Source organism: Aspergillus clavatus, genomic scaffold (assembly GCF_000002715.2).
Source record: "Aspergillus clavatus NRRL 1 1099423829798 genomic scaffold, whole genome shotgun sequence".
NCBI lineage: Eukaryota > Fungi > Ascomycota > Eurotiomycetes > Eurotiales > Aspergillaceae > Aspergillus > Aspergillus clavatus.
Window position 1 is genome coordinate 190,390 of NW_001517101.1, and position 267,177 is coordinate 457,566.

The window sequence follows — 267,177 nt, forward strand, 5'->3', positions numbered from 1 at the left end:
TTTTTGCGTCCAGAGCGAGGAATCGTTGAGAGCGAGTTACTCCGCGGACAGCAGGGGAGTGCGCGCTGTCAATGGAAGTGTCGGGCGGACGACGTGAACATGCAGAGTAACAACCAACAAAGAATAAAAAAAAAAAGAATAAAAAAAAGGGAAGAGGAATTAAGAGGGCAACTCCCAATGACCAACTAACCAACTGCGTGGCAGCACGATAAGCCGCACTGAGCAGTGGTTGATAGGGAGAATTGGAGAACAGGAGGAGATAGGGCGGACTCAACAGGTGAAGGGGAAGGAGAGGAGAAGGAAGAAAGAGAGTTGAACAGAAAAGAGAGGAGGAAATGGAGCGAGATGCAGAATGATGAGTGGATAGAACGGGGGGCGCCACTCTCAAAGTCTCAACATACACCAGTCAGAAGTGCAGTACGGAATTAGACTACCGGGGGTGAGGAGGTAAGAAGAGATGAAGGGAGGGAAATGAGGCGGAGAGAGAGGGAGGAAGAGCCAGCCAGATGAGATGGACTTGGGTTCTTGGGGACTTGGGAGTTGGGACTTGGAGAGGACAGACCCCGTGAGGAAGAAAGACTACTACGAGTTAGACTAGACTGACACTCTCTCTTGGGTGAGTTCTTAGATAGAGCGAGCGACGTGAGTACTCTTAGAGAGAGTTTAGCCCAGGTATGCCTTAGGCTCTTAGATACCGCCCCATGTACCGGCCAGTAAGCTTACAGTAATATAACGGTAACTGAGTGGTCACGCTCAGGGACACCCATGAACCAATTGCTAGGTATGAGCCAAATGGAAGAGATAGGTACATTTATGTCGGACTGTAAGGATGTAATCATATTACTAAACAAAGTACTATCTACTAGCTGCAACCTAGGTCTGAGACCTCAATGCTTCGTTGTTAGGGGCGAGAAAGTGAAAAGATAATCATCGAAGAAGGGGTGGGCGAATTCATGAGTGAGCCGGAACAAAAACAAGATTGGTAACCTGACACTCTTAGGAGTACGGAGTAGGTAGATATGGATGACCTAGGTAGTATTTATTCAGTAGGTAGGATAAATACCTAGGTATGGGCTGTTTCCCATGCGTATTATTCATTTGGGCTTGGACTCGCACTCAACTGTGGCTCAGGGATCGCTAGATAACTTTTTAGCAGGCGCTACTATTAAATTAGCGAACCTGTTGGAGTGGGTAACTGGACGCTATTCAGCCTATTCTAGCCAGACGGAATCGGTTCTCAACTCCTCTAGCGATAGACCGGAAATAACTAAGTCGACTAGTCTGATAGCCAGCGAGCTTAGAGCTCCGAGCTTGTCGATAGTAGTACGGGACTCCTCCGGGATGGATACCCAGACTTGAGAAAGTTGAGTACATAAGAGGAAACCATCCAGAACACCCCCATCCACGAGATCCTCTTCTCCTGGTCGCAGAATTGTATACAGAGAACGGTAAGGAGAGATCGATTTGAAATACTCTATTCAAGAGGGGTGTGTGAATAAAGGGAAAAAAGAAAAAAAAAAAAAAAAAAAAAAAGAGAGTCTTTTGTTACTGTGGTTACTCTCATATTTTTTTTTCCTCAGTTCTCATTACCACCAAGTCCAGTCCCTGCAGACACTCGCTTGTGCTGCGGAATGTCACATGGTAGGTATTTCAACATGTTTCAGCAGTATGGTAAGGTATCCCTAAGTAATTTGATGTCACTCGGCCGGTCAGGTAAATCAGTACGAATCTGGAATTCCTAGATCCATGACAGTTGGAACGATGCGAGATCGATAGCCTCGAGGTTGAGAAAGAAGAGGGTCTGCATTTTGAACCCTTCAATTAGATCACCAGGTATCTATCTATCAAGATAGGCCACAGAGTAACCGCCAGAGTATCGCGATTCTTTGTCCCGTGGCGACAACGGCGCCAGCTCAGCGGACAATGGAAAATCTTGTTGGGTCTGAGTTGGCATTATTTGCCGCGGTCAGGCCCGAATAGTTGGTGATACAGGATATCGACTATGTATCTAGCCCCTGATACAATAATAACAATATCGACCTGTATAAAAATTACCTATTATCTACGAATTGTGCCTGAGCAGGGGTAAGTTATCTAATCCTTACGGAGTAATAGACCAGGACCTTCGAGAATAATAGGAGAGCCTCAAATATACCAACTGAATCAGATAGACATTCAATATCTACTGAACAATAGCAGGCCAGCAGTAGCACTCATCGATCCAAATTTAGATAGAATAAACCGAGACTATCGCCAGTCGTCAGTCCCGTCGATACCCCTGGTATCTCTACCTGGCACAGCCAACAGGGACCAGGGATTGCTTTCCACTGCTCAATCCATCTGGCGATGAGCGGCAAGCAGGATCTGACACGTCCCTCGACCCACTGGTATGATGCCATTATAACCTCACCTATCCTGGTCTGTTTTTCTTTTCGTTGTTGGTTATTCAAAGTTATCAGCCAATGCAGGCTTGAAACGCGGAATGGTAATTTAGTGGAATTTTGCTGGCTCCAGGAATGGATATAACCGCTCGAGATTGTATCTCTATCTAGTATCAACCTGTAGGTACCACAAAACCTTACCCTCCTGTAGGTACGGTATTCCTTTCGTTTTGAGCTGGTTTTTCGATGTCTTATTGGATGTATGTATGGAGTACTATGTACCTACTTGGATGGGTTGGGTACATGCATGAGGTAAGGCACGCGTTGATAATGCAAGATGTATCGTAACCGTCAAATATCACAATCCATGCATTCGGTCTCGACGTGCGGGTGTGTGGGCGACTGGGCGTGCAAAAAGGGGCAGATCTTTCCAGGCGATACGCGCGAAGAATCGCGCTCCAGACGGAGTATATATCAATTGGAGCGGTGCAGATCGTAGTTCGCTTGCAAACCAATTTACATGGGAATAATATACTACGTAGACAGCACATATATCGCCGACAGGGGCCATCACAGTTCGTCCTGTGGCACGTCTTCAGCCTCACTTCCAAGCTCAGCTGCCACAAGATCTTCATCTCCTTCGTTGTCGTCGTCCTCTTCATCGTCCTCGTCGTCCTCGTCGTCGTCTTCGCTGCTCGAACCACTACCTTCGCTCTCGCCATCACTACCAGGATCATAATCTTCTTCATCCTCATCCTCTTGATCCTCGAGCTCCCGCTGCGCTTTCTGCAGCTCGCTTTCTTCCTCGGCAGCAGCGCCCTCCGCATTATTAGTAGTATCTTCCTCCGCTTTCGCGCCATTGATATTGTAGCGCTTAGCGCGTCGCGCTTCCGCGAGACTCGCGTCTTGTAGACCGTGCTTCTTAATGTATGCATCGATCCCGGCATAATCTGCCTGGTCAATCATGGATAGCTCGAACTCCTGTGTCTCATCCTCAGCGCCGTTGTGAGATCTGACGGCGATGTTGAGATTGAAGGTGCGCTGGAGCACAGATGTGTATGAGATCGAGACAATGTTCTCGAAAGCGAAAAATACCAGAGGCTTCTTGAAGCCGAAGAAAACTCCTGTAGACAGGAAGAAAAGGTAGCCTAAAGTCCGTTTATCAGCTTCCTGCGTGAGAGCCGGGTCTTGGTTCACAGATCCATACCCTCCTTGCTGCCACGGAAGGCCTTGACGTGATATGCCTTCTCTCCCTTTCGATGCGCCTCCGGCATAGCGCTGACAAACTCCCTCTCGTCTGGACGAACCACCTTTATATGCGACAAATTCTCATTCAATATCCGTCGCACCAGGCTCTCAGCCGTCTCTCCCTCTTTGTTCCCAATCTGCTGCCCGGTCCCCGAAAATGCAGCCTTAGCCGGCCCGTCGGAGATAGTCCATACCATCGATTCAAACACTTCCTCGCCTTCCGTAGGCGGATTGATACCGTCACTGTATTGTGGAATGACACAAAAGTTGAATTGTCGTTGGGCTTTCTCCGGAACAGGGAGACACAAGACATGTCCTATTGAAAACCACCCGCACCGTTAGCATAACTCTAGCGACCCCAAAGATTGCCCCTCCAGACTCTTCTCGAGACTCACGTATCCTATCCATTGGGACACCAAACTCCACTTCCTTGGATGTCTGGTTCCTCGCGCGAAGGAAACCGCGCCCGGCGGTTATCTCGAGCGTGAGCTTTTTCCGCTGCGGCATAGCAAACGAAACATCTTGCATATAGAATTGTAGTGACGTCTCGGCCTTCACGTCAGCGGGCGATTGGGCATTCGCCGCAGCGGTGCCATTCTGGAGCTTTCGTTTCTTCGCGGCAGGGCCTTCGCTTGCCTCTGCGGGCTGAGCAGGCGGGTTGGTCGGCCTGGCCAGCAGGCTGGAGGTATATCGGGCGATGTCCTCAAAAAGCGGTACATATTGCGGGGTATTCTCTATAAAGAAGGGAAAGGGTTAGCCGGCGATTCCAACTATTGTCATTCGTGTGGCCAGGATTGAGAAAGGACTGCAAGTGAGTGTGCGCGTTAGATACCTATCGCATCGTAGACTCGTTTCTTCAAAGAGGGCTCGGCGGCGAAGGCTTCTTCGATTGCAGGGATGGTGGCCGGGACGGTTTTTGTGGCAGATCGGTTGATGGTAGCGAAGACCATGATGTATTAGTAGAAAGACTACTGCCCCGAGAAGAAAAACGAATATCCAGGAACGACGGGGCGTAAGGTGGTATGAGACGGTGAAAAAGGAAGACGGGGAGAGACAAATTTGGATGGCGGGATTGATGGGATGGGATAAAGGACTTGCGGAACTCCCCTGGCGGCAAGTTGCTTGGAGATTGACAATTCAATATTTCGCTCTGCGACATTGGCCCTCATGAAGGGCGAAAAAATAAACCTTGTCTCGCTCCTTCGCATTGTGGACATGGCCTTCTACGTCAGACAATAGTACTTCCCATTTTCAAATTGGTCTCATTGCTTTATGCTACAGTACAGTTGTATACACGCATATAAATCACACGAAGGCAGTTGGATACAGTTCCCCGATTAAAACACCCGGATGAAATTCAAGCAGAAGAGGATGCCTTCTTGGAAGCATTCTGCTTCATGAAGTTCTCAATGAACCCAGCCGTCTGGTCGTCCATGATGAAGTTGCCGTCAGCATCTCGTCGGGCACCCATCCGCTCGGCCTTCTTAGCCCTCAACATGGCGACGAGTTCACCCTTGGGTGTCATCAAAGACCTGCTTTGAAGATATTCCTTTCTATAATCCTCCAGTTTCTTCGACTCAACCCATTCTGAGTCGTGCCTTGTCCGGTACTTGGAAAAGGGGTTGCGGAGCTCGTCAAGAACACTGGGAGGGAATGGCGAGGTGTGTAGCGAAGGAATCCATGTCGGCGTCTCGACCTCCAAACGAAGCGTGTCCCAGTCTTCATCTTTCAATGCGGCGGGTTCACTGCGGGGCCATGGAATCTCGATGTTCTCGCCAGCAATATATCTGGTGTGTTTCGGGGTGTCTGTGCCGTAGGGTCTCTCAAGGACAGGCTCCCCTCCGTAAACATGCTTGACCAAGACGTCCCGCGTGACGCCTGTCGTTGGGTCATCGAGAGCAACGACAAGTTGGACGTCGTCGAGTGAGATGGGCAGATTTATCGAGTTGAAAGGCGACTTGTTTCCGTACTGCTGGTTCAGCCATTCGGGGAAGTGCACATCGGCCTGCGGAGAATCGAATATTTAGTAAAACAGCCGCGAGGCTCGCTGTAGGCAATCGTCGTGAACGTACCATGTTCAGGTCTTTGACCAGGACAGTCTCATTGTTAGGATCCACCCGAATAACCTCGCCGATCTTGCCCCTGTCCTTGCCCTTCATGATACACACCCGGTCTCCAGCAGCGATGTTGACGTACTTTCTGCGCAAATGCTTAGGGATGACCGGAGGGTTCATAGCCTGTGGGCTTAAGGCACCAAATGTCTTTCCCTCGAGACCTCCATCACGCTTGGGAGCGAGAGGTCCTCGCATCCAGTCTTCACGGCGTCGTTGTCTCTCGGCACGAATATTGTCGATTTCGATGCGGTTAAAAGCGAACCGCTGCCTCAGCGCGTCCCTGAATTCCTCGCGCTCAGCATCCTTGGCGGCTCGGATTGCCTTTCGCTGAGACTGGTTCCTCGCCAGGGCTGTCCTTCGGATGATTTTCTGCATTCTGGCTGGCGCTGTCCTAGCAATGGCCGAATGTGGATCATCAACTGTTCCTTGAGATATGGCTCGGGAGGGAAAATTGCGGCCTTTGGGCTTCACGTGACTTGTAACTGTCGGAGTTCGCGGGAGCCAATAATAGGATGTGTCAAGTAGTCTACTTTCCAAAAACCATCAACAGTTCCGTATCTGGTTATATCTCCAAGACTTCAATTGTAATGCTTTTTCTAAATTGTATGGCTCTTCGGTGATTGAGCTCGGTGAAGCCACTAGATTTCTTCGCCCAGTCTTATTTTGCTGTTTCCTTGACTGCTTAACCATACACCATGCCCTCAGTCGCCATGATATATATATCACCGGGACTCATCCTGGATGCTTCCCTCATTTTCCTGGAGTTACGAATAATAACATCCTGCGATCTGCTAACTCGTAGATTTTGGTCATATAAACATTGAAAGACCCTTCTACCCTACCCCCAACATCCAATCATCTATACATCAGAACAAGCTACTCAATCTCAACCTTGGCTCTGAATCATATGGAGTTGATAGATTACAACCAGAATCGGGGAGGATCTCTGATCGGCATTTGTTTTACCTTACGAAGATGCCCGCTCATAAGCTCGATTATCATAGATATGCCAACAGTTTACTGCAGGAGTATTCTCACAAATCACACCATATCATGCCATCGCAAGTGGCAAATCATATATGGTTCTAACGAACCACCTTGGTCCGAATTAATAGGAGGAAAGTCTTCCACGAGCTCTATAAGGCAATCATCAAACTGTTTCAGCATCAACGCCCCAGACTCAGCTACTGTACGGGGTAGCAGTCAGCGAATCAATCATCGAGTGCCAGACAAGTCTCAAGTTGTACATCTCCATGAGTTGGGAAGACCACGACTTATCACCCAGAGCTGAAACCCTTGCATCGGGGCTGCGTCCTTTCCAATCAGAGGTGTCATCCTCCCGCACCGATAGGGCTTGAGGTGCATTGGTGTGGATCTGCCACAGGCTGTCCTTGGGCTGGGCATGCCTCGAGCAACAAGAGGTGAATGTTGGACGCGGCAGACGCCATTGTGATTGATGGTCAACGCGTATCAGCGATGCGTGATCAACAATATACATTGTAGGTCTTCAGTTTCACTTTTCTCTTTTTGGAGAAGGCATATATTAGGAGCAGCCAGAGGACAATGAAGAATGTGGAATCATGCTAGATTGCATAGGCGTGTGCCCGTAGATATGCCGATAGAGAGAGGGGAAAGGATGGATATTAGACCGGCCCTGAGACTGACGTGGAATGCATCCTCTTTCGATTTAAAGCGTGACCGCCACTGCAGTGGTGTTTTCAGCCCAGCAAATCAATGGGGCATGTAGTGGTCGTGCTTTGGTCTAGGCTGTGCCAGTGCTGCTGCTCCGAGATAGTAGTGCTGCTAGCTGTACACCGTCATCTCCTATCAAAACTCGGGAGAGATGGTGAATTATGCAGGATCTCCTGCCGACGTTTGTTCGTTCTCTTCATCTGTGGCTGTGCGAACTGCGAGGTGACTGGGTTGCCTCGGTATTGTGTCTTTGTTTTGTACGTCTCGATGGGGAAGACATACACCACAGATCTTGTCATCCGGATAGATAGTTATTTCTACCCGAACACGCTGATTAAAGGGGAAAATCAATTTTAGTGATGACGTTTGAGATCGAAGACTACTTCGCAGACTACTGGATATAGGGGGCTATGGTGGAATCTTTGCACCGCCACGTATTTATATTGACATTACGGAGTACCTACTCTGTAGGTGATCTGCCAGAGGTCCGTAATTTTGGGACGATACCCATCCATACCTCCATCCGTATTCAGGATGTCTACCACAGGCCATCATGTTGAAGATTAGGGATCAAGGACAAAACAGTGCGTGAATCTATCCGTCATATCCGAGACTGGACAGGATAGGATCAACGCGATCGTTCAAGTGAGGACAATCACGGCGACTTTCTAATCTTGAGCCTTGGGAGTTGGGGGTGTACGGAGTACATTCAAGCTCGTCTCAACAGCTGTAGTAATGTCGATCAGTGTTATATTGGATCTCGTAGCTGGAGTAAGCCTAGTTACAGGAAGTTATCGAGGTCTGGAACATCAGAGACTCAAGTAGCAGTCAGTAACACAGACAGTCAAAATTATCATCCTGGAAAATCCCACATGCCGAATAAAGGAGACTTCCATGAGCATGTATAAACTACAGCTTTAGAGTAGGTCCAGAGTACTCCGTACTCATATACATGGTCTAAGCGAGGAGTCCAGGCTGCTGCATACTTGAGATACGGAGCACTCAGCACGACTTAGATCTACGGCCTAGATACAGAGTAGGTAGAGACTGAGTACCTACAGGGGTATTTTGTAATAGATCCGTGGGCCCTGCGTTGCGTTACTCCAGCATGTACTTTACCGTATCCCTACTGGCGATGCCAGACCAAGTATATACTGGGCACAACAAAAGCAGTTGACGATGAGTCTGGAGGTGAGATTCAGGAGTAACCATGCATAATCCGTATTTATCAAAATCTATCCATGCAGTTTCTAAGAAATTAGAGTATCCCCAACCAATCCTCTGTTGGCCAGTATGTGGAGTACCTACCTACCTAAGGTACTTTAGGTACTCCGTACTCCGTACTCATGCTCCATACTCACTTTACTTAGTACAAAAGGAGTGGTGAAAAAACAGTGTCTCTTACACTGGGATTTATCAGGTGATGTAACTACCAGTCAAACTATCATCACCTGGAATGTGTGCAGACGTAGCTAATTCGATGATATATTTGAGTCTTCCCCTGGTCTTCCTGTGGGCAGGTGATAGACAAATTGAATGTCTGAGACTCACTCTATCTACCTATTTTAAGGTGAAGACCTCCATAGGTATTCGGTATTGTGCTGTAACCAAGTGGAGCAGGTTAGCATACTAAGTAGGTCCCTACCTACCGACCTTCAGCCACGGTGGCTTCAATACCTAGTCTAGGTAGAGGCTGAAGAAGACAATCAGACAAGGCAACAGTCAAAGAAATCTGAAAGATAATAAGCACACAACTTCTGCTTTCCTCTTAAAATCAACCTTATCAGAGAATGAATTCATTGTCATCATCTCTATCTAGTAGTGTTGAGAAATCACCCTGCAGGTAGATCAGACTGCACATGTTGCAGTTGCAGATAGGTGTTGTAAATAAATAAATTGCAAAATCAGGAAAAGAAGAAATACAAATAGGACACAGCCACATACATCAGTAGGTATCCATTAATCCATGGATGGGGCTGGTACGTAAATTACCAGTCTATTTCACGGTCCCCGACCGCAGTGGCTTAGTCATTAACCGAGCAAAGGATTATGATTGGGCGGGAGAGGGAGGAGCGGGAGCCTCAGGCCGTCACCTGAAAGACAGATTGAACGGGGGAAAAAGAAACAATCACCCGGACGAAATGAGTGCTGGGGGCCAGCACTGATAACTGAAAGGTAAACCTCTCTTTCCCATCCATCATCAATATTATTGAAACTCGAACAACTCCCGTTGTTATTATTTATCATCAACCACCATCATCACCTCTATCTCAGTCTTTTCTAAAGCTTCTTGAATTTTGTAGCTTCATTCAAAAAGACTAACCCTTTGCTACCCTTTTTCTTCCCTCATTGTCCTTTAGTACTCCGCGCCGTTGCGCTTGTTGCTCCCTGTACCGTATGTGATAACCCTTTTTGCACCCCGGGCGCCTGACTTGTCCCTTTCTCTACACTCAACCTCCCTCCACCAATCCATCACCTATTTACTCCAACTGCCCGTCTTCCGTCTTTGCTGCTACTCCTCATCAACCTACTTATATTCGCTGGATTGTTCGCCCTGAGGCTCATCTTTTTTCTCAACCTTTTCTCCAACTATCTGCTGATCCTTCTTTCAAGATGGCCGAGATCCGCCGCAAGCTTGTCATCGTGGGCGATGGTGCCTGTGGTAAGACTTGTCTTCTGATGTAAGTCTCGCATTCCCTTTAATGATGATTATGATGATGATCAACAAGTTTCAACCTCTTTCTTGATGAATATGACTAACCGTAGTTCTCTTCGGTAGTGTCTTCTCCAAGGGCACATTCCCTGAGGTTAGCTTCTCCCATTGATGCCATCCGCTTTCCATCACACCATTGATACTGTGATGCCTTAATCCAAGGCCCTGCGCTGTCTGCAAGTTGGAGTATTCTTCTCCGCTGACCTCAATACTTTTCTTCCCTCCAGGTCTACGTCCCCACTGTTTTCGAGAACTATGTCGCCGATGTCGAGGTTGATGGCAAGCACGTTGAACTCGCTCTTTGGGATACTGCTGGCCAGGAAGATTATGATCGTCTCCGCCCTCTCTCGTACCCCGACTCTCACGTCATCTTGATTTGCTTCGCTATCGACTCCCCCGATTCTCTTGACAACGTCCAGGAGAAGGTGAATACCCCATATGTGACCCTCTGCCAGAGAACTGGCTCAGGGGAAAAATCCCATCATGGAAGGAAACAGATGGGCTGACAGCATCGATAGTGGATTTCCGAAGTCCTGCACTTCTGCCAGGGCCTTCCCATCATCCTTGTTGGTTGCAAGAAGGATCTTCGCCATGACCCCAAGACTATTGAGGAGTTGACCAAGACTTCCCAAAAGCCTGTCACCCCCGAGCAGGTATGTAACATGTCAAAGGATTTCATTGGTCCAGTGATCACTGACCTCTTCGTTATAGGGTGAGGAAGTTCGCAAGAAGATCGGAGCTTACAAGTACCTCGAGTGCTCTGCACGGACCAATGAAGGTGTTCGCGAGGTCTTTGAAGCCGCCACCCGGGCTGCCCTCTTGACCAAGACTCACAAGAAGAAGGGCAAGTGCACCATCCTGTAAATTAGTTTTTGTCCCCTTCGCAAAAGGTCTGTTTCATGCGGAGACTATATCAACGGATCAGCGTCTCGAATATTTGGTTGCTTTTTTTTTCCGCTCAGAGGGATCCCTCCGTTGGCGTGTTCAACTGTGCCTGAATGTGAGTGTTGATGATGTTCAACTACGGGCACATGGGGCTTGATGGGAACTATCTGGCTATGCAGTTGGTCGACTTTTCTTCTTTTGCAGACTTCTTTTTTTATTTCCTAGGGAGGCGTTGTCTTCATAACCTTGTGGGTTTTTTCTTCTCTTCTCTGTTCCAGCTCTCCATAGCGTCCGCCGGGCTGTTCGATCGTCACAGCGAACATTGCTCGGGGTCATGACAAGCGCAAGGACTCGGGAGAGTCGCCACGACTTGCACGGCCCGTGGTCGGAAGTGAGCAATTGAGGACGGCGTTCTGTCGCGTGTCTCCCGTCAATCTGTTCCGGGGGAAGTTGATCGAGAGAGGGAATCGAAATATCGTGACATAGATGATTCCTGTCGATTCGGGTGTTTTCAGCAAGGGTTCCATAATCTTCCTTTTCGGTTAAAGAGAATGCATGAGATTGTCTTTGATCTTCGAGACCGGCATCCCCTACCATCGAATTATGCACGGAATCGTTAACTCCATGATCTCCACGGGATGTGATGGGAAGGATGAGAGTGATTACCCAGCAAGGTCTTGAAATAATAATAATGCTGTTCCCCGTTCTGCATTTCCCTTTTCTGCTGAAATCTCTGCGTTTATAATATCTTCCTATTTCTAGTCTATTATTTTTCTATGCCAAAGTCAGTTCTTCATTCGACATATCTGGTTCTGCGCACAAATCAGAGAAATATCCCGAGTAATACCCTGTTCATTTCACTATCAACAATACGAATCAAACAGAAATGTTTATTATATTGTGATAACCCCCATACGCAGTATAAATTCACATGGGTAGCCCACTCTATTCCACGACCATCAAAAGCCAAGAAGTCTCCTACTCTAGCCTATCCGGTCCATTTAAGAACACTGCTTGAAAATCCAGGAGTCTGGACCCAATGCTCCGAGTACGTAAGTAGCGTGACCACTACGCCCAGCAAACCCGAGTCAACAACCTATAATTAGCCAGGCGAATCCGTACGCTTCGACTCGATAGTCAATACGGAGGGCTTGGCCTGCCAGTGTCAGCTACCTTGGGAATAAAGTACGACCTGTAAGTGTACGAGGTTGCCTAGAATACTCTGGTACAGGCACCCTCGTAAGTAAGGTACGAAGTATCTTGTTCATAAGTCATACTGGTGTCTGGAGTCTGTACGAGGTTTTCTCCCGGATCTCCGGGAACGGGGGTGGGCTGTGCGGATTCAATAGTGCTTTTTGAGTTGAGCTGGTGGGTGGATTGGTATGTCCTGGTGTGTGTGTGTATGTGTGTGGTTGTACGGTGTACTGAATACTCAGGGGGAGACCTGGACAGGTTCTTGCAGGGAGGAAATCCGTCACACGGCAGTCTGTACATAGTTGAACTATTGAAGGTACCATCTTGTACAGCCCGAGTACGTGGTCTCTGACTTGTCGAGGACTTGGATTTTATGAAGAATAACATCTGAGTTTTCCTGCGCAGGCATTCATCTATTCAAGCTAAGTAGATTCTCGATATATCGTCTCGCGTCGAGGCCCAGCCCCTCCACAAGCTTACCAGCTCCCAATTCGGAACGTGAGGCTTGCAGCCCCGGCGACGAGGCTCCCCCGAGATCCCTGAAGAATCTTGCCCCACTGTTGCCACGAGCGTGTCCCGACGATGAGACGTGGTCACTTGCTTTGCGGATCAGAAATGCTTCCCGTGGGAGAGAGGGCAGACAACCATTTCTGGTGTTGCCTGGATTATGGGCGTTTTGATCACAGGAGGGTTGTGGTTCGGCGATCCGGACCCAGACGATCCACCAGCCGCGACCAGTCTTGCATGTTCTTTCGAGCTCGAGGGGCCGGGATCTGGTTTCGGCGTAGGTGCTTAGAAGGCGATGGTGGATATTGAGGCTCTCAACTCGGGGCCACGGGTCCGTTTCGGGTGAGTAGTAACCTAGATCTGGGATATTTGGTATTGAGGATCGAATGGTCAGGTTCGTCGGATCGTAAACAAGGTCGTAAACCGGTAGGCTTTTGGCTGAGAAGTGCTTGTTGACCTCGAGCCCATTCCCAGACATCGAGATGCGTTCTGCAGCAGTCGAAGGGGACGTCGATTTGCTCAGCGATTTCTGGAGCGGACCAAGTTGGTGGTGGATGCCTAGGTAAAGGGACGGGTCTTCCATCAATGGTGCTTGGGGATCAAAGAGAAATGTGTATATGAAGGGTCGATTCTGTGTCTTCCTATCAGCTGCTGCTTCACGAAGTCAGTGGGCTTTCAACTTACGATATAGACCACCAGCCGCAGTCCTAGTGGACCCGGGAGATCATCTAGTCTTTTGTCAATGCTAAGTCCACTGAATGTCTGAGATCATGGCAAGCTCACCTCCAGGGCCTCCTGAATCACCAGCCCGACGGACGTACACCATTCGTGTGATGACCTTCTCTTTCATATTCGGGTTTTCCTGATCTTTGCATTCAAGGAAACTGGACTTTGCATCGTCTGACTCGTCACGAAGCCCGATAATGAACCTCCCATTGTTGTGGTCCTTAGGCTTAGGACTAGCCCCTGATTTCATTGCATCCTCGTCAGACCCTTCGTGAGTACTCTCAAACGTTTCTTGCTCATTTCCTGTTTTTGAAGAAGCCTCAGCACGCTTCAGGGCCTCAACACGAGGGTGAGAGCTGGCATTCCCAGAAGAGAAACTCCAGGATGAGCCATAGCCAAGTGTGAGGTACTTGACAAAAGTGTCTGACCCAAATCCCTTCCAGTCACTCCCTTTGTCGACCCTTGCTGGAGATCTGTCACTGCTTTTTTGACTTGTGGCTCTCGCCGAGTCTCGCACTACTTCGGATGTCCCGATGACGAGAGGGCGAGGTATTCCCGGGGGTAAGGCGCGTTCCGGACTGACGACTTGAGAATCACTAGTGCCACTCACTGAGGCGCTGAGGTCTTTCGAGGCCAATCGGCCGCGATTTTTTCTCCGGCGTTTTCGGCGTCGGGGTGAGGTAGGATCTTCGCCAGCGCCATATGCGTCGTACCCAAAGCGGAAAATCCATTCCATCCATTGAGATATCGGTATCAAGGATGATCTTGACAGCCCACCCACTCCAGAAAATATGACACCATCCTGTGGTCGAGGAAAGGTGTCCATACCAAGCCATCTTCTTTGACCTTCGTTTGGATCATCGGAGATCTCTGGCTGACTTTGAGCTGTCAACCCCTCCGTCGATGAACATGGATCCCCAAATCTAGAGACGACCAGATCAACTAGTCCATCTGTCCGGAAAACAAAGTCCTCGAGAACTTCTCTCTCCCCACTTCCCCAATCTTCCTCTCCCACCCCGATGCCAAGCTCGCCGCCTGCAGCGAGCTTTATGCCATTATATATGTCGACTGCGGGGTTGCCGCTCAGAAGGATATCCCAACTCCATGCGAATTTGCTCCAGAAACGCTCAAGAAATGTACAGAATGCGGACCTGCGGACGCGATCGTGTAACCGCTGAAGCGTAAACTCATGATGAAGGAGGAAGATGGAATGGGCGCGACGTAGTTGCTGAATCAGGAGCTGTGGTGGACATATCTCTCGCGACGAGTAGTAAAAAGGTGAAGACTCTGAGCTGTCGCGCTGGGACGATGCGCTCTCAGTGGGAAGTCGAGTAAGATCAATAGACTGGACAGCGTTAGCAGCCATGTCTCACTCGACTTAACTTGCGGTGCCCTATTACCGCCAAAATCCACCAATTTTCTTCTAATTCATGTAATATCACAGTCGACTTTTCTGTCTCCACGTGGTCGACCGATTTACCCTCCGAGAAATTCCTGGTTTACTTATTCAGTGTTGTTCAGCCATGTTAAGAGTAGCGACTCGAACCTGGCAAAGCTGACAATGCCCTGTGCCAGCCCTATCTGGCGCAGCCTTTCATTCTGCCCACTGTCATCCTCTTGATCCTCATATTTGGATCCCGAACTTTCGCTTCGCCGCAAACGATCCGCGCGTGAGGTATAGAAAACGACCTGATCGCTGATACTTTCGTCCGTCGGACCGAGCAGGGGGTTGTATATTGTAAGGAACGAGAGCTGCGCAGGTATTACTGAAGTTAAGTCGCTCTCTGGCATTGCATGATAGTACTGTGCCACTGCTTACAGCAGTGCGGCACAATTAAACATAAAAGATAGTTGACCAAGGACAACTCTTACGGATGATCGGTTGGGCATCCCGTTGTGGTGACATCACGTGTCCGTGCGTCGAAAGCTTCACGGAGCTTGAAACGCGATTGCCAACACAGCACCTCCATGAGACAATTGCGACCATTTGAAATCATGCTTCTTTTACGAAGAGCTGGACGAAGTTGCCGGTATGGGTACGCCCCCCCGAAACACACCTTGGGATGTCGATTCCTCTCCACGAAGGCGTACGAGCCCCTCCGCATACTCTTTTGCGGAGCAGATGAGTTCAGCATAGCTTCCTTGAAAGCTTTACATGAAGAACATGTGAGGCGGCCAGATCGGATATCGTCGATCGATGTCGTCTGCAGACCTGGGAAAAGAGTAGGGAGGGGGTTAAAGAAAATACGGGAAGGTATGTCGTCTATCGGAAAAGACTGCTTCCTAGAATTGTTCTCACTCGTTTGGCCGCTTCATAGTCCCCATCAAAGCCGTCGCAACAGAACTCTCACTTCCAATCCACGAAATTGATACTTTCAAAGGCTGGGCGGTAAATGCAGTCCACTGGCTTGCAAGTACACCTACACTGACTCTAACAGCCTCCTATATTTCCTGGTGGTCCTATCAACCTCATCGTGGCCGTATCCTTTGGTCTATTCGTGCCTCCTCGAATTCTCAATGCTGCAAAGTACGGAGGGTTGAATGTCCATCCATCTTTACTCCCCGAGTATGTGCGCCCTGAAGAAGAGTCAATCTTGGGACGACCCCTCTGACAGAGGTGTACTAGTCTTCGTGGTCCTGCTCCGTTACACCATGTCCTTCTAGCAGGTAGAACCAGAACGGGCGTTACACTTCAGACCCTACACCTTAAGCATTTCGACCACGGCGTCATCCTGAAACAAACTCCAGCCCCTGGCTTTGAGATACCGCATCCCGAATCGTGCACCGTTCCCGAGCTTCTGGATCTTGTAGCACCTAAAGGCGCCGAGATACTCATGGATGGCATACGAAACGGATTGTTTGTTCCACCAGTGCAAGATGCAGGCTGGCGTGGATCTGAAGGCGATGAAGCTCTGATTCATGCGACTAAGATCAAACCAGAGGATCGGCATGCCGATTGGCTCAATTGGACCTGGAAAGATATCAGTCGGCGCCACCGAGTACTGGGCCCGTTATGGAGTAGGACCCTCGCGGTCAGCAATACTCCAACTGAAAGCCCAATTTTCCAACAGCGCAGAGTGATCCTGACTGAGTTGGAGGAAGTCAACTCGCTGAAGGGTTGCGAGGCATTTTCTCTCGTTCCAGGCCTGCCTTTTGTGGATAGCGCACAACCAATTGATCGTCAACAAGGGCGTGGCTTATATGTGTTTACACGTGACGGCAAGCTAATCCGTATACATCAGATGAAGGTGGAAGGTGAGCAGAATGCGGACGGTGTTCGTGCTGCTCTCAAAGCTCGGATGCTCAGTGATCGGACATTTCAATCAGGTTCAGGCGACTTCACTCCGTTCCACAATCCTCTACAATAAGCAGACAGCATGCATCTTACGACTTTTCCGAGAAATTTCGAAACAAGATATTCCCTGTATAACTAACCATATGATACCTGTCGGAACGCTGCTCCAATCTCAAATGCCCTCTATGTCTTCATTTTCAAATCCCAATAGGTTGCTCGCCAATGAGGCAGCAGCGCTCATTTAATAGCGAAACCGGCATCTGTGACAGTCAGATTGCTGTAAAAAGAGGCCTGGGAATGCTTACCGATCTGAATGGATTGTCCTGTCATGGATGGGTTCTTGGCCAGCATCACGTATGCCTCGGCAGCATCCTCCACCTCGGGCTGAAATCAATGAGCAAGGAGATGTCAAAGTGGGAGCTTAGAACTACTTACCAGTTTCCCTAATACTGCCTTGTTCTTGAAGCCCTGAAGCTTCTCGGGAGGGAATCGTTGCCCCTATCGGACGATTAGCTCTATTCTTGCGTCTTACACGAATTTCAAACCAGGTCGAAAAGATTGTGTTGCCACTTACCCACTCAGTGAGCAACAGACCGGGAAGCACGGCGTTGACGCGAACTTTCGAGCCCTGACTTTGTGCCAGACACTTCATAAGGTGTAAGCCTGCATCATAGGTGTCAGCAATAGTTTTTCATCGACCCAGCCCGCGGATCCTACCTGCTGCCTTCGTTACAGCGTATGGCAAGCTGCTCCCACTTGGCGTCACGGCCTTGACGTCGAAGTTAGCGAGAAATTTTCTTAGTACCATCTTTATTCACGTACCGCTGTGGACGATGTGATGATGAAAACTCCCCCATCAGGGTTTGCATTGAAAGTGGGCGCTGCTTCCTTAAAGAGATACCAACTGCTCTTGACGTTTGTTGACCAGCACTGCGCTAAAATGTTACCATCAAGACCATGGGATTCGGGCTGAGTCCATAACCCCATCTACTTACTTTATCCCAGTCGTCATCATCCATAGCATCCAAGTCTGCAAACGTGGTCATCTTCGTCCAACCCTGGCCCAGAATTTAGTCCCCATAACCAATCAAATTGGAATCGGCGAATGATGATCTGACTTACTGCATTTGAGATGACTATATCCAACCCTCCAAGCTGTTCAATTGTGGTCTTGACGGCGTTGCTGCAGTCCTCTCGACGACTCGCGTCCTAGATGGAAAAACTTGGTCAATTCCATGTATACATTGAATGCTCAGACGCGAGTTTCCTGAAAGGGGGGGAAAGAGCCAGAATCTCTTACACCCTGAATAGTGATAGCCTTGACATTGTACTGAGTCTGGAGCTCGGATGCGAGCTTCTCTGCTGCATCTTTACTTGAGACATAATTGATGGCAATGTTGCATCCCTCGGCAGCGTATTTCTGAGCCACAACAGCCCCCAATCCCCTGATAGCCCGTCAGTTTCATTCGGCGCAGAGAGGTGTACAGTATACATACCGAGAGCCACCAGTGATTAGGGCATTCCGACCCTTTAGTGAATACGACATAACTGTAATCAACCGCTCGAAGCACAGAATCACTGTATACAAGAAAATGATTGAATGAATCGATCAGGAAGAGGAAAAGAAGAGACATTGTCAGTCAACTATCTGTGCGCGGGGTAAAGCTTTGTATTAGCAACATGGGGGGACACCGGGAGCAATTCCGATGTCTGCATCAGAGCGGAATTATGGATGACCCTCATTTCATATGTAAGGTGTAGATCATCTAGCCTTGTGTGATACATCTGATCCTTTAGCAGCTACGTGGCTGGTTGGTGATCGAGGGCTGTCTACGTACGCGTGCCTTGGGGTGAGTTGGGGTAATGGCTAAATATTCTGACAAATTAACCTCGGTTGTAACCCTGTTCTAGTAGTTGATGGTTTTCAAACAGCACTTAATATTGTGGCCGTCTAATATCGCTTAATGCATCTTGAGTTATGATACAATGGACCGATAGGCCATCAAGAACCTAGCACGATCAATCCACCAGCGCCCCCACATATTCGGTCTTCCTCATACCATTCCAGGCCTGCTTTCCAGCTAGAGCAGGCCATTGTACAAGGAATCGATCAGCCAAAGATAGCAGTAGCTTCCCTGACATACTCAACGTTTTGACCCGCGCCCATGATTCCACGTAAATGGTACGGAGTTGAAAGTCAACATGTTGTGCGTTTGTTGCCGCATTCACTGAATGCTCTTTTGAACTAGCCATGTAATGGCCGTTCTTCGAAGAGAAGAATGTTTCCAGATAATGACATAGGCGCAAGAATTTGGCAGCTAGAACCATACAAACCGCAGTAGCTGGGCCGTTCGTGAGGATAACATCCGGATACGGCGTGGCTGATCTCAAAGGAACCAGTTTCTGATCAGCGTGGCGGCCGCACAGCACAAGAAGGCAAGACCAGAAGCATTGAACAGTGGAGAATGGAGCCGTGAGGTATGATTGATGCACACGGCGCGCGCGAGGAACTGTGACAATCGAGTAGGACTCTGCAGCACCATGACCATTCACAGACATTGATGCTCCCTGGTTCTCTTTCAGCCAGCTTGTCTCAAATTCCACAGCCTTTTCCGCACTGAAATTGTCACCCGAGCTCACGACGTATGTCCGATGAGTGTATACCGAAGGGTCGAGGTTCATGCGCCGTAACATGGAGAACATTTCTGCGGTATGCCCACCGCTGCCGAGAACGGCGAGGAGATGGGTTGGGCTATTTTTCTTCCGCCACTTTGGGATTTCACTGTTCTGTGACACCGACAGGGCATGGATCAGGACCTGAAAACGTTGTGTTATTAGCATAGCACATAGCCAGGGACACCGGGCATATGCTCACAAGGACTGCTATACCACAGCTTGCGACTCCGAGTAGGAGAGTAAGAAAGAGCAGGTTAAACAATGAGTAAGTCATCGCATGTAGATTTGCTGATTTAGGTGGGAACCCAGATTGAGCTTATGGTAGTCACTGCCGTAGCTTCAAGAGCTCTCCATTATCGTTGCGATAACTTGAAGACACGGTTGTCAGGAGGTGAGGTGGTTTGTCTTAGCTGGCATTAGGCAAGAAGTCAACTGTATTGTCTTCCTTGGTCCCTATATTGCCTCTCATCTGTGTCTAGCAGAAAAAGAATCAATAAGCCATTGTTGTCAGTTTTGTTCGTGAATTGCCGAGTTGCAGCATTCTGTGTTTATGTCATTCCAATAATCTATGGAGACAGGCACGTGGTCCGTGCGGCTCTCGGCGATTAATTCTGTTGTTGTCTTAACTCCTTCTCTGTAAACCAGCTAAAAAAACAACAGTGATATCCGCCGTCATCACTGCTTTTCGAGATAGCTCTTCTCTCATAAGTCTCAAGCTGTCATTTCCTGAAGCTGCTATCGATGTCGTCAGATTTGATGTGAAATAGCAGCGATGTTCTCTAAGCGACTGAGTTGCTTTTATTGCGGACGTCGTTCTGCGCAGGCAGGCAGAGACGTTCGCAAATGGCAGTGCAAACATTGCGAAGCGGTGAACCATCTAGATGAGGTACGTGATTCTATTTCGTTTGAATCTGGTGTAAGGAAAGCTGATTTTGAATTTGATGGAATAGAAAGGAGAGATCACTGATCCTCCTGCCGCGGAAACCAACCCTGACGTATACGGCCCCGGAGCGATGAACGTTCCCCTTGAATCGGTCGATCTCACAGGCTCCGGTCTGTTCTGCGCTCAGTGTGTCCGTAATCAGCATTTGTTCACGAGCGCCCTTGCTTCTTATTTTCCACCGCCAGATGATCCTGAGTACAACGCGTATGAACGAGAATATCCAACCTTTCGCAGAAACCTGGAAGAGCGATATCCTCAAGTATGTGCCAAATGCGAGCCTCGGGTGAAGGAGCGAATTCGCCAGGCAGGATATGAGGCCAAGTCGGATCATCTTCGACGAATGATGGACAGGAGCAAAGCCGGGAGGGCAGCGAGACAAGCACGGCAATGGAACTGGAGGAATCTGCTGGTGTCTGCGGGTGCCATCAGCTACTGGAGCAGTGTTGTCGGCCAACTCGCCTGGAATACGATGGGTGCTTTGCATGTCGAGCCGTCGATACGCGCCTTCGATAATGATCTTCGGACTTCGTCGGTTGCGTCATGCTTCTGGACTACATTACAGGTGCGTCAGCTGCCAGGGTCATGCTGGATTGATCTGTCGCCGTATGCTGGCTTGGCTTTGGTGGCAGGAATCCTGTCGCTATGGTGGAATCCGAAGTTGCGACTCAAAGTTGAAGGAAGGGGAGGACGCTTCGTCGGGCTGGGCGAGTATTACCAGGTGCAGCTTATCGTCATGGTGGTGCGATGCGTTTTCTGGGCGATGCTGAAAGACCCTGCCTCGAGCGGCTTGCAAGACACCTTGCCTCTGACTTTGCATTTTTTCATGATTTTCTTTACGATCTTGGTAAGCAATATTCTCTCTGATGATATGTCGAATCTCGCTGACGGGTTGTGCAGTCTGTCGTTATTTCCCGGCGCGTTGTCAAGTATGACACTCGTCCGCTGGTAGCGTGGTCGGACAACACTCCCACAGCGACCCCGAATAAAAAGGCGCTGGTATCTCCCGACCAATCGAGTGTTACCACTCAACGCTTCACTCCTCTTGGAAGTGACCGGCAAGCTACTCCACGTTTTCCTTTGGAAAAGCTCGCTGCACCCCGACTTGCGCCTGAGAAGGAGCCGGCCATCCCTCCTACACCCCCTCCGGAGGTGGATGATATGGACTGGACTCCGTCTGTACAGCATGAGATCAAACCCACGATGAGTGTCTACCAAAAAGACACAAAATCTGTACTCGACGGGCCGCTACCTTTCTATGGTTCGCTCCCGGCGGCTCCAAAACCTCCATCCTGGGCCCTCCGGACTCAGACTTCGCGCCCGAAGCCGATTCAACAAGTTGTGGAGCGCAACCCTTTCCATCGCACGCCTACTCAATCACCGACTTTCTGGCAACGAAATACCGCTAGCCGTTCGGAATCGGTATTTGCACCCCCGAAATTCTTCCCCATGAGTGATCATATTTCTTCCACTGGACTAGAAAGCTTATTCGACCGAGCATTCACAATCAAATCTCCTGAAGACGAGAACAATGAGAACTGGCAGCAGCAGCAGCAGCAAGGGCCAGGTACTCAAACTCGCTATTCTGCAGATATGCAGGCGTTTTTGCTGTTCCAGTATCTTCGGTTAGGCTTGCTGCTATCATCTATTGCTGCCTGGTTCCTGTCCCAGTACAATTATCTCTCTATTCCTGGAAACTATATCGAGGTGGCTTCTCTTGGGAGTGCGAGTTTAATAGCAGGCTTTGCACTATTGGATGTTCTCAAGCAGCCAATCGTCCAATGGAACGGCATGGAGATCCTTATTTATTTCGCCGAGCTTGTGGCGGCTGTCCACCTTGGTGGTAACCTTCCACACGTCTCGTTCGAGAGGCACTACTTTGACCGGTACGGGAAATTGCTATTGGTCTTTATGACTGTGCAAGAGGCACTGGGGCTACTATCTCTGTTCCAGATTGCATCAGCAAGTGTTCCCAACTCGCAAGCACAGCAACCGAATCAGACGGGATCTCCTAGCAGGCAAACCTCCGGTAGCTCGCCTCTGGAGAGCAATGTTACACCACGTCTTGCGAATCAGTCATTCAACTCTGAGCCCCCTGTTCCGCCTCTTTCTTTCTCAATGACTGCGGCTGGTTCTAGCTTCACTATCCCGTCCCCGGAACCGCAGTATCAGCTGGGGTTCTCAAATTATAATCAGGTTCCGAATCAAAATCACAGTTTCACACTAAACAGTCTCAAGGGGAACGAATCTGATGTTTCTGATGCCTTTGATAGAGATTCAGACACCGAGACAACTGTGACCACGGCCACAACGGCCACCAGCAATACTGTCAGAAATATCCGCTACGGACGCAATCCCACTGATGCGTTCTTCTCTCCCAGGCGGTCCGAGCTCGGACCGGGAATTGGGGGACTCAGTCTCGAAGACAAGCCCAACCGGCGTGTAACCCGGAGTCAAACGCAAAGACTCACCGGGAACGAGGGACTTCGCAAGTACACAATGCGCGGGTTGAAATGACCCTCTTTCTTTCTTTCACAACCTTAGCTGGACATTAGCATGCTACTGCTTCTTATTGTTTTTTTTTTTTGAACATCACGGGTTTTGGGTAGGGATTCTTATTGAGGTTTACAAGGTTTACATACGTTGCATCGCATGTGATGCCAGATAATACTCTCATTTGCATCATAGTTTCTGGATGGTTTTGTTGTTGAGCGACTGATTGACTGATTGACATTGTTTGCATCCACTTTAACCGCAGTCTGAATTGGCCTCGAACACTTTTACTATGTGGGAGATACTGAATGGGTCTGTACATAACGACTAAGAATATACGATTGACGATACTGACGAGAATGGTTTTTCCATCTACTTTTACATCTTACGTTTTCCAATGATTTGACAGTGGATCATTCCTAATCGATACCAGAACTAGACTTCGTGAATCATATCATCAACAACCATCAGCGCGAGATGATCTACGCTCTCTCTACCCTCGTCTCGGTGACAGTCTCGGCCTCTTTTTCGTTCGTGCTCATGGCCCGCTCCGCATCCACAACCTTGCTGTCCGTGGAGTTCGTGACGCCGAACAGCTCATCCATTTTCTCGAGCGAGAGACCTGGTTTCGTTAGCATGGCTGATTCTCAAGTCAGGTGCGGAAGGGGATGCCTTACCCTTGGTCTCTGGGATGAAGAACCAGACGAAGACGCCCATGGAGAGACAGAAGCAGGAGAATATGATGTATGTGCTTGAAGCGCGATCAGTCTTGTTTGTTCACAGCCACGTGGCGAAGATTATAGACAAGAGGAAAGAAAAGAAAAGAAAAGGAAAGGAAAGGAAAGGAAAGGAAGGGGAGACTTACCCGTAACCATTTGCACCGACCGTCGCCAGCATATTGGGCACGGCGCGAGCGACGACAAAGTTGAACAGCCACTGCGTGGCGGCGGCGAAGGAGACGTTGAGGCCGCGCAGTCTGGCGGTGGGGATCTCGCTGACGTAGATCCAGCAGACGGGCCCCCAGCCGAACTGGAAGCAGGCGGCAAAGAGGAAGATGCAGACGAGGGCGACGTAGCCGGCGGGGATGACGGGCTCGCCGGTCTTGGGGGGCGCGATGCGCACGTACAGGCCGATGTAGAGCATGGTGAGGCCCTGGGCGACGGAGGTCCAGAGGAGGGAGCGGCGGCGGCCGAGCGAGTCGGCGACGAAGACGAGGAAGATGGCGCAGCCGACCATCTTGACGATGCCGTAGACGCCGGTGGCGAAGAGGCCCGTGGCGTTGCCTGTGACGCCGAGGTTCTTGAAGATCTGCGGCGCGTAGTAGTTGATGGCGTTGGTGCCTGTCATCTGCTGGCAGACCATGAGGAAGATGCTGATGAGCGCGCGCTTGCGATTGCCGGGGATCAGCCACATCTCGCGCATGAGGTCCCAGAAGCCCGAGCCGCTGACCAGCTGGCGCTCGTGCTCGAGCTGTTCGACGATGTCTTGAAACTCGCGCTCGACGTATGGGTGGGTGGCGGGGAGGTTGCGCACTGTCGCGAGCGTGGCGCGCGCCGCTTCCCAGCGGTCCTGCCGGGCCAGCCAGCGGGGAGACTCGTTGCATAGGAGCATGCCGCCGAGCAGGAGGAGGGCGGGGAGGCCCTGCATGGCCAGCGGGACGATGTACATGGACTTGCCGCTAATGTGCAGCAGAGAGCCGTAGTTGATCCAGAAGGCCAGCATGATGCCCATGGTGATGAAGAGCTGGTACAGACCGGTCAGACCGCCGCGGATGGCGCGCGGGGCGTTCTCAGATACGTAGAGGGGGTTGATCATCGAGGCGAAGCCGACACCGAATCCGGTGATCAGTCTAGAGGTGAGATCAGGGGCAGTCCAAGAAGAAAGACGCAGAGAAATAACCTACCGGCCGATGTACATGGCTTCCAGGTGCCCACTGGCAGCGACCTGCATGATCACACCTAGGATGGCCAGGATCGAGGCGCTGATCAGACCGAGTCTCCGACCCCATTTATCAGCCACAGGCGAAGCGATGAGAGCTCCGAAGAAGCATCCTGCTTGCAGGGTCGATACGATGTTGGCGGACAGGTTCGCCTCTCCGACAGGACCAAGTCCGTTTAAGCCGTAGTCGCTGGTGGCCGGTCAGCTCGCCTCTTTGCATGCCATGGTTGTTAGGATCGTAACTCACGCTTTGAAGGGTGCCATGGTGAGAACACCTCCGATGATACCTGTCTCCATTCCGAAAAGCATACCACCGAAGCATGCCTGGCATCATCAGTAACCAGAGCACCAACGTTGGGAGGAGTGGTGAACCAACTGAACAGGCAAGCATGTATACTCTCCACCCATAGATCTCCCTGGGATCCTCTCGCATCGCCTCATTGTGGACGAGCTTCCTGAGGATGGCGGACATGTTGTCGGTGATGGAAGACTCGATGAATAGATGAAGATGCCAAAGCAAAGGACGACGATATTAATATATAGAACAGAGCAAACTGGAGTGCGGTCAATTTCCAGATCAAGATCGTGCAGTGCAGATCACCAGCCTCAAAACCACTCTCGAAGGAAACACTGCAGGGACAGTAACCATATATGTACTATCCTAACCCCAGCAGACGTGTCAAACCACACCCCCCCAGCTCCAGATATAACCGTCGGCGTCTGAGATCAGTACCCGTCATCCCTGCAACCAAGCACCAAGCAGCAAAGCATGACTATCATTCCAGCCCCGGAAAAAAAAAAAACAAGACGAGCAGCACGTCGCAAAGATTCCACGAATACCAGCCGCTCATCCACCATTTAGCTCATGGAGAGCTCCCACGCCGAGACACGCTTTGAGCTCGTGGTCCAAGACATCTTGGGAACTTGGAGGGGTTGTATCGGCGAGCAGGGGTGCGTACGTGCGTCTGCAAGGGAAAAGATCAACCTATCAATATCTGGCATCAAGCTGTCGGCGATGGCTTACTTGTTACTACCTCATAGCTCACTCACCCATTCCCCTCTACCCCGTGGCTCACTTGCCTGAATTCGAGCTGTGATAGGAGGAAGATTAGCCGGGAAAATCGGACTGGGGTGAGACGCTTGTGGGGGAATGACTGGGGTAAGACTAGGGGGGTGTGTGTGAGCGTGACAAGTGTGGTGAGAAAGGGAAAACGAATGGAGACGGCACGATGCTCCACGCTAGACTCACCAAGATGTTTAGAGCTTAACTCAGACTGAGTGGCGCTGGTGCTGATAGGCGGCTCATATTGAAGATAGTGTCCATGGCGAATGACGATGGAGTGGGACTCGGGGGAGATGCAGAGGTTGTGCAGGATGAGCCTGCTACGCATGGTGGAATGGGGATGATTCGCCAAGCAGGTCAACGCGGAGGGAAAAATGGCGACAAAGCGACCAGACTAACAACTAGTTAGCAAGTTAGCAAGGTAACGAGATTTGCGGGGAAATAAAGAAGACGATCAGCACCAAGACTGAGGCAAAAGTCAGGACGCTTAGTTCAATGGTCTAGTAGTGTTGGCAAGAGTGTGGCCGGGATGGACGTCAATTTAGCCATAATAGGAGTATATTCTTCCAGGGTCAGACTGTCGGTTACTCAGGTTCTGGCAGGAGTCAGGTTCTCGCGCCAATGTTACTTGGGAGACAGCAGTCTCACTCTTATCGTCGTAGCTGCTGTTACGAGATATCATTTGCATTCTAACTCTAAGCCTACTGCTGTTGATGTTGTGGCGATGAATGCTTGGAGTTCTTTGAGATGCGAAGTTAGATGCACAGTATCCATACATGTAAGCAGACGGAGAAATCAATATCAAGACTTGGCCTCTCCCTCTATTCCCATGACCTGCTTCAACTTGGCAGGAATATCAGGGATTCGTTCCCACCTCTCTCGCCATTTTTCCTGCCAATTGTCGCCATTGTTTTCAGCTGGTAACGCGAACACCGCCGTCGCAAACCAAGTCTCACTCCCTGGGCTCAGCTTCGAGCCCAGTGAGGGAAGCAGCGTGCGACCGTACATTAGGTTTGAGTTGGGATCTGCTAGCACCACTCTCCCCGCTCGCTCTACGTTCGATTGAAGCTCGACAATGCCCACAGCACCCACGGACGAGACCGTAAGCGCCCGACGTGCCTCCTGCAATGTTCCCTCGGTCGAATCTTGACTGAAGGGACCAAGGATGCGCCCGTTATCGCTGTGGCAGCCGTAGATTGCAAACGCACCTTCGTTGACTAAGAGCTCGCGGTCCGTCTTCACACGGTGGATGCGGATGTGCCAGTTCTTGAACTCCTCAGTCGGAGGAATCAACCACGTTTCAACGTCTACACCTGGCCATGGCTTCCACCCGGAGACGAGCATAGGCACATCATCCAACCACTCGAATCGGGCGTTGAGCGCGAGCCGACGTGTCTGCCAGAGATCACCTCCGTCGTCAGAGAGGGCCAGCATACTGTCGGGTGCGTGCTGTTCAAGCTGGTATGACCCGGTGGGCACCGAGTATCCGAACGAGGCGCTGTAAGCGAACTTGCCGCACTTGGCCTGGGTGGCCTTCAAGGGGTAGTGACAAGCCTGTCCTGAAGATAACAGGAACCAGTGGCCACCGCGATGCACCATGATATGCTTGGGGTATTCGAGCGCCACCACGGCGGGAAGGGAGGCTGTCGGGTAGGGTTCCTCCTCAGCCGCCCAGAATGGGTGCGATTGTGGCAGCACCAAAGGCACAAAGGAAAGACAACACCAGTAGGGAGATCCGGGCGAGTTGTAGTTCTCCGTCAAGTACATGTTCGCGTAAGAGTACCCCAGGCTCAGTGTGCCGTCGCTGTTGAAGATATCCTCTTGCGTCGCCCACCAGCGGAAATGACGCAGCAGAATGCCCTTGACAACACCCCAGGTCAACGGAGCAGGCAGCTCAACATCGGCAAACGCCAATGCACCCCAGAATCCTACCATGGCAAAGCGGTATGTCATCGAGCGTCCGAATGGGATCGCGCTGCCTGTTCGTAGTCAATATCTGGTCAAGTAACTAAAACGGGCAGAAAGAACCAACCATTCGGAGAGAAGTAATGTACAAAGTCATGTGCATACTGCCTCGCACGCCCACGGTATCGCTCAGCACGAGGCTGGTCGAAATCACCCGCCAACTTGGCGTATAGCAGCTGCAGGAACTGAATAGCAAAGGAGCCAGAGTAATAGTCCATCTGATGGTGACTCTTGGGGCCATCATTGCTCCAGCCCCTGCCGACGTGGAACGTATCCAGATGATCCATATCCGCCTCGATGCGAGCAAGGGAGTAAGGGGCGTTATTCCTCCGCAGACCAAGATTGGCAAAGACCCGGAACCACAGCCTGGATGACCACTTAGATAGACCCACGAGTAAGTCTTCAAGCATAAAAACATACCAGTTCGTATTTGGCATCTCGCGCGCATTGATCTGCGCCAGCCAGCTCGCAATATTCTCCTTCTGCTGCTCCGTCAACGGGTCCCAGAAGAAATGCGGAGCAACCGCCAGCGTATATCCGATAGGGCACATCTCGACCATGCGCTGATCCAGATCCTCGATGTCGCCCCAGTACTCCGGACTGTGGGGATCAGTCCCACTGATGAAGCCGTCTCGCCAGCGCGCGGCTTCCGCGTAGTCATACCCGCCACCGAGCAGAGAGCCTAGAGCCCAGAGCGGGCGGGCAAAGCCCTCGATCTGCGCGCCTCCTTCATCGAAGCGGGTTGTCGAGGAGCCGATCTTCACCCGGCTGCCCTGAGGCGTGAAGCGTGGAATGAGAGGGTCGAGAAGGGCTCGACAGGCGTCCTGGAAGTCGCTGCGTGTGCGGAATGGCGACTGGCTGAAGGCCTGAGCTGGGGTCTTTCCGTTGGCGTGGACGGACATTGTGAGTGAGGCCTGGGGGGTTTTGGAATGGGGAAGATAGTAATGAATGCAGCCCATCAGTCAGCTACATACCGTTTATATGTCTTCGCATGGCTTTGTCGTGATCGCCGTCGATGAGGGGCAGGTGGTAGGGATGCTCATGTCGGACTGAAGTCCGATGCCACTAGATCGAGGGGTAACACATCTAGCGATGTTCCTACTGATGGAGAAATCATAGTTGTCTGTGAAAAGAGTAAGCTTGATTCATGGGGAAGATCATGGTTGTGGTTGTCATTGGATGGTTAAATGGAGGTTGCTGAGATGCTTCAGGTTGAGGTCCAGGAATTTAGCCGGATGATCCACTGCATTTCGTGACCAACTGGCTAACAGTTTTTGCATCGACGCAGAACTCTCTTTCATACATAATCTTATTCTCGATATCTTTCTGATACTGGTATCGCTTTTGGATTAATATGATGGGAGAAGCTCGAAGAAAGCAAATTGATACAGAAGGATGAAGGTACTGATAGATAAAGTAGGATTCATACTTGCACCCAACGTCCTTTTAATGACATGCAAGAACTGATGCCATTGTTCACTCTACCTGGGACAGCAGGAAATAGAAAGCCATATTCATGAGCACAGACTCTGATACCGAGCACCTCTTACCTCAATGTCTCGACCAATGACCTGGAACTCTAGAATTACAGAGACTTAATCAAATATTAATCGCTCTTCTGAGGCAATCAAGTCGTTTGTACGAATGGGGAATACTCACGCCCGGAGTTTTGCCATCTCTGTCTCTACCCTGAGTCGTTAAAATCACCTACATCCAAGAATCAAACCAGGAGAACAACATCATCCGACAAATCACAAGAACGAGTCTCCCAAGCGCAAAAATATCATATACCAAAACGGGCCAAACTCCCCATATGGGATCACTGCTCATTGACGTCCAGTGTATTCTGGCGCATCCAGAACCAGCGTCACTTTATGCGACTGCATAAGACCAGCCAGTGCGACGAACCTGCCATTTCCGCCTGCAGGTACTGACAGGTCGGCTGTAGCATATATCGAGATTAACAACCCTTTCCTCTCTCGCAGAACACGTCTGATCTTGCTGGAGATTGGATCTGATGGGAATCCGGGAATCGCTCGATCTCGATACACGGTTCATGTGCCCGTACCGCCACCGCCAACTCAATCTATCGGGCGCTGGCTCCGCAGCGGTAGCTGGAGTTCCAGTTCCATTCTTGGTTCGATAGTATCGAGGTTGAGTATCGGGTTTGTGTCGATTTATGAGCCTATAATCTATATGCTATAGGGTGGAATTGGATATAGGAGTGCTGAGCTTACATTGGTTCTGGATGGGGATGGGAGCGGAGCAGAGAGGCTGCTGTTCATCTGCAATATGATGACTCCAAGGGCTCAGCAAACAAGTATCCCAATGTCTTCAGGACTCGAAGCTCAGCGCAGTCGTATGCTCATTGCTCACGGCACAGGACATAGAGCCGGAGTCAGTGATCGGCAGGACACCCTTGCTCGGCAGAGTGCAGACGTTGTGTACCCATCTCCAAAGCCCGAGCTCCAGGCCTTAATAATTTGGAACAGACGACAGACGAGTAGATTGGATGGTACGTCTATTGATGGATATCCGAATTGGTTCGATGGGCGGATGCACTGTCTCAAGATGTTGTAGGGGGGTGATGGGATGGTAGGATGTTGCGTGATACAGATCACATTGGCAGCAGATGGAGATAGGTGCATCATCCCATTTGTGATACAGATCATATGGATTGGATGTATCATGATGTTATAATACGTACTGACTCCGAGTACGTTCAGTACAGTGGTCAGTCCGGATTACACCGTCGATACCTAACATGCCATGTCTTACTCGAAGTCGACCTTGGCCAGTCTATGTGTCTTTATTGTCTTTACTGTCTAGATAGTCTGTACAGTATCTGGTCGCCTCCAACTGTTCGCCTGTGATTCTAGCCAGAAAAAGACACTGTCTTGTAGTTATTTGCTATTAACAGCTCAGTTGATCCTAGTTCCTAATATCCTACCTTGGTACGTTGATACTTGATTCTCCCAGAAATAACCTCCTCTGACTAAGTAACTAGTCTAGTACTTCTGCCAACTTAACTGAAGAGTCTCACGATAGTTTCAACCAACCACTAAGAAGCAAGGATCCTGCTCCTTTTGACAGCTCTGCAAAAACCTCGACTCTATCCTGCTTCCTGCCTTGTTTTCCCGTCTGTGGATTGCATGCACAGGGCAACCGGCTGCCTTGTCCTGAGTCAGTGGGAGAGAGGGAGGGAGGGAGAGAGATCTACTGGCTTGTCTCGCTAGTTTGTAGATAGATATACAGGGCGAAGCTGACTGTACAGCATAGAGTTGCAGTCTTGCAGAGCGAGAGTGTGTACAAAGATAGATAGATAGAAGTCGGTGTGGGCTGATATGCCCAAGACTCGGGTGGTACAACCGCACAAAGCACGGAGGGACGACGTGACAGTGATTATTCATACATATGATGGACATTATCCTCCGTGCTGGTTACCCCTGCATGGAGCATACTCCATACAGTAAGTACATAATAAATGCCATCACCTCGAAACCCTTTGGGAGTTAGTAAGCTCGACCCTGACTAGTGCACCCCAATTCAGTATTTATTCTCCGAGTTGATGGTCCTCCAACGGACTGGCTAGTGAACCATGGTCGATCCTTTAGTCTAGTTCCATTTTCACGAGGGGGATCGAGGATTTGAAAGGAAGAGACCCTGGTCCCTGGATCAAGCGACCGGTATCAATTATCAACGATCGAGAACCCGCTATCGGTGACCCAGTGACCATTGTTGATGTTTCTGTCGTGCCCAGCTGACTACCTACAGAGTACAGAGTGTATCTAGTAAGTCGCCACTCGCGTTCCAAGGTCGGCGCCTTGATCGAAAGCAAGCTAAACGTCGTCGCTGAGTGGTAAGAGAAACGAGGAAAGTCGGCTTGGAAAATCGGACCTGGAATGGTGGAAGAACCCTTTTCTCCTTCTCTTTCAGTTGTCCAGTAGGATGCGAGCCGGATGAAGTACGGAATAGATCGATAGTTCTTCACCGTTCAATGGGACGGGAAGGGGAAACTGAAAGTCAGTTAATTCCATGGAAGGATCAATAAATACAACCAAGAGTCCAAGACGGATTGTATCGCGTGGAAGGCTGGCAGGGGGGAAGTCCAACCGTCGGAGTCTGTCGAATTGGCTAGATGTGGTTAGTTCCAATTTGCCTGGTGAAACCGCTAACATTAACAGTATTCAATAATTATTATTGATTGAAATTGACGGGAAGTTCAAAGGCTCATCAAGCATGTCCGCTTGTTTGTAATTTGGATGATCTCTGGGGCACAGAGTGAAAGACAGTCAGTATTTATGAAGGAGAAGATACAACTTCGATCGTAGCTATGTAGACCGTAGTACTCCGTAGTAGATCAGTCAATCGGCCCCAAAATTAGGAGTGCTTCAGTGTACTACAATCCGGGTCTGGTGGTTTTGTGGAGGGGATCCTCAATGTGGTGGTGGGCGGTGGCTTTGAGCGCCGAAGCCAAGCAGCCAGCTCGTTGATGGCCGATGCATCTGTCTGTCTGCTTCACACTACTCCAAAGTCAAGACAAGACCATTTGTCTTTGAGTGCCTTCTATCTACACCAGATTGGAGAATGCAAACACTGACATAAGGTATTACTAGGAAAGTGAAAGAGATCTCATTTGATGGATGTTCATAAGACGCAATCGATGGACCCAACCCAGAGCAAAACCATGGCTCTTCCAGGTCTCGGAACGGTTCAATCGGGAGACCAACGAGCCAACGAGGGCAGACAGACATAGGGGCTTGAGTGAGTGAGTGAGTGAGATATCCTGATTTCTGTGAATGCATAGCAAGAATATCAACTTGTTACTTGACAGTATGTACTCCGTATCTACTACAGAGTCTAACTGATATGACGATACACAGGATATGTGGTCGGTCTTCGACCCTCGTTTAGCAAAAAAAAAAAAGGCTACATTTTTTTGAATTCCCGTCCCCCTGCTGGTCAACCGTCTAGTCTGCCTTAGTCTAGTCTGATTAATACTCAGCGGAATTCCCACAGGAATCCCGAAAATCACACTTACACAAACTTGCCGACGAGACCCCCCTCCATGCTGACTCCATAGAGTCATACATTAAACTATCTCTAGTCAACCAGCGACCTGGAAAAAAAGAAAACCACCATGACCAGAGTCAAGAGATGACGATCTCTGGATGTTTGACTAAGTCCTTGCCAGTCCCAGGCGACCAAGATCCCAGTGACTGACAGAAAACGCTCCGGGATCGACAGTCGGCTCCCGGGGCAGTGGTCAATCCTTGCTCCATTGTGCAAAAGCTCGCGGGCCACTTTTGATGAAGATGGGTCGGTGTCTCCATCGTCCACTGAATACGGTGTCGATCGTGAAAAAATGTTCTGGGATCTGTTGGATGGAGAATATCCATCGATGATGGAGTATACTATGGACCTTGTCGATTGTCTGTGCTCGGACCCGGGAGTCATGAAGCTTGTCAGTGTCATGCTGGATGGGAGACTAGGGTTGAAACAGTGGCAGATATATAATGTGGCTTGATCTTTGCGATATGATTGTTGGGCTTCATACCGGGAATTGAATCATCAATGCGGGACGACCGATGATGTGTATAAATACATAATTGACAGGTCAGGCTCTGCAAGGGGAGTTTATCGACAGCTCAAGCAAGGAGGATCGGGCTGACCAGTTGATGATATGGACGACTTGCATCGCTCATACTACTGATCGCTTGTACAGACAGAAAAAGGGCATAATAATAAGAGTCGAGAAGCTATCTATGTAAAATGATCTACAGTCTCACAAACAACTCTCCTCTGTTGATATGGGGTATTTGTGTACTTCGTACACAAATAGCTCCCGCCCTGCCCGAGTCTCGATTTGAGTTACACAACAATCGACAAGAAGTCAGTTTGGTGTCTTCGGGATTAGTTACATGGGACGGATTTGCACAACTCTGTTTTTTGGGTCATGCATCGAGGTCAGGATGTCAGGTGGGAGACCATACATTGGAATCTAAACCATCTGTGACTATCTACGCCGCATAGTAGTAGAGAGTGATTATATATTCATGTCTCATGGGGTCAAGGGTTGTTTATACTAGTACTACGGGCTACCAGCTAGTGATTGTAATCATAGGTTGAACCCCTAACTGTAACAGCAATCAACCAGAGACGGAGCATTCATCTATTGATGGTGATTAGTTGGAGGCCAATTCTGCAGAAAAAGATAAAGAGGGATTACATCATCATCAGTGAGGAGAGTCAGAACAATGACTGTCACAAGTCATTGTTCTCAATTCTTCGAGAATCCGGATCCCTTGACAGATCAAGAAGTACTAGTTTATCAGATATGTACTCTCAACTAGTAGATAATTGCTGAGGCTACAAAGTACAGATACTAATCATACTACTACTGCATTCAGGGGTGCAGCACACACTCCTTTTTACCTAAGAATTGGTGATTATTTTCCAGCTTTCCACACTGAATTTCTTGGAGACTTGGATATTAGGAGGACTGCCTGGTTAGCGTTGACTCTCCCGTACTAACTACTACTACGTAGTGAGTTAGTTACTCCTGTTAGTCGCAGTCCCACTGGCTTAGTCTCACATGAGATCCGTGGATTTTCCTGTTCCTGACTTTCTATCAACTTTTGGGAAGAAAAACCGCGTGTGGTTTTCCCGCCCCACAGAACGCCCAGCTTGCCCTGCATTACTCTTCTCTCACTGGCCTTTTATTAACCTTTGACTCCGAGTCATCCTACGCTAAACTACGTATGTAGTTTACTAGTTAGGTACTGGGACTCTGGGACTCTTGAACTCTGGCACACATTAATTAGTCTACCTGCCTATCTAACTAACCAACTAACTAACTAACTAGGAATTTTGATGATGGTTGAATTTCATCTGGCATTTCCTCAAGCCTTCCATCCTTCAAGGTTTCTCTTTCTCCTCAGGACGGACGACGACGACGACGGAGGACGTGTGATTAATGTTATTTTACCATCATCATCATCATCCTCCTCCTCATCAGCATACATGGTCCCCTGATTTGTCTTCTGAGGATACCTGCCTTCGACGAGACTCAAATTGTCCCCTTCTGCTCCCCCTCAGATCCAATCATCATCCTCTGCCCCAGCGACTATCAACGGCATCCTGAACACCGGCTCGGACACCGTCGCAGAGATACAGACAAGGTGTCCACTACCACGATATCTCCAGGGTCCAGGCTCCTCCTGACTTGAGCCTTTTTCCGATTTATGCAATAATACCGCATCTTAAGTCCAGGTACGTCGCAGGTACTCCGTCCTTTCGTCCTATGCACAGTGTCCTCTGGAGCAGTCCTCACTAACCATCTATTAACTAGATACTTCAGAGTATGTTGTCTTCCCTCTCAATAATTATCTATCCTCAAGTACCAATTTTTATGGCCCCCCTGGTCAACAATTCAAGCAAGATACTACTTATTTGTCTACTACCACTACTACATACAAATCATCATCATCATCATCGTCATTCGGGCTTTTCTTGTCTTTGCGCCCCTCCCCAAAATCCCCACTCGTGCTAAACTGCTAATCTTCTTCTGAACACTTTGAATCCTCTTGCTCCCCACTTCAACTTCCCCTAACTAGTAAATTCCTCTCTCTGACCTCTCTGTTGTCCCCCTTCTCCTCTAACTACCTACTCCGTATTGCCATTCGCACTACGCTTTCCCATTGACCTTCCTCCTGCTCCATCTGTCCTTTTTCCTTTTTCTTTTTTTTTTTTTTCTTTTCGGGCTACTTATAATTAACTTTTTTGATTTCTCCTATCCGTCTAGGATTAACCTCTCTCCTTTTTCGTGGCCCATGTGGAAACACAGATCGGATTCCAAGTCGGGGAACGTCGATTCAGGCCATCATCTCAATTTGTCCGATTTTGGCTTCTTTGGTCGTTCCAAAAAGAAATCTCCGCAGCGTGAGTGCGCCTTTTACTATTACTACCACTACCACGTCTCTTCTTCCTATCACTTTTGCCTTCGAAGAGCTTCCTCCTTCGCTTCTTTTCTGAGATTTCTCTTGGGTTGCGGTTCTGTTGTTGTCGCGTTAGTTCTTATCTGGCTTGCCTACTACTACATTCGCTTGCAATCAAACTACTCTTCCCTCTCTTTCGCATTCCCCCCTGCAACGATAGACGACATAGGGGACACCAAGCGCTGCTGTCTTCCTCAATCTACCCTGCCCATCCGCTGACGAGCATCTGCAACCCTTTGCGTGACCTTCAGATCTCTCCTCCCGGCCTGATTCCCCCTCCCGCTTACCTCGGCGCCCATTCCGTCCCTTCTCTCGTTTTCACTCAGATCGGCCGGGGGGCAGTCTCTCTAGTCAAACTGATACTTCCCGATCTCGCGCTGCTTCCACTGTTGGCACTTCCCTTCATTCTGACCGCTCTGGCTCAGGCTGGCAATCAACCGCCCATCAGAACTTTTCGCCAGCGCCGTTAAACCCTCAAGCCAGTGGACCAATGGCGGGGGTGATGAACGTTGACCGGAGCCGCACTCGAAGAGATCGAACATTTGTTGGAAGTGAATGCGCGGTGTGCGAGGAACCCTTGGAGCACACTCTGCGCGGAGAGCGGGTCCTTCAATTCTCTTGCACGCATGTGGCGCATGAAGCCTGTGTTTACGAGTACATCAAGGAATTCGAAGGCCAGTACTGCCCTACCTGCGATGCCCCGTTGGAATTGGATACCAGTCGAGGGGGCCATGTGCTGGACATCGGTAAGTCAAGCGGAGCTGCATCACGGCGGGCCAATCATAAATGTCCCATATACTGACGGCTGTGAACCCAGAAAAATTGAGCAACATTGTTCGTTCAGCGACCAGTGATGCCGCCACGCAACGCAGTCTTACCACCCCAACCCCATGGGATCAACCCCCATCCCGTGGACGACCCCCTAGTGATACAGGAAGTCGATCCTACCATCACGACAGCCGGGACCACTGGAGCCGGAGAGATAGCCGAGATACCGGCAGTCAGCGGGACCGGATGGAGCGTCTCACGACGGGATCCCGCCAACAGCATTCTCGAAATGGCAGCGCGGCCGGGTCGTCGGGCGATTACGAAGCTCAACACCAGAGCAATGGCAGACGACATGACTATGATGTTCAGGCCATGGAATCCGATCTCAGCCCTCGTCCGCCCCCGACAAAGAATCCTATCCCGGCCCCAACGGTCACCATTCGCAGCGAATTCCCCACCCTCAACCGTTCCCGGCAACAGCAGTCGTTGACGTGCCTGATCACGGTGGAAATCCCCGAAGGGAGCTGGGGTCCGGACTCAGAGGATTTCCGGAAAAGCACGTCCAGTGCGTTGCCACCGCAGGATGAGCCATATGGGGGCGTGATGCGTTTTCCCACTGTGCAAGAAGCTCGGTCGATTCAATCTGAACCCCAAGAAAATCTCGATGACATTGCCGAGGATCTGCGTACACGCGTCGACAATTGGCATGGCCTGGAGTTTGCACGGTGGGTCTCTTCAGCTGGCTTCTGGCTTACTCTGTTGAGAAATATACTGACATTGATTCTAGATTCGGGAAGCTTCGCTTGCATGGCCACATGCGCGTGGGCAAGGATCGGGAATCGTGGCAGGAGCTGGAATGCTACCTCTTTGCTGAGATGCTCATCTGTATCAAAGAGAAGAAGGTCAATGCTCACCAGTATGACGACCAACCCAAGCGCAAATCCACACGGAGTTCGCTCAAGGGTTCAATTCTCATCAGGAAGCACCTGAAGAGTGTCGAAATATCGTCAGGTCAGCCGCCTTATCTTCCCCCCCACTTCAAAAACCACTTCGAACAACGTAGAGAAACTGACGGTCCTATAGATGAGCCTGTACTCACCCTCAACCTCTCCGTGAGCGAGCTTCCGTGCTTCTTTCTTCGCTTCCAGAGCCGGAATCAACTGGAGACCTGGCGTCGGGCTCTTCGCGATCTCCATCAGTCTGATGCCACGTCCCGACATACCGATTATGACGTGGATCATTCAGGCGCAGAGGAGGAGGACTACAGGGTTAGCCAGATCAAGCGGCAGGCCTCGATCAACTCCTCTTACGGAGCCGGGCGATCCAACAACACCGCTATCACCGACTACACCGCGGTAGACAATCTGTCCATCTCCACGATCCACATTCCTCTCGACGTCGTCGTTGTCATCCCGGTGTCTTCCTCCATGCAGGGTCTGAAGATTACCCTTCTGCGTGACGCGCTCAAGTTCCTCGTGCAAAATCTCGGGCCCCGAGATCGCATGGGGTTGGTGACCTTCGGTTCTAGTGGTGGGGGCGTGCCTCTGGTGGGAATGACGACCAAGTCGTGGGGTGGATGGAACAAGATTCTCAACTCTATCCGCCCTGTTGGACAGAAAAGCCTTCGTGCAGACGTTGTTGAAGGTGCCAATGTTGCAATGGACCTGCTGATGCAGCGGAAGTCGAACAATCCGGTTTCCACGATTCTCTTGATCAGCGACTCGTCCACATCGGATCCTGAGAGTGTTGATTTTGTCGTCTCCAGGGCTGAAGCTGCCAAGTAAGTCACTCTCCAGAGCTTGCAAATTGATGAAATCATGACTAACAATTTGACAGAATTAGCATTCACTCCTTTGGACTTGGATTGACCCACAAACCCGACACGATGATCGAACTCTCCACTCGGACTAAAGGATCTTACCTTTACGTCAAGGACTGGATGATGCTCCGGGAATGTGTTGCCGGCTGTCTTGGTGCTCTGCAAACCACGTCACATCAGAACGTCAAGCTGAAGCTGCGTCTTCCTGAGGGCTCGCCCGCCAAATTCGTCAAGATCAGCGGGGCTCTTCACACCACCAAGCGCGCCACAGGTAGAGATGCCGAGGCGGCACTCGGAGACCTCCGGTTTGGAGATAAGCGTGATGTGTTGGTCCAGCTTGTCATCCAGCCCGACAATTCGACTCAAGAGAGCATGCCGCAGGATCCGTGGGAGAGTCTGGTGTCTGGATTGGAAGCTCTGGGAGGTGGCTCGGACGGAGACGAACAACGCGTGGCGAGCGTGGAGGAGGTTCCCCTGATTCAGGCGGATCTCACCTACGGTGATCTCCTTCGTGATGGCCATCTCACCCATTCGCCTCGCCCGTCGCTGCTTGCGATCACTATGCTTCCCCTTAACCCGAGGGCTAGAGGCGGACGCCCCTCGACACCGCCGATTCCCCCTCATCCATCGATCGTTCAGCGACGCATGGAGTTGCTCACATCCGACATGTTGACTCGAGCGCTGACACTGGTGACTCGTGGACAGCATGATCGCGCCCAACATCTCTTGACCGAGACTCGGAGTATCCTCAAGGGTCTCGGTAAGGGTGGCCTCCCCCCACTACCGCCCGGTGCTGCGAAGCCAAGTGGTCACATTGACGCTGGCAGTCGTGGGGAGACCCCCTTATCTGTCTCTCCCCAGTCTTCTAATTATACCGAAGGCCATTCGTCAGCCGCGTCTGATGCAGCGACCATCGCCCCTGTTCCCGCCGTCGACGCACAGACGATGACAGCGTTGGATGCGGATCTGGAGTCTGCGTTGGAATGGATCAACCATCCCGCGGTGTTTGGGCGAGACTCTCGCAAGGCGGTGTTGCAGGCGATTGGTGTTATTTCGTCGCAGCGCGCTTACACATACCGCACGCCATCCGAGGCTCACTGGGCACAGCGAGTGTTGGGTATCCGGCGACTGACGGAGCGGTCAAAGGATTGGCGTGAGACTGGGGACGACGCACTTACCGAAGAGTAACCTTGCGGGTCATGGTCTTTGTTGCCTCTTTTTCATTCCAAAATTGCGTGCACCCCCCTCCCCTTTTATTGTTGGTTTCTTTGTTTGGTGTCCTTTTTTTTGACTATCCTATCCCGCCATCTTCCTCACCTCTTTTCCAATCTTTTTTTTTTATTTCCCCAGCACAGTGGGCAGGCCCTTTTTTTTGTTTTTTTTTTTCTCTTTCTTCTTTTCATATTATGATACCACTTCTGTTTCGACTATGATTGCGCAGTATGATACCACGGACTTCCCCTGTTTGAATCACCTCTCCGTTTATTTTTTGGTTTTTCTTCCCCGATTTCGCTTCTATAATGGGGATATACCTGTGTATATATCACACTTGATTACCTGCCTTTTTCCCCCCTATTTTTCTTCTCTTGGTTGGGCGGCGGGTAAGCATTTGCATATGGATGACCTTGATGTTTTTATTGGTGGGTGGTCAAATTGTGCTTTGCTGTCATGCTCGATTCATCGTGTGCTCTTTTCGATGCCCCGAATGAAAGAATCGTTCTCTACCGATATCGCCCACTCCAAGCGCTGGGACGTAGGAAGTAACCACAAGACATGGTTCACTCCAGACTGGCCACATCGCTGGAGTTCCAACCGAGAATAGGTAACTGTAGCATACTGTTCTTTGTCTCTCCAAGCCAGCTGCCTGCGTCATTCAACAATGTCCGAAGGTCATGATCTCAGTATGCCGTTGGTCAACAACGCGGTACCATTCCCCGCGCTGTACACAGCGCAGAGGAAGTAAGTGGCCCGGCGCTTCGCTGAGCGACAACGCCTCCCTCGTAACCACCCAATGCCTCATGATCCTAGAGGAGGAGAGGACGTGAATTTACCCACGCTGACGCCATATTAACCAGAGCGAAATCCTTCACAGGACACGACCATTGAAACGGCCGGCGAGGCCCAGCGAGAATGATGCGCCGACGTTGTACAGTCCCACAAAGAAGGTTCTGGGTTCTGGGTAGTACTGCTCGAGGAAGGAGTGTTGTCAGTAGAACAGATTGGGATAGTAAGGTTGGCCATGTGAATCTGATGACGGTTTGGGGTCTGGGGTTGGTTGGTACTTGGGTCTCAATCTATCGTGTTGTTTAAGAGACTATGTCAGCAGGCACTACGGAGTAGGAGGAAGGAAGGGTGGATTTGTGAGTTGTTCTGGGGATGGTACTGTTTTTTTTTTTTTTTTTTTTTTTTTTTCCCCGTCTGTTGCATGTTGTGCTTCCTTAGGGGATGTCAGACGTGTATTAGGGAAGATAGATCGATGGATAGAGATATCGAGTCTTGGGCGTTGCTCTGCCTAGTCGGGTGCTCATCTTGGCGTCGGAATTGGTTCGCAGAGCGGGAAGGGGGGAAAGGCAAAGGCGTGTAGAAATTCGTTGATCTCCGTATGGAAGTATGCGTGCGTGTGGTGGACTGGACTTACCCTCGGGAGAGGGAGAAGGAATTCCGTTCATCCTTTCTTGTGAGTCGGTTTGTCTTACTCTACGAATGGTGGATGCTGTGCGATTTGATAACCGCCGATCAGGCTACTATGATGGATCTACATTCTACGAACATGAGAGGATATCAGCAAACGCGATTGAGATTGAAGTGGCTGCCGCAGGGAATCTCCGGACAAGCGTAATATCCCTGCTACGGGGTGAGAAGTGCCGTGGGTTACTTCCCCAGGGTTTAGGCGGGGGAGGAAGGCCAGCAACCCGATTCGGTGCTTTGTGAAGAATACGTGAAGTAGGGATTCCAAGATAGGAGAAAAGTCGGATAGTTCCCGACAAGTTCATCGTTAATCATTGAGGAGAACAGCGGTTGTAGCTGGCATCCTAGTGGACGGGTACAAAGCGAGGAAGAGAGGTGAGATATGATCATCTTGCGGAGTTTTCGGGTTCTGCTTGATAGCCATGAGCAGAGGAGGGTATTGGGCGGGGGTCGTCCCTTGAATCGGGGAGTGGTGTCTAGGTAGGTGTATTTAACTCGGTGTCAGATGTTCTAATTATGGAGTCTTCACATCGTCTGCCCTATGGCGCCGGCGTTTAGCTGGGCATGGGAGACGATCCGATTTGAACTCCCCGGGGAGATTGGCGAGAAATGTGGACTGCGAAATCCGAGTCAGACGCCATGGGTACTATGGTCGTGACTCGTGAGGGAAGCGCCGGGTGCACCCAATTTTAGATACTGCAGAGATCGAGCGAGGCTATTATTAGGTTCGTAGGAAGATACAATTTACAACAGAGGATGTTGATTCGCTAACGAAGAGGTGATAGACACGGTCGCCAAATGATCCAAGTAAGGAGGAGGAAAATCCAAGGCAGAAAGAAACTCGACTTCGCATATCGGGAACCCGCAGTAGGTGAGAAGTACATGCTTAGCAGACATAAATCGACAAAAATAGAACAAAACCTCTAGTCTAATGCATTGAGCCAATTATAGGCCAGGATCCTCCTTCCGCTCAACTGATTCCCCGCATGTGCAATCAACCTGACGCTCCAATCATATTGAAGGAACTCTATAGTTTACTTGGCAAGATTGAAAACTAGTACCAAATAGGTAAACCTCATTGCAGCTAAAATCAGATACAACATCATGCTCAATGCTCTGATTGGCTCTGTACTCAACATGAAAGTGCACTTAATTTGTGTGTAATTGAGAGAGCCGTGAATCTCTCATCCTTCCAATTTCCTGGTGGATATAATCGACAACTTTCAATGAGCCTCTATCATCCTCGACTCTAATTTTGGAGCTCGCCAGAAAGAACCGGAGCCTCTTCTCGTCTGTGTTCAGCGCTTGCAGTCTTCCCCAATGATCCAATCACGTAGATCTCAGTGCGTTTCTTGATAGACTCTGCCTCAACGTCGGCCATAGACCTAGGGATCTTCCACGAAAGCAACCAATCCCAGAGCCCCTGGGCATCGGAGATGAATCCTTTTCTATACATGTGCATCCGATCGACTATCAGATCCACCAGAAGGGTTGAAGAATGCCGTCGCAGCTTAATCCTTGCACATGCAGGCCGTTCCTCAGGCCAAGACTTTAAGATTGCCATACAACGGACGACATCACAACGATGATGCATTCATTTCCTTGCCCCCATAGTGGTTTATTTTAGGATCAGACGCGGTATCAGCAGTCGTACTCGTACTCGAATTGCAATTGAATCCATATTCTCTTTTGTTCTTTTCTTTTCTTTCTATAATTCCTGTAGCTGCTTGGGCATGGTCTATCCTAGCTTCGGAGGATCCAATGGACTAACTACTGCACCGGACTTCACCTTCTACGGGTTGTTGCACCACAGAATCTACTGAAAAGACGCTCTGCTCAGATGTATCCAAATATAGATAGAGATAAAGCATTATAATATTGTATGTGCTCAATGTAAAGTTGATGGTATGCATGGCTTTGTTATTCGACTCATTATGGTCCAAGTCAAATTCGCGATATCTGTAATACAATGTATTACCACAGAACATGTATGTAACAACCGTACCAGTAATTGCGTATATACCTGTGGCTGAGGCTATACACAGTCCATTCTTCTGAATAACTACAATAAGCAATTCCAACTAACTTAGATGCTAGAGTTCAGCCAAAGATGCCCTATAATCCTGGTCGCAGGATGGCCACGTTGTTGTTAGGGAGAATATGAGGCATCATCATGTTGTTAATTGTTGGTGCCCATACACGATTCAGCAAAGTTGTTGGTGGCGGTGAGGCTCAGCTCGGATCTATACATAACCACCTGCTGGATGATCCTTCCGTAAGGCTACTAGTTGGTAGGTAGTGCAGTACAGGTTCCATGAACCTTGTCAACTCCCTAGATAGTAGGTAGCTACTTACCGTTTTGTGGTTCCTTGTTCAGGCCAAAGATCCATGCTGACAGCTGACCACACGTGGGAGAGAATAGGACCAAAAGGCCCAGCCCTGCTGTTGATTGGCCGGGTACAGAAATCCTTCAAAGTTCAAACGGACCCAGTAGGCTGGGGTGTCTCCGCCAAGATGTTGTTGTTTCGAGGCTTGAGCCCCATGAGGATTCATGGGTGCATGAGGCTACTGGTCCTGGTCTATTTTTGTGGTGTTTGAAGCTTGTTTGAGGACGGGTTTCAGGAAAGCTATGCTTGTCATTGGAGGAGGTTAATTTCTGGGAGGCTGAAGTCAATACTAGCTTGGTCAGGTTGGGCTCAAATTGTGGATAGCTCGTGAATTGTAACAGAAAATAACATGCAGCAGAACAGTCTCCAACGCCGCCGGGCCTAGGACCAGAATTTGAACCATCCGGTATCATCCCCCGCTACCATCAATGCAAAGTAGACCTATTCTCGCTTTTCCAAAGACAACAACCGAGTAGAAACCGGAAAAGAAAACTCCATCACAGCATATACAGACCATTCGCATTGGATATCACCAGGATATCGAACACTGGATTATAGAAACTGCATCGCACAGCAAAGGAAAAGAAACAGATGCAGAGGAGCAACGCATGAAACAAGGAACCCAAACACCACGTCTCCCTCGTGATATGAGGAAGACACCAACCAGGACTCTGGATGAAGCCCAGCTCCATCGAAAAATATCGTATTCTAGCGTAGAGAGAGTGGACCAATAGCCTATCTTTCTTCGGACTCATTAGTCCTTCTCCGTTTTCCCCTAGGAGGAGGATCAAGAGACGGTGCGCGCCTCAAGGTGACCGTGTGGGTGATGATCTGCTGTATGCTGATGGACTCTTCTCTTGCGCTTCTGGGGGACTCGGTATATCGAAGTCTGAGCTCAGAAGGCGAAAAGGATGACCGCATCGCACACGGACTACACGATGAAGCCATCCCTGGAGAATATGGCGGGGGGAAGCCTAAGTGTCGTAGAGGGGCAAGAGTTCTCGGAGACTCCGGGACTGAGACTGAAGCTGGTGATAGAGGAGGAACAGATCTAGGTGTAGAAGCTGTCGATGTCCCAATTGTGAATGAGGAGGTGGAAGCACTTGACGGAATGGACAAAGTTGATGATCGACGACTGGCATATGCACATCTCGAGAAGCTTGCTCCGACTCCGTCACTGTCTGAGAAAACGGGACTGAGTACTCTTAGGAACTCTGTGTAGGCTCGTGGAGGCGGAACCGAAGGTCCATTGCCTCCTTCGCGTCTGTCGAATGCTGGTCTCTCCCGAAGCTCTGAGGGGAAAATAATGTTCTTCGCCGAAGTCCTGATAGGTGGGAGGGATGGTTTCGCGGAAGTCATATTACTGTGAGCAGGAGAGATGAGCACATAGACTTTTGAAAGAGAACACCGAGGTGGTGGTCACCTTGAGATGTGAAGTCAATGTAGTAGATGAATGATGTTCCAGAGACTTCGGAGGTGTGAACGCTCACTCAATATAGGATGCAATAGTAGACGGGTCAAACGAGTCTAGCCAAAACAAAGGAAAGCGAGCCAAGATTAAAGATGCCAAAGTAATAGTGCAAAAAAAATTCGATTCGGGGTGCAATGATGAATATATCCCAAAATTGTAGGCTCCAGGGCAATGGACAAGGTGGAGCAGTTGGTTTTCGTTGGTTTTCGTAAATGACAGTAAGATACGTGTATTATTGTATTGAACAGAAATGATACGCGTTGGTATCTGTCAGTGCTTAGCGTCGCCTCGAGTCCCCAAATGGGTTAGTGTATGCAAGCTATTCTCATGCGCCGTTAGTTCGTCCAAAATAGTAACAACCACCAGCAACCTACATCTGCCACTTCCTTAGACCCTAGTCGTCAAAGTGTAAAAAAAGAATTCGGGCTTTTTTTGATCCTGAACTCGAATATCCAGAAGTTGGACTCTATTGCTTCTATCTTTGACGTGGTGTAGGCGTCCAACTTTGAATTCGCTGACTCGCTCTTTCTGTCGCAATGGGTTCAAGGAACAGTAAGTGGGGACAAGTCCGATTCTTTACCTTGGTGTCTTAATGCTGATTTCACATCAACAAGAGAGAGATAGGTACCAACTTCTCACTGGGGCTGGTTCTGACCTCTTTCTTATAGCCCTTCCCATTATGAACAATATCTTTAAGCCCTGAGGACAGAGGGAGATGATTGCCTAGCATTGTCGCGCGCCTCCTTCAATCCTGAAGCGCCTCCTGTCATTTTATTGTCGCCTGAGCCACGGATAGATGCTCGACCCTCTGTTCATAGCTTGCTATTCGATATTGGATTTCCCGTGAAGAAGATGATCTATTCCTGTCCGTACCGGAGACGCTGGGCGGATGAAGGTACGCTGGTGCCCAATGGTAACACTTCCACCCCTTTTCTCTCCAAACCTATGTCACTTTTTGCAAGGCATGCCTGCATTGCAGGTCCATGGATACATCAAAATTCATACCTTTGCCCGCGGCTACTTGGTTGATTGGCGAATAACGCGTGGTACGAGTGACCCTTGACTCGTCTGCGTATCGCCCTTTTTCTTTTTTAAAGGTTGAGCCTCCAGACTTCAGTCCGCTTTTCTATCGACCATGATTCCATTTTGAGAATTGAAGAGTCTAAGAGTCACTAGCTAGGTTTTGCTGGTTTTTTATCCGCTTGCTCAGCAATATATTTCATGTCAGCAAACATATTTTTTTTCCCCTTTCCTTTCATCATGTCGTGTTCTCCCTTGCCGCCGAGATTGCTGTCTTCGAATGCTCTGGTATGTCTATTCTAAAGACTTGTACATTAGAGCCTGCAATTGCTTTGCCTATTCAATGTGCTCTCGTCACTTCGAACACTCTTTTCACCGCATTCTTGCCACCTTCTCCTCGCTTTCTCGTCGCTTTCTCACTCTGTGAAACACTCCAAAAAAGCTGAATTTCTCAAGGATTTAGGTATCTTTGACCTCAAAGTTCTATACACTGATGCTGGAAATCCGACGAGGGTACGTTCAGAACAACAGTGCAGCCTGCTTGCTTGCTGAATTATTGTGCATACCAGTATGACTACTCTTTCAGCGTGTCAATATGAGAACGCTTATATTCAAATACAAAGTGGTTTTTACTCTCATTGCATCACCACGCTAGCAAGATATATCTGGTAAGACCCCCTTGACTCATTGCCATGACTTTCTACTATATGCCGATAGCATGCCGAATTTGCTCATGAGCGGGGCTGCTTATACACAAACTTATCCGTGCTCAGATCTCTGTGTTGCTCTATCACATCAATTTGCCTTGTGCCATAATCTAGATTTATTATATCGCATGCATCTTTGAAACATGAATGACCCTTATTCTGGTCACGATATGTTCCTATTTTCTCTCTTTCCGGACGATCTTCTTATCATCGTCTTTTGGGGCTCGAATTGGCTTGGCTATCGGCTCTGTTATATTACTCAACCAGGAGGCCGGGTAAGGACTCAGAAATCTTGTTCACACCCACAACTCCAACTATTTCTCTATCCATAATGGGGGTGGAGGGAGGGGTTTGCAGCTCAATTCTCCCGAAAACATCGTGTGAAAGAAGCTCGGCTAACTTTCAGTCTCAATAAGTTCGGTGGATACATGTCTTCTTAAGCCCTGATATTTCTCTGGTCAGTGAACAGCCCCGTTGAAGTGATTATCAATATCCATGGACGGTTCAAGAATCTTCGATAGATGCGTTTTAAGCCAGCTGACACTGTTTGAATAACGAACACTAAATGTTGTTAGAGAACTGATTAAGTCTAGAGACGAGAGAGGATGACATTCTGCTTTGTAGTTAACCCTTAAGGTTGACCACCTGCTTGTGACGAACTACTATGAGTCTGATGAATCTAAATCAACCAAATCAAGGCAGTGGGAACCGGCTCCGCTAATGCACTCGCATCATCATCATTTTCGCCAGATGCTACTGGTTTGATGTTGCTCTGTATCAAGGACTATTGGATCTTTTGGCTTTATATTGACAACCATGGGCACTGCGACAGATCTCGCCAAAACAAGTCCAATCATCACAACATGGTCAAAGCATATTGATTTAGGGATGTCACAACAACACACCAAATATTATTGTACCGAAACACTTCGTGAAGGTTTTGAAGCCAAGACTAAGCTTGACCCCGTTTGACAACCCCCATACGAAAACTGAATGGCGAACTGGGTCTTTTTATTGGACTGACCAGGTTTGAGATGTGCCCTTGCCTCAGTCGTCAGTTGTTCTGGTACTGCAAAGGAAATGGCCTTTTCCCGCAGCTTATACCCGGATCCAGGCCACTGATACTTTCAAGTAAAAGATGGACTCTTGGGGACGCACTATGCTTGCTCGTCTAGCACTGAACCACTCTGGTGAGTCGTGAAACTAACATAGCGGCGTTTGAATCAGATACACCACGAGACAAGACAACCTCGGCCAATCCGGCGACGACGTACAAGATTGAGTGCAAGCCCAAAAGAAAAAATTCCTCCATCAATAGTCTTCTACAACAGGATCTCTTGAGCCAAGAAACCTGTCCCAGTAAGACTACACGAAGCCCGAGGAGCTACGCCTTCATTATATTGGTAAGAGACATCACGAACCAACACATCTCTTAGAGCTCTAGAAAGGACACCAACTAATTTAACCCAGGACCGAAGGAAACCCAAGCCGTCGAGAGCCAAAGCTTTACATGAGACAGTCTACGCAACGCCATCATGTCTAATGGTGCTCAGCAAGTGAGGAATAGCTCCCAAGCCTTCCTCAACAGCTTGGTCGTTGACTGGTATACGGCTGAAACGAAATAACTGGAGGGTCGCCGCGAATATTCTGTTCCGAGGAAAGTTGATTTATGGAGATGATAACTTCCTTCAAGTCCCACACGACCAACGCGCCTCGTGAGCTCAACGAAGTTTATCCATGACACCCGGAACGTCCTTTCGTCGCGTTCATTCGCTCAGCAAGTAAAAAGTGTGCCCTAAAATGTGAGACAAGTCCTTATCTCGAACTTCCAAACCATTATTCATTGACATTGCGGCCATTTGCCGAAAGGAGGTTCGCAAAGGACGGCGCAAATTTCAGTGACTGCCACCAGACAGACAGAGTAAGCAAAATTTACTGCATTTGTGAGTTCGTGGTGGTGTGAGCAATGATATGATCAATCAATTCATCCACCAATCAAGGGTTCTGGAGGGCGATAAATATGTCGTGACTCATGGGTAAGCATGCACAGCAGCCGCTGCCACAGTGGCCATCTGGAAACCAATAGTGCTTGAATGTGCTGGTCCGAGGCTTTCTTCCATCCTGGTCCATGGTCCGCTGCAACGATGTCAAATTCAAGGTTGGAAATCTCTTTCAATGGCGTCTTGTTACCAGCCCAGAAATGATGAGCCGCTCATTATCGAAACAAAACAACGAGCGTCATTGCCGGTACTCCTTCGCTATATTGAATGGTCTCCCTTCATTCGATCGCTGCTTAGACCAGGGGAACGACCCATTATCCTACGAAATTCAGATCGCCTGTGCCACAATGACCTCTCAGCGTGGGGCATGGAACCTCGAATTTTGTGGACATCGAGAACTAATTCCTGACAAGATCAACTCATAAACGCCCTGGATTTGCAACTCGCAATCTTGAGATGTGCCTAAATTACCAGTACCGATTTTACAAACTCGCTTACACCTTTCACCATTTCGGATCCTCTACTCTCTCAACACGGTAAGATACTGTCCCAGTCATTAAAAGGTCTGGGGTCAAATCAAAACGAGTGCCTAAGATATACAAATCATAGGAAGACTTGGCAAATCTGAGAGGCAAAAATGAGATGTTACAATTACAGAGGTAACTAGAACCTTGGCATTTGCGAATCTGTGGGAGTGGGCATAGTCACATGGCTCGCAGTCGATGAAGGGCGCCGAAAGGTATGCACTTGTGATTCTGTGATCATCTTTAGTTTATAGGATACTGACTGGCGCAGAAACCGAGGAGATCTAACACGTCGATTGCTTGATTCGAAGGAGATAAGAGCAGATGACCACCAAGACAAACAACACAAAACAATACCGCTACCAATGATTCGATAAATCCCACAAAATTGACTACTAAGGCGCCTAAAACCAACTTGTTGGACTCTTGCGAAAGCCACTTGGTACCAACGTTGACAAGTCGCCATTGGCAGGCGTCCCAACTCGAAAATATGATCCCAACAAAATCCAAAAAAAATTCCCAGAAACTTTGCACCTTATTGGAAAATGTGAGGTTCTAAATTAACAGGTAGCGCCACCCCTTACGGTTCATGACGTCCCTCCAGTGAACCTTCTGCTTTTTGATTGACCTTCCAAAGGTCTCGATGCAAGGTGAATGTCCAGGTGAGATTTCATACCTCAGATTAGGGGAGGTCAAGAGAATGTTGGACTCCGCAAATGATGGCTTGACTGGGTCGTCTGCGATTTTCCAAACCTCCTGCAGCAAGCGATACATCCTACCAAAGTTGCCGAAATCCCCTAGTTCTCCCATGGCCTCCGCTCTCTGGGCCAGGGTAGTGCGGAACGAACTTGAAGGCGTAGAAAATGCTCCAGCTATTAACAATGGCCAAACCAGGGAGCGATCGAATCCATACGGGCCCGTTGGGATGAACCGCAGCACTTCTGCGACGGCAGTGACCAAACTAATAGTGCTGATCTGTGTGCGGTCAAACTCCGGCAACAGGCTGTACAGATAGATCCGCGCAGCTATGCGAAAGATTGAACTCATGTTCTTGGTGAAGATCTCCACGTTGATTACTCCGGACGAGGAGTATGGATTCTCCAGACCCGGATCAAGTGGTTCGGTGTAATCCAATTGGGCGCCTAACGCTGAGACATGGTGGCGTATACTCATGTCATCAATGAGGCCATCGGCGATCAAGGAATCCAAGCAGGCGATTTCTGAGATGAGATACATGATCCGATCATCGCATCCCATCATTTCACGAAGACCAGAAGACGTTCCACTCAGGTGTTTTGTACGATACGTGTGCGAAAAATGGGGCGTCGTTCGTAACATCGTGGCGCCCAAAATATCAATCCAGGAAGCGAGTGACATGCTGAACGGAGGATTAACGAATGGGCCAGTATCTGCAAGATCAAGCTTGTTGATGATGTTTGAGCCAGCTTGGAAATGTTCATTCCAAGGAATATCGGGAAGATAATCATCGGAAGCTCCCACAGAACCATGGAAAAAGATCATTGCGAGGGTCGCATCTAGAATTTGCTCATGCCCGTCATCATTGTTGAGAGCTTTGCAGAGCTGAGACACCGCCTCGTACCGATGTCGCATGATATCGTGGTCGACTTTGTCTCCACGCAGGCCCTTGCAGGCCTTAAGATGGATTGCGGCCACACTTAGACAACAATGATAATAGGATTGATTCGTTTCCAAAGAATTTAGAATGGTGCGAGCACGAGCAGGACCTTGTTGGTGCAGGTCAAGAACGGGAAATATCAATCGCAACACATCGTCAACAAAATGCACGAGCAATGCCCGGTCTTGCTCGCTCACCATGTGCGAGTTTCGCAGGTAAGTTGACAGCGGTCTATTTCTGTACTCAACCACTGGAGGGGCCGCATTGTGATAGAAGTAATTCTGCGGACGTTGAAACCCTTCCTGAGGCCAGTTATAGGTGTGAGGGTTGGAGGATACTGTGGGCTGTTGTGTCCCCCATTGTCCTTGCATCGGCATGCCATTCATCATGGTTTTAGGCTCAGATCCAAAGTCGATCTCATAAGGATTGTAAGCATCGGCTCCCGGCATTAAGGTTGGCAACGACAACTGGGCCGTAGTTGGCATATATGACTGATAAGGGTCGACAAGGACCGGCTGGCTGAAGTCATATCCGGCAGTGACCCGAGGTGGAAGATGTTGATGCATGAAATCTGAATTGATCTTGTTTAGACAGAGTCACCCAACATCCAATCGATCGAGGTACACTCGCCTTGGAGATTTTTCTCTTTTTCCAACACTTTCGTCTGTCTAATTCGAGTCTTGATTCGGTCCTTCTGGATGCGCCGTTGCTCTGCACTCGACCACCAATCCGGCCTCTTGTACTCACAACTGAGGGAAAGGTTGGTGCAATTCCTGCAAGCAGGATGGTCCTCATCACACTTTTTCCTTCGTAGCCGACAGGTATAACAGCCTGTACATGCTTCTCATCAGTATATCGGGTCTAATTTCATGTGTCCATACCACAGAAATTCTGTTGGGGAGGGTACAAAACGGGTTTTGCTTCAGGAACTGACCGGAGCGCGAACGTCGGAAGAATTTGCCATTTGATTTTCCCTTGGACTCAGCATCAGGCGCCTCGTTACTCGAAATGCTGTTTGACCGTGTAATTTCACTCGATTGAGTGAGAGGAACGGCCGTGCTAGTAGACATGGTGGCTTCAAGATGCGATGAACTCGAGGTAGTTTTTTTCTAACGGCGATGCCAAGATCGATATCCTTCCGTCATACACCGATGTAATATCGCAAGAGCCTTGTGGTCTTCAATGCACTGCAGAAGAGAAGTGCATAGAAGGTGTCGCAAGATTGTTGAGATGAAGAGGATGAGGCACTTGCCAGTGGGATGATCGAGCCAGTTGGTGCCGAACATGATGCCTTAATATGTTTAGGAGATGATGTCTTTATAGATATCATCTTGCGATAAACTACGCTGATTAGATGCTTAGATGCTTCTATTTTTTGACGATGAAGGCAGTAGTCTGAGCATGAGCTGCATGATGGCTGCGAACCGCGGGGGGGATGGCAGATCTGATGCAGACGAACTAGTGACAGGGCGACTAACGACTAAATTTGGGAACATTTTTGGTTTTAGCGGGGGGAAAAGGTAAAATTAGCCAACATGCGCCGAGGGATGCGAGTGTCATCATGGAAACATGGAGACCAGGGTCCCTCGCCAGGTCTGCAGCTAACGTTTGGTGTAGCGACTAGCGGCTGCTACGGTGCTAAGCTGTTGTTGATACGACCTGCTACCAAGATTAGTTCTCGATAGTCTACGAGCGTACCGATGATTCCGTCGATATGCCTCACTTACCTAGCAGCTGATATTATTCCCTAGAAATAGAGTGTCTTACCTTTTTGAATTGAAATCTCCAGAATTCAAATCTCTCTCTTGTCACCATTCACACTCCACAAACTTCCCATGAAGACTACTTGGCAAGCTGGTCTCCCGGTCTAATAGACGATCAACGCCGTGGCTATCACGCGTACCAAAATATCTCAGACTTCAGTGTACTCTACTCTACCCCTGGCAGTTGGATTAGGGCTTAATCATTGGTCATTGATAGTTTCGAATACCCCGGTTTCGTTTGTGGAGGACCATCCAGCGACTGTTGAGACGATGTCAGAGAAGCCAATTTGTGAAAAGGCGGTTGCTGTTGCATGCCAAGCTTTATTTCATCCGCTTTCATTGGTCCTCGGGTGACGCCATCAGCGGCTCGGTGGATGCTCTTGAAGCAAAGATAGAGGTGGAGATTCAACCAATGGCCATGTTGTTGTCGTAGAAAGTGGATCTCAACTTGTGCCATCGGCTGATAGCATATTTAAGACCACCTTAATTAGTAACACTTAACCGCCAAATTGTAGAGTGAATGCTACCTAACTGCTTGTTCTGGCGGCAATGTCTGATAAATCACAGCATGAGTTAAGACTAATAGACGCGGAGTAGGAAAATTGATTCTTGCTCAAAGTTGACTAGTACTGCCCCATCGAGTCCATCACGGACCTAACCTTGATTTTGCTTCCTTTGCCGCCAATAAGCAAGTCAACTTCACTTGATGAATTCGCTATAAATAACTCTTCAAGATGGTACGATGCTAAAGTAACTGTTCTTGGTAAGTCCTCGCCTCTGGATCAATGAATGGCCTATCTCCTCTAGATGCACTTGCACATGGTGTGCAATTCACCGAAACCTAATACTCTGCAGTACACTGACCAAAGTCCTGACCTGTTTGCCCCTTCTTGACCTCTATTCGATAGCCGAGCCCTGGCGCAACAACATAATTAGCAACTATTCTGCAACGTCGTCGACAAATTTCTCTCTCTCAGTCAATGGGATGCTCTGGTTAAGCTCTGCCCTCATGAAACCTGTTTCAGGTCTCTGTGCCAGAGTTGAATCCATAGCTCTGCGTCGAGGAGGTAGACGCCGAGCTTGCGTGTCCGTTTTTTCCTGATTGACACGTTCCAATAGGTTTGAGGAATATGATGGGTATAGCTTTGTCATCTGTTCGAATAGGCCATGAGTGTGTCAGGTGTACACAGTAGATAGTGGTTGAGGTCTCGGACAGATCTGTTGGGAAACTTTCGTGTGCCCATGTCCTCAGCGCTGTCTCTCTCTGTTTCAATAACAAAGCACAGAGTAAAAAGGACTTTGATACTGTTTGATGGGGACAGCTGTACTGGAAGCCTGGCATTAATGGCAAATGATTCTCCATCACACTGCTGATGAGTTATGCCTAACTCATCAGGCAAAACAGTGGCATTTTCTATCACTATGATGATGTCTGCTGGGAAGCTCCAGCTCCTGATAAACCCCCAGCTTGCCTCTGATCACCATATACTGCCGGAAACTATCCTAGATACGCAGGTCAAAATGAAGAATTTGCAGCTAAATAATCTATACTTTCACCCTGCCTTTATGTCTACCTCATATGAAAGTACCAGAACATCGCCTTCCACAATATATCTCGTGCAAAATGCACAAGTCAAAGAGACAAAGACTGGAACACAGAAAGAATTGTTCCTGACGGTGTGAGTGTGATAGAATGTACTGTATGTTGCCGAAAATGCGAGGTCACGTAACACTGGGAGTCTGTGCGAGGAGGATCTCGCTCGGCCACTTCAAATTTCCTGCCTTTACAAGATAAGTCGGGTGAATGAATGCGAACTCTTGAGACTGCTGGGAAGCTGGAAGTGATACGACCGGGGGATACTCAGTGCCCTCGATGGATTAAGAGATCGCAGATGATCGGAATGAGGATTTGACAGAGAAATAGAACGGAAGGGAAAGACTCCCAGCCATTCCACCAACTTCAGTTCAATGTCGCATGCATGGTACACCGTCCTCCGTACCGCAAGCAAGTAGGTAAGTACACCGACAAATAGGTTCAGACCTACCAAGGGGTATAAACCTGTAAAAATCTTCCGGGAAGAGCTCAGACCTATCACTATTGGCTTTGAGGTAATCAGACACGGTACATCGTTGCTCAGCCATGTGACCTCTCCTCGTCGAAATTGACAGGAATACATTGACGTATAGTGCGATGAGAGGCATAATCGTGGATTTATCTGAGCCCTTACTTCAATAGTCGATAGGTGGGATTTCTGTCGGACTTATTGTCCTCCTTCGACTCTTACCCTATACTCGTCGCACTGTGTCCCGAACTGGAATCGACTCAGTTTAATCTCGAGGGATGCGTGAGAGGACTATATAGGAGCCAGTTGATTGATTTGGTGGATGGATGTCATGCTCCAATGTGCACACTGTTTCTACTACTCTAACTCTACTCCGTATTCCAGGACAAAAAGGATGTGAAACGATTGGCATTGAGCATCCGATGGGCTTGAAGTGAAGCAGGCTAAGATCGAAGGAGGAAATGAATGGATGAGAGTCGAAAAATCGTCCGAGTCAGATGAGGGGTGATAATGTGACGGGATTCTGTCAAAATTCTATTTCAAGACCAATTAGTTGCCGATCCACCGAGATAATCCAACTTAATAGTCCTTCAAGTATCTATATTTAACAGTTTTTCCTGCCAGTTTCTCGGGTGATTAGTGGCATCAAATGTGATTAAGTCCGGGGCAAGCTGCCTTAGTGTCTTCTTGACATCAGTCATCACAGCAGTAGCGTCGTCGCTCCCAGCCTGTCATCGTCCGTATCTCCCAAATCTCCCCTCCATCGAGTGCAAATGCCTGGAATGATCTCAAGTATGGGCGCTTCCTCGGTCCACTGGCGTAATATGATTCCCTGTAGAGCAGCGAATCGCAGTCCAGGATGCGATCTATTCGACAGATCCCAGTGCTTCCCATTTCATGCAACTGCACCCTCAAATCGTCACATTCCTTCTGGAGGGACACCCATTGAGATGGCAGTTTTACAGTCACCGATTATCACCTCATTCTACATTTGCTGCTAGTAGCTTTTTCTTTTTTTAGTCTCACCTCCAAAAGAGAGATTTTTACTACCGTCAGTATACTTATACTTGTCAAGCGCCCACCTTCTGTCCCAAGTTTCACCATTTGCTATCCCAAACTAATTTGAGACCATTACTTGGAGTTGAGGGCGCTTAAACACCTGCACCTCTACATCTCCCCTCTCCCTCCCTGTTCACTACTAATATCATCGACCTTTCCCATCTTTGGCAACTGTCGATCCTCTCGCGACTGATTTCAGACTGCTGAGCTGAATCGAAGACTATTTCTGGCAGGCTCCCAGAGCTTCTAGCTCTTTAGTTTCCTGGCACACTCACAATGGTAATGAAGATATCCACGCGGCTGTGAAAGATAGTCTTTGTTAACACCCTTCTCAGGCAACAAGTAGTGTGTCTCAGGCGGCTCTTCGGATGTTCCAATCCCGCAGCAAGCATCCCTATATACGATCGAAATCGGAATCGCAATCGGCCTGTGATGAGTCTCTTTCAGACTCCACAGAGATCCTCGACACGGATTTTGATTCGGATTTTTACGAAAACTACTCCGTTGGCTCGGCTCGCAGAAGCTCCGGATCCGTGAGTGCCTAATCCTTCGCCGTAGTTGTGAGACATGATCGCTGATTCGAACGAAACCCCAGCTTGCGGATAGTGTCACTACTGCTTCTACTCCAGATGACATCAAGACACCCGTTTCGACGGGTCTGACCGGCTTTCACTTCCATATCGATGAGAACCCAGTGGCCGGTCCTACGGGACCTCACCTCTTTCGACTCATGACTGAACCACCGTCAATAAAAGAACAGTCTGTTGAAGTCGAGTTGATCATGGAAGATGCCCCTCTCAGCGCTACCATTCCCCTGTACGGCTTCGCGTCCAAGCTGGAGCCCGAGAGACGGGATACTCCAGTCCCAGATGATTCCAAAAAGCAGTCAAAGAGTGACCCTACCCCAGAACCAATAATCGCGAACAACCGTGCCTCGGGATCTTCGGATTACGGTGTCGCCAAATGGTCTCCTCAAGATGTTGTCAAGTGGATGCAAACTCTCGGTTTCGAGGACGGCATTGTGGAGAAGTTCTTCATCAACGACATCTCGGGTTCGATTCTTCTGGAGCTGCAGGTTGAGGACCTCAAGGAACTCGATATTCAATCCTTTGGCAAGCGTCATCAACTCATGGGCGCTATTAGACAGCTTCGAAACGGCCCACAAATGGTCTGTGATGATCAGGCTGCACCGGAGCCTGTATGCCGCGAGGACACTGCCACACCAAAGACCACTGCCGCTGATGTTGGTACCGACTGCAGTACAAGCCCAATCACCGACGAGGAAAAGCCAGGCTCGCGGAACAGACAGCACAAGCATCGTCGTCGCCAAAAGCACAAACAGGCTGGTGATATCGGTCCTGATGATTCCGTGTCCATTGTTGCTATTGAGCAGCTGCTGCCAAGATTACACACCTGCTCCAAGGGAGAGAACTGTCGCAAGTGGCAAAAGCAGCAGGTCAAGCTGGCTCGCTTAGTCGAAGGTCTCCCCGCTGGAGCCCTCGGTGGCTCTGTCATTGTCGCTGGTGATCCGGGAAACGCTGCTACTGCACAGGCACTAGCTAAGACGCCCAAATCAGATGTGACACCTTCCCTCATTGCCTCATCTGATGTTCTTGGTCCTGAAAAAGGGCCTGAGTTCCAGCTTTCCAAGGAGAAGCTGGGTGGTGTACAGCCTAGGGATCCTCAGGAGAATGTGCGCAACTTCCTGAATTTCCAGCGCCTCAGTCGGCTCCAACCCGTCAATGATCCTGCCACTCCTCCCCAGGAGACCCTCCCGTCACCGGAGTCTGACTCGCCTGGTAGGGCGAATGCTAGTCTGGCCGAGAACCTTCGGCATCTTCCCAAGCTTCGGATCCCCAGCGCTCACAACTCGTTGACGAGCTCGACCCTATCGCCCAGCTACTCTGCTCAGCGCACTATCACCCCATCCATTCTGCACAGAAAGCAACCTTTCGCTCAGCCCGACGCCCCGACGCCGTCAAACCCCTACTCTGCTGGGGCATCCCCTGCCGACTTCTACCGTCAACATCCACAGTACAGTCAGAGTACGCCCTTGTCTGAGATGGATGTTCCAGTGACCGCTATCCTACTGGGACCCGTATCTCGTAACATCTCCCAGTCGGTGCCACCGGATATGCGGTTTGGAAATTACAAGCACCACGTGGCAGATCCCGTCCGTCGACCAGCGTCTACGAAGGCTGAGAACCATCGCAGACTGCCTTCCCATCAGAACAGTTCCGCGTTATGTCCCCTGGATGAAGTAGAGTCTCTCGGCCCTATTGAAACTCCCGAGGACCTGGATCGGACTCCGCGTGCAGCCCACTGCAAGAACAATCCATTCAGTCCCGGAAGTCCATTCGTCAATGATATTATGCACAGTGGCTGGATGAAGAAGCGAAAGACGACCCGACTTTTGCGTCACGACTGGGAGGACCATCACTTTACGCTGCGAGGCACCAAGCTGGTCATGCACCCAGACGAGGAAGCTTCTCACCGCGACTCCAAGGCCCTCGAGTACATCGACGTTGATGACTATGCGGTTGCGTGCTCATCTCTGCCTTCTAGCTCGAAGTTGACCGCTGCTTTCAAGAAGACCGTGCTCAAACGCAAGGATAACGTTCAAGGCGAAGCTGCGTTTGCGTTCTCTTTGATACCTTCGCCCAACGGTGTTGTCGATCGCAAGTTCTTCCTCAATCAAGGTTCCAAGGCACACCATTTTGCAGTAAAGACCCGCGAGGAGCGCATTGGCTGGATGAGAGAGTTGATGCTCGCCAAGGCGCTCCGACGAGGTCGAGAAAGCGGAGCCACCGTCAACCTCAACGGTACAGCTCTTTGATTGTATGACAATCACAATCTTTACAAGTTGTTGTTTTTTCCTTTCCCCTTCTGACAATTCTTATATACCCCCTGAGTTCATCATGAGCTAGCTCTTCCACTGGAGGATTTCCTTTTTGTTGTTTCCGAATCCTTTATTTATGCAAGACTTACGATTTAACGAATCTTCTTCACGGATGGAGCGCATTCTGTACATTTGATTGTGCATGTCAAGCATCTTTTCCTTGGTCTCCACATGGGACAGACACGTTGTTAGAAGGGCTACATGTTTGGCTTGGTAGGGCTCACGCTCTCCTAGCTGTATTGACCATACATAATGTTTTGAGCAGTTCGAGCTGGACTTGAAACTGCCTGATGGGGTTGTTCTGAGCTCCCGTCTGCCTCACAGGAGGGGAGTCTGACGCTGAAGTGGGGTGTTTTCTGCATATTTTGTTGAGCACGCTGTCTGAATAGAGAATTGTCAGTGTGAAATATGGTGTTTTCCTCCGTAGCAATTTAGTTTAGATCTGATTGTTGAATGGCTAAACTAGGCTTATTTCTGAATTGCATCTGTCATGACATTGTAGTGAGTTCCTAAGAATTGCTTGGTTATGCGTAGACATACTTGAATTTAATGTAAATTTTCCACGAGAGATTTCTCTATGTAAATTGCAGGTATTAAGTGGTTCAAGGAAAGAGACCCAATTTCTTGAACATGCAACTCCCAACGTCTATTTGAAACATTTTTCCAGACCACGACTTTCCCTGTTACCAGAAGAACATAAATAGTTGATGGGCATAGACGTAGACAAGCTAGACATAAAGAACGACAATAATAAAAGCAGCCACCAACACTTGCATCCTAGACAGCCCATAATTGGTCCCATTTCGAAGGGAGTCGTGATAGTAGATAATCCACCATAAGTACTCGGCCATCTCTCGCTCGCAAACGTCCCCCGCTCCCCCCCCCCCTCTCAGCCAATGTCCAGGATCCTACTGCCAGTCGCAGCTCCCATCACCAGCCCGAACGAGATCCGTCGGCTCATTGGCTGCAGGTGGTGGTGTCGGTTCCAACTCGGCGCTTAACAACTGGCGGGGAGTGGATTGGTGAGCATCAAAGCGTTGATCGCTCCTGCGCCGCTCGGGACATAGGCAGATTAGTTACAGTTCCTGTTCCCCCACCTCTTGGGCTTGGTGCGGTTAATGAGTGGTTAGGATAAAGGATGTTAATTTTGAATTCTTGCTGATGGTTCTTGATGATCTTTTGAGGTGGGAGATTGTGATCTATGTTTACTAGGATGGAGGAGGATTAACATGATATTGTGGGATTCTAAGGGCGTTGGATTCCATGGCAGGGAGAAGCGAATTCGACAAAACGTGAGCAGCAGGATCACGTTTGCCTTATCTGGTTAACTACACGGATCTAATAAAGAAGAAAAAAAAATGCATACAGGGAAGAGCAGCGAATCCAATGAAGCGCCCCTTATGTGTGACCAGCTGTCACTCATACAGGTCAGCGGCTGGGGGATCAGGAGGGGACCGGCTGTCAGCAACTAAGATCCCTTATAAGTCGGATCTTAAATGTCCTAATATTATTACAGCTAATCGAATGCAAAGCTAATTGGCCACAAGCTATCTATCTGGTTCTTCAATCATGGGGCACAGAGTTATTACCTTGACATCAATTACCACCACCCTCAAAATCCCAACCCCAGTCGGCCAACAACCTCGACTTGCGCTCATCCCATCACACACGGTCCAGAATCGTATCTTCGCATCGATGTCAATATACCACGCTCTTCTTCGCTGACCAGAGTTGACAAGGAAACGGAGATGAGTGACTTCAAAGGATCTGGGAATATGGCGACGGTGCAAGACGTGCGCGAAGACCTCGCCCGCGTCACCCAGTCCACCCGCATCGCCATCCGCTGTCTCACCAGCGGCCGAGACGCCCATGATTCAGCGCAAAAGGCCCTCTCGGTCCTAGTCGACATCCTCGACCTTCTATATTGCGTCAGGGATCGGATCAGCTGGGGGGAGGATAAATGGCTTGTTGAGCCCGCGCGCCTCAACGCCCTGGCCGAGATGCTGTCGTGGTTCGAAGCGACACTCAAATCCATCGAGCTGTACTTCCAGCCCGGTGGGGTGTCGGTGTACTACTTTCGAAAGCATTTGCTGGGAATCACATTTCTGCCCCGGTTTGAGCAATACAAGATTCTGCTGCTGCTGGCCACGCAGCCTGAGTCTAGGTTGGTCTTTTTGTTCCTGGTTGTGAGAGATGAGTCTCATGAACCAAGCTAACTGAGCAAATCTGCAGTGACCGAGCCACTCTGAATCGAACCATCAGAAACAGCCTAAAAATGTGTCGGGATGTGGAATCCGGTATGCTCTTCTATCCAGCGCTTCTCTTGCTTGATCTCGTGCTGACCCTCCACAGGACCCAAAGTCGACCTTCAGTTCGAAGAAGATGCGTTGGGCCTTACGAGTCGCTTGGCATCGGAAAACTTCATCACCTTAGCTGATCTGTGTAATCGAAGACTCCAAGGTACTTGCCGCTGGATCTTCGATGAGGCTCAATATAAACAATGGCTGCTTGCGTCTTTCCGAACGTTGTACTGTGTTGGTCCGCGTGAGTAATTCTTGGACTCGTCGAAGGCTAATCCCATTGCATGCTAACTCCCTGGAATGAGTGTAGCTGGTGCAGGCAAGACGTTTCTATCGTAAGTTTCATTGGATATGTAGCATCTCCATAATGACAGACAACGGAAAGCTAACCATATTAGATCTGCGATTATCGACTCCCTTCAAAGAACTTTCACTTCGCCTGATGTTGCTACAGTATATGTCTTCTGTCAAGAGGAGAAGGAGAAGGAACAAACGTCCATGAGCATTCTCCGAAACATCCTCGCACAACTCGTTTATCGCAAACGAAGTTTGTCCTATGCAACCTCATCTCTATATTATTCAGAATCACTCATGAAAGGGAGGGCATCCCCCAAGGCGTACCAGAACGCCATACGAGCGGAAGTAAACCGATTTTCAAAAGTGTTCTTTGTTGTTGACGGACTGGATATGTTTTCAGACAAGGAGCGTATCTTGACTCGACTTCAAAAGCTTCCCGATCACACACAACTCCTGGTAACATTACGGGAAAGAAACCAAATTGACAGCGATTCCGGCTACGTGAACGTGTTGGCGTCGCCTGAAGACCTCCAGCTCTACACAATATCACGAATTCAGAATGATCCAGGGCTCAAGAACTTTTGCAACCAGGGGCCTTCTGATGCCCAACTACGGTGGGAAGTTGTCCGTTCAGTGCTGGAAAAAAGTCATGGGGTGTGAGTTTGCGATGACTTTATTTTGCTCTCCGAAGTCGAGCATCGATAGCTGACTACAGGTGTTTACTTAGCTTTCTTCTCACCAAAATACACCTGGACTTGCTCTCCCGATATACAGATCATAGTCTTCTTGAAAGAGCTATCATGCACCTTCCCGAGAGCTTGAGCGAAGCATACGGCGAAGCAATGAAGCAAGTTGTGAGCCAGAACCCGATTGCAACTCGACACGTCTATTGGACCTTGTATGCCCTTCGGCCCCTATCTGTCTCAGAGCTCAAAGAGGCCACTCAAGGGAGCATCGCAAACGAGGGAAAGGAGGAAACCGCCACCTTTGAGCAGTCCTTGCAGAGTCAGAGTGCTGGGCTCCTGACAGTAGATGCTGTTACAGGCACTGTGCGCTTCGTGCATAAGACTGCCAGAGAATATCTGAACGGGACAGCTGCTCGAGTCTTCTTCCCTTCCGCGCAAAGAAATATTGCCGAGGTCTGTCTCACGGCCATCATTCCAGATGAGGTTGTCGACGACTGTTATTATATAGGAGGAACAGCGCCTCGTGGCTCAAGCAGTGGCTTCCTGAGCTATGCTGCCAAGTATTGGGGTTATCATGCACGCGAGGTCACCGAAGATGAGCAAGCGATTCAGGTTCTGATCAAGGCATTTCTTAACAAGCTGCTTTGGAGACGACCTCCTGTGAAAGGATTAGTCCGAGACAAGAATTTGCCAACAGATCTAGGCCTGGGAAAATATCCGGACGACTGGAGCGCGTTGCACATTTTGGCTTTCTTCGGAATCGCCGAGAAATTCAAGCGCTTATTGGTACAGGGTGGCCAGGTTGATGCTCGAGATAACTTTCTGCAAATTACACCCTTACACTGCGCCGCATATCGAGGAAACGACGATATGGTCGAATTCCTGCTCGAGAACGGAGCCGACGGCAATGCGATCACCGATAATGGGAGCACGGCTTTGCACCTGGCCACCGAGTACGGGCAAAGAAAGGCGATGAAATTATTGCTTACCCATCATGTCAATACGCAGATCGCCAACAAACAAGGAGCCACAGGACTTCAGATAGCGGTCGGAACAGCTGCTGATGAGGCAACTGTCCCCCTGCTTGTCAAGAACAAAGTGGATGTGAATGTACGAAATATTCGAACCGGTGACACGGCCCTACACCTGGCCGTTGAGTGGAAACGACCTCGAATCATACTCTTCCTCGTTGATAAAGGTGCGACAATTGATATGACGAATGAAGATGGGTTTACCCCTCTTCAATTAGCAGCAAAATTAGACAACTGCGAGGCGATTGCATTGCTGCTTCAGCGTGGTGCCCAAGTTGAAGCGCGTTCTCTCTCTGGGGTGACTGCTTTACAGATTGCAGCGCATGAAGGCCATTGGATCGCATTTGATTTATTGCTTATCGGCGGTGCAGATGTTAATTCATGGAATAAAGAAGGCGAAACTTTGCTTCACGAACAAGCAAGAAATTCACGAAACCCTTCAGTTGCTGCAAAATTACTAGAGCATGGGGGTAATATTGAAGCTCGTACGTCACAAGGATATACGCCGCTTCAATGCGCTGCCACGTCTGGAAACGTGAGCATGTTCAAGTTCCTGCTGGAAAGAGGCGCAAAGCTGAACGTGGAAACGGCCAAGGGGGAGTCTCTACTCCATATTACGCCGCCAGTAAACCATGACTGCCTTGAAATTCTCAAGATTGCTCTTGAACACGGTCTAGACATTAAGACCACTTCCAGCCAGGGCTGGATGCCTCTCCACCAAGCGGTGTACGTAGGGACCGCCGTTTCAGATCTCGCCTTTGACAAGACATCTGATTATATCACTCTCCTCCTGAGCCACGGCGCGGATATTAACGCACCTGCAGCATCAGAAACAGCAGAGACACCACTTCATCTTGCAGCCATGGCTATCATCCCACGAACTGCCTTGGTGTCGCTGCTCCTGAGACTTGGCGCCGACATCAACGCGATGACCAGTGAAGGGAAAACAGCCCTCCACCTCGCCGCCGAACGTGGTCGAGAATCCGTTTTCCGTGCCCTCCTCGACGCGGGCGCTGATATGTCTCTCGAGGTTCCTGATAGTGCAAGAGCAGTCGACGGGTTTGGCTCAAGAGCTGGGCACACAGCCATCGACCTCGCGCGAAAAAACCCCTTTGGTGTTCTATGGTTCGATGAGGCGGGTGAGCTGCGGCCAACGCAAGAATTGAAGCGACGAGATAGTGTGGAGACCATCATCGAAGACATGAATGCGGAGAACTCGGATGATGAAACGGGGGAGTCGACATTGGTGGGTAGTGAGCAGCCGTACATAATTGTTTGACGTTCATACCCAGTGTCCCTTGCTCCTCATGTTTTTTTGTATATGTTTAGCGGGTGTCATTTTTGTTGGAAGCGAGTTTTAAGCGAGCTATTCCTGGCAGTCTCGCGGGTATGATACCCTTGATATCGAAGCAAGTTATTCTTCGCCGAGTACTGATATACTGACTTAAGGGAAGCATCTGGGATGACTGTTCTCCCAGGTATTCGCTAAAGCCATCACCTTTTAACGTGTTGTGACACCTGTAAAATCACTGTGACTAAATATCACATTTCTGCAAGTCACAGAGCAAGTGGTTGACATGTACATGTTTCATCGATTGATTCGGTGTCTATCTCTATGCTCGCCCAAGATTCTTGCAAATGGCCGCGCCATTCTGCGCATCAGATACTTAATTCTCCAGATTATTTTCAGTCCCATTCCTCTCCAACTCTTTTCATACTCTCCCTCTGTCAATCTTTCACATGCTTCTTAGTGTTCGATACGCTCTCTGCTTCATTTACCCAGAATTCGACAATATTTGCCTTCTCTCTCGTCCCTGCCAGCAAAGAGAATGAGAAGAAGATGCTATTCGGAAACAACGGCTCCAAGAGCCACCACTGCACAGTCAAGTCCCGCGACGAACGCATTGACTGGGTGCGAGAGCTCATGCTCGTTGACACCCTCAAGAAGGGCAGGGGAATCAGCGCCGAGATGCAGGTCAACGGAAACTTCATCTGAACATTACCAAGTCCGAATTACCATCGTCTCCAGCTCTGCTGCTTTGGCTGTTTGTTATGGATGCTCGCGTGTACTTGGCTTGGCTTCGTTGAGTTCTGTTTTGTTGTTGGTCTTACCCACTGTATTCCTTTCAACCAAGCCGCACTTGGTCCTTATTTAAAAGGCAACTCCACGAGCCAGACAGGCTCACTAAAACAGCATCGAATCTAGGCAATTCCGGCACTGGGTGATGCTCGTGAGGAAAAATCGATGGAGGATCAATCACATAGACTGGAGCTCCCGTCGGTATGATATTGGTGGAAAGGCCCATACGGCTCAGCTCGTGCAGTGCATCAAAAGTGATATCAGCCACTTCCTGATGCTTTGGTCCCACGTTGTACTGCTTCACCATGCGGCGTACTTTGAGATACTAGAGGACAGATGCGGTCTAAGGTGGATGATGGGAAGAAGATGTGTTATAGAGTCAGAGGAGAATGTTAAAATTGTTCGAGGTATGTCGTATGAGATTAATGACCTAGGCAGCTGGCGCTTCTTAATATTTGATATTTGATGTTTGCCCAAACCTGCAGTGAATAGTGGTGCTATTGACATCTAGAATACATGAATCTGATTGATGAATACTGACTGATAGATGCGTACATGTTTTTATTTTAGTTTTTCTTATATAACTCTGCAAGGTTGCCCCACATAACCACCTAGCATCTATAGCTCAGTGGTAGAGCGTTCCACTCGTATGTAATAGGACTATGGAAAGGTCCGCGGTTCGATCCCGCGTCGATGCATTTTTTGCTCCAGACATCTATCATCCTTCTCTACTTTTTATATTTCGAAAACGTACGTCAGTTCCCCGACTGAAATAGTTGCCTGGTGAATTTCCTTTTTTTAAAGTTTTCATGGTGCCTATTAATTAATACTTGCTCCTCGGTAGACATCTCAAAATTGCATCTATTGTTCCAATAAACGGACACATCTCATAGATGAATTGAATTGTCTTCAACGTCGATCAACAGGGTCTATCTATTCCAAATTCCTAGTCTCAAGTTCTCTCTCTCTCTGAAATGGCTGCAGTGAGCTAGTACAATAATCATCAGCCCATCATTCGAACTACAATGTACACCCATCCATCTCCATACGCCGCGCTCCTGGCCACCTCCTCGACGGGTGCGGACATTGGCACCGCGGCGCCATGCAACACCGGTTTCGCCAGCACAGGAGTCCTGCGACTCGGAAACAGATTAGGGAGTAGCGAGTGCAGTGCAGATCCTATTGTCTGCAGTTGAGAGGCCGGCTTACCCCGCAAGACGGTGGATTGAGTTGCATTCGCCGTAGAGGCTGGGATACTCGGTGGGAGCGGGGACTGGACGACTTTGAGGGACGGGGAGCCCGAGTCCGGAGGCAGAGGTAGAAAGAAGCGAATGGGGACGTTGCGAAAGGGCTGATTGGGCGCGGGTAGAAGAATGTTAGAAATGCGCTGGAAGGAGGGGAGGTCAACTGTAACCATATTAGCAGAGTCATTGACCTGATTTCAAAGGTTGCATACCGTCTTGTACAGCTTCCCATAATCCAGATGAGTCCTCTTTAGAGAGACTCATGATTCCCTTCGCGGTACCGTTGCGGAGGAAGTCGGCCTCCTTCACGCTGTTGATGAAGGCGTCGTGCATCACCATGCCATCTGCATCGAGTCGCACAAGCTCTTCATCCGGCCAGTCGCTGAAGTGAAGCGTCAGTCGCCATGGAAGCGTATCGCCTACGCTGCTGATAATTTGTTCTGATTCGTCGGGCCTAGAGCCCTTGGACGCTGGATCTGCGCCAGCGTAAAGATCATAGAGTAAGCCGATGGGCAGGTGCCATTTCAACGGTACACCTTCGAAGGAGAACCATCCTTCGTGGGGTTGTGATTTGGGTTCAATTAATGAAGAAGCAAAGAAAGATCGTAGTCTAGGGAGTAGAGATGGTAGATATGAAATCCGCGGGCAAGAGATCTAGGCAAACGTCAGCCTTGGAATATCCCTCATGGTGGATTTAATGAAGTGTAAGGAAGCACCAGATATGGATCTGTCTGGTCGAATGTTCGACTTTCAGATGAAGCAAGCGTTATCTGCAATGGTAGTTTTCCATCCCATACAGTCTTCTGGATACTGTTGAGGGAGGCTTGATTCTCCATTGTCGAAAGATGCCCCCAATCAACCTCGAGGCGAGTCAGCATGAGCGTTGGATTCTGTGAAAGACAAGATTGCGATACCGAAATTGAACCCTCTTTGGGACAAATGGATACAAGAATAAGGTTTGGTCTGTATATACTTCTTTAGGAGTCTAGGAGATGGAAACACTGCCCCGCAGCAATAAGATCATGATTAGACACAGTTAAAAAAATCCAATATCATGACAAAACCAATTCCATAATAAAGAATAAAGTCTGTATCTGACCGAGGAAGTAAGAGGAGTGAATACTGCGAAATCATTAGCGAAATGATCAAGATGAAGATGCTTGGAGCACAGTGATGCTGGTGAATAGGCATCAGCACGTGATGGGTGCCTGAGGCAATATTGATGCCTCATATAGCCAAGATTATCGACAACAATCAAACAACATGGCATCGCGAGTCACCTTCTGGCTGGGGTTCTCAATCGAAACAGCATCAGTATAGTGCTTTATGACCGGTTCAGTAGAACTCATTCTAGGTAACAGCAAATCATCATTGAATGGCGTCCCTTACTGTTCATTCTTTACGACTTGTGGCTGCACGAAGTCACCAAAATCCAAAAGACAAAGGATCAAGGAGACTTGGAATATCCCGAAGTCGATTGCGAGCATTCAAGTATATCGTTTCCCGCAGAATGAGCCGGATACCTTGACTACGGCATTTAGGGTTTTGATAGCTAACATCTCGCTTCTAGGGAAGTCGACCTTCTTGTGAGTCGAAAGGGCAGTCAGATGTCCTTCCTCTAGAGCATCAGTGACTACTCGATTGACTGCCCCCAAAAATGACAGCCTCGCAAGATGCGTTGGCCTATCATGAGCCTAGAATCAGGACGATGTTGATCCAATCCAGCTTCCTGCTTGCTCTTAATTGGGTGAATACTCTGCTCGACCAATTAATCTATTGCGGACTCGTCGGCCAACTTCTCGTTGGGATGGCTTGGGGTGTTCCCGGAGCCAACTGGCTGGAACTTGATGTCCAGCTGGCTATCCAGCAGCTGGGCTATCTCGGTTTGCTTCTCCTGGTCTACGAGGGTGAGTTGCCCCCACTGCGTAAGCGACAGTATTATGTGCTATACGGATGCTGACCCGCTTTGCCAGGTGGATTGTCCACGTCCTTCTCTCAGCTGAAATCGAATTTCATGCTGTCTTCCATGGTGGCTATGACCGGCGTAGGTGTGCCTATGGCTTTGTCTTTCGTCTTGATGCGTCTCGTGTCAGCAACCCCTCTCCAAGCCTTTGCAGCTGGCGCAGCGCTCTGCTCGACTAGCATTGGCACAACATTCACCATTCTATCCACTACTGGACTAGCCAAAACGCGATTGGGCGTCGTCCTTGGCAGCGCGGCCATGATGGACGATGTGGCAGGCTTGGTTATGGTGCAAATCATCTCTAATGTGGGGGGTGCAGAACAAGGCTCATCGTTCAATCCAGTTGTGATTATCAGACCAATAATGGTTGCCATTGGTTTTGCGCTGGGGCTTCTCCTCATCTGTCGTTTTGTCATCAGGGTGCTTGTGGGAAGATTGCGAGGCCACAAGACCAATTTCCACCCACGGATGAGGTCACCCCGTCTTGCATTCGTCATTCATATGCTCTATCTCATTGGACTCGTCACCGGGGCACAGTACGCTGGTACATCAGGGCTTTTTGCAGCATACCTAGCGGGGGCGAGTATCTCTTGGTTCGATGAATTGCTGACTCCTCTCAATACACCCGAGACAGAAAGCCCCGCCAGCGAGCAGATTCAGAGTAGGCAAGATGGCATCGAACTGCGGCCTCAACCTGCTCGCGGTACAAGCGATATGCAGACTGCTCAGGGCGAGGAAGATTTGACTGAAACATCAGCTCGGCCAGAAGTGGCAATTCAGACCAAGATAGTAACCGGCGAACAAACATATGAAATGTTTTGTAAAGAACCTCTCAAGCGGATCTTGAGCCCACTCTTTTTTGTGCGTGTCGTCGTCAGCATCCTGCACCAATATGAGAATATCGTTCTAACGCATCATCCAGGCTTCTATAGGGTTTTCAATGCCCATTACGAGAATGTTTGCGGGGAAGGTCCTTTGGCGAGGAGTGGTTTACACAATTTTTATGGCGTTCGGTAAGCTGATCACGGGAATCTGGCTGATCCGCCTCTCTGCATTTTGCCCAACCACGCTGGAGAAGGTAAAGCAGGCATTGCTCAAATTTGCCACTTTCAGCGCAGCCAGATTACGAAAGACCAAGCCTCGATGCGATATTAACCCCTCACGAGATTCGCCCCGGATCCGAATAAAGCGAAGCGATGGATCAAAGCAAGATGATGACCTTGCCGCTTCTGGACAAGAGCCGCAGAAGCAGGATTCCCATGTCCCCGCGGCAGCAGCGGGAGCTGACTCCACTGGGGACCGGCCTTCGGTGTCACAAGTCAGCAGCTCGAAGCTGCCTTCTAAGCCCCGGTCATTGTATCCAGCGTCGATATTGGGGCTGGCCATGGTAGCACGAGGCGAGATCGGTTATCTCATTGCGTCTCTAGCGGAAACAGACGGGATCTTCTCCTCTCAATCGCCCTCATCAGGTGGAACAAGCGGTCAACAGGGCGCCTCAGAGATGTATCTGGTAGTTGTCTGGGCGATTACCCTCTGCACCTTCATCGGCCCGCTTTGCGTGGGGCTCTTGGTCAAAAGAGTGAAGGCTTTACAGGAACTTCGAGCTCGTTCTAGTGGAGATGACCCCTTGGGCCTGTGGGGCGTGTCTTGATGATGCGTTTCATGCCGTTCCTCGAATGACCTCAGATCGGAGGCTGTCGAGGAAAAGCCAAGTGTGAAAGTAGGAGCTGTATCTTGAGCAGACATCTTCAGATGAACAAAGCAGTATTGTCCAATCCCGAAGCCTTCGCTTGACTGTTAGCGACCCTATCAGAAGTGTTTCGGTGTTTGAGTGGTTGCGCTAGACAAGCTTCAAAGAGCGGCGCGGAGTTTCGTGGCTGTGCTAAAGAAATAAAAAAAAGCAAACGCTTGCGCTCACTTCTCCGACATCAAGACAACGATTGCCGCTTGTGGGAGATGATAACGGTTTTGTCAATCGTAAACGCAATCGTAAGAAGACAGGGAGAGTTCAGAAGTACGAAAAGCACAGCCGAGCGCGGATGAGTGGTTCTCATCACAAAAAAATCAGGTTTTGTCGCTCAATCTCCTTCGTGTAACACAGTAATAAAGGCTTTCTCCGACTAATTCTGGAGTGATAACGTATAGTTTGCATCTGAGTGTCGGCCAGTCGCAAGTCAAAAGGGGCAACAATTCTAGCCCCTCGTACCTGACAAGACTGCCACTTTGGGATGAATCGAAACTAACGGTCTTGGCTTCGTTTAACTTGACTCCAATAGTCCATCTCCGTAGTCCGTGGTGACGACTGAGCACTAGCAAGTGAAGACTCATCTGCTTATTGAGCAATGCGGATCGGTGCTAGAATTAGCAGCGATCATGGCATGCCGCAAGGGCCGCAGCCGTTCCCATGCCGCCGATGTGGAGTCAATACCCTAAAATAAATAAAAAAAAAGGGAGGTATCTCGAGGCTCTGATGCTCGTATCATTTCTGTGGCCTCGCGACTGCTGGTGACCGATAGGCACATTCACACATGCTGTTTCACGCCTCAAGGCTGAGTCTGGGTGATCGAGATTGTTGCAGCTTGCAGCGCAAGGGGTCCCGCAAAAGAGAGTTGCGCCGGTAACGACGAGGAAAAAGCAATCATACGAGATAATTTCGGCTACTCCGGAATGAAACATCAGAATATGAACCAAGCTGAGTAGGATCTGCAAAGTGCAGATGTTTCGTGAGGAGTTCTCCGATGACCCGTAGTCAGAGACCAGAGTCTTTGACGACCCTTGAGTTGCGAAACTGATATTCATCCCCTGTTGTGCCAAGCATGCAGCCCCAATGACGGTCCCCATGAATGTGACTTGTCATCATCTCCAGCAAGGGTGGCTTCAACTTGACTCTTGACTCTCAATCTTGAGTCCATACTAGAATGATACTTCCTCCCTTGCAAGTTGCAACCATGTGCTCTGCAGTTTGCCGTCAGCACAGGCCTTCGTTGAGGCTTAATTCGAGACCGACCAGTTGGCAATCGAACTCGCAGTTTGTTCAACCAGGCGGAATGAGATTCAAAGTCTTGTAATAAAAGGGGGGGGGGGAGAGAGAGAAAGAAAAAAAAAAAAAAAAAGAACGATCTTTGTTATTGGCTGATCCAAGGTGCCCACCATCGGTTAGACTCTATAGACCAGAGACAAGCTGTTAGTTTGACGTTGAGAACCATCGAGGGAGCCGCTTCAAGATGAAATGTGATGGAATTTGACACTACGGCTTTTATCGGCGCAGGCTCCAATGTCCCCATACTGTCAACCTCGGCGATCCAGGAGGGTAAAATGTAATCCCTGCTGCCGTCCATGGCTGGTCTGAGACAATGGCCAGAATGTGACTCGAGTATTTGCTATGAAACTGGAAGCCGAATAGTGAACGTGCCTCGTTTTTTTCACCTGACAACAGTAGAATCAAGGTACTTCCGCTGGGGCGAGTCTACTAGCTCAACGCGCACGCATATCGCCATCAAGACTTGCTCGTATTGTGGGATGTCTATTCTTGGCACTCAAGTGAAGCAGGCCGATATACAGTGCTTGACAGCTATGAGCGCCATGAAAGTATCACAGAGCCAGGGGTGTTTTCTGGCCGAATTGTAAAGCTGGCCGAGGTGCGCGTTGCAGTTGTGATCCAAGACTGCAGATTCCGCGCCTTGAACCTTCGATCAGCCCCTGAAAAGACCCGAATCTTGGTGAAGACCAAGGGTCTGCGTAAGCGGCTATGCTAGCTAGTATAATCGTACCCGACGTTCTGGTAACCCCGTGCCAAGATTGTACGTTGACCCCCGGCTTGGTGGATCAAGGCGCATTATGACTCGACGTGTGACGGTGTGCAGCATTTCCCGAACTTCCAAGCCCGAGATTGGGAAAATTGGGGGTTCAGATCGCTCACGTATCCAATTGGCCATTATCAACTGTGCATATCCACAACAGCTCATTTGGCGCAAAGTTGACCAGCCGAGCCGATAATCATTGGTAAAACGTCAGTAATGGCCGACAAAAAGTGACGAGGTACGGAGTACTGTGGCCCAGAACTGAGGGAGAATAATTGCTTTTCCCATCTGGCCCGTTTCTTGTCGTGTGTCATGTGTATCCATTAATCCCACTCCATGATGTTTGTAGGGTTTTAGCCCCCTGCCAGGGTTCACAGGGGGGCGAGGCTTGTCCTGAAATTAAAGGAGCATCAGTGAAACTTTATTGGTTGTCTCAATATGGCTGGAATATGACGACCGAATAAGCAGGTAGCTGATAGATGTGGAGTATGTCTAATGATCTCAAATGGAGTGAACGCCCAGCTCCTTCCCACTGGAGATTGGCTTCAGCTTGTAATATCAGTCACTGAAGTGACATTGAGAAAACCACTTTTTGTAAACATTGTCCGCAAAGAATGATGTTCAATGGCATGAAGATTATGAAACTCACACTGGCATGAAAGAAGCACTAACTGCATAGAATTGTGCATATGCACATACCTCAGCATGTATAAGGAGTAGCTCTTATGTTGCCCCATGCTCATGGGGTATGCAAGCTGCAGCTGGGGATTTGGTGAGCATGAGAAAGAGTGTCGATGAAGGCTTCCTGCCGATCTGTACTGAAATCGGAGGCGAGAAAGCAAGGAGGTCCAGCGGAAAAAGAAAATAAAAAACAAATCATTGCACCCACTGAAGTGTGGACCCTGGTAAGATGGGCAGTGCACCAGTCAAATTCAATCCTTATAGGAGATGAGACAGTACGATCACTCATGCGATCAACCACGTTTGTCCACGCGAACCATGTCTGGCATCTGAACTGACTCTCACAACGGCTTGCTCTTGATCTGATTTTCCTGTCCAAGCCAACCAATCACGGCTTTAATTCGGGATCTGGCACGTAGTATGACATAGTGCAGCTGATATCTGAGTGACTGCCAAGATGCCCGCTTCTCATGAGCGTCGTCGTTGCTGCTGTTGAGTCTAGAAGCGTGACGAGGCTCAGCATCAGATATGAACTTGATGTTTCAGACTTCCAGTCTTCGCCCCTGGTTGAACTATGTTGAATGAAGACGGTTTTTGAACGTTAGGGACAAACCAATGGGAATCGGTCCTGGTATGCACAGTTAGCGTACCAAGGAGACGGGCCTATAGAGCCTTTTTCGGCCAATCTTGCCGACACACGCCATTTCCATTGCTCCCAGGTGGTCGAGGCTTCGAGCTCTAGACTAGCTCAACAGACTCAAGCTCAGCCATGGATCACGGCCCACAGCATCCGGGACCACTTATCCCTGGAACTGGGCTTAGTACGGACTAGAGCGATTGTGACAACTTTCGCTAAACAACCATCTTGCGTTGGGCTGTCGATGTGCCTGGGCTCAGAGAGCAACAAAAGCCGAGGAGTCAGTAGGCAGATCCACATCAGATCCTCCCTTAGCTGTCGGGACTGTGGCTGATCTGGTGTACTTCTCCAGTGGTTCATGCTACGGAGAGCGCCGGAAATCGATCAATTCAGGGTTGAGGCCTATTCCGCAAGTTGCATCCTGGCTGAAGATCTCCAGCATTCCATTCTTCTCTCTGTCGCTTTGCCTTTTTATTTTCTTTTTTGGCCCAATACGGCCTCTCTCTGCTAGGAAGAAGAGCTTCTGATACTAGAGTATGGGTGAGCTATTTTTGTCCCTCGTCATCCGAAGAACTCACATGCTTTTCCTGCATAGGAATCCTCCTGGGATACTTAAAGAAGAGGCATCGTCCCCGTCTCGATGCTATTCAACAGCTCGCACAGCAAACAGCAGCCAAAGCAAAGCAATTGACTCTACCGGGTGATATCAAGCAGTCCCATACTTGAAGCACTCTCCTTGACACATCCTTCAGACGCACTGCAACATTTCGATTCGATTATTTAGTCGAAGGTTATTTGCCGGAACAAGATTTCTTTCTTTGGAACATACCATTGAAGACCAACCGGTATTCTGTGTCTTGACAATGCCTTCCGTTAACGAGAAATCGAAGTAAGGGCATCCTCACCGCAGATGATTCGCAACTGAATGCTGACGTGGGACTCTCTTTTCAGCTTGTCGAATGGTGCTGGACATGGTCTTAGCGCGGGAAAATTGAGCCACGTCCCAGATGCAAGTGCTGGTGGTGTGGACCGATTCTCTCAGTCATCTCTGGCAGACGAGCCATATTTTGCACGAGCACGTATGCAAGATCGGTCAGATCACGCCTCTCGACTGAGCAGCCAGCTGCACGCGACGGATGAGATTTTGAAAAAATGAGAAGTAAAAGGATCTGTGGGGAGTATTTTTCTGTTCCAGGAGAATGGAGACCGCGAAGGGACGGCTTTCAAAGAATTGTGTCAAAAAATGTTGTTTTATATACAGAGGCTGTGGCGAGTCTGCCCTCCTAGGGTACATCCATCGACATTGAGCTTTGAGAGCTCCAAGGAAATCTGACTCTTATTGTATTATGAAGAAGACCTCTTTCAATGCAGTAGCGCCCATATCCGCTGCGCTGTCTTATCGTATAAGGTGCTTGGAAACTCATGGCCTGCATCGAAGAATTCGAAACTGACATTTCCCTGTAACGCCAATGTGGCATCTGAGACAAGTTCATCTTTCAAGATGATTGCATCATGGATGCCGCCAATTATGAGCACCTTGTCACTTGAGAGGCCTTTTTCTGGTTGCGCCTCTACTGGGAGATCTCTCTGTGCTGCTAAGTACTTACCCAAGCGTGTCCAAGTGCCCCATTGCCGTTGTTGCAGAATGGGCCCATAGCGCATGCTGGACATGAAAGCATGGACAAATCCGGGGTGATTGTTCACTTGCCAGTTGACAACAGAGGGAACAGCGACATGGGGGTATGCGCGAGATAGCAGTTGCACGCTGGCCGCCTGTTGCGAGGGAAGCTCTTCGGAGAGGGCGTCCGCAGCATTGAGTTTTACATTCTTGGGCTTCGGTGTAGTAAGTGGCCCAGCACGGAGGCGACGACCAACAAGAAAACCAAGCACTCGTTCTGGGACGAGTCCACGCGAATATAGAAGCCGAGACTGAAAGCTGATCTGAGAGTCGCGGATCAAACCAGCTGGGGCGAGCAACACCAAAGAGGAGAGAAGATTAGGAAAGTAAGAAGCAAATGCTGCTGCAATTCCGCCACCCAGAGAATAACCAGCTAGGCAGAACTTGCCAGAACCGACTCCTGTCCATGGAATGGTGGACGAGCTTAGAGCGAGAAGAATCTGCGTGGTAAAGAGCTGATTGTCCTGAGGAACATCGCAAGGGCAATCGGAATAACCCCTTCCAAATCTTTGAGTCGCTTTATTAGTAAAAGACAATAGAGTGCGCGAATTGGAAAGAACCACATACAGGTCAAACAGCATCACCCGACAACCTCGATCGACCAAAGCATGAGCCAGTCCGCCCAACGCAATACAAGGCGTAGTGATCCCATGAACAAACAACACCTTAGGTCCATCTTCCGGGCCCCACTCATACACTCTCATTGAGCCGTATGGCGAAGCAACATCTCGTGCCCCAGGAAGCACATCGCTTGGCAAAGGAATATGAAGGTTGTCTTCATCCGACAGGGAGGAGACTAATGCGCGAGGGGAAGCAAGAATTGTCCCCTCGGGATGTTGCTCAGATAGAAACGAGCGAAGAAGAAGAGCCACAGTCAGAGACGCTCCAGTCAAGGCCAACATCGGGAGATGAGCCTGGTGGGTGTTCCAAGAGTCGGAGACTCGTTCGATCGTCTGGGTGTACCAAGCCATGACCGACTGGTTTGAACCTTACTTGATTTCTGTTTCTGCTTTTTGCTGTTTATCGACCTACTTTGGCAAGCTTTAGATAGATTATGATGATTAACAGATTGAAAGCATGTTGATAAAGGGAGTCTTATGATTCAGCCAATGCCTGAAGCAAGAAAGAAGCCGAGGTTGCCGGAGAAGCTTAAGTGAGCAGAAGGATGCCTTAGCATTTACTGCTGCCGGCAACAAGGCATCCACAGCAGCAAATAGTGACCCACAACAAACAACAACCAGCCGAGTTGCGTCTTAACCATCTCAGACATCCCTAGAAACGAAGCAGATACAATATGATTATATCTGACACCACTTAGCTCGAGAGACATGGTGCTATCTCTGAATGAGATGCCCATTCCATCAGACGTCATACATTTGATCAGCAATAGAATGATGGCAAATCCCCGGGTTTCAGAATTGATCAAATCCAAAATCAGCCAAACATTATCATCACGGTAACTCACTATCTTCGTTCGAAATATCTAGTTATCGGGCGAAACATTCCTTGAACTTTACAGGCATCTGCGCGCAAAGGGAACAAATCTATCAAGCTCCTTGGAGGCAATACTGACATCTTAGGAGCAGTCTGTCTAGACGATTTTGTATGCGATCAAAACAATGAATGTCACGATGCCAGCATGTCCGCTCGTATGGATCCTTCTTTAACATTCACTGTCGGGTTTCATGCGGAGTCGAAAGGTGATATCTCAAGACTTGAAGCATCTCGGATACAGGATTGTGGAAGCCATGAAGTGCTCATAGCTCTTCTGCGTCCAGCAACGACGAAAAGACGGTCGATTCCTCTCAGCTCAACAGGATTGATCTCCTTTGCGACGTTTTCACACGCCTGACAACGCCCAAGCCATGCGAAAATCAATGGCCCCTGGCTACAACTGTGCGGGAAACCCATGAACCCCCGTCAGATCAACCCCGGTCTGGTAAGGAATCGAGTGATAATCTCAAGAGGCTTGTCTTCCGAGTTCCACGATACGGTCTTTGCCGAAAAGGCCATGGCTTAATCTCCATACTTTGCCTGACGAACAATTGCGGAGGACGCTCTGTAGAGTTATTGATTTGTAAATCGTAGGTGCCTTCGGCTAAATCAGCGATGCGAATCCCCAGACACCATACCCAGCTTCGCAACATGTGCAGAGTCAGACTGCAGATGAGGCACCATTGGGAAAGGATCTGCAAGGTACAACCTCGACTTGGTGCGTCACTACTTGGAATCCAAATTTGACTGTCCGCTCACTCCGCTTGGTCTTTTTAATCTTATGTAGGGGTGTTTGATCAACATGACGTTGGCTGCATTCGGACAATACTAACTGCTGCAGAATGTTCCCCGGACTCCAGAGTCATGTGCAGACCACACTCACAGTCCATATCATTGTCGAGAGCACTCTCTCAATAGGATTATCAGCGCCGTATGATGCTAAAGTTGCGCAGGGCGAAGCTGATTCCCTTTCATGCAATAGCCACTGTAACTTGTAAGTGATACTATCAATAGCCGGTGCGAAAAGAGACACATCGTAGTTGGTTCATGGAAACTATCCAAGATGTGAGATCCCATCACAACTGCACAAGGATCGACTACAAATTTCCTTCATTTGGGTTCTACAATGGATTCCGCCTCGAATGTATCCTAGACAAGACCAATCCACCTTTGTGGACCTGCCTTGGCGGAAGATGCATAATTCTGCCTGAAGTCCCTTCCCCGCGCTATTTACAGCGCCTATTCAAGACCAAATGCGCCGACATAGACTGCTGCGACGCCAAAGCGAGCCTCCATTGGATTGGATTGATGAACTCTTATCCTTGCACTCTCAGTGATTGACATGGCTTCGGGCCCCTCTCGATAATTAATCAATCCTTCATCGCATGATCTCAGGCTATCTCGGCTTCGAAATGAAGTCGACGCCCAATGAACGCCACACCTTGTCATCTCCTGCCACCGCGTCATCTTCTAGCGCTTAATTTCGACATCGCATCATTGCTGTTTTCATCTCAAGTCTGTTAAGACGTTTCAGGGGTTGGGCGTACACGGACTACTATGCGTTACAACCCGAGTCGTCAATCTTCACCTCAAGGCATCCGGAATAAATCTGATTTCGCCGATATGCCTAAAATCAACAAACCGAGACAGCTCGGACGTGGTCTCTGCGAGAGTTGTTCTGGACCTCGGGTATATGGCTATGATTCCACTTTGGACTGAACAAAGCCGGAAGGAATGCTCGAATACATCCTCTTTGAGAAGATGCCGTTCACGAGCACCACTTGTGTTTCGCGTTGAATGACACTATTCCGTACAGACTTCGGAGTTGAGGTCCAAGTTCCAAAGGCAGCATAAACCCCGGGTGCATGGCTGCATCAAGTGCTCCTCCTCTAGCAATCTCATCTTTACAGGATGTTACTAAAGCTTGGGATACTGTTTGGCAGATCCGGGTTGTTGCGCAAAGAGTTTGGCCTGAGCAGTCTCCCCGTTCAATGCTGGAGAATTGAAAGTGGTTTTGGCCGTCTGTCTAATTTGTGACTGCAAAGAGAAAGCTTCAGCAAAAAGGAATGCCATAGTAGCAGCTGTACACTGGACACTGGTCAATACAACACCATGAGGATCCCCGCAGTCGGTGTTCCTGCAGTCTTTGTTACCCCAGTTAGCTGCTATTGCTGATGTGCGGAAAGGGGCTATGATCTTCAGGATATCAGATATCTATATCGCGCCTGACAGAAGTAGCTCGGAGTTTTCTCCGTTGCTGCACAATTGGAACACAACAAACCAATCACAGATCAATGCTTAACCTTCAACTCCTGAAACTCTTGGGATTGAGACAACTTGGTATGATATCGGTCCATGAAGCCCGTGAGATTTCAGGGTCCACTTCCTGATAGCCTGGTGTCCTTATGGCATTCGTTTTCTGCAAGGTTCGCCTCTTGCAATATTGGGGAAACGCCACTACTCTATGCTCTTGAAACAACTAGACGCCACGGGCTCACGGTCCGCTGCACCGGTTGGATAGAGACGGATTTGAATTCAGTTGGATTTAGCTCCGGGGTAAACTAGGCATAAAAGCTCTTCCTGCAAAGGTATATAAAGGAGCAGCATTGTCCATCTCAACTCCAGTCTCTCTTCACTGCTGGACAGACAACGAAGACACACTTGAACTCGCTCTCTCCAACATTGAAAATGTATCAACGTGCACTCCTTTTCTCTGCCCTTGCGACGGCCGTCAGCGCCCAGCAGGTTGGCACTCAGAAGGCCGAGGTGCACCCTGCTTTGACCTGGCAAAAGTGCACTGCTGCTGGCAGCTGCACTGACCAGAAAGGCTCCGTTGTGATTGATGCCAACTGGCGTTGGCTCCACTCGACTGAGGACACCACCAACTGCTATACCGGCAACGAGGTAAGACTCTCCATCCACAGATATCTTAGAACGCAAGGAGTTTGACTAACTGAATCTTGCTCATAGTGGAACGCCGAGCTCTGCCCTGACAATGAGGCTTGTGCTAAGAACTGCGCTCTCGACGGTGCCGATTACTCTGGCACCTATGGTGTCACTGCCGACGGCTCTTCTCTTAAGCTCAACTTTGTCACCAGTGCCAATGTTGGCTCCCGTCTGTATCTCATGGAGGATGACGAGACCTACCAGATGTTCAACCTTTTGAACAACGAGTTCACCTTCGATGTTGACGTGTCGAACCTTCCTTGCGGCCTGAACGGCGCCCTGTACTTCGTGTCCATGGATGCTGATGGCGGCTTGTCCAAGTACCCTGGCAATAAGGCTGGTGCCAAATACGGAACTGGCTACTGCGACTCTCAGTGCCCTCGGGACCTGAAGTTCATCAACGGCGAGGTAGGGATCTTAAACCAGTCCGAATGATTGATATCCTGAAGCTGACCCGGAAAAACAGGCTAACGTGGAGGGCTGGAAGCCTTCTGACAACGACAAGAACGCTGGCGTTGGTGGCTACGGATCTTGCTGCCCCGAGATGGATATCTGGGAGGCCAATAGCATCTCCACTGCTTACACTCCTCATCCTTGTGATGGTATGGAGCAGACCCGTTGCGACGGTAATGACTGCGGTGGCACTTACTCTTCCACTCGCTATGCCGGTACTTGTGATCCCGATGGTTGTGATTTCAACTCCTTCCGCATGGGCAACGAGAGCTTCTATGGCCCTGGCGGACTGGTTGACACCAAGTCCCCCATCACTGTGGTAACTCAGTTTGTTACTGCCGGTGGAACCGATTCCGGTGCCTTGAAGGAAATCCGCCGTGTTTATGTCCAGGGCGGCAAGGTCATCGGCAACTCTGCCTCGAACGTCGCGGGTGTTGAGGGTGATTCCATCACCTCTGACTTCTGCACTGCCCAGAAGAAGGCCTTTGGTGATGAGGACATCTTCTCCAAGCATGGCGGGCTTGAGGGTATGGGCAAGGCTCTCAACAAGATGGCTCTCATCGTGAGCATCTGGGACGACCACGCCTCCAGCATGATGTGGCTCGACAGCACCTACCCCGTTGACGCTGACGCCTCCACCCCCGGTGTCGCCCGCGGTACCTGCGAGCACGGCCTCGGTGACCCCGAGACTGTCGAGAGCCAGCACCCCGATGCCTCTGTGACCTTCTCCAACATCAAGTTCGGACCTATCGGCTCGACCTACAAGAGCGTTTAAGCGCTGAATGATCATTGTGGCCATTCTCGAGCAGATACTCGGTGTGTATCTGTGGTACATACGAGGGCAGGCTCCCTTGCGAGAAAAGGTCAGGAGATCGAGCTTGCGATTTCCGGGCTATTACCGATGGGTTGTACATAGTGGGGGAAACAATGAACATAGGTAGACCCTGCTGAGCTTCAGGGCAGATTTTTGTGACTGTTTTCTATTCTGTCGTTTTCATTTTGTCATTTCAATGTCTTTGGCTTTACTCCTCTGAGAGGCAGTCTCTGACAGTCTCCTTCAATGGTGCTTTGTTGATATTGGCTTCGCCTGTACATAGATTGAAGATCCATCAAAGAGTTCTTTGCTCATAGAAATTTTTTCCACTAATTAGCATAGGCCAACAAACTGCAATTATCACTCACCATCTGATTCCACTAGAATGCAAGTGTCGAAACCATGGACTTATGTTCCTCAGTCATTCTAATGCCTTCTTTTCAGACTCAAGCTCCTCAACTAAAGTTTCTTAGCAGAAGACATGTGAGCACAGCATCAACTCTACGGCTTTTATTCGTTAATCACCCTTGAATATCTCGCCGTACTTCTTACGATTCTCCCCCGGGTTTGCATCTCACGTATGCCTCTCGAGATGAGTATACTGAGCTAGAGATGACCATACTCCTGCAATATAGCCACAAGAGGTTCAGATCATCTCTTTGATTCATGTGGTATTTTGATGATCGAGCAATCAGATGATGGAGAACCCAGCAAGAGTTGTGCGATCATCACAAGGGAAGCCCAGAAACTTTATATATAGTTGGAACTGGATGGTCCATGAGCAGAGAGGTCCGGAGGAACTCAACCTGCAAAGAAATAAATCGCAAACGCAACCATGAAATGCCTAAGATTTTCAACATTGTAAGCCTACTTCATCCTCCACCAAAGAGTGCATACACACTTGGCCCAAGAGTCGTTCTTCTCCCCGCCATCACAACAACAATAAATCCATCGCGGAAATTCATCGGCCCGCACCCACTTAAAATGTCCTGAAATCCAGAAGCTCCCACGAAGACAAGCACCAGGTCAATCTTGCAATTGCGCCTTCTCCCACGCTATGTTCGACACGGTCTGCACCCTCCCGCTCTCAGCGGACCTGTTTTCACAGGCCATTCACCCCAACGAACCCGTTGTCTCCGTCGGACTGTCCACCGGCCATGTCCAGACTTTTCGGTTGCCGTCGGAGGAAAGCAGTGACGACGATGATGGGACGGCGTCGAATTCGTCGGCGCGCAACGGCAAGGGTCACATTGATACGATGTGGAGGACTCGCCGGCACAAGGGAAGCTGTCGCTGTCTAGGATTTGGAGTGGACGGGGAGATGCTCTACTCTGCTGGGACGGATGGGTTGGTGAAGGCCGCGAAGGCGGAGACCGGTGTGGTGGAAAATAAGATTGCGATTCCTCTTGCGAAGGATGGGTGAGTGTGGCCTCTGATCTATTTGGCGTTGAGGATATGCACCGCTCTCGATTTGCGCGGCCTCGATCTTGAGCTAATGGTTAATGCTGGCTGGTAGATCCGTCGATGCCCCGACGATCATTCATGCGCTCTCTCCCCAGACTCTCCTCCTTGCTACCGACTCCAGCGCTCTCCACCTCTACGATCTTCGCATTCCCTTCTCGAACGTGTCTGCCAAACCCCAACAGACGCATCACCCGCACGACGACTACATCTCCTCTCTCACACCGCTTCCTCCGTCAGATACGAGCACCTCCGGCTTCAGCAAGCAATGGGTGACCACCGGTGGCACAACGCTGGCCGTTACCGACCTCCGCCGCGGCGTGATGGTCCGCAGTGAAGACCAGGGTGAGGAGTTGGTAAGCTCAGTCTACATTGGTGGCTTGGCTTCCAGTGGGACAAGCCGGGGCGAGAAGGTGCTTGTGGGCGGTTCTAGCGGCGTCTTGACTCTGTGGGAGAAGGGTGCCTGGGACGATCAAGACGAGCGCATCTACGTTCAGCGGGAGGCGGGAGGCGGTGAAGCGCTGGAAACCCTCGCCGTCGTTCCTGATGAGCTCGGCAAGGGCAAGATGGTCGCTATTGGATTGGGGAGTGGCGGAGTGAAGTTCGTCCGCATCGGCATGAATAAGGTCGTTTCGGAGGTCATGCACGACGAGACTGAGGGTGTCATTGGCCTGGGATTCGACGTGGAGGGACGCATGGTCAGTGGAGGTGGCCAGGTGGTCAAGGTCTGGCACGAGGCTGTTGGATCCAACGACATGGACGTGGACATGGCTGGCGGAAAGCGCATGTTCGGCGGTGATAGCGACGACAGCGATGACGATAATGACTCAGAGGATAGCGAGCAAGAGCAACGGCAACCGGTTGAGCCGCAGAGAAAGCGCAAGAAGAACAAAGGCAAGGGGAAACGAGACATCATAGCCTTTGCCGACATTGATTGATTCGATTGACTCAAATTGATCTTCGAATACCCAAAAGCTATCGCCAGGAGCTGGAGAGCAGTATGACATGCATCACATCGGTGTCTCTGCGAAAGAGGAGCCGAACAGGAAATAATATCAGGGTCCAGTCTGCCCTTTGACTCGACTTATGTATCTATAGAGTACAGTGCGTCTCTTTACGATATCCCAAACAGAGATATTAGAGACTCTTGCCATCTCCCTCTGCTCACCACACAGCTCAGTCATATCTTACGCTGTAATCCTGCGATCAGCAACCAACAGTCACTTACATATAGTAGAGCTTTGGTTATGGTGGGACCAGAAGGGGGATTTCCGAGTTGATCGGTCCTTGAAGACTTGAACTTTTAGAGCTGGAGTAGATCGAGTCGATCCACAGTGGATTCAGTGATCCGACAACGGAAATACGGAATAACAGCAGTCATCAGTTGCGGTCTCTGATCACCAGAAACAATATTACTATCTAGTTATCTACAAAGTACCCTGGATTCAATAGAGGGTCTTTACCCTCCAGAAAGACGGAATCTTCGAATCTGCAACTGCCGAGAGCTCAACGGCCCGCAACAGCGCGACCCACGGCGAAGAGCTCTGCCCCAATCGCCTCATGGCGTTGGCTGGGATTCGCATTTCCTCTGGGTAGTGGGGTGTGGGGAGAAAAAGAACTTGTTTATTATTCATGGCTGATCCATCATTTTAGTCTTATCCCCGGGCTGATAATAACTTATACTTATGGCCATGGCTGCTCATGGTTCAGTTAATCCTTTTCATTTCGTCCCATCAACTCCCTTGACGACCCCATTGTGGACTGAACGACCTCCCTGATCTCACTATAATTGCAAACAAAGTAAAAGCATCAGCAGCCAAATGGAGGCCTTTGAATACAATGCGAACCCTAGCCGGGTCATCTTTGGAAGCGGTACTATCCAGAAACTGCCTGATGAAGTTGCTCGACTCAACTTGAAGACACCTCTGGTGCTGTCGACACCGCAGCAGATCAACCAGGCCGAAAGCGTCAAGGAGGTACTCAAGGGCCAGGTGGCTGGTATCTTCTCAGAAGCCACCATGCACACGCCCACCCACATCACCGACAAGGCGGTTGACTATGCGAAAGCCCAGGGGGCCGATCTGGTCGTCTCCATTGGAGGAGGCAGCACCATCGGCCTGGGTAAGGCCATCAGCATCCGGACTGGTCTTCCTCACATTTGCATCCCGACTACGTATGCTGGAAGTGAAATGACCCCTATCCTGGGCGAGACTGCCGACGGGCTGAAGAAGACTCGCTCGGACCCCAAGATCCTCCCGGGGACAGTCATCTACGATGTCGATCTGACCATGACTCTGCCTGCGGCGATGAGTGCGACGAGTGGTGTCAACGCCATTGCTCATGCTGGTTAGTACTCTACTCTACTACGCGCTTATGGAGAGGTCGCATTCGCTGACTCTGTTTACACAGTCGAGGCTCTCTATGCCCGCAACACAAACCCCGTCATCAACGTGATGGCCCTCGAGGGCACCCGCGCCCTGGCAACTGCGCTTCCAGAGATCGTCGAGAACCCTTCCTCGAAATCCGCTCGCTCCTTGGCCCTGTACGGCGCCTGGCTATGTGGAACCTGCCTGGGCAGCGTCGGCATGTCCATCCACCACAAGCTCTGCCATACCCTCGGCGGCAGCTTCAACCTGCCCCATGCGGAGACGCACACGGCTGTCCTTCCACACGCCATCTCCTACAACGCCCCCAAGATCCCCGAGGCAATGAAGAAGCTCGCGGAGGCACTGCCGGACAGCAAAGGCGATGCGATCCACGGCCTCAACGTGCTGCTGGAGAAGCTCAAGGTCAAGCGTGGCCTCAAGGAGTTCGGCATGAAGGAGGAGGATATTGACAAGGCCGCAGATATTGCTGTGAGCAACCCCTACTGGAATCCCAGAGAAATCGAGCGTGCGCCTATCCGGGAGTTGATCCGGAGGGTGTGGGCTGGGGAACCGGCGAAGGCGAACCTTTAAACAATACGACAACCCGTATGCCTAGTTTTATTTAGCGAAGTCCTCGAAATTAATGGTTTTACTCTCCTTCAATGAATATGGATTGAAGTAAATTGAACAAAATACTCGACACTTATCGTACGATAGACCCTGTGGATTGGCATCAGTGATCAGTCCCATTGGCTCTGCGGATCGGAGATGGCGGGGTGAATGAAAGTGGGGGTTTTTCTTTTGTTTCTCGTAGGGTAAAAAAAAATTTCCACCATCACAACGTCTTGTCAACTCGAACAACAGTACACAATCTACTTCTCTATCCCATTAATCCATAGTCTGTGCACACTGTTGGATATGGCTACTGAAATGGAGGCGGCACCCGTCCTCTCGACGCCGGACACGCGCATCCTCGAGGCCACCGAACCCGTCATTGCGCAAGACGCACACCGCACCGTATCGGACGAGGAGCTCTCCATCACCTACGATATCGAGCGCACGCTGAAGGAGATCCGCCAGGCGCGGTACAAGCGCATTGCCCTCCAGTTTCCGGATGATATGCTCCCCGATGCGCCCCGAGTGTTCCAGCTTCTCAGCCGGGGTCTTGCCCGCCGTGAGGTGGTTGATAACAGCGACGTTCAGGATGCCGGGACCGGGATGGACAGCGGTGCGGAATCGGGTGATCTGACTCAGTCTGTGTCCCAGATGAATATTGGCGATGCGGAACCGGAGCCCAGGCTGTACATTTTGGCGGATACCTCCTACGGAACGTGCTGTGTCGACGAGGTGGCGGCGGAGCATGTCAACGCAGACGTTGTGGTGCACTACGGGCGCTCCTGCTTGTCCCCGACTGCCAGGCTCCCCGTCATATATGTGTTTACGCATAAGGAGCTGCCCCTGGAGCCAGTCGTTCAGGCCTTCAAGGCGACCTACCCCGACCTCTCCGCGAAGGTCATCCTCGCAGCGGATGTCACCTACTCCGATCATGTTCCGACTGTCTACGCGCGCTTGGTAGAGGAAGGATACACTAGTCTGTACGCTACGGAGCTGGTCCATTGCCCGTCCTCTGCCATTCCCAATCGGACGGTTCCGGATTCGGTGCGCGAGATCCCCGAATCTCTGTCGGAGTGGCAGCTCTTCCACATTTCCGATCCGCCTACGGCGCTCCTCCTGACACTTGCGTCTCGCGTGGCTGCGATTCACATCTACCCTACCAGTGACACCCCCAGCGATAATGTCAAGCCACTGCCGGCGTCCACTTCAGCTGCGCTGCGGCGTCGCTACGCTATCTTGACCAGACTCAGTACTGTTCCGATCTTCGGGATTTTGATCAATACTCTCAGTGTCAAGAACTACCTCCACATCGTGGAGCATGTGAAGGAGAAGATCGCTGCCGCAGGCAAAAAGAGTTATATGTTTGTTGTAGGCAAACTGAATGCAGCCAAGGTGGCCAACTTCAGTGAGATTGGTGGCTGGGTCGTGATTGGATGCTGGGAGAGTTCCCTAGTCGACAGCAAAGATTTCTGGAAGCCGGTGATCACCCCGTTTGAGTTGGAGCTTGCTCTTAAGGGGGATACCGAGAGAATCTGGACTGGAGCCTGGCAGAGCGATTTCCAGAGCGTCCTGGACCAGCCTACCGAGGCAGATCAAACGGGCGATGCTGAGGAGCCCTCGACAAACGGCGACGACGACGACAACGACATGTCAGAACCCGAATCCGCACCTCCCGAGTTTGATCTGCGAACCGGTCGCTATGTCTCTCACACTCGTCCGATGCGGAACCCTGCACCCCGCGTTTCTGCTCAGGGTGATGATGTAGTGTCTGCTGCCGGGGGGCCGGCTGCTGCCCGCGCTCTAGCGAGGCGAGCTAAGGGAGACTTGGCCATGATCGGCGGAACCGTCTCGCCAGGGGCGGAATTTTTACGGTCGCAACGGACCTGGAAGGGGCTGGGGAGTGATTTTGATATCCAATACGATGAAGAAGGTCCGAGCGATAGCACCGTGATCGTGGAAGGGCGCAAGGGTATTGCAAGGGGATACACAGTTGGCGATTCTGCGCAGAAACACTAGCCCCAGCAAGCACCATTGAAGTAAATATATACTGTGTAGATAGTTAGATACCCTGTACAAAGGCAAAACCTGCTGTCAGCTGCCGACAAAGAAGTTTTCTTTTGACACCCTGGATACTGTACTGTAGATCCAACTGCTGCCTACTAGCCAGAGCATAGTCTAATCAATAATTCGAGTAAGGAATGGTTATTGATTCCGCAGAACTTCGTCGCCCGCAAGAAAAGGCAGTCTTGCGCGACCAGAGCGACCTATCACATGATGGAGATGGGCAGATCCCGGCCGATGGGTTTAATCCCAACACGACCTTACTCTGAGTTGTCAGAGCACGACACCAGGCCAGCGGCGGTTATCCATCATCTCCTTGTTCCTTTTTGCTCTTTCAGGCCATCTCTGCCCTTAGATGGCTTCTTCTGCATGGTGTCTATCCTGGGAGAACACTCCTTGCCTTGCGCATTTTAGCCCTCCTTTTATTTCCTTATGATGTGCGACTCCCGCATTCTCCGCTTGACTTTCGGCCTCGCGTCACTTTGATCCTCAGGAGCAGTCTGGCAAGGCTCGCTGTCATGTCTCTGCTTTGTTCTCCCCCGGCGTCTAGCCCGGTGCTAGAAAGGTGCGACTCCGTTACGATGGAAGGGAATAGCTCTACGGGCCAGCAAGTGCTCGGGGATTCCGCACCGGTGGAAGCTCTGGCTCCGGCTCTTTCGACCTTCGAGCGAGTAATCACTACTCACACGCCTATCCTTGAATCCCTCTTACTCCAGACTCCGACCGAAGCCATCCTCAAGCTCTTCCACACCTCCCGCTACCTTCGATCCTTTCTCCAATCGTATCCGACGGCATGGAAGCACCTCTCTTTCCGCTTGTTCTACCCATCCGGGAGCCAGTTCCCGCTCCGAATCGTGTTCCCTAGCGGATCTGAATCGATGATGCCACGGCAGTCGCGGCCGTATGCTCTCGATCAGCTGCTGATGAATGTGGTGGTGCCGTTCAGCCCATGTCTGAAGAGCCTGGAGCTGGATAATACCGCGGTCTCGGGACAGATTCTGATCTCGACCGTATTGCACTCACGGCGGGAAACGCTAGAGCACCTGTCTGTCCGCGGCTGCAAGAACGTCTCGCTCAAGTACCACATCATTCCATACCTGACGATGTTCGGGCTCCAGTTTGATGTGGACATGGAAAAGAACATCGGCAGCTCCTCGTCGACTAAGCGCCTTGCTCTGAAGAGTCTCTACACATATCGCTGTCGCCATCATCGGCGCAGGCCCTACCTGTCTTCGTCTCTCACGCGCAAGGACTCTGATTCGGAACCCACGCACGAACTTGTCAACCTCTGCCATAAACTGGGGATCTGGACTGACACGGCGTGGTGCTCTACTCCCGCTGGAAGGTGCTTCAGGAGAAGAGGCTATGTCTCCATGCGGGTTCCACAAGGATCTGCCGAAGTCTGGGTAGTCTTCGATCGGCTCTGGAGATCCAAGAATTGGATCGGCCCTGTGGAATCGGGCAGTCGTCCAAGCCAGCGGGATGGGAAACTGTGGGAACACGGTGAGACCGGCTGCAATGGTGAACCGCTCGGAACGGGAGAAGGGATAGAGCCAGGCGAGGGCAAGATGACCCCCGCCCATCTACGGTCGAGCCACACTCGCTTCGTCCAGAAGATTCGCTGCGACAACTGCTTCGAAGCGATCTCTGAAAGATGCGAGCAATGCAGTATTTTGATGCACTGCGTTGGATGTCGAAAGACATTGTGTGCGAGTTGTGCTTATGACAGGCCGTTTATCCATAGTGCCTCTAGCCCGCCAGCTTCGGAGGAACCCTCGGTTCCTCTCTGGTGGGCGCCAGGTGCCGTCGTGTCACCCTGCTCGATGCTGGATCCTGTCGCAACCTCAACGGACAATGCCGCTCCGAATCCCAATAATCTTTTATCTTATCCGGACCTCAAATTTCATTGGTGCTGCACAGAGCCTATTTTCTCGGGAGGCGGTGGTATCAGCATCGGTACACCAAACCGCGACGTGGATCAGGTGCGCGCCGCTCCTCTGCCCCGTGGACAGGGCTGGGAGGATCTGGAATACTCAGCCAATGAATGGAGCAAGACCTTTCCCAAGTATGCCTACGGTGACCCCCGCAAACCCGACTACTCGCTCGAGACGGGCCATATCGCCATGATGAAATGGCTGTTGGGCCCACCCGATCGGCAGCCCACTGCATGTCCTCGGAATCTGTGCCGAGAATGCTACGATGCGCCTCAGTGGAAAGTTCATTGCAAGAGTTGTTCGAAGCCATTGTGTATTGAACATGATCTGCGTGGCCTTCGCCTGCGGATTTGCGGATACCGCGACCTCGCACTGGAGAAGATGGCTATTCAGAATCCCACGCGGCTGAGCTCAGAGCATATAAATGCGGAGTTCATAAGAGAGCTTGGTATTCACCATCACGGTCTTGCAGGCACTTCCCCCGAAATCGAGCTGCCGTATCGGACTCTTCGCATCTTTGATTCTACGGCGAGCAGTCTCACTGAAGATCACAATGGGGATGGCGGCGCCATTGCCGACTTTGGACACCCTGGCCTGCTGAGCTCGGGAGTCTCTTCAAGGCCCGTGGCGCCTATCCACCGTCGCTCAAGGAGTTTCTCAGTCACTAATTCCAACCGTTCCCGCTCGTCCTCACCCTCATCCTTCTTATGTGAGTCGCCCTTTGAATCCCCCAGATGGCAGGGCTGCCAGTCCTTCTTCTGCCCTCAAATTCGTGCTGTGGGAGATCAGCGTCAGCGATGCCTAAGTGTTCTTCGGGAATGCACGGCTTGCTCTGTCTATGTTTGTCAGGATTGCATTACTGTCAATCCTCCCTGCACTTGCTCCTTCTGCCAGGCCCACTACCATTGTCCCAATTGTACGAAGCTCCGTGAGCGGGATGGGACGTGTCGTCGGACGGCGGAAGAAAAGGCGCGGCGGGAGCACAAGTGGAAGCAGGATATGCAGGCTCTTGAAGCCATTCTGGAGTTCAAACTCGCAGATGAGGTTGTTGAATTTGCTGGACAGTTCTTCGGCCTGGTCGAGCGGCCTTCTAATGGAGAGATCCACGAGACGGAAAATATTGAGCAGAACAATCAGCCTACAACAGCCTATGCATTCGACGAGAGCCCTTTGGCAGGGTTTCTCGCCAACGATGTGCTGACTGACACTTCTGAGTGACGCAACATGTTTGAATTTACATGCATTGTCTTCAGTACTGGTACTATGTGTTTAGCGATGCATTTAATGGCGCCTGACGGGCAAATGCGCTTCGGGTTTATCGACCCACCAATGTCAGATTTGATTGTCTTCTGCTCAGCGACAGCGACCAACTACAATCAATGTCTTGAAGTACTGTGGCGCTGGTCTCTCGCCTGCGATGTGTTTCAGGTCTCTTGCGCGGGAAGCATGGGATCTATGCGATGAGGCTAGGCGCGACGCCTGCTGGATCTGCGTCTCCGACATTTAGCGAAAACGAATATGTGACATTCTGACAGTTTATTGTTCGGGTTATCTGGTGCATGGTGCATCTTAGGGAGTGTACGGCAAGGGCGATTTGTGATGACATGTTTTTATTCTGTTTATGTGCCTTGTGGGAAGTCCGGTTACTGATTTCGAGGAAGCAGAACAGTATGTCAATCAAATTCTATGACCTGGTATATACTGCTCTAGTCATTACCCATTACCGAAAGCTGAGAGGGCCTACTTGTCTAGATGTACTCACTCTCAGTAAGAGGCTCTCCACTATAACACCGTAGCTGCGGATCGGCCCCGCCAACCGCCGTGGCCGACAGAAGGTACTCGAACTGGACTGTCGAAGCTCCTCCAAAGTATCGATCTGGCAAACATTTCTGAACATCTTGCGAACTTCTCCCATCAATCTGTAGTCCTTCTCCGACAATACTCGTATTTCTTCCTGTGATCATTGAAGGTATGTCCGAACCCAACCCCGGCATAACCCAAGCACCGAGTGTACCCCACCATCCCCTCAATCCAGCTCCAACTAACACAACAACCAACAGCTCCAAACAGCTTCGGCAACCAACCTAACTCCACATAACAATGTCCTCCGCAGCCCCCGAACAAGATCCTACACCCCAGGAGGTCGCCGACCGCGAGCGCGAGGAAAAAGAACGCAAGGCAAAGGAGGACGCGGAACAGGCGCAGCTACCGTACAAATGGACGCAGACGATCCGCGACGTGGACGTGACGATTCCGATCCCGGCGACTATCAAGGGCCGGGATATGGATGTCGTGCTGACCAAGACGAAGATCAAGGTTGCGATTAAGGGGCAGGAGCCGTTTATTGAGGTGGGTTTTTGTCACTACCTTTTTTTTTTTTTTTTTTTTGATTTGGAGAGATGAGAGGGAGGTGTTGACGTGTGTTTTTGTGTGACTGGTAGGGCGATTTCCCGCATATCATCCTCGTCGATGAATCATCGTGGACGCTGGAGACGACGTCCAAGCCGCCTGGCAAGGAGGTCTCGATCCATCTAGACAAGGTGAACAAGATGGAGTGGTGGCCGCATGTGGTGACGAGTGCGCCGAAGATCGACGTCAGCAAGATCACGCCGGAGAATTCGAGCTTGAGTGATCTGGACGGCGAGACGAGGGCGATGGTCGAGAAGATGATGTATGACCAGCGGCAGAAGGAGACCGGCGGGATGACCAGTGACGAGCAGCGGAAGGCGAATATCTTGAAGAAGTTCCAGGCTGAGCATCCAGGTATGAATGATGAGTCTACGAGTGTGTGGTGTTGATTTGGTTCTAATGCGTGTACAGAGATGGACTTCTCGAATGCGAAGATTGGTTAAGCGGCGAGTTGTCTACGGTGGCAGATGGTGTATGATTTAATGACATGGTTATCCCAATTATCAGCTTCATGTGGTATAAAGCCAATTGAAGTCTTTTTCTAAATAATAACGAGCACCCTGCTCGAATCCTCAGCCTTGCGTCGCTCATGGGGTATTCAGTAGATGAGTACTGGCTTTCCCCTTTCGGCATGGATTCTATCAGGCGAATGCGAGAGTTGCCATTCTGGGTCTAGCGTCATATCTATATCAGAAACATCCTCGTATTCAGGATCAGCCTCATCTGTATCATCCTTTGGTCGCATCTGAGGCCGATGGAGTATCAAAATCAGATCTCATAGGTCAGCCTTGTCCAGATGAACGAGGTACGCTTTTCACTCACGATTCGGGGCCGGTGGGGAGAGCACGTTCTGACGGAAGCCAAATCCATGGAATATGAGTAGCAAGGCGCAGCTAATTCGGCCCAGGTAGGCGTACTCTTGCGCAAAGGTTTGCCATCACCTGGAGCAGTACACTGCAGTTATATCTACCGCGAGGACCAAACCGCATCTAGCCGACACTAAGAATTTGAAATGTCTTCTACAGACACTCCTAGCCCTGCTGAGGCTGCTAGCAGATCTCAGTCAATGGCAATCTCTAATCCACCTGGACCCTCAGGCCCACTACAGGGCCAGAAGAGCCTATTTCGAATCCCCATGTACAAGCCCACAGGCACTAGATCCTCTAGCACTGGTGAGCATCCTACCAAACGAGAGTTTCGTGCGCGGCGGTCACATCGGAAGTCCCGGGCTGGGTGTTTAGTCTGCAAGACCCGGCGAGTCAAGGCATGTTGTTTTGTCCCCGCGGTTACGAAAACAGGCCCGCATCCGGTAAGGGGGGTGCATCTGACTGGCTGCAGTGTGACGAAGCGAAACCCCACTGTCTGCGGTGTCAGAAACATGGGGTCGAGTGTGTGTATACGGCGCCTGGGGATTCTACAGGTGGCGAGGGAGGTGCTGCTCTCTTGGCGCAAACGAAGCCGGGGTTCGCATCGCCAGATTCAAGGGCCTACTCCATGCATCTTCTGGAAGTCTCGGAGAAGATAGATGAGCTGCTGGGATTGGGCTCGAAGAAGCGTCAACTACCCGGTACCGTCGGGGCTTTGCATCATTTCCACAATGTGACTACACCTACCGTTGGCGCGCCACGTACGCAGGAGCTGCTGAGGCAGGAAGTGGCCGAGCTAGCTTTTAGTGTTAGTGCGAAACGAGTCTCCATTGTAGCGAAGCAGCTGACACGTCAGACTCAGACGCCGTTTGTCATGCATACCCTCATCGCAGTAGCGACGTCGCATCTCAGCCATGCTGTCCCAGACAATACCGCCTACAAGTTGGCCGAGGCTTATCATTGGCAACGGGCCATCGGCCAGTACTCCAAGGAGCTGGCCTCGGGTGTCGGACCCCATAACATGGACTCTCTATTCTCCACATGTCTGCTCATGACGGTCAACTCGTTCGCGCTGGACGAGTACAACCCCCGGAAATCGTTCGTGTTCTCTGACGATCCCGGAGCCCTCAGCTGGCTTATTCTGCAAGGCGGTCTGCGCCACCTCCTCGGCCTCACCAGGCCCTGGCTGTGCATCAGCATGTGGCTGGGCGTATTCATGGACAACGTTGAGGAAAGTAAGGTCTTCGACGACCATCGGCCGGGGCGGGCAGGTCTGCACCCAGCGCTGGCGGATATCTGCGGGATCGAAGATACAACCACCGAGGAGTCGAATCCGTACCTGTGGCCGCTGCGCATGCTTACCGCGTTGCTCGCGGCGGAGCGGTCGATGAAGAGTTTCTCCATGTATACGACTTTCATGGGTCGTCTGTTGCCCATTTTCTGGGACCGGTTGGCGAACAAGGACCCGCCCGCATTGGTTATCCTCGGTTGGTGGCTGGCGCTGCTGGATTCCATTGGGCTCTGGTGGGCGCAGACCCGGGTGCGCTCAGAGTGTGCGGCTATTTGCATGTATCTGGAGGATAGCGAGGACGCGCGGGTTCTGAGGCTGCTGGAGTTTCCCGCGGGGGTTGCTGGGTACCTGCTGAAGCATGTGCAGGATCAGACTTGGGAAGAGGATTCTGCTGTCATTGACACTCTCCTACTGTGCCAGCCAGACACCGATTTCGCAGCGCTTGCAGAGATGAGATAGAAGTTATCATGGTATATCTGCTCTTATTATGATGCTTATATGCAATGCTGCAGAATCAGTATCAACAACTCCATAATGAACCAGAATGCAACCATTGCGCCAATACCAGCCCTCATTGCCCCATGCGTAGCATGCCCTGACCCAATTCCCGCAGCAGATGATATGAAAATATCGCAATGATTCCTCCCGGCCAGTGATGCCCCCATCATTAAGTATCCGTAGTACCCCATTGTCCAGCGAACAAGTGAAAAATAACCAATCCAAACAAGAGAAAGAAAGCCCCAGGCCCCCCTACCCAATCATTAATTTTTTAGCTATCTACTCTCCCACGAGAGCCTCCTCGACCGCAAGGAATGCTGATCCTCAAAGCTCACCCGCCCATGCGCCCCGAAATCCCGAACTAGAGAATCCGCCCGCCGCGCCACCGGCCTTGGCTGGGCAAGATGAACCAGCGGAGGCGGAGGAGGCAGCGGCGGCGGATTCAACGAGGAGATGGACATTGCCCGCGACGGCGCCGGCGAGTACGGCGGCGGAGGGGTCTCCCTCGTTGCCGTCGAGGTGTTCCCGTAGCTGCTGGGGAAGGAGATGGCCGAGGAGGCGTCCGAGGTGAGCTCATCAGCGTCGTTGGACGCGAGGCCGCGCGGGTCCTTCTCGTCCCGCAGCGAGGTGCTGGACCGCGCGGACGAGAGCGGGGGATCGCGCATGTGCGCTTCCAGCGTCTTTTCCTGGGCGCTGCTCAGCGGCCGCGGGGTGTAGCGTGGCAGCGGAACAGGGGTCGTGTACCCGTCTTCGTCGGACCCGCTGGTGTAGCCCGGGCTCTCTTGATGATGATTGGAATATGGGAAGTGGTTGGGAGTGAGACTGTGGGGATGGGTTTCGGCCATTGCTTGGACCGGGGCTGATGGTGAGCGCGGGGCAGTCTTGGGAGCGAAGCATCCGCATAGTAACCCGCTGAGGAAGGACATGATGGTCCTGTGGATATGCTCGAAAGATGATGAATATGAATATGATTGAAATTTATGAGACGTTGACAGGTATATGAGAGAGAAAGAGAGAGAGGGAGTCTATTTTATCATATGCAGATACGCAAAATTGAGCAGCTGATTCGATTCATGTACTGTATAGGGCAAGTATGAAAGACGCTCGGATCAATGGATTGTCAGCGAGGCTGACTCAATGGACTGTACAGGCTCAGAGCGACATAGCGCTCGAACGATATTCAGCAAAAACTCCTGAACAAGGGACTGAAGGATACGGAATGGACCAAGAAAGGGACACAAAGGAGAATATGTAGGAAGAGAGAGGGAAGAAGATGACAGAAGTCAGCTTCACTTCGGATCCTGGACTCTGCCTCACTGCCTCAGGCTGTCAGTTTCTTTCACTCAGGCACCCACATTGTTTCCCTGCTTTGATTGGCTCAAATATTACCGATAAGATACGCAGACCCACCGCTCGTATCTCTGCCTGAGGCATGCGCCAATCTAGATTTTCCCCGCTAAATTTGTTGTTATCAGTGATTTCTTTTTTTTCCGATTATTAGAATCTTCATCTCTGCTGAACCTGAACTTCCTCGAATAGTGCCATATCTTTATCTCGAAAGAGGAATCAAGCAGTCACCATGTCCCCCCCTCCAGACGCACCAGCCGATGACATTATCACCTTCATCCAAAATGTCAACCCACCCCAAGTCCCCGCGCATCGCTCCCACGACCCCGCCAACAACCTCAAACGCACCGACCCCTTCCAATTCGGCTCCCGATTCCTCGAAGAAGGCGACGACGTCTACGAGTTCAACGCCTGGGACCACGTCGAGCCCGACGACGAATTCCTAGCCTTCGCGGAGGTCCAGTACGCCAAGCAGCGCGAATCGCCCGTCTCGGACTTCGACAAGCAGCGCTTCAACAAGGACCCCGCGAAATGGTGGAACCTCTTCTACAAGAACAACACGGCCAACTTCTTCAAGGACCGCAAGTGGCTGCGCCAGGAGTTCCCCGTGCTCGCCGAGGTCACCCAGAAAGGCGCGGGGAGGAAGGTCGTGCTCGAGGTCGGCGCCGGTGCGGGCAATACGGCGTTTCCGCTGATCACGAACAATGAGAATGAGGAGCTGATGGTGCATGCGTGTGATTTCTCCAAGACCGCGGTGCAGGTCATGCGGGACAGCGAGCACTATGATCCCAAGTTCATCTCCGCAGATGTGTGGGATGTCACGGCTGTGCCGGACGAGGAGAATAATGGCCTCCCGCCCGGGTTGGCGGAGGAGTCGGTTGATGTGGTCATTCTCATTTTCATCTTCTCGGCGCTGGCTCCGGATCAGTGGGACCAGGCCATCCGGAATGTCTACCGCGTGCTCAAGCCTGGCGGTCTCGTTCTGTTCCGCGACTATGGCCGGGGTGATCTAGCGCAGGTGCGGTTCAAGAAGGGTCGCTATATGGACGAGAACTTCTATGTCCGCGGTGACGGCACGCGGGTGTACTTCTTTGACAAGGACCAGCTGGTGAATATGTGGGCGACATGGACGCCCGAGGAGGGTCTGCAGATGGACAGCGAGGCCGAGTCGGCGGACGTATCGAAGGGCGTGTTTGAAGTCCAGAAAATCGGCGTCGATCGCCGACTCATCGTGAACCGCCAGCGGAAGCTCAAGATGTACCGCTGCTGGATCCAGGCTCACTACCAGAAGCGCGGGAGAGACCCCGCTGCTGTCGACGCTGAGAAGACAGACTCATGAAGACGATGACTACATCCAGATGCATGCTCTGTATGGCGATAGCCATATAACATGACCCAGAGTGACCCGAGCAGTAGCCCATTAAGGCTAGGAGTGCAGCTACCCGATATTTTTCGTCCCGATCTTGACTCGACAGAAGGTCTTGCACCTATGGGTCTTGCCGTCCTTGACAAATATTATCGCTATCTAGAGATGCTCAAGACAGAATGTCTGAAGACAACTTGGCACGGTGGTCTCGATGTCAAGCAGGAAACACGTCAGACAGGAGGTCATCCAGACTGCGACAAGACTCAAGGCGGAGTTTTCGCGCATAGAATTTATGATGTTATGATACCAAAGCATATATAGACAGGATAGATCAACCCTGCATATCGCAGGATGAGGCAGTCTAGGAACAATAGCATTTATGCCGAGTGCCTTTCATCTGTGGCAAATCATCAAGTCTAAGGAACACGGTATGTAAAAAATGAAGTATGTACTCTCAACCGACCCAAGAGGGATGTAGCAAGATCAACAGCAAATAGTAAGTGAGAGCAGAACTCTGGTATCGAAAGCAGCGATCAAAGAACTAGGCAACAGCCAAGACACCAGAAGAAGTATGTACACGAAGGCACCTCAAATAGAATCAGCAGTCTAAGGCAAGCGAGTAAAATGAAAGATCAAGGGATGTAATGCTCCATCCATGCAAACGCAGTAACTTAGCAAGACACTCGTAATGAGTGCTTGAGCGAAATCTTTAACGCAAGAATTACAGGGGACTGTGTCAACCGCTGAGCCAGGTACCCGACCATGAATCCTTGACGTCAACATCTAAATGCTTGTGTATGGCAATCAGAAAATCTCGTGGAACATTGTTCGTAACTGGTCGTACGCAAGAGCGTGGAAGTGGTTTGCCGCAGTCGCTTATGCTGCGAGATTAGGACATTCACCCTGAGCTCTCACAAAGGCATTAGCGAACAAATCCTGCATCGCACAGTAGTGGAACAGAATGCCGCCCAGTACTGCCAGATGCCAGATGTTGTGGCTACCACCGCAGTAGTCGAAGAGTCCAGGGCTCCACCGCTCGGGTACCTGCGATGCGTAGATGCAGGCCCCCGCAAAGTAAACGAGGACACTCTTCACGATCGGAGCGTAGAAGTAGACACACCAGACGAACCCCCGAGTGTATGTGAGTTGGAAGAGTGGCGCGAATCCAGTGAGGGCGAGCGTCACATAGAACGCCACACGAGCCCACGCCATGTCAGCACGGTTGAAAGTAGGATGCCAAGGCAGGACAACGCCGCCGATACCGAGAGACATGGTCAGGAGGATGTAGGTCCACCGAGAAACAGGCTCACAATAGAAAGCTGTGTACTCAGTCGTCACAATGGAGGCTGCCACCAGAAGCGAGATGCCAGTATAATCCACACAGGCAAATCTCTCCATCAGAGGCTGGTTGGCAATGCTGTTCATGGTGTGCCAAAGGGTACTGCAGACCAGACACTTGCACGCAGCAAAGAAAAACACGGCGGCGATCATGACGTCGGTTTTGGTGCTCAGGTGGAAATTGGGATTCAGAGGGTAGAAGTAAAAGGCCACAGAGAGGACGATGAACAAGCCGATCAAGTGAGACCAGATATTAACGGTTTCGTTGCAAAAGCTGAAGACCGACCACAAACACTCCACCTTGGACGAAGTGAAGCGGTATCCCTGTAGAATGTGAGGGTTGATCCTCCACGGATGCGGCAGATCCGCGTAAGTGATCAATCGCTGTTCTTGCGCCAGAAGAATAGCATTGTCGATGCTCTCGCGTAATACATCCTTGGCTCTCCGGGCACGCTCCATTCCCTCGTCAACCGCGTGGACAAGTTTCGAGTCCATCGCTTTCCATCCATCGTCCAGAGCACCGTAGATGCCGCGATCCCGAACGGTGTGAGCGCAAGACTCCAGCTCAATGAGGAAAGACTCCATCAAGCGGACACCGGCCTGAGCCTTCTGCTCCAGCGTCTCCTTGGTGGCCAAGGCTTCCTTATATCGTTCCTCCAGGGTTTCGACAAGGAGCGTGGCCCGCCTCTTTCCACTGCCCATAAGTTCTCCAGAGGCGTGGGAACATGAGTCCCTCACGGCTTCGAGTGTTGCGTACGCCCTCCGCAGGCTAGAATCGATCTGATCCATGTGCGACTTTCGGTACTGTTCAAGCCAATGCATTCGACGTTCTAATTCCGCCAGAAAGAGTTCAACCTGCTGGTTGTTAGGAACGTAGTCCGCCTACCCTGAAGCGACATTTATCTTACTCTGAGGAAGATTGCATCACCGTCATAGTCGCATGATAGTTTTCGGGAAGTGTGAAACGAGTGTCTGCGTCGGCGATCTCGTAGTAAACGGGTCTCCTCAGTTGCATTTAGGACATAGGAGGTGGTCACGGCGTCTGGGTACGACTCCAGCGTCACGGACTGCGTTGCGCAAGCCATGGTGATCAATCGACCAGTTCAGTCGATTCTCTTCCACCAGGTCGTTGAGGACTTCAAATCCGCATAGCCTGTCAAATTTGTGGAGGTGTAGGTGTAGGTTGGGTCGAACAAGGAGACCGGGGATTGACTGGGTACCACGGAGTATTGTTGTTTGGGTGCCGAAGAGCGGATCCTCGGAGCGAATGTCCAAAGAGAGGAAAAGCAAGGAGAAGAGTCAATAATGAGATGATATGGACAGGCGATGAGAGTCTCAGGAAAAGAATGTGTGCAATAGGAAGAGAGAAGAATTCGATAAGGACTGATGGGACAAAGGAGAGAGGAGAGTGAGAGACAAATCCAAGAGGAAGAGGAAGAAGAAGAAGAAGAAGAAGAGAGTGAGAATGGGTGGGGGGCGGCAATCATTAAAAGAGGAACTGCAAGATTTCGTTGGAGGAAATTCAATCAGCGATAACTAAGTAATAATTACTAGTTCCCCCAACCACTTGCTTTGGCTTCATGTGAACGCTCTAGACATCGTTATCATTCTCACCACATCTAGGACAATCATCGCCTATTCCATTTGACTTCCTAGGTAGCTACTGTTCTCCCTTGACCCCAGTCGCTCTCTGCTAACCTGCACAATCCCAGCCCATCAGCGACCGCCGTCAATCCACGTTCTCCAGTGCTCAATTGTGCTTGTCTCGTCCTTTCGTCTGCCCCCTCAGTTCATCGAACCGTCCTACCTACTCCAGGAGCCAAGACCTTCTTCGCCACTGCGCCAGCGACATTCCCCCTCACATCAGGTCTTGTGTCATCCATTTGTCGTCCTCCTCACTATGTCTATCAGTGATATCGTCACCGATCCCTCGCTGCTGCCTGTGTTGCAGACCAGCGCCGAGACACGGGAACAATGCCAGAAGCTGTTATCTTTGTTAGATCCTTCGACGCAAACTCCCTCCTCAGACCCGGGAGAGGCAGTCCAGGCTGCTTCTAAACAGCAGAAGCAATTGTTCGCACTTCTAGCTCAGCTGCGCGGCCAGAATCGGGATGCTATTCTTCGGGTCCGCCAGACAAAGCAATTTACTGCAGAGGCGCGTCAAGAGGTCGATCGGTTACATCTCCAACTTCAAAACTTGTACTATGAGCAGCGACATCTGACAGGAGAAATCGCTGCTTGCGAATCCTATGAGTATGACCACCGCCGTTCATTCTTGGGGGTGGTTTCATTATTCTTATGCGATCAAGCTAACGAGTCTTGTTCGCATTTAGTCACAAATATCTTGCTCTCCCATTGATCCCCGTGGAGGAGTTCCTTACGCTACATCCGGAACACAGAGATCTAGACTCCCATGAGCTGATGATTGCTCGCATCAACCACGAACATGCCGAACGCGAGAAGCTGGAGCAGGCGCGTCAAGAACTTCTCAAACGCAAGCAAGCTCTTATCGCGGAGAACAAGAAGCGAAAGGATGACCTGGCCAGCTTGGACCAAGATTTAGAACGGTTCATCGATGTATGTTCCTCATATTTAAACATCGACCATGGGGTATCAGGTACTAATTGTTGATACAGGCTGCGAAACCTATTCAGAAGCTCTTCGAAAAGGAATACTAGATTGAATCTTCTATCATTTTACTTATTACCCATTACGGTCATGTTCATTTAAATCGGCGCATATCTGAGATACCCAGGAAATTTGACTTATAGATCACTAGGCGGCTAGAGCTTGTGCATCTAATAATCCATGGACATTTATTATGACTATTGCCTTGATACCATACTCCGTATGTCAACCACCACCAAGTTATCTGCAAAAGTGTATTAAATTGAACAAACAAATATGCAAGAAGTAAACTATAGAGTAGTTGTAGAAATGTTAAAGTATACCAAGCAATGTTGATGGATCCTCTGGAGTTGGCTGTTGTCCCTCGGATCGACTTCGCTGCGGCCACTGTGGCTCTCCGCCTAGTCTCCGCACGTCAGTTAGTTTAGAGCTTCCCAGATTCACTGTCAACAACTCCATGAACAGGAGGATGTCGTGATTATGCCTGGCGAGAATGACGACCCCCGGTCACGTATTCACACTATCCCACAACCATCAAATCCCACCGTCATGAGTTCTAAGTCCACCGCGCAACGGCTTCCTCCGCCTGAGAAGCCAGAGGCCATCCGTACTCGCTTCAAGGTCATCGCTGCATTTTGGGCGGTCGTTATCTTCCTAGGATTTCCGATATGGTGGAAGACAACGTCAATCTATCGGGCTCATTTGCCTCTGCAGGAGATGGTCGATTGGGCTGATGGAAAGGTAGTGTTTCCAGCCGCGTCCCAACAACGTAACATCCCATAATCCAGACACTAATTCGCTGCGGCACGATATACAGACATGTCGCCCTGTGTTCCCTCTTGAAATCCGACTTGAGGCGCCGTATATGCAACGCTCAGAAGCGCAGCATCTCCTTCGCACCACGCAGCATACTCTCGATGACCACAACGAATTCTCCGCCCACCACCTCCGCTTAAAACTCGCCGAGGACACGGCCAGTCCAGAGGATAATGCAAATGTCCAGGCACAGCCGACGCCAGATGGTTTGGGAAAAGCCGATACTGCATTGACAGTACGACTACTGCCCCAGGATGATTTAACTGCTCCGAAAGCAGAGCTCCATGCCGAGACCACCCAGCTGGATGTCATGTATCCTCCGAGCCAGGTCCCCGCGCCATCATCATCCAATCCACCTCTGTCCGCTTACATCGCAGGGGAACTGCAGAATCTGTTCACGGAGGAGAAAGCTACCATTGCGCAGATCTTGTCCGACAGTAATTTGGGCGGCGCTAATACCAACGCCCCTGCGTCGTCGAACAACCAGCAGCCGTCCGCGGTCCTCAACTCCATCTCGCCCCAACTCGCAGAGAGTATCAGCCGGCGGCTCAGACGGTCCATGAAGTACGCAGAGACCTATCATCTTGCTTTCTCTCTCTTCACGCCCGGATCGGAGCCCTCCTCGTGGGACATCCAGGCCGCCGTGGAGGAGTACATCTCCCCTCTGTTGCAGGCACTCGCGCCCATCAGCAACTTCACCGTCGATACGCAAGTCCAACTATACGCGACGTTCTCGCCAACCGCACCCCTGCCCGAGTACGACGAAACGCAAGCGGCATGGACCCTGAAGAAAGAAGACCTGAGCGCCTTCATCAACGCCGCCGAGTGGCCCCTAAGCCCGAGCATCGGCAACGGCCCCACAATCAACTTCATCCTCTACGTGCCCACGCCCTCGCAGTCACCCATGCTCGTCAAGGAAAGCGGCGCGACTAGCTGGATCATCCCGCAATGGGGCGGTGTCTTCCTCCTCAACCCGCCCCTATCGACCGTCAACGACAACCCCTCTAACCCAGCCCACCTGTCCAAGGAAGCCCTGCGCGCCGCCTTCCTCACCTTCTCCCACCAGCTGCTCACTCTCCTCGGCGTCCCCACAACCCCCACCTCTCTCCCCTTCCGCCTGCAGACCCTCATCCGCATCCGCGCCGCCACCCTCCTCCTCTCCGCCTCCTCCACCATGGGCTCGCTCGCCCGCCTCACAGAGTCCCTCCCCTCGATCCCCATCCCCGCCAACGTCGCTGCATCCGTTTCCGCCACGCTCTCGCATCTGACTTCGGCATGCACCCATCTGCGTGACGGCCGCTTTGAGGCCGCCCTCGCCAGTGCCCGAGTCGCGGAGACCGAGGCCGAGCGCAGTTTCTTCGAGAAGACCATGGTGGGCCAGATGTATTTCCCCGATGAGCATAAAGTAGCCGTGTATCTCCCCTTGCTGGGCCCCGTCGGCGTTCCGCTCCTTGTGGGGCTCTTGAAGGAAGTCAAGAGGCTGGTGGCGGAATGGAAGGCCAGGCGGGCCATCCGCTCATAATCATTTTTTTTCCTTATAAAGCCGTTCTGATGTAGTATATATTATGCTTTAGATTAGTGTAATAATTGATTCTTTTTAAATTTGAGAAACAGCAACCGATCATGTGGGTTGACGTAACATTTACCATCAAGGAAGGAACATATGCACAGCGCTAACAGATAAACACCAACAATAAAGAAACAGGGAATCATCTTTCTTCTATGTAACATCGTCAAATGAAGTTGGTTGCACCAGATACAGATGTTGTTGATACGCCAAAATAGCACACGACGAATGCCCAAATATGGCAACGACGGTCCTATCAGATATTCCTCAAGGGACTCTTCTCTCTTATCGTTGGGGGCTCGTTGACCTGGTAGCACGGGTCACCTAGCTTATTCTTGAATCCCACCCGGCCAATCATCTCGGTAAAGGTCTGGCCAGACGGCATAGCGACGTTCGGGTACGGCTCCGGTTTCAGGACGCCTGTGCTGGCGAACGTGCTCGGCGGTGTATACACCTTGATACTTTCGGTGCTGGGCTGGCGAACTTGCACGACAGGCGTTGTTGGTAGCGGGGGTGATTTGGAGGCTGACTGCGCGCTCAGCTTCGGCGCTCCACCGAATAGGCTCTTGACGCGGGTGCCCGTACGTTGGAGCATGGAGCGTGCGCCCTCAGAGTTCCGCTTGGCAGGCCGATGTAGGAGGAAATCAGTGCGGTAGGCGTTCTCTTCTGACGGGATGGGGTCGGAGATGCCAAGCAGTGTTCCATTCGATGTCCGTTGGGTGTGTTGAGCGACTTTGGCGGAAGGGGGCAGGTTATTGTGCCGTCTTCGCATAAGGAACATGGCCAGTAGTGCAACGACAGCTCCAAAGGCAGCGCCAGGGAAAAAGCCGGCAAGGATGGCGTTGGTCGGGAACGAGGGGCATGCAGTGGCCATGGCGGCAGTTGTTCCATTGCAGCTTGATGCCGCGCTGGACGGCGACGAGACTGCCAGATCGGAGGCTGTGATGACCGTTGGCTGCGACACGTCTGTCGAAGAGGTTGTATCTATGGTTTGTGTTGTAGCTGTCGCAACTGTCAAGGAAGATGTAGAAGAGGTAGAGGTAACTATGGAGAGAGTGGTGGATGGAGATATAGAGGAGGATGTTTCTGTAGTCGATGAAGACTCCGGGACGGTTAAAGTTGAAGAACTCGATGTATCCAGGGCACAGATGCCATTGCTTTGACATGCGTATCCGAACGGACAACATTTACCACCACATTTAGGTAAGGCTTCGTCAAGTCTCGTCGTCTTGACCACAGCCTTTGGATAAAGTGTAGCATTTTGCTGCTGTATATCACAGGTGATCGGCTCAATAAATGCGCAGTTTTGCCCACTGGGGCAACAAATGGCAGAACTTGCATTGTCCAGGCTCACGCAAGTGGATGTAGACGGGCAGCAGAAAGAAGCCGGCAGCTTAGAGTTCCCGCATTTCTGGAATAAGGCCGGACAGGAGTCACTGTCCCGCTGTAGCAGATGATCGAAAGCATAACTTGTTGGGATAGCGGTTGCAATGATGCTGATGAGTGCCACCCAGGACACAGAGAAGGTCGACCTCGCCATTTGGCGCCCCAAAAAGATCAGCTAAAGATACGCGATAAGGGAACAGTCAAGAGAAGGAGTAAGTTGAAGGCAAGATGGATTAATTAGACAGACTATGAATGTTCGTGATTGACAAAGAAAGACCTGTAGTAAGAGCTAAACTTTGGCACTGAAAGGGCCGTGAAGAAGGACAAAGAGTGACAACGCAGCTGACTGTAGGAGATTTGCAAGAAAACAGGACAAGCACAGAGTATTAGATACTCATTTGTGCCCAAAATAGGCATCATGGCTTCATTTAAAACAAGTAGTCAGGGCCAGAGCAGCTCCAAGCGCCGCCATCACCAGATGAAGGCGGCGGATGGAGCTCGATAGCAGACCGCATATCGAACGATCAAAGTACAGCTACTCACTATTCTTGGATGTAAACAAGGCTGGGGGCATCTCATTCGACAACGCGAATATGAAGGCGCGTAGGGAAAAGAGCAAGAGAAGATGCAGAAGACCGACGATGGGCGGTTAAAAATGAAGGAAGTAGATCTCTGACCGCTGATTGGCTGTCGTTTCTGGACGCCTTACCTCAGCAACGCTAGTCTCGATACAGCAATGTCAAGTCCGCGATGGAAATTCTGCGGTTTTGAAGCTGTTCTCCAGTCGCCGTTGAGATCTCCCAATTCCACACCTCCATTATGCTGAACCGATTCCTCCGGCCGCAGACTCCTCTGCGTGCGTTGTCCGCTCTTTCTCAAGTGAGCTTTCTTCCGCTTCTCCACCGGCGTTGGCTCCAGCACAGGACTGACCGTTTCCTTGTTAGAAACCCATCTCCGCTCTCCCACGCTTCCAAACACGACAATTGCACCGGGTGCCTCAGTTGACGCACGATACGTACTTCAAGAACAATGGTGTTCCGGAGCTCATGTCGCCAGAGGCTTTCGACTTCGCTTGGACCCAGTACCAGACTCTCCTCATCGACAAACTGAACCTCTTGACACAGGGTAAGAACTGACCCTCCGCAGCGTGCCCCGGCTTGATTCTAGATATCCTAGAAAACCCAAATTAGAGGTCTTAATGGATTGATCATCTAATATTGTCAATCATAGACACCGTTGACGCCGATGCGAAACCCGGAGAACTGCTGGTCAAATACTCCCGGCGTCCGGAGATGGCCTCCGTCTTCAACTATGCCTCGATGGCTCACAATAACCACTTCTTCTTCAACTGCTTGGTAAGTGGAATGTGAGGATAGGGTTTATCTACTCATGGGGCAATGTCTAATCTCCAGTTGTCGTGATAGTCGCCCACCCCCACCCAGATCCCCGACAAGTTCGCCAAAGACATCGTCGATACCTGCTCCTCCGTCGAATCCTTGAAACTTGACTTCCTAGCCACCGCCAACGCCATGTTCGGTCCCGGCTTTGTGTGGCTGGCCAAGAACCTGGAGCGCGAGGGACTGATGCACATCTTCTGCACCTACAGTGCAGGCTCGCCCTATCCTGCTGCTCACTCCCGGCGGCAACCGGTCGACATGGCTACCCACTCGCCTGACGCGCCTCTCGGCAACATGTACGCCGGCTCAATGGGTGCCCACTCAATGAACCAGAAGAGCATGGCCGCCGGTGCCGTGGACGTCCAGCCCATTCTGTGTGTGAACACCTGGGAGCATGTGTGGATGATGGATTACGGAATCGGCGGCAAGGCCGAGTATCTGGAGCGCTGGTGGGACCGCATCAACTGGGAGGTTGTGTTTGACAATTACAACGCGGTTAGCTCGATGAAGGGAGCCCGCAATGCGGCCAGCCGGAACCGCAGCCTGAGCATGCTATGAAGAAAATAGCTCCCGGGTGCATGTGTTTCGATAATTGTCTTGTATTATATACTACCTTTGGCTAGGCTTTGTTCGGAAATTTCTTTTCTCATATGTTGTCTCAGTGTACAGCGGGTCATCTCATAGAGATCAAGGATGGAAGAAAATGATGCAACTCTAGTGTACAAACTATATATCCCAGCTCTTCCGCCAACGCCATAACACACAGTCTATGCTCTATCATGTACAAGGATAGACAAGAGCACGCCCATCAATTCACCTCCCCTCCACCTCCCGAATCCTCTTCTCAAACGCCTCAATCATAACCCCAGCCATCTGCCCCTCAACCGCACTCATCATAGCCGCATGGAACTGATTCCGAAACTCAAACTGGATCTCCAACTGCACCTTCGTCCGCTTCACCTCCCCATCCCCCTCCGGCACCAACTCCCACTTCGTACTCAGATACTCGAAAATCCCCTCGTTCGCGCCAGGAAAGTCCTTGCCCGCCTGCCCATCCTTCGAGTCGATCCCGAACTTGGCCCCGCTGCGCGCCTCGACCGTCCACTGCGCCCGGCTGCAGTCCACGCGCGATGTGAAGGTCTCGCTGAGAGGCCCGTAGCCGACGGTCAGGAAGGCGCGGGTCGGATACCCCGTTTCTGGATCGCGGTGAGTGACGGTCGAGGCGGTAAGGAAGGGGAGGAATTGCGAGTAGGATTCGACAGAGGCGATGACGCGGAAGAGGTTGTCGGGGGCGTAGGGCAGGATGCGGGTGGCGGTGAGGACGCGGCTGTTGCTGCCGCCGTTGTTGCTTGGTGGGAAGAGGCTGGAGAGCGAGGAAAGGTTGAAGGAACGGCGGGTGGGGAGGCTTGGGATTCGGGTTGTGGTGGGAGTTGTAGGTGGTGATCGGTGCCGCGAAATGGGTAGGATGAGCGAGGATGAAGCTTGAGGGCGGGTGACGATTCTCGTTGGGCGACATATGCGTCGCAGTGGTAGAGAGGGTTTCATGATTTTGGTTTTGAGTTGGTGAGTCTCGCCTGTCAATGGCGATGCTTGAAGTGTGACTTTGGACAATGAGATCATGCAGTGCATTGACTACATTTTTTCTCATACACAGGGTCCACGCGGGTTGTGCCGAAATGGTGGTTATCTAGCTCCTAGCTTGTATAGACCTCGACAATATGCATACAAAACCTCATTTCAGTACTAGGAATGTTTTGTAGGGCCTTTGGTTTTACTTTCTACTACATATAATTTGTTCGGGTTGAATTTTTACTACGGAATCGTCCACAATGGTCGCATCTCAGTGAGAGGCATATATGTATCATGTATTACAACGTGATGAGATGGAATTGAGAGGCACATTTTCGCGTGTCATGTCTTAGTTCAAAATAGCTTCTCTATCAAATTTTCTGGGATCTCAATGTGCTCAGATCGTCTCCAAAGTATATGGTTGCTCAGGCTGCCCTGATTGAACGTACAAAGGCCACTTCCACTATGGATTGAAAAGAGGGTACCATAGTCCATTCGTGCTGGTGTCTTCGAAACCCTGAATCTGCTGATCCCACAGGCGGTGTCAAAAGTCAGCATAGTAACATCACTAGATGACACCAGGCATCTTACCCAGTCGAGATTAGTGGGTGCAAGCATTTCCTCGATCACGTCCAGTGAACCAGGGGAAAGAGAGAAGGCTGATGAGGACCCCATTCCCCATTGCACCTGAGCCAAGCCTGGCGTCTTGAACATCACAGACAACCATCCTCATCCTCCAGTCCCCATCTCAAGAAACTCTTTGATAGAACCGCGGAAGCAATTACGCAGAATCATCATTGGAGGATGATGATCTCCTTTCCTTGTCTTGTCCTGTCTTTGTATCTCCCTTGCATCAAGAGTAGCCTCACTGCATGGTCGCTGGCTTCAAACAGCAGCACTTGTTGGTTCCCACACTGGACCTTTGTTGGTTCGACAGGCCGAAGCCACTCGGAGGAAGGATTTAGCGTCTTAAGATGATGAGCAATGCAGATATGGTCTGGGAGATGACTCGGGAGAGCAAACTCTCGAAAAGACATATTTATGGTCTGGTTCTGATTCAATGCCTCCAGGTGAATCTTCAGGTTGTGGCCAAAGTTGAATCGTAGGCGATACCCAAGAGGATTTGCGAAGCGAGTTGTACATCGTTGGGTAACGAGATCATCACAGCAGCGTCTACCCCCTGGTAATGGAGGATGATCGAACCACTTTCACACCCTTTCGGCCTACTACCGACATTGTGTATTATGAGTCGTGAGGATGGCGTTCCTAGGGAGGGCGATTCTTCACTCGTCGAGCCATGTGAAGAGAGCGGACGGGGTGGAATATGATGCTTGACATCTAAAGGCAGTGAAGGGATGATGCCGGTCCTATAAAATCAGGTTAATTGAATCTAGGCCGGGGATACGAGTGTGTTCTTCTGAAGAAAGAGATAATTTCTGAGTATCAAGTGCATGCGGAGCCTCAAATTGTTCTGTTTTGCCAACCAACTAATGTGACTCGAAAGAGATAGTGGACAGAGTGAGAGCTTTGGGCATGCCATGAAATAAACCCGACTCTCGAAGTGAGATTAGGGCGGCGTTGGATTGGAAAAAACTCGCTCCAAAAATAGGAGACAGCACTGCTCAAAAGGATCAGCTTCCCCACAGCTTATTCTGATCGATTTGCTCCGTCATGGTTATTGTTATAGGTTTGAGATTCGGAGAGGTTTGCAAGTATCTCATCCTGCGAAGCGCCGGAGCGAATCAAAGATATCAGGTGAGAAACGGTCGCCTCATCTCCATTGCAAACCACCTCTAGGATTCCTTCGAGAAAAGTTCGATAGTACTCTGTGTCTTCTGTGTATCTATGCGACTGTGTGTCGGACGCTTCGGACCCGGAATTCCGGTTTTGACCGGCATTGGTTTCACTATCATGACTGCAACATTCGACCATTTAGCAACCACGGAAGAGTGGCTCAAGTGATCATGACAAGCTGTGGCGTGGACACCAGTGATATTATACTGAGTGTCTGTGGACTCCCTACCTTTTCTCTCCGTTCTGCCTTGTCACATTGTTCTGATTCTCCATTATCCCCCAAGCCTCAATCTTTAGTCACCTCTTTCGTATGATACGACGATTTGGAGTGCGTGGGGGTGCCTTTCAATCTGTGTCTGAGTGCGGAAGGTTCAAGGAAAGGCGACGATGGACACCATCTTAGAGAAACCCTGAGAACGACAAAGATAACGGGAGGCTGATGATTGTTTGGGGAGTCAACTAGCCAGGCGAATACTTATTTTGGTGAATAACGGGTCATTCCGCTCACTCCTCGCGAAGCCTTGAACGAGTGGTTGCGATGACATGGCCAAAATCGATTTAGCGTCCGAGGACGGTTTCTGTGCGGCATTTAAAGACCCAAGATGTTCAAGGTTCCCTTCTCGATTAGCTGAGAGATGTAGGGAGTATGGAGGTGTGGGTGAGCTTGAGTTGTTCGAGGAGAGGAGGTATGTTCTGTCCACATTCTGTAGCAAACGCTAGCCGCTTGACAATCTTAGTATGTAACATCTCCTTGGACGTGTCTCTGGAACAGTGCCTAAAGAGTTTTTTGCAGCCTTAACGGCCTGGGGGAACTGTACAAAACTGTAGGTGAAAGCACGCTATTGCATGAAAGGGGGCAACCAGCAAGTAGACATGGGCCTCCTCCAGGAAGGCTCCAATACACCTGTCCCCTAGCCGGTGCAAGTGCGGCCGGAGTCCTCACTCTCAAACAAATGACCAAGACAGATCTAGATGCGATCGAGGTAAGCCTGGCCTGTTTGCCCCCGCCAGTGAGACTACTTTCCTATCACTGATTAGTCTTATAATCTTGTTGGTCGCCAAATGGGTCCTTGGGCGTTCTGCGAGCCAATCTCATGGTTTGTCCGTTCTCCGCTCTCCAGCGAAGAATACACCTGGCTGAAGTATCCAAGACAGGAGCAAGGCACAATCTGATTATCGAGCTGTTGCGTTTTCTTTTACTGTAATCCACAGAAGACAGAAGGACGGAATGATCGATCTTCGGTAGCCATCTGATATTCTCATCGTTCGGATTTGATTGGTTGATCTTCCGCTACCATTAGTATTTGGGTGGAAGATGGGCCTCGTCAACGACAGGCTCCGGCCGCTTGCCGCCAGAAAATCATCCCCAATGCCGGGAAACTCAATCCTCGCGTTGCGCAGGACAGTCATATGCACACTACGCCATGCGCTCCCATGACCAGATACAGCATGCCCGCCGTACCCTCCTTGTGGTACGAAAGATTACGCGCCTCCAGTGCTTGTACGCCTCACGCGCTCATAGGCAGCATGAGGCAGTAATCGTTGTGACGTGGTGAAGCATCGCAAGGCCGAATCGGAAGACACGCATGTTTCTTAGTTCTTGATACCGATGACAGATATCAACAAGGAAATGGAGACTGTGTGCAAGTTGACCGCGCCGCTTGTCTGGATCATCTCTTAAACAAAAAGTCTCCCTCTCCTTGATTGGTTGTCATCGTCAAACTGGCCGGCTTTATTCGGTCACCCACTCGTGAGCATTGAGGGACCGTTTGACTGCAAGTGAAGCAAGTGAAGCTCACTCACGTGCTGTGGGTCGACAACCACGAAACTGCGTTTTGAGGATTATTTGCTGGAATCAATCTGTGGCAGATCATATGTGGAACGGTCACCATGAGTTCTGAACCCTCGCCAACGATACACTGGACTCTTCATGGATATCCTGGATGGGTTGGATCTTGATAGGGTTTGCCATAGAGAGCGCTCAGGCTTCCGGGGGTGGTGTTGAGTTGGAGCACTTGGACGGCCTGCCTGTCGAAGAAAGTGTGGATCCGACAGCCATCTGCACTTTCTACCCAAGCCCGTCTCTCTTTCGGTGCATGAAACACTGCGCACTCCACCACACATGGCGATTGTCGTGTTGATATGGGTTGTTGGACGGCCAGTTGAGGATAATTGGCTGTCCATTTGCTTGACATCACACTTTATCCAACCAAGCTGCCAGATTGTTCCAACCAGCAAAGCACTTCTTTTCAACTTCCGGCAAGGCCCATTGTAGAAGGACTAATCGGGGAATGCGATGGCAAGTGGCTTATGGAACTTCCAACTGGTCCTCGTGTGGCCACCTCTTCAATCATATTGGGCTTCTTATCTTTCAGACAAGTGGTTCCGCATTCGGTTAAGGAAGGTACTGTGATCGTGAAGCGGAGGTCGTTTCTGAAGGCTAGTCTTTATCATAATCCTCTTCGCTCTGAGCTTTCGGGTGAACGTTTCCGAAAGCGCCTTGGGGGCTCTTATGTGACCATGCATACTACTCGCAGCTAAGGAAGCTGCCGAGCAATCGATCCCCGCGGTTTTCTGTATCAATATCAGCAGTCCTGACTGGCTCATCACCGGAACTTTGCTCTGTCCATTTGGACTGTTGCTTTCGAATTGTCATACGGATCTGGCGAAGAAACAAGATCTCACTTGCTTGGATGTTGAGTGTATCTGCGACTGCAGTCGAAAGCATTCAAAGATGCCTCAACCTTCGCAAAGAGCTCCTTATGGGGCTCGTAGTGGTGTCGATAAATTCTCGGTGACGGTTCATGGTTGTCTTTTCTTCCCGACTGTGCTTGAGGCTAAGGCTTCGGTTTGTCTTCTTCTCCTCCTCGCGCTGCAAAAATCAGGGATCTTAGGGATGAGGATCTGAAGGACCTCATACCCACTGTGAGCGATGGAGTATGTGCAGTACAGGGGCTGTACAGCGTTGTTCAAGAGACTGATTTCAAAGGACTTGCGAAGCCGCATGAAGTTGTATGGTCACTGGAAAGGAGCAGGAGGGTAAGTACGAACAAGGTCGTCCATGCATTGGCGCCATCGCCGCCAATCGGACTCCTGATAGGTGCTGGAAAATAGATCCTGAAGTTTCGATGTGGCTCCACTCGGCGCCTTGCTCCAAACGCGACGAAAACTCGTCGACACCGAATGCATAATCACGGGACTCCGATTACCGTGGTGGCATTGTGGTACTCTATCGACGGAGCATAGAGCATGAAGATTCTACAGTTGTTGGGAGCTCACGAGGTTCATCACCTGGGCACTGGGGCTTATACGGATTACGGGGCCGTTCTTCCCTCATACATAGAAGTCAAGGCGAGTTGTCATCGTTGGTAAGTATGCCTGCGTCTCTGGAAAGCGAATTAGTGGCACCGAATGGCAGGGCCTTTTTGTGGGAGATGTTCCGTGCTAATCCCGTAACTTGTGGGTCTGACGTTTCCTTGGGGAACTTTACAGCATTCTGCACGGCACTGAGAGTTCCCAGTTGTTCCGTGGCTCAAGATGGCTTGAATGGACTGCATCATCGAATCTTGTGACCTGAGTGGATTTCTGGCCACTGACACTCTAGGACAGTTTGAGTGGGATCTTTTGTCTTGAGACTCGAGATGGTAGAGTGATCGAGATCACTCGCCAATTCACGGGCTATGCTCCTATTGCATTCATTCAAAAAAATAGTTTACAGCTACCCAGGTTTGAGATCTTCATGGCATAATTACAACCTAATAGTGTGTGTGTGTGTATGTGCGTTTGGGTTCCTGCCCTTTCGCATCCAGGTTCTGTCTACCAAGATATTTCTGTCATTATCTGTCATATCTATCATTCTATCACCAAGCAGCGTGTGTCAACCATGGTTTGAGCCAGGCTGACAGATAGGGGTATTGCAACCAAGCACCACTACCTACTAAACAAAGCAACAAGCAATCTCTCTTTCCCATTCCTGAATTTCATTCGAGGCTCTGCTGTTTCCATAGGTTATGGTTGATGATCTGCTGGAAAGCTCCCTCAGCAACGCTGGAGCTGTCTGGCGGTCCCTAATCGCTCAACCACTAGGTAGAGAAGTAACTACAGGTTTTTATGACTGACTATCGAGTACCTATCAATGGAAAAGAACATCGTAAAGGAACCTTTTCCTTATACCGTATCAACCTAACTTTAGTGTATTGCCCCTTGCAATCGCTTCATCTCTATGCCCAGCATGCCTCCCGTAGTGCTGGCCCCCTTTTTATTCCCTTTTTCTCTCTCTCTCTCTCTTTCTTTCTTTCTGATCTCCCTTCGGTTATGAGGTTTTTTTGACTAGCAGAGAGTGAACTAAAATGTTCACCAAGAGCCAAATGGGCCCAGCTCATACCTGATAGCGAATAAATTAAACCATCCTAGCCACGCGAGGAGCCGTACGGGAATACTCGCTGTGTCTAGACTCTAGAGAGGTCACTCCGGGTATCTAACTCTAGCTGCAGACAACTCGGGCTTTATCATGATTAGCCTGCTATTATGCCTAATCCTGGTGGGTGATTATGTCTCCACATTCTTTATTGTGTTCTTGAGCACTAGTAATAATTCCGGCCGGCCGATAGGCTTTGAGCCCAATTAGGAATACGATTGGAACAATTCTCTCATGCTCATAGACCATTGTATTTGTGGCAACAGCCATTTCCAAGGTTACGGATGAATTCTGATCAATTGACCTGAGACAGGGGCGTTTTCCAGTCGTTCTGGGGCAAACTCTATTGGTACCGCAACCTGAAGTACGCTTACACTCATCTGTGGTCTAGTAGTATGGTGATCTAATAACGTCCATTCTCATATATGGTTATATATATAGCGACCGCTAAATCCAGTACCTCTCTTATCGTTGGCCGACCCATCACTGGCGCTGGGGGGGTGCTGGATTATACTGTGGTACAAGTACGATCATTGCGTTCATTGTTCCTTGCGGGAAAAAAAGGCTTCAATATATTGGCGTTGTCGCCCTCTCTTACGCTGTTGCGAGCCTCGCAGGCCCGCTTATCGGCGGTGCCTTTACTGATTCCACCCAGTTGGCGATGGTGGCATGGTCTCGACCCCCCGACGTCGGCGAAGCCAGTGAAAGCGTCCATGCCGGAGATCTTCTTTGATCTTCTTTGATCTTCTTGCAGCTGGATCCTCTTTCCTACTTGTCATGCAGTGGAGCCCGAGCAACTCAGGCCTGGAACTCCACAGCAGTGATAGTCTGCTTAGTAGGGAATCATATTTTCTTTCCATTTTTCCGAAATTTCCGGAAAAAAAAACATCTTTTCAGAAAGAAAAATATTTTTTTTCCAGAGGAAATTTACACACTAGTAAAATGTCTCCTGCTGATTCTCACCGCCCATATATTTTACTAGTAAAATATAAAATTATCCCTAACATAGAAGTCCACACTGTACATCCTCCATAAAAATTTTAATTCCATCAAAAAAATGATTATTCTTCCCACGCTCACTTCCCTAAAATCTGATTAGATTTCACCTGCTTGCCAGCCTCACTGCCGCTAGGGATCTCACCACCACTAGGGGGTTCGCTGGCGCCGGCCACCTCGCTGGCGGCCTGGCTTAGGGCATACCCCATATTATTAAGCATGATTGCTCCCTGCTGTACAAGCTCCTCATCTCTATCTTCTAGGCCTTTGTGTAGGCTAGCGGGTAGGGAGTAGCCTCTAAGCTAAAGACTCCAGGTATTTATATAGATAAATATTACTTAATTTACTCACTTAGTTTTCATCTGATTCTGTATCTTTGTATGCTGTAGATTTATGATTAAGAAGCTTTATTCAGAGGTAACAGAATTTATAACTATATAATAGAGATAGAGGGCTAGGACACTAATTTTAGGAGTAATATCTTTTTAAAGAGTAAGGGAGTTAGTATTCTATATATATTTTCTTAGTAGATCTAGAATCTCACTACTACAAGCCAGAACTACTCAGGATCCTTCTCCTTCTAGTATTTAGTATTAAAGAATACTCCTTCCCTATTCTAAAAGAATCTAAATTACTTTATAGCTTCCTCACTACTATACTCATAGATTATATTCTATAAATTAGTAATAAGACATAGTAGAAGCTGCGCCTTTAAGGTCTTAGGGTGTAGATAGTAGCTAAGCTAGTAGATAGATATAAGCTAGTAGTTAAAGTACTTTATCTACTGGCTCTCTAAATCTTCATGATCTGCTAGAGGCTAGATATATAAGAATATATTATTATAAAAGATAGAAGTTCTACTTTCACTAGATAGGTGCTCTTAGATATCTAGCTATTACTATATTACCTAATTTCTTAGTAAAAGATATAGATAAAGTAGATAAGATACTTACTAGTATAAGATTATGCTTCTAAGATTCTGAGCTTCTTACTACTTTATCTAATAGCTTAAGCATACTAAGAAGATTAGAAAGACTACCCTAGAAGTCTAGCTAGTAGAGAATCTTAGAGATCTTCCTAATATCACCTCTATCTCCCTTAATAAAGATCTTTAAAGCTTCCTAATTCTGTATCACTAACTAAAGCATCTTATACTAAGATCCTTAGTGAGTTATCATAGCTATAATAAGTAAATATAATATGGAATTTAATATGGAATCTAATATGAAATCTAACTACTAATTCTATATTTACTAAAGGATCACCCAATCCAGAGGTGATTTCTTAAAATACCTTATAATTAAAGATGCTGATTTAAAGAGCCTGCTAATAGATAGAAGATTTAGTAGATCTCTAATCACTAGCTAAAGCCCATGAGAATTATAGGAAATTATAAATATCTTCTTAAATACTAGCTTAGCTTATAGAATCACCTATATTCTTTTTATTATGGAAGGGGTATCTATAGAGAGAGAATTAATAAATTTTTATATCTCCTGCCTATTATTTAGCTTAGTAAGGAGCTTTTTAACCTGATCTTTAATCTACATAGAAATTATATAGGTAGTTAAGCTTTAATCTAATATATCTTCTGCTAGAAGAAAGTAGCTAGATCTATATGAATTAATACTAAGGCTTATGATTCTTTCTCTATGAATATTTATTAATTTATTATATATAAGATTTAGATACTACATGATTTAAAGCTGCTAGAATAGCTTTATCTAGATAAAGCTATATCATGAATCTAGTATAGTAGTGGCCATAGTCTTAGGTGAAGGAGGGGAGTATTTTAGATTTAATACTTAGAGAAATAATACTATTCCTAGTATTAAAAATATATAAAAGGGGTGGGCATCACAGAAGATAGCTATCCCTAATCACTAATTAATCTTAGAAGTTAATACTTTTTAATAGTTAAAGATACTTATTTAATGATTTATATTCTTATCTATCTTCTTTTAATGCTATGCTTCTTATAATCTAATATATTAAGATATATAGGCAGTCAGGCAGGTCACATTAAAATTTTAATTAAAATTAGGGTAGTAGGTGCAGCAGGCATATAGAATCTAGGAGATAAGCATCTATAAGTATTCTAAGTAATTTCATATATAAATTTATATAGAAGCCTACTTCTTTTAATTAGTAAAGATTATAAATAGCTATAAATTTAGCTAAATTTTTATTCCATTACCCAGAAGATGAATTTCCCATAGTGATGGTGACGGTAAGTAGTAGAAGTTAATAATTTCTTATATATAAAGATATATATTTTAATATTATTAGGTAAAATCTACTACTATTTCTTAGAGCATATACACAGCTTTCCTAGGCAATAAGGCACCTACCAGCTACTAATTCTAATTAGTCTAATTCTGTGGGGTAGTGAAATTCAGGGGCTCTAATTAGTTAAAAAAGTCTTGGCATTATTACCAGATTAGGGGGTTCAACTGCTGGAAAGAAAAAAAAACATTGGAAAATTCCGAAAGAAAGAAAATGTTGTTTTTTTTCAACTTTTCAAGGACCCTACTGCTTAGTTCTTTCGGTCATATTGACAGCCGCATTCTTCGGCAATCAGTTATGGCAAAGCAAGTGAGGCTGTATGGGAGCCGGGTAACCATTTCCCCCCATTTGAAGGAATTCAGTTGGAACATGACATTGATCCAGCAACTGAAGTGGTGTCTTCATAAGCCTTCGTGCGACGAGTATCAATCTGGAAGTCCTGTGGAAAAATCCTAGAACTATGTATGATGCTTCAGTTCCCCAGTTTCCCAGTTCCCCTCTGAAGCAACGGTGCCTCGGAAGGAACTCCCTCGAAGGAACTCCCACGTTGGGGAAATTTGACAGTTGACACGATTCGGGAGTGCTTTGTTTTCCGAGATAACCCAGGCCAGCTTACAACAAAGGCCAGGGGCAAGGCGTAGGCGAATCAAATGATATGGCTATACTGCGCCATGTGCGGAAAATAGCGCTTGGTCTCTACTCCCGTCCAGATTCCGGAGAAGTATTCCGTAAATCACCAGACTCACCACATCTCTTGCAAGCCTTATTTTCCCTTTTTGCATCCTGCGATGCAGAAAACGCCCGATGCTCCGCCATCCATTGAAACTACAGTAGATGCACTGCCCAGAGTCAACTTTTTAACTGGAAGGAGTGAAGCAAAATCCTCCTACTTTCCAGATAGTCTCACTAAGATCCCGCATTGCCGTGTTGACCCGCGGACCTGTTGCGGGTTAGGAGCCGAGTCACCCTACCATTGGTGCGGACTGTAAGAACTCGCTGAAGCCTCTAAGGCCGCAGAGGCCGAACCGATATAAGTGTGCAGGGTGTTGACCGAACAACATTCAGATTCAGGTCAGCCCTGAGGCGCTCGGACATTCAGGTGAAGAGGGCAAAAAGACAGGCTATATCAATCAAAAACATACTAGGATACAGGATCAGAAAAGAAAAACATACGACAGCCGGGATTCGCTGGTGGTCACCCACCCAACTACTAACCGGCCGGCGTGTGGCTTAAGTACGGCTGAGCGGACGGGAAGCCCTGTTCTCCACACCCTATGGTCGTATGTGCTTGACAAGAAGGGTGGAGGGTATATATCGGAAGGGCGGTTGTTTTTATCTGCTGGAAATCGAAATTGAATGTGAAATGAAGAAAAGGTCGTCAGAAAAAGTTGTACAGCTTTATTTCATTAGGTGTCCGCCTGCAGCGGAGTTACGAAGGGAAACAACATCTCTCCAACCGTCCAACCAACGCCAATCCGCACCGCAAGGCGAATGCGCAAAAATCAGATGGGAATGGGTGTTTGTTTGCAGCTTGCAATAACAACTACCTGGGTGGTGAAAAAAAAAAAAAAAAAAAAGCAAAAAGAAAAATTAAAGCCGAACGCGGGGGTCGAACCCGCAACCTTGAGATTAAGAGTCTCACGCTCTACCGATTGAGCTAGCCCGGCTAGCGATGGAAATCAGACCCTCATAAAGCCATTATGACTCAGCTACCGGTGTCGGTGCTTGTGCTTTACTGTTATTTGACGCCAGGTCAACCCTAACATGACATGCAGGAGAGCGGCAGATATTGCTGTTTTTAGCTGCTAGGTAGATCAGGGACGAGTGGGTTTGGCCAACTTGGGTGTGCTCACTAGGCTACTATATACAGCGCTTGCAAAAGAACTGGCTCATGTACTCAGGTAATCAGGTGAAACCTAGGAAGGTGGTTCGTTATATATGTCTGGAATCTATAAAGATCCAGGATGACGGCCGATACCCTGGGGCAGTCAACATATCTATCTCCTACAAGCCCAACACGGTCCGCGTTCCCTACCATATGAAGAGAACCCCGGAATCGTCAATATGGACGACGCTCCCAACCAGCAGATATATACACATCACTAGGACCCAGACTACAACTCCTCTCCTAGATACCCCCTCAGGCCTAGACCTTCACCCCTAGTCGACAGCCGACACTTAGGCAGCTTGCCCTTGTCAATATCGAGCACCTCAGCATTCCAACCCACCAGACCTTTCTCCTTGAGAACACACCAGAAATGAAAACACAAACACCCAAGCATTCCGGCCCCCTCCCACAAAACACAAAGCCAGTAAACACACCGTATTCCCCACCGTCACAAGACTCAAGAGACACCACACCAGCGCACCCGTAGACAATAGGGCATAGGCATCAGGATCAGGTACACAGCTCACCCCCAATCCCTTGCATGCCCTCCACGAGACAGGTTATAAAAACCCACGAACACATCCCACCTCCCCAGTCCAGTCACCCAGACTATAACCCGCAAAGCCAAAGCCAAAGCCAAAGCCATAAAACCCGAATTCCAACCTGCAACCTCACCCAAAATGCAATTACTACCAACCCTCTCCCTTACCGCAATGGCGCTCCTCGCAGGCTTCGCGGGCCTTGTCGGCGCCGCCCCTGCCCCAGTAGCGGTAGCCGCACCAGACCTCATTGCACCGCCCTCCGGCACCGATACGGGCAATTCGCTCTGTCTCAAGGGATTTCTGGCGTCGTCGTGTCCTGGTCGATGGGTGAGTTCCCCCCCCCCCTCCCCCCTTTCCTCCTTTCTTCCATTATACTGGGTACTGTATTCCGGGAGGACCTGGGCTGATTGGAAATATTAGAATGAGAAGGATCGGAGCTGCTGTATCTCGGATGATTGAGTTGGAGGAGGTGGTGGGTGAAGGGTGTGTTCGTTGTATATATTTGGTTCCTTTCTCCTTCTCTGCTTGGGTCAGTGAATGGAGGCATGGTTGGTTTCGATTTGGTCTGGGTTCTAGCTTGTTGCGGAGAATAGTAGACGAGGTTGCGTGGTTTTGACTGGCATGAAGGATGAGTTGCAACTCGCAGGAGCATTGCAAAGCTAGCTACATGCAATGATGTCATTGCCTACTTTCGAAAGAAGCCATGTGTATGCGTGTGATGGAGTGACCCCCATATAACACCCTGGATTAGAATCCATCTATCTGGTCATCCGCCCAAGACTAGAAAATAAAGCGCCGAGGAAGATGAAAAATAGTTTCGCCATGTCCATTATCCGTCATATCATATCCGCTCATTTTTTTTGTTAAGAAAAGTCTATGTTTCTGTCAAAGTGTGCAGCTGCGAAAGGTACCCGCACGCCCCCGTTCAAGACCCAGATCGCATACCCTTGGAGGGGTCTCTCAGACTCATGGGCAAGTCGAGAGTACTTGGAGCCTTACGCTCCATCACAGTGGACACCTTCGCCGTGGCAGCCTCGTTCCAGAGGGAGCTGCTGGCGGGGAAGATCGAACCGCTATCGGACATGTCGACGGCGGTGACCGCACCAGCGGGCGTGACCACATGAGGAACCACCAGCTCCACGCCCTTGGTGGCAGCGGCACCACTGGAGAAGTAGGGATTGTGGCGGGGAGGCAGCGGGCGATAGGACGCTTCGTACGCGTAACTCATGTAGTCGGACGCATTGCTGCTGACGGACGAGGCCGTGGTGGATGGGGTGTGGATCAGAGACGGCAGAGGCGCCGTGGCGCTCATGAGCGTCGAAAGACTGGACGAGCTGCGGTGGCCGGCACCATAGCGACGGTTTGGAGAGGAGGATTCTTGGCCGTGAAATTGAGAGAGATAGTTCCATGCCTCCGAGGACGCCAGCGACCCCGTGGTACTGAAACCAGGGGTCGCAGGTATTACCGGCTTCCATTCGGAGGGATCCTGATCTACTCTGGAGTCCTGGAGCTCTGTGGGTATGCGGATGGCTGCGGTGGACTTGGTGGGAACTCTGGTGGGAATCCTTGGGGCCACAATGATTCGAGGAGACATGGGAGGAGAGGTTGGGGGGGAGGAAGAGTAAGACATGGCGGCTGTCGACGGAACGGACGCCAACAGTGGCTTGTGCGAATCCTTTCGACGGCAGCTGTTGATGAATGGTGTAAGCGGAGCTCATCAGAGGGATTGGGGTGGGTTTTATAGTTCGGAAAGGAAAAGTGATATACAAAAGTAAAGATAAGGGATGACATACCTTTCACTGCAGTATAGTAGAGAATTATCTGGCACAGTGATCTGCCTCTCACACATGGCACTGGGAGAGACGTTAGCCTGATGCTCAAGATAAAGAATATGTCCGGTATGCAAGGGTCGGTGGCAATGATAAGGGCAGGGGATTGGGCCAATTGGCCGACACAGCGACAATGGCTGCTGAACTGTGCTTCACACAGGAAGAAAAGGGACAGGGATTGAGATAACAGACGGTTAACCACATACCAGAAATTCAAGAAACTGGCCGCCATGCCGGGCTGACGGTCGTCGTCTGCCTCAGGACGTCTGATTTGTCCAGAGCCAAGCTTCGAGATAGGATAAATCGTAGAAGACGTGCCTTTCCGATGGAGTGCTGGACGAGAAGATCTCACTTTCGAGCCATTAGATGAGGGAGTGCGGCGATGATGAAGCTGGGGGTTGGCTTGAGTCATTGGATGGCGGTGAGTATGTATATACTCGTCAAAGATCTAGAAGGGAGGATAGTCCAATGATGGTACTGGGTACCTTGCGCCAGAAGGATGCCGCGTTCCAATGGGCTGGACGCCGAGCGACTGGAGTGGATCACGAGCTTAACCCCTAAGGGGGGGAGGGCCACAGTATGAGGGATTTGCACCCAGGGTACGCAATTGGATCGAACAATTGTCTCAGAAGGTTGTACTGCTGCGGAATTGAGGGAAATTCTGTGATCGCCTTGTTTTTGAATGATGCGTCTTTTTTTTTTTTTTTTTTTTTTTTTTTGCGTTTTGGTTTTGCAGCAGATGATATCAAAAAGATTCGCCCAAGGAATGCGGAGGGGGGAATATAGCTCTCTTTTCTCTCTCAGACCCTCAGACCCTCACAGCCGAGCAGTGGCGAGCTCGGAGCAATGTAGTCAGTGCAATTCTTGGTTGAGATAACAGCAGCCGATAAGCTTTTTCCTGGGAGTGCAAGGCGTGAGTCCTGTGACACATGAATGGGTCAGATAGGTCACAGTTGAGTTGCACCAAGCGGCAGTAGGCAGGCTGGGAGGCCCGTTATCACGGGCTTCTGAATGGGGGAAGATAAGGAGAGTGATAGGATAGTACTAGTAGTCTGTAGAGGGTCTCCCAGAGACTTGGAAGGGCACACATACTAGTGACGATGAAGGTGATGTTTGATCTTCTTTCTAATTTCCTCCTCCGTATTTCGATAATAATGCTGGTCTCTGGAATATGCTGAGACGTGCAAGTTGAAGTCGATAGTCAGTGGATATGGGCGTCGACCAGCTGACTGGTAGTAGCCTAGTAGGTAATAGAAATAGTAGGTCGGAATGGGACAGGGATAGCCACGGCAAGAAGGGGTCCAGTAGAAATTGGATGATCGACGATAAGTCCGGAGTAAAAAGAGCTAATTCTCTTGATGAGTGATAGATAATATGATAATAAGAATAGAAGATGAAGTGAGATCAGTGAGCCAAAGGATGAAATGACAGTGGTTATGTAGCCAGGCTGGTTGAAGACGGTGGTACTACTACTAGATAGACTAGTAGCAGTAACTCCGTATAGGTATGATTATGAGGGCGACTACGCCGTCGTATAATTGGAAACCGAGAGTCTAGAAGCATGGTGGACGCAACTCGTCAGCCCTTGTTGGTTCTGGGTGATCTCCCAGCACAGCTTTTTTTTCATCACAAATGATGAACCCTCCAGTCATGATGGGCATCTCGTCTCATCGCTCGTCAACGCTTTGTCGACAGAGCAGAGCTGAGTCACGCCATTATTGCTGGAGGACTTGTGATTGGCCCCGAAACGACGCAGCTCAGATGGTCTAGAACGGGATTGGTGCCTGGGGCATCCATTGCAACGCGCAATGTCTGACACAAACAATGCAAAAGTGGCTTACCTCACCAGTCGGAATCCGGTAGGTTTGGCGGGGATGATGTGCAAATGCTGCAACTGCAAGCCTGCAAGTTCCTCACGCCCGTTGCTTCTGGTTCAAAGCTTCTAATTATAGGAGCGATGAAGTTATGATCGGGATAGAAAGGAAGGAAAGAAGGCCAAGGACTTCAGATGAGATGAGACAGCTTCACATTCTTATGCCTCGTCCTCTTCCACTCGATGAACCTGAGAACAGCCATGACCCTGTCGGCCTTGCACTCTTTCCTCTACCAAATTTTTTATTTTTTTACTTAACCGATAGAGCCACGCTTATCGGGCCACGATAAGTCAACATCCAAAAACCAATCATCCCACTCACGTTGATGCGCGTGGGTGTCTTGGCGAGTCCTGACACACTCTCCCCGCCGGATTCGCCAGAAAACTGGCATTCTTTCGGGCATCCATGATTCAGAATCGACGGAACGGTTGACGAACGGTCCGCCGCGACAAGGGCGAACGCATAGCTCTCCACCCTGAAGCGGCCGAGACTCAGAGAGTTCTAGACATTCAGGACACTAGGAACACTCAGCCCGGATGAGGGTTGCGTCCCTCACTCCATAGAACAAGGGCACGTTGTAGGAGAAGTCGGGAGGAGGTGTGATTGATCCGATTACTTTACGTACGTGCATCTCCAGATGGACCATTGAGAGAGTCTCTGGAGCTCTGCAGGCGATAATAAGATTAAGACGCCGTGGTATTATCCTTTTGGTTGCGACTTGCGACTAGCTTGATAGAACGACAGTCGTGCCATCCAATGATTCATGCCATATGGCATCAATCAAGCGCTTTGGGATAACATGAGTTGATGTGTATTGTTGGTCCTTGCTGGCTGCTGGCTAAACTAGCCCTGCATTGATAATAAGTATTGGCCATTTCAACACAGCCTTTGCTTTATATGAGGCCATAAATTGTTTGACTTTTTTTTTTTTTTTTAGTATTAAGTACTCCGTCAAAGTACCCTGGGAGAGACAGCATGGGACTATTCTGACTCCTCAGTCCGTACGGCAGTCTCAATTCCACTCCACTCGTCAGTATAGATGGGTGCCTAGATACCCGTTCAAAAATATATATCCTCATGGACACTGACACTGATGGAGGGGCACCATGGCGGGGAGGATCTACACTACACGACACCACCTTACAGTCTCACGGTGCAGAATGTGGGCTTGCAAACTAACAGTCAAGTAACAAAGTAACACCTTGATAGAGTATCAGAGACCATCTGAACCAATTAAAAAAAATAATAAAATATAATAAGATTACGCATTCAGTTACCTTATGATTATGACACGTCCGGCTCCATCCAACACACTCAACAGCTCCCACACACCTCACGGAGTCGTCCAAGCAGTATCTAACTATCTGAAATAGGAACTCTGGCTGACGACCACACCAAGGTTGTAGGTACAGCAGGTCAACACCGCAACTGGCTAATTCAACTCCTGCAGGACCACACACACACACACACACAAACTCGCCCTCCACCTTTTTCTCCCTCTCTCTATGTCTCCCCATCAAAAGTAAATTCCTGTATCGCACTTGCGTACCTCGCGGGGGAAGAAGAAGAAGAAGAAGAAACAAAAAAATCACGCAACCCGCCAACCACCACCCAGCTCTCGTCGCACAGCAGAAAGCAACGCTCTGTCCTTCGTAGGACACATGCACCGCGGGATTCGACCCCGAACGCTTTCCGCGAGGTTGCTCGTGTGGTTGTGCGATGAGCTTGGTTTGTTGGCTGGGCTGGGTACATAGAGCAGGTAGGTAGACGCTATGTGCTAGGTACACGGCAGCATGCACGAAACGCATTCGAAATAAGGCGGCCTGATGCTCCGTACAGGATCTGGTGATACAGACAGAGCTGGGGGAGGGATGGAGGTGGGTTTGTCTGGTATCTAACTAGGTAGTCACTTGTATGTAATACCGACCAAGGTACTGACTATCTACTGACTACTACTGGTGGTGTTGGGCCCAGGGTTTGCCTGGATACTGTACTGTTTTTTTTTTCGATGAATTCTATGGGTCAGGTAGGTATAGGTAGAGGAGTGAGTGAAGTGTCTTGACTGTCGCGGCTGGCATGGCATGTCGATCTTGAGGACCATCGTCGCTGTCCACATTCCATATTCGATAATCGCGATGATCTGGGGTTCTAAAGCCGGACAGTGAGTGAGTACATCGGTACTGAGCTACTGACGGAGTTGACTAGTACTGAACTTTCCTGAGGGCTAATCGCAGGGTCCTCGCTAGTTTTTACATCAATACACTGACTGCAACCCTAACTGCAACATTAAGTGGATGGGATAGAAAGAAAATTCTGTCTTAAGCTTCACATGCCGCCATAGCACCCAGGGACCACAACCACTCAGAACCCCGGATAGAGCCAGGTCCCGCCGTCTTCCGCTCAGGGTCAGCTCGAACTTTGGCTCTGTAGGCTAGAGAGAGGGATTTGGTAATCGTATGCTCAGCGAACTGATGATGTTGATGATGATGATGTTGACGGTTGTGATGTGATATGATGTGATGTGATATGATCATGCAAGGGAGTTATGTATGAGGTGAATAGCTGTAGGTAGGGGGAGGTGATACTTAAATAGCGTGTCGAAGACAGTTAATGGTGTAATTGACTCAATTAGCACCAACACCTAACAGAATATCAATGTGATGCAATTCAGATGGGTATCTAGCGTCTACACTACTCCGTAACCTAATCATACAAACTCGACCAAAACTTCGCTGGGCTCCGGCTCCGTACACCCCGCTTCCTGCTAACATTCAAGGTAAAATATATCCAATGCTTGCAGCAAACACTCGATCATGGTTTGTCAATGTCCATTGGCTCGCCGCCGCCTGCGGCCACGGGACCTGGTGTAGCAGGAGGAGGAGGAGTTGGAGCAGACGGATTCGAAACACCCCCAGGCGTCTTCGCCTCACTGGCCTTGGGTTTCTCTGCCGTAGCAGTAGTAGTAGTAGGGGGTTGGTTTTCAGTGTTCTTGTCACCGTCCCCGCTACCGGCCTCTTTCTTCTCGCTTTCTTTGGTGACACTTGGCGCCTGGGGATCGAGAAACCGCTCGGGGACCCCACGCGCGGCCACTCCCGCAGGCCCAACATAGCAGCCAAGCATGGGACTCCAGGCCGACTTTTGAGCGACGGTGCGTCGGATCTCGCGATACGCGTAGGCGTTCGCAAAAGGGAGCGATGTCTCGGGGTCTCGATACCGCGACGGTAAAGACGTGATGACGCAGAGCGACGAGGATATTTCTAGCAACATGTCAGCCTAGTTTTCTTTGATAAATTGAGCCGGGAGAGGCATTGTGCACGTACTAGTTAGCCGAGGAGGCTTCTTGGCATTGAAATAAATGCTAAACTCGCGACTCTGCGCCGTCTCTTCATCGAAATTCTCGAGCACCGTTAGGAATCGTCCTGTGTGCTCAACAACCGGAGGTGGAGCAGGGATTTGCGGCTGTGGTGCTGCCTCATTCGGAACAGACGGCTGATCCACATGTATCTCGGGAGCCACTTGCTCTGGGTGGGGAGCTGCCACTGGTGCATCCTGTTTTTGGTCCGTTGGCGCCGGTGTGCCGGTCACATCCTGAGCAGTGGGTGTTAGAGTAGCAATCGTAGGAGCCACTGGTGGTGCAGATACAGGTTGATTGCTCGTTGGTACTCCAGCAACCGTGCTCTCAGGAGCCTTATCCGAGGGCGGTGCTGGCGGCACGTCCGGCTTTGGCTGTTCGGATATCGGCGCGGGTGGCTCCTCCGGTACTTGTGGTGTCGCTTGCGCCGGAGCATTCGGTGGACCGCGCGGCGTTTCTGAACCGACCGCTGTTGTTTCTTCTTCTTTTGGAGCTTCGTCGATAGGTTTGTGCTCGATTGGTTCTTTAGCCGGTCCTGTCTCTATTTTTGGTGGCTCCGTTTCGGAAGTCTTCTCTTTATTTCCTTCGTCAGGTGCGGATGTTGATGGCTGAGTCGCTAGATCGAGCTTCGCATCTGCTGTAGCCGCGGCCTCCGAACAAGGCGGAGGATTGTTGGAGACGGTGCTCGAAGGGTCCGGTATCGTCCCTGGGTTCTGGGAAGCCTCGAGATTTTGTTCAGGCTTCAAAGGAGCTGCTTTGTCCGCCGCACCGTCTTCGCCAGTTTTTACCTCAGAGGCATTGTTATCTGGCTTTGGCTGTGAAGAAGCACGCTCCGCAGAACCGCCTTGCGCAGTCTCCCCAGTGGCAGGTTTCGCTTCCTTCTCCGACTTCTTGCTTTTCTTGCGCGGAATCTCCTCCTTCTCTGGCTTTGGCGTAATGTCAACTTTTCCGACACGCGTTAAACGGCCATCAACCCACGTAGCAACACCGCTCCAGTAAGATATGACCGGCCCCTCGAGGCGTCGGTTCTGTAGTGCCTCGATCTTGGCTCTTCTTTCCTCCGCCTTCCTCTTTTCCATCTCTTCCCAGCGACTGAGGCTCTTGCTGTTCAGCCTCTCTACTCTTTCGGCCTCTGCAAGACGGTCCGCCTGTGTCATCTTCTTCGGTTTCAATAGGGCCTTCCGTTTAGCTGCTTCTTCCATGGTCGCAATCAACCGGATCCGCTTCTCTTCGCTATCCTTGAGTCGCGCATGGGTAAGTTCTTTGTTCTGCATCGTCTGTCGACGAGAGGACGACCGCGTCGGCCCATCCTCAACCGTAGGCAACCACGAGATCCGCTCTGATTTCTTCTTGGGTCGGGGCGCCGGCACCGCGGCGACAGCGGTGGGATCGATCTTGACCTTCTTGCGGGCAAGCTTCAGCCGTAGGTCGTCGCGGGCTCTGCGTTTCTGTCGGTCGACCTTGACTTGCTTTTCAATCTCCTTTTCCCCCTCGTAGTCGTCCTCGCGGGCACTCGGTCCCTGGTCTTCCTCGTCGGAAGATGAATCCAGTCCCATATCTTCGTCCTCCCCAGCTTGCTCAGCGGCGTCGATGGAGAATTCATTGTCGTCATCCACTTCTTCGAAAAGGAGCGCGAGATCGTCGTCTGCCTCTGCGTTCAGCAGCGTGGACATGAGACGGCCTGCTGTACTCCGTCTCGCGCGTCCTTGGATGAGTGACTCAACTACCATCTCCTCCTCCATAGGGGTGTCTTTGTCGTCCGCCATTGTTATGTTTCGTAATTGCCGAAAGGATGCGATGGGCGTTCAATTCGAGGGGTGCAACTGACTACCTAAGACGGAGAGATAATGACATCGAACGCTATTCAGAGTTCAAATTCCGTTTTTCGTTTATTGATAGATGTAGATCCAGACCCGATAAGAACCGCGTTAAGCCATAATATGTTTAAGAATGAAGGTAGCATTCAAATGGTCATAGATGGAAGCGCGAGGCTTCGGATAATGTCAGAAGCTATCGGGGCGGTCGCAGAAAGTTCAATTAACCAGCGCGTTGGTGGCGGTGATGGAGAACGGGTATATGGTGGGTGCCTCAGGCTCTTAGGTGTCGAGGTGTCGAGGTGTCGAGGTGTCGAGGTGTCCAGGTGTCCAGGTGTCCAGGCCCCAAACCACTCAACGCCCAGTCAAACGCACGAACTATTGGAAGTTTTGGAACGCGGGGAGCTAAGAAGTACTACTCCTATGGGCTATGATCCTATCCCGTATTCCTTATGGTCACTTGTCACCAGGAGCCAGTTTGCTCCGTAGATTGTTTCGTATTGTCAATCACCCAGGCCAAGGCGCGTTTCAGATTGCCGCTATTATTACTACCGCCAATTGGGAATGCCACTCTCTGACACCTGTCTTGTTGCACATGGGTATAGACTATAGATAGATACGGTCGCGCGAACGAACGGGTAGATATATTTTGTGGCCCAGGCCCATTTCTACTACAGGTAGTATAGGAGTTCCGAATAATACTTTAAAAACGATTGAAAGTGGTTGTCGTAGGTTGTTCCTGGATTGATTGACTTTCCGCAGGTCAGGGAACCACGGACTCGCCCAACAGTAAAGTAACTATCAACAGCAGAACCTCCTCTAACTATCTCCTGAGGAAGTGATTGATCCCACTAGGGCAGTGGCTTGATTTAGGTAGGCACAATTGAGCAAGTCGTGAACACCTGTCAGCAAGAAAATTACTGACTAAATACTATACAGCCCTTTCGCTGATTACAGTCTATGGAGACCAAGGAGTACATGGGTGACAACTCGCAATGACTATATACATAAGAGACAAGTGAAGGAATTGATATCCAAGGAAGTAGGGCAAGAAAACCAACGAACCGAGTGAAGACAGGAGCGGGAGACCGGATGCTGACGCGCGATTTGGCAAGCAGATGGGATATCCTACGCACCACAGTGGATCTCCGTGGGAATCGAGCATCTCAATTCTTGAGAGCCGATTCTTCGAGTAGTAAGTCGACAGATGAGTGGTTCCTCCGCAGGAAAGAATCTGACAGGCAATGTGACTTCAGAAAGAAAAGAATGCTTAGAGTCAGATCTCTGTTTACAGGAGTCCAATATCCCCCATTATCCTGTCACTCAGGTAATCAGGTATATCATAATAATATAATATCATATTCATATCATTGTCGTCTAGGTAGTTGTATAGACTAACTAAGTGGAGGAGGAGGAGGATGACATCGGGATCCGGCAAAGCTCAACCAGCGTGCACCGCCTTCCCTTTTCTGCCTCTGTAACTCACGAGAACTACTCAACTTACTGTGTACTTACAGTACTACTACTTGGCCTTGCTCTCTCTCTCTCTAACTAGACTATCTTCTTCTCTTCTTCTTCCTCTTCTTCCTTCATCCCCAAATCTTCTTCTTTCCTCCCCTCCCCCCCTCCAAAGTTCAATCCCATTTCTTTCTTGAATAATTATTTTCCTCCATTTTAAGGATTTTTATTTATGACTCGCTTGTCGTCTGTCATTTCTCTTTGACTCCCTTTGTTCTCTCTCTCTATCTTGGCGTTGCCTCTCCTCGGAGTCGCGCAACTCGTTTCCAGCCACCTCGTCTCTTTTAAATCTCCGTTATTAATCGTCGCTTTCCGTTCTCTCGCCCACTCGCTCGGCCGGTTATCCTCTGAATAACTTCCTCGTTTCTTCACGGTGCTTTCCGAGCGTTCCTACGAGGGATTATAGTGATAGATTTCCAATTCCGGAATCATAGTACACACCCACTCTGGGGCTGCGGCACTTTGAAGAAAAGACCTCAAGAGTCAGACAATATCGTCTCACACTCCGGCTTCCCAAGTGTCGTCAATACATCATAAAAAATCCATCTGTCACACCAGAGACTCATTGACACTCATCGTGCCACTCCGCGTGGAAAATTCGGCGCCCCCCGGTTCTTCAAGCTTACATATTCTCCTGCATCCAAATCGTCCGGGTCTAACCCCACTACGAGAACATCTCAACAATTGCTGGACCTGTGATATAATCAGACGGCTCAAATTGATTTTCGTCGACAGGTTCTTCATCTCGAGCAAGTCAATAGTTGGCGCTTCGCAATATCCCGACAAGTTTCTTCCCAATCTCGTCGTGTACCACATGATTCGTACGAATTTGATTTTGCATTGAGATACAGCATTCTATCCGATTTTCTGTTCTGAACTATCGTCGTTCATACATATCGTTATATTCGAGGTCCGTGAAGAAAGAATAGGTCCGCCTTCTCCAGGTGGAGGGATATAATATATAATGCTTCCCGTTTCGCGACCAGAGGGCCACATGAACCTCAATTTCATCCCGACTGCTCAACCGATGTCTGGACCTTCCACGGGACGCAGCTCCCCTAGCGACTTGTCCGCATCTGCCGCTGTCAAATCGCCATTTGGACCCGCAAATGGCCTGGGTAGCGCAGCGGGTGCCATTGGAGGTGCGCGGTTAGGGGCTGGCTCCCCTTCTCACGAGCTTGGAGCTCGCCTGTACTCGAAACGGTAGGTTGCAACATGCGAGGATGCCACAATTGTCAAATGTGAATGGTCTGTTGATTATCGTTCTTCGCTCTAGTGCCCGAGAAATCCAAGCCGAAGAAGGTGTCTCCCCAAGCATCTGGGGCCCTCCAACGAGTGGCCATTCCACTCCCTTGCGCGAAAACATCCCCGAATCTCCCAGCCAGGAGGGCTTCCCGGACCTGATACCTACCACAACCAGCTCGATGAATGGCCCCGCACGAAGGGCCAGAGCCGGTACAGTTCCCTCACGATTCTCCCCCGTTGGTGCTCTGAACGAAGCGAATCTGCAACAGCCCTTTATTTCTCAATCGTCTCGGCCTACGCCTTCGACCAGTCCATTCCGGCCCTCCGGAGTGTCTGGTATCGAGACAAGCGCAAGGACGGCGACAACTGCCGCCCCAAGCGGTACGGGCAGCCTGTCGCGTCTGCGAGCTGGCTCGATGCCACAAAGGACAAACTACCTTGGATCGGCTAGTCCGTTCGGCCCTTCTCTGTTCTCAACGAATTGGTCAAGCGCCAGGGACCGAGCCACAACCTTGACGAGCATTCGATCCTCAGAAGGTCCTGCCTCCCCCAGCCAATCTTCATTCTCGAGAGATGGCCTCACGGACAGTGATGTTAAGACTCTGGACTACCTGGGTCTCGCGGAGACCCCTCAACAAGCACGAGCCAATCTGGTGGCGAGATCATCTGTCGATGTCCTTCTCCAGCAACAGGAACAGCAACAAGCATCCGCGCTCCCACCGTTGCTTGCTGAGCTGGCCATGATGAAGAATAACAATCGTTTCCGGTCTTATTCCGTCAACGCCAAGGAGAAATACGCGGATGATGAGGACCTGGAGTACGCATCCCGCTATTCTCAACTTCCCTCTGGTACTGTCACTCCTTCCGCCGCAGCGGCAGCAGCCCAATTGGCTGCCACTCAGGCTCAGATCCATCAACACAATCTTGCCGTTCAAGCCTTCGCCAACCATGCATCGGTCAACCGCCCGAGGGCCAGAACTGCCGGTATTCTAGAGGCCCCTCCTCAACGATCATCCATCCGCAACTACCTTGCCACCCCATCTCGTCTGGAGAACAGCTTCAGCGCGGCTGATCTCCATATTGCGGAAACCGGAGAATACGATGAGCTGTCCGAAGCCGTGCAGCTGATGAACCTCGGTGGTGGTGGTGGTGGTGGCGGCGGCCCTAATATGGATATTAGAGCCGCTGGAGAAACTGCAGATGAAGGTAATCAGGATGGACCCACTCGCGCTTTGTGGATTGGTAGTATTCCCGTCTCGACGACTGTCACCTCCCTAGAGGCGATCTTTGGCATGTACGGCAAAATCGAATCTACCCGTGTGCTGACACACAAGAACTGCGGCTTCGTCAACTTTGAACGGCTCGACAGTGCCATCCAAGCCAAATCTTTGCTTAATGGCAAGGAGATCTTCCCAGGCGCTGGCCCGGTTCGGATCGGGTATGCTAAAGTGCCGGGTTCTTCTGCATCCGGCACCCCCGGAACCAATGGTGTGCCATCTTCCCTTACTCCTGATCCCAATTTCAAGCCTGGCACCTCCGATAGCTTGGACAACTCGGATTTTACGGGCTCGAACGTCCCCCAAATCCCTGCTCTCCCCGACCTTCAACCAGAGATGCTCCAGATAGTCAAGGAATTTGGCGCTACGGAAGATGATGTCTTCAAGATTACAGCTGGGATTCAACGAGCCATTGGTTTCCGAGCTTTTGAAGACGAGATTCCCTCAGTTCCTGAGCCAAGCCAAGCCAGGATGTTCGATGCCCCACGACTTCGAGACATTCGTAAGAGAATCGATAATGGCGCTTGCTCCATCCAGGAAATTGAGGAAACTGCAGTTGCAATGCTCCCAGAGATCGCGGAGCTGTCCTCGGACTATTTGGGCAACACAGTCGTCCAGAAACTGTTTGAATTCTGCTCGGAGGAGACGAAAGAACAAATGCTGGTTTCAATCGCGCCTCATCTTGCCGAGATTGGTGTTCACAAGAATGGTACCTGGGCTGCGCAGAAGATCATTGATGTTGCCAAGACTCCTGCGCAAATGAAGATGATCGCCGAGGCTCTCCGTCCTTATACTGTGCCTCTCTTCCTTGATCAGTACGGCAACTACGTCCTGCAGTGCTGCTTGCGTTTCGGTGCCCCGTATAATGATTTCATCTTTGAGACCATGTTGAGCCGTATGTGGGAAGTTGCGCAAGGGCGGTTCGGTGCCCGCGCCATGCGAGCCTGTCTGGAAAGCCACCATGCCACAAAGGATCAGCAGCGGATGCTTGCGGCAGCTGTTGCTCTTCACAGTGTTCAGCTTGCGACGAATGCCAACGGTGCCCTCCTGCTTACATGGTTCCTGGATACATGCACATTCCCTCGTCGTCGCACCGTACTCGCTCCTCGGCTCGTTCCACATCTGGTCCATCTGTGCACCCACAAGGTCGCTTACTTGACCGTCCTCAAAGTCATCAATCAGCGTAATGAGCCTGAGGCACGTGAGATTGTACTGAACGCTTTGTTCTTCAGTCCCGGTGATGAGACTCTGGAGAGGATCCTCAGCGATCAGACATCTGGCGCCACCCTGATCTTCAAAGTGCTGACCACACCGTTCTTCGACGAATCGATGCGTTCGGAGGTTGTGAAGAATGTTGCCAAAGTGCTCACCCAGTTGAAAGCCACTCCGAACCAAGGCTACAAGCGCTTGATGGACGAAGTTGGATTGTCCTCTCGTGGAGGTGCTCGTGATAACCACCATGGGCGAGAGCACGTGGGTCATGGAACCAATGCTGAAAAGCCACAACACCGTCCAACTTCTCGGCAAGCCCCACCACCCATGGACAGGCAGTTCAATGGACAATTTGCACCTGGCCTCCTTGCCCAGAACCCGGACAGCATGAGACCCGGCTCCGAGCAGCAGCCAGGCATGGCACCTTTTGATCCGTATACCGTCAATGGGGCCAACGGTTTGAGCCCCACGGGTGCAGTAAACCCTCTGAATGGACTAGCTGGCATCAACGGGGGCGGGTTTGTCCAGGAACCCCTGATGCCGCTTACCCAGCAACAGCTACAATACCAAGCTTATTTGGCGGCCCAGTCCCGGGGCGTCTCCCCAGGTGGTCTCTATCCAAGCCTTGGCAATCCTAGCTTTGGCTACCCAGCTGGTACACCCTCTGTGGATCCTCTTCGACAATCTGCTCCGTTGCCTGGAGCACCCGCTCAGTTGCTGAACCAGCAGGCGTATGCGCCCCAGCAGTTTAGCCCCGTCATGAGTACAGCACAGATGTACCAATATCCTCCCCAGTTCTATTCTCAGACACCCCAGGCCCCTGGACAGTCGGCCGGGGGACGTCGCGGACGTGTAAGTCATTCCCAAGCATGCTAGGCCCACCACCCTCGAAATGAAATCTGAAAGCTAACATATATTGTTCTTCAGCGTTGATGTGCATGTATGACGTTTTTGAGCCAATTTTATGATGAAATTTTACGTTTTGTACAAATTTTCTCCTTTCTTGTTTGTTCTCAGCATGGAACAGAGAGGAAAGCCTGGTTTTCTTGAGCGAAACGACCCTACATACCTAGACCGACGCTGGACCGTCTCGGGGAAGGGGGAAAGAGGAATGAATCGTGGAAAAGTATTGAAATTGGCATCTGCTTGAAGCATGTAGTCTCATTCTCTGACAATGCGGCTTTGTGATTACTCGCATCCTTAGGAGCAAGTGCTTCGAATCAGTTCAGTTTTTTGTCGGCATTGGTTTTGTCTTTTTGACTTATGACAGCGATCATTATGTATGTCGCAGCTCGCCTTGCGCTCTTGGGCGTCCACTTGTGACATCAGGGTTTATATCGGGTCTTTTGTTGTGAATATGTGACAAATGAATATAGTGTTTTGTATGATAGCGAGGGTAAACTGTCATTCTGGGTTACAGTATAAAATCATTGTCTGTACCTACTGAGTAGACGTAAAAAATCCTCCAACGAAAGATCCCATAGCTTGCTGGTTCAATCGTGTTGAGTGATAAAAGGTGGTATTGCTGATACCGTTCCGTTTGAAGATATCCCAGTCGGCATAAAATTCTCTTATGGTCCAGTGCATCACCATACCACCCAAGTCCTACAGCCATGGCATCATGGTACAATCCTCCATCCTTTACCATAACGCAGCAAATACAATCTTCCTGATCGACATTCCTGCTTCTATTGCCCTCGCACAGGATTTGTCCGCAGTCCAGCACGGACCACCGACTTCAGCATGGAATTCTCGACCTGGGTCTCCGTCACCCCAGACAAGAAACCATGCGAGACCCGCCCTATTATCGTCAGCACCTCTAAGGGAGCCGTACGGTGCGTCGACGGAACCCAAAACAGAAGCTGCGCGCGCAAGAGTCCTCGCGCGGACTCCCGCGTCCGAACGCGTCTTGCAGACTGAGACCATTGAGCCTCTGGTTCGGGATGCGCTGGCAGAGCTCAAGCGGGATGTCCCGAGGAGCGTAGATTGGTGTTTGGAGCGAGTCCTGCAGAGGCACGAGGCAGGAAGCCAGCGCTCCGCGAAGAGGAAAAGAGATGCCGTGGCCGTGCGGAGCGACGCAGCCCTCCCCATCCCGGACGATGAATGCCATTGCTTTGTGGATCCTAGCAGGAGCGTGGCTGCGTCCTGGCACACCCCGTTGCCGCCTCCTCCTCCTCCTCCTCCTCCTGTTATCCTCTCGCCGGAACCAGATGGAAATGTCTTCGGATCCATGTCGGAGCTGTGCAATATCGTGGTCAGGAATCCGTCTGCGGAGCAAGCGCTTCTGGACATCCGATGCACGGCAGGTGCGGAGACTGTACAGCCGCAGCAGACGCATCAACAAGTATATCTCGTGCCGCCAGCGTGCAGCTTCCTGCTGTGCACGTTGCCTTTGCAAGTCGAGGGGCCCATTCCTGGCCTTCCGCCGAGTCGGAAATTCAATCTGATCCTCCTCGACCCGCCGTGGGCGAATCGCTCCGTCCGCCGCAGCGGCCATTACCAGGTCCAGTCGCGACAAGGGATGGATCTGTTGGGTGGGGGTCTAGGGGCAATACTCAAGACGCACATACAGGACGGCGTCGCGGCGCCGTCCCTTGCGGCGATCTGGATCACCAATGCCGCGAAGGCGCGGAAAGCGGCATACGATGCGTTCAGCGAGGCGGGCCTTGCTGTGTGTGAGGAGTGGGTGTGGATCAAGACGACGACGCGCGGGGAGCCCATCACGCCGGTGGAGGGCGTCTGGCGGAAGCCGTATGAGATTCTTGTGATTGGGAGGAAGAGGGTCTCGGGCTGCGAGGGTGCTGGTGTTGTGAGGAGGGTTGTTGCTGCGGTTCCGGACGTGCATTCTCGGAAGCCGAATCTGAAGGAGGTCTTTGAGCGGGTTTTTTTTGCGCAGCTGCGTCGGGCATCTGCGCCGTCGTCCTCTGCTGGTTTGGTGGGTGATACTTGCTTGTCGTATTCGGCGCTGGATGTGTTTGCGCGGAATCTGACAGCGGGCTGGTGGGCTTGTGGGAATGAAGCTTTGAAGTTTAACTCGAGGGAATGGTGGGAGCAGCCTTGAGTATGAAATATACGATGGTTGTTCTGAAATGAGCCTTGGGGACCTCGTCTGTACAATATGCTGGCAATATGCCCAATCTGAGCTCACAGTATGGGCTACGGACTAGACAAGAGATCAATGCCGGTGACTTTGGCACCCTGGCAAGATTCCATATTCCGAAAGTTATGTAACGACGACGAATATCCTGCAATCTAATTGTATGCTCCGCAGTATGCCATGCAAACCAACAACTCCCCTGAACTAACCTACTCAAACGAAGGCCCCAGACTGACCAAACTAAACCTCAAATCCGGATTCCCTCCGGCAGCCTCCGTCTTCAAGAACCTCCTAACCCCCAAATCCAACGCCTTCTCACTCAACGCATCCTCATCCGCCGCCAACACCCCCCTCTCCAAGGGCCCCTTCCTCCGCCCATCTAGCTCCCACAACCGCCCATCCGCCCCCTTCACAAACGCCACAAAGTGTAGGTCGACATTATCCTCCGCCTGCGGCGCCGCCGTGTCCCCCAGCCGCGCCGCATCCGCATGCGCGCTCTCCAACGCCTTGCTCTCATACAGCAGATCCGCTCTCGCGACGGGCGCCAGCGGCTCCGCCTCCCGCAGCAGCGAGTCTAGGTCCGAGCCTGGGGTGATGTGCTTGCGCGGCTCGCCGTTGGCGACGGCGTGCAGGAGGCCGATGAGCCCGCAGGCGTTGCGGATCGTCTGCTTGAACCACATGACGGGCTCTGTGGGTCCGGAGCCTGTGTATTCGGGTAGGGGTTTATCTTCGGCGATGCGGGAGGCTTCGTAGGTGGGGGAGACGGGGAAGACGAGGAGGAGGGCGTGGGAGGGTCGCGGGACGAAGGCGAGGAGATCTGGTTCGTCGATGGAGTAGACGTCGATGAAGCCGAGGGTGGGGGGTAGACCTAGTTGGTGAACGAGGTGGGACATGACTTCTGGGTTGTTTTCTGGGGAAGGGGGAGGGGATGTTAGTATACTGAGTAATTCGACTTGATGCTTTTGGGAGGGGTGTGTACCGAGGGGCACGAAGGCCTTCTTTGTGTCGGGGACATCCACATGGTCTGTCATGGTGGTTTGATCGTATCGAACAGGGAAGATAGATGTCCAGAAGTCTTGGGTATTATGAGAGGGACTTTAGAGAGTGCGCGAGGTGGCATGTGTGAGTTGTGAGGAATGTTGGTGAGGGGTGATTGACGTCGGTGGTGCGGGGTGGGAGATCTTCCGCGGAGGGTAAACACACAGAGAACAACTGGTCAACGATTGATAGGAGAACCATATGCATATTGAATGTATACAGACAGGATCGCTTGAGGAATCACTTGAAACTGGAAATAATGAGATCTCGATATGTGAGGTATTTTTCTATTCATCATCACGTTTAAGCCTGGATTTCATCAAAACCAGAGGGTCTATGATCCTCGCCATGGTATCGTTACTCATTTGCCAATCGTTGGCTTCAATCCTCTTTTCAAGGGATCGTAGATGGTTGTCCACAGCTCACTGGCTTCCCCGAGATAGTAGGTCAAACTAACATCCGCTAGACTTGCATCGTCGTCACCAGACATGGTCTCCAGTTGCGAAATGAGATTCTCCAATCCAAAGGCCTTTCCCGTAGCTTGCGTAGCACCTGCCTCAAGCATGACATTGACCACGTGGATATGGAAGTGATAGTATGTCGGTTGATCTATATCAATCATAAGTGACATTCCAGCAGCTTGCACGAAAGGAGAACCCAGGAGTGGGCCTTGAGGATTGACTTACAGTGCACATAAAGCTTAAGCTGATCTTGCTCCAGCTCCGGATACATCTTCACCGTTCCCTCCAACAATCTCTGCCTCAGGTAGCGTAACCAGGGAACGTGCTTTTTCTTCAAGTCCCGCAAACTCCATATATCTCGCCGCAGGGGAAGACCAAGGAGATGCAAAGATCCCATAGTCTTTCGATCCCAGTTGAGATCGGGAAGCATCAAGAACCCATCATCCGGGCCCTTGCCTGCATCACGAAGAATCACATCCTCCTGCTCCGTCCGGCCCTCGAGTATATTGAACACCCAGTTCAATCTCCCTTCCTTCCGCTGCACGCTCATGTACGGCTGCACATAGTCGCGGTAAATCTCCGGTGTCTCAGTGACCATGCGTAACACCTGGTCCGAGTACTTCTTGATATGCTTTTCCGTGCACGGCCAGATAAGGTTCAGTTTAAGGTCATAGGACTGCTGGTCGTCTTCCCTTGTACCTGAAGACGCAAGATACCATCTGTATATGTCATTGTCGCCGAGATTGTTGACCTTGCTGATTGCAGCGTGGAAGGCCGTCAGAACTTCAAGAGATTCGGTCGCGAATGGTGCTCGTTCGGCAGTGAGGATGCCTTGCTTGCCATCAATCAATCCAAGTATGGCAATGCGTCGGCCATTCTGGTCTATATAGCTTGAAATATCAGTTAGAGGCGGACCGAATATAAGACGCTAGAAATCGGAATGCTGTGCGGGGAACAGCCGAACCTTGCTTGAGGAGTCTTCTCACTTCGAACTTGGAAATTAAAGCCTCCGGAGCAATCTTCTCATCACAGTTAAGCTCGTCCATTGTGATTATGGGGATGCGTGTAGAGGACAGTGATAAAGAAGAAGAAGATATTTCCCCAGGTTGGTAAATTGCTTGGGCACAATCTATAGATTACTGGGCGGTCAGCCTTATCGATACCAACAATAAGTTGCAGCTGGACCTGATATATTATTGGGATCAATGATCTATGAATTCAATTATGGATTCTTTATCAAATTGCATGGTATTCTGAGATAGGCTGGCAGCTTGAAAGGGCCATCGTTCCAATATTGCTGGGTGCAACTATCCGACCACTAGCAAATCAACCCTAGCTTGCACATCTTATTGCAGCTGACCGCACGATTGGTGTCACTTGGGGCATGTTTTTCCTGCACGAAGAGATTTGAAATGATGGACTTGATACCTCGCGTTGCTTTGTGCCCAGAGTTTAATGGTTCTTTTATAGTGTCCACGCCAGCTCAGGGTGGTGGACACAAGCTGCTCCGTTCCCGCAGAACCTTCTGCACAAGACGACTTGTCGTATCGATTGTACATGCGAGTAATTGTATCAATGGCCTTGTCATCGATAGTGCAAGTGAGGTAGATTTGGCCTGCCCTCAGGGCTCATATAAGGCGTGAAAAGATAACTCAAACCAGCTTACTCAAGTAGAGACTTTTTTCTCATCGCTGGATTGCATGTGTATCTAGATTCTATGGTCAGCTCTATGGTCTCGAACGAGGATTGTTTCACATACAGCTTCGGCCATCTTTAGCCATTCTTCAACACCCTTAACGAAAGGGTCATCGGCTGCTGGCACCTCTTCATGACCCCAAACCATGAAGTCGTCAAATGTAGTCTGTTTCTCAAGGATCTTGACGGGCTCTTCTTGTTCAGCTTGAGTATCGGCTTCGAAATTCTCGTTCTTTCTACTTTGTGGTAGTGCACGATCTGTAGGCACTCCGACAACGCCTGGAGAGTCGGGTTAACCACCGTCTCCCTCCGTCGTCTGGCGTCATTTAAATCATACCTTGATACCCTTCTGGAAGCGCAACCCGTCGGCCTCGCAGTCTGCGCCCCCGAAAGTATGCAATCTGCAGGTTCTCATCTTGGCGAGTGTCAGCACAAGTCGAGAGAATAGTCGGATTGCAATCTATCGCTTATTGTACCTTTCTCGTCGGTTATAGGATTCCAGAAACGCCCTGACGTCTCAACAGGCCCATCATGATGAATCCTGCAGGGAAGAATATTAGGAGTGCAACTATCTGTCGATTTTGCATTCTCAGGGCTAGATGACTGTTCTTGTGTAGGTCGAATGGCAAACATTTTCTGAGGATTGGTGTCCGCGTCAAGGAGAAGCGTTAATTGTTGTTCCAAAGCGTATGTAGCAAAGGATATTAAGAAACAGCGGTCTTTTTAAACCGACATCTCTGAATTATGAATAGAGTGCTGTGCTGTTTTGTTTAATTGTCCTTGGATGAGGTTGTCGAGACTCTTGTCCAAGTAAGATACGCGACGCGTTGCCCGCGTTAAGTGGAAGTGGAGATGCACCATCCCGAAAGGGTCATATTGTTGCAAATATCGTCGCTCGAGACACCTCGACGATGTGAGAGACGACCTAATAGAAATTGCAAGGGAAATGAACTATTTACTTATGAGAAGCAGGATCGTTTCACCCAATCATTTGTAGTTGGATCATTGGCAACATGGTATGTACATAAGTGACAAAAGCCTAGGGGTATATCACATCATTGAAATGATTGCTCAAGTTACAATCACCTCTTGCGAGTCTTCTTCTTCTTTTTCTTCTTCTTCTTCTGTTCGTCTCCTTGGTCCTTCTTCTCAACAACGACCCGAACTGGCCACTTCTTGAGATGCTCACGCTCGAATCCGTCCTTATCCCGTCTGTACAAAAGCATCGTCGCCTTGGCATCTTCCACACTAGAGTGCGCTCCATCCTGAATCTCTAACCCCAGGAATTCGGATGCCAGCATTTTCAGACGAGGAGAGCCACCGCCCGCGATCTTTCGGTAAGCAGGGTGCTTGCTTGTGTCTCTAATGTCGCGCTTGTGATGGCTCAAGAGAAGCGCATCCAAGTCATTGCTCACAGCATGTCCCACTAGTATCCGCCCATCCAAAATTTCCGCAACCTCTTTCTGAACAAGCTCAAAAGATCTTGCGTCCACCATATGCTTGGGTGCAATTCCGCTCACATGTGTCCGCCAATCTGTAACCATTTCCTTGGGTCGCACATATGAATCGTACACCTGCTCGCCGTTGAAATTGACGATACTGACGCGTGCGAGGGCGGAATCGTCATCGGGGTTGGGACCGACTCCCACCATTTCGCAGTCCATCGCAACATATTTACCTATTTCGGCACTGGAGAAAAATTAGTGGACGTCCATTGAGCAAACAGCGCCCGCCAGCTTAAGCACTCACGTAGGTGAACGGCCCTCATTAACCTTCGCTATTCTTGACTCTGTCCGCGTCTTTTCGGAAAGTGTTGCTGTAGAGCTCTTGCGGGATATTGTTTTCACCGTGGAAGCTTGGGTGCTCTTGTCCCCTCCATTCTGGGTTCCTTCAGACATCGTTCTCTTCTTGATGGGTTTCTTCTTGTTTCCTAAAGTATGCGTCCTTGGCTTCTTGACAACAGCATTCTCATCCTCGCGGTCCGATGTCTTGCGCTTTTTCGAGGCGGAGGGAACGCTTTCCTTTTTCAGCGTCTCCTGAAGTTTCTTCCAATTGCTGGAAAGATTCTTGGCATCCATTCCAATAGCGAGCGTGATACTATAGCATCATGTACAGTTGATGAAAGAAAAAAAAAATCCGTCAAAAAAGAGAATGAGTGTATTGTTGCTGCATGTCGGATTCAAGCATTCTCGAAAAGTCGGCGATTAGATAGCGCTAAAAATTTGGACAACCTCAGGCCCCACTCAGGCATTCAAAGTCTGGAACGCCAAAGATTGTATCTAGATTATGGTGTTTCCCTTTGCGAGCAGAATCCAATAATAGTATAAAAAAAAATAAGTGTATCTCTATCGTTGGACAAATACTGAGTCTTAGAGCGCAGTAATTTTTCTACTGAAACTCAATTGAAGTGTGAAGCAGTCTCTATATTCGTCCAGATTGACCAACACGCTTTTGTAAATTGAACAGACAGAACCATTAAACCAATTACCCTAATTACAATCCCGGTACTTTAAAATCCTTGTATGTCCACTTCTCTGTTATCTTCCTCTTGGCCTTCTTGGCCTGTGTGATCGGTTTGCGAGACTCCAGCTTTCCCTGCACTATCAGTGTGCGGAAACGGTCGTCCAAAAGATTGCCTTCCGGCTTCAGGAGGCGCAGGGAGTCCTGAAGCTCATCAGGTAGCACCACCTCCAACGGCTTCTCGGGAACACTACAGTCCAGTCAGTAAACATGGGCATTAACTAAACGAATGTACTGAGAACGTACCGGTTCTTTCCTCCCAATGGCCTACGTCGCAGGGCAACGTCGTCACCCGCTTCAGAAGAATCATCGCCTGATTCTTGACTGCGCTCGAGTTGTCTCTGCTGGACCTGTTCCGCGATGAGTTTCGCTTGCTCCAGTTGCTCTTCTTTCTTCTTCATCTTCTCCTCCCATTTGGCCTGTCTTTCGGCCTCTTTGCGCCTCTTGATCTTATTTCTCTGTGTTTTTGTCTTGCGCTCTGGGCGCTTCTTGTTCAGCCAATCCGGCTTCTCATACTCGCTTTCGAATCCTTCCCAGGCGCTCTCGTCATCGGATTTGACCTCGCCGTCATCATTTTGCGCCTCGGCGATGAGACGCTGTCTCTCTTGCTCTCTCCGCTCTTCCTCTAAACGCTTCTTCTCAGCATCCACAGCTTCTTGACCCTTCTCCTGCAGAAGACGATCCCAGTCCTCGAAGGTGGGATTGTAACTGATACCGGCATCAGGTGCTCGCACAGCAGGGACTGGCTTTCCGTTGGCAGCGAGTGAAATGGGAGGCGTTTTGAGTGTTGCAGGCGCAACCTTGGGTTTCGGCTTCGGGAGGTAATCGAACTGGGGATCTTCGACAGGGGTTGATTCTTGAGCATCTGCCCAAGGATCATATAATTCGCTTCCTTCGGCCTTCAGGGTGGGGTTCGCATCCTTGGCCACCTGCTTCAAGCGCAGCCATTCCTTGCGAGTGACCCAGTCGCTCTTGTGCCTCTTAGACTTCGGTTCGATAACACCATCGGTGACCTTGGAGTTCAGACGTTTGCGGGTGTCCACTGCGGGTATGACGGACCTCTTTGCGAGGATTTCATCTGCTTTTAAGGGCTTGTGCTTTTTCAGGAATTCATTTCGGATTTCTGATGAACCCTCTTTATCGATGATGAACAGTTCATCGGAGGGCTTTTCTGCCAGAACACCACTAGAATTTTGAATTGGCGTCAGTCAAAAAAAAGCGCAACCTCAAGTCTCTTACAGTTATCATTTCACAAATCACATACCCTTTGATTTCTTCGTCTTTCAAGAGACGGAGACCTTCCTGAACCTCCGTAACATCCACATTTTTCCTCCACGCCTTCTTACCTTTACGAGAAGGCTGCTTGAATTGACTCGGGGCTTCGACTGAGGCCGACATAATGAATGGCCTTGCTGAGTCAAATTCTGAATCTTGACTGATTAATTTTTTTTTTATCTTCGTGTCGGCGATAACAATCTGAAGAAATTCCAAAAATCTGGACCCGCTTACCTAACTCGGTAGCGCGGGGCCATGCTAGAGCGGCTGCCGCGCTAAAGTGTCTTCGCGGCTAACTACTTGTCGCATGGTTAACACCATTCTTAAGACCTTTCTGCGTGCAACTCATCTATCGAACCGCGTCGATTGCTTGTCGACAGTCCTCAGTGCAAAAAGAGATTCTACATCCGTGTCTCATTGTGTGCGAATACTGGTGTGGTCCTTTTCAACTCATTTTTATCACATCGATCTGGCATCGCGCTGAGCGATCACACTCGCCATGCCCGTGGTCAAAGGAGGTGTTTGGTAAGACCACTCGCGGGCTTCTGAATCCCACCATCATAGCATAACTGATTTTCTTATAGGACTAATATCGAGGATGAAGTCCTCCGGGCGGCGGTATGTCTCGGATACAGTCGTATTCGCTGAAAACCATTGAACATCAACGAGCTGACACGTCTTCCTTCTGTCTAGGTATCCAAGTATGGGTTGAATCAATGGGCGCGAGTATCTTCGCTCCTTGCGAGAAAGACGCCGAAACAATGCAAAGCGCGATGGGTGGAGTGGTTGGATCCTGGTATCCGGAAAGTCGAATGGTCGAGAGAAGAGGATGAGAAGCTGCTACATCTGGCCAAACTGATGCCGACACAATGGCGAACAATTGCTCCGATTGTTGGACGTACCGCGACCCAGTGTCTCGAGCGCTATCAGAAACTCCTTGATGAGGCCGAGGCCCGCGAGAACGATGAGTTGGGCTTAGGAGGTCCCTCGGGCGGCGAGGCGGCCGCACCGAGTGCAGATGATGTCAGACGACTACGGTATGAGCCCTTGGCTTCAAAAGTGTGATTTTCTGTGGTGCTGACTTTCATAGGCCCGGCGAATTAGATCCTGATCCGGAATCAAAGCCTGCACGACCCGACACGATTGATCTTGATGAAGACGAAAAGGAAATGCTCAGTGAAGCTCGTGCTCGCTTGGCCAATACTCAGGGAAAGAAAGCAAAGCGGAAGGCTAGAGAACGTCAGCTCGAAGAATCGCGAAGACTTGCGGTTCTTCAAAAGCGCCGCGAACTCAAGAATGCCGGCATCAACATCAAGGTCGTTACACGTAAGAAGGGCGAGATGGACTACAACGCGGATATTCCGTTCGAAAAGCCGGCAGCACCTGGATTCTACGATACTATGGAGGAGGAAGCTCGAAACGAAAGACAGCGGGAGATGTTTGACCCCCGGAAGCAACAACTTGCAAACAAGCGGAAAGGAGATCAGGATGAAGATGCGGACAGAAAGAAGAGAAAGAGCGACAAGAACAGCAATTCTGCCGCATTTGCCGCTGCTGCAAGAGCTGGTCAAATGCAGAAAATCCGTGAGGCTGAGCAGAGCAGCAAGAGGAGAGCTCTTGTCTTACCAACGCCCCAAGTGAGCGAAAGTGAGATGGAAGATATCATCAAAATGGGTATGGCTGGTGATAGGGCTAGTAAGATGTCTGGCGATGAAGAAATGACCCGCGGGTTGATCGGAAATTACACCTCAATCGTCGGTGGGACGCCGATTAGGACACCACGAGCTCCGCCAGAAGAGGACCACATCGCCAATGAAATCCGAAACATCAGAGCATTGACTGAAACACAGTCATCTTTGCTTGGTGGTGAAAATACACCTCTCCATGAAGGAGGTTCTTCTACCAGGTTTGATGGCATTGCTCCTCGCCGACAACAGATTGTCACCCCGAATCCAATGGCTACTCCCTTCCGACAAGCCAACGGCATTGGTGCAACCCCAATTCACGGTGGCGTTGGTCCTGGAGCGACTCCTCTCAGGACGCCTAGAGATCAATTTGCGCTAAATCAAGAGGAAGCCGGCCATTTGGTAGGCGCTACACCGCGTGATCTTAGATTGCATCAAAAGGCCGTCAGTCAGAGTATCCGTGGTAGACTGGCTGCCTTGCCAAAGCCAAAAGAAACTGAGTGGGAATTGGAAGAACTTCCGTCAGAGACCGCAGAGCCAAGCACTGCGGCAGAAATCGCTGAGGAGGACTCTGCAGAGCGTGACCGGAGAGAGAAGGAGACGCGGGAGCGGGCTGCCCAGGCTGAATTCAAGCGGCAAAGTCAAGTCTATCAACGGGGTCTGCCTCGCCCTAGCGTTCTTGATATCGATGCTCTGATGGAACGGGCCTCGCATATCACGGATCCCATTGGCGGTATGATTGCCAGGGAAGCAGCTCTTCTGATTGCTAATGACGCTCGGAAATTCCGCCTCCCTAACGGTAAGATTGAAGGGAAGGCGCGGAAGCTGGAGCCGATTGGCGATGAGTTCGTTGAGGCAGCTCGTGCGGCTATCACTGCGGAAGTTCCTTCGTCTGATGAGAAACAACAATGGCTGCAGAACTTTGATGACAACTGGTCATCGTCACATTCCAGTGCTCTTCCAGGACTATCTAACTATGGCGACGAGGAAGACGAGGATATCTATCGACAAGAGCAGCGAATGATCGGCGCCTTTGACAATGTGCAGGCATCTTTGTTGGCTACCGCAGAGCGAGGAAACAAGCTCGAGAAGAAACTTGCTTTGCACTACGGTGGATATCAGAACCGTGCGAAGATGCTGCGGACTAAGATCATTGAAGCCAGTGCCGCTTTGGAGAAGTCGAAGGATGAACTTGATGCTTTCCGGACCCTTCACATCTCAGAGGAGTCGGCTATTTCGAGGAGACTGGAGAAATTGCGCGACGATGTTGCCTTTGTTCTGAAGAGAGAGCGTGAAGCTCAGGAAATATACAGGACGAGAAAGGAGGAGCTGGATGAGCTTGTTGCCGGGACAGTAGGTGCTGTCAATGGGTGGCACTGAAGGGCATGGGATGATTGATACCTAAAGATGTACACTATCTCACCATTCCTAATCATGAACTATGGTGTTTCTCAATTATTGAAAGCTTGCACAGAAATAGTACCTGTAGATTAATTTTCAACATCCTGAGTGTGGTGGTTATCCCCTGAGGCCGAGAGGCATCACCAAACCCAGTGTTGATGGAGACAACCAAAAGCGGATGGCAAAAGAATTGGTTCAAAGGCGGTCGCTTCCAGTCCGTCAGAACAGAACTGAACCTCACTCTACCCCTGCAATATATTTGGATAAGTCCATCAAGCAATCCACTTACACCATATTTTTCATCATACAAACATTGCCAAAGTCGCTGGACTCACATCTATATCACGATGGGTGTGCGAGATTCTCACGGGGAGATCAGTGGGACACCCGACCCTGTCGAGAAGGGCTTTGCCACCCTCAACACCATCCGGTAAGTCATTAAGACAGAGAGTTTTCTCTGCGAAAAATTATTTCCTGAGATTTCTGTATGGGTTTCCTCGGTCGCATGCACTGATCATGGAGATAGGATCGGTGTCAAGGCTATGGTTCACAAGGTCAGTTTTGCTCATCAACCGCCTCCAAGCATCTTCCCATATTCAGTCACGTGATATTGGTCTACTCAGAGACGCTGACCTACCGACTGGTACAGGATGGCGAATTGAGAAAAGCCGAAATTCTGTCTATCAGACAGCGCAAGGATGGGCCTAGCTTCTAGTAAGTCAAGGATCCCAGGTTTCTCTGGCATCATGTCCTGGGATTTTGTGCTGATTGTCTCCCTCCAGTGTTCACTATGTGGATTTCAACAAGCGTCTAGACGGTGTGTGAATTTCTTATTCTATACATATGAGAAAGGAAATGCTGACTCCCTAAGAATGGATTGATGCTGCTCGACTCGACCTGGCTCATGAAGTTGAGTGGCCTCAGCCCGAGAAGCCCGAGAAGAAGAAGGCCGGTGCTGGCAACAAAGCACCCAGCAAAAACAAGCGTGCTAGAGGGGACAGCCGCGATGTCTCTGCCACTCCAGATTTGCTCACGGGCAAGAATGTGAATGTCGGCAAGGTGCAGCGTCCGTCCAAAGCTGGCGGAAAGGAGAATCGTGATGGGACTCCTGTGGCTATGCCCATTGTGAGCGCAGACGCTGTCTCTGTGGATGGAACCCCAAAGGCTGAAGCAGATGATGTTGAGATGATCGATGTCAGCTTCTCGGAAGGGAAGGCTATCAAGGAGGAGGAGAAAGCGTTAGGGCTCATGTCGCGCGAAGAGGAGATCGAACGACTGCGGACAAGTGGTAGTATGACCCAGAACCCGACGGAAATCCATCGTGTGCGAAACTTGAACCGTCTGCAAATGGGAAAATATGACGTTGAACCCTGGTACTTCTCGCCCTATCCTGCCTCGTTCTCTGACGTCGACATCATCTACATCGACGAGTTCTGTCTGAGCTACTTCGACGACAAGCGCGCGTTCGAGCGTCACCGTGCGAAGTGCACGCTTGTCCATCCGCCTGGTAACGAAATTTACCGGGATGACTACATCTCTTTCTTCGAGGTTGACGGTCGTCGTCAACGCACTTGGTGCCGTAACCTCTGTCTTCTTAGCAAGCTTTTCCTCGACCACAAAACCCTCTACTACGACGTCGACCCTTTCCTTTTCTACTGCATGTGCACAAGAGACGAGACCGGCTGCCACCTCGTCGGATACTTTTCTAAGGAAAAAGATTCCGCGGAAGGCTATAACTTGGCTTGTATCCTGACACTACCGCAGTATCAACGGCGCGGATTCGGTCGGCTGCTCATCTCCTTCAGTTATGAGCTGAGCAAGCGCGAGGGAAAGCTCGGTTCTCCTGAGAAGCCACTTAGTGATCTTGGTCTGCTGGGTTACCGACAATACTGGCGGGAGACGCTCGTTAACATACTCATGGAGCCTGAACGAGAAGCCATCAGCGAAAATGAACTTGCTCTCCTGACCTCGATGACTGAAAAAGATGTCCATGAGACGCTAGTTGTCTTCAACATGCTCCGATACCATGTATGCTCTGCTGTCCCTCACTTTTCTCTTTTGCTGTCATTGATAGGACTAACAATCCCTTAGAAAGGAAACTGGGTCATCGTCCTGACCGACTATGTAGTAGAACAGCACAACAAGCGCCTGGAAAAGGAGAAGGTTAAGGGAGCGCGCAAGATCGATCCAGCACGTCTGCAGTGGAAACCCCCCGTGTTCACCGCGTCCAGCCGGACATGGAACTGGTGAGGCTGCTGTGCGCACCAGGAAGCGCTGGTTTCCGTTTGTGTTTTTCTTTCTAGCAGTGGCGTTTAAGGTCTAGTTTCGGATTTGGGTTATGGCAGGCGTTGATGGGTGTTTTCATGGAGAAAGCTGTCACTTCGGGCGATCTGTATGATATCAATCACATGTGGGCTGGGTTAATCAATCATTTGCTGGATTCGGTTACATCAAGCTTCAAGATACATATCTTTTCCTACTTTACTAAACTTGGTATGGTAAGTCTGGCTGTATCGCTTCTGCTGCTCTACGCACGACATCCTAGAAACTTGAACGATACCGATAGCAGCTCTAAAGGTGACTCACACCTCGCTGTTTATGAAGAAGATCGCGGTATGACCCAAGCATTTATCTAAACGCGTATCGATCGCAGAGCAGGACTAGATGTAATCTCTATATAGTCCGTTATACAAGAATGCTAGGGATGGTCAGGAGAGACTTTCAGGAATGATATGACTGAGCGTCATGGCCTCAACTCGATGGCTACATGATAACATTGTACGTCTAGAGGAGCACACGGATTAACAGATCAGACAGACGCGGGCGAAAACTGCGTTTCCATTCTCCGAAATCTCCAAGAACCAGAGGGAATACAAATGATGAAGTCACAAAGTGTGATGTATGGTAGTCATTGTGTCTCAGATGAGGATGTTACTTCAAGTGAGTACTGACAAGGTAGAAGAAACTGAGGATAATGTACGATGGGAAGGACATCAAGAGGAGTACTAGAAAGTTCAGGCAATTCCAGATCGTTTCGATCTCCACGGGCATAGCTCATTCAATACCGAAAGAAAACGCTCAACGAATACCCGAAACCTGAGAACTGCCATTTCCGAGCTAATAGAGATGATTCTGTGACGGGGGTTGATATACCTCCGACCGAGGGTGCAAAAAAATGCCCTTATTGAGATCCGCTAAAGGTACGCGGGCCCCAGGCTGCATTTCGCGGTTGGTGTCGTGGCGAAGAACTGCTGCCGCTACCATTCTGCTGGGAAGATGTGGTCTTCTTTGGATTAGAATTCCCAGACCCTTCCCGAGGCTTCGTGCCCTTTCGTGGCTTAAAGGTCGATGGCCCTCGCTGTCGAGAACTCTGACCTCCAATCTTCTTAGGGAGAGTCATTGTTTTCGCAGCGATGGTACCTGGAAAGCGGATTGAAACACGGAGGCTACCGGGGGAGTCTTTGTCACTAATGCCGAAGAGATAAGGCTCAATACTGTGAACCTGCATCGGCTTGAGATTCTTGACCCTCAGGCGAGATTGAGACGGCGGGGGAGCGGCATGCCAGGCTGCGGGAGGAGCATTGTTGGGTACGCGAACGACAGGCAAGGAACCTGCTTCACGGTCTTCAAAAATCTCCTCTGTCTCCTCGACTTGCTGGGCACTCGCCACTCCATCACCTGTGAGAATAACATTCTCGATATGGTGAGGAAGGGAAACCGAAACCGCTGCAATATGCAATTGAACATCAAGAGGCTCTTTAGATGCAGAAGTGACTGCCAGAGCGTTCTTCTTCTCGGGTACAGTCTTCTTTCCAAAGAGGCAGTTGATCTTCTCCTGCCAGGAGGTTGCGGTCGAGATGGGTTGGGGGGGAGCACGTGGAGGTGCAGCAACCATAGAAGCAAAAGTTGGAGGCGGCGGCGGCGGCGGCGGAGCAACAAACTTAGGAGGGAGTTTGACAATGGGTTTGGGAGCAGGAAGATGAACCAAAGGCCTGTTAGAATCTCCAGTATACACTGGGTGATTCGACAACTCCTCTGGAGGTGGCGGGGATGGGCTCCGGATTTGATCTTCTTCCTCGTATGCCGGTCTCTTAAATTGCTCTGTTGCCTGGGGAAAGAATCGCGAACTCCGAGCCGGAACGTTGACCAGTGGACGAGCGTGGGTATCGGCAAATGGAAGGGTGCTGACAGGATGGTCGAATCCGGGAAGATGGCTAGAGATTGCCCCTGTATTTTCGGTTGACCTTTGAACACCGATGACCTGTCTCTGGCCATTCTGATCGCCAGCGCGAACTTGGCGCCATGTCTCGTTGAACGAAACCTGCAGAGACTGGCCCTCGCGCACAGTATTCATATCACTAAGAAGCTTTTCGTTCTCTTCCGCTTCACGTTTCGCAGCAACTGTGTGGAAGTTATTCCAGGCCGCGGTGCTAGTGACATGGGGTTCCTGCTGCCAATGAGGCTGTTGTGTACTAGGAGGGCCAATTGGACCGGGACGAACAATTGGATGCATAGGGTCAAAAGGTACATGTCGGACCTCAGGAGAAGGCAAGGAGGGGATCGTTGTGGTTTCCTGTGTAGGTCGAGTAGGGGCGGTAAAGGGTTGTGGACCATGGGGCATTGGAGGTTGGTCGAGACCAAGATGACCACGTAGAGAGATGTCTCTAGGTGGAAAGCCTCCAAGGGCCTGATCAAAGATGCCATTACCGAGTGTCTTGTCGTTACTCAGAGGCTTCCAGGGGTTTGCGATGGAAGAAGCCGCGGCGCCAAGCTTAGTGTTCGCGGACCATGGAGAATACGAGCTCGATACATCAAGATTGCTCTTCCACTGCGAGCTCGACTCTTCAGTCCTTGATTCAGAAAGCTTGTCGGAAACCCGAGACTGCTGGGAATCGGCAAGCTGTGGGGGCCCAGATACCATGGCGGCGTCGTGTTTGGGTTCACGAGCTGGCGAAGGTGCGCGCCGAGCATTGGCGATCGGAGCCGGTTTCTCCACAATTCTCTCCTTTTCATTGGCAGCAACGAGCTTTTTAACGGCATCGGGATGGTGAACCTTCATCATTCCGTATTGCTTCGGTTCTCCAGTCGGTTCTGGTACTGGGGGCTTGGGCGGAGAGTGCGATGCTTGCGCAGCAGCCAAGGATGCATTTACTTCGGCTTTACTGGTGTCCAAAGACTCTTTGCGCTTCGGCTTCGGCTTTTCGGGCGCTGGTCCTAATGCCTCGAGCTTCTGCCGTATTCTTTCGCGTTTCGCAGCCTCCTCCTTCTCTTCTTGTTCCAGACGTCGCTGCCGAGCTTCCAGCCGTTTCTCCTTCATGATACGTTCTTGCATGGCAACAGGATCTTCCTGAGGGGCCAGTACCGCGGTATCAACTGCTTCTGGAACAGGTGATGCTGAGGGTTGTTGGTTGCTCATGTGAGAATCATTCACAGATATGTCTTGTTGAGGGCCTGCGGGCCCGTGTGAGGGCCGAGCAGCTGAGGCTGGACCATGGCGTCCTGGCGAAAGCCCGCGCACTGGTGCTTCTTTTGAGGGTAATTGTTCTTTGTGTAGCAATGATGGGTCTATGTTTCCGTTGACCTGTGACCCTCTTCTCGTCTCGAACATTCTCTGTGGCGCATCAGGTCGACCGATCGACATCCGACGCCCAAAGCTTCCGCTTCCTCCGCTCACGTTGGATGAAGTTCGCCGACGGGTCCAGTGACCAGAATCGTGGCCACTCGATCGGTGAGTCTGAAAGGCTGGAGAAGGTTCGGCAGGTCCTGCCTGCTCGCCTTGCGTGGGTCGCTGTAGCAGAGTTGATGGTCGAAAGCTTTGCTCGTGACGCCATGGTGCCTTTCTGACCTCGGGGACAGGCTCGTAACGACCAGACCTGGAGTTGAATAGCTCGCGAGTTGCTCCTGATTGCGTCTCTCGCCAGGTTCGGTTGAAGTCATCAGCGGCAATCTCCTTGGGAGGTATGATTCCGCTGGGCGCCTCGCTCACATGAGAATCTTTAACGGGGGGATGACCAGGAGTATAAACTTGAACAGGTGGCATAACCGGGGATACTTTTTCAACAGGTGGTAATTGGGCCCAAGGCGACTTCGCGGGTGGGGGGGCAGGGCTTGTGGACGCTGAAGACGGCTTGTCATTTGGCCCTTTCGATAGAACGGTTGCACTCTTCGCTTGTCTCTCCGCGTTTGCCCCAAGTCTGAGGACCGTAGGATTGGGCCCAATGATGGTTGTCGACTTCGGAACGACCTTTGGCGCTTCTTTGATAGGAACGGGCTCTAGCGCTGGAGGACTAATCTTTGTCTCGGTCAGTGCCTTCGGATCTTGGCCAGTCGGATGCGCGGTCTCAGTATGGGCAAGACTGGTCTTGGTACCGTCGGTCCATTCGATCGTCTCAGGCGCCCAGTCATCTTCATCGTCATCGATATCGGCCCATTTCGCTTCAGTTCCACCACCATCTTCTTGAATACGAGAGGTCATATGAATCCCGTATTGCTGCTTCAGCTCTTCGTCTGTCAAGTGCTTCGGCGGCGTAGGCTGGACCGCTATAGACAATATTTGTTAGACGATGGCATTCCAAGTTTGTGACGAGTGGTTTCTTACGTCTATTCTTGTTCCACACCTGATTTGGATCCGGGCCCCCTCCACCTGCTTTGCCTGCACCAGCTCCGGACTTTGACAATGAATCACGTAGGCTGCTGGTCGTTTTGGCGACCAAGCGTGGACGTGAACTCTGCAGTGTTCCGCTCATAGGGGTAGTTAACGACGAAGGGGCTATATAGTGTTAGTATATCATCCACTGAGTCCTCGATAGATACCGTGTATACCTTGCGCAGATGTCTTGGTGGCACTTAGCGCGCCTGGAGCCTTAGGAACAGAGAATTTGGCGAAGGAAACAGGTTTGAACGTCGCCGGTTTCTTCGAGCTCGAACGCTTACCGTCCGTTCGACTGGCGTCTGACTCCGAGCCACCTTGGGAAGCAGTATCCTCCCCTCCATCTGACACCGAAGCTACCCCATTCATCTCGAGCGCTCGTGTAGCAACTGGTCCCGGACCCTGCTTTGAGAAATCCTTATCCTACAACTGGTTCAGCAGCACACTCGTTTCTACGTTGGCGAAAGACTCACTGTCGATGAGCCCTCAAAGTCCCTTCCCGACTCATTCTTCCCCAGCGATGAGTCGGCAGCACTCCGGCTTTGTTCGCTCTGTGAATCGTTCGCGTTTGTTGTTGTCTGTGTTGTTTCGGTGGTATGTTTGGTCTCCCCCACGTCCCCTCCAGCAAAGATCTTGTCGTTGGTGCTCGCAGGAACGTCGGAAGGCGAAGGCTCGCCGCCCGACAGGGTCTGATTTACCACATCGTGGTTTTTCTGCTCTGCCATAACAATGCTCGAGTCTGTGAGATCCGCAAGTTGCGACATCTGTTAGACTCGTTCTGAAACTGTAGATGCGGGATAGTCTTGTCGCAGTATCCATGAACTTATGATGAAGACATGAGGAAATAGTCTGGAAAATACCTATTACCAGGTATTAAGAATCGCCAGGGTTTTGATCGCTAGCTCAACTGTGTGAGCCTTTGGGGGGTTGATGGAGATTGGGAAAAGCTCCAAACGATGGGATTAAGGCGGCGAGGAGTGTCCAAGTCAAAAGGGTGAGAATGAATATGCTAGAAGAACGGGCAGGCGAAAGGAAATGCGATATAATAGTTAAACGCCACTGCCCAAGGAATCCCAAAAGGGAGGTCACGATAGGGTTGATCTTCGCAGGTTGATGATCGGGTGATGGCTGCAGTCATGGGTGACGGCTTATGTTGGAGCTGAGGTGGCTGTTTTGGGGTTAGCGTAGGACGAAAATGAAGTAAAGACAGTCAAAACCACAAATGGGGGCTGGAGCCGCAGGGACAACGAAGTGCTATTATTGTAGGGACCTGTTATTGCTAGACACATCATTAATGAATTTAGAAGAGCTTTGAAGACTCGTAGAACATTCATCATGCGATAGACACCAGATTGGTTAATTTACTTCTACAGCCTCCCACGAAGAGGAGAGTACGCGCACCGTCAGGGGATGGAAGACTCCACAAATCCTACAAACCCCGACGACAACCTGTTGTTTTCCAGGACACACATATTCAACAGCAGATCAGATTCGATAGCATAAGAAAACATTGCACCAAGACCCAAGCTGCAAGGCCGGAGGTATGCCTCTTTTACATTGCTTCCATTCTAAGGGTGGTGGTATATACACAGATCCTCCGCGACCCATCCATGACGATGGAGAGTTTAGTGGGGGTGGTTCTTGTGGTGGCCTGCTCGAGTTAGTATTTATCTATTGTAATAATTCCAGACAGAAGACATACGGAGGTGGAAGTAGTACTCCATGCTGTAGCCGAGGATGAGGATACCGCCGATAGCGTGAGCAAGGGCTGGGAAGAGGTATATGTTAGCAAGCCATATTTATGCAATCTCTCGGGCGGAGGAAGTCACTCACGAGCAGCGGAAGGATTCTTGCCGAAGTAGCGAGCCTGGTAGCGTCCGATGAGGCCAGTAGGCTTGACATCAGGAGCCGAGCCGCGAGGGAGTCTGGCGTAGAAGTTCACCACACGCTCCATACGAGCAGCATCCTTGGCAGCACCGATGGCCTTTAGAAAGAAAGTCAGTGATTGACGAGCGAGAACATTTCATTTGTTTGCGGTCGGCTTGGTGTCGTGATGAAAGGCTTTTTCGGGACAGTGTACGAAAGGACTTTTTTCAGTATCAAGGTAGATGGAAGGGACTCACGTTAGGAGAAGCGATCTATCAAGCAATTAGCATGTCTCTAAGCAATCCATATTGGATCCAATCTCAAGATATTTGCGCTGTTACTTACCTTGGGAGGGATCAAGGTCGAGAGACCTCGGCGGGCAATGTAGCTCATCTTGTCTATTTCAATCTGTATTAGAATTCCAATATTCATTTATGGACCATAGCAATCGAGAGAGTACGATTCAGGAAATCTTCTTACCTTAGGTACAGGCGAGTGAACCGTACAATCGATAAAGACGAAGGAGTGAAGATGTGCCTGGAGAGCGCGGGTTGTCGGATGAGCGGTTCCTAACGTCGAGAGCCTCAGACCGCGCTAGCCGTATTTGGACATGCCTTAACCACCAGCCCTCGCCGCATACCTCACTCACGATAATTGCACTACTGCTGCCGGCCATTGCTCTCCACAATCAACGACAGACAAATCTGCGACCATGTCACTCTTCAGAGCAGGCAACGCCGCTTGCTTCCGGGCTGGTAGGCTCGCTGTTCCTGTCAATGCGCGTTTCATTTCCTCGAACAACCGCGCTGGTGACCCCGGTGTGAAAACCAGCTCTGCAGACGCACCTGGCACACCTTTCAAGGACAGCTCTCTGGTTCGCAAGGAGACCCCATCCGAGGCAATGGCTCGTCACCAGCCTGACTATGAGGCCACGATTGATCATGCTACATCGTAAGGGACACCTGGATGACACCAGAGAGCTTTGACTAACAACTAGTTCAGTGTATTCTCGCCTGTCCCGAAGCGTGTTATGGATGGCAGCGAGCCCGGTGAGACTGTAGCTGCTGCTGTTCTCTCCGGTGCTCCCACGGATCTTCAGGCTCGAACCGTCAGGTATGGACTTGGGTCGCATATGTGTGCTCCGGCAGTTTCCTGACACTCTCCGCTACTAGGATCTACCGCCCCACGAAGCCCGCAACGCAGTCTGGTACTTGGCACGGACACCACTGGAGAATGGACTGGGATATTCTGCAGAAGGGTCACCGCTGGGAGAATCCTCTGATGGGCTGGCAATCTTCCGGCGATTTCATGCAGGGCACCCACCTCAACTTCAAGTCGAAGGAGGACGCCATCCTCTTCGCGCAGAAGCAGGGATACGAATACTTTGTCCAGGAACCCAATGTGCGTCGCTTCGTTCCCAAAGCCTACGCCAACAACTTCGTCCACGAACCCAAGAAGCTGAAGCACATCCGGACCAAGTGATTGGAGTTTTCGAGTGTATTGTGTATATAAATGCGTTTTTCTTTTTTTCCTCAAGTTGATTCCATAGTTCAAATGGATCCTCATTGTTTTTTATCACTTATTTTCCTTGCGCATTGTTCATCATGGTCTACTCCGTGGGATCTCACCCGCATACTTTTCTTCGCAAGCTGATACTGCTCCCTACTCTATCAAAACATTGAAATGCCGGCTGATCGAATAGTCCTGTGAAAGATGATACTTCAAGGGGAGCTCGATGCGACGGTTGCCACAACTCAATGGAGTTTAGAGAATTCTTCACCAAGAATATGCGAAGGTATCATTGCCTTGTTTACTCAGATGGAGTACTGGCTCTGATATCATTGACCCAGAAGTAATCATTGAGGTCGTTGGCCAGGACGTTGAGATATAGCTCCAGCAAGCCTATGACCTACGGAGGCCGGCCCCATAGCTGAGAATCATGGCGAGATTGATGAGTTGCAAGCTGCAACCCATCGAGCACAAACAGTGATAGCAAGAATTTGATCAAGCATAGCATCCGCTCAGCACGCAATGGTCCACGCTCAAAAATTAGACTAATGCGAATCCCTGGGCCAGTCCCTTTCTGTGGCTTGAGTCTTCCCATTAAACATCAGACTATGTTGCTCGCAGATGTGATATAAAGATGCTGTGCAAGTCAGCTGAGAGTGGCAGCCATTAATTGCAGAAGATCTGTCCCTGTCAGTAAATGCAATTTGGTCTATATGCTCAGTCCTCCATTCGTGGTTTTCATTCTAGCTCGCATGTATATCTCAATCACATGTATTCAGAAGGATATATTGATCAACAGTGTGTCATGTCAAAGTGTATATCCATTGGCGAGTGTAGGCAACGATTCCTGCTCATGGTTTTGACGACCCCAACTGAACGACTGCCTAAGAAGATTTGAAATAATTCTCCATTCGCACCACAGAGTCATCACCCTCCAGCTTCGAAAATGGTTGTTTTGGAATCTTAATTGAGTGTTCTTCTGTAGGGAGCATTTTAGGCATAGTTGCCGTGACCAACCCCGCCACCCCACCTAAAATTTATTATCTGGAAGTGATAAGATCAGAAAATTTACATGTTTTGTGAACATCTAAAGGCCAACAAGTCCCTCAATACTCCTTCCGAATACCCTAGATACCCGTTCTTATAGTCCCAAGATGTCACCTTCAGCGACCGATAACTCAGACGGCCCAGATGCCACCGTCCTCACGCTCCGCAAAGTCCTCACTTCCGAATCGGAGCCGCTCGCTCGCCGATTCCGTGCCCTCTTCTCCCTGAAGTACCTTGCCTGCCAGCAGCCAGCTACGGAGAAGACGCTCCCCGCAATCCAGGCCATTGCTGCCGCCTTCACCTCGCCATCTGCCCTGCTCAAACATGAACTTGCATACTGCCTGGGCCAGACTCGGAATCCCGAGTCTGTGCCCTACCTTCAAGAAGTCGTCAAGGATACAGAGCAGGATACAATGTGCCGCCATGAGGCCGCGGAGGCGCTTGGCGCATTGGGCTATGAGGACAGCCTGGAGATTCTGAAGGTCCTCAGAGATAACAAGGACGAGCCGGACGTCATCAGGGAGACTTGTGATATTGCTGTGGACAGAATCCTGTGGGAGAACTCTGAACAAAGGAAAGCAGAGAAATTGAAGGCAAGGTATGATGCATGTCGCAGAACAAGAAAGATAATCTATGATTATGCTATCTGTTTTTTGCAGGTTACTGATCTTCAATTGAACTTCTAGTGACTTTACCTCGATCGACCCAGCTCCACCACTTCCCATGGCGACCAGCGAGCCTTCAATTCCAGACATCGAAAAGAGATTGCTCGATACAAGTCTGCCATTGTTCCAGAGATATCGCGCGATGTTTGCCCTGCGCGACCTTGCTTCACCTCCCGATCTCCCCACGGCGACCCACGCTGTCGAGGCGCTGGCTAAAGGACTCAAAGACCCATCCGCACTTTTCCGCCATGAGATCGCATTTGTTTTCGGGCAACTCAGCCACCCTGCGTCGATTCCAAGTCTCACTGAGGCGCTTAGCGACCAGAATGAAGTTGGTATGGTGCGGCACGAAGCGGCAGAGGCTCTGGGAAGCTTAGGGGATTGCGAAGGTGTGGAGGACACATTGAAGAAATTCCTGAACGACCCCGAGCAGGTCGTACGAGACAGCGTTATTGTGGCTCTGGACATGGCGGAGTATGAAAAGAACGGTGAAATTGAATATGCTCTGGTGCCGGATTCTGGCGTCGCGGCTGCTTGAATGTCCCGGATGTCGAATATGTATCTCATTACAATGTCGGTATTGCGCATGTATCTTTCCTCCCATAGACGTACAATCATAATCTTGAAAGAGCTATCCTCTTCCTCTGGCGCCTAGTTGTTTGCAGTTTCCCTGCGAGTAATTGTCAGCATTAAGCGCGACGAAAAGATGAGCGACGGGGTTTGCATACTTATAACCGCAAACACAGGTGTAAAACACGGTACTGCCTTCGTCTGCACTTCGCAACTGGACCGTTGTGAAGTACATCTCCTTCCTCCCACATCTGGCGCAAGTATGTTGCGTAAGCGCTTCTGTCCGCTTATCCTCTGCTGTCAAAGTCTGGACTGCAGATCTCTTGGCTCTCAGTGCCGACGGGAAGGCATTTGGTTTCGACTCGGAGACGATGGTGTTGGGAACGGTATCTGAGAGTCAGAAAAGTCAACACAAGCGCGCTCATTGAACTCTCACATATGAAGCCAGCTCACCTTTGTTCCGAGCTCCGCATACATCACAGAGAAGCACCTTGGTAGGATCTCCAGTCGACTCCGGTAAGAGGTTGCCGCAATCTGTGCAGAAAATGAGGGATCCGATGGCAGACATTGCTGTGAGTTGGGCGAAAAAGTGAGATTAAATTTGAGATGAGGTCAAAATGAGATTGATAGACAATCTGTAATAGTATTGAACAGGTTCAGTAGCCTTGCGAGTAACTTAATCTTCAACTGGTTGCAATAGGGAATCCCGACTTTTTTTTTTCTGCCCAGGAATAATCGCCAACGCTGCAGCACGGACCAACCCGCCCAATAATGTCTGTTACACATAAGCCAGAAGTACCCGACATCTCTTAGTGCTGGGCGGTCAGCAGCGGCAGCAGCAAGAAAGCGTGCCTGGCAGTAATTATTATCCATTCATTATGTTCCAAGCTAACTAAGTATTGCGTCGCTAGATATCAGGGATCCTTATCATCTCAAAGAAGGATGGTAGAAACGAGATTTGACTTCTGTCGCTGATAGCCATGTCTTTGAGTGGGCCATGCTCCTCCTGTTTCTATCACTCGCCTCTCCTTCCTAACTGCTGCAACTGTCACCATGGATCAAAACTGGCGCCCGGCTGTCCAGGTCGTCATCAATGGCCGCTCTCCTGCTCAAGGTCATGGCTCTGGGGGGATGCCACAACATCGGTTTAGACCTTTGTTGGTTGATGAAGCGTTGCAGTATTCCCCTATGTCTAGTTCACCTGTATTCGGCTTGGGTATGTTGGCCATTCGCTCCATGGAAGGTGAACTCAAACTGATTGATTGCTTGGGCTTTCCAGACTGTATTCTGCGTCCTGACGTCGGCAGGCCACCTACTACAACCTCCATCAATCATATCCTTCAGTCCGGGCGTACGGTTTTGAATGAGCTCAACACGGAAATACAATCCGGGCGTGATGAGTCGAGCCGATTAGAGACATCCCGCGAATATCTGCAGCAGCTCCTTGATGGGGATCAGTTGACAGAATTGTAAGGATTTGCAATCTGATAGAACCATCACTAGTCACTAAATCTATTCAACAGCAAATTTAAGCTTCCCACCGGTTCTGCACGTCCTCAAAGTTCATTGTCAGGTCCCACCTCAGAGCAGGGCACTGGTCGTCACGAGCTTGGTCCGTTTGCTAAGATGATGTTGGATGCCACAGAAATAGCGTTTCGATGTAGGACATGAATTCCTGGTCTCCTACTGAATTTTCTTTGGGCTGATCATTCATAGATCCTACTTCATCCGAACCGAAGAACGAGAAGACCCTCCAGAAAGCAGCATCGTGGAACGAGCAAGCGCATCGTGCGACCAACGCTATCTCGATACCATACACGCAGCCCAATCAGCCAACAGCAAGCCAGTTCTCAGTGGTGATTCCTGTGAAGCCGCTCCCTTCCCTAGACGACCATAATGCTTTGAAGAAAAGGAAGCTCAACAACGAGGCGGACGATCTCACCATGATACGGCTTAAGGATCAAAAGGAGGAGGCTGATGCTGCGCTTGTGAAGCTACAAGATTTGTTTCACGAGGTTTTCGAGGCAGAGGACCAGCTGGAAGCAGAAGTAACATCGGGTATGATGTCCGAAGGGCAGGCTGGGCTTTTCTCGGTTGCTCGGACGCTTGACGTGAATGGACCTGTTCTTTCATCTGATGCACACAGTCGTCTTCAGAAGGCCATGAAGAAAGTTGTCGGCTTCAATCGACTCCAGGATATTCCGTCGGAGTTTTTGAAAAGGCTCCAGAAATTGTGTGAGAAGCCCATCATTGCCGCGCAATCGCCCGATCTCAGATTGGACGATCCATCCAGTGAATCGGAATCTCAAGGATGGTTGAACAAGATGGACGATATGCTCAATGCTTTGTGTGCAGTAGGTACACTGTTACAGACGATGTCTGGATCTCGGACAGAAAGGGATCTTTGTCCGGAGGACCTGATCGAGGCCATTCCGAATGTATTCAATCAGATTTTTGATCATTGCGTCATTCCGGCCGTTGAATCGCGCCCCGGGGGCAAAGAAGCCAAATATTTTGATTTCTTCTCTTCTCAGAAGCGTGTGATTGGGGGTATTATCCAACAAAGTAAAAAGGTTCTTGGCCTGTTTGCCGACTTCTTATCTCGGGTCGATGTCTCTGAAGGCGCAATTACCGCAACGGAGTTTTTCGCTACCAAGTTGATCTTCGTGGAAAATGCTCATACCGATAAGGATTCTGCTGTGGGCTATCAAAAGTATGAATCCGTTCGCCGTGGAGCAATGGATGTCCTGGCAAAGATATTTTCTAAATATCCTGCTCAACGACCCTTTATTCTTGACGAAATCCTGGTTTCCTTGGAGAAATTGCCCTCTACGCGACAGAGCGCTAGGCAATTCAAGGTTGCTGACGGTAAAAGCATCCAGTTACTCACTGCATTGGTGATGCAGCTTGTTCAGACTACTGCTCTAGATTCCCCATCTTCGACAAAACGAAAAGCGGAACGGAACGTGGCAGCTGGTGACCCCGGTGAAGAATCGCCGGAAGGTGAAGATGACTCGGCCGACGAATACGAAAATGATGAATCTGATGTATCTCTGGAGCGCCTGGCGACGAAGGTCAACCGCCTCTACGACAACGCTGTTCGCAGTGCGCAGTACATTGTCAAATTCATAGTGCAGCGTGCAATGACATCTACCAAGACAGGTGATCAGCCGTTTCGGAATATTCTTGATATCTTCACCGAGGATCTCAAAGGTGTTCTGGGCTCAACAGAATGGCCAGCAGCCGAGCTACTTCTACACATAATGGCCTATCACATGGTAAATATTGCGGATCTTGATAAGAGTTCGGCGACTGCGAAGAGCATGGCACTGGAGTTGTTGGGTTGGATGGGCTCTGCCATTTCTGATTTGATTGCGACGGCTCAAAACTCACTTTCCTCAATGAATGAATCCGATGCTGAACTCACTGACTATTTGAGACAACTGTTTGAAGATTATTCCAGTCACGCTTTGCATCCCCAAGATCTTGTTGTACCGGAGGGTCCATATCGAATAGCTCTCGAGTACCTTCTGCAGGATCGCTCGTCAGACACTTGGCAGCTCTCTAGCGCTCGGGGATTTTATCTGGCACAATGGGCTAAGACTGTTTGTGGTGTCTATTACAATTCAGAAGATCAGCACGAAGTCTCTCCAGACAGTGCCACTGACGACCTAGTTGTTCTCTTGACGAGGTTGTTTTCCGACCCCTTGTGGTTGGAAACGAATAGGTGAGTGTCTTTACAAAGGCTGGTCTTGAGATCTCGTCTCTAATTTACCTGATTTAGGTATTTCGATAGGATTTCTTCCACTCACGGAAAACTCGCGTATAATCTGACGGTCTTAAACTCAAGCTTCTGCAAAGCTTTCGATACAATCTTGAAAGTCCTTCTCAACTCACTGGGCAGTGATCAGGCAAAGGTCCGCAGCCGTAGCTTGAAGAGTGTTATTTACATGCTTGAGAAAGATCCAAGCCTCCTAGACAGAGACGCATCCGTCATGCACATTATTCTCCGGTGTACTACAGACGCGTCTCCTATGGTCCGTGACTCTGCGCTTTCACTAATTGCGAAGTGTATTGCTCTCAAACCGAAGCTTGAGGAAGATGGGTGCCGGAGCATTCTAACCTGTGCGGCTGATCCGACAGCTGGGGTACGGAAGCGCTGCATTGCGCTGCTCAAGGATATCTATCTCAAGACGTCACGTACCGAGCTAAAGTTGGCAATCATTGATAGCTTCCTTCAACGGACTAGCGACCTTGAGGAGAGTGTATCTTCTCTGGCACGTCAGACATTCGAGGAGATCTGGCTTGCTCCGTTCCATGAGCTAATCGATTCAGCTCAAGATGGTTCCAAGCTTAAGGTCGGCCTTGGGGAACGAGTGACATTGATCGTGAACTTAGTCCAACGCAGCGAGACTGCCCTTGAAACGCTTGGGGGTTGTCTCAGAAAGATCCTTTCCGAGAGTTCCAAGACCGCTGCCTTGAACTTCAAAGTGTGCAAAGCGATGGTTGCAACGATGTTCGAAAAGCTAGTTGAGGACAACGAATCTTCAGGCAAGGAGTTTCAACAGGCTCTCCTGCAGACGATCACAGTCTTTGCAAAGGCCAATGCAAAGTTATTCAGCCCTGACCAGCTCGAAACCCTTCATCCTTATATCGGCAATCTCACCACGGCAGAGGACCTGTTTATTTTCCGATCTGTTGTGGTCATCTATCGATGTGTCCTGCCATATGTATCGTCCGCTCATAACACTCTCCTCAAAGAGGTGCAAAATGACTTGTTCAAGAGCGTCGCGAAACTCGCTCGTTCTGAGCTCAACGAGGTAATGGCCTGTCTGTGGACCATCAACGGGATCTTGCGCAATACAGACAGGCTTGTGAAGCTCACCATTTCGGTGCTGAAACCAATTCAACAGTATAGGAGCGCTGACCTCACCGATAATGCCAATCCCGCTATTGTGGCCAGGGCCAAGAGTTATATACGAATTGCAGGCTGCGTGGGTCGACATTGTGATCTCGAGAAATATGAATCACACTTCAGGAACGCATTCCCTTCGTGGAAAGGCGGATCTGTGGCCGGGCTGATGGTAGATTCTATTGTGCCTTACACACTTGCAAAGCAACCTTTGGAACTAAGAGTCATGGCACTGGAGAGCGTAGGATCTATTTGTCAAGCATGGCCTGCTCAATTCAGTCGAGATGAACCCCGAAAAATTCTGTCCATGGTCTTCAAGGAGGACAATGCAAGTCTTCAGAACATCGTTTTGAAATCATTTGCGGAATTTTTCGCCATGCACGAAGGCAAGACAGAGAAATTTGTCTCAAGCGCTGAAGTCACAGACCAGGAGAATTCCACCCGATTAGGAGGTTCTCTGAAGGCGAGTGATAATGATGGGGCCGCGGCTTTGATTGCGCAACATTTTCTACAAAGCATGCTTCGGGTCGCTCAGTCACGGCAGGATTCTTTTGCGTTGACGGCTATTGAATTGATTGCCAGTATCAACCGCCAAGGTCTGGTCCATCCGAAAGAGTGCGCAGGTGTCTTGGTTTCGCTGGAGACGTCGACAGTTCCAGCTATTTCCAAGATCGCTTACGATACACATAAGATGCTTCACCAACAATACGAATCCATGTTCGAAAGAGAGTACATGCGGGCAGTTCAGGAAGCATTTTATTACCAGCGTGATGTGGTTGGAGACCCCAGCGGTGCCCTCGCCCGGCCTTATGTCGCCAAATTAGCACCACTATTCGAAATCATCAAAACCAGCAATAGTCGGTACCAGAAAAAATTCCTGTCGAATCTGTGCGCGAAGGTCAATTTCGAATTGAAGAAGCTCGATAGCACTGGGAACCCGCCGGAACATCTTCTGCTTGCACGCTTCGTGTCCCAGAATTTGGCATTCTTTGACTACGGTCAGCTCGCCGAGCTCGTCTCAGCTATTGGATCCATGGAGCGTATCGTTGCTGCGACAGGAACGGTCGTAGCGCATGCCATTGAAACCGACATTTTCCCTGCAAAAGCCGGGCCGCCGCAGGAAGGACAGTCAACGGACTCCGCAGCCCCAGGGCCGATTCACCCCGAGCCTCTGCGGCAAGTCAACCCAGCCGTCCTCCGGCAACTGGCAACAGCGGCAGCCTCACTCTCGATGCTCTGGGAGGCTCGAACCTACCTTCGCCGCCTGTATGGAATTCACGCCCATGTGCGAGACAAGGAAGGCAAGAATGCGCCCAAGGAGCTCAACAAGTCTGCCACAAAAGTGCAAGGAGTGACCGGCGACAAATTCTGGGATGCCATTGCCCGTAACCTGGAGACGCTCGAGAGTGAAGACCGGATGGTCAGCAAATGCCGCGAATTTTCTACCTTACTCGCGATCGATGACGAATTCAAGGTCGTCGACGACGAAGATGCGGAAGGCGACAACTTCGATCATGACCTCGACGACCCGGGAGCTGGTCTTGCGCCAGCCAGTCAGCGGCCCGGCAAACGAAAGAACTCTGTATCCAGCCAGAATCCTGTCAAGCGACCTCGGGGAAGGAAACCTGGCTCCGGCAAGAAGAGAGCGAGCATGGAACCAGAAGACGATATGGACTGGAGCTGAGGTCTCCAAATGCAATGGGTCAATCTGGCCATTACGCTTGTGTAAATTTTTTATGACAGCTCAACATCACATAGAGTAGAGGGTCGTATATGGGACCGGCACTGGTGTTCGGGAAGGGGGCGTTATATTTGCTTTCATATCTCAAGAGATATTTATATCTAGCTCTTCTGTGATATTAGAAAGAGGGCTGGACGGGGGATTTACTATTTGACTATTTATTATCTTATGGATCTTATGGACATTTCTATGATCTTCTCTTTCCTCCTTCAATACTAGCTAGACGAGGATATCAATGGAAACATTCTCACCGCACGGTTGTTCCAAACACGAGATAATACAGGGATATTAATATTTATCTCAGCATCAATCATCACTCCATCAGCTTTATGATTTTATCTCATGGCTACTGCATGCCAAGTACGCTACGAGCCTACGACAGTTATTTTAGTCACTAGGGACCACTGACCAGTCTCAACGATGCCGAGATACCCATCGTTAAGTTAACTATCTCTCGTTCTTAGACTAAGTCCTATCAGACAGTCAGACTAATATCCCTATTATTATTCCCTAAGAATAAGGCATCCATCGCTATCTTGACCGAGTGGGCCCCAGAAGGCTTAGCGTGGCATGACGTAGCCTCTCGTTTCCCAGCTGGCTGGCATTCATCATTCAACCAGACAGAAAGAACTGTAAAAAGTTTTCTCTGCTGCATTCATTCATCAATCAATCAATCAGTCAGTCAGTCAGTCAGTCTTTCATTTGGATGGTTTTGTTGACTTCGATTTCGGGTCTCTCTTTCTCAATCCATTGGTCTTGATCGCTGAACACGGTCGTTCCGCATTGATTCCGCCATGAGCACGGTGCTGCTCCGGACTCGCCCGGACGCGACGGCGCTGAGGAGAGTGAGCCTTGTTACACGGAGTGTACAGTCTCTCAAATTTCGTCCCTCGTTAGGAATCACTCCATCTCGAGCCCTTCATACACCTCCTCGGCGGCCGGTGCCACGATGCCTCACCGCGGACGCGCTGCACAATGCCTCGCGATCCATCCGGCACGAATCGACCTCGACATCGGAATCAACAGATTCCATGGTCAAAGCTGCTCAGAAATCTCGTGCGTTCCGATTCATGATGAAGACGTTCACCTACTGTGGGTTCTTTCTCGTCATGAGCGGTGCGGCCGTGGTCGCGTTCTTCATCTACGATGCGAGCACGTACCGCGAGGATATAAGCTCGGAGGATATCCCCGTGTCAGAACTGGCGCTTAATCCCCGCCGTGGGGGTCCGAAGAACCTGCCCATTGCAGAGTTCCTGATCGGGGACCATGATTCGGTGGATACGACGCAGCAGAAGGATAAGCCGCGGTTAGTGATCTTGGGTACGGGCTGGGGTAGCGTTGCGCTGTTGAAGAATCTGAACCCGGGCGACTACCACGTTACCGTCGTGTCCCCGACGAACTATTTCCTGTTTACGCCGATGCTGCCCTCCGCAACGGTCGGGACGCTGGGACTGAGGTCGCTTGTCGAGCCGGTGCGGCGGATCATCCAGCGGGTACATGGTCACTTCCTGAAAGCTGAGGCGGAGGATGTGGACTTCTCGGAGAAGCTGGTTGAAATCTCGCAGACAGATGCCAATGGCAAGAAACAGAGCTTTTATCTTCCGTACGACAAGCTGGTGATCGGTGTTGGTGAGTGCAACCTAGCACCGGTGCATCTTTTTTTGAAGCCTTTTGAAGCCAATACTGACTCTCGATCACAATAGGTTGTGTCACAAATCCCCATGGGGTCAAGGGTCTCGAGAACTGCAACTTCCTGAAGACCATTGACGATGCCCGCAAGATCAAGAACAAGGTCCTGGAGAACATGGAGCTGGCGTGTCTGCCGACCACTAGTGACGAAGAACGCCGTCGTTTGTTGTCGTTTGTGGTTTGTGGTGGTGGTCCGACAGGCGTTGAGTTTGCGGCCGAACTGTTCGACCTTCTCAACGAGGATCTGCTTCACGCGTTCCCGAAGATTCTGCGGAACGAGATCTCGGTCCACATCATCCAGAGCCGTAGCCATATTCTGAACACATACGACGAAGCGTTGTCGAAATATGCCGAAGTGAGTGCCCCGCTCGATTTCCATGGGGCTGGTTGCTGACGTCTATAGGCCCGGTTCAGCCGTGATCATGTGGAAGTTTTGACGAATGCTCGAGTCAAGGAAGTTCATGATGATCGCGTCCTGTTCACGCAGGTTGAGAATGGGCAGCCCGTTGTGAAGGAGATCCCCATGGGATTCTGCTTGTGGTCGACTGGTGTCGGTAAGTGCACCTCAGTTTTTAAAGCCCATTTGTGACCTTGCAACTGACCCTGACAGCCCGCGCCGAACTGTGCAAGAGACTTTCGGACAAGCTCGACGCTCAGAACAACAAGCATGCTCTGGAGACAGATAGCCATTTGCGACTGATCGGAGCTCCACTGGGTGATGTATATGCCGTCGGGGACTGCTCAACTGTCCAGAACAAGGTAGCAGAGAACATCGTATCCTTCCTGCGCACAATCGCCTGGGAGAAGGGCAAAGATCCCGAGAAGCTGCACCTAACCTTCCGGGAGTGGAGGGACGTTGCCGCACGAGTCAAGAGGCGCTTCCCCCAGGCTTCTAACCACCTGCGCCGGCTAGATCGACTCTTCGAACAGTACGACAAGGACCACTCCGGCACCCTTGACTTCGGCGAGCTACACGAACTGCTCCACCAGATCGACACCAAACTCACCTCGCTGCCTGCGACCGCCCAGCGCGCCAACCAGCAAGGCGAGTACCTGGGCCGCAAGCTGAGCAAGATCGCCGCCGCGCTGCCCGGCATGCGCGCCAACGAGATCGAACACGGCGACCTCGACGACGCCGTCTACAAGCCCTTCAAGTACAAGCACCTCGGCAGCCTGGCGTACATCAGCAACGCCGCCGTCTTCGACTTCGGTGGCCTCAACTTCAGCGGTGGCGTTCTGGCCATGTACCTCTGGCGCAGCGTCTACTTCGCGGAGAGCGTCAGCTTCCGCACAAGATGTATGCTGGCGATGGACTGGGCCAAGAGAGCGCTCTTTGGAAGAGGTTTGTTTGCAATCTTTCCCCTGGCTACCCTTTTGAAACCGTATCTGACTTCTTGTGGCAATAGATTTGATGAGCTTCTGATTTGCTTAAGCGAGATAGAGAGTTTCAACGGCTTCAATTTTCACTTCAATATAGGATGAGTGTAGGTTGATATGACGTTGTGATCGCTGGTGGGATCAATACCCCGTTCTACATATCTTGCTGTTTTGTACATATAATCAATCCTCCTTTGTTTCTGATCTTGCTTTTCGTTGTTAGGGTAGCGCTTCGAGTTGTTCCGAGTATATCACTCATTTTTTACATAGAGAAAACCTGTGGTGATGTTCCAAGATGCGTTCGATATCTACGTCCACTCTTATCAATCGCCAGTCATGTATAAATACTATGGCGGGCTGTATGGCCCTTTCTACAAGACCATGAGAAGCCAAAAGCCGAGAAACCTAGAGTATCGTCACCTCGACCCGCAGCTCCTGGTTCAACGACGGAAGCCAGTCATCAACAGATAAGGAGAAGTATCCGACCCTCGCGAAGATCTTCTTTCCCGGATCGACACACTCCAGCAACAGGCCCTTGGCGTGCGAGATCAGCAGGCACCAGACACCGGCGCCCTGTTCGGCCTTGATGTCGAAGTTCGCGAGGCCTAGTAAGCTCGCTTCGTGTGCTCCTGCTCCCGCTCCTGCTCCCGCCCCTGTGGATGGTCTGGCCCAGACCAAGAGCGACAGAATCGTCCTATGGACGAGATGTTTGCGGCTCGCGATGGGGCCAAGGCACTGGAATTCAGGGTGCGTGGGCGGGATGACGGTCGCGTAGATCAGGGCGCTGCTGATGCGTAGCACGCCGCCGTCGGAGAGAACGCCCAGCGGATCCGCGCTCAGGGACTCGGTGTACGCCGTCGCCAGGGGACCGTCAGGGTGGCGGAATCTTTCCATGAATGCATGGTCCGTTGGCCCGTCGACGGAGGCCCAGGACCACGAGGGTGCTCGGGTCGCGGCAGGCCGGGTCAGATGCTGTGGTTCCTTGATCCATGCGGGTTTGCCCTGGTGGTCTCTCGACTGCCAGAGCAGGGACCAGGGCATATCGGACTCCCAGAGCCCGGCGAGGTAGCGGCCACCGATCTCGGACTGGAGGCGGGTGGCCATGCCGCTGATGGCGGGGAGTTTGTCGTGCGACAGGGTGAACAGACGGCGTGTGTAGGACCAGTCCAAGGCCCGGTACCAGCATCGGAGGAAGTCGAGTCTGCGGTCTGGCGGGCGGGCGGCGAAGTGCTCGGGTTCGCCGATCCACCATCGTGGTGGGTGGAGGAGGCTCGGGTAGGGTACGTTGCGGAGTTGGCCGCGGAAGCCGTCTTCGAGCTCGCAGACGGTTCTGCAGGCGAATGCGGTCTGGTGAGTGCCGTAGACGAGGAGGCGGGTCGGGAGGACGCTTTCCTCGAAGACCCAGCCGCGGCGGTTTGCGGGACTATCTTTGAAAGGTTGTTGGAGGCTGTTTGCTCGCAGAAAGACATCACTGGCGTCATTATATCGAAGCTGTAGTGGGGTTTTCTCAGGTGGAGGACGCGGCCGGAGGAACGACTCGTGTACGGAGTGGACATTGCCCGCCTGCACGGTGAGGTACGAGTGACCGAAGATCGTGTTCATCTGGGCAATCTGCTGCTTCTTGATCTCGCTGTCGTCCTGCACGATGCAGAGAGTGTCTATCCATATGTATCCCACGTCCAGCCGCCGCGCGACGTAGATGGCGTCTTGAATGGTTTGTGGCAGTAGCGTGTAGTCGATCGACTTCTTGAACTGGCCGAAGTTTGCCTTGGACAGTTGGACCGGCTGCACTTGGACACCCCATACGAAACTGAGCGTGATGTAGGGGGCCTTTGTCGACCCGTCAGTTTCAACAAGCCGCAACCGCGGCGCCAACGCTGGTCCCGACCCGGAACGAATTTCAACTATAAACCTGGGCAGGACTGGATCGTCTCGCGATTGACAGGCGGCATGCGTCCGACGACACGTTTCGATCCACCTGCGAATCCCACTGAATACTCGGTCTGACCGAGGATCCGGGTCGACATCGTGGATCTTGAGTATCTTCGCCAATGGCTCCTCTGTCATCTGGAGCGGTTATCTCTGTCGCTCACACCTACGCACCATCGAAGCTTCACGAAACCGACAACATACCCGCTTTCGCAAACACATCGTAGAACGCGAAGTCGAAGCTTCCTTCAGCTATGGCGGGTGGCAATCTCGCTTCGCAAAGCAGTTCGAGCGTCGGCCTTTCATTTGGAGCCGTTGGCGCAGGTGGCACGAAACTGTTCCATCTCAGGCCGTAAGGATACTGAACGGCCGGTTGGGCTGGAGAATCCTGATCACGCTCCGAGCCACTGGCGGTTGAGTAGAAAAATGAGCAGGAGGGACATCCGCTGTGGGCTCCGTTCTCGATCTCCGCAAAGGACGCCCAAATGGTTTGGAATTCTGTTCCGAAACTCTCGATTGGGGGAATTTGACTGCATGCGTGGCAGAGTTTATCTCTATCTTGTACTACTGCCATAATACACACTTCTTGAATGGTGTAATTCAGTCGAGGTGGGTTGCAGGCGGGGATGATCAAGTCGGGATCGATATATGTATATATATATCTATCTATCTAGCCGTATAGAGAGATAGTCAACCTGTCGCAGAAGAGCGCAGCCACTGTCAACAAAACAACCAATATCTATAAGACATGTTATAAATAGATGTCGGCCATGCCCCTGGTAGGCAGGGTTGGACTTTCTTTCATTCATCTACAGCTCCTTGATCAGAGACTCAGATGCATAGGTTCAGCGCCTCTCGTGTCCAGCCACATGATGACGAGAACATCAACGCCGTCCTCTCATAATCTGTTTGACCATATCGAACAAACGAGGAAGGCAAAGACATAACAGCCAGGGATAATTGAATATGCGAATAGGATTGAGGATATCAAGCTATGGTTGGATAGGATTGTAGAAATGAAACAATGGCGCCGAAAAACTCCTCGCTAATCGGACAGAACAAGACACGGTGACAGTTTGACCTCAAAAGACAATCATGAAATCATAGGGTCAACTTCGCCGTTGTTGGTCATTACAGTATCATTCGAAGCGCCATTTTGACTGGCGCCCGAGGTGTTCTTTACGTTGTTGCCATCATAAAGGCCGAGATCCAGCTTCTCGGGCAAATCCTTTTTGGCTTCTCGGGCTTTCTGCTCGGCCCACGCGCGGAGTTTGACCAAGTTGCGCAGTCGAGCTTCTTTACGGGCTCCCTGACTCTGGAGTATAGCCTCATTTACCTTGGCTGCAATATCTTTACGGAGGTCTGGATGCAAAAGAGGCGCGAGGGAGGGGGCCAAGTTGTCAGTGGGGAAGATCAGGAGAGCGAGGGTGCGCTCGAGATCCTCCAGGAACTGTGGGTTGGTGGGTGCACGTGGAGCAAGTTCCGAGGTTGCAAACTCGAGGGCAGGGCTGATGTCTCCATCAGACGTCGACATGCATGTGCGAATCAGTTCGACAAGCTGCAAGCGAAGCAATGCAAAGTGCAGAGATGAATTTTCATCCAAGATCTATGCAGACGAAGTCAGCATACCATGTCAAAACAAAGTATAATATTAAGTGATGACATGATCAAGATGTGTGTTGCTCATACTGAGGACTGAAGATGTTTGTTTTTCATCAAGACCCAGAAGGGTATTTATGAGTGGTGCATGTAAACCGATATAATCATAGCAGAAAGGGGTATGTGCGGGGCAAAAGGAGAAAAAAAAATTCTGCATACCTGTGGGTTGAGATCATTGATTTTCTCAATTGCAGCCTGGATATTGCCAGAATGAATCGCAGTGCGAATCTCTACCCTTTCCTGGATGGAATCAATATCCGCCTTGGGCTGAATGTTGGCCTCGACTGCGAATTTCTTCGCAGCCGCTGGGTATCCATTGGTAATGAGGTAGTCCATCACTAGATGATTTATATCACTGCGCCAGTTGTTAGCACGGCACGAGACTCAATAGGCGAATGAGAAAACAAAGCCAATTGATGACAACAAATCAGAAACACAAGTTAACATTTTCTCCTCATGTAATTTCAGAGAGATTCCCAACTTGATTTCAAGATCATCATGTAAGGTGTTGACGAGGAACAAAGGAAAAAGAAAAAGGAAAAGAAAATAGGAGTAAAAAAAAAACTCACGTCTTGGATGGTTTGACCTCATCAACCTTTCGCTCGAACTGATGCCATGTTGGCGTTGTTGTCGAGGAAGAGGGAGACACCTGCTTCCCGTTAAAAATCAAGCTATTCCGTGCGCACAGCCCGTGGGAGAGCATACGTAATGAGCTGAAGACATTGTGGGACGGATCTGGTGTCAACCTTGATGATGAGATCAAGTGTCTTTGGACTGTTCTGGCTGTCTGTGAAGATGGAAAACCTCGCAGACGGGAGCCATGAGAGTATCTAGATAGTCTGAGTGAGAGAGGAAGAAGAAGAAGAGGAGGAAAAGCTGAGAGGAAAAAAAAAGCGGGAGCTTTTTGGGTCACGCTTGGAGCTTTTGGCGCTAAACTGCAAGCGAAAGTCACGGGACGGCGCTAGTCCTAGGCGGGCCAAGCGCCGATTATAGAAGAAGCTTTGAGGGTTTCTTGTTCTTATCAGCTTTGGAGCATCCACAGTGCTGGTGATTCCTGGCCTGACTGTCATGTTGCATATGTTTGGAGGGTCAGGAATCTTGCATTGATATATTATATCTGAAGCTCCCTAATAACCTTCTTTTATATTTTTTTCTTTCTTTTTTTTTTTTTTTTTTTTGCAACGAGTAGAAACCATGGAGTCCATTCCCCCTGTTTACTCCGCGCCCACAAAGAAGACATACTCCCCACCATGGGCGGATCTGAGTATCATTGGTATAGCTGGTAGCTCTGGCTCTGGCAAAACCTCGGTGGCGATGGAGATTGTGAAGTCTCTGAATCTGCCGTGGGTTGTCATCCTGGTGATGGTATTCTCGGCCTGCTCTTGAGGGATATTCCCAGATCAAACCACCCTCGTGATCTCTAACCGTTTCTGGAACAGGACTCGTTCTATAAGAGCCTGACCCCAGAGCAACACCGCAAAGCGCATGCCAATGAATTCGATTTTGACTGCCCGGATGCGATAGACTTTGATGCATTAGTACAGACCCTGACCGATCTGAAGCAAGGGTAATATCTCCGCGGTGCTCATTTGCGATTGCCAGGCAGGGGGGCTAATAGCAAATGTGCCTAAAAGAAAGAAGGCCAATATCCCTGTCTATTCATTCGGTGAACATCAGCGTCAACCCCAGACGACGACCCTCTATTCTCCGCATGTTTTGATTTTGGAGGGAATCTTGGCCCTGCATGATCCACGGATCATGGAGATGTTGGATGTCAAGGTACCTCTCTCGAGCACCTGTAGCACAGTGTACAAATACTCACCATATCGCTCTAGATCTTTGTAGAAGCCGATATGGATGTGTGCCTTGGACGCAGAAGTGAGTGACTTTCGACTCCACGCAAAGGGAGCTCCTCTAACAGAGGAGGATGCCAGTCTTGCGCGATGTCCGTGAAAGAGGCCGAGATATCGATGGCATCATCAAGCAGTGGTTCCAATTTGTCAAGCCATCGTATAAGACATTTGTCGAGCCTCAGCGTGCAGTCTCGGGTAAGATAGTATGGTTACTCGCTCTGGCGTGCTTCTCTAACGACGAACAGACATCATTATCCCACGCGGAATCGAAAACAAAACCGCCATCGGTGAGTGATATAGTCACTTTGCGGCTCATACACTCGCTGAACGTTCTCCTAGATATGGTCGTGAAGCATATTCAGCGCAAGCTGCAGGAGAAATCCGAGAAGCACAGTGCGGAGTTGCAAAAATTGGGCAAGCTCGCTTTGGAAGAGAAATTGTCACCCAACGTGTTTGTCATGCCTCATACGCCGCAGTTTGTCGGTATGAACACCATCCTACAGGATCCGGCCACGGAGCAAGTCGACTTTGTTTTCTATTTCGATCGGCTTGCTTGCTTGTTAATTGAAAAGTATGTCAACTCTGGAGATCGTCAATTTGGAGTTCATCACTAACCATCATTTACCAAACAGAGCGCTTGACAGCACTTCGTATGATCCATCCAAGGTGGAGACTCCTCAGGGAACTCACTACGACGGGTTGAACCCGGCAGGCACAGTGTCCGCCGTGGCAGTTCTACGCGGTGGCTCCTGCCTTGAGACCGCGCTCAAGCGAACCATTCCTGATTGTATCACTGGTCGCGTACTCATCCAGACTAACGAGCAGAATGAAGAACCCGAGCTGCACTATTTGAAATTGCCCTCGAAGATCGAGGAGCATGCGACCGTCATGCTTCTGGATCCTCAGATGTCCAGCGGAGGAGCTGCCTTGATGGCCGTCCGCGTGCTGATCGACCATGGGGTCGCGGAGGGCAAGATCGTCTTTGTCACTTGTGCAGCTGGGAAGGTTGGGCTCAAGCGACTGACTACCGTCTATCCCCAAGTGAAGGTCATTGTAGGACGGATTGAGGAGGAGCGGGAACCCCGGTGGATGGAGAAGAGATATTTTGGATGTTAATCTGCTGGTCTATGTCACATAAATCTGCACAATGAACTGTACATATGGATCACATACCAGTAGTACTTCTAGTAGGTAAGGTAATGAGGTTATGAAGCTCAGCTGTTTTCAATTGCATTGTTACTGCGGCCGGCCACATTGATTGGCCGATCAGCATGGAAACGCACGAGCCACTCCAGCAACACCGAAGACTACTCTTTGGTTCCACCGCCAAAAGAAAATTATCCTTATCAACCCCCAATCCGAAGAGACTAAAAAAAAAAAAAAGTTGGAAGAAGAAGACGACACCTTCACAAATCACCTCTATTTTACCACTTATCCCTTCTTTCAAATCCCTCTTTTTCATCGCACGTGGCCAAATCCACGATGCCAGACCACAAGAAATCCAAAAAAGGCAGCAAGGCCTCAACAGAGGCCGGCGCTGTTATCAGTACGACCTGCATTCCCATCCCCCCCCCCGTACCCCCAAACCCGATCATCGCAGACAAACTAACCTCGTTCTTTTTCTTTTCCAAAATTTCCAGCCGATCCCAGATTCAAGGACATCCAGAATGATCCGCGGTACCGGCTTCCCAGCCGACGGCAGACGCACGTGAAGCTCGACAAGCGGTTCGCGCACATGCTGCGGGACAAGGATTTCTCGCGGAACGCGGCAGTCGATCGATACGGGCGCAAGCTTGCGCGGGACGATACCAAGAAGCAGCTGGAGCGGTTTTACCAGCTGGAGGATGGCGCGGAGGACGAGGAGATGGTGGCGGATGACGATGAGGAGGTGCTCCGGGAGCTGAAGCGGGTGGATGCGTCGTATGATCCTGCTCGGGACGGAGGATTTTCGTCATCGTCGTCTGAGGAAGAGAGTTCGAGCGATGAGGACGAGGACGAGGACGAGGACGATGATGATGAGGAGGGGGAGGGGGAGGACCAGGCTGTGGAGGAGCTGGAGTACCCGGACAAGCAGCAGGTGGATGTGCCGACTGGGGAGGTGACGAATCGGATTGCGGTAGTGAATCTGGACTGGGATAATATTCGGGCGGAGGACCTGATGGCTGTCTTCTCGAGTTTCGTGCCTACGGGCGGGCGGGTGCTGAAGGTTTCGGTGTACCCCAGCGAGTTCGGCAAGGAGCGCATGGAAAAGGAGGAGACGGAAGGGCCGCCGCGGGAGATTTTTGCTTCGAGTAAGCAGGCCGAAGAGGACGAGGATGACGAGGATGAGGAGGAGGAGGAGGAGGTGCTTGACTCCGACGAAGAAGAGGAGAAGATTAAAAAGTCGATGCTGAAGGAGGACAAGGGCGAGGAATTCAACTCTACACAACTACGCAAGTACCAGCTGGAACGGCTGCGGTACTACTATGCGATCCTGACGTTCTCGAGCAAAGAGGTCGCCAAGAACGTCTACGATTCCGTGGACGGAGCAGAATACTTGTCTAGTGCCAACTTCTTCGACCTTCGCTTTGTGCCAGACGAGACCGATTTCTCCGACGACAAGCCGCGTGACGAGTGTGAGCGGATCCCGGATGGATACCAGCCGAACGAGTTCGTGACCGATGCGCTCCAGCACAGCAAGGTCAAGCTTACATGGGATGCGGAGGACAAGTCGCGCAAGGATGCTCAGGCGCGGGCATTCCGCGGCAGCCGCAAGGATATTGACGAGAACGACCTGAAGGCTTACCTGGCCAGCGACAGCTCCGAGGACGAAGCCGACGAGGAGGTGGAAATTATCGATGCTACGAGGGAAGACGCACCGAGCACTAAACTCTCGAAGAAGGAGGAAGAGCGACAGCGGATGCGAGCTCTTTTGGGCTTGAGTGCGGCTCCCGTCAAGTCATCGAAACCCAAGGGTCCTGTCGGCGAGATGGAGGTCACCTTTACCTCCGGGTTGGCCGGCGAGCCGAAGCGGGACAATATCTTCGAAAACGCTCCCGAGAAGGAAGAGACTACGATTGAGAAATACGTCCGCAAGGAGCGTGAACGGAAGAAGCGACGAAAGGAGAAGCTCAAGGCTATGAAGCACGGTGAGGGTGACGGCGACGGCGACGTAGAGGGCTCCGCCAATGAGAACGAAGCGGCTCCCAGCGGCTCTGGGAACCCCGATGACGCCGCGACCGCTCCCCAAGAAGATCTGGGCTTCAACGATCCATTCTTTGACGACCCGACTGGCAAGGCTACAGCGGCGGCTCGTCGCAAGGAGGAGAAGCGCAAGAAGCGGGAGGAGCGCGAGGCGGAGGAGGCGGCCAACGCGGCCAAGCGGGCCGAGCTCGAGCTTCTGATGCTGGACGACAAGAAATCCGGCATCAAGCACTTTGATATGAACGAGATCGAGAAATCCGAGAAACAGGCCCGCAAGAAGAACAAGATGAAGAAGGCGAAGGCGGCTCCGGCCCCCGCTGTTTCGGATGATTTCCAGATGGACGTCAGCGATCCTCGATTTGCCCGGCTGTTCGAGAGTCACGAGTTCGCTATTGACCCCACCAACCCGAAATTCAAGGCGACATCGGGCATGAAAGCCCTGCTGGACGAGGGACGCAAGCGACGCAGGGATCGGGATGACCGAGGCGAAGAGGTCGACACCAGGACGCGTGATCGGAAGCAGAAGAAGCAGAAGCAGAGCGCGTCTGGGAACGGAGGGACCGAGGACCTCAAGAAACTTGTGGACCAAGTGAAGCGCAAGACACAGCAGAAGTAAGCCTGAGACTCCTCGGGTGATTCTTGGGAGGGAGGTGTTGTTTCTTTTGGTTTTTTTTTTTTTCTCTCGAGCGGACAATAAAAGCATTGTACATTATCTATCTGTCGGTAGGCTGTCTCCTCCTCGTCTACTGGTCTACCTTTTGGAGGGGTATTGAATTGGATCTCAGTGTCACCCACAGCATCCTTCCATTCTTTCTTTTGTTCTTTTGATGCTGTGTGTCATGATCAACAGTCGGTGACTCCTAAATGGATTGGATGCAGGATGAAGTGTTCGTCCTACCCCGCCCTGCAGTATGATTTCTTGTTGGAGTCAAACCACTGATACTATGGACTAGGAAGTATAGAGTACGGATCTGTAGGGATTTGACAATGATGAGTTGCATGCGATGTGCATCACCATGAGATGAGGCTGAGATCATTGTGTGAATATCTTCTCCTCTTCAGGTTGATCATCCTGGAGACTCTCTCTCTCTCTCTCTCTCTCTCTCTCTCTCTCTCTCTCTCTTTGTCTGTCCTCTGATCTCTCTAGTCTCTAGTGATCTAGACTAGATACCTAGACTGACTATCAATCACCAGAGTAATAAATAATCATACTAATAGCACTGCTCACAAATCATAGAATAATCCTGACTCTTCCTGTGGTTGACGGCTATCTCTCTCTCTCCTGTTTGCTGCTTCACCGCCCTTTCATGGCATTCTCTCTCTCTCTCTCTCTCTTGTTTTCCTTTCCCCCTCAAAACTCCGGACTTTTCCCTCTTTGCTTTCCCCTCCACACCCGTTATCGTCCTCTTCCTTACTTCTTCTTTTCTTTCCCCATCCCGTTCCTCTGCTGGATTCTCCTGACTTGAGTAGATATTATCATATCGGTCTAATCATCCATAATTCATTCTCTCATGGTGGTTAGAGCTATCTTCTGGTCTCCTCTCTGACAAATTCCTGCCCCGGAATGGTCGTCCACGGCCATAGTGACCCTCGTCTATCGATCAATTAATCACCCGCGGGATTCCTACTGTGCAGCTGGTGTCCTTTCCCTTTTTCGTAATCTTGGAAGAATCCCCAGTTGCCCCTCGGTCAAGGTCGCCTTGATCATGGTTGGCCATAATTAGCATCGCTCTCTGGGGAACTCCAGCTGTTGGTGACCGGATATCCTTCATCGTCCTTCGAACTTCCAACTCTCCACTCTCCTGGCTTGTTCTGTTATTCGAACAGTCCCCCCCCCGCTGCCCGTTCTCTCTCTCTCTCTCTCTCTCTCTCTCTCTCTCTCTCTCTCTCTCTCTCTTTTCTATTTCTTTTCCTTTTTCTCTCGTCTTTCTCTTCCTCCTTTCTGAACAATTCTTCCCCTCGGAATAACCACCATGCTGGGTCGATTGTTGAGCAGTGCAGCGTCCACTTTAAACCCAGCGGCCTACTCGAACCGAAATTCTACGCAACTGGAATCCGTCACCGAGGAAGAACACACCTCCGGCCTGCTATTTCCCGATGCGAGTCTGCTGCGACGCTCGAATACGCATGCCTACCCGTTACATACCACCTTCAACTTCCCCAATGCCTCGACAGCCGGTGCTTATGATGATCGTGGGGGCGTGGAACTCGACCCCATCAAGGACTTTCGGGTGATCATCGCCCAGAACGCTCTTGGGGACCGAGATGCTTGCGTGCTGTTGGATACCCGTGCGAATTCGTCGGACTTGACATCGAACACGCCCGATTCCGAACCATACGTGCTCGATAATTCGGGAACAAGACATGTTCGCACGCTCTCGAGTCTGTCGCGAGCCCCTCGCCGCGGATTCCTCCCCCCTTCCTCCGCCGCCGATCCGAGCCCGCTTTCTGTCGCCGCGGAAGCCCGTCGATCCCCCCCGATGGGCTCCGGTGCTTTCATCCGCGCTCGTGGCCGCAGTTCGACCCTCTCACCTGCCGGAGGACTGAATGAAGCGGGCCGCTCACGGCATCCGGCAGAAAGTAATGATACCGGTCTGTTGAACTGCATTTTCGGCAGCAGTGCGTTCAGCTACCGCGGCTCCTCCACCAAGATGCACATCATCTCCGCAGATGAGGAATCGGGACGAACCGCCAGTGAATCGCCTGCAAGCCGCACCTCGCTCTCACGGGCATATACCACCGGAAGTTCGTCGGGGCTTATAGGCCCTGCACCAGGCAACGAGACCAAGCCGCCGGCAAAAGTCACCATCCTGCTCACCAGAATGTTTAGTGTCAACTTGCCCGAGGGGGGCGAGACGTCTCCAGACCGGCCCGACTATCCTGCTTTCATGTACCAGGAATCGCTGCCCGAGAACGGATTCCCGTTTCCCGACGTCACCAAACGCAAGAAGATCAAGGAGAAAAAGACGCCGATGTATGCCGTGGCCATCACGATACAGATCCCGCTTCTCTCGCGCAACTCGGGACGGCCGGGGTCGCGTTTTAGCTCGCCGGCGACCGACTCCCCCAAGGTGGGAATGTCGTGCTCACTGGATTCAGATTATCGCTGGCGCGGTGGCTTTCTCGACGACAGCCTGTCTCTTGCCTCCCCACCGGCGAGTTTGGATGAGCGAATCGATATGCTGGTAGATCATTGGGATGTGATCAATCGTACGCTGTCGCACCTGGAGCGACTCTCCCGTAAGGAGATCTTGTTCCTCCTGAAGAAAGTGGATTCCTTGTCGGGCGCGAATCCCAAGCCTGCCAAGCCCCCCAATATGCAACGGACCAACCAGACGATCGTCCATCTGCCGGCAAACATCCTGGCTGTGAATTCGAAGCTGAAGGATGAGGCCTTGCGGAGCGCCCGTCGGATCGGCATTGCCTTGCAGACCCCATACGTGGTGACGGGCCAGAGCCGCTGGGGTGTGTGGCGAGAAGAAGGACGCTCGATCGTGCGCAATCTTGGCGACAAAGAGCATAGCTTCTTCTTCTTGGTTCTGATCACGGCATTCCTGGGTAACCACACCGAGTGGCTCAACACGCTCGGACCGGACTGGTACCGGCGGCGCCACTACCTCCAGCAAAAGGCTCAGCAGGACGCCGACCCCGTCCTTGCCCACCGGACTGTCGTGATCTCGCCTGACAAGATGACTGCTCGCCGGCTCATTTTCTTGCTATCGGCTTTCCTCCCGGCCAAGCAATGCTTTGAACCCCTTCCGTCGCCTCTGCGGCCAGGTACTTCGGCGTCTGCACGTGCGATCTCTCAAAGCCCGCCCACCGTGCCGGTCTTGAGACAGGAATCCCTCCGCAGGGCTATTGAACGACGTTCCCGTGCACAGCGCCTGGCCGAGAATCACCAACGCTCCGTGAGCGCCTCGTCCACTGAAACCGCCCATCGATCGGCCGACGATATCGATCCGACGCTGTCTGAAATCGGCACGCATCGGAGAGGCTCGGATGCTCGTTCTATCAGAAATTTGAGCGTTCCCATGCACCCGAGAGACTTGCGGAACAAGAACACCAGCGTCGCGACTACCTCCACGGCGACGCCCGCCACCACTGTCCCAGTGCCTCATTTCGCGTCGCGACAGCCCCGTCGTGGCAAAGAGGAGCCGGATCCGAGTACCCCGGGCGCCGACAGTTTGGCGTCGGAGAATCTCCTGCGGAATCTACAACGAAGCGAGAGTTCCGCCATCAGCGCCAACAGCAGCATCCCGCCCAATGGTGGGCGCTGGGGCAGTTTATTCTCCGGCCTGTGGAGCTCGCGCCAGGAATCCTCGGGGACTGGCGGTAGCGATTCGATGGCTTCTGTCGAGCCTCGCAGGCGATCGGTCTCTGGCTATGCCGCCCCATCCAAGCGGAGCCCTCCCACCTTGACCCAAATGGTCGAGGAAGTGGCAGGAGAAGTATTGCATGAAATCCCCGAAACCAGCACCCCGAGTGGCACCATCTCCATTCCCCGGTCTTCCAGTCAGCACGGGATCGATGAGCAAGCTCAAGAGCCGTCATCTCTGCCGGAGCAGAACAGAGAATCGTCTCTGAAGCTGTCTGTGCGAGGGGATGATGGCATAGTGGATGTGGAACTCCCCCTTCCCGGCTTCCTTTCTCTTTCCTCGTCGGGCGACTCGACCGTGGCGTCCCCGAAGAAAACCCGGACCTCGGTCACGAGCATTGACGCATTGGCCTCCACCCATAGCAGTAACTCTGGATTTCACTGTGGGACCAAGGACAACGACGGCCCGAATATGAATGTTGCCGGCTGGCTTAAGACCTTTCACGAGGACTTTTTGTTGCAGGCGGTGCGACCGTACGCGAGCATCGAAGCCGACATTAAACGGGCCATGCAAGCCGAGCCCACGCCCACTGCCGCTTTCTCGTTTGAACCGGAAGGGCAAGAGAAGTGGGTGGACGTTGCCACGACCTTGATTGCCGACACCCGGAGTTTCAGTGTCAAGCGGCTTCGTCTGAGACGTAAGATCGTCGGAAATGGGGCTTGCAAGACCCCATCCACTCCCGGAGGCATCTCGCAGCCTGGGACGCCGCGCCACCTCTTTGGTACCGCGACATCTGCGTCGCAACTCACGAGTTTTTTCTCTCATGCTTCTGTCTCGAGCAGGACGTCCACCCATTCCGCTGCGGACGCGTTCGAGGTACCGGAATATGAAGAACGATTTGTCGAGGAGCCTGTCATGGATCTGGATGGTACTCTCGTGGATGCCCTTGAGCGTGTCCTTGCTCAGAGTGGCCAGTCCTCGTTGGCGCACTCTCGAGCCCAGTCTCCATCCCGCGCTCGAAGAGGCGACGATCGAAGCACGTCGGACACCGTCCCCCGGGACGATGTCCCATCGCTCGAGGTTCCTCGGGCGGAGTGCCGTAAGATGGTGCTCGGTGCCTTGGAGGAAGTGGTCCGCAGCGTGACAGCTGAACATTGCCGCGAGGACGTTGATGAGGAAGTTGGTATTGCAGACCGGGAGCGACGACGTTCTCTGGCCGGCGTGGACAATACCCTACGAGAGGGAATTCGCAAGTGGCTCCTTGACGTTGAGGAGGCTTGGTAGTCCCATTGTCTTTTTTAAATCTTTCTTCTTGTCTCACGTTTCCACAGCGTTTTTGAGCATCTGCTTATTTGATGGAAAGATTTTTTTTTCTTTCTTTTTTTTCTTGGTCTGCTGCCGCAGCGTGCATCGGCTGATCAATGTTCTATTTTGTTTGGTCGAAGATTTTGTTATGATACCCCTGTGTTTGAGCTGAGTTGCTATTTCCTTCCATTCATGTATGATTTACAATTTCTAGCCCGTCACCTTTCTGTCTGACCAGAGTGGTGTAGTTGCCGGGTGTGAGTTCTAGGGAATTTGAGTGTGATTACAACTATGAGAATGTTACGCTTGACTGAAAGAGCACGTGTATATTCATTCCACTATGCTTTTAGTCCTGGACTGGTGAGTACCTCTATTTTGCTACACAGACAACCTTCACACTGGCATCGTCGGCCTTGCCATCGGGCGAAACCCGCACAATCTTGAGAGTCTCATGGGTCTTTGCCGGATCCACGATCTCTACCGCCACCTCCGCAGCCAAAGACCCGTTGACCAGCAGCTCCAGGCCATCCAGAGCATCGTCCTGCGGCGCCTTGAGCTTCGGATTGATCGGGGTGACGGAGCCCGGGCGCACCAGCAGCGGCAGGGTATCAAACCCATGGGTCTCGGTATACCACTGGCCGGCCTCATACGTCTTGCCGTGGTCGAACCACGAGATCCACTTGCCCGCGCCGTCCTCGGGCGTCCGGGGCACGTAGAAGGTGACCTTCCCATCATCGGCAAACACCGGCGCCACCAGCAGATTGCCGCCGAACATATACTGCGTGTCGAGCGGGTAGGTGTTCAGGTCATCGGGGAACTCGAGGAACATGGGCCGCATGAGCGGCACGCCGGCGCGGTGGCCGAGCAGCGCCTCAGCCAGCAGATACGGGGTCAGCAGGATCTTGCGCTTCACGCAGTCGCGCAGCACGGCGGAGCAATCCTCGCCGTAGATCCAGGGGACGCGGAACGACGAGGAGCCGTGCAGGCGCGAGTGCGACGACAGCAGGCCGAACTGCACCCAGCGCTTGTAGAGCGCCGGCGGCGGCGTGCCCTCGAATCCGCCGATGTCGGACGCCCAGAAGACGTAGCCCGAGAGCATGAGCGAGAGCCCGCCGCGCAGCGACTCCGCCATCGCCTCGTAGGTGCTTTCGCAGTCGCCGCCCCAGTGCACGGGGAAGGCCTGGCCGCCGGGGGCGGCGGAGCGTGCGAACAGCAGGCTCTGCGAGCGGCCGTAGCGCGCGCTCATGGTCTCGTAGACGAGCCGGTTGAAGAGCAGCGTGTAGTAGTTGTGCATGCGGGTGGGGTCGGAGCCGTCGTGGTACTGGATGTTGCGGTGGGGGATGCGTTCGCCGAAGTCGGTTTTGAAGGAGTCGACGCCCAGGTCCATGAGGCGGGTGAGGTGCGCGGCGAACCAGGTGCACGCGGCTGGGTTGGTGAAGTCGATGATGGCCATGCCGGCTTGCCAGAGGTCCCATTGCCAGACGGAGCCGTCGGTGCGCTACACACGAATTTATCACTTTCGGTTAGTAGGTCTTTCTTCTGGCATTCGTCACGGATTGCCTCCAACCGGTTGGGGCAGATCTACCTTGATGAAATACCCCTTGTCCTTGCCCTCCTGGAACAGAGGCGACGCCTGGCCCACGTACGGGTTGATCCAGACACTGATGCGCAGGCCGCGCTCCTTGAGCCGGGCCAGGTACCCGCCGGCGTCGGGGAACATGTCGGCGTCGAACTCGAAGTCGCACCATTGGTACGACTTCATCCAGAAGCAGTCGAAGTGGAACACGCCCAGGGGGATGTCGCGGTCGCGGAAGCCATCCAGGAAGCCAGTGACGGTCTGTTCGTCGTAGTTGGTCGTGAAGCCTGCAGTCGTCGATCGTCAGAAATCAGCATCCCGCGTCTTGTCAATCAGAGGGGGATTATGGGGGGGGGGGTAGGGAACGCAACTCGTCGTCAACCACAGGTTATAACTCCACGACGGCACCAGGCTCGGCCGCCCCGTCAGCGCCGTATACCGTCCCACAATCTCCTTGGGCGTGCGGCCATACACGACAAAGTACTCCAGCTCCTCGCCGGGCAGCGAGATATTGACGCGGGTCGTGCGCTCCGACTGCAGCTCCAGGCTGACCTTGCCGGGGTGATTCACGAAAACGCCATACCCCTTCGAGCTGATGTAGAACGGGATATTCTTGTACGCCAGCTCGGACGAGGTGCCCCCGTCCTCGTTCCAGATATCCACCCGCTGCCCGTTCTTCACGAACGGGCCGAACCGCTCCCCAAGCCCGTACAGCTTCTCGCCCACGCCCAGGTCCAGCCCCGCCAGCATATACCCCTGGCGCTCGAAGAAGACGCCGTCGTCCCACCGCGACTTCTCCGTCGTCTGGTCGCCGACGTACCCAATCGACCGCCACGAGTGGCCCGTCAGCTTGCCCTGGGCGTCCGCGAACACGAACGAGAGCTCGTTCGCCGCCGTGTTGATGCTCAGCTCCAGCGCGCCGCTGGTGTAGCGGAGTGTCTCGTGCGGCGTGTGGGTGATCTGGGCGTGGCCCGTAGCCGTGCTGAGGTGGTAATGCGGGCCTTTGTCGACCTGTCCGGCCCTGTTGCTTGACATTAACATGCATACTTCCTGTTTTGCTTTGCGCGCGCCCCCCTGGGCCATCCCCCCCCCCCCCTTCTTCTCACGTACCAGTGCACGAGCTTGACGCCAATGATGCCCTCCAGAGGCGATGTGACGCGCGCGGATACAGTCGCTAGTAAGCAGCAGCAGCAGCAGCAGCAGCAGCAGCACAGTGTCAGCCATAAGATCAACATCATCCTACACAACACATCCACCTGGCGTAGAACGTTTTTTTTTTCGTTTCAACGTACCCGAGTTCAGCGTGTCGCCGCGGTGTCGCTGGTGCTTGTTGAGCAGCAGATCGACGGATCCCGATTCATTCTGCACGCTGAGTCTTTCGACGTTATTCATCCAGTCGATGCGGATGCCCTCCTATTGATTTTAAATCATCCATCAGCTAGCTCTCTGTCTTTTTGGTAAACAGACGGAAGAAGAATCAGAATCCTACCCGAAGGAGCCACATGCCCTCTGTGAACTTCATCCTGTCCTCTACTCCCCGTATATCCTATCTCTTTTTTTTTTTTATGTACGACGGGTAAAGATAAAGATAAAGGTAAGCTTGAATTGAAGGAAAATTTCACGGAAGCAATCCCAATCAACCCATCCATTTTCATCGAGACTGCGGCGGATCAGCTCCCCCATATTTCAGTCCCTATTTTCTCCCCCCCCCCCTCTCACACCCCCCTCCCCGATACGATACGGGCCGAATGCCCGTGTTCCAGTCTAGTCTACCGCATTGCCAGCGACCGATTCGACGTATGGCATGTTGGAGTTCGAACGGTGGGCGGGGCAAGGTCTGGGGGGGGGTGGGTGGCCGAGAGGGGGGATAATGATATACGGAGTAGGCAGGAAAGAAGAGTTGGGGCCCCCCCGGGGGGGCGGGGGGGGGGGGGTCTAGAAATCTCATGCGGGTGTCCTGTATAGGCTGTGCAAGGCGATTGATGCGTTATCTTTCGGGGAGCATCCATGTCCACCAATGAAGCCTGTACAAATCTTGTCGGTGCTGGTGCGATTCTGCCTGAACGGGTAAACTCGTGGTGGAGAGAGACACGAGGGCATCTTGGCGGGAGATGATGGTGTTTGCTTACGAAGGGTGTTAACAACGTTTAGAGCCATAGACTACTAGCTGGAGGATGAGAAGAAGAGAGACAATAAGAATAAGAAATTCTTGGAAGGGATTTGGTCATGGCTCATGTATACATCCAGTCATAGTCATATCAAGACAGAAAAAAAAAAAAAAGGAAAAAAAAGTATCCTCACAGGGTATCATTACAATGGCAATAGCAATAGCAAATATCAATCCCAGCTCAGCTCAGCTCAAATTCAGCGGCCGCAGACTGCCACTTCTCGGGCTTCCCTTGTAGCTCACGCTGTCATTCCTCGCCCGAACCCTCACGTCGATCGATGAGATGGACCCATCGACCGACGCCCTCGCTACTAACGCGGGCGGATGGGAGAGATGATGGCTGACCACGCTCGCAGGCAGCTCCAGGGACGGAATCGATGAGTCCATCAGCGTGGTCGTCGCAGGCCCGACCTTGGTCGAGACCGGGCGCGCGTGCGATTCCTTGTAGAACTGCTCGAGTCGCCCTTCGTCGTTGCAGAATTCCGCAAACCCCAAGATGATCAGCTCGGGGGCACGGTAGAGATGCGCCGAGTCAATGCTCGACTGTACCTGCGGGCTGCCGATCTCGTGGAGGGGCCGCACGATCGGCGACAGCCGCGGGGAGAGACGGTCCAAGGGGTCGTGAGTCGCTGCACGTGTGCGCAGGTGCTCTGCCCGGTCCATCCGCTCATATCGCGGCATCTCCCGGCTTGCGGCAGCTCGCGTACTGACCAGCCGGTTGGCGAGGAACAGAAAATCGCCTTCGTCGGTGAGCTGCACCAACGTGCTGCCGGAGCGGTGGATGTACTGCGGATACTGATAGTCCGGGGTACCCCAGGAGTACGACACCCCGACATCCGCAGGGAAAGCGGATCTCGCCTCAAAATCTAGGACAAAGTCGAATTTTCGCAGCATGGCCTTATGGTAGTAGTGCATGTCCGTGAAGCCCGGCTGCGAGAAAGAAGCGGTGTTGAACAGCGTGGGGACCGGCCCCTTGGGAGGCGGGATCTTCAGAGACACCCGGTACGGTTTGCGGAAGGGCTGCGTTCGGCTGATTGCGCTGGCTTCCGCGATGGGGACCTGAACGAGCTTGAGTCCGAACTTCTCGGCCGTAGCTGCCCACGACAACACGGTATCCTCAATCAGCTTCGGGGTGGTGTTCATCCAACTGAGCTCAAAGTGGAAGCAATTGTCCGGGTTATGCAGCCGGTCGTAGTGTAGATCGATGACTTCCGGTCGGTTAGATCGCTTGCGAGGATCCACATCGTATTTCATCATCTTCGACAACATGATCGTAGCTTTATTCTTGGACTTGGATGGAGTGGCAGGGGTGTGGGGAGGCCCATCCTCGAGACTGTCGGACCGGGCATGGCCGCTTAGGGGCGAGTCCTTGGCGTTGTTGCTCGCTGGTGTGGAGGGGACACCCTTGTCCGATCGCTTCTGAGGGAACCAGCCACCTCGGGATTCAGGTCGCGAGATTCGATGCTCGCTCGAGATCTGGTAGAAGTAGTTTCCGTCACGGAAGTTGTGCCTCTTCTCCACATGCTGAAAGAGACCGTGTTTCATCAGCTCGTTACCAAAATCCACCGCTTCCTCGCGGCTGTCAATGTCGCGGAAATTCTGCAGAAGCCAGGTCGTAAGCTCAAACCCGATGAAGCAGTTATAATGCAGCCGCCAATGCCACCGTCGATCCATCATCCGCACGCCCTTGTCCCCTTGGATGATATGTGCCAGTGACGATAGACTAATACTCGATCGCTTTAGGAGCTCGGATTCCGGTAGCAGCTGCGCAGGCGAACTGTCCAAGCCCGGGTCGGAAAGCAAGATCCGGTCCAGCTCGGCCGCTACCACCTCGGACGGGTTCCGAGTCTGGTACATGATGTTCAGAGGGTTCTGCTCCTTCTTCTTGTTCGAAGACTCGAACCTCTTCTCCTCAGGCGGGATGTACTTGTGCCGTTGCCAGATATGCGTCAGCTGGTTGATGCCCAGCAGGTGGATTTCTTCCTCGTTGTCCTCGTTGAAGGACTGCAGGTGGCGGCGGGTGTTCACATGCAGATGCATCGGTATGAGCACATATCGCACGCGCCAGAACTGCAGCTGCTGCGCCGGGTTGAACAGGTAGTCGCGGTGTCCGGCAACGTAGTTGTCTGCGTAGTTCCAGTTATATTCCTCCGCAGTTGGGTCCAGCTTGATGTTCTTGAGCTCGTACTCGGGGCTCAGGATTGTCCGCATCGCTGGCGAGTAGAGGGAAAAGCCATCCCGTCTCCCGGCTGCTAAAGCAGAAGAGGTCCTGTGTGTGAAACGCGTGACCTCGATTTCTCCGCCATCCACACAGACAAGCCGGTGGATAGAGTTGCCCTTGGAAAGAAAGATAGTGGCACCGTTCCGTTCTAAGCTCGCGGTATTGAAGACATTCAAGGTTTCCAATGCATGTTGCCCAGACACCTCGGCGACATGCTTCCCGATGACAATTTGAAACCCGTGCGACAGGCGCAGTGAGATCATCTCCCGCAGCAGAATTCCTCTTGTCTTCGGTACTTCGAACCCTTCCGGATCGTCATTCGGGAAGACCCGATACGGTGTCTGCAGATAATCAGTCCCCAGCTCCTTGGCGGTTGGAAATTCCTCTGTGGTCAAGGGCAAGATCGCAGGGGATTTCAAGCTCTTCCATTTCACCACGGCGACGTGAGGCGGCCGCGGGTAGGCATGCTGCCAGCGCCCAAACCAGCTCGTGTCTCGCAGCACCTCCCTTGACGTGTTGCACGGGTTGATGGAGCGAACCCAGGGTGCCAAGGCTTTATTCTGCGGGCTTTTTATTGACGAATCGCGCGATCCGCCGTTCACTGTCATTTCGAATCGAGGCCCTGAGGTTCGGGTATGGCTGTCACGGCGATGATGTTCGTTGAATGGTATCGCAGTACTCGTGGTCGAGTATGACTCCGGGATTACGGCTCGATCGCCCGGCTCTGCATCCTCCGAGGGCTGTCGCGGAGGCACCTTGATGGATATGGGTCGCGACGGCATGATGGCCCGGCTCTGCGGGGTCTTGTGAGGCGAAGCTGGTCTCAGTGAAGTATCGATCACGGTGGAGATGGATGCAGAATCCGAGCCGCTGAAGGAATCCACGCTCCTGGTATCCGGAAATGGGCCAGGCAGCAGTTTTGGGCTTGAGGTGGGCAATGCACTCGCATGTTCTACATTGACCTCGGTGCTTGCCAGGGCCCTGGGCGGCGTGGCGCTCAAGCCACGGAGGGCGAAGCTGATCGTTCGAGATATCCGCGGTGCCTTTCCCGCGGACGGGGGTTTCAAGGCAGGCTTCTTGGGGGAGGCGCTTTTGGATGGCACGGGAGTTTGGGGGGCTGACAGTGACGTCTCGGCTACTCGGGGAATCGTCCTGGTGGGATAAGGGCGTTCGCTTGAGTTAGCGTTGGTTTCATGTTCCCTGAGACGCAATACCGAACGAGCGGACAGGCGCTCGTGTGCACCCGACACCTGCACATCAGGCTCGCTGAGCCGCTTGGGTTTGGAAGGTTTGCGTTGATGCCGCCGCTTCGCAAAGGGCTGGAACACTGCGTCGTCATATTGCTCCATCCACGCAAGAACCGCCTTTGGGGCTTTCTTCGATCTGGCAAGCATCACGTCTTTTGGATTGCTTAATCCCTGGAGGAACGGTTCCGGGCGAAGGCTGTCGCTCAATGGAAGTTTGTAAGGATTGCGTCTGTATGACGCTCTGGTAGACGAGAGTGCGCTGGGACTCAGCCCGAGGCTGAGACTGGGTGCCCTGTGAATGCCTTCGCCTTCGAGCAGGTAGGGGATCGAGATGTTGGACTGCTCGCTCTCCATCACCCCCATCATCTGGATCTCGTACATCCGCACTCGCGGCACAAACGTTTTTGATTGTTTAGTAACGGTGAAGGGGATCGGCGCATTGAGGTCCTTCTTCAGGATCCGTCGGGCTTCCCTATAGGTATCTGGATTCCAATACGAGATATCAAGCCAATGGGGGATACCGTAGTTCCACTCGTCCGAGCGCGAAGCCGCATGCTCCTTATGGGCCGTTCCTCTAGAAAATGAACCATGAGCAGCCGACTTTGGAGACAGATGGGGCGTCCGACTCGCAAAGCTGAATGAATGACGCATCTCGGGGGAGTAGCCGCTACTGTTGAATTCGCAAAACGAGGAGCTAGAGGATCGCTGAGCCGGCGCCTTGTATTTGAACAAGGGCACAGAATGAAGGGGCATGGGACTCAGGCAGACCAAATCGATAGCGATGCCACGGTTTGCCAGTGCCTCTGAGGTCGATGACAATGATTCATAGGACACTTCGAAGACGCCGCTGCCCGGTGTGATGACAATGATGGAAGTACCCGTATGCACCATGTCGCGATCGATGTGGTCGTATGCCAGATGAGCCGAAGCGAGGTGAATCGCTTCGAGGATGTTCCCGCGGAGCGCCGTGCTTGGCCGGCCGGCAATCGTCGCAGCTTTATTCTTGGGCGCCACCTTGACTCCATCCAGCGTAGGCGTATCCGCACAGTCCATCTTGAGGGTCGAGACATCCCGAAGGAAGGTCCTGAAATCCTTCTTCAGCTCATCCAGAATGGCGGTCCAGTGGCCGCTCGCCATGTCATTGACCACTACTCGATAAAAGTCCCTGGTGGGCACATGATTGGGGCTCGAGATACACCTCAGCGTCTCCGAGCTCAGGGGCAACGGCGCCCCAATCGCGGAGACATCGTATTCAACACGCGTAAACAGCACGATCGTCACGAGGTGTTTCGCCTCGGAATTCGCCCAGCGCTTGAAGAGCTCCGGCAGAAATCCATTAATGACTCGGCTGAAGAGGATATCGCCCGTCCCCTCGGAGTCGAAATCCCACATCTCCCGCGACATCTGGATGAACAAAACATACTTTGCCGACTCGCTACGGAAGACGGGGATGGTATGCGGGGAGAAGTAGCCCGACAGGACCTTCTTCTCACGGATGAAGATATTCTTCACAGTCGCCTTGATACTGCCCATGAAGACGATCTTCTGGCCCTTGTAGATGATCTTCTCCGCCAGCTCGGACATAACCAGCCGCCACATATCGGAGCGCACGAGGAACTGATCCCGAAAGGCAATATCCACATGCGAAGCCGAGCACTGCGCGCGGTCCACGACATCGATATGCACCAGCGTCCGGTTCTTAAAGCCGAAGATATTCGCGACGCTACTCGTCACGGAGATCTCCAGCTTGGGATGGCGCGCCTTGATCTCCTGCGGCAGCGGCTTGACGACGAACAGACAGCGGCTCTGCAGCGGGGTCTTGAACTTGGACATGGGGTCCGGCAGCAGCGCGGGTCCCGTTTCTACATAGCTGTCGCGCAGCGCGCGCAGGCCCAGATCCGACTTGATGCTGTGGAGGGAGTCGCCGGGCGAGCGCACGGGCAGGATCTCGATCACGTCGCCGGGGCCCACGCCGAGGTCGCTGAACGCGGCCTGGTTGAAGAGGATCTCCTCGCGCGAAAAGGTCTCATCGTGCACCCAGAGCGAGACCTGGCGTCGCTCCAGGCTGGTGGTCGAAAGCCGGATGTTGCGGGCGTCCAGCGTGGACTGGAAATCCTGGCCATGCTCGTCGTTGTACGGGCCGCCGTCCCGTGGGTGGGACTGTGCCTGCGCCTGGGAGGAGGTCGCGAGATCGTCTACACTGGGCGCGCTCACCTGTCTCAGGTGGGAGCGCTTCATGGGCCCGCGCAGAGACATTTCTCTTTATCTCCTACATGCACAATGGTATTTTCCTTGTGGATCAGAGCGGACACCGGTCACGTGTTATTTGATGGAGAAGCTGCATTGCCAGTTTCAATCAATAATCAATCAATCAATCAATGATTCGAAAGTTGTATCACTTCATGATTGGAGAAGCGGAATCGTGGGAACGGAAGGCGGTCAGTTTAGTCACGTGGACGATGGGCAGTCAATTACTCATCGACACCTGAGGCAGCAGCATATTCACGTGATTTAGTTGCTGCCCCAGGCATCACTTGGTTCCTTCCAAGAGAGTGGGAATCCTTCTGATTCCTCGATCTCTATTATTATTGATTATTATCTATCTGATATGAGTACGTATGAGTAGGACACCCAGCGCTATCCCTCTCCTAGCATCTACTGGAGTATTATTATTATTGACCACTCCATAAGCTCCCTAACCAGCACTGAATACCGATCCCACCGGCCCCTCTTCGATCCCTCCAGCGTTCTGCATTCTGCAAACCCGGGATTTGCACCCCCAAAGCCCTTATAACCCGGCATTTGAATTCACTGGAGTACCCGCCTTCCAGCTTTTCCAAATGGCTGCGTTGCTTTCCCTTGGGGGTACGTATCATATCCAGACTACGCGGTAGTAGAGTCTGTGGTACTCGCGAAGTATGTCTCTACAGACAGAGACGATCTAGCAGATCTATGGAGATGGCTACTGTGAGTATTCAGGCATCCATGCATGCTGTCCCCTGCAGAATCATGGATGTGAACATCGACTCTAGAGTCTGGACTCTGGACTATCGAGAAATCGATGATCTGGAACTTCCGGAGTATTTGCTCTGTAGAAGGTTAGACTGCTGCTTGGTGCTTAGATGATTAATCACCTTCCCGAACAGGACGGGGGTTCGGACATGCACTCCCATATAGGCAGGAGCTCACTACTGGGCGGGACTCAGTAAGTGAGGATCTCATCTCCTAACATGACGGATCGCTTCTCATGGAGTCATGGTCGATGGGTGGATAGTAGAGAAACAATAATAAACAGTGACAATTAACAGTAGGTACCTAGGTATTGACCATGTAAATATCTATTGGTTTCTATCCCGAAAGCTGGCTGACGATAGATCAGTTACTGAATCCTGCAGATGGTTTCGCTTGTAAGTGATTCTTATTAGTAGATCGTGGCCTCTGATCATGCAAATTTGTGGACACTACGGAGCACTCCGGTTGACACACTAGACAAGTCGGAGGCAGTCAGGCAGTGGCTGATTGAACTGATAGGAGTGACGAGCCAGCCACCGTTCAAACCGTTCAAGCCTCATGGGAAAATGATGGAAGAAAGCACCAATCAGGACGAGCAGGGCGTCGATAACTCACTGCATGACGACAACTGGCATATTTTTATTCTGGTGACAGATTTGGTGTCTCCGCTCTTCGCCTTCCTGTCTTCCCCTCGACACTACTCACCGTATGGTGACATGCACAAGCCCTGCACACTCTGTAGTAGGCGAGTGGTCGTAGGACCGAGAACCATGGCACAGCATCAAAATGCTGATTTGGTGACTGAAACCACAACACGTAACACAGGCAACCTAATCCTGTACCAGATAAGGATTGAGCCGGAGCTTGAGGTACTGGTAGATGGTGAACTCCGTGAGATAGGTAGGTGAACATTTATCCCCTGGACCATGGAACTGCTCCCTCATTGGAACAACAGCATTGATGCATAGACTTGGAAACCCAAATCAATAAACTATCAGAGCTAAAAGGACTGTTCCGTTGCCGCGGATTTGCCTCCCAGCGAATGATCACAATGTAGCTCTCATGAACATGGCTCCACTATCAATAATGCAAGCAGTAAGTAAGTAAGCAAGCACAGGGGCCATGCAGCTTCTGCTTCGCTTAGTACATCATTCTTTCACTGAGGGGTCTTACTGTGTGAGGAATGCAACCCATCATCCATACTGCCGGTCCGCCTTCCAAGCTTCTCCGATGGAAGGGTGCGAGGAAGAAGAGAAGGGAGGGTCAACAGAGGCAGTATGGAAATCGGTCGAAAAATTCAGCAAGCAAAAAAAAAAAAAAAAAAAAAAAAAAAAAGGAAACATGCAAGCAAATGAAGGGAAATAACAGAAATAAAAAAAGAAAAAGAAAAAAAAATTTGAATTGCCCTGTGTATCATTGGATATGCTGCAGAAAAAAGGGAGAGAAAAAAAAGTCTATCGTGTTTCTCGATATGGTCTTCGTATTCTGGTATCTGGCTCTCAGGGTTCATTTGCATGCGCCGATCAGCCGTGTCATGAGTTCCTATCTTCCTGGAGACAAGGCATCCTGTCAGTTCTGCATCGTCCCGGTCCCAATTCATCATCGGCAGGTTTGATAGTTCTCGCATTAAGTGATTGTTCGTGTAGAACTGCGGAGTCAACAAGATTGGAACCCATGGAGGCGAATATGCTAATCACTGCGACAGACCGACGTGTCCTGAGATTGGATCTTCCTTAGCGTATACTATGGACGGAGATCTTTGTCATAGACTTGGAAAATCGAGGTCTGAAAAGGTCCCGCTCGATTCGATGTCATAAAACCTATAGGTGTAGTGGGGATGTAAATTTGACCACGGAAGGTTCCCAATGAGCGTTTCAGTCCGGATCGATGACCCCGGCGACCGTCTCGGTGATACTTTCGTAGGCCAAGGGTTTCACCCCGATGCTCCATAAATCCGGTAATCTCGCGAGGGGAGAAACGGGCGGTGACCGGGAGGCAGATAAATGTTCGCGTGGACAGGATTCGGAGCAGCAACAGATGGATGGATGAACAGTAGCTGAAACAATAGAGTTTTTTGGACCTTTCGTGAAAAGTCTCGGTGACTGGGTTAATTTTTGTGGCGTACGGGGGCAGCTCCAATATCCACCGCGGGCGCGTAATGGGAGATGAAATGGTGACAGACGAGCCACGCCCGCTGAGACGATGGGTCGTTGACCGACATTTCCGATAACCAATGCGTCGCTTTGTATATTTTTTCCAGCACGGTGTTGTATTTGGCGGAACCGACATCTGCCCGGAGCAGTAATTGGGTCAGAAGAACGGCCATGGATTGCATGAGATAATGCAAGACGTTCCACCAGGGAGAGACGCGGTAGACCCAGGACGCGTCGGGCGCCGCTGGGAGGAGATCAAGCATATGACAGGCGAAATCCACACACTCGGCCGCCATCACCTCACAGGAAGTTCCCGGGGGTTCGGTACCTGGAGCCTGCCGAGTGAGGTGGCTCAGACAAGGCTGAGCGATGATAATCTTAGTGCTGTAGAAGCGAAACGCGAGAGTTGACCGCTGCTGTTCGAACACGCGAGTGCCATGCCTAAAGTGGAACGCTGGCGGAAGTTTGGAGAGCCAGGTGTCAGCTTTGACGTTCAAGGCAGAGATCGCCATCTCAATCTCCCGCCACGATTTCCTCGCGGCTCCGGGAGCATACAAGGTATCGATGGTTTCTCGTACGATCAATCCGAGCTCGACTTGGTAGAGGAAATATAGAGAGATGTTGGGCGTCAGAAAATCAATGGCACTGGACGCGACCTGATCACATTCTCGATTCGAGCTGAACAAGGGCTGCTCGGCCGTCTCGGGTGTTGATACCGAAATCGCCTCCGTCCTGCTTTGTGCGGAACCCATGGCCGACAGAGCCTCCATGAAAACGTTCCGGGCCTCCTGGTCGGCGATAAGTTGGACCACTCGATCATCCGAGAAATCTTCTTCCTTGAAGGGGACTGGCAAAGGCGTCGTGCGGAATTCGTCGGTGCTGCTCGGTGGACGGCCAGTCATCACACAAAGGGACACATCCAACATGTAAAGAGACCACCAGACTCGATATCGAGTCTCTTTGGACACATGGGCTATCGCGTTACCTTCACTCCGGAGATTCAAACCCATCGTAACCGCGGAGCGTAATGAGATGCCACATATTCTCCAGGACCTAAAGGATTCCAACAACCAGCGACGTCAACAGTTTAGGCCTGAGAAACGGGAGAGCAAGACATCGGTGCATAGAGGACGTACCGATTTACCTGTCCCACAGATAAGAGGTAGAACGATGTCAAGCCCTCCACCTGCACCTGTTGTAGATTTGGATGGTCCAACAACGCAGCATCGCTCATGCTGAGCTGCCAAGCTCGTGAGAAGTAGACCGTGCCATCGTCTGATGGCGTATCATTGCCGCTCTGCATAAAGCGAGAATATCGTGCGCCAATAGCGAACACCAGGTTGAGTATTGCGAGCCACTTTTTCCCTGGACGTACATAGGCAGCCGAATAAAACGACCTATATTGTCTCAAAAAATAAACTTTGCCAACGATTGGAAAGGAAGGGTGTACAACTTGAAAATAATCATCCACGAGTCGATCCGCAACTGTCTGCGAGGGCCGTTGCGAGACATCAACATCATCCAGTACCGGGATATCCGAGTCGTCGAGGAAGAAATTCGCTGAAGCTACCGAGTGGCGATCTGGATTTTCCTGCTGGGTGATGGGGCTGGTCTGTTCGAGCAGTCGTTTCAAGCGGTACATCCAAGCAATCTCGGAATGTTCTCCGACAAAGCCCATGGCCTGAATTTTCTCGTCGCGATTGAAATCTTCGCTGGTGTGGTCGAGAACCCCCAGTGAGATACCTGGGCTAGAAGCAGCAGGGCTCGAGACACGAGCCGTATCCGAAAGCCTGATCGTGGATGACGGCGTGGAAGCCTCCTGACCGGTGAAGTGGTCATTGTCGGGATTTAGCTGCTAGGCTGGTTAGTTCCAGCGAGACGGATGGGTGAGATCGCCGCATTAGACGGATCTTTCAACTGACCTCGTTCATGACTTGTTCAACATGCTGCGCAGATTGTGGTTCTAATCTAGGATAGATATCTCACAGCAACGTCTCATACGCTTGCACCTGGGCTGTCAGTTCGCTAAGATGCCTGTACCCCACTATCAGAATCCCAGAAGGAGGGGCTAAAGAAAGACAGGAAAAAAGGAAGATCGCAAAGAGAAAAAAAAGACTAAGTGAATAAAAAAAAGAAAAGAAAAGAAAAACTAAAAAAGAAGGTAAAGATGAAAAAGAAGCATTTCATCGCTCACTCACTTGGCCATCTTCTCTCGCTTGCGGTCGCCATAGGAGCACCGAATTCCCGATTCCTGGCATCGCTGACAGGTTGGACGATGTCCGCTACATTTGGCCTTTTGCTCGCGACAATTTTCGCACGCTCGACTGACTCGCCCGCTGCTGGTCCAGCTACTCGGGTTGGCTGACCGGGGTATGGCAACCTTGGAGTTCAGAGAACGCTCTCCAGTGCCAACATGAGAGCCTGCGGGGTTGTCACCATATCCAGGAGGTGTCTCATAATTGAGCTGGGCTCCAAAGGGTGGTTGTGGGAAGGGGTGTGATGACCAGTCGTTGAATGCAGGATCGTTCTCCTGATATTCGGACGAGGGGAAAGATCCATAAGAGAAAAAAGGTGGACGATTAGGGTCCGACATATTCTCATCACAGCGCGAGAAATAATAATCTCTCTCTGAAGGACCCCTTTCGTCCAGCCTTGAACAAGATGAGCGACGTTTGTTTTGTCAACACACGCTAAGCCAAGGCCAGTGTGGAGCAAGGAAGGGACAAAAGTCACGGGTGGAAGGGGAGATCTGAATCCCATATTATTATTATTAAGTTCGGGTCGATAGAGAGGTAGGTACCTATGCTTATGCCTTGTGGTTCAGCAGCAGCAGCAGCAGCATCGGCGCGGTGATAGTTAGCACTTAGTAGCAGCAACACAAGCAAGCCAGCAAGCAACCACGGACCAGCCGCGTGGAAATTGTTGGGTTGAGAAAGGACCCCGAAGCCTGTGGTAGGCTGGAGATGACTGCCGTGGCCAGTCCTGCGCCACAGGGCGGGCGGGAATCGGCTCGCTTCCGACCCCCAAACCTGCCAATAATGTACACAAACGGTCCATGTCTAGAACGATTCGATTTCAACCAAAAGCTTTTTAAGAGCGTCAGGGGGAGGAGAAGAAAAAAAAAGTAGAATGTGAAACTCGACGACATAAAGAACAGACCCCCGTCGATCGGGGGTTTTTTATTCCACGATTTTATCGCCACTCGGTCGACTAAATGTGATCTAAACCACGCTGCGTTGGTGTATTGATGTTCTTTCTTCATCTCATCACAAGATCTCTATCGAAGGTTTTGACAAATGCGAATACCGATGGTCTTTCATTATTGATCATCTATCCCCATGAGAAACGAAAGAGGGTTTGTTGATTGGTGTTGACTGACAAACACCCAGATAGCCTAATGAGGGCTTGCGGACATCTGTTCTGGTGTGGAGAAGTTGTATAAGACTGACGATCTGCAGATACCGATCTTATTCGCAATCTAACAGGTTATTTCGGTCTTGTTAGAGAACCAACGAGGGTTCACTGATGAGCAATGACGACATCGTTACGGTATTGTCTGGGCTAGATGGTCTGTCATTCAGCCAAACTATTACAACCCGAGAAATTCGCACAAGAGTGTCCAGGTGGAAAGGGGGGTTGGCTCTTAAGGACGGATAATCAGGCCAATGGCCCAGTGTCAAGAAGAAGAAGAGAGAGAAAGGAAGCCATCATATGCTGGTCTTGACGTCTCAGAGCAGATCTGCACGATCCTCAGAGCGTCAAGTGCCGTCGTGGTACAACCAGATGCTGACGATATAGACACGTGCTAGGACATTATGCCTCTCAACGTTGCTTCGACACAGAATCGATCACTCTCAGTTTCGTACAATACTGTTGCGAGCCACTCCTTGCATGAGAGGTATTGTAAATGCTCTCTGGACAGGCGCCTTGAATAGCGGGACCGAAGGAACAAGAAACCGGATTTTGCTTGAAGGCAAGTGCAGGATGTATTGCCGTCCAGTTCAGGGTATTAACTTTCCCGTTTCGTTCAAGTACCATCGAGCCCTCAGCGAGACCATGCGATGCTGCGTTTATTTCCAGATACTGGCGGGAGCGTGCATCCATATATATTGAGAATTAGGTTGCAACGAGTATCCACAGAAATCGATCTATGAGCAATGACCAATTTTCGGAATGCCCAAAGGGCGACTTGAACACATTTCTTCCTCACGATGGTGACGGGGACTCGGGGAGTTATCATCGACATTTTGATCGAAAGGGAAAACTTCCGCAACAGGAAGAGCAACTCTAGATCATCAGATTATGCGAGTTAGCCAATCTAACTCTTCAGGATCGGTCGATTTCTGGTCCTCACCAACTAAATCTTTGCTGAAAAATCGCTGGGTCAGGTGCTTTCTTAGCAGTCATATCTGGCCATATCGCGCTCGTCATTGCCCCATAATCTCCCATCCATCAACTCTTCCAACGCGATTGTCAGTCGTTCATGCTGAGGTGGCTGCTATTGTCCCCTCTCCCCCCCTTCACTGTTCCTTACTCTGTACATTCAGTCAGGCTGGATGTAACTACGATCGATAAGCAACCTAATCAATCAAAACAGGCGGTTCGCCACTCGGTGGCATCGAGATAAGGGACCTTGAAGGCGATCTGCACGGTTTCTGGACATTGTAGACATCGTCTTTGAGCCGATATGGCCCCAGGGGAAAAAGCCGAAAACTTGGTTGTTGGCGGAGATGAGGTCGGGGTGTCAAAGCGGTCTGATCTGCAACGTACACGACCGCGGAGGACGCTCAAGAACAGTGGTCACCGTTCTCTTGGGCTCTCATGAGAGTGGAAGAGAAGAGACTGAGAGAGAGAAAGTGAAAGTGGACGTGGAAGGTTGTGTTGGAGGGGCCCAGGAAGGATGATTTGTGAACCACTCACTGATCGAGGTCGGAAGTTGGCAGTTGGTTACCTTATCTACCTACCTACCTACCTACCTACCTAGTAGGGTACCTTACTTAAAGGTGCCAACTAAGTAGTGGTGGTAGTAGCAGTAGTAACTAACAGGTATCTACCACTACCAACTTCACGGCAGGAGAAGACGTGGGACAGTGAGAGAAGATGCTGCCCCCATCTGGCCCCTCTAATTGGCACTGGAGAAGGATTACGAAATCTGTCAACTTAATGGTTACGGTGGGCCTTCTTTGCACCCGTCACTGACCAACCTGCCCCCCAGGTGATGAAGGGAAGCCCCAAACCCTTCCTTGGACTCTGGACCTCTAGGCTCTGGCTCTCGCTTGGCTTGGTCAACCGGAATGGATCTTCTCATAAGAGATCCCCCCCCCCTTAACGTCTTGGGAAATGTTTTCCACTCGGACTCGGAGCCTTATGGGCTGCTAAAAAACGTGCGTGGCACACTTGTTTGTTATTACCCGAGCAAGTCCCTAGTTGAAGGCAAAATCGACTCTTCAACTTTGGATTTACTATGGAGGATCTCGATCGTCCATCATTCTTCTTAATAATAACCGGCTCCTTAAGCTCCTCGTTGGTCTCTTAAATCAATTTGTGGCATAACCCATCCGCCAACGGATCTTGTGCCGAATTGCTGAGCCGTTCGCTGCTTTTTCCCGATCAGATTGATCACCCGGCGACCACCTTCTTCCCACCTATCTATCTTTCTACTGACTACTCCCTTCCAATTCGTCTGGGTTATGCAAGACCACGTCAGGTGTGAAGACCCGAGCGCATCTGAGACGAATTCTGTCTCACCTCGTCCTCTTCGTTGGTTTGCTCGACCCCTCGTCAAAGACTCTATGACGCGTAGTTGATCGCTACTCCTTACGTTACGTCGTTGAAGTCAGTTCTGCGAGAAAGAATAGATTTCCTGACGTTAGACTAACCATCAGTTTCTATTCTCTTTTCGCGGCATGATCCCACCCAGAGGGCCGACAATTACGCACACATACCACGGAGTCTTCCCGACAATGCCCTCTCGATGAGCAACGCACATTGCACCATCCAACCCCGACACCACGATCGCTTGCGTTTCCCTGACCGGTTAGACCTGCGTCCACGCGTCCTAGCATGTGGAATACTCAGAAGCCAACGGGCGTCTCGACCCAAGGGCGACCGCTCGCTCCCTCGAATAGTCCAGTCGGCGTGGTTGGCTTTGGTTGGCTTACAGCATTCATCCTCTGCGTTGTCCAGATAAGGTTGAAGGTACCGAGATGCTGGTTGAGTGGCATAGACACGGATTGATATTGAAAGATTCGCGAAATCGCATTGTTCCATCTGGATCTCCCCCTCGATTTTTTTATTTTCAAGCGACGACGCGTCGGATTCGACATACTGGGAGACACGCGGGGGGGTCAGAGATACAATTCGAGAGGTAAGAGGTATGATGATTTTTAGCAGGAGCCACGTTCACCCGATGGTGCAACATAGAGGTGGATGCTCCTCCAACGCTGACAGGTCACTGTCCTTAACCTCTGGGATTCTGCCTGGGGCATCCAGGCAGGGCGTTATAGACGTTAGGTAACACCTTCCAGGGAGATACCTATATTCCAATCCTTCCTGAGCGAACAGAATAACATTGCCATCGAGCACTTTGGGACACACATTCACATTCTGTCCCTGTGCCCTCCTTCCTCATCCTGAAGATACAATGGGAATTCTTTCAAGACACGGATTCTACCTAGTGATGCTACTCTCGCCATCCCTGGAAGAATGCACTGTAGTCCGGGACATGCCGAATGCTCAGACCTGGCCATTGTCTTCGTAGATTCCGCCCGCCTTAACCCATACATAACTCTACGAGCTGAAGAATAATCAACTCCTGAGGGGAGGGACCATATGCATCTGCATCGATATACGCTTGGGTATGGTAGCGTTGTATGCATACCTCTCTCTCCCCAGATCCATCCAATCTGTCTAGAAACTCGAGACAGATAGTACATACATACATACATACATATACATATATATATATATATATACAAACCACCAGACGATCCAATGCAATACTAGCCCCTCGCACTCAGAACATACCAATTTCATTCAATCTTATGTATCAAGATGAATAATCAACGCAAGAACATGCGCCTCCTGTAGAAAAGAGTGTGGGGGAGGAGGTGGTGGAGGAGGAGGAGGAGAGATGAGGCTCACGGATTGCGAGTATATATTCTTAGTTGATGACAGTGCATAATACAGAGGAGTCAGCATGCCGGGTGGCCGAATTACATAGAAATAATCCAAGACAACCTAAGGGACTGAAGAGACGCTGGCCAAGACTCGGGGCTTGTTCATTTGTCAGTCATTATGAGAGCTGTTTCTATGCCCAGGTACAAAACAGACAGTGGGAATGCGTACAATTCTAGAACGAACTAAACTTTCATTCAAGTAATGTTCAAAAGACCGACCAAGTCCAGTCAGGTATAATCAAAACAAAAATACATCCTCCAATGAGGAATCAAGGCGTCACGCACGAATTGCTAAAATGTATGTACTTCAAGTGGAATGAACTAAAACAACACGAATGACCTCGACGGCCCCGTGACAGACCTCGAATGAAGACTGCCTCGTACAGATTGATCCCTCCTCGATCGATGTGACATCTTAAAGCATAACCATACCGACACCGGCCACAAGAGCGGTGGCAATGTAGGCACCAAACTGCCAGTTGCCAACCTTGACAGCCATGGGGCTGGCAGCAACGCCAGCAGCACCCTTGGAGGTCGCACTGGCGCCGCTGGAGCCAGAGCCAGAGCCAGTCGCGCCGGCAGTGACACTTCCGGTACCGGCAGTGCCGGCTTGCTTGATCAGAGAGGCGCAGGTACCCTGGGCGTCGGCAGCCTTCTGGGTCTGGGCCTTGCCGTTGGAGTCACATGCAGAGGCAGCCTTGTTGTTCTTCTTGTAGTACTGGTCCAGGACGAAAGAGAGCTGCTGCTTGGGGGTGCAGACGCTGTAAGCACCATAATCGCCGCTGGTCGAGTTGGAAGCGATACCACCGCACAGACCCTTGCTGCAGACGTAGTCGAACAGGCTGCCATAGTCATCCGCGTCCACGGAATCCTTGACCACGCACGAGAGAGTCTGGACCATGCAGTCGCAGAGGTCACCGTCGGGCTTAGGAGGCAAGTCGTCGCTGGCCTCCCAGTTGGTGCCGATCGAGGGGCAAGAGGACGGCGCAGCGTTGGTAGGAGTGTAGCTGGCGCTGTTGACACCGGTGGCAGTGACCTTCTGCATCTGAGCGGACAGGTAGGAGAAGTCGGACTTGGTTGAAACATCGTTGCCGCTGACGCTGACCAGACCGTAGTTGTTGGCCTCCTGGAAATACATGTACACGATACCACCGCTCCAGACATCGTTCATCTGGGGACCGAACAGGACGGGGACATCGGTGAACTTGCGCGCACCACCCTCAATGCAGCCGTATTCGGAGAAAAAGGCAGGGACCGGGTAGTTCTTGAACTCATTGGTCCGGTCCTTGTAGCCGGAGGTCTCGAAGGAAGAGTCTCCACACCACTCATAGATGTTGTAACCGAACATGTCAATGGCGGCGTCCTGATTACCGCAGACGAGGTAGTCGGCCAAATCGGCACGCAATTCGGCGTCGTCGTCGGTGGCGTATCCGACCGCGAGGGAGGTGCGGTAGTTCTTCTCCTTGATGTACGCCTTCATGTCTCGCACGGCCGCCTTGACATAGGCAATCGAGTTGGTGTTGTTGTGGCTGTTCGAGACCTCGTTACCGGCGAAGAAACCGATCACGTTGCTGTACTTGGCCAAGGAATCAATGACATCGGTGTAGCGCTTGTAGAGATCCGTATTCCACGCAGGGGTGTTACGGTTGATGGACTGGAAAGGAGAAGACAGATCGGTGATCAGGTAGATACCGGCGTCGTCCAGAAGCTTCATGCATTCGTCGTGATCCTTGGTGGGGTTGATGGCATAGGTACGGATGACGTTGGTGCGCAGCTGCTTGAGGTAGGGGATATCACGCTTGCAGCTCGCAACGTCGGCCAGGGGATCGGTGTAGTCGGAGTTCTCCTTGGCTGTGCCGTTGGCCTGGTACTCCTCTGTAATTGATGGTTAGTTATATCGGGCAGGTGCATGGCTAAATTCCGTCTGGCACATACGCTGATAGGCGACACCGCGCATGAAACTAGCACACGTTAGCCACGTTGATTTTCTCGAAAATCCTGGTTTTGACCGCGGGCGCAACTCACAATTCAGTGCCATTGTTGGAGAAGAAGAACTTGTTGCCCTGTACCCGAACCACACCGGTTAGCGCATGCGCTGTGACTGTGATGAGCGAGAGATTCTGTCGCGTACCTTTCTCTCGATAACGGGCAGGGTTGCGAGGGCGCTGCCCACGAGGGAAGCGCCCGCGAGAGCGTAGGCGAATTTCATTTTGTTGGGTTATCACGGTAAACCGAGTCAAGCGAAGGTGATTTTCAGAATGATGATGACAGATGATCGTCTTTGATCCGCAAAAACAAAACCCAGTTGAAGTCAAACCCACGGGGATCTGGGGAAGAGAAGAACGATGAGAGGTCAACAACGAGTGACTGACGGCGAAAACTGCCGTTGGATGAATCGATATGAAATCCCGAAGGAAGGGGAAATAGAATTAAAGAGGGAAAGAAAGGATGACGAGAAGAAGGATGATAAAGCAGAGGAAAGAGAAGAAGCAAAGGAAACACGAGATGGATGAGATGGTGGAAGGAGACGGAAAGGAGGTACCTAGGCACCAAGGCAGAACTGATACGGAGTACATCGTATGGAAGCCAAGCCCCCTGTAATATTACGCCGTTACCGCGAGGTCTACTACCTTAGGCTTAGTCGAGGACTAGTTGGGTCAATGGCCGACTAAAAATAGTAGTTAGGACTGTCAATCAGGAGATGAAGATTGTACGATGATTGGACATTGAGTCTGAGGATTGATTCAAATCCTTCTTGGATTGGAGACATTGGTTCCAGTTGTCTCAGTGGGAGGATGGTCTCTGGTGTATCGCCAAGGAGTGTTATGTATGCAGCCTAGGTACAGAGTATGTACCTTAATACGTCCGTAGTATCTATCCACTGTCCAACAGAACAATTCCTGAACAACAGTAATATGGAATCCATACTGGAAACAAATGATACGCCAGTTCCTGTGCAAGACTCGAGAGTCACAACAAATGATCATTCTTGGTGACGGAACTGTGGGGGCCTTTTGAAACTTGGTGCCAAAGACACTTGAGAGTTGGTGAAGAGTGATTGGCATAGGGAATTGAATAATGGGGACCAGACTCCAGAACGTATGTACTGTGTAGGTATCGAAGATGTGTAATAATGATAATACATTATATCAGTGTATCAATGGCAGGAATAGGGGCGAAACAAAAAAAAAAAAAAAAGTCAAGACAGCTTCGATTCTCTCATCTTGACTTCTTGTTGATGCCAATGAATTGCTTGTCTAAAGGAGCAGTGATAAACAGATTTCTTGGACTTTTGGACGTCAAACTCGACGGTTTTTGGAATCCTCATGAGCGAGGTATTTGCTTTGAAGGTTGACCTTTGAGAAAATTTATGGTACCCCCTTTTATCCAGGAAACTCAGATACTGTACAAAGGATACATGAAACCACCGCATAAAAGCGATGTGAGCATTAAGGAGCCGGACTTTATCCGAGTTATGTAACACCAGTCACTGGGAGTTTGATGGCACCAGTTACCACCCTAGGTACTCCGTACAGGGCATAATAATACTTACGTAGTAGGAGTAAGTCTTTCGTTTACGCTGAGTAATTAGTCATTTATGCAACCGAAAAACGTTCAACAGTATTAATGGCTTCTGTTTTGCACTCTTAGACCCCCCGTCTGCCCAGTCCTATCTATCTACTGTGTAGTAGTATCACTATCAGCATTTCAATGGTAGTACAGTACTCCGTTCTTGGCAACGGTATATCGACTGTAGCACAGTACAGCATCAAACAGCTGCCTAGATCTGTAAGGATTGAAGCATGATGATGTTGGGTAGGTAGACAGCATCTGATACTGATTGGATCAGTCATGGCTGCGTAGCCACACACTGTGGCTGATAGAAGGACAGTGTGGCTGGTAGTCATATGCATGAGCCTCGCAAAGCCATGTTAGTCTATCTATTGTTTCGTGGAGATGCTGGAGAAGACACGAAGAAAGGTAGGATCAGCCACGCTAGACCCCTTAATCCCCAGTCATTACTATTCAATGGCGGACCAAATTAAGGATTCCGCCTATGATTGAGATCTGGATGAAGTATGAACAAGATGATCGATATGAACAATGCCCAGACTTGTTGCCAGACCCACCGCTGGTACTGCAATCAACCATGGTCATGGATTTTGACTTTGATTTTCGAGCTTAAGAGAATGAGAGAGATGTACATGGTTTCGTAGATACGGTGGAGCGCTATTCAGGAACGTCCCACGTCCCAACCTCAAGACAAAAGAATCGAGTCTCGTGCTGTGTACTCGGTAGATAGCAGGGAGAGGAAGCTGGAGTAAAGGACAACGCAACTCCGCCACGCAAGGACAAAGCTTGGAAGTTGGAACTAACGATCCCAGAATGGAGTCCAAGCTTAAACAGGACTAAGCAATAAACCGGATTGAATCCTGGGAGTTGGGAGTTGGGAGTGTCTGGAAATCAAGAATCAGAATGATGCATGCCCTGCATTGCATATTGCATCAGTTGCTGGACGTTAAGATGATTGAGACTTGAGAGGGGATCAAGTCAGCCACATACATAGCACGCAGCACTTCCATTGTCAGACATTTAGAATAACTCTAGGGATGGGGATGATGATGATGATCATCATCATTATCAACCCACCTTGAATTCTGGACCGTGGACGTTTTCTCTCTAGTAACCTACTCTGTCGTAGTTTGTGTGGCTGTGTAATCAAAAAAGGGTCCTGACTTCTTTCGTTTACTCGCCAATAATCTCCTTTTTTTTTCTTCTTCGCTGCCAATCTGGCAATAGATCGACTTAATTGCTTATAGTTGAACCACTTCCATAGGTTAATATCTAGTGTATGCCAATCTAGTAAACTTTCTTTGCAGCGTCCAAAAAGTAGCCACAAAAGAAAAGACAGGATTAGAATGCCTCTTCTCCTTTCTTCGTGGCTCACCGTCATTCCCTTCTGTCGACTGTCACAGTCTCTGGTATCCCTATCTACATAGTACTGCTTCCTGGTTGAATCAGTCCAACACTCCTTCAGTCGCTCTTTTTTCTCTTCTTATTGTTGTACACGTGCTCACTGCTCTCAATTGGTCGCATTCTCTCTTTTCCATCGATCGACCCTCTTGTCCAAAGCTTGTCTCAGTCTTGGATTTCTTGTCAACTGTTGATTGCCCACTGGCACTGGGGCTGATGTCCTGCCTGAATCTCCACGAGCCACACTTCAATAGTACGGTGAACACGAAGCCACAAGGGAGACGTCAGTGTTGTTTGGCTCTTGCTCGGATGTATCCTTTTTATTATTTTTTTTTTTTTTTTTTAAGAATTGAATAAGAGTAATAAGACAAGTCGTTGGGTCTTCTTTTGTCTGGTCGTCGTCGGGCATCCCTAACCCCAAACAATCTATCTGATCGCGCGACTTTTGTCAACTGGACTAACTACCCTCCATAATCCATCCTAATTACTCTTACTTCCAGAAACCACTTCCTTAACCAGGAAATATCCTGATCTCAAGGCTATCATGCGTAAGTCCGCCCCCAATGCACCCATGTGCGCCAAGAGGCCTTCGACATCGCAACTAACCCCAAACCACCCAGACATCTACCGGCACAAAGCCAGGAGTCTCGCCTGGTATGGCGACGACGACGAGCCCTCCAACTACAACCCCTTCCGGAAATACCGGCCGCGTCCTCGGCGCTCCAGCTCCGTGCAGCTCGAGAGTCGACTGACGCCCGTGCGCACCGCGGGCGACGTGCGCCTGGCCGAGGAGACACGCCGCCACAGGGATATGCGCGAGGGGCTGGCCGGGCCTGAGCACGCGGACACCTTCCCGACGGAGCCGTCGGGGACGGACCAGCTGCGGTGGACGGGGAGCGAGGACAAGCTGCAGCTGCACCAGGGGCCGTCGGCGCGCAGCCACGAGCCGATCAATGTTTCGAACGCGGAGCAGGACGGTGAGGTCGAGGGGAAGCCGCGGCACAGGCATAGGAAGACTGGTCTGAGTGCCGATGGGAGTCAGTATGCGCATGGCGACGGCGATTCATCGGCGGCGGATGATGAGCACAAGGATCTGCCGGATAAGCAGAAGTTTACGGCGGTGGGACAGCTGAAGGCGACGCTGCTGAACTCGTGGATCAATGTACTTCTGCTCGCTGTGCCGGCTGGGAGTAAGTTGGCCCGAACCTGCTGGTGGGGGTAGGGGTTTTGCATGCTGACGTGGATCCCAGTTGCGCTGAACTATGTGCACGTGGACCCGGTGGCTGTCTTCGTGGTGAATTTCATCGCCATCATGTGAGTACTTTCCCGGGGTTGGGAGAGGGCAGTGCAATTTGAACTGACGGTTCGCAGTCCTCTTGCGGCCATGTTGAGTTACGCGACTGAAGAGATCGCCATGCGGTATGACCTCCGGGATCGTCACACCAGAGTATGCTGACGTTTCACAGGACCGGCGAAACCATTGGCGGTTTGCTCAATGCCACCTTCGGGTAGGTCAATCGGTATCTACTGACAAACAAAACCGTCGCTAACCGGGAGCAGGAATGCCGTTGAACTGATTGTCGCCATCATTGCGCTGGTCGACAAGCAGGTCGTCATTGTGCAGACGTCGTTGATTGGCAGTATGCTGTCGAATCTGCTGCTGGTGATGGGCATGTGTTTCTTCTTCGGCGGTGTCAACCGTCTGGAGCAACACTTCAACCCGGTGGTTGCACAGACGGCCGCGAGTCTCCTCGCGCTGGCAGTGGCCAGTTTGATCATTCCTACAGCGTTCCACGTTTGGTCCGATGGTAAGGTCACTCTTTTCTTTTCTTTTCTTTTCTTTTTTTTTCTTTGAATGATCGTGATTGACCTAAACTTACTGACTGACTGTTGCAGCGGGCGAAGCGGGCATTGCCCCATTATCACGAGGTGAGTCCCAGTCTACTCATCGGCCGACAAGCTTTCTCTCTCTCTCGCGCGCGCGCGCGCTAACCTCTACTAGGCACCAGTATCATCCTCCTCTTCGTCTACGGATGCTACCTCTTCTTCCAACTGAAGTCGCACACGGAGCTCTACAACAGCCCTAGCCCGAAGGTCGAGAAGCGCCGCAAGGAGGTCGCCGAGGGGGACGCCAGCCGCGGGATCGCGCAGATCGGCAAGATGACGGCGACGCTAGGCGGGCAGAAGGCGCAGCAGATGCAGCTGCACGAGGAGGATGAGGAGGAGGAGCAGCCGCAGCTCAGCATCTGGGTTGCGGTGCTGACGCTGACCATCTCGACGGTGTTTGTGGCCTTGTGTGCGGAGTTCATGGTGCGTAGCTTCTTTCTCTCTCTGACTTACTCTTTGAGCTCCAACTTGCTGACTGGGGCAGGTAAATTCAATCGACGCGCTCACGAAGCGCGGCCATATCTCGGAGACGTTTGTTGGGTTGATTCTGCTGCCGATTGTCGGGAATGCGGCGGAGCATGCGACGGCCGTGACGGTGGCGTGCAAGGACAAGATGGATCTTGCGATCGGGGTGGCTGTGGGCTCGAGCATGCAGATTGCGTTGCTGGTGCTTCCGCTCGTGATTGTCATTGGATGGATCATGGGTGAGTGTTCATTTTTTCGTGTCGATGTCATCAGACATGGCGTGGCTAACTGTGGTATCTAGGACTTGAGAATATGGTATGCTCTGGGGTTTGTCTCTTGGTGATGAAGTTGATAACTAACTGCGCAGACCCTGTACTTTGATGCCTTCCAGGTGATCCTGCTGTTTGTGTCGGTGCTGCTGGTACGTTGGAGTGCGACCTGATCGTCTCACTGGAGTCCGATGACTGATGTCTTTTCTAGGTGAACTACCTGATCGCGGACGGCAAGTCGCACTGGCTGGAGGGTGTTTTGCTGATGATGATGTACCTGATCATCGCGGTAGCTGCTTGGTATGTTGTGTTTTTTTTTTTTTTTTTTCTCTTATGCACACAAATCATGATATATATGAGAAAGACGATGAGATCTAACACGGTTGGACTGTGTAGGTTCTATCCGACCAAGAGCGAGCCGACTGCTTGATCGATTAAACATGGGATAATAATATCGATACCCTGGAACTATTAACAACTCTACCCATACGATTTGTGCTTTGGAATTGTCTGCCTTGACGGCATTTCCTATTCTCCTGTTCTGTTCTGCTCTGTGATGCTATGCTATGCTATGCTATGTACTTGTATACTGAATGTCATTCTAATCCCTCACCCCATGGAAGTACCTTCAACCTCCCCAAAGTCAATAATTGATCCCAGACCACATGCAAATGCACGAGCCATCGAAAATAGCTCGGTCCTTGCCTCTCTCCCCTTCCCCTTCCCCAGAAACCCACTGCGACTCACTCGGAGACAACCCCCCGGACCCTCGGGACAGAGCCCTCAGTCTCACTCTCACCCACTCGACTCGACTCGACTCGATTCGAACAGTCCGCAGCAGCAGCAGCAGCAGCAGCGGGCAGTAACAGTAACAGTAGCAGTCCTCAGCCACGGAATGACACTGACTGCGGTATTTATAGTGAGGAGAGGAGGAGGGGACAGTTCGGGTAAATATTTAGGCCTTTTTTTTTCCCGTTGGGCCCCCGTCGGGTTGTTAGCAGCGGGCGAGCGGGTTTTCATTCGGGAGGAGTCCTTTATAGAGGCAGGACGATGTCACCTAGGTAGGCTCTATGTTTTGTATGTTAAAGGTTCTATCTATCTATCTATCTGTCCAGGTAAGTTCCTGGGATTGGAGAGCAGCCTTCACCTTTCTACTCCGTACTCCGTAGAGATATTCCAAGGTTATACTCTACCACTGGTCTTCAAGGAAGAAATTCCACGTGGCCTAGTCTCGTCTATTCATTCATTTCATTTCATTCTCGTTTCAGAGCCTACTACAAGGCGTCAAGGCTCCAACAAATGACAATGCGCCAAAAAGTCCAAAAAAAGCCGCTGGGAAGGAAGACGTGGCGCGGCATGGCTGCTCCTTCGTAACTCTGTCTGTGCGGTCCCGAAGTGGTTTTTTTTTTTCCTTGGCCTGTGCTGACTGCTGAGGGCTCTTGATTGTCTGTTCTATTCTTTTTGGACTCTTCATCATCATCATCATCTTCTTCTTCTTCTTCTTCTTCTTTTTCTTCATTCTCAGCTGGTGGTGGGATTGTTCAGTCAAGGTGAAGATACTTTTCGGTTGGGTGGGATGGTTATTATGGCTGGGACTGGGAGGAATGAGAACGAGGGCGTGCTCCGATGATTCGCCGGGTTATTCTGGGACCTGTAGGCAGTAGGCTGTATAGGTAGTGTGTAGTGTCTAGGTCTGTAGTCTGTAGTCTGTACCATGGATGGGAGTATGGGGTAGGAGAAAAGACTCCGAGTCGACTCCGAGATGCTTTTCCTTAGTCCTTAGTCCTTAGTCCTTAGTCCTTAGTCCTTCGTCCTAATGACTAGGGATTAGTGCTACTACAGGATATTGCGGGGTTGGTTCGCGTGAGTGCGAATCTCAGCTGTGGTGGCTTGGTCGGCCAATCAGGGCGGTCGGTTAGGCTTGAAGAGCGGCCACGGGACGAGGAAGGCCGGTTAAAGTCCGTGTGTAGAGTGTCGGTCGGATGGTACTCCGTAGATATTTGGAAGGGTTGATAGTGTTGATACTTGATATACTGTACTATGTAGTGATAGGAATCTCGGGGAAGACGATTGATACAACAAGTCAAAAAAAGGTATCCCACTGGGCCAGGGCACTACGATGTATGTAATATGTATACGCCGTCAGCCGTGTTGTCGGGAGTCCATCCCTGTCCGGCCTTAATCTTGTGACTTTTGCACCATGCTGCAGGTGGCCTACGGAGTATCCAGAATCAACTGATCGGAACAGGGTAGTAGTTCGACTAGTCAGTCCTTCGTACCTACGTAGTAGTTGCATGTCGCATGTACTTCGGTGACAATCCGAAGCCTGATCTCGATTCTCGCCTCTAGGCTTTCTCTCTCTCTCTCTCTCTCCCCGCGGGGAAGCCCGATGCAGGGGACACTCCTGGCCCAGGACCCCGATGGTGTTAGTCATGGAAAAGCGGGAGTTAAGACGAAAGACTAAAGACTAAAGACTCACAAGACTCCAACCCATCCCGATGAGCACGAAAATATACGGCAAGTCTATTTCTATTTCCTTCCTTTCTTTCTTTTTCTTTTTTTTTTTTCGGCCCAAGATTATGGATATGTACCCGAGGTTCTCTTTGAATGTCACAGGTCTGGGGAAGACAACATGATGGTGGTTATTCTCGTCTACATCCGTATCGGATACAACATCATTGAATATATCTATATATCTATCAATATATATATATATATATATTTTTTTTTTTCCAAAAAAATATATATTGATATTGTTATTGATATTATTTTTTCGTATCTCCAGAATCCATAATGAAAGAGTCGGATGGAAGAAAGACAAGTCGGGCTGAGGGCCCCGGAAGTACCGCCGTGTTGAAATCTGTCCCCTTGACTGTTCTGTTCCAGTTCCAGCCCTTTTTCCCCATCCGTTCTCAGGACGCCGATCGGCACGGGATTTTGGATATTGGAGGCTTATTAGTTATTACTGCATAAATGGTCTTATTATTTATTTTATGACTGGTAAAAAAGGGAGGGAAAAAAAGGATAAAATGGAAGCAATTACATCAGTAGAGTAGTACTAAGGGATGAGAACAAATTACCCATTTTACCGTGAATGCATCCAGGTTTTTAGGCGGAAGATGACGGGGGGGGAGGGATGATGGGAAGGCAAACGAAACGACAATGAGCCGGGGAAAGTCCTTAAGTCCTAACTGTAAGAGAGCCATTTGCAACGGGAAAAATGAAATTGGACTAAATCAAAAAACCATGTGGGATTGTGGATTGTGGATTCAAGGACCTCCGTGCTCTTGTTAGGTAATCGAATGGGGGGGGGGGGGGGGAACTGGGGAATTTTAGTGTCTTAACTTCTTAAGACCTAACTAAGTGTGTCTAACTCTACGGCTGGGACCCGGCTCTCTCGGTCCGTCATCGAGTGTCCCGATCACCTTCGGAGGGGAAAAGGTTGACGCGAAGGAAATTAATTCACACACGAGAGTTTATAGGGAGGAGACTATCCACATGGATTGGGGGTCAAATCGAGATAGAGTTGATCTGGATTATATATGAGATATGAGATAGAAGAGTAAATAAATAAAATCTACTGTCTATCTATCTATCTATCTATCGATCTATCGATCGATCAAAGATCAACTCAGATGCTTTGTTTGTTGATGAGATCCCGTGACGCCGTTGAGTCGGTCGGATGAAAGTACAGAGACTAAGAGTAAGGCCAATCTAGGAAGACCCCGCGAAAACTCGTCGACTGGCCCAGTTCGCCCGTCCCGAGGACTGACTCAGCCAGCCTGTATTTCATGTACCGTTACTACTAAGGTAGGTACCTACCCTGTAGGTCTCATCCCCGGATTGTACCTAACATCTATGTACCCATTTCTTTCAGATCTCTGGATATACACCGAGTAGTTAGATATATATATATGTTTTGATGAATATCGCTGAAGAAATACTTCAAATTTCTTCTTCAGATCTGTTTCATCACTTTGAATCCTAGTCCTAGTCCTAGTTCTATGGGCTCTGGCTATGACTATGAGTCTCCCGTTGGCACTCGGGAACCCCCCAACCTGGGGTTCCACCAATACGGTAACCATACGGTACCGTGCACTGGGTCGCGTCCTCGTCCTACTACTACTGTAGTAAGTCCTTCCACCATGCTCCAAGCCTCCAAGACTACTCCCTAGTCCCTAGGCTCTGGCTTTTCCCCCCAAAAGACGTTCAAGCTAAACCAGCTCCGGCTTAACCGCAACCTGCTTAAAGTGCCCAGCGTCGGGCCTCCGCAATTTGCTTCTCCTTCTCCGTACTCTGTAGTCTGTAGTCCGTATCATCTTGCTCCGTAGTTTCTTCGCATTATTTTGGAGTCATCTCATCTCATCTCATCGTATTAGTATTATTGTTCTTTTTATTATTATTATTATTATTATTATTATTATTATTATTATTATTATTATTATTATTATTATTATTATTATTATTATTATTATTCCCCCGTTGTTTAATTTGCCTGGGGTTTTTTTCTTTTTTTCTTTTTCTCTCTGTGTCCCTTCTCTCTATGGTCGGAGGTCAACGAACAGAAATAAGAAATCCGAATCCTCATCATCAAAGAAATCTTTCCCCTTCTTTCTCTTCCTCCCTCTTCCCTCTCTTCCCTCTCTTCCCTTTTTCCTCTTCAGTCCTATGTCCATAGACCAGGACATCTTCCGATCCCGTCTCTACCCGACATTCTTCGTCAATTGTTCACGCTTCTTTTCCCAGCCCTCCTCGCTTCCTCTTCCTTCTCTCCATCTCTTTTTTCCATCCCCCCTCTACCGTCGCATTGCCGGTCCGGTGCCCCGATCCCTGGCATTCCATTCTCCAGTCTTCCCCCACACTCCGCTTATTCCGTCGCCTATGTTGGATGGTTCCCTTTCGCCTTCCTTGCATCCCCAACTTCCCTGTCTATCGATCGTCGGCTTCAACCTCCTACTGCTCCTACTGCTCCTACTGCTCCTACTCCTGCTGTTACTGCACTCCACCCTCCCTCGCAGATCATATCACCACTCCGGTTTCTTAATTTTCTTGGAGTCGGCTTCTGTGTCCGTTTCGTCACCATCACTTATTGGTCCTCTACCGGTCTGCTGTCGTACAACCCGTCCAGTCTTGTGCACCGGAACTGACGCCCGCCCCTAGGTAAGTCGCTCAGTGTCGGCGAAGGAGTCCCCTCCCCTACCTATTCCATCCGGTTCTGAATCCCTAATAAGTGTTCTGGCACAGTCGGCGCTCGGCTTATTTCTGTTGTTTTCGTCCCCCCTCGTGAGCCGACAACCTGGGCCGGTTTGAAATCCGTTTTGGCGAGACCGGCCACTTCACACACGCGCTGAACCAGGCCACCCCGTCTGTGGAGGAACTAACCCGGTTGGCAGCAGACATTGGGTCTGCAATCCTCTTTTCCTACGCTTCCTCCTCCTCCTCCTCCTCCTCTTCTGCCTTCTAGTACGCCTTCGAAGAAGAACCCTCCAACCCACATCATGCGGTCGAGTATCGCGTGTGCGCGATGCCGTCGCAGCAAGATCAAATGCGTCAATGCCGGAATCGATACCACCTGTCGGGCATGCGAATCCTCCGGTCGAGAATGTGTATATCCCACACCCGCCATCGGCCTGGGCGCTGGTGCGGCGAAGCGGGACATCGCCGCCATGGCCGATGGGGAGGATCGCAATGGCGATTGGGATAACCCCAAGCGACAACGCTCGCGCAAGGCTACCGTCTCCTCCGCGGCCGCCAAAGATGCCGCCAAGGCATCCATGGACGTGCTCGACTCCTCCGTGCTGACCGTCAAGGTCTGGGAGGCCGTCTTTGATCTCTTCCAGTCCCATTACGCCCTCATCCTCCCCTTCCTGCATCCCGCCTCCTTCCTCAGTCAGATTCGGCAACTTTCGAGCAGTCAGGGTTCCACCAATTCGACTACTACTACTACTACTACTACTACTACTACTACTACTACCAACAGCAGCAATACTACCGCGAACCAAGAACACTCGCGAGATTCCGCGCAAAGTCCGCCCGCGCCCAAGTCAGAATCGAATCCCTTAATCCCATTAGGCGTCCTCGCCCTCACCGCTCGCTTCCACCCTCATCTCGTCGCCTATCACTCTCCCGCCTCTACGGGCAACCCGTCGAACCCTCTCGTGGCCTCCGAATTCTATGCGACGGCACTGCGCAGCCGGCTGGCCGGCATTGATGGTGCCAGTCTGGCCATTCCCGATCTCACCCGCGTCCAGGCCCTGCTCATGCTCGCCCTCCATGAATGGGGCATGTGCCGCGGCAAGAGTGCATGGTTGTATGTGGGAATGGCCATCCGACTGTCGCAGGCCATGGGGCTCCCCTTTGAGCTGGAAAACGAGCTCCTGTGCCGCGAACCCCCCCGGTCCCCGGCCCTCAAGCCCGAGACTGAGATCTTTGGCGTGCCCCGGCGAGGGCCGGAGCCCAAAGAGCAGACATCCGACGATGTCATCGCCCAAGAGACGAAGCGTCGCACCTTTTGGGCTTGTTTCATCCTCGACCGGTGCCTCAGCAGTGGCAAGTACCGACCGCGCATGATCCGCGTGAAGGAGCTGGGCATCCAGCTTCCCAGCGAGAACGCCTTCGCCTTTGGCGAGCGCGTGCGCACCTCTCGTCTCAACGAACCCTCGGCCCGTCGTCCGCAGAGCTTTGGCTCCCAGGGGGTTCAGATCCCGAGTATCCGCCAAAGTTTGGGGGGGTTCGACGACAAGCTCCCCAGTAACCCACCCGACAACAAGCCCTGGTCTCCCATCTCCCGCCGAAAAGACTCCAGCGAGGATGAGATCGATCGATGGGAAATTGGGGCCGAGGAGCCCGTGCTTAGCCGGGTGATTCGCATCGTCCGAATCTGGGGCAGTATCGCCAAATGGTCGTGTGCAGGGGGCCGAAGGTATTCCGCCCCAGCCCCTGTCGGCTACTACGGCTCCGGGACTAACGGTAGTAGAACGGAACAGTTGCCCCCTTGGCATATGGATTCCCAATTCGCCAAGCTGCGGACGATGCTGGGAGACTTCCAAGATGGACTCTCCCGCAACCTGCAGTACTCCCCCCGCAACACCGACACACATATCATGTACAAGAACAAGCTGGCGTCGTATACCGTCATGCATGTGGTCTACTTCCTCTCCGTTATCGTCCTCCACCGTGCCCACATCCCGTTTCTTCCCGTGAGGTGTAAGGAGCCGGCCGGGCCGTCCGACGAGCCGTTATTTCCCGGCGAAAAGGTGGGTTCGCCCGCCGACGGATTCTGGCGCGAGAGTGCCCGGGAGCTGTTCCGGGCCGCCCGGCAGACGATGGACCTGGTTGTGACCTGTCAGGAGCGGGGGGTGTTGGTCGAGAACCCTCTAGTTGGGTTTGCCATCTACAATGCGGCTTTGATCGGCATCTACGCAACCCATTTCCCCCACATGGATCTCGAAGGTCTCCTGAGCCTGAGGCCTGGAGCGCCCGGGGACGGACAACAGGGTCAAGCGCAGACCCGCAAGGCCCTTGATATCCTGCGCGATATGCGCTCGCGTCTCAAGATGGCCACGGGCTGGTTCCGCACCCTGAACCGACTTCACGGCTACTTCTCCAAGGTCAAGCGCGATTTCCGGCGTCAGTCCCGCAAGATGGACCTGAGCCTGGACGGTCTCGATCCGTATGCCAACGGGATCCGGCTGGTGCGAGACGGTGGCGTCGGGGCCGGGCTGGAGGAGTTCAAACTGCTCGAGAAGCTCTTCCTCGACTTTGGGAGCATGGAGGACCGATTGCCCGAGGGCAGTGCCGAGGAGGACGGTGTGGAGCGGGCGACGAACCTCAGCGATGCCGGCAGCAATGCCGTGCGCAGTGAGCCCGGTGAGACGGGTGAGCCTCCCCTGGATGGGGCGGGCGGACGTCGCGAATCCTGGGTTCCGATCAACAGCCCTGGGCTCCCGCTGCCCAATCCCGGTCCCGATGCCGAGCGCCGACCCAGCCTGCCACTGCCTCCTAGTCGGGCCCTGCAGCCGCAGTCGCCCTATTCCCTCCCGTCCTTGCAGCACCATCCCGACGGTCCTCTCTACGGTACTTCCTCTCCGAACCTTCCATCAATCACCCCGTCTGGCACCTACGGTGGCCCGTCGCCGACCTCGACGGGCGGTCCCTCCCCTCAGTATGGAGGCGTGCCCCCTCCGACCAACCGTCTCCAGCCATTGAACTCGTGGCTTACCTCGCGGCAACAAGGGCCGTATTCCCAATCTCTTCCCCCGATCAACCAAGCGGCCGCTCCGCACGGACTTCCGCTGCTGCCTCCACCGGGATCCGTCAACCATCCGGCGGCCTCTCCTCCCGTGACGGTGGATGGCTATGAGAGCATCGCGTCCAATGGTCTGTGGTCGACCAGTCTCGGTGGGGATGATGTGCTGGCGTTCCTGGACGGATCCGACTGTGACCAATTGTCCAGCATGATGCCGTCCGAGGTTGGCATTCCGGCCGGATGGTTAAGCACCGTGTGGGGCGAATTCTCCCGCTGATGCCTTCCTTTCCTTTCCTTTTTTTATCTTTCTTTGTGTATTATTATCCGGCATGTCTTATGTACTCTACGATCATGTGTTTTGGGAGCGGGCGAGATGACGCCCGTCAGTCTGTCTTTTGGGAGAAGGGGGGGTCATGGGTTCCAAAAGCCACTGGGTATCTGGCAGGATTTTTTTTCTTTTGTCTGGTCAGGTTGGTTTTGGCGCAAGCGATGTTGGTATTATTTGATCCGACTGGATTTGGTTGATTATGGGACGGGGTCTCTTTCCACCCGTGTTGAGCGCGGCGTCTGGGTGGCATTTCTATCTATTATTATTGATCGTAGTTTTAGCAGAGTTTGACTCTCGTTCACCTTTTGGAGAGCCAATGCATAAGAATTATGCCATGCGCAGCTGACTCATCAGCAGAGTACATAGTACATCGTCACAGTAACGTCAAGCCTTTCCATCCGATCATCACGGAATCGTCCATTTCCACCCACAGCATCTTCTGCAGTGGACAGCCCTCCGAGTCGCCCGATCGATCGCGTCCGGCAGCAGCGTGTAAATGGTCTTCTGGACGACGCGCAAGGCGCGCGCCGAGCCGCTGAACGGCAGGTGTGGCAGTACCACTCAGCCGTGTACTGAAAAAGAAGCCAGGCACGGGAAAGGGGAGAGATCCCTCAGGGCTGCGCAACGTGGGAAGACTCAAGCCCACCGCGCGCTGCAGATCCTCGAGTTTCCAGCTGGGCGTCGACGGCTCGTCTCCAAGAAGATAGAGAACTGGCGCTGCATGTTTGTCGTTTTGCCCCTGGAAGCGTTGAACTATCTCTGTGGACGCAGAGCTATGATCCCCCCGCTCTTGCTCTTGGATTTATGGTCTTATATCCATGTCAATCTGGATATCCGCTTCTGCATCCAGGGTTGTTCCCATCTCTCCGAGGTCTCCGCCGGCGATGGAGATTTTGGACATTTTTGATTGTAGATATGGAGGTATGGAGGTGTTGTAGTTAGGGATAGTTGGAGGGAGAAGATGGGATGGAGGTATCATATACTTGGGAGGTGATGATTTAAGCCAAGGATGCAAATATTCAGCCCATGAAGAATGAAGAACTATTCCAGACATTCTTAGTGTTGCATCTGTGCTTGTAACTGGTGATAACAGTCTAGCAGGCCATTGTCTGGTGGTTAGGGTTAAGCTGGAGATGGATGATTCTGATTTATTTTCTGGTCTTACTAGACATTCTGTAGATGAGCAACAGTATATCATTATTATGATGAAAGTGAGCTTCCCTTTCCTATATATTGATAACCATACCCAGCTCTCACAAGGCTTATTGCATCTCCAGAGACAACTTGTGATACTGTCTAGATATACGCGCCTTCGTTCTGCAGGGGTAAGAATCAATCTAGTAAGTAGCTCATCTCATTCGCTCTGATCTTCCTGTTTTACCGCACATCCAAGCGCTTTCTTCCCCCCCCTCAAGACAATGTGCATCAATCAGAAGGCCTCTATTTCTTTCGTCCACTGTTGGATCCAAATGCCAGAAGCATCTCTTTTAACTCTGAGAGTTCTATAAAAAGATCTCTCCGTTGTCACGAGAGCCCAACCAGCAACCGCCACACTAACACACTGCCAACCTGACAGACATTTCAAGGTAGATAAAGCATAGACTTGCATTTACAACTCCAAACCTCTCCATCATCGATCGATCACTGTCGACATCATTTCCTGCCTCCCTGCGAATGGAAGAGACCGGTGAATCGGCCAGTGGACGCGCCATCGGACAGAATATGCATATTATTGACCCGGATGGCGAAGTGGTCATTATCCTGCGCAATGCGAATGCCCCCTTTGCGGAGTGGAGTGATGATTTGAATGCGGGTATGTGTTCCCAGCCTCTGAAGGAGACGAGACTGTCAGGATCGATGGGGAAAACCCCTATGGGGACCGCCCGTCGAAGAAGATTTTGAATTGGATCTTGTGCTTGCTCTGATGCGTCTGATGTAGCTTCGGATCTTGTGGAATTTAAACCAGAGCCAGAGCTAGAGCCAGAGCCAGAGCCAGAGCCAGAGCCAGAGCCAGAGCCAGAACCTGAACCTGAACCTGAACCTGAAGTAGTAGCCGAACCGGTTGCTGAATCACTCGATCATCCATTGGACTCGAATCTTACTGGAACTCATACTAGAGTAGCTACAGAACCAAATGACCCTGGTCCAGCGCAACAGCCCAACTGCGACAATGACACAGAAAATAGCCACCGCTTCCAGGTCTCCATGAAACATTTAACCCTCGCTTCACCAGTGTTCAAGAAGATACTCACGGGTGGCTGGAAAGAGAGCGCGACGTATCTCCAAAAAGGAACTGTTGAGATCACCGCGGAGAGCTGGGATAGCGAAGCGCTCTTGATCCTGCTTCGCGCGATGCATTGCCAGAATGATCAATTACCAAAGCAGCTCACTCTTGAGATGATTGCCAAACTAGCAATTCTGGCCGACTACTACGAGTGCCGGGAGGTCCTGGGGTTCTTCTCCAATATCTGGGTTCAGGCGTTGGAGAAACCGCCTGCAACACTCTGCCGAGATTCGATCCTCTGGCTATGGATCTCGTGGTTTTTCAGGCTTCCTGAACAATTCGAGGAAGTTACCTCGACTGTGATGTCGCAAAGTAATGGTTGCATCGACCATCTTGGGCTTCCGATTCCTGCAACACTCATTGGTATGGCGAATGAGCTGTTGTTCCATATAAACCTTCGCTAATACCTCTCTAGAAACGATGTATTCCACCAGAGAGTCGTGGATTGATACCATTATCAAGCGACTCCGCCAGGCTCAAGCGGACCTGTTCAGTGGCAAGCTAGGGTGTGGTTTAGAGTGCCGCTCCATCATGTACGGCGCTCTCACCTTACAGATGCATCCAACAGGCCTGCTGTCGCCGAGCCTTATTGCGCCTTATCTGGGCGCGAATTACCATCAGATTGTGCAGCATATTTCGGCCCTCGCCTCACCAGAATGGGGGAGTACTTCGAAGTCTGCTAGGGGCAATCTTAGGCGTCACTCCTGTTCTGCGTCCTCATTTGTATGGCTCCTCGGTTACCCGAGTGGCAGCATCCCCGGTATTAGCGGAGAAGATAAGTACTGGTGAGATCTTCGCCTGGGAAAGCGTCCGAAGACATATGCTACGAATATGAAGAGACTTAATCGAATGTCTCATGGCGGTCAGCCCGGCATTTTCTAGGATGCAGAAGGATCGGTTGGTGAGAGCTGGCACAGTATGTATACTTAGGCTTTCTGAGCAAGAGATATGACAGTCCATCTGTAGCTTGCCAGAGTATGATTCTTGGAATGCTAGAAGGACTTTCCTTTCCTCTTGCTCCACTTCTTCTTCCCCTTGTCCCGGAGCCCCCAAAAGACTGCAACAAGCTCTGAGCACAGAGCAGAGCAGAGCATGGAATAATCACCATCACCAAACGTCTCCTACGCAGTACTACGTATATCAGTCGATATGCCTTTAGCCCCATCTGATCGAGACGCGGTTCAAGTCCTCGCTGATGAGTTTCCCAGTGATTTCATCACCCATGGTGTCTTGTCTTCCACGACGACTTCCTACACTCAAACAAGTGGCATCCCTCCGACGCGTAGCAATCTTATATAACAAGTACTAAGCCCCATGTGATGGTTCTCCCTGGCCCAACAAATACGCTAGCAAGGGCGAGGTCCTCGGCCATCCTTGCGACGATACTCACTCACTAGACTCACGACAGAAGGTTTTGAGCCAAACATACGATCGTCCCGGTGGGGTAGCGTTGCTCTCAGTTGGCCCTAACTACAGCCACGACTTAGTAGAACATACTCGTTTAAGCTCCTGCTCTGTCATGCATGGGCGACAAACAAGGCAGACGTACTTTGATGACAATGTGGCTCGTGGCTCGTCAAAGAGTCGGCTGTTCTCGTTCCAGACCCCGGAGGCGGCGGGAGTTGTCGATTCGTTTCCTTTTTGCAGTTCATGTCCCCGTAAGCGGAGTGGGGGTACCTACAGACTACAGTCACTGGCTGCATTGCATGGGGTTGGGTAGAGGGCGATATGTCAACGCTTGCGAGAATCCGGCCGGAAGAGGTTACGAAACTAGGCCGGTGTGTGTATGTGTGGTTGGAATCCGTGATCGAAAAAAAGCTCGCTGTTCTGGATCCTTGATGTGGGGAAATAGTCCGGTTCCTTCATTCTCTGTACTACGTAGGTCCGGATCTGTAGTGGCTACACTGCAATCGTATTGGGTAAGGGTAGGCAGGTTCCGTTCGTCTGTGCTGGGTGGGAATCATGCATGTCTGTATCGGATAGTAGAGACATGCGGGTGTTCATGTAGCTTTAGGGTATTCGATGTAAGACAATCAACCCGCATAGTCTCTTTCTTTCCATTGGCGGAGTCCACCTGGATACACATCAGATTCAGCGACCAGACAGAGGAGAGAAATGATCGGGAGGATGAGTCTTTGGTTCAGAGAAATAAGGAGAGGTAGAATGGATCGAACAATGATATATGCATATGCAGCTGAACATCGACCAAGCTACAATGGCGTCCACAAACGAAACCCAACCCACTACAAAACCCCCCTCCTCACCCGCCCCAACCGCCTCCTCAGACCCTCCCTCGCCTGCGCACACATCGCCGGCACATCGACATGGGCAATGATCCCATTCCGGTGAGTAATCGCCTGCTCGATCTTCGCGAAATCCGCCCCCACGCCCTCCGCGAGCCACTCGTAGCAGTTCCCCGCGAACCGGCTGCTCTGCACCAACCACTGCGCCCGCTCGCGGCGGCTGTGATCATATGCTGCCAGGACGGCCGCGAGGTCGGCGCCCGTCTGCACCCGCTCGTCCGCTAGCAGCGTCGCCAGCACCGCCGTGTCCTCGATGCAGAAGCCGGCGCCGGCGCCGTGGTGCGGGGAGGTCGCGTGCGCGGCGTCGCCGGTGATGCAGATACGGCCTTTGTGGAAGGTGGGGACCGGGTGGTCGCCGAGGTCGAAGATGGCCCACTGAGGGATGTTAGTATCATACTGTGGGGAGGGGGAAAGATGGAAAGGTGGGTGGACGTACCACGCTGAGTTTCTCATCGGTCAGTTTCAGCAGCTTGGTGACGTTGGGCCCGTAGCCGGCAAAGTCGCGGAGTGCTTCGTCACGAGTCCCTTGGCGGGTGAGGCGCGGGTAGTCGGTCCATTCATCGGGGGAGGTGTGGAAGGCGACGATGTTGAGGGTTTTGCCTTGGTTGACGGGGAAGGTCAACATGTGGCCGCCGGGGCCCATCTATGTATGTGTATGTCAGTATGGTCGATGAAAGAAAGGAAAAGGCGGAGCGACGCACATGCATGCAGGAATTCGACGCCAGTTCCTCCCCCACGGCCTCGATGGCCTGTTCCATGGGCACCAGGCCGCGATAGGCATACTTGTGCGTGTATGATGGATGCACCGAGGGGTGGTCGTCGCCGACGATGAGCCGGCGGACCTGTGACTTGATGCCGTCGCAGCCGACAACCACATCGGTCAGATCCTCCGATCCATCGGCGAAGTGCATCACAAGCTTGCCGTCGGCGCGCTCCGTGACGTTCTCCAGGCGCTTGTTGAACCGCGCGATCTCGCTCGGCACCAGTTGGATCAGCTCGTCTAGGAAATGTGCCCGGTGGACACCCGTCTGGCCCAGGCTATTGGAGATAGTGAAGGCGATGTCCTGGCGGCTCGAGTTCTGGGCGCTGGTCGAGGTGCCGCGGTGAAAGCCATCCAGGTAGTCGAACCACACCTTCTGCTTGGAGGGCCACAGGTTGCGCGTGCAGACCCGCTCGAAGGCCTCGTGGATGCCGCGGTGGCACACCTTCATCGCCTCGACGGCGTTGGGGCCGAAGGAGACGCCTGCGCCTACCTCGCCGAACGCGGGGGCTTGCTCGTAGATGGTAACTGGGATCTGACGGCGGTGGAGGGCGATGGCCAGAGTCATGCCGGCGATGCCGCCGCCGATGACGGCGACGTGGAAGTTCTTTTGCGTTGTCATTTGTCCCTTACAGCAAGTGTCGTGGAGATTGATTTTCGGGGAGGAGAAGGGGACCAAGGCACCTTTTCAATGGTATGAATCAAGCCGCCATATGCTGGCCACTAGGGGATAGAGTCTAGAGTCTGCATTGTGTCAATGGTGGTGAATCGGATATCGAACAGGGCATATCGTCAAACCCCATATCGGATAATCCAGAGACCCACCACCCCACGGGGGATCGGATATCCTCCATAATCCTGGGAGAGTCGAAGTCAGTTTTGGATGAGAGAGTGCAGGATACTGATGAAGCATGAAGAAATAGTTATATTCGCTGTTGTTGTGCTGGTTTTCTTTTCTTTTCTTTTCTTTTCTTTTCTTTTCTTTTTTTTTTTTTTCTCTTCTCTTCTACAGAGTTGGTCGGATGATTGATAGGATGGAGTACTTCCAAGGTGGTTACAGGTTGGATGAGCTTGTAATTTTACTCTGGTGAGCAGTAAATCTATAAATTATAAGAATAAGTTATATAATGCTTATATAACCTCAGAAAAAATTTTATCTTATATTACCTCTTTCTAAACCTTACACTATACTACTATTAATATAACTATAGCTTAAATTACTAAAAAGATAATTATTTATTACTTAAAAACTATCTTATTATTACTTAAGATATAGATAGCTAATAGGATAATAATAGCTAAGATATAAGTAGTACTTAGAGATAGTAGTAAAGAGTATATTATAATTATTAGAATATAAGATAGTAAGAATTTATATTATTACTTTTAAGTACTTAGAAACTAATTTTTAATTATTTATAAAATAATAAGAGAAAGATTATTATCTATTATAGGGAGGTTTTTTACTATATTTCTAATTACTCTAAGAGATAAATAAATAGTTATTAATTATTTAATAATTATTTAATAACTACTTATAAACTACTTAATAACTACTTAGTAAAAATATACTTTAATAAATAATCTCTAATCTTATCTATATCTATATAAATTAATAAAGACCTAACTTAAAGAAGGAAATACTAGTAGCTAGGCTAAGTAGATAGATATTAATTAGGTAATAAATATATTATATAATTAAATTAATTTATAAGTACTTATTAACTACTTATAAACTACTTAGAATAGTATAATAGATTATTTAGTAATATAGATATAACTTTAGCTATCTTTATTATTATTATTATAAAACTAAATATAACTCTATAATAGTCTTTAAAGCCCTCCCTCCCCTATAAAAAAGATAGCTTTATAAGTACTTCCTAACTACTTATAAACTATTTTCTAAGTAGTTATTAACTACTTAGATCTATATTATATATATAAGATAATAGATAATAAATCTTAGATAGAAAGTTCCCTACAGCCCCTATAAGAAGTATAAGAACTACTATAAGAATATTAATTAATATACTTATTTTCTTTTTTTTAATTATAGAGATTTAATATTTACTCTTATTTATTTTATTTTTATACCTACTTTATCATAAGCTTAGAGACCATGTATTCTATATAATAATAAAGATATAAAGAAGACTAAAAAGAAGATAAAGAAGGAATTAAGTAAAAAAAGTAATAAAGATAGTATATTATCTATTCTTTCTAGTCTTAGTATTAAAACTAAGAAGGAAGAAGAATATTAGCTAAGATATAATAAAAGATCTAAAGAGATTAAAGAAGTTAAGAATACTAAGAAAATAAAGAATATAATTAAGATTAAGACTAAATAATAATTAGTTTTAAAATACTTAGTAACTACTTAGCTAGTTCTTATATTAGGATAATAAATAATAATTATAAGATATAAGAGAGGTAAATTTACTATAAAATATAGCTTTAAAATATCTTATAATTACTTAGAAAGTACTTAGAAAGAATATATTATAAGTTTAATATATTAGTACTAAATTAATAACTAAGATATATAATCTTAATATATCTAAGATATACTATAACTTAATATACTTAAGTACTTAATAAGTACTTAATAACTACTTATTAAGTACTTAACCTAATCACTATATCTAGTATACTATAGCTTAATATTCCTAAGTACTTAATAACTACTTATTAAGTACTTAATCTAATTACTATATCTAGTATACTATAGCTTAATATTTCTAAGTACTTAATAACTACTTACTAAGTACTTAACCTAATTACTAGGAGTGCTAAATTAAATATGATATTATTATTATAAAGAAATATTTAACTTTAATTACTTTTAAACTACTTTAGAAGTACTTAGAAACTACTTAATTTATATTAAGAAGTCTCTCTAATTTATATTTATTACTCTATAAGATCTAGTTCTAATCTTTTATTCTTAAGCTACTATAAGTAAATTTCTTTTTTCTATTTCTTTATTTTAATTTTAAGCTTCTTTAATTTAAGCTCCTGTTATCTCTACTCTAGATTTATTATATTTATTAAGGTAATATAGTAAAGGAAATAACTAGGGCTAAATACTTAATAAGTAGCTAATAAATACTTCTTAAATAATTAGGAAGTACTTATCTTAATCCTCTTATCTAGAATAGAGATTATTAAGAATTAACCTAAGTATTACCTCTTCTTAATTCTAATATACTTTATATTTTAGTAATATCTAAGGAGTCTAACTAGTAGTATTTCTAGCTCTCTAAAAAAGTAGTTAGTAATTACTTTAAAACTACTTAGTAAGTACTTAGTAAATATTAATATACTTTCTTAACTTATATAATAGAGGTAATTTACCTCTATATTTAATATTTAATATAAGTAGTGAATATTTAACTTAGAAAAGTTCTTATATTATAAGATATCTTCCTAATTAAGCTTTACTAAACTAGATTAAAGTTTAGTACTTAATAAGTAGTTCCTAAGTATTTAGAAAGTACTTACTTCTTAACTACTTCTACTAATATAAGATATTTCCCTAAAGTATATAACTTCTAATATAATTACTTAATAGTATTAGTATAATTTTATAATAAATTAAAATAATAAGACTAAATTTAAGAGTATATTTTATTTAAGCCTACTTTAATTACTTAGCTCTTCTTCTATTATGCCTAATTTTAAATATTTAGACTTTTATATTCTAAAAGTAGTTAGTAGGTATTTCCTAAGTAGTTAATAAATAATTTATAACTAATTAAAAGTTTTAGTAGTTTATTATAGTCCTCTTTAGATAGATAATCTAGAAAACTTATTATATAGCTCTAAAGAGGGCTCCCCTAGCTTCTTATACTAATAGTCTTTAAGATTAAATATTAGAAATAAATATAATAGAATAGTAAAATATACTTTAACTACTATATTATATCCTAATATAGAGGATTAATCTTAGAGAGATATTACCTAAGGCCTAAATACTTAGTAAGTAATTTATAAATAGTATTTAATTACTTATTAGTATATTATTTTAAGTCTATATCTATTATAATCCTATATATTCTAGTACTATAGAGATAATTAAAGGATATTAACTATCCTAGAATACTTTCTACTAAGGAGAAAACCCTTTTAAATAGTAGATAATATTCTTTAATAGAATTAAAGCTTATAAAGATATAAAATAAGATAATAACTAAGAGAAGTACTTAGTAAGTACTCTCTAACTACTTAGGAAGTACTTATTTTTTAATTAATTAGGTAGAAATATTATAAAAAGGATCTTATTTATTTTTTTTAAGTAGATATATTTAAAAGATATATCTACTTTAAAAGAAGATAGTATTATAAGTAGTTAAATCTACTCTTTATATATATAAAGAATTATAGTTCCTTATAAATTATAGAATATCCTCTAGATATATATCTAAGAGCTATAAGTACTTAGAAATTATTTTAAGACTACTTATAAAGTACTTATCTTTATATATAGATTAATCTCTTAGAGAAATATTAGACTATTTATATTCTATCTATTTAGATATAAAAAAAGCTATTACTTCTAAATAACTATAGTAATTTAATCTTTATTATAGAAACTCTTATAAATATCTATTAATATAGAAGTATTATACTTCTTATAGAAGGCTTTAAGCTAAGGATTTTAAAGAAATTAAGCTATTAAGTACTTAGTAAGTACTATATAAGTACTTAGAAACTACTTACTAGTTATTAAACTAAGGTTCTAGATCTCCTAGATAATCTGCTTTACTACCTATAGAATATATTTAGGAGGCTTAGTAGATAGGGGTGGAGGATGCTAATAAATACTATATAAGATAAATAGGATATATAGATATTAGGAAATATTTATAGGGACTAAAGTATTAAAAATAATATTATAAGGAGTATACTTTAGGTGTCTAGAGCCTTATAGAGAATTATAATTTAAACTAGTTAGAAAGTACTCCTATAGAAGTTACTAAATACTTAATAAGTATTTATTATAGAACTTTTACTAGGATGCTAGTAGCTTAAAGATATTATATTCTTTAGACTAAGATATAATATCCTTATTAAAAAGCTTCTCTAAGAAATTAAAATTAATAGAAGTATATTCTTAAATTACTCTATAATAATATTTTATTATAATATTAGCTATTTTATTCACACACCTAATATAAGGTATATAATTTCTAAAAATATTCTAAAGTAGTTAATAAGTACTTAGTAAATACTTAGGAAGTACTTAAACTATACTAGTTATTAATATCTTTTAAATATTAGCTTATATAATAAGAGCTATAATATATAATCTAATCCCCTCTTAAATAAGCTAAGTTTAGAGTAATAATAACTATTAAATAATTAGTAAGTAATTAAGAAGTACTTATAAACTACTTATCTATAGATATTCTATTTTTAAATATTAGACTTAAGAATCTAGATTAATCCCTAAGATTCTTAAATTCTTTTCTAAATACTCTCATCTACTAAGGTATAATAATAAGAAAGAAAAAATAGACTAAGATATTTATAAGCTAGAATACCTAAGTACTTCTATATCTATTTTTTTATTAAATATAATAGAAAAAATAAATAAATACTATATTTTCTCTAGCTAAAGGTCTGCTTCTAAGTATATTAAATCTAAGTAGTTTATAAATAGTTTATAAGTAGTTAAAAAATACTATATAAGTTAGTTTTTTTATATCTTCTATATTATTTACTCTACTTTATTCTATATATATTATATAACTAGAATAATATATATATAACTAAGAATATAGCTAGTAGAATACTTAGAGAGATTATTAATATACTTAGTCTTTAATATTATAAGAGCAGAGGTTTTTATATTAGTAAGAGAAATTAATAAATATTAATCTTAAGTAGTTAGTAATTAGTTAGTAACTACTTAAAAAATACTTATATTAACTATACTTTATTACTTTATATTATATCTTCTAGCTAGTTAAATAGACTATTATTTAGTATAGAGCTTAATTAAACTAATACTATATTTATAGGGTTAAGTCTTAGCTGCCTCTATAATTAATAAATTAATTATAAAGTAGTTACTAAGTACTTAAATAAGTATTTAAAATATTTACTATACTAGAATTTTAGATAGAATAATAATTTATTATATAGGTCACACAAGCTATAAATACTTATTAATAGTCTTGGCAGTCACATGTACAGGATATAGCTTATATAAGCAGTCTGGACTGCTTATGTGAGCTGTGTACACTACTTCCAAGCTATCATACCACAGAGCAGGATGAAGTAAGCATGACTGGCTGACTCCAATCAAGATGCTCTTGGATGCAACAAACCGAGTTGAGTGTAGAGTGTTTAGTGCGGTAGCATCATTAGTATCTCCGAGTCAACACCTCATTGAAATCGTAATCTCCCTGGGGAAAGCGAGATCCAATCATTCGATCTCCAAGCTGCATGGCATCCGAAGAGGAAATGCAGCTAGTTTCCTCCTTGGGAGTTCAGGTGAGGGAAGTCAAGAGAAGTCACACGGTGTGACATGACTTGATGGAAGAGAGGTTGACCTTGACAGGACCTGTTTTGGTCATGACTCGTTGTTAGCGACCAGAGAGATCCAAACCAGAGAGTTGAGAACCTGCTCCACTTGTATCCTCAAGGTCATAGGTACTAGGTACTAGGTACTAGGAGCTAGGACTAGGAGCTAGGTAGTGTAGTAGTGTAATAGCCGAGTAGGTACCTCGAGTCCTCCACTTTATTGCATACACAATCCCACTACACATGGTTCAATCTGGCATTCTTCTAGATTTAGTTGATAGATAGATAACTCGCTTGTAGTTCACTTTTTGGCTGCAGAGGACTTTCAGTGAAGAATCCGCGCATGATCAGGTGTCAAGGCCGCGGGAATACACGGCACCCGTCTCGCTTAAAAGGCAAACACTGGGGGGCAACCAAACCCCTCCTTGCCCATTACATTACACTTGAGATTGATGTACTCCGGATGGAATGGAAGTATACAGTCACTCTAGATAATTTCATCGTGAGTACCTTCCCTATCGCTGGGAGAATCATCTGTAAATGTAATAATAGAGGATCCAACCAGTTGCCAGTTGCCATTGCCCGTGTCATTCCCAATGCCATTACCAGTTGCCACTGCAAATTTGGCCGACTGTGTCAGTTTCCAAAAGACCGGCCCCACTTCGGAACGGAATAAAGAATGGAGTGGCGCCGAGACGAGCAGTTGAATCGAGTCTAGTACGAGTAGACACTAGTGACTACCACTAGTAATTGAGAGCTGGGGAGAGCTTGGAGGGGGAGAGAGGTGAGACCGTGAGAGTAACTGCTCTGTCCTCATTTCCTATTCGACATGTCTGCTCTCTGGGATCAAAATCAATCAATCAACTTCATCACATCAGCTCTTCAGGTCAGGCTGCATTAGCTCTCTTCCATTCCCAATTATTCAATCTTCTCGAATCTCATGAGGGGCGGAGGGGGTTCCACCGGGTTTCCCAAAGTGCTGGGTAATGGTACTGGTACTGGTAATGACCAGGGTTTCCATCTCAGCCGAGTTCCGACCTCAATTCCTCCGTACCTAGGTACCTATGGAAGAGGCTGAGAATGTAAGGGATACATTCTACTTTATCGCCAATCTCTCGTCAGCTCGGTATACAGTCAAGTCATCCAACTGAAGAATCAGAATACCCTCTTTTCTCTGGTTTCTCACTTGGAATCTGGCATTAGATTCTACCAATCCTACCATGTCGAAGCGGATATCGCGCTGTCCCACGTTCTGGTTCATCGATAGGCGAAATACAATTAACTTTTTTTCTTGTCTCGGCATTACGGAGTAAAACTTTCCTTGACCTTCGAAGACTGGAGTATTGCCATTGGCTGGAGGTCTGTGTGACATTTGAATACAATTTGCGCTAGTTGAATTCATTTCTGCCTTTTGGATAAAAGCACTAGTCCTTTCGTAGTAGTATCGATCTACTCTGTAGCTAGTAGTTGAGATGGCCCCCAAGTCCTGTTGTCATTCTTGCTGCAACGGTAGCTCCGAGGTCTTGGAGATAGGTAGACTCTATAAATGTAGCTACTACTAGCTACATACTGGGTAATCGGTTGGAAAGTTTCCATGGAACAATTTGTGGTGCCACCGGATTCTTGGGGTTTTTTCTTTTTTTTTTTTTTTTTTTGTCCTCCGTAAACTTAAGTAGAACGGTTATCGTTATCGACTATCAGCATCATCATCATCATCATCATCGTCATCGTCAATCCATCTCTTCTCTGCTCAGCTACCCTTTCTCCTTTTCGTAGTATTGACTCCGTAGTATCTATCTCAGACTGTGTCAGTAGGAGTCTGAGAGCTGCTAGTTTTAGTCGACTTTAAGCTTGAAGCCTCCACGGTGTCTTCCCGACCATCCACTCTTTCGACCGGCTTTCCTTCGTTCCCCTCTTTTCACCCAATCTTCAGTCTCTTATTGTCAATTGTGTGAGGGTATTGTACTGTATCGGGTAATTACCATTACCTGACCATACCCTACCAGTACTCACAGTACGCTTTCTCTCTTCTCTGTCTCTTCTCTCTACTACAGTAACTCTCTCTCCCTCTCTCTAAGTAGCCCTGCTCTCTCTTTCTCACTCTCCTCTTAACATCCGTAGTTCAAGGGAGCTTTTTTACTTACCTCCTCATTAGTAGTAGTATTATTATTATTATTATTATTATTAGGCTGACCAGCTTCCTGCTGACTCTTCCTTACAATCCTTCTCTTCCATCCCTCCTCCTCCTCCCCCCCTTGCCTTTTTCCCTTCTTTTTTTTTTTAATCCTTTTTTTCTTTTATCGCACTTATCTATCTCCCACATCCACCTCAATCAGAGCTGTCTATATCACTATCATATCTCTATCATTTACCTATTTCCAAACAGTAGATACAATACTTCATGCTCTGGTTGCTCCTCCAGGACAGGACCTAGCTATACTCTAACTCCTACACTAGCTACCTGGCCAACAAGCTAGTCCAACGGGTTCATCAGCCAATTTTTCTTTTTTTTTTTTACCTCTTATTGCTTCTTCTCATTTACACTTTTTCTTTCCTTCCCCCCTCTTCAATTTTCCTGTTCTCCTTTTCTCTCTCTCTCCTCGTCTTCCCTCCCAGCTCAATTCCTCCTCAATCCATCGCATGGGTTCCTCTACTTGAATATCTCTTCTGATCGGAGCATGTATTACGACGTCCGACTCTATTAGCTTGGACCTCATCTGCTTCTTCTTTTTTTTTTTCATTCTATTCTATTTATTTTTATCTGCTGTCACTTGCATACTTCCATATCATTGCTGGACGTCGACTGGCTTGCTGGATTGCTTTGCATCTTCCTCCAACCCCGCCGCCATCACGGATTCATGCAGACAATGCCGCCCCGAGCGTCTCTCACCAGCTCTTTTTCTGTCACCGACGCCAATAATGAGGTCGTCTGTCCATTGAAGAACAACGATGGCTCCAATTGTCGAAAGAGATGTCTGGGTGTGAGTCTTTTCTTATCGTCCTTTTTGGCTCCTCTATTACCCCCCCCTCTCTCCTCCCCCCCCCCCCCGCCGCCCGTCAAGCTATCAGTGTGGAGCCCCACTCAAGTAGTGATGCTCTCTCTCTCTCTCTCTCTCTCTCTCTCTCTCTCTGCCTGTGTCCTCGCACATCGATCAGCGATTCACGGTTGGAAGAAGTTGAAAAACGAAAAAATATTGAAAATGATTAAAGCACCCGATTCTGATCAATTTCATCGCCACAGGAAAAACGATATCGCTCCATGCAGGAGCACATTCGACGAGCTCATCCCAATCACTACATCCCGAAGCTCCCGGCCACCGAAGAGAGCTTCATCCTGATGGTCACAACGCCCCCCGATCAACGTGCTCATCTTTCTCCCCCGATTCAAGCTCCCTCTCGCAGACAGAATGGTGGGTACCGCGACCATGTTCGATCCGCTGGAGTCGACTGGCACCACAAGCATCTGACGCTTCCAGCCAATGCAGATCGAGACATCTACGTTGCGGATGCCAGCTCGCCTGCAACTCCCCGGGGGATCGATGAACCTCATCCCGCTGCTGCCACCGCTGCGGTTGCGCTGGCGCAATTGCATCATCATCGTCTAGCATCGGATTGGGATACCGACATGGTAGGTTGCTCTGGTTTCAACAAAAGAGAGAGAAAAAAAAAAAGACAGCGAACACCGAACTAACCAGGATCAATCACTAGGATATTCATTCGGACAATGATATCGGTCGGGACCGCATGCGATCGTCAATTGAATTGCCCTCTCTGCGAGACCATTTCAAGCAGGACACCTTGCCCCCCTTCTCGTCGCCCCGTCCGCGAGAACTGCTTCCCTCGATTCTCAATCACTCTCCGCCCGGTCGCTCTTCGACATTGCCCCCCATTCAGACGAGAGACAAGCTTCCTCGTCCTCGCAAATCTTCTATCTCTCGGAAGATGAAGCATGGCCGGACTCGATCGAAAGAATTCGGACGACGTCCTAGCCTGGGCGATCGCAAGGCACTCTCGGCGGAGCCGCAGACCGCCGCCTGGGCCCAGGGTAAGCGCTGGGAGGATTTGATCGAGGCAGCAACGTCGGCGACTGAAGCAGATGATGAACCCCACTCGGAGGTAGGTCAATTCTGGGAGGCACTCACAAGTGGTTTTTTGAAAGTCCATGCTGATTTTAGGTAGATTGGTCGTTCCCCAACTATACCCCCATTGATTTCCCACATAACGTCGGTGCCCTCCATGGCTCAGAACCGCTCGTCGCTCCCTCCTGCTTTCCAGTCCGGGAGCTTGCCTCCACCGGCCTCGCATCGCCCGTTCCAGCCGCTCTCGTACGCTGCATCCCCTTTGCACAAATCGCTCACCCCGCCACCATTTGAAACACGCAGCCGGGACAGCGATCTTGAGCCATTCCCGTCCATTGAGTCGTCTCTCGACTCCGCGTCGTCAGCGTCGGGCAAGACCTTCGGGTTCGGAAGGAATCTCTCCGGGTCCGTGAATTCCGACTCCAGCCCAGTGCTGAATTTGTTTCCACCTTCGGCATCTCAGCGCCAGCATCATCGGTTCTCGAATCCCACGCCGGCCTCCTTCCGCAACAAAGATATCCAGATCTACTGTGCCAGTTGCAAACGGCCGTCGGCCTTGAATGACTGCTACGCCTGTACCGAGTGCATTTGCGGTGTGTGCCGGGAGTGCGTGGGGATGCTCATGGGCAGTCCGCCGGCGTCCTTCAAGAATGTGACCTCCAGCCCTGGCAGCGCGGTCCCCACGGGGAACAACGCGGGGTACGGCGGCCCCACCAGCTATCCCAATCCTCGGGGATGTCCTAGATGCCACAGCGTCACAGGCAAATGGAAGGCATTCCAACTGGAATTTCGATGAGACACTCGTCTCCCTGTCCGTCAGTGAAGCGGACGATTACAACTTTTTTTTTTTTTGACGAGATCTTCCCTCGTGTTTGTTGGTTTACGGATTTACGATTAATGCTTTTGAGGGGATCATGAACATTGAAAATTACGCGAAATATGAACGGGATATGCAGGCACCGGATGGCGTTATACGAAGTTGCTCATGGTCGATGCCTTGTCAGCTGCAACTTGCCAAGATTACGACCATGGCTGAACGGGATCATGATTTCTTTTTTTATCCTTGGGGTTCCAGATAAACGTGGGATATGTGTGCACTACGGTTGATTCCACTTTAGATTCTCATTCCTTCGATGATTGACAGCGAGGAACCGATACAAAGCTGGTCTTTTGTCCCCTTTTCTTTCGATGACGCTGGACGGTTACATACGGTTGGCATTTTGGTTTTGGTTGACTTGATTCACAACATTTTGGTTTCTGTTGGTTCGGTCGGCATGGGTTTGAGTAAGAGTTGCATCTCATTAGTTTTGTTTTTTTTTTTTTTTTTTTTGGCCAAAAATACATGAGATTCTATGTACACCCAAACTTCTTTCCGTCAGGTCTTTCGTGACTAGGTCTGAACCTACTCCGCCCAGATGACACTGCTCAGTCCCGTCGATGTCCCGGGCTTGCCTGGCTCGCCCACCTGCACGCTCGCGACCAAGTCACCCAGCTTTCCACTCTTGGGATTCCGCGCGATGATGGCAACGTTGGCCGACGCCTGGTCACCCACGGCCACCAGCGTCCCGGCCTTGTTGATGACCATGGTCCGGGGAACGGTGCCATAGGCACTGGTTAGCTCGCGCAGCGCAACCGTGCCGTTGTGCGCACGGGTTAGGGTGACCAGCGAATCGTTGGGCTTGAAGGCATGGTCGCTGCGCACGGAGGCATAGAGGTTATGCCCCGCGAGCCGGATCTCTGCCAGCGACGCACCCTGGGGCGTCTCGCCGCCGGGATACGGGATGAAGTCCTGGGTGCGGTGGAAGGCCAGACATCCGGCCGCGGGATACGAGACGGCGAACGCGTCGAAGTGACGGCTCAGCTCGCTGACGGTGTAGAGGAATGTTTCGGCGGCGTGGCCGGGGCGGCGGCTGCGGCTGCCGCGCTGCACTGCGTCCGCGGAGGACCAGAAGACGCCGTGCCGGGGGCCGCTGCCCGGGGTGAATTCCAGGCTCGGGCACGCGTCCAGCTGGCCGGTGTGCTTGTCGATGGCGTAGACGCGGACCTGATCGGCACCGAGGTCGGGGATCAGGATGAAGGCGCCGGTGGGGTCGAGGATGACCTGGTGCGGGTGCGGAGAGTCCTGTTCCGGGCGGGGGCCGGGGTGTGGGAGCGTGTAGCGGAGGACCTGGTGGGGTTTGCTGGAGGGTTGGATGGGGAGGGAGAAGGTGGTGACGGCGGAGCCGGTGCTGTCATTTCATTTTCATAGTCAGTGGTTGCGATCTCGTTTTTTTTTTTTTTAAGGGTTAGGCACATACTAATGCGCAATCGCCAGATACTTCTCGCCACGCACGCCCTCATACACGATACTATTCACGGGGCCGCCGACGTCGACGACCTTGGCGGTCTGCGTGAGCGCGCCGTCGCGGCCGACGGTGTAGGTGCTCAGGGAGCCCGTCGTGGAGGCGTCGCCGGTCTCGTCGGAGCAGTAGAGGGTGCGGGTGGTGGCATCGAGGGTGAGCCAGCTGGGCATGCCGCCGCAGGTGACCTCGGAGGCGGCGATGGAAAGCGCGTAGGAGCCATTGGCAGCGCGGTCGAGGGTGAGGGTGGACAGGGAGCCACTGTAGTGGGTGGCGTAGAGGTGGGCGGCCGAGGCCAGGGAGAAGAGGGGGAGGAAGCGCAGCATGGTGGTTTGGATTTGCAACTATTGACACGTTGACACAGTTTGTCGAGAGTGAGGGGGGGGGGTTATCCCGCTTTTATATTGTGGAAAACTTGATACACGGTAGGGATGCATACCACGCCAACCCCCACGACCGATCATCATGCAACATTTAGTGGCTGGGAGTGGCAGCAGGGGTGGTCTGCAACAATCTGCAATCTACAATGCGCATTCCTGCAGCCTGCATCCTGCATCCAACAACAACAACACCTACCCTACCGATCTACTCGGTACAACCCTCACGGCCCGACGCCCACCGGTCCAATCCCAGGCGCTGTGACTGTGAGTGGCCGACTCCGGCGCCGCCAGGAAGCCGAGTGTTTGGAATTGAGTCAGACGTTCGACCGAAAGTTGCCGGGTTTTTCACGGCATCGGCACGGAGAACGCTTCTGTGAAGGATTCTTTTACTCTCGAGATACTCCATAGTTCGTATTCCGTTGTCTAGTCTGTACTTATCTGTGGGACTCGATAGGTTCGGTGGATAGGTGGCTTTGTGGCTTGGGGCTTGGGGCTTGGGGGCTTAGTAGGGCCAGCGTGGGATGGTCATGGAATGGATATTACGTGGGGGGGAGGATGGACGAGGGCTGCAAGTTGCAAAATGCAAGTTGGAAGTGGAAGTGCAAGTTGGCAGTTGGAAGCAATTTCCGTGCCGAACAGGGTGCGGGGATCTGCACCGTCGGTTTTCCAGGGGGTGTTTGGTAGTTATTGCTTGTTAGGGAGTGAGTAGGGGAGTACTCGTCGATAGATCTATGGAGTATAAGGTATTGTTGGATAGTGTACAGACTACAGAGTACTGTAGATTGAAGTTGCCTGCTTATAATCCAATCAGTTCAGTTCAGTTCAGTCCAGTCCATTAGTTTTCTCTACAGAGTAATCCCATCTATCCTCCTCCGTCCTTATGACTGGAAGTTGGGACATTAACATGAGACATAATTCCCAGACACAAACGCCGAACATCGATAAACCCCCGAACCCCGGCAAAACAACCTGCAGAACCCCGTCCTTTGTCCTCCGTCCCCTGTTTCCTGTCTGTTTCCTGTCTGTTTCCTGTCTGTTTCCTGTTTGCTTTTTCCTGTTTCCCCGAAGAACGCGGGGGCTGACCTACAGACCTTATCCTACTCTTATTCCCATTCCCATTCCTAGCCATCAGTGTCAGTGTTAGTGTCAGTGATGCCATGATAGATATATAGATATATAGATAGATAGATAGATAGTCTATGGACAGGACGCTAACAACAACAACACCATCCTTACGAAACTACGGAATAGTCTCCAACTCTCCAACTCTCCATCTGGAGTTTTGGTAATGTAATCAAATAGATCATACCTCTGCAGACTGCAGCATGTTCATGTTCATGTTCATATCATCTAGCTCTACGGAGTACGGTCTCTTGAACAAGTGCTTGCTTGCTTTCCTGCTCTCGCAACCCCAGCACGCGATTGCGCCATCCCGGCTTGTGCGCGCCGCGCTCGCCCACGACCACTATTTTCGGAGGCGTGGGCAAATGAGAGAGCTAGGGGGGGGGGGGGGGCTATGATTGCTGGCACGCCATCATGTCCACTCTTTGGACAATTGATGGGTGTAACATGTGTTGGTGGTGCTTTCTCGGTCGATATGCAAGAGAAGGAGGAGGCCCCGGGGATTCCAGAGGGGTATATATATATATATATATACCGCGGGGGATGTCGGGGGAGGAAAAGCTGGGATCAGATAATAGGATTGATTGAATTGATTGAATTGCAAATTTGCTATAATACAATGGCTCTCACACAACACGCTCCCTCCGTCCCCTTCGACGTCTTCCCTGATGGCCTCAAGACCACCGGCCAGCACCCCCCGCTCTACGACCACATCCATCCCTTCGACAAGTTCCCCAAGCAGATCTCAGGCCCGACCCTCTGGACAGCAGAGGAATACCGTGACCACCCCGAGAAATGGACACACCGCTTCACCGCCGACGAGCTCGACGAGCTGAGTCGCACCGCCGATGAGTTCATCCAGAATAAGATCCCCCTGACTGGTATCTCCAAGGTAGCTTCCCACCTCCTCGCTGACTCCCGTTGCAATCAAGAGGAGACATGCTGACAGCCGACGGCAAAGAAAAACTTCCCCCTCCCCACTTTCGCCAAACACCTCGACATCCTCCGCGATGACCTCATCAACGGCAAGGGCTTCATCCTCTTCAAGGGCCTCCCTGTCCAGCAATGGGGCAACCACAAGTCCGCCGTCGTCTACATGGGACTCGGCACATATCTGGGCTACTTCGTCAGCCAGAACAGCCGCGGCCACGTCCTCGGCCACGTCAAGGATCTCGGCGAAGATGCGACGCAGATCGACAAGGTGCGCATCTACCGCACGAATGCTAGGTAGGCTACCCCACCCTTTGAAGAAAATGGAGAACAAAACCCTGACAACATAGACAATTTTTCCACGCCGACGACTCCGACATCGTTGGGCTGCTATGCATCGCGCGCGCCCTCGAGGGCGGCGAATCCGACCTCGTCTCCTCGCATAACGTGTACAACATCCTGGCCCGGGACCGCCCGGACGTGCTCAAGACCCTCACCGAGCCAATCTGGTACTTCGACCGCAAGGGCGAGACCAGCAAGGGTGAGGACGAGTATATCCGCACCAGCGTGATGTATCTCGAACGCGGAGATAACCCCCGCGTATACACAAAGTAAGTTCCCCTTCCCCGCCTTTCCCCCCCCCTCTCTCTTTTCGGGCTAGTGTGCTAACGGCCGTCAAGGTGGGACCCCTATTACGTCCGCTCGCTCACCCGCTTCTCCGATGCTGGCATCATCCCCCCTCTCTCCCCCGCACAGCTCGAGGCCCTGCAGGTCCTCGAGGACACCTGTCTCCAGAATGCGCTGCATATGATCCTCGAGGTCGGCGATATCCAGTTCCTCGCCAACTCGCATGTGCTGCATGCCCGCACCGCGTACAAGGACCATGCGCCCCCCGCGCCCAGAAGACATCTCATGCGTCTGTGGTTGGCGACGCCTGAGGACGAGGGTGGTTGGAAGCTGCCCTTCTGGGATAGCAATGAGAAAAAGCGAGGGGGTATCCAGGTCGATGATCAGCCGCCTGTGGCTCCTTTGGATGCGGAGTAGGTGGACTGGTTTGTTGTAATCATTTTTTTAAAAAAAAGGAAAAAACAAGAGATTCCATAGATACCATAGATTTAATGTGTTGCATATGAATATGTTTCTTCGTTAATCATGACTCGTAGGGCGACTTCACAGTTCAAACACTTTACTGGACAATCTTGTAGCTCCCCCCGCTGATAATCTCCAGCTGTCCCTTGGCGACCATGCCCGCGAGAAACTCGCGTAACTCCTCGTTACTAAACGGGAATCCCCCCGGCACCGCAATCTTGAGCATCATCACAATGCGCTGCAGGGGCATCGCGCCCTGATTGGTCAACATGCCGACAATAAATTGCCAGTACAGATTCATCTTCTCCATCGCTGCTGCTTCGGCCGTCTCCTTGGCCGCCGCCGCCGCCGCTGCATCGGCCGCTGCCGCGGCGTTGGCCGTCGCTGTCGTGGGGTCGCTCTCACCCAGCCCTGATACGTCGGCTGCACCGAGAGCACCCTTGTCGTCTTCAGTAGGAAGGGCCTCCAGTACGGTAAAGGTGTTGCGCTGCACTTCGCTGAGGATACGTTTGCTGACCCAGAAGAGACAGGCGCTGCGCACCAGAGCGGTTGACATGCCTAGGGCTTCGGACAATTCATCCACCGTCTTGGTGGTCGAATCTCCTCCTTCGGAATTGAAAGCGTAGATCACCGTGGCCTGCCACGTCGTCACCTCGTCCACAAACACTCGATCCTCAAGATCCAGCTCGACCGTGACCTGACCCATGCCATTCAGCCAAGTCAACTTGCGAGACTGTTTGAGTGACCCGAATCCGGTCGCATAACGTTCCTGGAGCGCTCCAATTTCGGGAGGCACATGGAATTCCTGCGCCGGGAATTCAGGCCAGAAGAAGTGGGAGAGGATCTTCGCATGCAGCTCCGTTACGTTCGCTCCCTCGCCCTGTGCCTGGTTTCTAGCCAGCCCTTGGTCGTTCCGAACCACGGTATCGACTCGGCGAGAGTCAAAGATGTCCCGCAACATCACCTCGCACGCCTGCAAAGCACTATCCCCAAAGCGAACCTTGAGCAGCTCCAGAACCGACATCTCTTGCTCGAATTCCGCGCGTTTCTGCAGCAGCCGCTCCGCCAGCATGTTTTGCATTTCTCGCACAAAGGTTTCTTTGGAGTCGAAAAGACTGATCAAGCTGCCAATCACATCGGAGGTCTTGGACTTTCGGTAGTCTGGCGCCGCATCCACCGGGTCCGGCATCCAGTTCATATCGTCCCAGTCTAGCTCTCCGGATTCGGTTCGGAGAGAATTCTGGTGTGCTTTGGTCAATTCGGCGGCCAGCTCGACAAGCGTTTCGCCTGCCGATGGCAGCGTGCGCTCTTCGGTATCGGTAGGGTCCGACAACAGCCCTTCAACAATGACCTTTACCGTGTCATCGCGATCCCGCAGATACCGACGAATGGGGCGAGCAACCCGGTCCAGCAACACTCCCTTGGGGTCAAGTAGATTGAATGCGCGGATGATAGAGATGTACACCTGTAGAATCTCGACCGTTGACGCTCCGGGATGTAGAAGCCGCTGGTTGAGCACCTTCACAAACGCCTGTGTCAGACAGTACCGTGAAGCGGGGTGAGTGGAAAAATGTCGTAAATCTTCAATGGCACCACTGCTCGCCGGCCACTCCACAATGATATCAAAAAGTTCTCGGGTTCGGAGCGATCCCAACCGCGAGATCCCCATTTCCTGCCATCTTTCCACATCGCCCAGACTAACATCAAGATGATTTGCGGGCATCTGTTCAATATCGTCGTGATTGATGATCGCCAAAACCTGCACAACAAGTCTGGCAAAAACATTTTCAACCCACTGTTGCAGGTGCCGTGTCACCAAGGATGGTCCCTCCCACTGGTTGGCATACGCCGATTCGATAAACACCGTCAACATCATATCCATCACGCTGGCAAAGACTTTCTGGGCCTTGTCGCCGCCTAGACCAACCAGTTGCAGGCTCCGAAGTAAGGAAAGTAGTCGCTCGCGAGTAGCGTTGACGCGTACATCTTCATACTCCGCCATCATCTGCATTCGAACCTCAGCAGCCGGCTCTTCCCTCCAATCTTGGTAGGATACGGAATACTGGCGGTCGACTTCCATATTATCCACGCTCAAAGTGTCGTCGAAGTTCGCCTCTTCTTTCAACGCGTCGATGCCCAGGATGATTACAGCATCTTTGGTGAGCTCCCGGAACAGTAGCTCGGAGACCCGGGACCACGGCAGGGCATAGCCAACTACCATCTGGAACGTGTACGCAAGTGCCCGAAGTTCCTTCTCTTGATCCGCCGGGCGCAGCCAGGGTAGTATGTACTCGACAAAGGGAGCGAAGTAGATCTGACGCGCGAACCCCAGCAGCCGCACAATAGCCTGCAGCTGCTCCGTGTCCTGCGCATCTAGAACCTAAAATAAAACAATCAGTCAATGGACGTAGCACCCTCGCCCCTCCAAAACATACTTTCGCCAGACCCTTGTGGAAGTGACGCAGAAAATGCATCCGTATCTCCAGCCGATACCAATCAATGATCCCATGTGGTCCCTCCGCGAGCAGATACGCCAACGCATCCTTGATTTCCCTGCTTGGATCTTTGTATATCCATCGTCGCAGCATCTGTCCGTCATCATCCAAATCTTCCAGGGCGACTGTCTCCTCCGGTAGTTTGAGAAAGGTGGTCGCTACACGCCATGCCTGATCCCAGGTTGCTTTATCGCCCGTTGGCGGGGCCTTCTCGTTGGACGCGGATGTGAAGTACGCGGGCGGGAAGACTGAGTCAAGCATGCGCTTGCGGTTCGCAAGGAGGATTGTCGAGGCCATTGCTGGAGCTAGCCTGGTTGCATTGTGAGGGTGACAATTGGATTCGGCGATGCGCTGTTATGTTAGCTAGCACATGGCAGGGATGATCATCTACTTTTAGCTTGAGATTCTTTATCGTTATCAATGTTGATGTTGGTCGTGCCTGCCAAGAAATCGCGCCGTCACGTGATATATCATCGAGCGTAACAGGACGACGGCGGTGAGAAGCTAAAAGACGCTGGGTTTACCTAACCGTTGTAGGTAGAAATATATAGGCTTGAAAGGACTATGTGGGTGAGCTGGGTATACATGGCGTATACATATGATATTTATAGTGCAAGAACGCTATCCACCGGATCTTGTTATCTATGGGGGTATCAACTCGAAGGAACTCGAACGCATCATATGTGGCACACGGGAGGTCAATCAACAAAACAGACATCCTGGCAACTGTAGTAGTCGCCAGAAGCGTGGACGTGATGTGTGCCCGGCGCGAGACATGCTTCTCTACTCAAGACGCATTGCTGTCGTCCACCTTCTCCCACTCGCTATCAGTGCTCTGGTATCCTGAACTGTCACCGCCCACGCTGAGTCGTTTCCGAGCTCCTCTGGTTTCCGCTGGTGGTTGCAAAGTAGCCGAAGTAGAGAGGCTGGACGCAGTAGGGCTGGGGGCATTATCTGTAGCAGGGATAGGAGTCACTATGCTCTCTTTCGCCGCGGTCTCGGTTTCTGTATCACTCTCGCTGCTGTCCAGCGCGCCCGGTGGCTTTGTACTACCTCGCACCTGGTCCTTTTCTTCGTGGGTCCCCTGAGCTTGTTGTGCCTGCACCTGGCTCAGTTCACGCGCAAACCAGTTGATCGACCACCACAACCCCGCGGACAGGACTGAGAGCACCACGAAATGGATGCTGTATGTAGCCAGGAGGAGAGCAAAGAGGAGGACTTGGAGGGCGGCGAAGGTGACGTTGGTCGCGACGAGGAGGGTCGGAGTGGGACCTGGAGTAAAGATACTCGACCAGAGATCCTCCATGAACGATCCCATGTTTGGTGATTACGGGTGGGTTTACGATTCAGTTGGACGGAGTCAGGGAGCGATGACGTTGCGCGTCGGAAACTGAAATCCGCCCGCGAATTTCTGTGGCAGGGATGTTGGAAACTGAAGCTGTTCCACGAGAATGTCCGTTAGCGATCTTGTAGCTCTATCGAACATGTCCTTATCAGCAAGGATAGCGAGGACATAAGTACACACCTGGATCACTCTTGCAGTTGACATGCAACTTGTGGTAGATGAACGGTAAATTCGATATCACAGAGCTGAGGGAGAAAGCTGAAGACTTGGTGACTTCCAGCTCTCGCTCTCTCTGTCTAGCGGTGGACCAAGATCGACGGTCGGCGTTTGACTGATAAGTAAGGTAGATAAGTGGGGAATACACAAAATGAAGCCTGAAGGGGAGCGCTCAGCGCTTGGGGTAGATAGCTATTGTCAAGAGAATCCACGACGGGGTGCCTGGTAGTCTATCCCTATAGGGATGAAGATAATAGTGATGTTCTGAGTTCTGAAGTGATGATATTGCAAGTTATGATCTCTGGAGAGAAAGTAGATACTAGATACTAGCTGACAACAAACAAACATCCGGGAGGGGGGAGAGAGAGGGCAAAAAGACATGCAGAAAGAGGGGCACTTATTCCTCCACCACGCTAGCACTCTTTTAAGTCGGATTATTAGGTAGAGATCCTTCTTCGGGTTGACATCTTTGGACTGACAAGATACAAACCGAAACATGCCGGACGACTATGATTATTATGCGCTCATTCAGCCACCAGCTAGCCCGACATGACCTCTGCGGGTGACTCTCGATCTCCTGAGGATGGGCTGAAAATGGCTGATAATGATGCCAGCAAGAATGTCAGGCAAAGAGACCTCACCCCAACCTTCTGTCACCAGCAACCAGCCACGGGAATCCAGTCAGCATGTCTTGTCTTGAACCCAGTCACCCGTGACTAATGACTGCAATACATAGTTACATACTACAGTGTAGGTAGTAGGTACTCGCCTAAGATATCTACACAGTACTCCATAGAATGTCTCTCAACTCAGAAGGGTTTGATTTGCTCAGCAGTCATTTTCCGATCGGGCTTAGACCCAGGAATCCAATCTCCATGATCATCGGCCCGAAAGCTCAGTTACTAACTTGCTTCATTGTCCATCCTATTCGCACGTTCGAATGGCAACTCACATGGCAATACAAGGTGAATCATAGGTAATGACTCTTAGGTTGCCTTCATCTTCCTCTCATTGGAGCCTTTCGACCGACCACACAGGCATGGAGAGATGCGTATTGTCACTACCTATGGTGTAGGTGTAGGCTGTCAGGCACACTCTACCCCATTGGATATCACTACTGTCCGAGACTAAGGTGGTATCTCCTTGCTCTTCGTCGTCATCATGATCTTCCAACCCGGAAACTATGATTACTATCTATCAATCAATCCTGTAGTTGTCAGTCAGATGAACATCATGATCGAAGGTGACTTGTAGTCTCGTGCTGACTCGCACGTGCTTGAGGTATCACGGGACATCGACGCCGAATGAGAATGGGTCTTCGTGTATAGAATCAAACAAACAGGCTTTAGGAGTCAATTCAATCGTTGTTGATCTGGAGACTGTCTACTGCTACTTCCAAGGATACCACTACCAGGATTCTCCAAGCCACAATCTCACCGGCTACACGCCAGAAACGCCCCCATCCGTCTCCATCGCAGCCTCTAATGATCCCAAAGTCCATCTGTTTCCCCATCCAGCCTAGGCCATCTTTCCTTTACTTCCAATTCCCGTCTTGACGAACGGCCCTATGATTCGACTGTCCTCAAGAGATCTACTATCCTTGCCTGCAGATTATTCCCCTTCACGTCTTTCCCCCAACATCCGGGGTCTCCTTCTTTGCTCTTCTACTATTCCCCCCGCCCCCATGGCTCGGGAGGCATCCGACTGCCGTCCTACCAGGTGGATGCTCTATGAATCAACGGTTCCCGTCGGTCTTTGCAACTGGCCAAGGTTTCATCCAGCTTGGTCGGTCGAGTTGCACTGGCAAGGATGACCCAAGGAGGAGACAATTGATCTCAATGGACGACTATTCTTGCCTTTGCCTATATAAACCATGTCATCGGTTTCGGTCGTATTCATCGTTCTGGTTGACTATACAAAACCTTTAGCCTTCTACCACGTCTCTATCAGCCATCTCTCTTCTCTCTTCCCTCCAGACACCGGCTAGGCATGGCAGACAAGCATTCCACCTTAGCAAAAGAGATATCAGCTGATGGGCCTCTGTCGGTACAAGGATTTAGCCATCATGCCGAGAACATCATGGACGACAGAGAGCCCTACGGGCCTCCAGGTCTGAAGGGCCTGGTATCGAACCCGTTTGTGTTTCTCTGTGCTGCATGTTCGACTCTGGGCGGTCTTGTATTCGGCTATGACCAAGGCGTGGTCTCGGTACTCTTGGTCATGGATCAATTTCTAGGCCGATTCCCAGAGGTATCGCCAGATGCCTCCGGAGCTGGGTTCTGGAAAGGTCTCATGACCGCTATGATCGAGCTGGGAGCATTGTTGGGTGCGCTCAATCAGGGATGGATTGCGGATAAGATCTCTCGACGATATTCAATTGTCGTTGCTGTCATTATCTTTACCATTGGTTCCGTTTTGCAGACGGCAGCGATGGATTATGCTATGTTGACTGTGGCTCGATTCATCGGCGGAGTCGGCATTGGTATGTTGTCGATGGTTGCTCCGTTGTACATCTCCGAAATCAGTAAGTTTACAGGTTCCGGATTGAGATTGGAGGCCTTCTCTGACGATCTAAGGCCCCCCCGAGTGCCGTGGTACTCTGCTCGTTCTCGAAGAGTTCTGCATCGTCCTGGGTATTGTCATTGCATTCTGGATCACATACGGCACCCGATTTATGGCTGGAGAATGGTCTTGGAGACTGCCCTTCCTGCTCCAGATGATCCCCGGTTTCGTTTTAGCGGGTAGTGTCATTGCATTGCCGTTCTCGCCCAGATGGTTGGCATCCAAGGGACGAAACGAAGAAGCCCTGGAGAGCCTCTCAAAGCTGCGTCGGCTTCCCACGTCGGACAAGCGTGTCAGACAGGAATACCTTGATATCCAAGCTGAAGTTCGCTTCCATAAGGAAATGAACGCAGAAAAGCACCCTATCCTCCAGGGAGGGGGGGCCAGAAAATCATTCCTTTTGGAGATGGCTTCCTGGGCAGATTGCTTCAAGAAAGGATGCTGGCGGCGGACTCATGTAGGCATGGGCCTAATGTTCTTACAGCAGGTATGCGTTACCTGCGCTGAAGTAACAAATGACTCTGACTGACAGTAACATTCAGTTTGTTGGAATCAACGCTCTTATCTACTACGCCCCTACGCTCTTCGAAACCATGGGCCTGGATTATGACATGCAACTCCTAATGTCAGGTATCCTCAACGTGACCCAGCTGGTTGGTGTCATGACCAGTGTCTGGACGATGGATAGCTTGGGTCGTCGCGTCCTGTTACTCTGGGGCGCATTCTTTATGATGATCTCTCATGTCATCATTGCGGCTCTCGTGGGTGTCTTCTCCGATGACTGGCCTGGTCATAGAACCCAGGGTTGGGTGAGTGTAGCCTTCCTTCTCTTCTACATGCTCAGCTTCGGAGCATCATGGGGTCCCGTCCCCTGGGCTCTTCCATCAGGTAAGTCCAAGTTCTCTGCGCCGGTCTTCCTTGGGCAATCTAAGATTTCACAGAGGTCTTCCCATCCTCTCTTCGTGCCAAGGGCGTCGCACTATCCACCTGCTCGAACTGGCTCAACAATTTCATCATTGTACGTCCCGTTGTACCCGATCACCACGCGTGCCGGGCCGCTAACAATACCAGGGCCTTATCACACCTCCTCTTGTCGAAAATACCGGATATGGCGCTTATGTCTTCTTCGCCGTATTCTGTCTTCTCGCCTTACTCTGGACCTTCTTCATCGTCCCGGAAACGAAAGGTCGCACGCTGGAACAGATGGACCACGTCTTCAAGGACAATTCGAGCGAAGCGGAGAAGGAGCGCAGGCTTGCTATTGAGACGGAGCTGCTGAGGGCGGAACATCAGTATCGAAATACTGAGGCCTAGACCGTTGTTTTGATGCTGAAGTGAAGGTCCACTGGTGGGCATGATTGCCCTCTTCACTGTATATTACTTTCTTGGTTAACGTATACTATTGCATTCTTTGTTTCGAGAAAATATATGAGGATGATGATATAAGATAGTAATGACATTATTACTTAATAGCGCCACACAAGCTAGGTCAAATACTAGAAAAGAATGAATGGCTATGGATGTCTGAATACACCTCCAGCGGCACAGCTCTTTGTGGCGTAGTCTGTCTACGTGGGCTATCTACATACCATCAACAGGCTGAGATATGTCTAGGATTTATTCTAACACATGAGCATGGACATAGACGTCTTGGATTGGCCCGAGAAACAATAGCAAGGCTGGATTGTGAAGCTGCCGCAGCATAAGGCACATTCACTTACAGCCTGACCTTAGTCTATGTGGGCTCCTGGAAGAGATCTCGCTCCTTTATTGTGTTATTTTCTCATCGCTTTCTCTCTTTTATTCCCATAACTCTCTTCTTAACCCTCATCATCTCACATCAACTTCGCTTTACCCCTTCTCTACCGTACTCTATCCCCACCAAACACATCCCCCCAAACTTTGCTTTTAACTCGGCACCTCTCATCCCAGGACTCATCACACATAGCCATGGCAGGAAACAGGTATGCTTTTCAGTAGTGCATCATTTTAATCCAACAGGCTGACCATCTTCAGAGTCTGTAGACACTTTGCCAGGACCGGCTCCTGCCCATTCCCACGGTGCAAGTTCCAACACACTCGAGACTCAAATTATAGCAAAGCCAACCAGCAATCTCGCGACGCGAGACCCAAACGAGCGCCATTATCAGACTCAGAGCTCCAGTTCAGAGCGTGGAAGGATCGGATATCCACGAACGGCAGGTTTTCCATACTCAGCCGTGCCCATACAAACATGGCGACCTTCTTCCGCGATGCACGAACGCTCGTTGAAGTCGATGCCAACCTCATGCAAAGTGTCATTAATGAGCTGGCCGGAGAGGCTGGCTTGCGTGTTATTCGAGAACTTGTGGAGACGAATTTTGCACAGGCTGGTGCGAGTGCTAAGAGCAGCATCTTCGCGTCACAGGTGTTGCCCCTGCTCGAGACGATTTCGCACCCACAGGTGCTATCGTCACTGGTCCTCGAGCAGTCGGTCGGGACTATCTTCAACGTGCTCTTTGGCATCAATGGTACTAGAGCCGTGCTGCTGCTAAGCTCGATCTGCGATGTCCTGGCATCCAGTAACAAGGATGAGGCCGTTGCAGGGTGGATGGAAGTTGCTCTCCTTGTCTTCGCAAAGATAGTGGACTTCAACTCTACCGCGTTTGTCCTAGAATCTCTCAAGGATCAAGCGAACAGATTCCAGGAGGGTTTCCTTCAGTTGAATGAAGCCGGCTTGGAGCAGTCGCTGCATCACGCACGCGTTCACCTCGAGCATATTCTGCGTCGCTTGGAAATTGGAAGTCTACTACCTGCTGCGTCTACCAACTACAAGAAAAAAGGCGAAACCAAGCCTCCCGTTTCTTTCCACATCCAACGCGATCCCCCTGGCGGCCGCCACGACAACGACCATGTTGATGTTGGGAAGATCGCCATCATGCCGACTCTGGCGGAGATTCAGAGCGCGCGCACAGAGTATCTCCCCGTGAATGATCCCGCTCAGTGGCATGTCGGTGGTCTTGAAGGATTGCTGGATCGCAATTTCCGTCTTGTACGGGAAGATACGATTGGACAATTGCGAGATGCAATCCACCAAGAGCTCAGAGGCCCTCAGAGATCCGGTAGACGACAGAGCCAGATGCGAACGCATGTCTATCCTCATGCAAGGATGGAAGAAGTGTGCTTTGATAAGTTCGCGGGTCTTCAGTTCAGAGTTGCCGTTCCTCAGCTGCCACAGGTCCGCGAGATGAACGCTAAGGATAGAGAAAATTGGTGGTCCCTGTCCAAACGGTTGCAGTCGGGTGCTCTGGTGTGCTTGACGATGCATGGCCATGTCAGGCAGACTATCCTCTTCTGCACGGTAGTCAATGAGCAAAACCGATCATCCAGGAGAATGACCGAAGCTGACAAGGACGACAGAAAGAAAGAGACATCGCTGTGGATGGACCCAAAGAAAGCGTCCCTCAAACTGACACTGGTAGACACGGGGCTACGGGATGTCCGTACAGTATTGAACAACTTGCTCAATAAGAGAGAGTTCTCCATCGTCGAGTTCCCTGGCATCCTGCTGGCTAGCTTTGAACCAACTCTGCGAGCCCTGCAATCCATCAAGCAGACCGGGCAGCTGCCGTTCTTCGACATTCTTGTCCCCAACGACGACAACGATCCGGTGGATGTCCCACCTCCATTGTATGCTCTCAGGCCCGGGTTTAGCTTCAACCTTCGCTGTTTGATGACCAATGACGCTGATTTCCATGTTCGGCCAAACGAACCAGTTGATCTGGAGAGCTTGCACAGCCATTCAACCCTTGACCAGGCTCAAGCCGCAGCGCTGGTGCATAGCCTCCAACACCGGATTGGCCTGATCCAAGGTCCTCCCGGCACAGGGAAGAGCTTCACAGGCGTGGCACTTATCCGAGTGCTACTGGCCAACAGGAAAAAGAATCACCACGAAAAGACGGATATTGGGCCAGTGCTATGCGTCACCTACACCAACCATGCTTTGGACCAGTTGCTAGAAGCTCTCATCGACAAGGACGTGACCTCGCAGATTATTCGAATCGGCTCCCAGTCCAAATCGGACCAACTGCAACCCCTCAACCTCAGAAAGATCGCGAAAGATGCGGAGAAGACGAGGAGGGAGCGCGAGGCTCAGTATCATCTTCATCGAGAGCTGGAGGAGTATGAGAAAGAGTTCGCCACCATTGGAGTCAACCAGAACTTGCTTGCGACACATATTATCCTACATCTCCGGCAATCCTACCGACACTATTATGCTCAGATCTTTGGTGAGAGTGAGAAGGGGTGGGAAGCGGTTCGTCAGAGCCGGCCAGCCGCTGTTCTACGGGGCTGGATTAATTCTGGGAAACCAGGAGATGGTACAACCAGGCATTTTGAAGACCTTCAGGGGCTCGATCTATCTGCACTATCCCGACCTGAGAGAGAGGCGTTCTATCAGGCTTTGGTGAGGGAGGTCACTGAGAAAATGCATGGAAAACTCACCAGGCTCTGCTCGTCGCATCACAAAGCCAAGTCCATGTTCGACAACGTCCGGGATGAAGGAGATCTTCGCTGCTTGTCCACAGCAGATATTATCGGCGTCACCACATCCGGACTGGCGCGCAACTTGAAAATGCTCCGAAAACTTCGGTCAAAAGTGATTATCTGTGAAGAGGCCGGTGAGGTATTGGAGGCACATCTCCTCACGGCTCTGTTGCCGTCGGTGGAGCATGTCATCTTAATCGGTGACCATCTGCAACTTCGCCCGCAGATTCAGAACTATGAGCTTTCGCGCGAGAACCATAGAGGTGGTGAGCAGTATTCTCTGGATGTTTCGCTGTTTGAGCGTCTTGTCGAATCGAGGGCTACGAGCATGGGTCTCGGTCTTCCCTTCTGCACATTAGAGACGCAGCGCCGCATGCACCCTTCCATTGCCGAACTGGTTCGTGCCACGCTTTACCCCCAGCTGAAAGATGCTGGTTCTGTTGCGGAGTACCCTGAGGTGGTAGGCATACGCAAGAGGCTGTTCTGGCTCGACCATCGCAATCCCGAGGCGGGTATCTCTGACACTCAGAACAGTGTTATGGCGACGTCTCACTGGAACGAACATGAACTTGGTATGACGATCGCTTTGGTCAATCATCTAGTGCGCCAAGGGAAATACCGTAACGGCGAAATCGCCGTCTTAACTCCATACCTGGGCCAGCTGCACCGGCTGCGCCAGTTGTTCTCTCGGGCTTTCACCGTCACGCTCGGAGAACGGGACGCGGATCAGCTTGAGACCGCCGGATTTGAAGTTAAGGAGGACTCTAGCAGTGAAGCCACGCGAGCGACTCTCCTGCAGACATTGCGAGTGGCCACGATTGACAACTTTCAGGGCGAAGAAGCTAAAGTTGTCGTGATATCGCTGGTGCGGAGCAATCCACAAAACCGCTGTGGATTCCTGCGAACATCCAACCGGATCAATGTTCTTCTTTCTCGCGCACAGCATGGGATGTACATCATCGGTAACTCAGAGACATCCGCTCATGTCCCCATGTGGGCCCAGGTTCTCGAGATCCTGCGCCAGTCGGAGAGCATTGGACCAAAGCTCGAGTTGCAGTGTCCTCGGCATCCCGATACGCCAATTCCTGTGTCGGACCCCGAGGACTTCGTGCAGCTATCTCCTGAAGGAGGCTGTAATATGCGATGCATCAATCGGCTTCCCTGCGGCCACGCCTGTGAGCAAAAGTGCCACTCGGAGATGCTTCATAATGCTGTATATTGCCCACAGCCGTGTCCCCGTCCGCGCAAGGGATGTACTCACTCATGCGTCAAGCGCTGCGGCGACCAATGTCCCACCAAGTGTATGGTCGACGTGCACAAGGAAGACAGGATGCTCAAGTGCGGTCATTCCATGCCTACTCTTCCCTGTTGGCAGGATCAGGATCTTTCGCTGGTCAAATGCGCAGTGCTCGTGACGAAGACAGTCGAACATTGCAAGCACGAGGCTCTGGTCCCATGCCACCAAGACGTGACACTCCCTCGGTTCAGATGCACCACGCAATGCAGCGCCTTCCTGCCATGCGGACACACATGCAAGCGCCAGTGCAATGCCTGCCTGCGGGTAGTCGATCAGCAAAAGTCCTACGACCATGGAAAATGCCAACAGAAATGCGGCCGCAAGTACTCCACCTGTGCTCATTTCTGCGCTGCCGCGTGCCATGGGGAACAGCCTTGCCCGCCGTGCGATGCACCGTGCGATGTCCGATGCGGGCACTCAAAGTGCACCAAGAGGTGTCGGGAGCCGTGCACGCCCTGTGCTGAGGGAGAGTGCTTTTCGCAATGCCCGCACACCGCGTGCTCGATGCCCTGCGCGGCACCCTGCAACCACATACCCTGCTCGAAACGGTGCAGTAAGACGCTCAGCTGCGGCCATCAGTGTCCGTCTGTGTGCGGAGAAGCGTGTCCATCGGAGAAATACTGCCAGCTCTGCGGAAACGAGGACCTCAAATCCCAGGTCGTGGACTTCATTATGGGCGAGACGTACGCCGAGATCGATCTCGACCAGAACCCGTGCATCTTCCCCGCCTGCGGGCATTTTCTGACCATGGAGAGCATGGACGGCCAGATGGATATACGGCAGCATTATGAAGTCGACGAAGAAGGACGGCCGATCTCGATCGCAAACGCATCCCAGCCATTTTCCATGCAGGATATCAAGTCCTGCGCTACCTGTCGCGGGCCGCTTCGTGATATCGCTCGGTATGGTCGCCTCGTCAGACGGGCGCTTCTGGATGAGTCGACGAAGAAATTCATTCTCTACGTGAACCGAGAATATGTTCCACTGGAGGAAGAGCTCACGCGGCAGGTCCAGCAACTGCAGGACACGGAGACCAGGAGGAGTCTTACCTGGGCGACGCATGACATCAAGATCGACGGCTTGATTCAGAACCACGTGAAGGCCATGACGAAAATCATCCACCAGTCTGCACCAGGAAGATGGAAGAAACTCATCGAGCTTCGCAATAGGGTACTCGCCTACCGCAAGCAGGTCGCCCTGGACGAGCAGCCCTACAACCGGGTGCGCAGCATGGTCGAGAACGTCAAGAGGCGCAAGAACACAGACAGCCACGACCAACTCGACTTCGACGACACGGTCCTCCAAACCAAAGGCGTCCTTCTCGCCAGCGCGCTCAGCCTGCGTCTCGACCTCGCCCTCCTCTCTGATTTCCTCACGGTCAAAGACCGCGCCTCCAATACAGCCAGTATAACAATCACCCTCGCCCTCCCGCAAACCAAAAACGAATGCTTCGCCCTGACCAACCTCGCCCAAGAATCCGGCCGAATCCCACAGCAGGCTGAAGGATACATTCTCCTCGCGCGCACCCACGCGCTCGAACGCTCGCAGACGACCTCCCCCGCCGCCGCCGAGACGCATCTCCGCGACGGATCAGCAGCGCTAGACAAAGCCCGGGCGCTATGCTCGCAACACCCGTCGCAGACGAGGGGTCTGCCCGCGGAGATCGACGGCGTGGAGAACATGCTCCGCGGATCGACGTTCTACGCTGTTGTGACGAACGAGGAGCGCATGGCGGTGATCGCAGCTATGGCGCGTGAGTTCCATGGGACGGGACACTGGTATCACTGTCGCAATGGGCATCCGTTTACGATTGGGGAGTGTGGCGGGGCGATGCAGGAGTCGTCGTGTCCAGAGTGTGGTGCGCCGGTTGGAGGGAGAGATCATCGGGTTGTTGAGGGGGTTAGGCGGGCGGAGGATCTGGAGGAGTTGTTGGGGAGAATGCAAGTGTAGGGCTTGGGATTGAGTGTTACTTATTTTACTGGCTTTGTGCTGTCCTGTAGCCTTACTTTTGAATCAGAGCATGGGAGATGATTTGGATTCTGCGAGGATCATGTTGGGTAGTGTTAGATTAGAGATATTGCGAATGAATAAGGTAGTGTCATATGCAAAGGCATCAGAGAAAAGGAACAACAACAAGAGGCGTACAACAAAGCCAATAAACCAGTCCCAGACCTATTTTGGCACTCGAGAGTATATCAAAAGAATCCACAACGAAGAAACCATTCACTCATATCAACAACGTACAACTAGACCGGCGGATGCACCGAGTACGGCGGCGGAGGTTCATCCACCGACTCTCTCCTCCGCTCCCGCAACGAAGGCGATGCCCTCCAAGGCAACGTCCTACGGGCTTTAGGCCGGTCCATCTTCCTCCAAATCCAGACAGAAGCTGCTATGAAAGCAAGAGCAGCGATGCTGCACCCAACCGCGATCCCCGCCTTGGCGCCGGGCGAGAGCCCTTTCGGTTCGAACACGCTTTTCCGGTTACAGATGGAATCGGAGTTTGGTGCTGCTCGCTGCAGGGCCTGTTTGAGGGGTCGGCAGTCGATTGAGCTGTCGGCGTTAATGGTAACTCGTTGCACGTGTTGGAGGACGGGGAATTCGGCACTGTATGGTTAGGTTTTGTTTCCTCTTGATATAGCTTTGGTGATTGGGGGAAGTACCTGGTGATGCTGCCGTTGAGCTGGATGGTGTTCGCGGACTCCAGGCTTCTGAAGTTGAGGTCTAGGGAGCTGTCTGTGTCGATGAGGATATCGGCATCGGTGGCTGCGAGCGAATCAAGTGATAGACTATCAGGTCAGAGGAGGACCGCTAATATGTGGGGATTGGAGATGCGGATACCTGGAGATAGAGCCCTGCAGATCGAGCGTATTGCTCACGGATCGCAGTTTCGGGAAGTCAAGCGCTAATGGTCTGCCATAGTTGTGCACGTCCAGGCCCAAGGGCCCCGCATAATCTGGCTTTGTGGCATTGATTGTTTCGAGGGCAGGTAGTGACAGGCTACATACATCATCAGCCAGTCTAGCTCGACCCAATGCACATCGCATACCTGTTGATCAGTCCGCCTACTCGGATATACGCTGCAGATATCAGAGCAGGAAAGGATATGGCGAGCTCGAACTTGTCGGCCGGTCCGCAGTCTCTCACCGAGCATACACTGAGTGAGTTGTTGACCTTTTGCAGTGCATCGAAGTGCAGGCTGTATCCAGCATTAGCTACAGTGCTCCTGAATATAGACCTAGACGAACGTACCTCGAATAGTTCCCCGTTAGAGAGATGTTCTCAGCTCTTATCAGAGATCGAAAATCAACATTGGGGCTGATCGACGACTGCTGGGCGAATTTGATAGACCGCGCGAGTATCGCTTTCGGTGCGGAGATATTCTTCAAGGCCGGTATATCTGGGAGCTCAATTCCTTCCACGGCCAACGCATTGGGAAGCTCGATCGATGTCAAATTGACTGACGATAAGCCTGATGAATCCCTGAGGGTGATGTTTCCATAGATGATCTCCACGTTCGGAATCGCAAATGCTCCGTTGAAATCACTTGATATCTCGATATTACCGTATATGACAGTGCAATTGTCTGTCGCGAACCGGTTTAGATCGTCTGCAGACTCGACGGGGTATGGTCGGAAAAATGGCTGCTCTGAGTCTGATTCTGGACTGGAAATCAGACAAGTGATCGCGGAGGCAACTGGACTTGTCAGTAATCCTGTCAGTAATCCTGTCAGTAGCCACCAAAGACATTGAGATACCTACAGCTGGGAAATATGGCTGCTATGAGACCAACAGCCAGCCAGCGACGAAAATCGCTCATGATGTCCTCTCTCCCCTAAACACGGCTGCCATTGAAGATCTGAAGCCAGTTTCAACAACCTGGGGAAATTGGACAGTTGACAGGTCTTGGGGGAAGCGCCCCATTTTATCAACTTGGCTGATGGGCTGTGTTTAGGCGCTCTGGGCACCCGAACAAACTACCAACAGAGGCCAAGAAGGATAGATAGATCGCAGTGGCGCCATTTATTTATATGCCTTGGCGCTTGCAGGGCGGGCAATGGGGCAACAACAGTCAAGCAGCCGCAAACCAACGGGGATTATTTGGCGTGGTCATATGGAGTATAGCATGTCGGAATGCACTCTTAAGCATCAAGATGACAGCGATGAATCATCAGTCCGTTGCCCCTAGACTAAGTCTGACTTGTAGGGATCTAAGAAGATCCTGATGCATTCGCCAAGGCGCCATAAATAACGAAGTCTTGGTCACTCTTGGGTCGTTGCAAAAGGCCGCTTCGTGTGGCCTTGCAAGGCAGAGCGCGAGTCATGCTTGTTCTGGAGTGATGATCCTTCGTGGATACTTGATGCCTGTCATGAAATACATAGGATTAGTTTCGAAATGCACAAAGCGTGCAGTATAGGCTCTAACTGTTTCAGCTCATAGATCCAAGCTACCAGACTACGCGAACATGCTCCGAACATGCTCAGCGGTCTCCCTACGGAGTACTGGTAACATCATGCATAATCTCCAGGTTTTTTTCTGTTCTCACTGGAATGCTAGACATTTTCCGCCAAATTGCCTGTCATTGATAGCAGAAGCACGCCTGTTCAGAGTTGTCAAAGCCATGGACCATGTGCAAAGATACTGGATAATGATATGTATGTTCAATTCCGACTGACTGAACTATTTGTTACTGACGTTGGCAATCTAGCCTTCCTTGTAAATCGATCTCGCAGGGGCAAAGCAGTTCGTGGACGGTGATAGAATATCCATCTTATCATCGTACCTATGCCAGTCTTCTCCTTCATTAAGACTAAAGATGGCTTTGACGTGGGTATACACCCAGCAATGAAGACCAACCGCATTTCTGACCTACTCAGATGTCAGCTAAAAAGGAAAATACTAGAGGTTCTTACTGGTTCCAGACAATAATGCCGGCGAGACGCTCTGCAAAGCCAGTATCAGAAGGTAATCAAGAAACAACGCGGATATACTAACTGGTTATATCTTCGTTTGCTGTGAAAAGGACAAGCCTAGAAGTTTTGACAGCCAAGCCCCAGCACTGTGAGGACTTAGGATAGGTTACATGCAGAGACCAAGGACACCGTACGCTAGGCCGAACCCTGTCAGACAGCCAAGGCCTATTTTTCGGGCCGTTGAGGATGCCTGGACGTGCCAGAAGATGACCATTGGGTACTTCGCCAGAATAATATCACATAAAGCCGAGTATGCTATCAGGTCTGTGAGCAACGGACACAACGTCGCTGATAATGGAAGATATCTCGTGCTTACACCCTTGTACAAAGCCCAAGACCTGCCCCCGATGGTTATCATTACACCTTCCCGGTGCTTGTTCGTCCCACAGTTTCGTACCGGCCGACATTGGACTAGCAGTAGAATAGCCGGGACAACATTGAGCAGCAGGCTACTCAGACCGACAAACCAGAGGAAGATGATCCAGATCCGCTTCTGGTAGCCCTGGAAAAGCACAATGAAGGCGACGATGGCCACCTTTCCGAGTCCAATGGCGATCAATGCAAGAAACTGATTGAGCCACGCGCATAAAAGCGCTTTTCGTTTATCGTCCTCTGATAAGGTGGATTCATAAACGCCAATTCCGTATGATGCTGTTGCTAATGTGAGGAAGATTTGGCTGGCAGTGCCAATGATCTTCACCAACACCTGAGCGTCATCTTCCGTTATTATTCAGCACAGAAACGCACTACTTACAAATGTCGCGATCGCCAGGTAGAGGTCGCTGGCCGTTCGATGAAGGATCATCCAAGCGGTGTAGCATCTGGCAAAGAACGAAAGGGCAGAGATGCCGAACCCAGTCAAGCTAACAACGTTGAACGGCTGGTGAAGGCCGGCATTACTAGGCCCGCCCATTGATTTGGTGATTTCCACCTTGAAAAGGAATCAACACTAGCTCTGGTGCAGGTATGTTCGTGGAGGGATATTTCTCACCTACTGGATTCTATCGATCAGCGCTGAGACGCAACCCATCCATTGTCGACGCATTGCTATGCTTATCTCTGGGTTTTAGTATTGGTTCTATTAGAAATGCGCATTCTTCACAAAGGCCAGGTAGTCAATAGACAGTTTCTTGAAGTTCATAGGAGCAATCCTAGGGAGATTGGAGAGAGAAACACCCATTTCCGGCAAAGACATTCTACTACGTCATCACCAGAAGTTCATTGAATGCAACGCACAACTCGAAATCATTACATCAGCTATGCAATTATGCAATGTAAAATGGTGAAGAATCTCCCTCAAACAGTCGACAGTAAACAACCAACAGTCAACAGTCAACAATCGACACCCTTGTCTCCCTCAGGATGCGCATCACTTATCCGTGCAGCCCACGTCGAGACAAGCATCCTGTGCCGGCCCGAAAACATCCTTGTAGCTTCGTGCCGACCAAGCAAGGCGCGACGTGATGAATCCCGATCAGTTAGTGAATTCCTCCCGTCCCCCCAACTGCCTGCACGGAACTCTCTGTTGCGACTTTCAGCAAGAGACACATCCAGGACTCGTTTAATTCTCTTCTTCTAAGAGGCTTGAGTAGCATATACGTTCATAGAAGAAAAAAAAAAAGCATGACGGTGGCTGCCTTCACATGTCTTACTTCACGCCTCCCCCCCGACGGCTTGTTTCACTCCGCGAATAACTTCATCCAATCCCAGGAGATGAATCCATTTTTGAAAGATGGCGTGCAAGGGTCGGAGCAACAGAGCGCGACCAAGTTGTGACCGAGTTTGGGATTTCAGACTTGATCCCATGTTCAATGCCGAAACATGAAGCTGAAGAACAAGTCACGATCCTTGCCTCGGAGGGTGCTGCGCTGTCTTGACTAGGTGATTTGCTATCCATCTAGATTAATCCGCGGGCTTTGGTGTGATCTCAACGCACATTGCCGCGGAGAGCCATCTTCAGCGTCCATTATCACCATCATTCATACTCTGCACAGTCGGATGGCACGGCAAATGGGCGCAGACGATCGGCACGGAGAGTTGTCGGGACGATCTGTGGGATTGGATTCTTTGGTCAATTGGACGGACTGACATGCGGAGAATTGTTCACCAGAGTTGGTTCCCCAGATTCATCCAGTCTCCATTCACTTCCGGATATTGCCTGTCGATCCTCTAGCTGGCGAAACGAGTCATTTCCGAGAGATCGGCCCGCTGCCTGTATCTTCTTCTAGGTAATGCTACTCAGGCACATCTGCTCTACGTCATCCGTTGTGAGACACATATGGGCATGTGAATGGAGTTTTACAGTCTCCAGATATAAAAACGGCAGTTCCCAACGGTCTTTTTGTGGCTTCTCATCGCCAAGCTCCTTCAGACACTCGCCTCAGTACACTTTCCTGTTGCCAACAATTCTTCTCCTGTTGTTCACGATGTTGACCAATTCGCTCGTTCTTGCCGGTACCCTTGCGGGCACCGCTTGGGCCTCTCCTGCCCATTTTTCATTCAAGAGACAATCCGACATCGGCGACTTCATCAAGAGCGAGACCACCTTCGCGAAGCAGGGATTGTTGAACAACATTGGAGCTGATGGCACACTCGTCAAGGGCGCTGCTGCCGGTGTGGTCGTGGCATCTCCCTCCAAGCAGAATCCCGACTGTAAGTCCTCGCGTTGACATATGGGACAGTCATATGCTGACTACACAGACTTCTACACCTGGACTCGTGACTCTGCTCTGACCCTGCTCGAGGTTATTGAGCAGTTCATTGCTGGCGACGACTCGCTCGAAGCCCTCATTCACAGCTATATCGATGCCCAGGCAAAGCTGCAGACCGTCTCTAACCCATCCGGACAGCTGTCTGACGGATCTGGACTGGCCGAGCCCAAGTTCAACGTCGACCTCTCAGCCTTCACTGGTGCCTGGGGCCGTCCTCAGCGTGATGGACCCGCCCTGCGCGCTTCTGCTCTGATCGCCTACGGAAATGCTCTGATCGCCAAGGGTAAGGATTCCGTTGCCAAGCAGCACCTCTGGCCCATTGTCGCCAACGATCTGGCCTATGTGGGTCAGTACTGGAACCAGACCGGCTTCGATCTGTGGGAAGAAGTTCAGGGTTCGTCCTTCTTCACCACTGCTGTCCAGCACAAGTCCCTAATCGAGGGTGCTGCCTTCGCCAAGGCGCTGGGTGAGACTTGTGCTGGCTGTGCCGTGGCACCTCAGATCCTATGCTTCCTCCAGGACTACTGGAATGGCAAGAACATTGTCTCCAACATTGCCAACAACGGCCGCAGCGGAATCGACTCGAACTCTGTGCTTACTTCCATTCACACCTTCGATCCTGAGGCTGCCTGTGATGACACCACTTTCCAGCCTTGCTCTGCGCGGGCTTTGTCCAACCTCAAGGTCTATGTTGACGCTTTCCGCTCTATCTATGGTGTCAACAAGGATCGCCCTGTCGGCAAGGCCGCCGCCACCGGCCGCTATCCGGAGGATAACTACCAGGGAGGAAACCCATGGTGAGTCTTTCCGTTTGGACGAAGATGAGTATTCTTGACTAACAGGCTAAAGGTACCTCACCACCCTCGCCGTCGCCGAGCAGCTCTATGACGCCCTCTACCAGTGGGACAAGCAGGGAGCCATTGAGGTCAACGAGCTCTCGCTCCCCTTCTTCAAGGACTTGAGCTCCAACGTCACTGCTGGTTCGTACGCCAAGGGCTCCGGTGGCTACACCTCCCTTACTGGTGCTGTGAAGACCTACGCGGACGAATTCATCGCCGTCATCAAGGAGTACACTCCTGAGAAGGGCAACCTCGCTGAGCAGTTCGGCCGGGACTCTGGCAAGCCTGTCTCCGCTTCCGATCTGACCTGGTCCTATGCTTCGTTCCTGACGGCTGCCTCCAGACGCGCCGGCCAGGTCCCTGCCTCTTGGGGCGCGTCCGGTGCGAACAAGGTGCCTGGCTCGTGCAGCGGTCAGACCGTCACCGGTTCCTACGCCGCTCCCTCCGCTGTTGCGTGGTAGATCTGCCAACCCGGAGCATGGAAATAGAGCTGGTTTCAGGAAATCAGAATCGATCTAACGCATAGACAAGTATATAGTTCTGGGGTGATGGAGATTCCCTTGCCTGCGCTTGTTGGTTTTTACATTCTTTGTCATTATTTTCGACCTTGTCGAACGTTCTGGATGTATCTCCGTATATAGCAGGATCATGCAAAGAGCACATATATAGACACTGTGGCTTTTTCTCTTTGATTTTCGTCCCTCTGCTGTAGGATTCCGACCAAGCTTTGGACGCGTAGCATGGTCCAAGCGAAGAATCCCACACTCTGGCTGGATTTGCTGAGCAAATTTTCCTATTATCTTGTATCGTCCAGGTCCATCATCCTTGCATCCTCCCATTTCAAGAAATAGTAGTGAATTCTCCAGCGGACCGAAGGATGATTCCCACCACATGGCTCCTCCACTCGCAGTAGTCTCCAGCCATTTCTTCATCCATCAAAACAACTCTTGAAAGACATGCTGAACTCGGCTTGCGTGTGTCCGCCGCCTCGTCTGCAGTCACGATCGCGCCCCAGAATCTGGCTGCTCTCCTGCTGTTGTGTCTTCGAGGGACGCCGCTAGCCCCGCAGCCTTCTCTTCCGTCATCGCTGCTCGGCCGACCAACTCTGATCGGTGTTTGGTTTGAGATGATTCAGATTCGGCTCGAAAGTCTCCTCCTCATCACCGCCGGAACCATAACCCCACGGGGCGCCCCGGGCAGGTTCGATGGGGCGTTTTGGTGCCATTTTTCTCTTCTTGCCAGGTCTCTGCGCCTTACTCGGCGTCAACAAGGTCCCCGATCCGGTGTGTTGTGCACATCGATGCTGGCCGTGCACGTGCCCAGCCCATGAGACTCAACACGAATGCTTCCAGCAGGCTTTTCGGTGGGCATCCTGTCTGAGAGATTTGGTAGTAAGTGACAGGATTCGTGGTCTGCCACGCGTTGGGCTGAGAAGTCTGTGTGGTGTGTTGGTGTCCACAGGGTGATGGAGTATTGTGTCGTGATTGTATAATCTCGGAGGTGTGAAGTAGCCCGCGCGCTCGATTGGCGGGCTCCTATAGGAAAGGAATAGGGAGAGCAAGTGTCCATGATGCTGGGGAGTAAGGGGTTGATCGATCTCTGATTGTGGTCTTGGTGTTGAGAGTGCCCAGGGTGTGAGATGTAGGCAGACACGAAATATAAATATATATATATAAGATAGAGAGGGTTTTTGATGATGAAGAAGAATTGTTGGAAAATGATCTAAAGAAGGCCAGCTCAGCCTCTATATATTCACAGTCATGTACAATGCTAGGAGAAAGTAGAGGTCAGCAATTGTTTGCCCTCTGCCAGTTCCCGTTGTTTGCTGCGTTGATATGGAGGTTTCCAGCCTACAGAGTACTTTTGTTGGAGATCTCCCAAAGAAACATACACAAAAGAGTCATTGTAGAGGCTGTTGACAACAAAAGCCAGTCTCCTTATCCTTACCTACTCCCGCTCTTAGCAACTTCTTACATGGTAATTGCAAAGAAAGCCATATGAGGAATCATTGGCATTATTTGTTAGAATGCGCTGCTGCGGAGCTCAATTCCCTTGACACCAGCATCTTGCGCTTGAGCAAACAGACGGGTATCAACTGCCATTCTGTTGGTGTTCTTGATTGCTCCGCAACGCAATATCAAAAGATATAGAGATGGATCAGAATGGTGATGATTCATCCCTAAGAAGGATGTGGATTTCAGTACAGACACCAATCTCTACGACGGTGAACAGAAGTGAAAATCTCCTAGACACCCCCCTAAAGCTGGCAGGGATTGTTGATACACCGCTCTTAACCAACCATCTTGTTATGAGTACGATATCGGATGACTAGCTTGGAGATGAGACGATACTAGGCAGTAAAGCATGGCTAAGGTACCTGGTCATCAAATTACCTGCCCCGGCATGTGTCTTGCGTTTGACCAGGGGTTCACGATTTTGGCTATTCTGACCGTGTCAATATTCTCGCATGGTTCGCTCCCTAGCACAGCGTATTCAAGTTTAGTTTACTGATATAAGCACTAACGTTGGGGTAACGGTAGACTGGCGAGTCTACAAGCCAATTTCGGGGATATAAACGGACATCTGCGGTCACCGAATATCTTAAACGACGTACGGAGTATTTTGTCTTTCACATGATTCTCTGACCGAGGCAAGTTGACGCTCTTCAAATTGAGCGCGAGTCTCGAGATCGCATTGGCGGAAGGGAAATACTTGATGGTTGCCGAAGGATCACATCACAAAATTGCAAGGAGCTCCTAGGCGGACGCAATAACTGTGTATAGGGCGCACTCCTGTCTTCTCCTAGCTGGACGCTGCATCGACCTACATGGATCCAGATCTTGATCGGGGCTATCGATCAAGCCGACGTGTGAGCACAGTATCATCAATGATAAAAGCTTGACTAGCATGCTGTGGTCCGGACAAAGTGAATAAAATGGCTTTCAACATCCTATTTGCTGGGTAACAACTAACAACCGAAACCGCGACACAGGAACATGGCTATTTGTCACTTTCGTGACGGAGGCAATGCAGGTCCTCTAGCGCATAAGAAAAATGCCTTATGATCCCTTGGTAGGGCTAGTGATGGCCTTGATACGTGCGAGGAAATTCCCGTCGAGGAAGGAATCCGGCTCTTGTGACAGCCATACTCTCCATGCAATAGAGGCAGCATCCCGTTTACCAAAAGTTAGTGGCGGGACTTGATCAGCTTGCACGAATCCCGTTCCAGGTCCCTTGCCGGCAGGCGTCATTGGGAAGAGTTCTCTCCTTGATGAATCCTCTCAATATCCCCTCTCGAGTTTGTGCACCTCAAATATGCCGGCGTCGAGGCTACACAACCATTGACAATGGCATCCCGCACCATCTTGCAAACGTCAAGTTCTCCACTTGTCATAGCACCTTAACCAAGACACTGGGAGAAACCGAGCCAATGGTTTTGCTCTTGGAATTACAACAAAACGCAAGTAAGTACCTCTAAGGGACTGAGTGACTCGAAAAAAGGTAAATGTTGTGTATGCGAAGCTGTCATTAGTTACCAGTGTACCACATCAACGGGTCATGTGGGTTGATGACACGCGAATAGTGGGTGAGGTGAGACAGAAGCTTAAAGCGAGACGCTCGAAAGGTTGATTCGAGTGCCTTATGGAGTATTTTCGCAGCAGTCTAGAGGGACTCTCCAGGAGATCGTACATTTCGGTGGAGTATCAAGGTGGAGAGAGAACTATGATCACAGGGCTGATGCATGTCTCCACTGTCACTGCTGTTGACTACCTTGTAGTAGTAGTAATTTGCAGTAATTCAGTAGATAGCTCTGCTTGGTCTATGTTTCAATGACAGTGATAATATGACTACTGTTAGCGAGGTGGAAAGTTTGTTAGCAAGGAATATTTATAGCATCAACCTCAGACTCCATTTCGGGATGAAGTAAACTGGCAGAGATGAGTATTGGCAACCATCAGAAAGATGACAATTCCTCTGAGCCGTGATACCAGTCTTCTATTTCATCAGTGATCGCTGTGAGGAGACTTGGTTGCATGCATGGTTGCCAGTTGCCAGTTGCCACGGTCGTAGTACATAGCACAGACCTTGCATTGCCGTCTTTAATTTCTTTCAACTCTTCCACCTCCAACCAACCAACCAACACATCATCATCATCATCATCATCATCAACACCCAGTATCTATTCTCCATTCATCTGCGTCAAAGCAAAGGAAGAAAGGAGTACGAATCAGTCCCATTGCAGGGTCTCAGCACTGTAATCCTCTTCCATCCCCATGTCAACTGACTCAGCCCGAGGATGATCTGGCTAGGAAGATCCGGGGGAACAAGCCACGCCTTAACAGACATGTCTTACAAGCCCCGCATCGACAGAAATGAAATCAAGAATGATTCCTTATTCAGAACCCTGTCAGGTTACATTCCAATAGCGAAGCCAAGTCGTTAGTTCTGCCACTAAGATGCAACCGTGAGGGGAAGACAATCTGTCGGTCCTTTTTCGCAACATATCCTGTTTCGAGGAACACCCGAGTCAGGACCTATTAAGAACATGAACATGTTGACAACACAAGTTTGCCAGCAGAGACTCGATCTGTTCACCTGGTGATTACTCTTTAAGTTGGAGAGACCGGTGGAATGGTGCTACTTGTGATCGCTTGCCGCCTGTGAGCCTTTCTGGTCCTGCTGGCATGGCATCATTTATTACTCCCAGATGACATATGTGTTGGACTAGAAGAGATCACTTGGAGTCAATCTCTTTGATTCTTAGTGCTTCCATCCATATTGTTGATTCGACTGGACCCAGAGTCCTCTCGAGCCCTATCCAGTTGCCACTGTCTAGCACAGGCCCAACCTCCGAGTTTTCTCGCAATAATATACCGTTGAACCAATCACAGCATTGCTGTCCGCTAACTGTCTAGGGCCGTGGTACCTGAGTTCGTGAAAATTGATCAGGCACTCACAGGATAGCCACAGGACATGGCGTCCACTAATCTCAAAACAGTTTCTCCCATCAAGCTCTTGTCTGGGGTCTTCGCCAATGTCCGTCGGCGAACTAGGATACCCCGGATCGAACGGAAATGACTTTCAATATTGGATCACAGCGAGGCAATCATACAGATCAATGCAATGACACATGTGAACTGACCACCGACTCCCAAAATGTGATTAAATACTCCGGGGACGGTACCTCGGGGGGGCATCTTCTGCTTTGATCCTTCACGCTTCCTGCTGAGAGTCTGTCCCTCGTTCCAGAAGTATCCCATCGCTCTCGTTTCTTTGTTTTATATACCTCAAACACAGTCGTTTATACCTGCTATTGGTTGTTTCAATGCGGTTCTCTGCGTTTACCTTCCTCCTCACCCTGGGAGCCTTGACTGGTGTCCTTGCGACGCCTACCAAGGTCTCACAGGGACCCTCGCTCGTAGAGCGCGATCTTGCCGCGGTCACCAGTGTTGTTGCTGCCATCGCTGCCAAGGTTGACGCTCTGGATGGTCAAATCACCGCTTACACTGGTGGTGACACTGCCGCCATCGAGTCT

At 50.4% G+C, this 267,177-nt stretch overlaps 80 protein-coding genes and 2 non-coding genes across 82 annotated transcripts in view, besides 105 other annotated features; 42 read left to right on the plus strand and 40 right to left on the minus strand.

The window, feature by feature from the left end:
- Positions 1-1,503: 1,503 nt before the first annotated feature.
- Positions 1,504-1,532: a microsatellite.
- Positions 1,504-1,533: a microsatellite.
- A 1,418-nt stretch (positions 1,534-2,951) lies between these two features.
- On the minus strand, positions 2,952-4,579 carry rtt106 (putative negative regulator of DNA transposition (Rtt106); the record flags this gene model as incomplete). Its single annotated transcript, XM_001272602.1, has 4 exons — positions 2,952-3,529; positions 3,589-3,945; positions 4,025-4,363; positions 4,462-4,579. The coding sequence occupies 4 exons, from the start codon at positions 4,577-4,579 to the stop codon at positions 2,952-2,954; spliced, it is 1,392 nt and encodes a 463-aa protein (XP_001272603.1).
- Positions 3,022-3,072: a microsatellite.
- Positions 4,580-4,986: 407 nt separating the features above from the next.
- ACLA_088670 (mitochondrial 54S ribosomal protein uL24m) lies at positions 4,987-6,118 on the minus strand (the record flags this gene model as incomplete). Its single annotated transcript, XM_001272603.1, has 2 exons — positions 4,987-5,634; positions 5,702-6,118. 2 exons carry the CDS (start codon positions 6,116-6,118, stop codon positions 4,987-4,989), a joined length of 1,065 nt encoding a protein of 354 aa, XP_001272604.1.
- A 3,930-nt stretch (positions 6,119-10,048) lies between these two features.
- rho1 (Rho family GTPase RHO1) lies at positions 10,049-11,012 on the plus strand (the record flags this gene model as incomplete). The annotated part of the gene is made up of 5 exons (XM_001272604.1): positions 10,049-10,116; positions 10,215-10,242; positions 10,376-10,573; positions 10,667-10,801; positions 10,860-11,012. The coding sequence occupies 5 exons, from the start codon at positions 10,049-10,051 to the stop codon at positions 11,010-11,012; spliced, it is 582 nt and encodes a 193-aa protein (XP_001272605.1).
- A 1,624-nt stretch (positions 11,013-12,636) lies between these two features.
- Positions 12,637-15,251, minus strand: ACLA_088690 (uncharacterized protein; the record flags this gene model as incomplete). Its single annotated transcript, XM_001272605.1, has 5 exons — positions 12,637-13,365; positions 13,419-13,441; positions 13,518-14,805; positions 14,861-14,954; positions 15,007-15,251. The coding sequence occupies 5 exons, from the start codon at positions 15,249-15,251 to the stop codon at positions 12,637-12,639; spliced, it is 2,379 nt and encodes a 792-aa protein (XP_001272606.1).
- Positions 15,252-15,492: 241 nt separating this feature from the next.
- Positions 15,493-16,828, plus strand: ACLA_088700 (methionyl-tRNA formyltransferase; the record flags this gene model as incomplete). Its single annotated transcript, XM_001272606.1, has 4 exons — positions 15,493-15,547; positions 15,779-15,849; positions 15,899-16,026; positions 16,087-16,828. The coding sequence occupies 4 exons, from the start codon at positions 15,493-15,495 to the stop codon at positions 16,826-16,828; spliced, it is 996 nt and encodes a 331-aa protein (XP_001272607.1).
- A 164-nt stretch (positions 16,829-16,992) lies between these two features.
- ACLA_088710 (SDR family NAD(P)-dependent oxidoreductase) lies at positions 16,993-18,301 on the minus strand (the record flags this gene model as incomplete). Its single annotated transcript, XM_001272607.1, has 9 exons — positions 16,993-17,139; positions 17,191-17,253; positions 17,330-17,418; positions 17,473-17,524; positions 17,578-17,685; positions 17,751-17,813; positions 17,878-17,964; positions 18,056-18,200; positions 18,252-18,301. The coding sequence occupies 9 exons, from the start codon at positions 18,299-18,301 to the stop codon at positions 16,993-16,995; spliced, it is 804 nt and encodes a 267-aa protein (XP_001272608.1).
- A 473-nt stretch (positions 18,302-18,774) lies between these two features.
- On the minus strand, positions 18,775-19,705 carry ACLA_088720 (glycosyltransferase family protein; the record flags this gene model as incomplete). The annotated part of the gene is made up of 2 exons (XM_001272608.1): positions 18,775-19,572; positions 19,631-19,705. The coding sequence occupies 2 exons, from the start codon at positions 19,703-19,705 to the stop codon at positions 18,775-18,777; spliced, it is 873 nt and encodes a 290-aa protein (XP_001272609.1).
- Positions 19,706-20,203: 498 nt separating this feature from the next.
- ACLA_088730 (uncharacterized protein) lies at positions 20,204-22,888 on the plus strand (the record flags this gene model as incomplete). The annotated part of the gene is made up of 3 exons (XM_001272609.1): positions 20,204-20,317; positions 20,382-21,218; positions 21,272-22,888. The coding sequence occupies 3 exons, from the start codon at positions 20,204-20,206 to the stop codon at positions 22,886-22,888; spliced, it is 2,568 nt and encodes an 855-aa protein (XP_001272610.1).
- A 458-nt stretch (positions 22,889-23,346) lies between these two features.
- On the minus strand, positions 23,347-25,274 carry ACLA_088740 (sugar porter family MFS transporter; the record flags this gene model as incomplete). The annotated part of the gene is made up of 6 exons (XM_001272610.1): positions 23,347-23,486; positions 23,542-23,615; positions 23,730-24,713; positions 24,768-24,992; positions 25,050-25,126; positions 25,179-25,274. The coding sequence occupies 6 exons, from the start codon at positions 25,272-25,274 to the stop codon at positions 23,347-23,349; spliced, it is 1,596 nt and encodes a 531-aa protein (XP_001272611.1).
- Positions 23,673-23,716: a microsatellite.
- Positions 23,673-23,720: a microsatellite.
- A 1,392-nt stretch (positions 25,275-26,666) lies between the features above and the next one.
- On the minus strand, positions 26,667-28,732 carry ACLA_088750 (glycoside hydrolase family 154 protein; the record flags this gene model as incomplete). Its single annotated transcript, XM_001272611.1, has 3 exons — positions 26,667-27,844; positions 27,898-28,196; positions 28,251-28,732. 3 exons carry the CDS (start codon positions 28,730-28,732, stop codon positions 26,667-26,669), a joined length of 1,959 nt encoding a protein of 652 aa, XP_001272612.1.
- Positions 28,733-31,019: 2,287 nt separating this feature from the next.
- Positions 31,020-31,044: a microsatellite.
- Positions 31,045-32,591: 1,547 nt separating this feature from the next.
- Positions 32,592-32,611: a microsatellite.
- A 2,052-nt stretch (positions 32,612-34,663) lies between these two features.
- Positions 34,664-34,694: a microsatellite.
- A 120-nt stretch (positions 34,695-34,814) lies between these two features.
- Positions 34,815-34,851: a microsatellite.
- Positions 34,852-35,308: 457 nt separating this feature from the next.
- Positions 35,309-35,331: a microsatellite.
- Positions 35,332-35,557: 226 nt separating this feature from the next.
- Positions 35,558-35,589: a microsatellite.
- Positions 35,590-36,317: 728 nt separating this feature from the next.
- On the plus strand, positions 36,318-39,602 carry ACLA_088770 (VWA and PH domain-containing RING finger protein; the record flags this gene model as incomplete). Its single annotated transcript, XM_001272612.1, has 5 exons — positions 36,318-36,573; positions 36,645-37,320; positions 37,383-37,606; positions 37,679-38,375; positions 38,432-39,602. 5 exons carry the CDS (start codon positions 36,318-36,320, stop codon positions 39,600-39,602), a joined length of 3,024 nt encoding a protein of 1,007 aa, XP_001272613.1.
- A 178-nt stretch (positions 39,603-39,780) lies between these two features.
- Positions 39,781-39,814: a microsatellite.
- A 985-nt stretch (positions 39,815-40,799) lies between these two features.
- Positions 40,800-40,825: a microsatellite.
- Positions 40,800-40,826: a microsatellite.
- Positions 40,827-44,224: 3,398 nt separating this feature from the next.
- On the minus strand, positions 44,225-44,848 carry ACLA_088780 (uncharacterized protein; the record flags this gene model as incomplete). Its single annotated transcript, XM_001272613.1, has 1 exon — positions 44,225-44,848. One exon carries the CDS (start codon positions 44,846-44,848, stop codon positions 44,225-44,227), a length of 624 nt encoding a protein of 207 aa, XP_001272614.1.
- A 4,918-nt stretch (positions 44,849-49,766) lies between these two features.
- ACLA_088790 (Zn(II)2Cys6 transcription factor) lies at positions 49,767-51,917 on the minus strand (the record flags this gene model as incomplete). Its single annotated transcript, XM_001272614.1, has 3 exons — positions 49,767-51,418; positions 51,472-51,678; positions 51,782-51,917. The coding sequence occupies 3 exons, from the start codon at positions 51,915-51,917 to the stop codon at positions 49,767-49,769; spliced, it is 1,995 nt and encodes a 664-aa protein (XP_001272615.1).
- A 4,091-nt stretch (positions 51,918-56,008) lies between these two features.
- ACLA_088800 (SAM and PH domain protein) lies at positions 56,009-58,568 on the plus strand (the record flags this gene model as incomplete). The annotated part of the gene is made up of 3 exons (XM_001272615.1): positions 56,009-56,011; positions 56,068-56,265; positions 56,328-58,568. The coding sequence occupies 3 exons, from the start codon at positions 56,009-56,011 to the stop codon at positions 58,566-58,568; spliced, it is 2,442 nt and encodes an 813-aa protein (XP_001272616.1).
- A 1,838-nt stretch (positions 58,569-60,406) lies between these two features.
- ACLA_088810 (NACHT and Ankyrin domain protein) lies at positions 60,407-64,224 on the plus strand (the record flags this gene model as incomplete). The annotated part of the gene is made up of 6 exons (XM_001272616.1): positions 60,407-60,795; positions 60,864-60,928; positions 60,984-61,175; positions 61,242-61,266; positions 61,330-61,884; positions 61,920-64,224. 6 exons carry the CDS (start codon positions 60,407-60,409, stop codon positions 64,222-64,224), a joined length of 3,531 nt encoding a protein of 1,176 aa, XP_001272617.1.
- Positions 64,225-65,639: 1,415 nt separating this feature from the next.
- ACLA_088820 lies at positions 65,640-65,723 on the plus strand. The gene has a single exon. It is a non-coding gene; the product is annotated as a tRNA-Thr (tRNA).
- A 305-nt stretch (positions 65,724-66,028) lies between these two features.
- ACLA_088830 (autophagy protein 5) lies at positions 66,029-67,105 on the minus strand (the record flags this gene model as incomplete). Its single annotated transcript, XM_001272617.1, has 3 exons — positions 66,029-66,432; positions 66,482-66,923; positions 67,067-67,105. The coding sequence occupies 3 exons, from the start codon at positions 67,103-67,105 to the stop codon at positions 66,029-66,031; spliced, it is 885 nt and encodes a 294-aa protein (XP_001272618.1).
- Positions 67,106-67,926: 821 nt separating this feature from the next.
- ACLA_088840 (cation:proton antiporter) lies at positions 67,927-69,883 on the plus strand (the record flags this gene model as incomplete). The annotated part of the gene is made up of 3 exons (XM_001272618.1): positions 67,927-68,176; positions 68,243-69,093; positions 69,155-69,883. The coding sequence occupies 3 exons, from the start codon at positions 67,927-67,929 to the stop codon at positions 69,881-69,883; spliced, it is 1,830 nt and encodes a 609-aa protein (XP_001272619.1).
- A 4,330-nt stretch (positions 69,884-74,213) lies between these two features.
- Positions 74,214-74,506, plus strand: ACLA_088850 (uncharacterized protein; the record flags this gene model as incomplete). Its single annotated transcript, XM_001272619.1, has 2 exons — positions 74,214-74,239; positions 74,302-74,506. The coding sequence occupies 2 exons, from the start codon at positions 74,214-74,216 to the stop codon at positions 74,504-74,506; spliced, it is 231 nt and encodes a 76-aa protein (XP_001272620.1).
- A 206-nt stretch (positions 74,507-74,712) lies between these two features.
- On the minus strand, positions 74,713-75,999 carry ACLA_088860 (alpha/beta hydrolase; the record flags this gene model as incomplete). The annotated part of the gene is made up of 2 exons (XM_001272620.1): positions 74,713-75,535; positions 75,596-75,999. The coding sequence occupies 2 exons, from the start codon at positions 75,997-75,999 to the stop codon at positions 74,713-74,715; spliced, it is 1,227 nt and encodes a 408-aa protein (XP_001272621.1).
- A 3,211-nt stretch (positions 76,000-79,210) lies between these two features.
- ACLA_088870 (glycoside hydrolase family 7 protein) lies at positions 79,211-80,696 on the plus strand (the record flags this gene model as incomplete). Its single annotated transcript, XM_001272621.1, has 3 exons — positions 79,211-79,426; positions 79,493-79,876; positions 79,935-80,696. The coding sequence occupies 3 exons, from the start codon at positions 79,211-79,213 to the stop codon at positions 80,694-80,696; spliced, it is 1,362 nt and encodes a 453-aa protein (XP_001272622.1).
- Positions 80,697-81,792: 1,096 nt separating this feature from the next.
- Positions 81,793-83,134, plus strand: ACLA_088880 (WD40 repeat domain-containing protein; the record flags this gene model as incomplete). The annotated part of the gene is made up of 2 exons (XM_001272622.1): positions 81,793-82,154; positions 82,252-83,134. The coding sequence occupies 2 exons, from the start codon at positions 81,793-81,795 to the stop codon at positions 83,132-83,134; spliced, it is 1,245 nt and encodes a 414-aa protein (XP_001272623.1).
- Positions 83,135-84,016: 882 nt separating this feature from the next.
- Positions 84,017-85,153, plus strand: ACLA_088890 (maleylacetate reductase; the record flags this gene model as incomplete). Its single annotated transcript, XM_001272623.1, has 2 exons — positions 84,017-84,542; positions 84,606-85,153. 2 exons carry the CDS (start codon positions 84,017-84,019, stop codon positions 85,151-85,153), a joined length of 1,074 nt encoding a protein of 357 aa, XP_001272624.1.
- Positions 85,154-85,480: 327 nt separating this feature from the next.
- Positions 85,481-87,193, plus strand: ACLA_088900 (2-(3-amino-3-carboxypropyl)histidine synthase subunit 1/2; the record flags this gene model as incomplete). The annotated part of the gene is made up of 1 exon (XM_001272624.1): positions 85,481-87,193. The coding sequence occupies one exon, from the start codon at positions 85,481-85,483 to the stop codon at positions 87,191-87,193; it is 1,713 nt and encodes a 570-aa protein (XP_001272625.1).
- Positions 87,194-87,819: 626 nt separating this feature from the next.
- Positions 87,820-90,390, plus strand: ACLA_088910 (uncharacterized protein; the record flags this gene model as incomplete). The annotated part of the gene is made up of 1 exon (XM_001272625.1): positions 87,820-90,390. The coding sequence occupies one exon, from the start codon at positions 87,820-87,822 to the stop codon at positions 90,388-90,390; it is 2,571 nt and encodes an 856-aa protein (XP_001272626.1).
- An 882-nt stretch (positions 90,391-91,272) lies between these two features.
- Positions 91,273-92,024, plus strand: ACLA_088920 (NudC domain-containing protein; the record flags this gene model as incomplete). The annotated part of the gene is made up of 3 exons (XM_001272626.1): positions 91,273-91,521; positions 91,614-91,935; positions 91,993-92,024. 3 exons carry the CDS (start codon positions 91,273-91,275, stop codon positions 92,022-92,024), a joined length of 603 nt encoding a protein of 200 aa, XP_001272627.1.
- Positions 91,541-91,560: a microsatellite.
- Positions 92,025-92,593: 569 nt separating the features above from the next.
- Positions 92,594-94,197, plus strand: ACLA_088930 (Zn(II)2Cys6 transcription factor domain-containing protein; the record flags this gene model as incomplete). The annotated part of the gene is made up of 2 exons (XM_001272627.1): positions 92,594-92,890; positions 92,920-94,197. The coding sequence occupies 2 exons, from the start codon at positions 92,594-92,596 to the stop codon at positions 94,195-94,197; spliced, it is 1,575 nt and encodes a 524-aa protein (XP_001272628.1).
- A 314-nt stretch (positions 94,198-94,511) lies between these two features.
- Positions 94,512-95,162, minus strand: ACLA_088940 (uncharacterized protein; the record flags this gene model as incomplete). The annotated part of the gene is made up of 1 exon (XM_001272628.1): positions 94,512-95,162. The coding sequence occupies one exon, from the start codon at positions 95,160-95,162 to the stop codon at positions 94,512-94,514; it is 651 nt and encodes a 216-aa protein (XP_001272629.1).
- A 653-nt stretch (positions 95,163-95,815) lies between these two features.
- On the plus strand, positions 95,816-96,922 carry ACLA_088950 (tRNA(Thr) (cytosine(32)-N(3))-methyltransferase; the record flags this gene model as incomplete). The annotated part of the gene is made up of 1 exon (XM_001272629.1): positions 95,816-96,922. The coding sequence occupies one exon, from the start codon at positions 95,816-95,818 to the stop codon at positions 96,920-96,922; it is 1,107 nt and encodes a 368-aa protein (XP_001272630.1).
- A 903-nt stretch (positions 96,923-97,825) lies between these two features.
- Positions 97,826-99,372, minus strand: ACLA_088960 (putative IZH family channel protein (Izh3); the record flags this gene model as incomplete). Its single annotated transcript, XM_001272630.1, has 2 exons — positions 97,826-99,142; positions 99,196-99,372. 2 exons carry the CDS (start codon positions 99,370-99,372, stop codon positions 97,826-97,828), a joined length of 1,494 nt encoding a protein of 497 aa, XP_001272631.1.
- Positions 99,373-99,710: 338 nt separating this feature from the next.
- Positions 99,711-99,743: a microsatellite.
- Positions 99,711-99,744: a microsatellite.
- A 443-nt stretch (positions 99,745-100,187) lies between these two features.
- Positions 100,188-100,965, plus strand: ACLA_088970 (uncharacterized protein; the record flags this gene model as incomplete). The annotated part of the gene is made up of 3 exons (XM_001272631.1): positions 100,188-100,540; positions 100,621-100,864; positions 100,924-100,965. 3 exons carry the CDS (start codon positions 100,188-100,190, stop codon positions 100,963-100,965), a joined length of 639 nt encoding a protein of 212 aa, XP_001272632.1.
- Positions 100,966-101,395: 430 nt separating this feature from the next.
- Positions 101,396-103,253, plus strand: PIG-S (GPI-anchor transamidase GPI17; the record flags this gene model as incomplete). Its single annotated transcript, XM_001272632.1, has 2 exons — positions 101,396-101,656; positions 101,733-103,253. The coding sequence occupies 2 exons, from the start codon at positions 101,396-101,398 to the stop codon at positions 103,251-103,253; spliced, it is 1,782 nt and encodes a 593-aa protein (XP_001272633.1).
- A 301-nt stretch (positions 103,254-103,554) lies between these two features.
- ACLA_088990 (uncharacterized protein) lies at positions 103,555-104,464 on the minus strand (the record flags this gene model as incomplete). The annotated part of the gene is made up of 2 exons (XM_001272633.1): positions 103,555-104,282; positions 104,344-104,464. 2 exons carry the CDS (start codon positions 104,462-104,464, stop codon positions 103,555-103,557), a joined length of 849 nt encoding a protein of 282 aa, XP_001272634.1.
- A 1,039-nt stretch (positions 104,465-105,503) lies between these two features.
- sod4 (mitochondrial 37S ribosomal protein mS42) lies at positions 105,504-106,639 on the plus strand (the record flags this gene model as incomplete). Its single annotated transcript, XM_001272634.1, has 4 exons — positions 105,504-105,563; positions 105,629-105,809; positions 105,915-106,039; positions 106,109-106,639. The coding sequence occupies 4 exons, from the start codon at positions 105,504-105,506 to the stop codon at positions 106,637-106,639; spliced, it is 897 nt and encodes a 298-aa protein (XP_001272635.1).
- A 255-nt stretch (positions 106,640-106,894) lies between these two features.
- ACLA_089010 (ubiquinone-binding COQ10-like protein) lies at positions 106,895-107,626 on the minus strand (the record flags this gene model as incomplete). The annotated part of the gene is made up of 1 exon (XM_001272635.1): positions 106,895-107,626. One exon carries the CDS (start codon positions 107,624-107,626, stop codon positions 106,895-106,897), a length of 732 nt encoding a protein of 243 aa, XP_001272636.1.
- A 2,771-nt stretch (positions 107,627-110,397) lies between these two features.
- On the plus strand, positions 110,398-110,617 carry ACLA_089020 (uncharacterized protein; the record flags this gene model as incomplete). Its single annotated transcript, XM_001272636.1, has 2 exons — positions 110,398-110,427; positions 110,483-110,617. The coding sequence occupies 2 exons, from the start codon at positions 110,398-110,400 to the stop codon at positions 110,615-110,617; spliced, it is 165 nt and encodes a 54-aa protein (XP_001272637.1).
- A 3,965-nt stretch (positions 110,618-114,582) lies between these two features.
- Positions 114,583-114,610: a microsatellite.
- A 229-nt stretch (positions 114,611-114,839) lies between these two features.
- ACLA_089030 (uncharacterized protein) lies at positions 114,840-115,078 on the minus strand (the record flags this gene model as incomplete). The annotated part of the gene is made up of 2 exons (XM_001272637.1): positions 114,840-114,879; positions 114,942-115,078. 2 exons carry the CDS (start codon positions 115,076-115,078, stop codon positions 114,840-114,842), a joined length of 177 nt encoding a protein of 58 aa, XP_001272638.1.
- A 975-nt stretch (positions 115,079-116,053) lies between these two features.
- Positions 116,054-116,091: a microsatellite.
- A 1,565-nt stretch (positions 116,092-117,656) lies between these two features.
- Positions 117,657-117,686: a microsatellite.
- Positions 117,687-118,700: 1,014 nt separating this feature from the next.
- Positions 118,701-118,733: a microsatellite.
- A 4-nt stretch (positions 118,734-118,737) lies between these two features.
- ACLA_089040 lies at positions 118,738-118,810 on the minus strand. Its single transcript has one exon. It is a non-coding gene; the product is annotated as a tRNA-Lys (tRNA).
- An 840-nt stretch (positions 118,811-119,650) lies between these two features.
- Positions 119,651-119,675: a microsatellite.
- Positions 119,676-119,744: 69 nt separating this feature from the next.
- On the plus strand, positions 119,745-120,032 carry ACLA_089050 (uncharacterized protein; the record flags this gene model as incomplete). Its single annotated transcript, XM_001272638.1, has 2 exons — positions 119,745-119,900; positions 119,994-120,032. The coding sequence occupies 2 exons, from the start codon at positions 119,745-119,747 to the stop codon at positions 120,030-120,032; spliced, it is 195 nt and encodes a 64-aa protein (XP_001272639.1).
- Positions 120,033-120,498: 466 nt separating this feature from the next.
- Positions 120,499-121,422, minus strand: ACLA_089060 (uncharacterized protein; the record flags this gene model as incomplete). Its single annotated transcript, XM_001272639.1, has 2 exons — positions 120,499-121,261; positions 121,367-121,422. The coding sequence occupies 2 exons, from the start codon at positions 121,420-121,422 to the stop codon at positions 120,499-120,501; spliced, it is 819 nt and encodes a 272-aa protein (XP_001272640.1).
- A 672-nt stretch (positions 121,423-122,094) lies between these two features.
- Positions 122,095-122,120: a microsatellite.
- Positions 122,095-122,121: a microsatellite.
- A 1,404-nt stretch (positions 122,122-123,525) lies between these two features.
- ACLA_089070 (uncharacterized protein) lies at positions 123,526-123,922 on the minus strand (the record flags this gene model as incomplete). The annotated part of the gene is made up of 2 exons (XM_001272640.1): positions 123,526-123,777; positions 123,902-123,922. 2 exons carry the CDS (start codon positions 123,920-123,922, stop codon positions 123,526-123,528), a joined length of 273 nt encoding a protein of 90 aa, XP_001272641.1.
- An 807-nt stretch (positions 123,923-124,729) lies between these two features.
- Positions 124,730-124,749: a microsatellite.
- An 85-nt stretch (positions 124,750-124,834) lies between these two features.
- Positions 124,835-124,855: a microsatellite.
- A 921-nt stretch (positions 124,856-125,776) lies between these two features.
- Positions 125,777-125,806: a microsatellite.
- Positions 125,777-125,807: a microsatellite.
- A 280-nt stretch (positions 125,808-126,087) lies between these two features.
- ACLA_089080 (putative signal transducer) lies at positions 126,088-128,394 on the minus strand (the record flags this gene model as incomplete). The annotated part of the gene is made up of 2 exons (XM_001272641.1): positions 126,088-126,533; positions 126,597-128,394. 2 exons carry the CDS (start codon positions 128,392-128,394, stop codon positions 126,088-126,090), a joined length of 2,244 nt encoding a protein of 747 aa, XP_001272642.1.
- Positions 128,395-128,726: 332 nt separating this feature from the next.
- Positions 128,727-128,780: a microsatellite.
- Positions 128,781-130,001: 1,221 nt separating this feature from the next.
- Positions 130,002-130,029: a microsatellite.
- An 895-nt stretch (positions 130,030-130,924) lies between these two features.
- Positions 130,925-134,570, plus strand: ACLA_089090 (putative RNA binding protein Jsn1; the record flags this gene model as incomplete). Its single annotated transcript, XM_001272642.1, has 2 exons — positions 130,925-131,163; positions 131,237-134,570. 2 exons carry the CDS (start codon positions 130,925-130,927, stop codon positions 134,568-134,570), a joined length of 3,573 nt encoding a protein of 1,190 aa, XP_001272643.1.
- Positions 132,342-132,367: a microsatellite.
- A 745-nt stretch (positions 134,571-135,315) lies between the features above and the next one.
- ACLA_089100 (MT-A70 family) lies at positions 135,316-136,755 on the plus strand (the record flags this gene model as incomplete). The annotated part of the gene is made up of 1 exon (XM_001272643.1): positions 135,316-136,755. One exon carries the CDS (start codon positions 135,316-135,318, stop codon positions 136,753-136,755), a length of 1,440 nt encoding a protein of 479 aa, XP_001272644.1.
- Positions 135,859-135,882: a microsatellite.
- A 245-nt stretch (positions 136,756-137,000) lies between the features above and the next one.
- Positions 137,001-137,822, minus strand: ACLA_089110 (ubiquitin carboxyl-terminal hydrolase; the record flags this gene model as incomplete). The annotated part of the gene is made up of 1 exon (XM_001272644.1): positions 137,001-137,822. One exon carries the CDS (start codon positions 137,820-137,822, stop codon positions 137,001-137,003), a length of 822 nt encoding a protein of 273 aa, XP_001272645.1.
- A 368-nt stretch (positions 137,823-138,190) lies between these two features.
- On the minus strand, positions 138,191-139,336 carry ACLA_089120 (putative mRNA decapping hydrolase; the record flags this gene model as incomplete). The annotated part of the gene is made up of 3 exons (XM_001272645.1): positions 138,191-138,438; positions 138,516-139,172; positions 139,255-139,336. 3 exons carry the CDS (start codon positions 139,334-139,336, stop codon positions 138,191-138,193), a joined length of 987 nt encoding a protein of 328 aa, XP_001272646.1.
- A 662-nt stretch (positions 139,337-139,998) lies between these two features.
- Positions 139,999-140,400, minus strand: ACLA_089130 (uncharacterized protein; the record flags this gene model as incomplete). Its single annotated transcript, XM_001272646.1, has 2 exons — positions 139,999-140,217; positions 140,323-140,400. 2 exons carry the CDS (start codon positions 140,398-140,400, stop codon positions 139,999-140,001), a joined length of 297 nt encoding a protein of 98 aa, XP_001272647.1.
- Positions 140,401-141,067: 667 nt separating this feature from the next.
- rex4 (putative 3'-5' exonuclease) lies at positions 141,068-142,063 on the minus strand (the record flags this gene model as incomplete). The annotated part of the gene is made up of 2 exons (XM_001272647.1): positions 141,068-141,674; positions 141,735-142,063. The coding sequence occupies 2 exons, from the start codon at positions 142,061-142,063 to the stop codon at positions 141,068-141,070; spliced, it is 936 nt and encodes a 311-aa protein (XP_001272648.1).
- Positions 141,082-141,110: a microsatellite.
- Positions 141,082-141,111: a microsatellite.
- A 415-nt stretch (positions 142,064-142,478) lies between the features above and the next one.
- On the minus strand, positions 142,479-143,903 carry ACLA_089150 (60S ribosome subunit biogenesis protein NOP53; the record flags this gene model as incomplete). Its single annotated transcript, XM_001272648.1, has 3 exons — positions 142,479-142,695; positions 142,752-143,690; positions 143,770-143,903. 3 exons carry the CDS (start codon positions 143,901-143,903, stop codon positions 142,479-142,481), a joined length of 1,290 nt encoding a protein of 429 aa, XP_001272649.1.
- A 376-nt stretch (positions 143,904-144,279) lies between these two features.
- On the plus strand, positions 144,280-146,845 carry cef1 (putative cell division control protein (Cdc5); the record flags this gene model as incomplete). The annotated part of the gene is made up of 4 exons (XM_001272649.1): positions 144,280-144,305; positions 144,365-144,398; positions 144,474-144,817; positions 144,871-146,845. 4 exons carry the CDS (start codon positions 144,280-144,282, stop codon positions 146,843-146,845), a joined length of 2,379 nt encoding a protein of 792 aa, XP_001272650.1.
- A 368-nt stretch (positions 146,846-147,213) lies between these two features.
- Positions 147,214-149,116, plus strand: ACLA_089170 (NuA4 histone acetyltransferase complex catalytic subunit ESA1; the record flags this gene model as incomplete). The annotated part of the gene is made up of 6 exons (XM_001272650.1): positions 147,214-147,296; positions 147,393-147,420; positions 147,516-147,580; positions 147,649-147,683; positions 147,738-148,894; positions 148,958-149,116. The coding sequence occupies 6 exons, from the start codon at positions 147,214-147,216 to the stop codon at positions 149,114-149,116; spliced, it is 1,527 nt and encodes a 508-aa protein (XP_001272651.1).
- A 931-nt stretch (positions 149,117-150,047) lies between these two features.
- On the minus strand, positions 150,048-154,279 carry ACLA_089180 (uncharacterized protein; the record flags this gene model as incomplete). Its single annotated transcript, XM_001272651.1, has 4 exons — positions 150,048-153,406; positions 153,465-153,635; positions 153,689-153,938; positions 153,989-154,279. 4 exons carry the CDS (start codon positions 154,277-154,279, stop codon positions 150,048-150,050), a joined length of 4,071 nt encoding a protein of 1,356 aa, XP_001272652.1.
- Positions 150,778-150,797: a microsatellite.
- An 861-nt stretch (positions 154,280-155,140) lies between the features above and the next one.
- On the minus strand, positions 155,141-155,774 carry ACLA_089190 (F1F0 ATP synthase subunit f; the record flags this gene model as incomplete). Its single annotated transcript, XM_001272652.1, has 4 exons — positions 155,141-155,166; positions 155,218-155,283; positions 155,349-155,499; positions 155,727-155,774. The coding sequence occupies 4 exons, from the start codon at positions 155,772-155,774 to the stop codon at positions 155,141-155,143; spliced, it is 291 nt and encodes a 96-aa protein (XP_001272653.1).
- A 319-nt stretch (positions 155,775-156,093) lies between these two features.
- On the plus strand, positions 156,094-156,863 carry ACLA_089200 (ETC complex I subunit; the record flags this gene model as incomplete). The annotated part of the gene is made up of 3 exons (XM_001272653.1): positions 156,094-156,332; positions 156,384-156,494; positions 156,554-156,863. The coding sequence occupies 3 exons, from the start codon at positions 156,094-156,096 to the stop codon at positions 156,861-156,863; spliced, it is 660 nt and encodes a 219-aa protein (XP_001272654.1).
- Positions 156,864-158,044: 1,181 nt separating this feature from the next.
- Positions 158,045-159,140, plus strand: ACLA_089210 (deoxyhypusine monooxygenase; the record flags this gene model as incomplete). Its single annotated transcript, XM_001272654.1, has 2 exons — positions 158,045-158,535; positions 158,624-159,140. 2 exons carry the CDS (start codon positions 158,045-158,047, stop codon positions 159,138-159,140), a joined length of 1,008 nt encoding a protein of 335 aa, XP_001272655.1.
- A 93-nt stretch (positions 159,141-159,233) lies between these two features.
- ACLA_089220 (DNA-directed RNA polymerase I core subunit RPA12) lies at positions 159,234-159,740 on the minus strand (the record flags this gene model as incomplete). Its single annotated transcript, XM_001272655.1, has 2 exons — positions 159,234-159,562; positions 159,626-159,740. The coding sequence occupies 2 exons, from the start codon at positions 159,738-159,740 to the stop codon at positions 159,234-159,236; spliced, it is 444 nt and encodes a 147-aa protein (XP_001272656.1).
- Positions 159,741-160,225: 485 nt separating this feature from the next.
- Positions 160,226-165,768, plus strand: ACLA_089230 (putative sister chromatid cohesion protein Mis4; the record flags this gene model as incomplete). Its single annotated transcript, XM_001272656.1, has 5 exons — positions 160,226-160,388; positions 160,452-160,641; positions 160,696-160,832; positions 160,889-162,899; positions 162,957-165,768. 5 exons carry the CDS (start codon positions 160,226-160,228, stop codon positions 165,766-165,768), a joined length of 5,313 nt encoding a protein of 1,770 aa, XP_001272657.1.
- A 719-nt stretch (positions 165,769-166,487) lies between these two features.
- Positions 166,488-166,521: a microsatellite.
- A 98-nt stretch (positions 166,522-166,619) lies between these two features.
- On the plus strand, positions 166,620-168,996 carry ACLA_089240 (putative NADH-ubiquinone oxidoreductase 64 kDa subunit; the record flags this gene model as incomplete). Its single annotated transcript, XM_001272657.1, has 4 exons — positions 166,620-167,454; positions 167,529-167,869; positions 167,918-168,068; positions 168,125-168,996. 4 exons carry the CDS (start codon positions 166,620-166,622, stop codon positions 168,994-168,996), a joined length of 2,199 nt encoding a protein of 732 aa, XP_001272658.1.
- Positions 168,997-169,296: 300 nt separating this feature from the next.
- ACLA_089250 (HET domain-containing protein) lies at positions 169,297-171,394 on the minus strand (the record flags this gene model as incomplete). The annotated part of the gene is made up of 2 exons (XM_001272658.1): positions 169,297-170,951; positions 171,025-171,394. 2 exons carry the CDS (start codon positions 171,392-171,394, stop codon positions 169,297-169,299), a joined length of 2,025 nt encoding a protein of 674 aa, XP_001272659.1.
- Positions 169,517-169,546: a microsatellite.
- A 519-nt stretch (positions 171,395-171,913) lies between the features above and the next one.
- ACLA_089260 (uncharacterized protein) lies at positions 171,914-172,815 on the minus strand (the record flags this gene model as incomplete). Its single annotated transcript, XM_001272659.1, has 2 exons — positions 171,914-172,426; positions 172,639-172,815. The coding sequence occupies 2 exons, from the start codon at positions 172,813-172,815 to the stop codon at positions 171,914-171,916; spliced, it is 690 nt and encodes a 229-aa protein (XP_001272660.1).
- Positions 172,816-173,615: 800 nt separating this feature from the next.
- Positions 173,616-173,657: a microsatellite.
- Positions 173,658-173,673: 16 nt separating this feature from the next.
- On the plus strand, positions 173,674-175,448 carry ACLA_089270 (uridine kinase family protein; the record flags this gene model as incomplete). The annotated part of the gene is made up of 8 exons (XM_001272660.1): positions 173,674-173,844; positions 173,919-174,046; positions 174,114-174,258; positions 174,315-174,357; positions 174,414-174,527; positions 174,578-174,619; positions 174,672-174,903; positions 174,965-175,448. 8 exons carry the CDS (start codon positions 173,674-173,676, stop codon positions 175,446-175,448), a joined length of 1,359 nt encoding a protein of 452 aa, XP_001272661.1.
- A 366-nt stretch (positions 175,449-175,814) lies between these two features.
- Positions 175,815-178,131, plus strand: ACLA_089280 (pre-rRNA-processing protein ESF1; the record flags this gene model as incomplete). The annotated part of the gene is made up of 2 exons (XM_001272661.1): positions 175,815-175,878; positions 175,973-178,131. 2 exons carry the CDS (start codon positions 175,815-175,817, stop codon positions 178,129-178,131), a joined length of 2,223 nt encoding a protein of 740 aa, XP_001272662.1.
- Positions 176,317-176,341: a microsatellite.
- Positions 176,635-176,677: a microsatellite.
- Positions 178,132-178,594: 463 nt separating the features above from the next.
- Positions 178,595-178,637: a microsatellite.
- Positions 178,595-178,638: a microsatellite.
- Positions 178,639-178,829: 191 nt separating this feature from the next.
- Positions 178,830-178,850: a microsatellite.
- A 511-nt stretch (positions 178,851-179,361) lies between these two features.
- Positions 179,362-179,411: a microsatellite.
- Positions 179,362-179,453: a microsatellite.
- A 35-nt stretch (positions 179,454-179,488) lies between these two features.
- ACLA_089290 (uncharacterized protein) lies at positions 179,489-183,115 on the plus strand (the record flags this gene model as incomplete). The annotated part of the gene is made up of 1 exon (XM_001272662.1): positions 179,489-183,115. The coding sequence occupies one exon, from the start codon at positions 179,489-179,491 to the stop codon at positions 183,113-183,115; it is 3,627 nt and encodes a 1,208-aa protein (XP_001272663.1).
- A 391-nt stretch (positions 183,116-183,506) lies between these two features.
- Positions 183,507-186,234, minus strand: ACLA_089300 (putative sugar hydrolase; the record flags this gene model as incomplete). The annotated part of the gene is made up of 6 exons (XM_001272663.1): positions 183,507-184,634; positions 184,722-184,999; positions 185,084-185,733; positions 185,823-185,886; positions 186,005-186,125; positions 186,202-186,234. The coding sequence occupies 6 exons, from the start codon at positions 186,232-186,234 to the stop codon at positions 183,507-183,509; spliced, it is 2,274 nt and encodes a 757-aa protein (XP_001272664.1).
- Positions 185,893-185,922: a microsatellite.
- Positions 185,893-185,923: a microsatellite.
- Positions 186,235-187,065: 831 nt separating the features above from the next.
- Positions 187,066-192,603, minus strand: iml1 (GTPase-activating protein IML1; the record flags this gene model as incomplete). Its single annotated transcript, XM_001272664.1, has 1 exon — positions 187,066-192,603. The coding sequence occupies one exon, from the start codon at positions 192,601-192,603 to the stop codon at positions 187,066-187,068; it is 5,538 nt and encodes a 1,845-aa protein (XP_001272665.1).
- Positions 192,604-192,699: 96 nt separating this feature from the next.
- Positions 192,700-192,727: a microsatellite.
- A 1,938-nt stretch (positions 192,728-194,665) lies between these two features.
- Positions 194,666-194,693: a microsatellite.
- Positions 194,694-195,466: 773 nt separating this feature from the next.
- On the minus strand, positions 195,467-198,105 carry ACLA_089320 (putative C6 transcription factor; the record flags this gene model as incomplete). The annotated part of the gene is made up of 4 exons (XM_001272665.1): positions 195,467-196,565; positions 196,649-197,364; positions 197,435-197,480; positions 197,711-198,105. 4 exons carry the CDS (start codon positions 198,103-198,105, stop codon positions 195,467-195,469), a joined length of 2,256 nt encoding a protein of 751 aa, XP_001272666.1.
- Positions 197,638-197,660: a microsatellite.
- A 228-nt stretch (positions 198,106-198,333) lies between the features above and the next one.
- Positions 198,334-198,353: a microsatellite.
- Positions 198,354-200,465: 2,112 nt separating this feature from the next.
- Positions 200,466-200,495: a microsatellite.
- Positions 200,469-200,494: a microsatellite.
- A 1,947-nt stretch (positions 200,496-202,442) lies between the features above and the next one.
- Positions 202,443-202,488: a microsatellite.
- A 123-nt stretch (positions 202,489-202,611) lies between these two features.
- Positions 202,612-202,642: a microsatellite.
- Positions 202,643-203,105: 463 nt separating this feature from the next.
- On the minus strand, positions 203,106-204,899 carry ACLA_089330 (glycoside hydrolase family 72 protein; the record flags this gene model as incomplete). The annotated part of the gene is made up of 4 exons (XM_001272666.1): positions 203,106-204,565; positions 204,626-204,651; positions 204,716-204,753; positions 204,822-204,899. 4 exons carry the CDS (start codon positions 204,897-204,899, stop codon positions 203,106-203,108), a joined length of 1,602 nt encoding a protein of 533 aa, XP_001272667.1.
- Positions 204,900-208,208: 3,309 nt separating this feature from the next.
- Positions 208,209-210,715, plus strand: ACLA_089340 (putative sodium/calcium transporter; the record flags this gene model as incomplete). The annotated part of the gene is made up of 12 exons (XM_001272667.1): positions 208,209-208,854; positions 208,915-208,978; positions 209,036-209,083; positions 209,131-209,172; positions 209,225-209,472; positions 209,561-209,593; positions 209,667-209,974; positions 210,036-210,255; positions 210,318-210,331; positions 210,384-210,437; positions 210,497-210,585; positions 210,682-210,715. The coding sequence occupies 12 exons, from the start codon at positions 208,209-208,211 to the stop codon at positions 210,713-210,715; spliced, it is 1,800 nt and encodes a 599-aa protein (XP_001272668.1).
- Positions 209,483-209,516: a microsatellite.
- Positions 209,483-209,517: a microsatellite.
- A 126-nt stretch (positions 210,716-210,841) lies between the features above and the next one.
- Positions 210,842-210,864: a microsatellite.
- Positions 210,865-211,086: 222 nt separating this feature from the next.
- Positions 211,087-211,112: a microsatellite.
- A 7-nt stretch (positions 211,113-211,119) lies between these two features.
- Positions 211,120-211,166: a microsatellite.
- A 604-nt stretch (positions 211,167-211,770) lies between these two features.
- Positions 211,771-211,802: a microsatellite.
- Positions 211,771-211,806: a microsatellite.
- A 248-nt stretch (positions 211,807-212,054) lies between these two features.
- Positions 212,055-212,099: a microsatellite.
- Positions 212,100-212,635: 536 nt separating this feature from the next.
- Positions 212,636-212,658: a microsatellite.
- A 309-nt stretch (positions 212,659-212,967) lies between these two features.
- Positions 212,968-213,007: a microsatellite.
- An 853-nt stretch (positions 213,008-213,860) lies between these two features.
- Positions 213,861-213,906: a microsatellite.
- Positions 213,869-213,897: a microsatellite.
- Positions 213,869-213,905: a microsatellite.
- A 731-nt stretch (positions 213,907-214,637) lies between the features above and the next one.
- Positions 214,638-214,657: a microsatellite.
- Position 214,658: 1 nt separating this feature from the next.
- Positions 214,659-214,760: a microsatellite.
- Positions 214,659-214,761: a microsatellite.
- Positions 214,762-214,898: 137 nt separating this feature from the next.
- Positions 214,899-214,935: a microsatellite.
- Positions 214,936-215,235: 300 nt separating this feature from the next.
- Positions 215,236-215,269: a microsatellite.
- A 444-nt stretch (positions 215,270-215,713) lies between these two features.
- Positions 215,714-215,739: a microsatellite.
- A 44-nt stretch (positions 215,740-215,783) lies between these two features.
- Positions 215,784-218,810, plus strand: ACLA_089350 (putative C6 transcription factor; the record flags this gene model as incomplete). The annotated part of the gene is made up of 1 exon (XM_001272668.1): positions 215,784-218,810. The coding sequence occupies one exon, from the start codon at positions 215,784-215,786 to the stop codon at positions 218,808-218,810; it is 3,027 nt and encodes a 1,008-aa protein (XP_001272669.1).
- Positions 216,219-216,258: a microsatellite.
- Positions 216,219-216,259: a microsatellite.
- A 1,725-nt stretch (positions 218,811-220,535) lies between the features above and the next one.
- On the plus strand, positions 220,536-221,934 carry ACLA_089360 (BTB/POZ domain-containing protein; the record flags this gene model as incomplete). The annotated part of the gene is made up of 3 exons (XM_001272669.1): positions 220,536-220,674; positions 220,990-221,508; positions 221,561-221,934. 3 exons carry the CDS (start codon positions 220,536-220,538, stop codon positions 221,932-221,934), a joined length of 1,032 nt encoding a protein of 343 aa, XP_001272670.1.
- Positions 220,824-220,881: a microsatellite.
- Positions 220,881-220,906: a microsatellite.
- A 1,454-nt stretch (positions 221,935-223,388) lies between the features above and the next one.
- On the minus strand, positions 223,389-224,830 carry ACLA_089370 (FAD-dependent oxidoreductase; the record flags this gene model as incomplete). Its single annotated transcript, XM_001272670.1, has 3 exons — positions 223,389-223,823; positions 223,885-224,091; positions 224,150-224,830. 3 exons carry the CDS (start codon positions 224,828-224,830, stop codon positions 223,389-223,391), a joined length of 1,323 nt encoding a protein of 440 aa, XP_001272671.1.
- Positions 224,831-225,155: 325 nt separating this feature from the next.
- Positions 225,156-225,215: a microsatellite.
- Positions 225,156-225,216: a microsatellite.
- A 498-nt stretch (positions 225,217-225,714) lies between these two features.
- Positions 225,715-225,738: a microsatellite.
- Positions 225,722-225,767: a microsatellite.
- A 1,028-nt stretch (positions 225,768-226,795) lies between these two features.
- Positions 226,796-226,838: a microsatellite.
- Positions 226,807-226,993: a microsatellite.
- A 1,893-nt stretch (positions 226,994-228,886) lies between these two features.
- Positions 228,887-228,928: a microsatellite.
- A 927-nt stretch (positions 228,929-229,855) lies between these two features.
- Positions 229,856-229,909: a microsatellite.
- Positions 229,910-230,865: 956 nt separating this feature from the next.
- Positions 230,866-230,911: a microsatellite.
- A 1,457-nt stretch (positions 230,912-232,368) lies between these two features.
- Positions 232,369-232,394: a microsatellite.
- Positions 232,395-232,435: 41 nt separating this feature from the next.
- Positions 232,436-232,472: a microsatellite.
- A 428-nt stretch (positions 232,473-232,900) lies between these two features.
- Positions 232,901-232,925: a microsatellite.
- Positions 232,901-232,926: a microsatellite.
- Positions 232,927-233,834: 908 nt separating this feature from the next.
- Positions 233,835-233,869: a microsatellite.
- Positions 233,835-233,870: a microsatellite.
- A 128-nt stretch (positions 233,871-233,998) lies between these two features.
- rfeD (putative transcription factor RfeD) lies at positions 233,999-235,614 on the plus strand (the record flags this gene model as incomplete). Its single annotated transcript, XM_001272671.1, has 3 exons — positions 233,999-234,367; positions 234,448-234,855; positions 234,919-235,614. 3 exons carry the CDS (start codon positions 233,999-234,001, stop codon positions 235,612-235,614), a joined length of 1,473 nt encoding a protein of 490 aa, XP_001272672.1.
- A 509-nt stretch (positions 235,615-236,123) lies between these two features.
- Positions 236,124-236,148: a microsatellite.
- A 72-nt stretch (positions 236,149-236,220) lies between these two features.
- ACLA_089390 (lactonase family protein) lies at positions 236,221-237,483 on the minus strand (the record flags this gene model as incomplete). The annotated part of the gene is made up of 2 exons (XM_001272672.1): positions 236,221-237,046; positions 237,116-237,483. The coding sequence occupies 2 exons, from the start codon at positions 237,481-237,483 to the stop codon at positions 236,221-236,223; spliced, it is 1,194 nt and encodes a 397-aa protein (XP_001272673.1).
- A 635-nt stretch (positions 237,484-238,118) lies between these two features.
- Positions 238,119-238,156: a microsatellite.
- A 188-nt stretch (positions 238,157-238,344) lies between these two features.
- Positions 238,345-238,372: a microsatellite.
- Positions 238,373-238,537: 165 nt separating this feature from the next.
- Positions 238,538-238,580: a microsatellite.
- A 116-nt stretch (positions 238,581-238,696) lies between these two features.
- Positions 238,697-238,732: a microsatellite.
- Positions 238,697-238,733: a microsatellite.
- Positions 238,734-239,173: 440 nt separating this feature from the next.
- Positions 239,174-239,193: a microsatellite.
- Positions 239,194-239,278: 85 nt separating this feature from the next.
- On the plus strand, positions 239,279-240,633 carry ACLA_089400 (TauD/TfdA family dioxygenase; the record flags this gene model as incomplete). Its single annotated transcript, XM_001272673.1, has 4 exons — positions 239,279-239,551; positions 239,621-239,886; positions 239,940-240,200; positions 240,270-240,633. 4 exons carry the CDS (start codon positions 239,279-239,281, stop codon positions 240,631-240,633), a joined length of 1,164 nt encoding a protein of 387 aa, XP_001272674.1.
- A 142-nt stretch (positions 240,634-240,775) lies between these two features.
- Positions 240,776-243,470, minus strand: ACLA_089410 (anaphase promoting complex subunit 2; the record flags this gene model as incomplete). The annotated part of the gene is made up of 2 exons (XM_001272674.1): positions 240,776-243,058; positions 243,114-243,470. 2 exons carry the CDS (start codon positions 243,468-243,470, stop codon positions 240,776-240,778), a joined length of 2,640 nt encoding a protein of 879 aa, XP_001272675.1.
- Positions 240,985-241,068: a microsatellite.
- A 490-nt stretch (positions 243,471-243,960) lies between the features above and the next one.
- ACLA_089420 (V-type ATPase assembly factor PKR1) lies at positions 243,961-244,491 on the minus strand (the record flags this gene model as incomplete). Its single annotated transcript, XM_001272675.1, has 1 exon — positions 243,961-244,491. The coding sequence occupies one exon, from the start codon at positions 244,489-244,491 to the stop codon at positions 243,961-243,963; it is 531 nt and encodes a 176-aa protein (XP_001272676.1).
- A 2,322-nt stretch (positions 244,492-246,813) lies between these two features.
- ACLA_089430 (putative MFS monosaccharide transporter) lies at positions 246,814-248,610 on the plus strand (the record flags this gene model as incomplete). Its single annotated transcript, XM_001272676.1, has 5 exons — positions 246,814-247,258; positions 247,311-247,783; positions 247,839-248,184; positions 248,238-248,314; positions 248,368-248,610. The coding sequence occupies 5 exons, from the start codon at positions 246,814-246,816 to the stop codon at positions 248,608-248,610; spliced, it is 1,584 nt and encodes a 527-aa protein (XP_001272677.1).
- Positions 248,611-249,529: 919 nt separating this feature from the next.
- ACLA_089440 (putative NF-X1 finger and helicase domain protein) lies at positions 249,530-255,067 on the plus strand (the record flags this gene model as incomplete). Its single annotated transcript, XM_001272677.1, has 1 exon — positions 249,530-255,067. One exon carries the CDS (start codon positions 249,530-249,532, stop codon positions 255,065-255,067), a length of 5,538 nt encoding a protein of 1,845 aa, XP_001272678.1.
- A 296-nt stretch (positions 255,068-255,363) lies between these two features.
- Positions 255,364-256,937, minus strand: ACLA_089450 (uncharacterized protein; the record flags this gene model as incomplete). The annotated part of the gene is made up of 6 exons (XM_001272678.1): positions 255,364-255,724; positions 255,781-255,906; positions 255,959-256,117; positions 256,167-256,316; positions 256,370-256,814; positions 256,880-256,937. The coding sequence occupies 6 exons, from the start codon at positions 256,935-256,937 to the stop codon at positions 255,364-255,366; spliced, it is 1,299 nt and encodes a 432-aa protein (XP_001272679.1).
- Positions 256,822-256,852: a microsatellite.
- A 1,319-nt stretch (positions 256,938-258,256) lies between the features above and the next one.
- ACLA_089460 (uncharacterized protein) lies at positions 258,257-259,004 on the minus strand (the record flags this gene model as incomplete). The annotated part of the gene is made up of 3 exons (XM_001272679.1): positions 258,257-258,346; positions 258,408-258,785; positions 258,846-259,004. 3 exons carry the CDS (start codon positions 259,002-259,004, stop codon positions 258,257-258,259), a joined length of 627 nt encoding a protein of 208 aa, XP_001272680.1.
- A 386-nt stretch (positions 259,005-259,390) lies between these two features.
- Positions 259,391-259,429: a microsatellite.
- A 1,088-nt stretch (positions 259,430-260,517) lies between these two features.
- On the plus strand, positions 260,518-262,102 carry ACLA_089470 (glycoside hydrolase family 15 protein; the record flags this gene model as incomplete). Its single annotated transcript, XM_001272680.1, has 3 exons — positions 260,518-260,743; positions 260,792-261,599; positions 261,652-262,102. 3 exons carry the CDS (start codon positions 260,518-260,520, stop codon positions 262,100-262,102), a joined length of 1,485 nt encoding a protein of 494 aa, XP_001272681.1.
- A 3,682-nt stretch (positions 262,103-265,784) lies between these two features.
- Positions 265,785-265,809: a microsatellite.
- Positions 265,785-265,810: a microsatellite.
- Positions 265,811-266,967: 1,157 nt separating this feature from the next.
- The window catches only part of ACLA_089480 (cell wall mannoprotein 1 family protein), a gene marked incomplete at both ends in the record, with an annotated part of 1,494 nt that continues 1,284 nt past the window's right edge, over positions 266,968-267,177 (plus strand). The window contains one exon of the mRNA XM_001272681.1: positions 266,968-267,177. This exon is cut by the window's right edge and continues 1,284 nt beyond it. Within this exon, the coding sequence (XP_001272682.1) occupies positions 266,968-267,177 (210 nt within the window).